The 275,674-nt window shown below is 41.4% G+C and overlaps 4 protein-coding genes and 2 long non-coding RNA genes across 15 annotated transcripts; 3 read left to right on the top strand and 3 right to left on the bottom strand.

Annotated features, from left to right (window-relative positions):
• Nucleotides 1–24,472: 24,472 nt before the first annotated feature.
• LOC130148861 (T-cell surface glycoprotein CD1b-3-like) lies at nt 24,473–32,683 on the bottom strand. Of its 3 annotated transcripts, XM_056337945.1 has the most exons (6): nt 32,531–32,683; nt 30,992–31,252; nt 30,151–30,429; nt 29,760–30,044; nt 29,536–29,632; nt 29,218–29,401 (listed from the first exon to the last, which is right to left on the bottom strand). In XM_056337945.1, the coding sequence occupies exons 1-6, from the start codon at nt 32,601–32,603 to the stop codon at nt 29,356–29,358; spliced, it is 1,041 nt and encodes a 346-aa protein (XP_056193920.1). In that variant the 5' UTR covers nt 32,604–32,683; the 3' UTR covers nt 29,218–29,355. The 3 variants fall into 3 exon arrangements, with proteins under 3 accessions (XP_056193921.1, XP_056193919.1, XP_056193920.1); XM_056337944.1 differs by lacking the exon at nt 29,536–29,632 and having other exon boundaries at nt 24,540–29,401; XM_056337946.1 differs by lacking the exons at nt 29,536–29,632; nt 29,760–30,044 and having other exon boundaries at nt 24,473–29,401.
• Nucleotides 32,684–35,884: 3,201 nt separating this feature from the next.
• On the bottom strand, nt 35,885–38,421 carry LOC130147671 (antigen-presenting glycoprotein CD1d-like). The gene is made up of 3 exons (XM_056335110.1): nt 38,034–38,421; nt 37,584–38,003; nt 35,885–37,477 (listed from the first exon to the last, which is right to left on the bottom strand). Exons 1-3 carry the CDS (start codon nt 38,404–38,406, stop codon nt 37,155–37,157), a joined length of 1,116 nt encoding a protein of 371 aa, XP_056191085.1. The 5' UTR covers nt 38,407–38,421; the 3' UTR covers nt 35,885–37,154.
• Nucleotides 38,422–50,259: 11,838 nt separating this feature from the next.
• PRKCD (protein kinase C delta) lies at nt 50,260–118,091 on the bottom strand. Of its 3 annotated transcripts, XM_056334348.1 has the most exons (19): nt 117,905–118,091; nt 86,694–86,774; nt 81,381–81,515; nt 77,398–77,597; nt 74,312–74,372; nt 65,271–65,427; nt 64,563–64,594; nt 63,795–63,880; nt 63,301–63,430; nt 62,594–62,694; nt 61,328–61,424; nt 59,720–59,853; nt 58,372–58,545; nt 57,713–57,804; nt 56,120–56,182; nt 53,459–53,597; nt 52,428–52,616; nt 52,019–52,147; nt 50,260–50,809 (listed from the first exon to the last, which is right to left on the bottom strand). In XM_056334348.1, exons 3-19 carry the CDS (start codon nt 81,493–81,495, stop codon nt 50,651–50,653), a joined length of 2,058 nt encoding a protein of 685 aa, XP_056190323.1. In that variant the 5' UTR covers nt 81,496–81,515; nt 86,694–86,774; nt 117,905–118,091; the 3' UTR covers nt 50,260–50,650. The 3 variants fall into 3 exon arrangements, with proteins under 3 accessions (XP_056190323.1, XP_056190322.1, XP_056190324.1); XM_056334347.1 differs by lacking the exon at nt 86,694–86,774; XM_056334349.1 differs by lacking the exon at nt 86,694–86,774 and having other exon boundaries at nt 59,720–59,850.
• On the top strand, nt 117,894–184,318 carry LOC130147356 (uncharacterized). 5 transcript variants are annotated; one of them, XR_008821213.1, is made up of 6 exons: nt 120,639–120,837; nt 121,765–121,845; nt 176,319–176,481; nt 179,562–179,637; nt 180,001–181,045; nt 182,526–184,318. It is a non-coding gene; the product is annotated as an uncharacterized LOC130147356 (long non-coding RNA). The 5 variants fall into 5 exon arrangements; XR_008821209.1 differs by lacking the exon at nt 180,001–181,045; XR_008821210.1 differs by having other exon boundaries at nt 180,001–184,318.
• LOC130147358 (uncharacterized) lies at nt 149,240–156,774 on the top strand. Its single transcript, XR_008821214.1, has 3 exons — nt 149,240–150,295; nt 154,433–154,524; nt 156,090–156,774. It is a non-coding gene; the product is annotated as an uncharacterized LOC130147358 (long non-coding RNA).
• Nucleotides 184,319–184,349: 31 nt separating the features above from the next.
• Nucleotides 184,350–207,141, top strand: RFT1 (RFT1 homolog). 2 transcript variants are annotated; one of them, XM_056334350.1, is made up of 13 exons: nt 184,350–184,473; nt 184,598–184,683; nt 185,282–185,398; nt 187,263–187,452; nt 188,040–188,141; nt 189,509–189,643; nt 190,563–190,641; nt 190,888–190,938; nt 192,279–192,409; nt 193,614–193,758; nt 195,514–195,619; nt 196,483–196,732; nt 197,613–207,141. In XM_056334350.1, exons 1-13 carry the CDS (start codon nt 184,411–184,413, stop codon nt 197,775–197,777), a joined length of 1,620 nt encoding a protein of 539 aa, XP_056190325.1. In that variant the 5' UTR covers nt 184,350–184,410; the 3' UTR covers nt 197,778–207,141. The 2 variants fall into 2 exon arrangements, with proteins under 2 accessions (XP_056190325.1, XP_056190326.1); XM_056334351.1 differs by lacking the exons at nt 184,350–184,473; nt 184,598–184,683 and adding an exon at nt 186,462–186,642 and having other exon boundaries at nt 185,280–185,398.
• Nucleotides 207,142–275,674: the final 68,533 nt, after the last annotated feature.

Here is a 275,674-nt window from a genome sequence, read left to right as displayed (position 1 = left end):
GCCGGGAGCGGCCGGGTGTAGCACGGCGGTGCCGTGCTGAGGCCATCCGGCGGCGGCCGCGCGTGGGCTGGGAAGGTGCCCTTTTTACCGGGCCATGTGTCACAGGCCGCGCCGGCATGGGAGGAACAGGCGGCTGGGGCGAGGCGAGGCGTGCTGCCGCCGGGGCCTCAGCTCTCCCCGCGCCGTCCGCCGGCCGGGGGCGAACCCTGTGCCCCCCATGCGGCCACCCACGGGGCAGGACCCGTGCCCCACCGGCCCGGGCACGGTGCAGCCACCCTGGGACAGGACTCTGCACCCCCCCGCATCGCCCCGCAGGGTGCAGCCACCCACGGGACAGGACGCCCGCCGGACTGCCCGGCAGGAGAAGGGAGACGTCGTGGCGAGTTCCGCTGTCAGAAATGGCTGTAGGCACGACTTGGGCTATCACAGCCGCACAAAGGATTTGCCAGTCTGGCAGGAACACGTGCTGGGCTGTAGCAACAGGTTATGCCATTGGGCAAGTACAGTGGCAAAGGCACAGCGACTGGGATACTCATTTCTCTACCATGGGTAGAATTAATTATAAAACAACAAAGGCCGAACAGGGCAGACGCCTCTCTTGTTGGAGCACTGCAATTCCTAAGCAGCGCTGTACAGGCGGCATGACCGTGCCCCTGTGTTACCCCCATCGGCAGTTACATCCATCGGCAGGAGGGCATGCCTGGCTCCCCAGCTGCTTCGCCCTCCTTCAGTGCTGCAAACGCAGCCCAGGGTTTCTTCCAGTGTCAGAAATAATTGGCAATAAACCGATAAGCAAATGCCAAACATAATAAAACAATTATGTGTGTTGGAGCGCTCCACGAGGTTTAGAACATAGAGCAACATCTTTGCTCACAGCTGCAGGGTTTTTTGAAGCTACTTTCAACTTCTGCCAGTGTTTCTCGAGTTGTCCTGGTGCATATAACCCGTCATCTCTTTCATAAATTGTATCATGTCTGAATACTGCCTCTTACTCATGAAACTGCCTTAGCCATTTTTTTTTTTTCAGGGTTCTGACACCGGAGCCACTCATGCCTGAGGTGCTGGGATGTATTTGTCCCACAAGCATCGATATGACACAGTCACCTGAATCTAAGAAGCAGCGAGTCAATGTCCTCAGCCGATGGTATTTATGTGAAATTCCTTTGGCTTTTTATTTTCAGAATTCCTCAGGAAAGTTTTTTTGTTGACAGCAAATAAATACCTGGTTGGCCTAAGCCAGAAAATACCCACACGGCCATTCCATAATCAGCATATCAGCACTGGTGCAGCATCAGGGTTTTATGTTCCTCTGAAGCCATGTCAGCTGCATGTGCTGAAGCTCATTTAAAATCTGCATCTGTCGTTTTTAGGTCCTACTCAGGGCTGCCTGTGATCTTAACATTGTTTTCAACTGGTGCAAAACACACCATTGTCCTCAGTAGATTTGGACCATGCAGCCTCAGGATTAAAACCTCCAAGCAACCTCATTTAGTGTGAAATACACTTCCCCTCTGTTACCTGCTAACATAGATAAGTGGTAGGCTGGCAGCAGCTAAGGACACAGAGGAGAGCATCTCTGCTTCATACTGGCCCAGCCATGGACTGGTGGAGCAGAGGAGAGCTGGCAGGCACAACTGCCGCATTGGCTTTCCCTTTTCATTTCCAACTTCTACCTGAAACCTGAGAGTTTAGCTGTTTTTTTTTCAGGAATGTGCTACACTGGCAAATTCTAGTATTACACCCCAAAGGGTTCATTAAAATTCAGGTAGTTACTTCATGATGAATTGTGCAGACACTGAGAGGTGCCGCTGACAGGTGTCCTCAGTGGAAGAAGGTACATCTGATGAAGAACAGAGTAAAGAGGTTGGCAGTGTCGCTGATAGTCACTTGAAGTCAGTAATATTTCCTCAGAGTTACTTTTAATCCCTCAGCTCAGGTGTCCCTGGGAGTTAATGTGCTGTAGCCAGTGCACTAGGAAGGCAGAAAAATAGATCATAAATGAGGGATGAATTAACCAAATCCTCTTCCAACTCAAACCGTACTACAGCTCTATGGTGGGAATCTTGCATCAGCTCAGAATACCTTGAAACCCAGCGGGGGGTGAGTTGATGCAGAAGTAGCGTGTCCCCCCCAGGCCTGCCAGGGGGGCTTCCCTGGACCTCACCCTCAGGCACGCTCTGCTGAGGTAGCAGAGCTGTCTCCTGCTCCTGGTCTCCTCAGGCTCTGGTGGCCTTCAAAACAGTGCCTCCCCAATGAATTTATTGAGAAAGTCCACATTAAAATGACAGTAGCTGCAGCCCACCATTTCCAGATGAAATGAATGTGAAAACAAAAATTCAGGGCTGTTTCCATAAAGCTGAATTCTCACGTAGCGGTGTCTTTACTCTTGCACTGGATTTACACTGCTGCACCGCCACGACCATCTCTGTGTGACCTGGAACATTTTTAGGGCATTTAAACATCCTGATTCTTTTTAAAACCCAAGTGAGGAAAATAAAGGCATTGTCTCTCAGATTCTCCCCCACACTATGTTTTTAAGTATTAGTATTTCTTCTCAAATCTGTTGCCTTTTGCCTTTTTTTTTCTTTTGTCTCCCCCTGTTAGGTACTATTGCTAAAGCCATCCATTTACAACTGATTCATCAAGAAGGTATTTTTAATACTAAATACTGGCATGTTTTCTTTCACCTCACACTTTCTGAGCCTTCATTGTGCTCAGGTTTTTCTCTGCAGCTCCGGACTTGAACAAATTAGCTACTCTTTGGTGCTCCTCCCTTTCCAAAGCTGAAATCTGCATGTAAAGACTTGCTCTGAGGACATGGAGCTTCAGTCCACATTCTGAATATTGCTGGGCTTACAAGTAAATTGTGAGACCTGACCAGTTTGGGAGATTAACAGAGATGAGCTGATCAACTTGGCATAGTGCAAGTGACTTCATCGGGTAATTATTTGTTTTCTAGGTCATTCTTAAAATGAAGATGTGTTGCTAGGTTTCACACTTTGTTGTTTGGAAAAACTGCTCAAGATGCAAAGGCAAATACCCAGCAGCCCTTATAACTATCGCAATAGCTATTTCAAAAGCATTTCTGCACAGTTCCAGAAAACTGGCATGGCTTGTCAAAGCTAAGGTTCCCGTCATCATTCAAGGTAATGATGCAGCATAATAAAAGCTTGTAGTGAGTGAGGAGTGCAACCTGGCCCATGCCCATCGCCTCCTCCTGAGCACAACCAGAGGCCACTGCCCACTTCGGGCACTGCTCACTGTCCCCAAACACCAGCAGTGCAAAGGCTTATCTGTTACCCCACTGATTTGAGGTGTCACAGCCAAGTGCGTTTATAGTGCTATATACTTTTCACAATAGATGGAGAAGACATCTTGGTCTCTTTTTTCCTGCTGAGACGTTAAAGCTAACTGGTGAGCACAGGGTGGTAGGACTACACGGGAGCCATCTTGAATACTAAATAGAGTTGGATAGTGTTTCTGCTTGTGGGAGTTAACCCGCAGACAAATTTTCCCCAGTGCAAAAATCACAGCAAAGGCAAAGCTCTCCAGCGCTAGTTTTTTTCTAACCTGAGTCCAGACCCCAAAGTACATAGGCACTCTATCCAATGCTGCAAAATGTTCAGGTATCTGAAGGCATAGTCCGATTCCAACAAGCTGATTTTTTCTGAAAATCCCAGCTGAATGAGTGTGGAAAGCCAACCTAACCTGTGCCTAAAATTCAATGACTACAGACATAAGAATCCTTAGAAATGGCTTTCTTTTTATATCTTATTTAGATTAGTTCAAGTGTACAAAAATAAGCTGGTACAGCACACCATTGTTTCATTCTCTTTTTATCCACTGCATTTGTGTACAGCTCAGCTATAGCAAACATCAGAACAACAAAAAAAAAAATCTTTAAACTGGCCCTGAAACAGCCATAAGAAACCCTAGCGAGCAGTCCCCAAATCTTTCTTCGTTTTCTAATTAAGAAAAAAGAAAAATTACTTCAGAGGCAAGAACACTTTGGGACTGGCTAGATGTTTGAGTAAGTTACGGTAATGACTGTTCTTAAACAAAACATGGTTCCAAAAAAGAACCTGAAAGGCTCGAGTGGCTTGAAAATACTTATTTTCAAGAGTTTGGCGAGTTCCTGGCAGAAAGCTGTTGGAGGTAACATCTGCATGCAAGAAAGAAATGAGCAGAGGAATTAAGAGATGTCTGTCACAAAACCAAATTCCTAAGATGACTAAGCATCAGGAGAAAGAGGTGACAACTTTAGACATTTGATGGAATGCCTGGGCTGGATTTGGGAGAGCATACAACAACCACAAGGATTGCTCCTTGACCCAAGTGGTTGGTTACCCAGGCTGATAAACACTTGGCCCACTGCCAGGAGCTGCAAAGGAGGAGTGGTTGGAGGGTCGAAGTAATAGCATGTGTGGCACATCATCTGCCAGGCATACCTGGGAGCAGATGCTCAGGATATTTCCTTACTGTGCCAGGAGGGAGCAACTCAGAGAGGAAGGGAGGATTTTTTGCCCCCCTCAAACATCTTCTTTTTCCCCCTCCCCCCTGCACTGCAAGCACAGCACCTCCCTAAGAGCCATCTACAGCTTCTCTAGACCGTGCTGTGCCCTCTCGCTTTTCAACATTTTTCTTCCTTGGTCTCATTCACCGGAGGAAGCTGCTCCTGTGCGGCTGCAGAAAGGGCCAGGTCATCCCAAGTGGCTGACCTCTTCCCAACTGAACTGCAGTGAAGGACCATGTTTATGCTTCATGCTGCTGAAAATGTTCCCTTTTAAATCATCTGATTTTAAATCTGATTGACAAGCAGTACATGAGCTACCATTACTCACTCTCTTTTGATGAGGTAAGCACACCCTCATTTGGATTTAAACCAAGTCTGTTTCATTTTAAGTAAATCATTTAGGCACATGTTCAAATTGGAAAAAAACCCAAGAGCCTGCACAGCAGGGTGTACCAGTAGAACCAAGCAGATCCTTGCAATGCCATTTCTCTCTCTGTCCGTACGCTGCCTCCCTCCCCCCACCTTCTTCACTTTCCTGCTATAACTCAAAGGGTCCCAGATGCCAAAGATCACCTGCAGGGCAGTAATATAGTTATGCAGACACACAGAAATGCGGCGTATACTTTAGCTGGGACTGATTTTGCTTTTCTCTGTACAAGTAAGAAATATGTCTACATACTTCCACCAGTCTGAGAAAAGAAGTTTGTGTATTTTCCCTCTTATAAGCTCTGAAGTGAGACACAGACAGCCACAGCCTGCTTTTGGCTGCACTGTTACGTGCAGCAGGAATTTCACGGAAGTCATTGAGTTACTCCAAATTCACGTGACATGGGTGAAATCAGTGGGTCAGAGTTTTGGCCCCAGAGAGGATGCTCTTCTGACACCAATGGGACACAGCAGCTTCGGTGTCTCTCTGCAATACCCTGCAACGTGCCAGCATCCCAGGATGCTGCTGGCACCTCCTCTTCCATCATTTTTGCTGAAGAGCTAATCTGGGAGAAACGGTGAGGCAGCATGTCTGCATTCAGATGATTTCCTCACTGCTAGAACACCTTCCTGGCAATGCCAGTTTCCCTAACAGGAAGCAAGCCTCTGGGAAGTACGTCAGATTTTCTTTCACTTCAAGGCAAGGCTCATGTAAAAGTCACTTTCAAAAGTTTCTCTCTACTTCCAAGGAAGCACACTTCTGTGGCACCTCACATCTGAGCCAGAATTTGATCTATTTTGAGTGACTTAATGTCACTTGATAGATGATGCACAAGTTTAAAATAGAGCATTTTCCCCACATCTGAGAAGCCAAACTGTAAATTACACCTCTTGCTGATGCGATCACATGCCCATTGTGCTGCTAAGTAGCTCAACAAGGTGGGAAATGGCTGTTAGTCCTTCTCCACTCATTTTGCCCTGTTCTAAACATAGTATTCCTCAGTGCCAATTTTCTAGATTAGATTAAGGAAAAACTTAAAAAAAACCCAACCCAACCCAAAATCTAACTGTAGCATTATTGTCATTAATTTAAAAGCTAATCAACTAAATAATTCACAGTAGCTCTGAGCTCGTTGTTATTTTCCTCTGTTACATAAATCTAAGAGCCCCCAGTGGCAAAAGCATCAGATTTAAATAAAGGAAAGGCGGCTGGTGAAGCTGTGTAAACTGGTGGCAAAGCAAAATGACAACATTTGGAAGAGGTGGAAGCGCACAGAGAGGTCACAGCATGCAGGGACAGAGCTGCCAGCCAGCTCACTGACGGTGGTATTGTAAACGGTGTGATCCAGAACCCAGCTGAATTAGTCTGTGCTATGAGCTCTGAACTAATGAGTTATGGAACAGTAAGATACTGGGGTTTGGAGAATGTTATTTCAATTTATGTCGTTTGGGAATTGACAGATTACACTGTCATCTGCTATAATTCCTGTATTAATTACTAATATCTTGAATTCCCATTAAATTTGTATTATTCCTAATTAAAACGTTTTATGAAAGTAAAACGTAGTATGGTGGTCAATGTCAGCAGCTGGTAACTGAGACAGGGCTCTGCTTTAGCACTTGGAAATGTTACTGTGTGGATTTCAGATTGTAAGAGCACGTTCCTATTTTATACATCTGGTTAGAAATAAATAGACTTATACCTTAGTCTTTGTCCTTTGATGCCTGTCCCTCTGCTCTAGCCTTCAAATAACGCTGCCTTTCCAGAACTGATTAAAAACACCTGCTATAAAAAAAACCCAACGCAACAACCGAAACCCAAAGAAGACAACTCTAGGCAACTAAAAGAACTTAAGTTGTTTCAAAAGGGATAACTCTAATTTGTTGATATGGGCAGCATTTTCCTTGGATGTTATAAAATCCACAATTAAAATATAATAAAATGCCTCACCGCTCAGTTCAGAGCCCCCATGGGAGGGTTCAGGAAAACAAGGAAAGAGAGTGCCAAGTTAATTGCACCTTGTTGAATGTAACCATTTCAACAAATAGACCTTAATGGGGTACTTTCTGTAGCTACTGCAGTTTTATATGTCAATTATTTTCCAAAGTGCCTTTTGTGTATCTGCAAAGCAGACGCAGGAGTGTATTCATGCCGGGTGTACACTCACGAGCTGCGTAGCAGGCATCTATTCATACTAGTTATAGACAAATATAACTGTATTGTCTGCACTGGAGATACTACTGGTGCACAGCAAGTCCAATCTCTGGACTTGTTATTAATTTAAAAGAGACCTACTTAAAAAGCAAGAATGAGCCTACATTTACACTGATAAAAAAACAGAGATGCAGTACTTCAGAAGCACATGCTTTGCTGCTATAAACATAATTAATCCCATAGAAAGATAAAAGCAGACATGCCACAGCTTTCCCTAAGCAATGTCTGTGGGACTAGATGCCTCCATCCATAGTGTCAGCCCGCCAGACTGGCCGCTAGGACCGTGCAAAGGAAGAGGTGCACTTTCTTCTTAGAACATGCCCCATTTCTTTTGGTAGATAACTAGGGCTCCCCATATGAAGGGGGGGGGGGGCATCAAGAACACTTAAAAAACAAAAGGCATTGGCAAAAATACAAACAAAAACAGAATTAGGGTTTTGCTTTTTTTTTCTGTCAGGAAAGACTACAAGCTGGCCAAAGCATAAGCTACATTTTTCATCACCATATCTGGAAAAAAACTTGTAGATGGAAGGGAAGAGCTGGAAGCCAGAGATAGCCTGATGTGAAACCACATCCAAGGAACTGCAGCCCTCTATCGTCCTGTCATGAAGAAATTCACACTACTGTACAGGTAACATCATTCAACATGTAGCACAAATAAAAGAAATGTTAATGGTCCTGTTCTTGACTGGAATACCTACAATTCCTATAGGCCGTAATGAATGCAAATTATATGGCAATTATAGCCCATCGTTACGATGAGAAGGTCCAGTGACAAAGTGCTACCATAAATGAAAACCCATATCACGTATGATGCCAAGAACATCACCAGCATTCTCCATTTCCATCTAAGCATACCTTCCAGGCAGATATCCCATATATATCCCAGATCTGTTTTTAAAAAGATGCTCCACTTATCTGTCACTTCACTGAAACCAGCTCTATTTTTTACATCATTTTGACTATTAGTTTTTAAGAGTACAGCATTTATCAGTGTTTCACCCATATGTTTTGCTCTTGCAACCTCTGTTTCTTTCCCGTCTTCCCAAGCTCTTCTTGCTTCCCAGCTTCCCATGCTCAGCTCAGCACAAGGGACCAGGTTTTAGTCATCTGGAAAGCGTCTCTTTGTCCCGGAGATGTATGCTCCCAGGCACACTGCAGTGCCACTCACAACATTTCTAAATCAGTCATCAGCCTCATCTTTACCTGTTAGCGCTGAATATTGAACTTTTACTGCTGTAGGCCTTTTGCAGAGGGGCAATGTCACATTGCTTCCTGAAGACACTCTTATGGAGAGAAGAGAAAACCAAATGTTTTACTTGGCCAGCTGATTATGTACTGCTATGTAACATCTTTAAAATGATAGTTTATTCTAAGTATAGAATCATATAATCGTTTAGGTTGGAAAAGACCCTTAAGATCATCAAGTCCAACGGTAAATCTAACACTGCCAAGTCCACCACTAAACCACGTGCCCAAGTGCCACGTCTACACATCTTTTAAATATCTCCAGGGATGGTGACTCAACCATCTGACATCAACTTCCCTGGGCAGCTTGTTCTAGTGTTTGACAGTATAATTCAGTACAAAGAAATAAACATTAAGGAAAATTAAATTAAACTAACTGGAATCATCAAGCTGGGCTTTGAACATGTGTTTATGAATAAGATGTCAGAAATTAGGACCAAAGAAAGCAGAGTTTTGACCAGAAGTATCTGTCTCAAACTGCAACACTGATTAGGCAAACCACAGGCCAATTTCTGCAAAGAGTTCTGTATTTGAATGACTTCAAAGATCTTATTGACATGAATAAAATTTCTTACCTAAGTGTCTGCAAGATCATGCAGGAGCCAGCATGGCTGGAGAAGTGTTTTATTTTGCCTCTTAACTATTGCTAGTCCAGTAACAAAGGGGATACCGTCTCCTAGTTTGACATAACCAGATAACAAACACATTAATTTGACATTTGTCATGGCATTTAACGTTAACACCTGTCTCACGGAAGCTTATATTCATTCCTGGGAATGGCTCTGGATTGTGGGTGCTTTGTGTTTTGAATTTCCACTCCGGCTCTGGATGTTTAGTAGTGCTGAAGCCAGTGGGAGCTGCAGGTATACAGTACATCCAATGAATGTAGGGACACACACCCATAAGCCAGGTATGAAGAATATGCTCTGAAATGGCTTTTTGGCAGGTCGTTGCAATGCACTCAAATAGGAGGAGGTCCAAGAAAATCATGATTTCCTATTCTATGCTCTAGAATATTCTTCTCAGCAATAGATGTATTAAAAAAACAATTGTGTGAGTTATTTCGGAGACAGGACTAGATTTCAATTTCATGGAACCCTTCAAATAATATACCCCATATCCTCTCTAGTAGTTGGATGACTATATGCTTTCTGGAGAAGGAAAAGTACCTTCTTTCCCTTCTCTACAGCTCAACACATTTCCCAAGCAAAGATTTTTTTTACCCACCGTGGTTTTGGTCTGGTGTAAAGAGTCAAGCAGTAGTAACTCAAGGTGGTGCTCACCAACAACTCACCCACTCAGGCATCGCAGCCCAGTTATCTGAGGGGAAAGTTGGCCAAAGCCAAGACCTTGCTGTTATCTGTACGGGGTGACCCAGCCACCTCTGGAGCCTGTACAGTTAGAGAGAAAGATCTCAAAAGTAGAGGGGGAAATCAGACCTCGGTGCAGTACCTTTGAAAATCTCTCCCCAAAGGCGTAACTCTAAAAGCCGTTAATGGGGTAAAGAACTTTCACTATTTGAAGTATCTTTATTGCATCACTTTCCCTTGAGAAAAATAGCACCCAGCTGTGAAATGGAAGACAGTTAATGGACTGCAGCAGCAGGAGCAGAAATCAAATATATTTTCTTCTGTAAGTACAAAAGGAAGCAGAAAAGGGCCAGCACAGGCACTACCCATGGAGGCTAACTGCTGCTCCAGTTCCTCAGACAACACATCAGTTTTACAGCTTCTCATGGAGCTTGGCCTGTGACCCATGCAGGTGCTGTCCCCTTGGAGAAGGATTATTCCTCCCTGAATAACGTTGCCTGAAAGACTCACACCAAATGGCTGTGCACAAAGATACCTGAACAGGCTGGAGGGGACTTACTGGTACAGGGATAGAGGACCGATGGACAGAGTCTCTGGGGCGCAGGCTGCCCCTCCAGCCTCCCCCGTGGTCACAGACCTGTGCCCAGCCCTGGGTCACTGAAGGGCAGGTTGGAAGGATGCACCTGGGGGACACAGTGCAACATCCCACTGGACTATCAGGTTTCCCAGAGCTTGGCTCAGCTACTCCCGGACTCTCTGGGTAACATCTCCCACTTTGCTACTTCCCCAGCCAGTTCAGGCAGAATTGCTAGTGTGCAATGGCCTCTCCACCCACTGCCCGCCTGTGATAACGTCTCTGTTAAAGGCACCCTCGGGCAGCACATTTCTTCTACTTGCACCACGTTGAAACCTGCTGCCCCACCGCCCCAAACCAGCCCCTAAGATAAGGAAACCTGTACAACAGCTGAGCTCTGGCCATTAGCAAAGAGGCACACCAGGCTGGAGGACCACAACTGACCTTGCTTCAACAGCTCTTGTCAGCCAACTCCACTGCCGGTTGATCTAACAGGAAAGAGAGCATTACCCTGAACCTGGCACATACAACTTTTATATCTTGTTCTCCACAGCTTCTTTCCAGCAGAATAAAGCCAGGATAACTGACTGAATTACTCAAGCGGCTGTGGCTGTTACCTTGATGCTGCAGTGCAAGCAAACAGAAAGGAAATACTCCAGTGGCAGTGTAGGAAGGAGAGAAGAGAATGAGTTTCCCACCCAAGTCTTGGAAGGTGAGGCAAAGCCAGGAGGATTCCTGCTTTTAGAAGATTCATACACATTTTTAACGAACTAGCATATACAGGAACTGTAATAGGTATCTTGAGATCTTCTGCTGACTTAGAAGATACTGACCAGAAGATTGCAATTTGCATGGAGGTGCTTGTATTTATTCCCTTTAGAAAAGAGCTGAGATTGAATCATCGGTATCTTCAGCCTGGGAACAAATGTCACTCTGAAGGAAATGATGGATGATGAGAAAGAAGGAGACAGACTGATGGAAAAAATATAAACCCCATGGCTTTTATATGCAAAATAGAAAAATGGGAATATAAGCTGTATTTATTACATGGTCCAAACACTTACCATGTGCCAAAATTCTCCACACAAATGAAATTAAGAGTCTTTTTTTACTGTTTCTGTAAACAAGCAAATACATTGTCAGCTCCAAGCTCCCTAGAGTATATGTGCTAGCTATAGACAGCTGTGTCTGCACATCACTGTTACAGATTTTTCTATGCCAGTGATTCAACTGAAACTTCCACATTATCCCAGATACTGGTAAAATACACTGGAAAAGGGATGGCTTTTCCCAGCTTTCCTACCTAGTTCTGCAGCAGAGTCTGGTTACAGAGTAATTTCCCGATGAGAACAACTGAGGTGAGAGTGAGAAGTAAGACAGTTAATTAGAAAACAGAATTTGTGACATACCCTTGGAGACATCTCAATGAGACTTCATACCGTGGCCTCCTCACTTCCCTACTTCAAGAGTTTGTACTCTACTAAACTATTTACAGTTTACGTAAACTAAGAACAAGTGGAACCAGACTGTTTTGAGACAGAGATGCTGAGGTTGCCCTGTCCTCCCTCTCCACATCATAGATGATGTTTCTGGTGACGCTTGATCCCATGCAGTTATCCTTGAGGAGCTGAATTTTTCTTCTATTCCCTTTTTTTCCTGCTGTTCCCTCGTGGCGCTTGCCTGTCCAGTACACCTTTAAAAGGCCCAACCCCACCTTTAAACTTGCATGTGACCATAAGTAGAGCTTTCATAGTTCAACTTCTGCCATAATTCTTTCTCCAGCGTGTTTACATTCCTCATATTCCCACTCCAAACGCCTCACGGCATGACCCCTGCTCTGTGACCATACCTAGGCTATAAAAACATCTCAGGGCACACTTCTTCCTTAGAGATTTTCTGTCTCCCTGCCACGGGATCAGCAGGAGTGGCTGGGCTTGCCTGCCCCAGCACGCTTTCCTGCAGAATCACCACAGCCACACAGCACCGTGAGATTTTGAATTATATCCTGAGCCCTTTGCTTGGGCAGCACAGGGGGAATTGCCGCTTTGTGCTACAAGCAGTCAAACCTTGTGGACTTGTGCGTGCGGACAAAGCTTCTGCGCTCCTGGGAGCTGGATTGTCTCTCTGTGTGACATGCAGCCATTTACCACTCCCCTCTCTGTCCCCTCTTTTCATTGTGCTGATGTTACAGGAGGAAAAAAAAAAAAAAGGGAAAAAGAGAGAGAAGACAACAGGTTTTGTGCAAATTGGGTGGCTCAAGAATTTGGGCAGTAATTAGGAAATCTGCAAAATGCAGCAGTTGGTGGTGGGAACTCACCTATTTCCCTTATAGGTTACCCATAACTGGGTGCCTTGCACATGCTCCAAACCCCCTTTTGCTGTTGTTAACATTCTTGTTGCCAGTAGCAGAGCTTCTCTGTTTCACTGTTACTCCAGCAAAACTCCACTCACCCACCACCTTGGATTTGTTATGCTATATATTGGGAGGTATGGAAGGGGCAAGGGCGGTTCCCGTCGCCCTGAGACCAGCCAGCCCCAGCTGCCGGGACAGGTCTCCCTTAAGCTACCAGGTAATCTAAAGTACTGGAAGGTGGGAAAGCAAACAGAGGACAACCCCTGGTCGCTGCACGCCAGGAGAGGGAAGCTGCAGCTGCCAAGGAAGACCTGTCATCACAGAGGGAATGCAGATGAAAAGACAGAGCTCAGCAGAGTGGAGAAGTGGGAGGACCTGACCAGTGAGCCACAGCTGCGTTGGAACAGAGATGCCTCCACACCTACTTTGTTGAAAGCCAGTAGGTCTTGCATCACTATAAATGGGTTTAATCATATATTCAATTGCCAAATGATTCCTCCAAATGTTTGGTTGTTAAAAAAAAACCAAAAAACAACTCCAAGGAAAAAAGGTTTGTGGGTGCAAGGTATTTCAGAGCAAAGTCACTGAAGTTAATCCTCACCACCTGTGATGAGGACAAGCCTTTTTTACCAGTATATTGTGAGCCTTCCAAGTGTTTTGCTGACATTTTTGACCTATTGCTTAATGCTCCTCTCTCAGGCAGTTGCATCTGTCCTGCCAGTAACTAAGGAAATAGCATCTGTAATAAGAAGGCTGCCTTACATCGATGATGGTGTCAATTGTGGCAGCTCACCACAAGGAGGGATTTTTTTAATTATTTTTTTTTTTAGAATAGGGACAGCATAAGATTAAAAAGGGATTTATCCAGGTTTTGGACAAAAATAAGCTTTATTTGAGACTGATTTTGTAAAGGCAAAAGTGTCAGGTAGTAGTTCTTCCCTCTCCTTATAGCATCATTGATTCAATACACATTCAGCTGGCTTCTTAAGAACATTATGAACTGTAATTTCTTCAGAGTAATGAGATTTAATCATCCCTTTCATAATTACACATACTCCCTTGCCTCAGGGCATTTCCAATTGAAGGTAAACATGATCAGACCTGAGACAAGAGTGCAGGAAAAGGAGGGTGTGGAGATTATTAACAAGGAGGCAAAAGTAAGAGCAAGTGCTCAAAGAGCCCAGCTTTTCTAGAAGGATTATCAAAAACAAAAAAATAATTTAAGTGTGGGAACACAGAACATGCCAGGAGAGTGCAGGGCAGTTATGACAGAAGGAGCAATTGTGCAGTTCCCACAGGTGGCTGTAATAATGAAGACAATTTTTATACACTAGTTGATCTTTTGAAAGACAAGAAAAAGAGGGCATGAATAAAGGAACAATGGGGGAGACGATGTCAGAAAGAGACAAAAGGGAAAAAAATGTCTCTTGGATTTCAAGTGATGACTGTAGCAGGAAAAGCTTGAAAAAATACCATCTTCTGTTTGGTTTTCACCAATGGTTGCCATTCCCTGCCGGCACCGGTCCCAGAGCACTACCTGAGTCTCTGGGTAGGTCCTAGTAACATAATAACTGGGACAAAGCGCCCTACGGTGCCAATCGTGGGGAAATGAGTGCCCTAAGTGCAGCGTGGGATCCCCCCCGCACTCTGCTCCAACTGGAGCCGATTGTGCTGGTGGCAGAGGACAGTGGACAGTAAGAGACTTCAAGATGCATTTCTGTGGCCTCTCAAGTCCCTGTGACACACGTGTCCTGCAAAGGGCCAGCCTGTCCATCCCCGCACAGGAGCTGGGTAACACTTCCATCTGGTGGGCAGCCTGGCAGACCGATGCTATTTTGTACCAAGGTCTGGGCCACAGGCTGCCTTTGACTTCTCACCATTTCGTGAGAAGTTCCTTAAAATGTTGGTATCCAATTCTTCTGTGTAAGTATGGTGGGGATCAGCTCATCTGGGAGAAAAGCTCTCAGGTTTCTACCTAGGTATCCAAATTCAAAAAGTTTTATTTGATAGCATCTATCATAATGGATGCGATTCCTTGGAACTCAGATACATCACCCAGGAATGCTAAAGTGGGGTTTAGGTAGGTCTCATTGGCTTGGATGGGTTTTAGATCTAAGCCAGATTGTTTCCTAATTCCAGTAATCTAATCCAAATTTCAGATGAAAGATGATCAGGGAAAATTCATGACCTACAAGCTACGTAAAAATGACCTTAAACTTTCTGTGCTATAGTATACTCAGTATACATAGCCTACATCAGAGAAAAAAGCCACTCTTTTTCAAAGTATTGAAACTCATCCTGGAGAAAAAAAGCAACTGTGTGATTGCTTTGGAAATACCCAAAGAGGGTTGTAGGAGAAGAGGTTTCTCCCATCTCTTCTACACAACAGCCACAATAAATCATGGAGGAACAGTCTGTCAACGTCAACACAATACAGATTGCAAGAATGAGTTGGACGCTCTTTCCCTGTTTGCCACAGCCGTGAGCATTAAAATTTAACTTGTTATTGCTGGGTACAGTATGTATGTCTCAAGTCCTCTTCTGCTTCAAGCCTCTATACCCAGATTGTCAAAAGAAATACCCCCCCCTCACCCACAAACCAAAAAGCAAATACCCAAGTCCCAGTGCAAGAACAAGATTAAATACCCAAATCCCAGTCCTTGAAGGGAGCTAATGTCTTCATCCACTGGTTTCCAAACAGCCTTTTAACAGAGTGAATCTGGCAGTTGACTTAAGGCGACCTCTATCATCTGCAAGGAAAATTCCCAAAGAGCTGTATCAGCTGATGAACTGGCACAAACGCTCGGGTTACCCTGGCTTGGGGGGAGGGAGAGGGTTAAGGGCAGGAAGGAAGAGAGATACATCTTCAGATTTCAGATTTACTCTGTTATTCAAATCCACCTTCTGTGTAGCCCTCAAAATTACAGTTGCCAGAGCTGCTACCCCTTTCATTTTGACCACTGCCATTTTAAATGCTGCTCTTTCCTTTCCAGACAACCCTTGCTCTTTCCAGCAGAATGTGAAAGGCAGAAAGTGCTACCACAAAGGAAAAGCAACTTCCAGGTGGCAAGCTGCCACCCCCAGTGAGGAGACCTTGGTCCCAGGCTTCCACAGCAAAGCTGCTGCTCTTCAATGCTCTGCCTGTATGGTGCCATCCCACGTGCCCCACGCAATGCTGCCGGAGGTCTGAGGGAGCAAACCTTTAAACTAGCAGGCACAGCCGACTTGCAAAAGCACAGATGCATAGGAACTGCAGTGCTAGTAGGGACAGCAGTGAGTGGGTAGCAAAGGTGAAACTGAAATAAGCTGTAAATGCAGAAACTTGCTTCTGAGCAAGCTGTATGGACCATGTTTATTGGTGAGCCCGCAGAAGGCAATGTAGTGCATGGGGCTGAGCAGTTCCAGCTGCCAGATTGCTACAAGCTAAAATAAACATACCAGTGTTTCAGACGGGTGGGCTGGTACCATCTAGGGATTAAACCAAAAAAAGGGCTAATCTTGAGGTAAATAGCAATGGCAAAGGATTAATAGGCACTGCATGGATTCCTGATCCTTCTTTCTCTGGTAAGTATCAAGATTGTCCTGAAAGTTGCTGTGTCCTTGAACACAGAGTTTTAGGAGCATCTTGTTCTACCCTCAACACAAGCCAAGAAAGCCCAAGAGGATCATGCTGGCTGGAATAACTTGCTGGGTGTTTTGAGCATGTTTACCCCCGTTTCTATGCTGGTGGGAGAAATAGGAATAGTGTGTATTTATCTTTAACAGAGAAACTCTCTCATCAAATTTTGAGTTGATTATTAAAATTTGAATGCTGTTTAGAAAAGCAAAAGTCTATAACAAGTCATTTTAAAGCATGATTAAAACAGTCTTTGCATCCCTTTCCAGCACTTCAGCTCCTGGACCGTGCTTCAGACAGCCCATGCAAGGAGTGTCAGCTCAGCAGCTCTCAGAGATTTCAAGAAGACCAGAAAGTAATGAAATAGAGAAGGCAAAAAAAAAATATATGTGATTTGGCCAGCATGGATAAGCTTCCAAAATTCAGGCCAGAATTAAGCACATTCAGCTCATTTGTAGGAGTCAAATGACACAAAGATAGCTCGCCTCCTTCTCTATGTACATTTGCTCCAGACAGTAAGTAGCTCAGAGAGATGCAATTTATGCATCTCTGTCATTAATTGTGGAGGCAAACAGCACTTCCCACTCTGATGAGCGACTGTGGTAAGCGTAGGAAGGAGGCTGATTACTTGTTTTTGCAGACCAGGAATAAGCCAGGCACTGCAGAAGAGATGTTGCAGAAATTGCCTAAGACAGAAAAGTTTAATGAAGGTCTGCAGAAGCTGGCACCAGGTGAAAAGCGTAAGACCTTGCTTGCAGAGGTGCATGGGGTGTCCCCCCCTATATGAGGAGCAATGGGAGGGTCACCTACATCCCACTACATGTTCTGAAAAGTCTGCTCAGAGATTGTTTGACCTGGGCACCCAAAATGAGGAAGGATTAAAATCTCCCTCTTTGCTTTAGCTCCTTCTCTCTAAAATGGGTGTCAAAAGACCCCTTCCTTCCACAGGGATGAAAATAAGCTGTTGAGAAACACCAGTGCATTTACTGTGTGCCTTAGCCCGAAGGATTTGGTAGTTGTCCACAGTCACAACGGATGCAGGAGGTATCACTCGAGTCACCCACTGCTCCTGCAGAGAAAAAAAATACTAACTGCTTAGCCAGGGTTGTTCATTGCTGCTCTGGTTGGTTCAGTGATAGCCGCCATTCTCACAAATCCTGTAAAGTCATATGATGCACAACAGCTGAAGGAAGTCCTGGGAAAATGTATATTACAAGAAAAGTTACAATCTGGAATGCATACACAGTCCTGGGATCAGCCAGTTATTAACAGCTAATGCATTTCCTGCAGCTGCACAACACGTCATCTGACATATCCATATTTCACAGGGATCTTTTTCCCTGGTAATTGCAGTGTCATTGAAAGGCTACAGTCTGCTCTGCCTCTTGGAAAGCATATACATTGATTGAGAAGTATCAGGGTCTTCTATACATTTCAGGGGGAACAGGAAACCTGTAGCTATTGCATGGGGTGTTGCCATTATGGGGTTAATTGGGCATTAACAACTGAGGCACAGCAGCATTTTCTGGGGATTAATGACCATCTGGGAGAAACTGATGGCCTAGAAAACCTATGTTTAGGACTTGTTCTTTCTCAAGGTCATTAATATGGCTGCAAGGTAGAGCTGGATCAGAGCCCAAATACCCCTTCAAAAGCCTCCTCTGACCCCCAAGGAGTCAGTGCTTGGCTCTGTGGCTTGTGGTTTGCAGCCATCTGCTGATAAACTGATACTGGTGAGAGTTCCAAAAGCATTCAGAAGCCATTGTTTGACTAAGGGGTAAAGGGTTCATGCATCAGGTACATTTTGATCTTTTCAATTTATTACATCCATCAGTTAATTTGTTTTACAATAAAGGTTTTTCCCTTGAGGTCATAAGCAGCTATGTTGCTGGTGTCAGTCCCCGAATGTGCCAGTACCATGGTGTCTCAGAGTTCTGTCTGCTGTACCTGCCAGCAAGAGATGCTTCACAAAAAAAGTGGAAGTTGCAGGATAAACCTTCTAATTTCATACCAAAGCAAGAAAATATTTCTGTTTGGGTAAGTTATGTTTTCAATATTTTTATACACATACATATATGCATACAGAAAGAAAGAGGAAGAGAGAAATGATGCAATGATGATGAGGTCCACAGATGTCTGATCATTCTGTACCTTGCAAAATGTTTAGATTACGTTATGTCTCTACAGCTTCCCAAGACAGGTGATGCAGCATGGCTCTGTTTTCAAATAGGCTTGACAGTTACAAACACCTTCTTGCTCCCTTTGAAACAAAACTCCACCACTTCCTTTCTGAAGTTACTTCTGTCATGCATGTATTTCTAAGCTTACCTATAAATCATTTTGCCTCTCCATCTCTGGAGGTCTTCTACACATTTGGCTGTAGGAAGCAAAGAGTTTCATGGGGGTATGGAAGCGAAGGCCCATGCCTTTTCCTATGGGCCTGTTGGCACAGAAACTCTCAACAGGCACATCAGTATTGTCCTCCTAACCTACACTAAGAACTATTCATCAGATGGAAGCACTCTGCCACCAAGTGCCCGGTTAACATAGCTCTGTCTCTCTTCCATTCTTATCTCAGCTTTACATCATTTTGTGTCACCATCCTCAGCTCTTGTCTGATCCATGTGAGAGGACCTCTGCTCAGCACACAGACACATGGTGCAAAGCTGCTGATGCTTTCCCTCTGGTCCTGAGTGCCTCTGCTACATTAGGCTGCCCCAAAAAAGTTCTGGAGGTGTTTATAGGGGCAGAGGAGTTCCCCTAGCTGCCCTCCCTGTCCTGCTGGAGATTAGGCCTCTTGTTCACCTTTCTGTAATAGTATTAGCTGAAATGAATACGCTCTAGCTTTTCAGCTGCCTCTGTTCATCGCCTGCTGCATTAACTGAGACAGTGAATTAGTTTATCCCAGCAGGACTCTCCAGAGATTACCTGAAATTGCTTTTTACTTGACTACTTTATGACTCTCAATTGCTTCCAGTCAGGCAATTTTCCAAGCTCTTTTTTTTTTTTAAATCAGAACACACTTTATTATTCCTTTGCCCTTTATCTCCTATTTTGTCATTCAGAATTTTATTTCTGAAGTGTTTCACCTTGTTCTCCTGACAGGCAGGGCTGCTGTTGGACACTGCCATCCATGCTGCATGGTGGAGTCCTAAACCAGTAAGAAGTCCTGAACTGGGGGTAAGAAACTTGACAGTTGCCAAGATGGTTATCAGCATTTAAACACTATTAATTCCCGTCTGCTAGTAGCCTGACAAAAACTGCACGTGTAGATTGAACAAATCCACTTCCCATACCAGTGAAGAAAGCACAGTTGAGCAAAGTGAATAATAAGGCTTCCCAAAATTTTAAACTTAGTTTTGTTCAAGTTATAAGCAGCTGGGTAGTATGACACATTTAGAGCCCATTTCTGCTTGATCAGAAGCAGCAGTTGTTTGGAAGATAATAATGGATCATATCAAAAGCAATCCCCCTAAACCAATTTTTTTCCCCAGAAGTGATCAGTTGGGTTTGAATAGCTCCAGACTTTAGAAAAGTGTGTATTTGTCCATTATTTGGCCTTAGCCTCTAGGTACAGGCAAGTCTGGCCTTAAGCCCAAATGATGCATTCAGCTAGCACCCTGCTCCATCATTATTCACTCTAGCTTCTCCCTTGCTCACCAGCATTCGCCCAGACATTGAAAAATTTTATGATTACTGAGCAAAAATACATGACTTCCAACATTTTAAACCTGAGACCTTTTAATATATTCCAGCTACTGACAATACTGTTGAACACAACTATCTTCTGCACAGTAACTCCCAGTGTGGGCAAGCTGTGCTTTGAGAGTGAGGACCAGCATCTTTTGCTGATAACAAGTTTTGTTATCAAATAATCTGAGTGTTTGCCATACACCCATAGGGCAATTTAAGTATTGTCTCCTGTAATGTATAGTGTATGTCCTAAGACCCTTATAGGCTTAACCAAAACCCTATGTGCTCATGCTCTGTTCCTCTGAAGATGAACAGAGATAGCATTGTTATTAATTACAAATCTGTTAAACCAAGTAAACCAGTATTTTCAGTGTTATATTAACTCTTTTCTTACATTTATTTTGATTGCTAAAAATCTTTAGAAGTAAAAACAGGAGGAGAAAGTGGAAACAGCAATGCAAATAACCAAAACATCTCCCCATCCCTCCACCCCAGGGAAGCATCCTGGCCCCCGTGAAACACACATCAAAAATTCTCATTTTTCAAGTGGATGCTTTTCCAGCCTTAGTCTTTATGGGCTGAATTGTAACTATTCAACTAAGCAGAGAATATTACAGCATGTTCTGACTATTTTTGAATGTCTGATACTAAATTTCATTGTCTCTTTTTAAAAAAAATATCAAGAAATAGATTTAAGAACATAAGCTAACATTTCTCAGATACTGGGAAAATAAAAATTTTATACCTTGTCTACTATGTCAAGGTCTTGGTCATCCCTGCCAGCCTACATGTTTTCCAGAGAGCCCTGTTTTCCTATAATGTCCTAAATTGCATTGATAATCTGTTTAGAGCAACCAAATTAATCTGTGACAAATGCAATTCCTCCAAGTGAAAAAAACAACTTAGTGTTCTGGAGCTTATTTATGTTATTTCTTTATACTGAGCACATTCAAATAATAGCAAAAGTCTTTGTGTTATCATAACATAAGTAAGAATAGTAAACAATCTCTCTTTTTCTACCCATTTAGTCCTCGCTATCCATTTGTGGTCAAAGCATCTACCTGTAGGCATAGCTGTCAAAACATACAGCAACTTGCCTTTGCTCACATGGATGGCTGGAGTAAAGGGGAGGAGGACTGGATTAATCCTAAACAGCACTAGTTACAGAGCAGATGTGCTGCTGTGCCAGGGCACAGGATGGAGCAGCTCAAGCCCCGATTTTAGCTTTGTGCTTGTTAGCTATTCTCAAGTTGGGCAGACATAACTAAGCAAGAATATTCAAGATGACAATTACACATGACCCATCATGATTAACTCGATGGCTTTTAACCATCGCTTGAATTAACATGATTAGCCACAAAAGCTTGAATAGAAGTAGTCTAAACCACTTCTTTAGGATATGCAAAGCTGATATTTAAGCCTTGCTGTTGCTTTGCAAGGTTATTTGCAAGTTTTATAGAGACTGTGACTCACAAAGGGCAACAGCACTTTATAATAAGCACGTGCCCTTTGACAAGCTTATTCTGTGGCTGTTGTGTTGTTCTAATTAGATTTTGTTGAGGTTAGTAGTCCAGGAACTGTGGTCAAAGGGAAGCATCAGTGATTTAACTACACAGTGCAGAAGATTCTCTTTGTAATCATCATGTGGCACGCACCTTTCTTTAGCTAGCTGGCCACCAGTTCTGTTCAAAGCCATGCATGCATAAACACGAGTAACAAAATAGTTACCCCTTTTACCAGTTGCAAAACTGCCTATCCATTAAATTTGCTGGGTTTATATTAAGGATTTGGTATTTTGAAAGAGAGCATCTTATCAAGGACAGGTAAGCAAGGAACTGAAACATCTAGCAGATATGCCTAGTTACATCTGCCTGACAAAGCCACAGTTCTGTCAAATTGACTAGTGCCTACTGAATAGCACACTATCGGTGGCCCTTCATTCAGTTTTCACGCAACACGTGTGTTACTGTTTCCCCTTGGGTATTTCAGGCCTCTCTCCTGAAGCATAAGGAGGTGACGAACAAGCCACTTCCCTGCTGCAGATCTCCGCTTCAGGATCTGTGCTGCGTTTGCTTGCATGTACACTTTTAGTGGCAGACGAGGGGAACTCCTGCATATGCCGATTTATGTTTCTGTCTTTGGTAAGACATTATTGCAGAGGAGATCGGAACCCAGCTCTAGCCCCATCAGTGTGTCGCTTATGCCCTCTTAAAGCTCATGTTTCTCTCAACTCAGTTGGAATTTGATCGTTTTGACCTTTCCCAACCCTAAAATGCAGCGCTCCACAAAAACCCTAGAAGTTACAGACACTGAGAAAAACAGAACAAGGGACAGATTATTTGGGCTCCTGTTTCAGTCACACTGATTTGCCTTATAGTAGTTGAAAAAATTGAAGTCTGTGTTGAAGCAAAAATAGCTTTTTATAGTTCCTATTATCATCCCATTTTTAATAAATGGTCTGAACAAGGATTCACAGCTACACCCAGTGCTTTGACGCAGCAGCAGCCTGCAGCTCTTTTCTCAGGTCTCCCCTAGCCCTGCTGGCATCAGTGCTTTGCCTGGGGGAAGGTTACAGCCTCACCCCAGGGCTGTGTGAAAAGACAGGCAGAAACACACAGAATCATACAATAATTTTGTTTGGAAGGGACCTTTAACGGTCATCTGGTCCAACTCTTCCTAGGAGCACACCACCATACCACCTCTCTGGGCAACCTGTTCCAACATTTCACCACCCTCAGCGTAAAAAGTTTTGTCCTTGTATCTAGTCTAAATCTACTGTCTTTTAGTTTAAAACCATCACCCCTTGTCCTATCACTACAGGCCCCACTAAAAAAAGTATCTCTCCCCATCTTTCTATAAGCCCCCTCTAAGTACTGAAAGGCCACAATAAGGTCTCCCTAGAGTCTGCTCTTCTCCAGGCTGAACAGCCCCAACCTTCTAAGCCTGTACTCATAGGAGAGTGTTCCATCCCTCTGATCATTTTTGTGGCCTTCTTTTGGACCTGCTTTAGCAGGTCCATGTCTTTCCTGTACTGGGGGCTCCAGAGCTGGATGCAGAACCGGTGGGGCTCACCAGAGCAGAGTAGAGGGAATCACCTCTCTTGACCTGCCAAGCACACTTCTTTTGATGCAGCCCAGGACACGGTTGGCTTTCTGGCCTGCGAGCGCACATTGCTGGTTCATGCCCAGCTGTTCATCCACCAGTACCCCCAAGCCCTTCCTGGCAGGGCGGCTCTCAGTGCCTTCCTCCCCCAGCCTGTATTGATACTGGGCATTGCCCTGACCCTGATGCAGAACCTTGCACTTGGCCTTCTCAAACCTCATGAGGTTCACATGGGCCGCTTCTCCAACTTGACCAGGTCCCCCTGGATAGCACTCAGTCCCTCAGGCACATCAGCTGCACCACTCAGTTTAATGTTGTCTGCAAACCTGCTGAGAGTGCACTCGATTCCACTATCTTAGGTTATTGATGAAGCTATTAAACAGTACTGCTCCCAAGAGGGGCCCCTGAGGGACACCACTTGTCACTGATCTCCATCCAAACAGAGCTGTTGACCACTACCTTCTGGATACAGCCATCTGACCAATTCCCCGTCTAACAGTCCACCCATCAGATCCATATCTGTCTAATGTAGAGAGAAGGATGTTGTGTCAAAGGCCTTACAGGAGGCCAGATATGTGACATCTGTAGCTCTTCCCTTGTCTACTGACGTAGTCACTCTGCTATAGAAGGCCACTACCTTGGTCATGCAAGACTTGCCCTTGGTGAAGCCATGCTGGCAGTCTTGAGTCGCCTCCCTGTCCCCCACATGCCTTAGAATAGCTTCTAGGAGCTTTCCAGGCACAGAAGAAAGGCTGAAAGATCAGTAGCTCCCAAGATCCTCCTACCTACACCTCTTAAAAATTTAGTGACCTCCACACCTAAAAAGGTGTGACAGATTGATTCATTACAACTGCAGCTGCAGAGACTCTGTATCTTAAGGACCTATTACTGATAGATGATAAGGAGCATAATAGGTTACAACATCTCTAAACAAGGACATGTAACACTGTAATACTTTCAAAATTACAAAGTTGAATGATATTAGAGCATCTTACCGAGTGATATGATCCATGTCGAACAACCAAGTTATACTGGTCCCATTGTGTCACAGCCCTCTCAAAACTAGCCGGCTGCAACAAGGCTTTTACCATCAGCTTACCAGATTAACTTCAGTAAGTAGTTGTCACACTTTGCTCCACCACAGCCATCAATTCCCCACAAGGTTTCAACAGTTTGTCTACTGTTTGTGCTGTTTCTTCATACTCTTCAGGCCAGCCCCTCCGTTTATTGCCTCTGTTGCATCCTCCTCCTTGTCTCCTACATCCAGGGCACACACACTCTCTCCTCCCTCTACTTTTTCCAGGTCTCTCTTCCTTGAGGGCTTTTCTTCTATCCCCCTTAGAGCTATTTAACTACTTAGCAGGAACCAGCCACAGCTGCACATTATCCATCCACATCAGCCAGCCCACCGCCCCTGAAGCCAGCCCACAGCTGTGTAATATCAATGTTAATTAACCCAGCTTCATTTCTCTGCAATTCCCCCCCTCCCTTTTTTTTTTTAACATTTCATACCTTATGTTTTTAACAATCATCACAACGTTTTCACAAATAAACTTTTCATACAGTTCGGACAACTTGTTCCTGAACTCTTTTTTTCTTCTTAACATTTCGTGCCTTATGTATTTAACAATCAGCACAACCTTTTCACAAATAAACTTCTCATACAGTCCAGACAATTTGTCCCTGAACTCATACACATATTTCTTCTTCACTTTTATCTTGGGCTTTTCAGCTTCTGTGGGCTGATCACCTTTCTTCTCATCTGCTTTCTTGACATCTGGGATTTTGTTTTCTTCAGAGGGAAGTTCTAATGAGCTTATAGTATGTCGTCCTTTCACCTCCTGGGTCACACCGGACAGTAACCTGAATGAGCTTTCAACAGCAGCAGATCTAGAATACAGCACTAATACATTATTCTGTGTCCTGAAGAACTTTTCAACATCCTTGTGGTCACCCATTTCTTCTACAAGTGGAGACACCTTCAACAAGCACATAAACACCGGCAAGAATACCACCAGGCCAAGGAGCAGCAGCAGCAATGGCAGGAGCCGCCCGCGGCACCGTGCTGCTTCCACGCCTTCCCCCAGCACAGCCATCACCGCTGTCTGGCCGGACCCGTCTCTGGACTCACCGCTGCTGCGGGCCGCTGCCATGTCTGGCCGTGTCCTCTGCCGCTATCGCCCGTTACCCTCAGTCTCTTAACTCCACGGCAGTCAGGCTTCCTTCTTGATCCCAACGGCTCACCTTTACCGGCGTCTGATCCAGATCCCCAGGCTCTTCCCGCCTATCTCAACGTGATCTGGATTGCAGGCTATCCCCGCCTGTCTCCTCTACGTTGGGCACCGCCGTCACTGTTCAAAACTTCAGATGTCCCCCGGCACAGCCGTCACCACTGTCATCGCTCACTACACTCAGTCTCATAATCTGATGGTCCCGAGGTCGATCCTCACGCGGGGCACCAATTGTCGCAGCGCTCTCAAAACCAGCCGGCTGCAACAAGGCTTTTACCATCCCATCCCAGGTTAACTTCAGTAAGTAGCTGTCACGCCTTGCCCCGGCACAGCCATCATCATTGTATAAGCTGGTAAAAGCAAATGCAGGAAGCATTTTTAAAAAGCCAAACCCCTGAATGTTACTTGGCAGCTGTCACGGACTAATCTCACCAGCGTGTTTTAATGGACACAACGACTGACAAACCACTGCGTGCAGTTGGATGGATCCCAGCACAAACACCCCCGATGTATAACCCCGTGCAAGAGGGGTCATAAGAACTGAGGAAGGATTCTCCCCAAAGCTGGTTTAATCTTGATGATTTGTATACGTGGTTGATAGTGGCACAGCATTGAGGGAAGGGGGGGGGAGAAAAAACAACAGATAACCAGGGCTCATGCTTGCTTTCCTCATAGAATTAGAAGGCTTGCTGTGATTTACCATGGTATTGGCAAATCCAAGCAACAGGACCCCTGAGCTGACGTGGTGGATGGTATACAAGAGCAGTGTCGCGAGGCAGAGGAGATACAGTCTGGCAACTCCTCTGCTCCTTTGTAATTTCTATTAACTGAAACAGCTCCCGTCAGCACGCCATTACCAATAGTGCCAAAATAGAAAAGTCTAGCTCTAATGGGACAAAACTTAGATACGTGGTCTGAGCACATGCACGGTGAAATAGACAACACTAGAAAGTATTTAGGGGCCATAATACTTTGTTGTTTTACTGTGCTGCACTAGGTACCACAAAGTTAAGAGGTGTCTGAGGTAAGCCTTGGCAAATCACAATTTGATTAATGTGTACAGAGAAAGGAAGAGCCCACCAAAGATATTGCTTGTGACAGTTTCTTATAAAAGGCTTATGTCTCTTGCAGAAGATTTCCTGAGAGAGGGAAAATTGCCTGCAGAAAGTAGAGCTTTATCAGATCTTTCTTTTCAGTACACCCATCTTACACAGGGCTTCCAATCAAGGCTTGATTAATGCAGCACATCCCACTTTCTACTTAAGGACACAAAAAGATAAGAGGCTTATTTTTATTTTTAGTCAATAACTCATTCTTACCTTGCATCTATTTAGAAATATAGAAAGAGAAACAAATTGCTCAGATGTCTTTTTGGAGTTTTCAAAACCAGAAATAAATTATATTGAACCATCATGCTGATTCACACTTGGTCTTACTTTTGTTCCCTTTTGATGGAATGGGTCTGATGAACTGCATTTCACATACCCTGAGAGCATCTATGCCTTTTTTCCATTTGATTTGATTTGTTTATCTGGAAATAAACACTTTAGTGCATTGTGTGTTTGCTAACTGGGGTTTGTGCTGCTTCTTCTCCGCCCTAGAACTTGGTGCGCTGGAGGGGAGGCTCCAACTCTACAACATCGCAGTAAATCCATGTTAGGGAACAAGAAGCCGAGAGCAAAAATGGACTCCTAAAATCCTCCCATGGAGAAAACAAAACAGCACACATTTTGCCACTTCAAGAACATCCCGCTCTTGGGTTAGATTAGCACTGCTAGCTCTGTTTTCACTGCACTATTCCTAAAATGCCTCCTGGCTCATTGCAGAATCATTGCAAACAGGGGAGCAAGGAGGGGCAGGGGCAAAAGCCCACAAAGTGTTGGTAATTGCAGATTCCTTGCTGAGGGGCACTGAGGCACCCTTTGGCTGTCTAGAAAGTTTTTGCAGAGAAATTTGCTGCCCACCAGCTCTCATTGGCAATGCCAAGCCTGGTGAACCCTACAGATTATCCTACTATTCCATGTAAGGTTTAATGACACTGCAACAAGGCAACTTAGAACCATCAAAAGAAACTTTATGTCCGTGTAGTGGTGCTCTCCCTCCCCCTGCTATCCCGACCTAACCATCAATGACTGTATTCAGCTCTAAGTGGAGTCAGGAGTTTGTCTTGAGCAGCACGTCTGTCTCACAAAACAGATAATAGATGCAGTGTAACAAGCAAACCAACTGAGTGATGCCCAGGGTGAAGTGGGAGTCTCGTAGCCTGGTGTTGCTTCAGCGGAGGCAGGAAGACTCCCGCACATCTGTGCCCCTAAATCTGTATCTGTACCGAATCCTCCCCACTCTGTGCTGAACAGCTGGGCCCAACTGATCTTCCTGAATGGACACCTTGTTAAGTGCCAATTGACACACAATAATTGACTTAGTTCCACCTCACCGCATGTGTAAAATCAGAGGAGGGACAGGTGGGGCTGGGGAAGGGGAGCAGGGAATGGGGCCAGCAGCAGGGCTGGGGATGTGCGAGGAGAGGGAGGGACATTGAAGGTGGGGGAAGGGGCCGGGGATGGGATAGGGACACAGTGGGAAGGGGGATGAAGAAGGGTGTGAGGGCACACACCTGGGTGGGCAGGTAAAGGAGAGCCCCTTGCCTGTGGGGTGACACAGGAGGACAGGAAGGTTGTGTCGCGGCACCATGGCTTGTGGCCTCAAGTGCTGGGAGAATTTGGGCAGGAGCAAGGCCATACCCTGGCTGCAGGTGGGGTTGCCCATGGTCACGATGGCACCTTGACACCTGGGGCAGTGCCACCCCTCTTTTCTACCCCTGATGCAGGGGGGAGTGCTGCCTGGCTGTGGGCTGCACCCGCTGTCCCTGATGGGAATATCCTTTGCTGTCACTTGTGCCCATTCCTGAAGGACTGCACTCCATGGGAAGGACCCACACTGGAGAAGTTAATGAAGGACTGTCTCCTATGAGTGGGCCCCCATGCCAGAGCAGGGTGAGGAGGAAGGAGTGACAGAGAAAATGTGTAATAAACTGATGGCAATCCCCATTCCGCATCCTACTGTGCTACTTGGGAGGAGAAGGTATAGAAGTCAAAATGAAGTTAAGCTTGGGAAGAAGGGAGGGGTGGGGGGAAGGTGTTTTTAATATTTGTTCTTATTTCTTATTATCCTATTCTGATTTTGATTGGCGATAGATGATTTCCCCAAGCTGGGTGACCTCCCTGTCCTTACCTCAACCCACGAGTCTTTTGTTGTCTTTTCTCCCTCTTGTCCATTTGAGGAGGGGGAGAGATGGAGTGGCTTGGTGGGCACTTGGTAGCTAGCCAAGGTCAACCCACCACACCACCCTTCTTGGGAGCATGTTTCTCAAAGACACAGTCCTCCCAGAACCTCAGTGTAGCTCTTTTATGGCTGCCAGATATATTGGGAGGGTGACTGTCCCCAACCCCTCCAGCTTTTGCAGGGTCAGGAGTCAGGAGTGGAGGAGATCCTGACCCAAAACAATCCCAAGAGTGAGGTCAGCACTGGAGCCAGAGTGACTTCACACCCACTTGAAACACCTCCCCATGTCAGGGGATCAGAGGTGTCACTTGGGTCCTTCCTTTCCCTTCTCTCCCCAGCAAAACAGCTCAGATCCCTCCATTTCTCCCTGGTTTGTGGCGTGCTCCATCCTTCATCCCACTCAGCAGCCCCATGCTGGTCTGTTCCAGGCTGTCACTGCCCTTCTGCCAGGGACAGACCCTGGCCACAGACATGCTGACACGTGGGAGAGGTTGGCGAAGGAATTGCTTCTCCTGACACACCAGGAGAGATTGGCCAGTGCCCAGGAAAAGGGATAGTCTTCTTGGACGCTATATGGGGTCTTTGCAGTGCATTGGGGTGTTTCCTGGGAGGACCTCGTGATGAGGAAGGAAGGTGAGAGCCACATGCAGCTGGGAAAGTTTGTAGCTATTTAATGTAGTGGTTTTCCAGAGTAAACCCTTGTTGGTGCTGATAGGTCCAGGATGGGACATGAGATGAGCAGGGAGACTTGGCAGCGATGGATCTTGTTGCTGTGTGGGCAGCCAGGCCTCAAATGATGGATTCCTGGGTCTCCCATGTGGCTTCGTTACCTTTCCTGTAACGGGGGGCTGCCATGAGCCACACTAGGGGCTGGGGAGTTCATCTTTGCAGAGCTGCTGCTGCTGCGACCCCTGGGCCTGACCCATCTGCCCATAAAGCTCAGAACTGTTGGTGGGAGGGAGACCTCACCTGCGCTTCCACCACCAAAACCCCACAGCAGAGGCTGTGGCCACAAGAACCAGCACTACGATGGCAATGCCAACAGTTGGAGCTGCGCTGTGATTTACTGGGACAGGGAGAGAACAGGGCAGCTCTGTGAGTGTGGCAGCACCAGGCAGGAGCTACCCCTTGCAGGGCCAGTGGCTGTTACCTGCACCCTGTGCCCTGTCCCTGTCCCCATGGGTGGCACCTACCCCATGGGATAAGGAGGCTGCGGCTGCCCAGGCTGCTGTGGCGCACACGGCAGGCATAGCTGTGCCCATCATGGGGGGTCACAGCCAGGATGCTGCGGAGCTGGTAGGTGAGGTCAGCGTTGGGCAGGATGGCGCTGGTGTTGAGTGCTGGGCCTGGTGGCACCTCCTGGCCATCCCGCAGCCAGGCCACACTGATGGGCCGTGGATAAAAGCCGGTGACGCGGCAAACCAGAAGGAGCTGGGCTGGGCTGGGTGTGCGGGCGAAGACCACGGCCACGGGTGGCACTGGTGGGTGAGAGTCAAACGATGGGGGGAGCCCCAGTGGGGCACCACTTGTCCCCAGTGTGCAGGGGGCTTTGGGGTGGCCATGCCAGGGTCAGGGTTGTCTCACCTTGTCTCTCCAGATCAGCTCTCCCATACCTGCACAAGCTGAGGATATGGCTCTGGCAGGAAATGGAGAGGATGTGCTCCAGGAGCCCTATGATGGCCTTGTTGGTGAGGGACTTGCTGACCAACTCTGCTAGCAGGGATGACTGCTGGGGCTTCCAGCGCTGCCTCTCCATCTCGAAAGTTATAAGGTCTCTCCCGCTCTCCCCGACATCCATGAAGCTCCAGCTTGTCCTATTGGGGTACAGCACACAGCCCCCACGGACCTGGACCACAAAAGGATCTGCCAAGAGCAGAGCCAGTGGAGAGGTCCCATGACTGTGTGGAACATGTGTGGCATGAGGTCGGGTGTGGCTGGAGACACATGCAGGCGTGCAATGGGCAGCAAGGTGCAGTGGGAAGCAGGACATGGGGCCATGCTTCAGGAAGCCCTGGGACACCCTGCAAGCCCTTAGTCCCCCTGAAAGGCTGGAGTGAATATGGGGCCAGTTAGCACAGGCTGGCTCAAACAGAATGTTGTCCCCCAAAATATTTGCCCCAGACTTTCTCTTTCCTTGATTTGTGCTATGTGGGTCCTGCAGTCCCAGTAAATGTAGTGGCAGGTCCCCGGTGTGCAGAGGGGGTCTCCTGTGGCAGATGTCAGGAGTCTTGAGGGGTGTTTTTAGTGTGTTACCCCCGCCCCCCTGCTCGCCGTGTGCCCTGGCAGCTGCAGCGTTTCCCAATACCCATTCAGGAGCTGTTGCACCCTCTGAGACCCCGCAAAGGCCACCCCAGTGGGGAGGAGGGCACAACCAGAATCCTGGGAAAAGGGCTGAAGCTCTGGCTGGGGTCATCCCTGTACTTACAGTCCAGTTGCGCCTGCTGGGCTGTTTCATGCACGAATCGGACCATACTGCGCAGAAAGAGTTTGGAGTGGGATTTGATCTTCCCTACATCACCTTCAGCTGCAGCCTGGCTGGCCCAGGGCCAGTAGAAATGGATGCTCCAGTTGGCAGGATCCAGTGTATAGATGGGCACGTCCCCCAGGAAGGCCACCCCGGACACCTCAGCAGAGCTGATGTTGGTGAAGGAGCTGGTCTGGAGCAGCTGGAAAACTTGTGTCTGCGCTGGGAAAGAGGATTGAGGTGGGAAAGGCTGCAGGAAAGATGATATGGGGGTGGGAGGGTACTGGAGGGGAAATGGGATTCAAATTACATATAAGGCAGTAATTTTTTACAGTGTGGGTGGTGAAACACTGGCACAGGTTGCCCAAAGATGTGGTAGATGCCCCATCCTTGGAAACATTCAAGGTCAGGTCGGATGGGGCTCTGAGCAACCTGATCTAGTTGAAGATGTCCCTGCCCATTGCGAGGGTGTTGGACTAGTTGACCTTTAAAGGTCCCTTCCAACTCAAACTGTTCTCTGATTCTGTGCCCTTCAGCCCGCTCAGGGTTGCTTTGCTGTTTGAATTTCCTCTCCCTCTGCTGCTCTTTTTCCTTCTCCATTTTACTTTCCAGATGTTTATCTCCCTTACAGTAGTTCAGGCACCTCATCCCCTCACTGCCTCCTTCCTGCCCAGCACCTGCTGTCTGGCCGTGCAGAGCAGCGGGGGGGGCACCTCAGTGCTCGTTTGGGGTGATGCTTCCCCCAGAAGAAGCACCCACGCCAGGACCTGAATCTGCTAGAGACCTGCACGTGGGCACAGAGGATGTGGAGGCTGGAGGAGGGGAAAGGGCATTTCATCCAGGTTTGAGGGCTCCTGGGCATCAGGAGCTCAAGGAGACTGGACCCAGCCAGAGGCAGCAGAGTAGCGCAGCCCAGAGATCAGTCCTGTGTTCCTATGTTATCTGCTTCTGCCCAACCCTGCCCCCCCTACTCCCCCCCCCCCGGAAATGTGAAGTCTTATGGGGTTGGGGTGAAATGTTCTGTGTGACGGCAGCACCCGAAACACACTCTCACAGGTGCAGCTCCTCAACGAACAAGGAGCTGCTGGAAGGGGCCTACAGTACCACGTGGGGCTCAGGCACCCCTGGCACCCATGGGCTCCCTGCAGCAGGAAGGAACCTTTGGGGGAACCCCAACACCCCGGGCCTGGCTGGGGTCCCCTGGCCTCACTTATGCTTGGGTACGCGAGCCCCTGTGCTGGAGCTGGTGGGGCATGAAGCCCCAAGCTGGAGGCAGGAACAGAGAGGGTGAGCAGGGCAGGACACCTTTGGGTGCTGTGTGGTGAGGGGTGACCCTTTGATGCTAGGGATCACACATCACCCGCCCCTCCTCCCCCCCCCCCCCCCCCCCCCCGCCCGGCTCCCAGCAGGTGACAGTGGCCTGGCTGTTTCTCCCCTGAGGAACCTGTGGGGTCCTCTAATGGGGGGGAGAGGCTGGGGTGCATCAGGGCTCCCACTTACCCTCTGGGTCTCCCTGCATCCCAGGGAGGAGGAGAGGGAGAAAGAGGAAGAGGAGGAGATGAGGGGGCTGCATGGTGCATGTGGCAAGGCTGAAGCAGAAGCAGCAGTGACTGTGGGGGAGGAGGAACCTCAAGCGTCCCACGCTTCAGCCCAGCCCAGCAGTCGTGACGGTGGCTCTCCACCAATGGGACTGGTGCAGATGTGTTGGGGAGGGACCCAGAGGTCCTGAGCTGGGGGCACGTGGGATGGAGGAAAGCTGAAATAAGGTCTTGAGCATGAAGTGCCATGACAGGCTAGGGCTGGAGAGAGCCTGGCCAGGAGGAGAGGCAGGTAAAGGGAGGCCCAGGAGATTAAACTAGGAGAAAATGGGTGCTCAAGGACCCGAGCTGGGTCTACCTGCTCCCTCTCCCCACTGATGGTACCTTGCCCCTATCCATTTTCTTATGGCATGCATCAGCTCTGATTGACGTGATGATGGCTTTTGAGTTTCAGCCCTGACTGGAGAAAGATGGCTGATGTCCTTACAGACCTTGCACAGGGAGAAAGGCTACTTTGGATCCTCCACAGCACCTCCAGCTCAGGTTCCTCCTGCACCACCTGCCTAACCCTGGGGACGGGGATTCCCAGAGAGGGGGTGATAAGCAGGTCCCATCGGGCCATGGCTGCAGGAACAGTGCTGGAGAGTTCCAGCTCACCCATAAATGCCCCCAGGAGAGGGCCTGGGGCTGGGCTGTAGCCTGGCACTTCCCTTTTCTTCCCACCATCTTTGATGGGGAACCATGTCCCCCTCCCCAAGTGCCCCCTGGGTGTGGGAACAGGAATGGTGAGGGCCACCCCCCTGCTCTGTCCCCATTGTCACCAGTGCCCGGTGCTGCTGGAGGGACCATGGGGTGACCAGAGCCAGCCTGACACCCACAATATCTCCTACCCACTGCTCGTGCCTGGCTGTCCCCTGGGGCCTCCCCTCACCCTGCAGTTTCTCTTCTCCTTTCCAGGGGATGTCCACGTTGGGGGTGAAGGCAGAACTGAAACAACAGCTGAGGGGAAGTTTGGGGGTGTGTGATCTGGTACCTTCCAAACACTGAACCCCTTCCCTTCCATGGAGCTGTCTCATGGAGAAGTAGGGATGCTGTGGTGTCCTGGCAGGCCCAGAAATAGCACCAACGGTCCCAGTTCCCTGGCAGCTCTACTCAGCATCACCCAGGGGATGCCCAGCCGTGCCGTTACAGTACCCACACTCTTGCCGGCAGGACCACCAACGCTGGGGTCAGAGGAGAGTGGCTGGTGGGATGGCAAAGTGCAGCCATGGGGTGGCCAGTGAGGGAAGGGGCAGGGGCGCTTTTGTCCACACAGTCCTAGGAGGTGACCATTTGTCCTCTTGGGCCCCTCTAAGGTGACCGTTGGCCACTTCTTGCTGAGCAGCTGGTAGGCCATTAGCAGGCCTTTGGCTTGTGCAGGTGCATGTGAGGTCACTGGTGGCTGAGTAGCTGTTGGGACTGGTGCAGGAACCTGGCTGTGTGGGTGTCATGATGTGTTAAGCCCTCTCTGAGTTTTCTCCAGATGTCTCCCACTCTTGCAGTGGACCAGAATTTCTGCTTTAGCTCTTCCTCATTGTCTTGGTTTCAGCTGGGATAGATTTAGTTTTCTTCTTAGAGCTAGTACAGTGTGGTGGTTTGGCTCTGATGTGAGAACAATGTTGATAGGACACTGATGTTTTTAGTTGTTGCTGGGTCATGTTTATACTAAGTCAAGGACTTTTTGGTTTCTTGGGCCCTGCTAGAGAGAAGGCTGGAGGGGCATGGGTAAACGGGGAGGGGACACAGCCAGGACAGCTGACCCAAACTAGCCAAAGGGATATGCCATACCATATGATGTCATGCTGAGTACATAAACTGGGGGAAGAAGAAAGAAGTGGGGGACATTCAGCATTACGACTTTTGCCTTCCCGAGTAACCGTTATGCATGATGGAGCCCTGCTTTCCTGGGGATGGCTGAGCAGCTGCCTGCCGATGGGAAGTAGTGAATGAATTCCTTGTTTTGCTTTGCTTGCATATGCAGCTTTTGCTTTACCTATTAAATTGTTCTTATCTCAATCCTCGAGTTTTACATTCCTTTCTAATTCTCCTCCCCATCCCTCTGGGTGAGGGGGAGTGAGCAAGTGGCTGCGTGGGGCTGGGTTGTCAGCCAGGGTTAAACCGCGACACTCAGCTCTATTAAATGTACTTGTCCTCATGTTTTTCTTGTTTTATTTTCATTTTCTTAGTTGCTGTAGAAGTCATAACGTCTTCCTCCTCGATATTGTTACTTCCTTTGGTCAGCAAGAGACCAAAGAGGTCTGGGGGCTGTTTGTCCATACAGACCATTGGTCTCTACAGTCCCCTCATGTGACTCTTGGTCCTCAGAGTCTGCCCCCAGGTCACCATTGGGCCCCACAGTTCCCTCAGGTGACATTGGTTCTTACAGTCCTCCCAGGTGACCACTGATTCTCACTGTCCACCCCCCAGGTGACTGTATGACTTTGCAGTTCTACTACATGTGATCATTGGTCCTCCCAGACCATGCAGGTAATACTGGTCCTTGCAGTCCCCCCTCAGGTGAGGGCTGTAACCCCCTTGAGCCCAGAGCTGCACCTGGGTGGGTTGGAGTGGTATGGGCAGGGCTGCAGTGCCTCTGGGTGCTGCGCTGGGTGTGTGGGCATCAGCACCCACTGGGCTGGGCTGAAATGTCTGAAAAGACCTCTTGAGATGTCTGTTTGTGTGTGTGTTATTGTAGGGTCTCAGGGGCTGTGAACACACACTTGCAGACACCTCCCTGGTACTGGGTGTTTGGGTGTGTGCAATTTTAGTGTCTCTTAGGAGGTCATGCACTTGATCACCTTTTCTTACCAAATTTGCCCACCAGTGGCATCTGTTCTCCAGATTTAGTGGATGAGCTTCATCCTGCCATATCCTGTGAATGCTGCAGGGTGTTTCACTCCGTTTGGGAGATGAATTGCCCCCTGTGCCCTGTTGGTGCTGAGTCTGTGGGCTCCCAGCCCTGCCCACAGCTGAGTTTCATCTGTCTGTCCTAGCTCAGCAAAGGGCTGGGAGAGACTCAGCATCACTCCTCCTGCAGCAAGATCCTTGAGCCCCACAGAGGTGGCTGGTGACTGGCTGTCAGGGAAGTTCAGTTCTGCCCACAGCGCTGTGGTTCACAGGGTTTGGCCAGGGGAGAGCAAACCCTGGTGGAGTTATAGTGGATGTGGCCACAGGCCAACTGGGTTTCCTTCTGACTCATCTGATAGTTGGCTCGCACATGGCTGATGAAACTTTGCCAGGAAGTTGTTCTGAGAAACCAAATCTTTTGAAGCCGTGCGTTCAAGTGTGGGGTTGGTTGGGAGCACAAACTAAATCCCTTCCTGTGCCTGTCTGAACTCCACTGTCTCCAAAGGGAGCTGGCTTTCTTCTCCTTAATCAGGAGGTTTGGGGCCACTTTGCCCCTTTGTGCACAGTTGCTTATTTCCACAAAATATGTAAGAACATGTTTGTACATATGCAAACTCACTTTTTTTTTTTTCTTGCTTTGGTGTTTCATGCAATTAGCACCAATAATTCAGTGGTGCTCCAGCTTCATTTGCAGCTGGTAAAAACCTCCCCAAGCCCATGCAAATCCCGAGAAAAGACGTGTACTTAGTGAAAACATGAACATTTTAATTTCATTTTATACACATCTTCAGCTCCCATAGATTACATCAGCGTTTCAGTGTTACTCAGCACTTCGTAAAAGGGTTTGTGGCCAGGTGCTGTTAGTCTGGGTGGAACAGTTCTATCTATGCACACGTTTCTGGAATATGGTTAATAAAGGCAGCTTTTAGGAAAAATTACTAGAAAGCGACAGTAGAAGGGCACAGCTTACCGCTTACTGATAAATGTGTTATTGTACCAGAACTGGAAGAAACTGCCACTGGACATTGGGGTGCCCTAAAGATCCTCAGCGGGTGCGTGAGGCAGTGCCAAGAGGTAAAAAGAGGTGATTGCGTGTAACGAGCGAGGAGGTCTCAGACTTGCATCCTTGTCTGCTTAGCAAATTGAAGTGGACCAGAAGCCCCCCCAGGTTTCCCTGCTGCATCTCCATGTTGAGTTGATCTCACTCTTGTCTTTGCCCAGAATTTTGTCAAAGCAGAAAAAGGCAGAGTTTTTGTCGCTGTGAAGGTGGTGGAAGGAACCGGGGACTGTTGGCTCCCTACCGAGCTAAGCTTCCTTGTTCAGGATGGAGTTCCTGGACTCTGATTCTGCCATCTGCCGGTGCTTTCTGAAACGAGATGGGGACGGCTCATGGGTATTCCATGGGAAAGACTGTAGGGATGCAGACAGCAGCCGGCAGGGCCGGCGGAGGAGCTTTGTTGCTAAAGTGCATCAATGCCCTGGGGCATTTCCTTCCCCCCTCTCCCAGTGTTGCTTTGGAGAAGAAGAGGTCTCACCTGCATCTCCTCACCCAAAGCACCGTGATGACAGCCACAGCCAGGGCTGCCAGCAACCCGGCTCCAAGCCCTGCAATCAGCACCACCTGTGAGTTACCTGAGAAACAAGAGCAGAGGCTGCCATGAGCTTTCCTGGCTTTGTTCCATCCTGTGAGGCAGAGTGGCTCAGGACCCCCATCCCTGTCCCCATGGGTGGCACCTACCCCATGGGATAAGGAGGCTGCGGCTGCCCAGGCTGCTGTGGCGCACACGGCAGGCATAGCTGTGCCCATCATGGGGGGTCACAGCCAGGATGCTGCGGAGCTGGTAGGTGAGGTCAGCGTTGGGCAGGATGGCGCTGGTGTTGAGTGCTGGGCCTGGTGGCACCTCCTGGCCATCCCGCAGCCAGGCCACACTGATGGGCCGTGGATAAAAGCCGGTGACGCGGCAAACCAGAAGGAGCTGGGCTGGGCTGGGTGTGCGGGCGAAGACCACGGCCACGGGTGGCACTGGTGGGTGAGAGTCAAACGATGGGGGGAGCCCCAGTGGGGCACCACTTGTCCCCAGTGTGCAGGGGGCTTTGGGGTGGCCATGCCAGGGTCAGGGTTGTCTCACCTTGTCTCTCCAGAGCTGCCTTCCCATACTGCACTAACATCTCCATGTCGTCGACACAAGTATCGTTGAAGAAGACTTCCAGCAGCTCACTGAAGGCGGTGTAGTTCTGGAGAATGGCCAGGACGTATCGTGACAGGTCAGTGTCTTGGGAGAGGACCCAGGTGCCATTGTCTGTGTTGAAGCTGAGGAAGTCCTGGCCGTTGTAACCCACATAGGTGAAGGCCTGGGAGGTCCTGTTTGGGTAGAGCTTGCAGCCCGCCATGCATTGGGCCACAAACGGGTCTGGAGGGGCAGAGGAGAGAAAGGTTGCATGAACTGAAAGGGCTAGAACTGCTGTCCTGTGGATGTGGTCAGCGTATCCTATGCAGCACCAGCACTCCTGGGTCCTTCCCCACTTCCCAGATGCTGCTGGGGGGGGGGGCGGGGGCACAGAGAAAGCCGGCTACTCACAGGGCACGTCCTTCTGCATAGCACCTTCATTGATCAGGTGGCTGAACCGCTGCAAATAGATCTTGATCATGTTCTGAATGGTGTCCCAGTCACTGCGGCGCAGGGCTGGGCGCACCCAGGGCTGGTAGAAGCGGATGGCCCAAGTGTGCTTATCCAGAGAACCAAGCTCGATGTCTTCCAGGAAGCCCAGCCCCTCTGTGTCCACAAAGGAGGTATTTTGGAAGGTGGAGGTCTGGAGCAGCCGGACAGTGAAAGTCCCTAAATAAGACAGGGGAGATGGGAGTGGGAGGAGAGGACTGGGGAAAACGGAGGGGCTGAGGGATGGGCCCTCAGGGCTGCAGTGACCTGTAAGCCCCCCATAAGCACCCTGCATCCTTAGAAGCTGCAGCTCCCACCCCCTGCACTCACCTGGGGTGGCTGCATCCCTGCCAGGGAGATGTGGAGCCAAGGGACAAGGAGGGGTGAGGAGTCAAGTGCCCAAGGTGAGTGGGTGGCAGGAAGCTCCTCAGCCACGGGGTCCCTTGGGGGCTTGGGAGCAGGTGTGGATGAGTCAGGGCTCCCACTTACCCTCCAGGTCTGCCCATGTCCCAGAGAGGAGAAGGAGGTATAGGAGAAGGAGGCCGTGGCGAAGGGGCTGCATGGTGCCAGCAGCAAAGTCCTGAGTGTGCAGTAGTGGGTGCAGGGGCAGGACGAAGGTGCTGTGGCAGACGTGGCTGCACACTTTTCAGGGTGGCTCTGGCTGGGCAGTTCTGCTCGTGCCCCTTGCAGCCAATGGGGCTGGCACTGAGGTTTTGGGCAGGGCCCTGAGGTTCCCACTCGGAGTGGGCTGCTCTGGAGCATCCTGAATATGGCTGTGAGTGCTGGGGGAATTTGGGTGTGAGTGAGGCCATCCCACTGGCGGCAGGAGGGGTCCCTCATGGCTGCAGCAGCACCTTGACGATCACGGCACTGCAGGTGACCCAACCCCTCTTTTCTATCCCCATTACAGGTGGAGGTGCCACCTGGCAGTGGGCTGCATCCACTGTCCCTGACAGGAATGTCCCTCACTGCCACTTTTGCCCAGCATGTCAGACACTGCGTAGCACAGACACCTCCATCTGCTCTGTGCTGCCTACTTAACTGGGTAGGTTTGCCCAACATGGCTGTCTTCCCTGCCTTCCTTGCAACAAGCCAAACCCTGTTACCACAGCCCAGCCTGGCCACATGCCTGAGTTCCCCATGCCACCAGGCTGTGCACTGGCCCCATGCTTCTCTATCACCTGGTCATCCCAGCCAGGCCATGCTGATGGGCCACAAGTAGTAGCCCGTGATGTGGCAAACCAACAGGAGCAGAGCTGGGCCAGGCATGCAGGTGAAGACCACGACAATGGACAGCTCTAGAGGCCAAGAGTGAGGAGAGCTGGTGATATCTGGCCCCTCAGGACTGATGTCCTGATCCTGGGGAAGGGGATTCCTAGGGAGGAGGTGATGAGCAGTTCCAGTGTGGCCCACAGCTGTGGGGTCAGGGATGGGTGCAGGCAGGGCTGGAGGAAGCAGCTCCTCCAGGAGCTCCTTTCAGGGTGCAGGAAGCGGGTGGTTTGGAGCAGCTGTAGTCTGATGGCCCCCACGGGGAGACATGGGCTGTGGGGCCTGGAAGGGATGGTTTCCCACAGACGTCATCAGACACTTGGAACTGTGGCATTTGGCCAGGCAGGATTCTCAAGCTGGAATAGGGATGAGACGATGGCCCCCACCCCAAGGCTCATTCCAGCAGGGTGTAGTGGATGAATAGCTTCTCTATTTCCATGGAACTCCATCCATACCATGTGTCCTGGGATCTGTTCCTCTGCTTCCCTGCACCCCACAGTGCTGGAGAGTTCCTCCCCCAGGAGAGGGCCTGGGGCTGGGCTGTAGCCTGGCACTTCCCTTTTCTTCCCACCATCTTTGATGGGGAACCATGTCCCCCTCCCCAAGTGCCCCCTGGGTGTGGGAACAGGAATGGTGAGGGCCACCCCCCTGCTCTGTCCCCATTGTCACCAGTGCCCGGTGCTGCTGGAGGGACCATGGGGTGACCAGAGCCAGCCTGACACCCACAATATCTCCTACCCACTGCTCGTGCCTGGCTGTCCCCTGGGGCCTCCCCTCACCCTGCAGTTTCTCTTCTCCTTTCCAGGGGATGTCCACGTTGGGGGTGAAGGCAGAACTGAAACAATAGCTGAGAGGAAATTTGAGCTGGGGTGCCCTGATAACCTCCAAACATAACCAGGTTGGCCATGTCCCCTCTGCAATGCGACAGGGTGCCATGTGAGCCCTCCAAGCATAACTGGAACCAAGTGTCCCCGCTCCATGTCTCCATATTGGCTGTCCTGATCTCTGGTGGGGACATGGGGAAGGCCCATATGGAGCTGCTATGGGCTGAGCTCCAATACCCCATGACACTGGGTTAAGTATGGGGAGACAAGGACACTGAACCCCTTCCCTTCCATGGAGCTGTCTCATGGAGAAGTAGGGATGCTGTGGTGTCCTGGCAGGCCCAGAAATAGCACCAACGGTCCCAGTTCCCTGGCAGCTCTACTCAGCATCACCCAGGGGATGCCCAGCCGTGCCGTTACAGTACCCACACTCTTGCCGGCAGGACCACCAACGCTGGGGTCAGAGGAGAGTGGCTGGTGGGATGGCAAAGTGCAGCCATGGGGTGGCCAGTGAGGGAAGGGGCAGGGGCACTTTTGTCCACACAGTCCTAGGAGGTGACCATTTGTCCTCTTGGGCCCCTCTAAGGTGACCGTTGGCCACTTCTTGCTGAGCAGCTGGTAGGCCATTAGCAGGCCTTTGGCTTGTGCAGGTGCATGTGAGGTCACTGGTGGCTGAGTAGCTGTTGGGACTGGTGCAGGAACCTGGCTGTGTGGGTACCTGTGGTGTCACTGGTACCTCTCCTCCCACTTTCCAGTCTTCTCTCCTCAGGTTACGGTTGTTTCCTTTGATGCAGCGGCATCAGCATGAGAGGTTGTGCTCAGAGCACAGTTGTTTCTTTTGGCCTCTCCTGATTCCTTAAACTTTTCTTCTGCTGATTCTTCCTTCTTGCTTGTTTTTTTTGCTTCAGGATGGGTCCCCTTACCATTCACAGCCCCTTTGGGGAAGTACCTTTTCTGGCATGGTCTTACAGGCCACAGTTCCTTTGGGGTGTACCTGCTGTTCCATGGAGTACCTCCTGCTGCTCTGACCTGGCTGTTGCTTATTCTGGGTGTTTACTTCCTATTCCTAAATATGTTGTCACAGAACTCCTACAACCTCCTCTTCTTCAATGGAGGTGAACTGACCGGAATCGGCCATCATCAGCACTGGGCCCTTAATGATCTCCTTCCTCAGAGGTCACCCTGGTAGCCCTCCCCCTACCCGCAAAGCCTTGCCAATTAACACCAAATAAAATTCCTTACAGCAGTACAGCTACAATGGCTTGAACTGGATGACTATTTGGCTGAAATTTTATTGGGGTTATTACATATTCACCATAGTAGGATAAAAGTTACATTTTTTGAGGAACTGCAGTGCATTTCTGCCTTTCTAATTTAGCTGAAAGATAGCTTGGTGATAACAGCTGTCACTAATAAACCTCATCCTAACCCCACCTCCTCTTGGGAATTGCTTTTAACTGAGACTCTTGGCCTTAGCTCCCATTTGTGCTACACAGGAGCTATGTCACAGCTCTGTCTGTGGCCAGGCTTATGCTTTTTAATTCCTGAAGCCGGTCCTGTTACATCAGCTTGACTGGATCAGAATTGTCACCTCAGATTGGCTGGGCTGTCGCTGTACTCCTGGCTGATGCTGATTAATCTCCAGTGCTGATTCTTACTCTGAATTTGCTGATTTGACTTCCTGGCTTGTTCTTGGTGATGTAGCAACATTCCTTCCTTGCCGTGATCCTCAGTTCCTCGCTCACCTCCCTTTGTTAAGCAGTCTGTCCTTGACACCATAACTGTCAATGTAATACCTGGGTTTACTCTAGGACTGCTTAAAGAGCTTTTGTACCTCAACAGTGATTTATTCATAGATCTTGGCCATTTGGTCGGTGCTGGAGCTACATCAGCTTAACAACAGATGGAAACCTGATTCTTTGTCCTCAGTGATGCTAAGCTATTTTGTCCTTTTTGTGAAATGAGACATTTCTCCCAGGGGTTTAAGTGATCCAAACTATAAACTGGTTTTATATCACGTTAAGTATGCTGTCCAACTAGTCAAATTGGCTTTAAATCACTGATAGGTTGAGAAGTCTTGCACTTTCAAAATTATTTTTCCCAAGAATGGGAGGAATCGTACCGAAGAGCTGCCTGCCTCTCTCCACTAAGCGTTGATGGAGCCTTCACAGATACAACTTGCTGTGTTTCTCTTATTAGCACATACAAAACTTTGAATGGGTTTGGTAGTACAGAACACTTAATTGCTTCCCTCATATTTCTTGGTTAAAGTTTGCTGAAGAAACACAGAAACTTAATTATTCTAAGTTGGATGTTTCACAGTTGATTAAGACACCTCAAGGGGGAAACTAGCATCAAAGAGCAGTATAGACTATTTGCCTCCTCTGTACTCATAGAATCATAGAATTGTTTAGTTTGGAAAAGACCTTTAAGATCATTGAGTCCAACCATTAACCCAGCACTGCCAAGTCCATCACTAAACCATGTCCCTAAGTGCTACATCTACATGTCCTTTAAATAACCCTTTCAGTGAAGATTTTTTTTTCCTAACATCCAATCTAAACCTCCCCCAGCACAACTTGAGGCCATTTCCTCTCATTCTATCACTTGAGACTTGGGACAAGACACCAACCCCCACCTAACTGCAACATCCTTTCAGGTAGTTGTAGAGAATGAGAAGGTCTCCCCCAACCTCCTTTTCTCCAGACTAAACACCCCCAGTTCCCTCAGGCACTCCTCACAGGACTTGTTCTTTAGACCCTTCACCAGCTTTTGTTGCCCGTCTCTGGACATGCTCCAGCACCTCTACTTCCCTCTTGTAGTGAAGCTCTCCAAACCAAACACAGTATTTGAGGTACAGCCTCACCAGTACTGAGTATAGGGGGGAAAATCACTTCCCTAGTCCTGCTAGCCACGTTATTTGTGACACAAGCCAGGATGCTGTTGGCCTTCTTGGCTGTCTGCACACACTGTTGGATCATATTCAGCCAACACTCCCAGGTCCTTTTCCACTGGGCAGCTTTTTAGCCACTCTGTAGAGGAATGGAGGCAGTAGGCTGATTAGCATTGATAACACGCAGCTGTGGCCTTGCTTCAAAGGCAGCGGGTTGATTGACATGGATGATGTGCAGCTGTAGCTCGTTCTGCAAAGTGGTTAAATAGCTCCGGGGGGGGGGTGGGAGGAGTCTGGAGAAGGATCAGTGTGGTCTGGCTTCTGGAGGATGGAGAAACAGCATGGATGGCAGAATCTGACTAATGATATAAGCCTTATTGCAGCTTGCTAGTTTGTCTGTGCTACAACAACTGGTGCTGGGTGTGAGGCAAACTGATTTGGACCCAGACAGCAATGCCGCTCTTCCCTGAGCCTGTAGTGCTGCGTGGGGTTGTTGTGATCCAAGTGCAGGACCTGGCACTTCTCCTTACTGAACTCCATACGGGTGGCCTTGGCTCATTGGTCCAGGCTGCCCAGACCCCTCTGCAGAGCCTTTCTACCCTCAAGCAGATCTACACTCCCCCCCAGCTTGCTGTCATCTACACAGTTACTGAGGGTGCACTTGATCCCCTCATCCATGTGACTGATAAAGATATTAAACAGGACTGTTGCTGATACTGAGCCCTGGGGAACGCCACGTGTGCCCAGCTGCCAACCAAATTTAATTCCATTCACCACCGCTCCCTGGGTCCAGCTATCCAGCCAGTTTTTAACCTAGTGAAGTTTATGTCCATCCATAAGCCATGATCAGCCAGTTTCTCTAGGGGAATGCTGTGGGAAATGGAGTCAAAGGCTTTACTAAAGTCCAGGTGAACAATATCCACAGCCTTTCCCTCATCCACTAGGCAGCTCGTTGTGTCATAGAAGGAGATCAGGTTAGTCAAGCAGGACCTGCTTGACTTATGTTTTGTTTCATTGACTTTATGTTTTGACTTATTGTAGAGGACTTCTAGAGGAATGAAGGCAGGTTAACTAACATTGATATTACACAGCTGTGGGCTGGCTTCAGGGGCGGTGGGCTGGCTGATGTGGATAATGTGCAGCTGTGGCTGGTTCCTGCTAAGCAGTTAAATAGCTCTAAGGGGGATGAAGAGGAGCATTAGAGGAAGAGGGACCTGGAAGAAGTAGAGGGAGGAGAGAGTGTGCCTTGGATATAGGAAGGATAAGGAGAGCCCCCAGGAGAAGCGGGGGGCCCAGATGAGGAGAGGCTGGTTGGGAGAGAGCTGGAGAAGGAAGAACTCAGATGCAGCAGAGACAAGAAGCAGGGTGGGCTGACCTGAAGAGAACTGAGAAACAGCACGGCAAGTAGATGAACTTTTGAAACCTTGTGGGGGATTGGTGGCTGTGCAGGGGCAAGGTGTGGGAGTTACTTATTGAAGTTAGCCTGGGATGGGGTGGTAAAAGCCTTGTTGCAGCCGGCTAGTTTTGAGAGTGCTGTGATAACTTATGACTTGTGTTTCATAAGCTCATGCTTACTGGGCCTGATCACCTGATTGCCCTGTACCTGCTGTGTGATGGTGCTCAGGATGATCTGCTCCATCACCTTCCCTGGCACCCAGGTCAGACAAACAAGCCTGTAGTTCCCCAGATCCTCCTTCCAGCCCTTCTTGTAGATGAGCATCACATTTGCTAACCTCCAATCAACCAGGACCTCCCTGGTTAGCCAGGACAGTTGATAAATATTTGATGAGTGCTTGAGCACTGGTTGCTGTAGAAATGGGAGCTTAGTGCAGAAGTCAGGGGCAAACAAATGCCAGTCACGAAGCCTTCAAAGTGAGAAAAGCAAGATGTATAATTAGCAGATTATTCAGATAATTAAAATCCCCCCAAAAGCTTCAGTGCTGAAGCATCCAGTTTAGACGTGCATGTCATCTGTTTTGTACCTCATTGATCTGGTTTTAGGCAAGGCAGAAGTGTAGAATGAAGGCAGGTGGAGTGACTGTCACCACTGTCGGGAGCTGCTGGGCTCTGTGCGTGCCCCAGGAGCAGCCAAAAGCCTTGGCCACAGATGGAACTGGGACTTGAGATTCAGGGTATGTACATACAGATACGCATTATCTATATGTACACACGCACATGCATGCAGTTTGCATCACGGGTGATGCATTGTGGAAGCTGCGCTGCTGCAGCAGCTGTGCTGGCATTGCATGTCGGCTGCGCCCTGCGGTAAAGATACAGGTAGAGATGCTGCTTTTGTTACGCTGTTTCCTCAGACAGCTCAACTCAGCTGGTAGAAGTGTATCTGTACCTCCTCTAGGGGTTCCCCTGGCAGAGCTAAGCTGGCTTTGAGATACAATTTGTATTTATCTATTTATTTAACATTCATGATGAACATAGCTGCTCCAGCAAAGCTTTACAGGGTAGCCTTGACCTTGATAACAATATGACCCCTGTACCGCTAACCTTTGCGCAGTGCCATATTTTAGGCAGGGCTCACCCCATTTTTAATGGAACGTATTCAATGTAATGTAGTATTGCAATCTGTCAGTCAATAAAAATGCTATTTTCTCCACAGGCTATACGGGTGCTCACCTGTTATGACAATATTGAAATGATGCCAGTTGCATTATGTTTGTAAACAGTGCCAGATTGGGACTGCATGCCCCTTTCTGTAGGATCATGTCTGTTGAGGGATGTGAGCATCATTCAATTAACCAGCTCCCTTTGTTTTCCCTAAATTTCTCCTTGGCATTTACTCCTGGGGAAGCAGATCCTGCAGGCAGCTTTATTTGTAGCTCAGGAAAAAGACACACTTTAATATGCTTATGGATTATTTATCATCAACTTGCCTGCCTCTAGAAGGAAGCTGCAGACGTTGTGATGGGTGGAGGATGACCGCCAGATTTGCTGCGGTTTCTGTAAGTGGCATTCTCCATCTCTGGACAGAGAGACACGGTGTAATTTCTTGTGGCTGTGCCATGCAGCGGAGCTCTGATCTCTCGCTCCTTACTCTCTCTGCAGATAACCGTTGCCTTTTAAAGGAGGTTTTGCATGATCACGTACTGGAGTTGCTGTACCGTGGTACTTAGCAATGGTTCAGATGAGACCCAGGTCCGCAGCCTCCCGCGCCTGGTTCTCTGGGGGTAAAAGCACTGCAGCATCAGGTCGGGGCTGTGTCTAGCAAAAAGCCCCCAAATAATTTAGTTGCAAATTATGTATACACATCCAGGGATGAGGATACTAATGAATTCACATTAATAGAGAGCTTTGACATTTAAACTGACCTCTGGTAACAGCTACCCCTTATTTATACTAATATGGTTTTGAATTGATTCCAGTGTATTATCACTAAAGGGACATCTTGTTAGATAAGAATATTAACCTGCTCCCTGGAGAACAGAGCTCAGCATTGTCGTCTTGTTTGTTAACCTAATTCACTTCTCACCGTGGACTTACACTGTCCCCATCTGCCTCGTGTTCCTTTTAAACAAAGCTCCAGATAAATGACTCCAGGTAGACGTAATTTTCCTCCGGCTTGTCGGTGCCGATGTCTCCTCGGTGCCCGTGGCGAGGAGGGCTTCCTCAGCCCCTGGCTGCCTCCTGGCTCTGCGGGAGCAGCGCTGGCTGTGGGGCCAGGGGAGCTGGCAGGGGCTGCGGGTGGTGGCACCACGATGGCTGGGGTGCAGCGGTGGGGCCATGCCGTCACCTCGCTGCTTGGAGGACTGCGGGGAGACTGATGGGGGGTGGGTGAGGGCCTGATGGCTGAGACCCTGCTAATCTGGCTAATCCCCCGCTGGGTGTGTGGCAATAGGAAATGACTTTTTCTCCGTAATCAGATGAATGAACACAAAATGTGACTGTTCCCTACTGGCTATGTTGTATTAAGTGCTGAAAAAACCCCGGCAATTAAATAACAGCTCCAGAAATCAATCTCAGTAGCTACTTACCGGGCTTCCCCGCCCGCCCCCCCCCCCCCCCCCCCCCCCCCCAGTATACAGTGAAGATATAGAAGCTTAAAACTGCAGTAAAATAAGTCAGAGGATGAATATTCTGCTTTCAGACATTGACTTCTATTATTTTTTTTTAGGAGAAGGAGGAAATTTCTGTATGTAATTTAGAGCATTGTGTATTATAAAGTGACAAGTAACTTTGGCAGTAGAAAAATAACTGGTGTGTGTTTAATTTGTTCTTTAATATTTCTGGCTAAGGAATGAATCTTCTCTTTGCACCATGAGGCTCAACTATAGGTTTTAACAAACATAATTTGGGATCAGTTCAGAAAAAGCAATGTCTGCTTGCAGTAAGGAACGATCTCCTAATCAAGAGACAGAGCCGTGGAGGAAATCCTGCTCTTTCCGAGCTAGCAGCTTTATGAAACTTGCCGTTCAAGATGCTTGATAGAATTGATAAGTCTATGGAATTAGCTAAAGAAGATTATGGATTTTGGGTTAGGATAGCTTCCAAGATTGGTCCAACCTGAACCTGCACCAGAACTGGGCACAGCCACTTTCTTCCCCAGAGTGGGCTGCATCGCCAGGCCTTTGTGTCTCTGTGCCCTGGTGCATCAGGTGGATCAGGCGTGGTGGGGAAATGGAAGCCAAGCTTTCTGCCACCCCTAGTGAAAGGTTACTGCCCACCCCCACCACTAAACATGTTGCCAGATGTAACTGGTGGTTGTCAATTCAGAGTTACTTTTACTTCCCACCCCCTCAAAAAAAAAAAAAGTAAACCTCCAGGCTTATCAGAAGAAAAGCAGAAAAATGTCAGTTTTACTGTGCTGAGAGTGATGGTGGAGAGATGCACTGCTCGGTCGATGTGTCCCACTACGGACAGCCAGGCTTATGGCTGCGTGCAGGCACTGGCCTCATCCGGGCAGGGATCAGTCAGGTTCAGCTGCTCCATGCGGACATAAACGCGAGTGCTCTCAACAGAGGCTTTGCGGAACGGTGGGACTTTATTAATTTAATCTGGTAATTGGTATTTTAAGATGTGGTCCACACTCTCAAAGCTCCGCTGCTCTTACACTGTCTTCCAAATGCTGCTGCTTTCTTGAAAAAACTGGAAATAAACAGCAAAATGCTGCCCTCTAGTACAAATCCGCACGTATAGGTTAGGTAGGGGACAGTACATTTGCAGGCGTACTTGTCGTTCTGAAGAATAAGGACACAATTAATTACTACTTTGTGGTTTAGAACTGTGTACTCACATTTTCATGTCTTGCTGATCACTGTGTACCCTCAGGTGGTAACCATTTGTATCTGCTGGGTGGAAGGAGGGGGGGTTTGTTTTCAGCTCTACTGTGTATTCGTGTTCGTGGGAGAGGTGATCTGTTTTAGAGCTTTTAGACTGCTTTCTGGACACGAGTCTGCCATGCTGCCATCTCCCAGTCGAACGAGGATGGCTCAGACTGCAATGCTTGAGCGAGCCTGTCTGCTCTCTGCCAGCGCCGTGGGAGTGCCACAGAGCTGTATGACCCACGGAGCTTTTGCTGCTGGTTGTTCTAATGAGGTAATATCCCTGGCAGGGCAGTTCCCCGTCCAGGTGGTGCAGTTAATGTAACGCCCATGGCCAAAGAGACCGGCGCTGCTGAGGAGGAGCGATCCCCTATCTCTGCTGGTGCCGAGCACAGCGGGGCTGTTGGGAGGTGTGCGTGTGGCAGCAGGAGATGCTCCAGGTAGGTCAGTCACATGCCAGCTGAAAGAGTGGCTGTGTGAAGCCTGAGGTCCCTCTTGAGCAGGTTTGGCACCTGTTACTCTGCAGCAAAACAGCCACGTGCAGTGAGCAAATGCTCCTGCAAGCAACAATTACTACTTTCTGTAATTATAACAGCTTCTTGCTGTCCAAATACCCAGTGCTGCTGGCAACCACGTTTATAACTTCTTCCATAGAACAGCATTTCTGCTTGGGTAGGAGCATCCCACGCTGGCCTTTGAGAGCAGTATAACCTCCTGGTGAGAAACGGCAAACCAGGAATGACTTGGCAGGGTACCTGAAGGGGAGAACAGCCACGTTTGCTGCTCTCCCTGGCAGCAGCTGGCAGGACACTGTCTGTTCCCCCTCTGATAGGGGCTTGTCTAAGAGTGTGTGGTGGTAACTAAGCAAACCCCGTCTGTGTTCTGACTATTCCAGCCTCAAGCTGCTGCGTGCTTAGATGGCATTACTTGAGCTATAAGGTACAATAATACAATAAGCTATAGCTGTTCTCTAGAAGAATTACAAAGGCAGCATTTTTTTTTTTTGTCTCTATGACATCTCACTGGGGGTAGGTGGCTGGTGTGTGACAGCTTTCTCCTGCTCTTTCAGCAGGATTAAGTCTGAAACTACCCAAAAGCTATAGGGGGCTGAGAGTTCTGTAGCCTTGTGTAACTGTTGGACAAACTGACACTCACCAGTACATTTTTTTTTTTGATTGCTCAGTGATTGAGGAAAAAAAAATACTTTGCAATAGTGTTACAAGATGCAGAAAGCTTTTGAAGAAGCAATTGCTATTATAGGAGCCTTGCAGTAATTACATTGGGTTTTCTTTCTCGTTAATGGTTAAAAATCAAAATTCAGAAGTATGTATTGCAACAAAGCAGGATCTAGTTTTGAGCCCTTTTTACAGCAAGTAGAAGCTGTCACAGGTGCTGCATTAAAAACAAATGAAACCAGAAGAAAGATTTTGTGTGGGGCAGCTAAGCATGCTTCCTCTGGGGTGGACCAGGCAAGTGGCACTAGTGCTCCCTGGGGTTGTTACCTGATGGTTTTCTCCTGGTAAGCTGCTGTGATCATGCTGCATATTTCTATTACCAACATCCCCAGGCAGTGTGCTGCGGCTGCTGCAGGTCAGTCAGCCTCTACCTTATGCTTATACTGCTTCAGGACGAAGGTGCAGCGTGACCAGTGAAGCCTGACTGCTGAGAAAGACGGGCTTGATAAAAGGAAAGCAGTAAGAACAGCACTGAGTGGTTCCCCACAACAGCTACTGTTACACTATGAATCTGCTTTTGCCTAACTCTTGATTTTGTTTAATCCTCCTAAAATATTTGTGTTATTTTTGTAAGTGATCAAGGCTTACAGGATTTTTTTTACTGTAGTGTTTAATTGTATGTTACCAGAAAAAAAAAAATCATAAAGCCATGAATGAAAGTTTAACGTAACTTTCTTTTAATTGAAGACAAATAAAAGAACCAAGGGCTCAAACACTGTTTTAAAAAGACATCATCTGTTCCCCAATGTCTTCTCTCAAGCAAAATATACAGCATATATATATATATAAACATAACTACAATTCAAGTACCAGACAGAATTTACATTTTCCCAAATAGAGAAAATAATGCACAGGATTCACACACCTTAAACCCAACCATGCAGAAAGGAACACTGCCAATCGGTCAGCAGTTGGACATAATTAATCACACTACAGTGTAGTATTCCGAAGTATCGACGTAGTTGCAATGCAGAACACATAGCACTTGTGAGTTTTCGGTTTATAACATTTAACCCTGCTTTGAAGTCCAACTCTGTTCAGAGGCTTATTTGTCTAAGATCTGTTCAAATTTAGGGTTAATAAAAGAAAATCCATCAAATGCAGACTGATCCATGGACTCAATCAGGTTTTTGTCACTGTAAGACAATTTTGGCTTCTCACTCAGGAATTCTCTGTCAAAGTTGTTGTAGTCGCTTGCTGACTTCTGTTAAACAGAGGGAAGATAGAGAAAAACTTTGTCATTTCTTCTAGAACAAATTGCTAGACACAAAAGCTGAGGAAGTTACTTCTTGAGCTCCCGCTGTCCCTCCCCCTTACAGAATGATATAGGGTTTGCCTATTTTAACACCACTCTAAGATGAGAACTGGAGAATTGCTTATTGTTAGTTGAAAACAAATAGCACCAGGTCAGGTTTCACAGAATTACCCAAAGACTGGCTACTGACAGAAGCAATGCAGCAGTTACATGTAAGCCCAACGTTTCTTGCTGTTAACCAAGGATTTCTAATTCCTGAAAGCATTTTCTGGTCTGTACTTGTTCAGAGAAGGAAGCGATGCTCTATTGCAGGTGCTTTGTGTCTGGATAAAATATTTGTGCGTGTTTCATAAAAATTCATGTTACTAAAGACCATATTTTACACTCTGAACCTCCAGAGGTTACTGTCTGTAGGATCATTGTGTTTCCGGAGTTCCCATTTCTATGGGAACATGAAGCCTTCTCTTCTTGAAAGGGACAGCTCTCCTCCATCAAGTACATAAGTACCTTCGTAAAGAGGCTGTGTTGCCTCCTGATCATTTTACTTGTACCAGTAACAGGGTGGAGGAAAACTGGTTTGGATTTTTAACCAGGTGAGACAAAGCAGCAGCAGCCCATGATGATACAGACCATGAGTAAACAGTCTGTTCTTCAGGTGTTTTTTTCAGGTAACATTAGGCATGAACATTATAAATAGTTGTAAGGTCAGTAGTGTAGAGAATGTATCTCTTTGCCTACTTGGAGACTCTTGGATGAGTTTGAAACCGCACAGATTTAATGCTTGTACAGAAAGCCTGCAGGCGTGGCATTACAGAAGAGGAAAAATGCAAGAAACTATCAACATTCGTAATGCTGAGGAGAATGAGTACCAGAACTGATTTTCCTGAAGATTGTATTAGTAAAGAAGCTCCTTGAGAGACTATAGGAACACAGTCTTAATAGGAAGACTTCAGGGCAGCTGGAGGAACACAGTGCCCCTTTTTATAACTGAACCATGAACCATCCAAGAACAATGGGGTTTGAGACATTTTATAAATGTGAAACATAACTGTGAGGAGAAAATTACAGTAGGGTAGTTTGAGCAAGTTGGAGAAATCGCCCCTTGCCCCTAGGCTGACATCTGCGATACTGCCTCAGAACAAGGAATAACCCACGTACCACTTTCGGCCTGAAAGGAGGGTCCACCTCCCTCTTCTCTAGCGCCGTCCAGTTGATGGTTTTGAAGAAAGGGTGGTCTCTGATATTCCCAGTGACCCCAAGTCGTCTTGTTGGATCCCTTTCAAATAGCTGCAAGAGAAGACACTGGTAAGGCCTTACACCTGCTCAGAAGGTAGGTGGCAGTGGAAGAATGAGGGGTGTACTGCTGAAAGTACAGCTACAACAAGTTCTTAGCAGTAACAACTTGAATAAAGTTGCTAACGGTAAACGGACCATTAGTAATTCATCTTATCTGGCTTTCCCTTTGGAAAAACAATTTTCTTGCTAAAAAACAGCTCCTTTTAAAAGCCCAGATTTCTCCCTTCCTGGACACACACAGTGCCATGACCCACTGGTTGATCAGTCCTACCTTTTCTAATACATCTTTTGATTCCTTGGTAATCCAGCGTGGGTAGTGAGGGGTGTCCACTCGGATTGACTCAAACAATTCATCTTCATCATCCCCATGGAAAGGGGATTGTCCAATAAGCATCTCGTACAGCAGGACCCCAAATGACCACCAGTCCACAGAGAACGTGTACCGCAAACCTTGCAGGATCTTGTTCCACAGAAGAAAGAAATACAAGTAATTAGGAAAAGGCAGCAATGTATACCAAAAAAACAGAGAAGGGATTTTAAGAGAGAAGAGAATCTTTAATAACTAGGGTATGGGGGGTGGTGGAAGGTGGGGGGATGTGGAAATCCAGTTATTTGAAAAGTTGTTGGCACCGATGCACATCTGTAGTGTTATCCTTGGCTGCTGTTTGTGGAAATGGGGACAGGTCTTCACTTTCACGCAGACATTTTCTCCATTAACTTTAAATAACCATATACTTGCAAAACATCTTTTCTAGTCACTTTACAAGATGCAGGGAGAAACGAGTAGCAATGAAAAGCAGAGAACTACCAAACAGACTTTGACATTGTTTATAGCTTTAGAAACTAACTACCTTAGCTGGACTGTTTTGCAAACCAGATTAAAAAACCCAACTATACAACACTGGGACTTTAACTTAGTGAGATTCTCCTTAGAAGCTGCTTTTGCTTGGAATTTTGGTGGTTTGCATGGGCACAAGTCTGTTCACCATCTGCACACAGATCTGTTTTGCAGGAGCCCCACGTGTCTGTGAGCTGTAAAGGCATAAGGGACAAATAGCTGTTCAAAACCTGAACGTTTTAACATTTGAAAAAAGAGGATTTTTTAAACTTGCAGTTATAGAATAGTTACAGATCTCAAGCACCTTCTACGGAGAACTCTGATTTAACGGATATTTTTTCTGTGCTACTTAAGACTTCTGAATTTCTGAGCTGTTAGTCTACTAAGGGTGATTAATCACAACAGCCGTTCCAACATCAGTGTATTCAATCCATCGCAGCGGTAGGTGGCAGTGGCATACTGACCTCGGGAGCGATGTAGTCTGGGGTCCCACAGAAAGTGCTTGCCTTGTTCTCACCGACAACGTTTTCTTTGCACATTCCAAAATCGGCTATTTTGATGTGGCCTTCTTTATCAAGCATCACATTGTCCAGTTTTAGGTCTCTGCAAAGTGTTTAAAAAACAAAAGTTATGTTTCGAGGACAAGTGAGTCATTTTCGCATTCACATGCATACTGACAAACACCTACCCTAATCATACAAAGAGGCTTTTCAAGAAAATAATTATCCATCAAAACGATATGTACAAAAGAGTACTTTTGTGCTTTGAAGGTGGTAGGGAGAAGGGAAAAATTCTCCGTTGTCAGAGTAAATGAGAGGCTGAGGTATATATATAGCGTGTGACCTTATAATCCTCAACATTTGCTTTCAGATCCAAAAGCACGCCCAGTGCTTCTGTTGCTTCTGGAAGGAGGTGTGAGCTAATGCCCCACCAGCTGACACAGCACTGGTGCACCAGCTCCGTAGCTCAAAGGAAGGATTGTTGGCTTCTTGGAGCCTTTGGCAGGAGCGTGAGTGTTTGAAGCCTGCCTGACTTCCACGCTACCTGTTCCTAGTTACAGCGCAAGGGGGTTCGTGTGCTGTGGCCACGGTCTGTGAGGTGTTCTGTTACATCTTTTTTTCAGAGCAACACTATTCAATTGAGTAGGAACTTTTTAACAGCAGTTTCCAAAAGCTACATTCCCTCCCTTTGACTGTTATGCAGTTTTTGTCCATCTGGCTGCAAAAGCACATACCAGGGAGGGCAGGCTGAAGAGAAACTAAAAAGCCCTTCTGCTTACCAATAACAACTTGAATAGAGCAGATAATTTTATGTGAGAACAGGGCAGTCTTCTCCTTGGTAACTTAAGTCCCCAGTATTGGCTTCTTACACTGCTCAAGGGTGAGCTGAAGCTCAAACCACGAGTCCCTGATCTAACGGAGCACACCCGGAGAGAGAAGGAAACTCGAGGGGGACACACACCTTATTGTGCTCCACAGCTGCCTGACAGGGGCTGTAGGCAGGTGGGGGTGGGTCTCTTCTCCCCAGTAACAAGCCACAGGACAAGAGGAAACAGCCTCAGGTTACGCCAGGTGAGGTTTAGATTGGATATTAGGAGAAAAATTTTCATGGAAAGGGTGGTCAAGCACTGGCACAGGCTGCCCAGGGAGGCGGTGGAGTCACCATCCCTGGAGGTGTTGAAAAAACCACGTAGACACAGTGCTTAGGGACACGGTTCAGTGGTGGGCTTGGCAGTGCTGGGGTTAACGGCTGGACTTGATCTCAAAGGTCCTTTCTAACCTAAATGATTCTGTAGTAAATCCTTCTGTGTTTGCACAGCAGGTGCTGTTCACCTGAGTAAACTGAGTATATTTGAGATGGGAAATACTCACGGTAATGGCGCACTGCACTTACCTAGCTACAACAAGTTCTAAAATCTGTTGTAGGGATATGCACTTACATACAATGCCTACCTAAAACTGCTCCAGGTGAGGTTCTGTGGGTATACTGGTAATTATCCTGTGTGAGATGGGGGGAAAAAAAATGTACCTTTGGTTTTGCTGGTGTCTTGTTGGAAAACGGTCACTGTTTCTCTGAAAGTATTGCATACTGTGAAATCTCCCTCCAGGAACATTTTAATTTAATGTAGGGAAACTTAACAGCAAGCCTAAAAATGTTCTAGAAACTCTGGGATGGAAGGATTTTGTGCTGATGGCAACATATCCTGAAGTTTGATCCTTTCCTGTACAAGAACTGGCAGGAGGCAGTGGGAATACGGTTGGGCTCACAGAGTACCTTCCTGGCGTATGGCTGTCTGCTCCGAGAGGCAGCCAGGCTTGTAGGAATCAGCTTTCTTCACCAAGGAGGATTCCTGTAACGTTCTTTCTCTTTACAGACACTATTTTACTCATCTTTTAACTTCAGAAAATTGCTTTAAAGGACAGATGCCCCAACCGGTGTTTCCTGTTTCTTTCTATAAAGGGAGATGGACAATACCAGATATTTTGGGGCACGTTTACCTAAGGCCTTGCGTGACTCGTGCTGAAGCGCACAGCCGTTACTCTTTGTACCTGTTTGTTACAGAGGTAAGAGCTACCTGAGCAAGTAGTTACACTAAATGGTGCTGTGAAGATGAGGGTGGGGTGAAAAGGCTGGAGAAAGGAAATTGAGAGTACTACTGCATTACAATAAACTCATCTCTTGCAGTGTGGGTATTTACAGCAAGAACCACTTGATCAGGATCTGGCCACTGATGTTTCAACCTGGTGAGGCAGAAGCATCAATGCTGTGGTTTCAGCAGAAGGCAAAAGCAGACAACTGTTACCTCAGTGGTTTTTACACGGCCAGTAGGAACAGAGAGCCTCAAGGACCCTCTCCCTTGCTTCCAAACTAAATAGACCCACAATCTGAAGGCAGTGTTTAAAAATAACTGAAACAAAACTGCTTTTGTGTAACATAAATAACTTTTCACCATTCTAGTTGCCAAGGAAAAGACACCGATATAGATGTCTCTCAGGCATGTTAATGCCCTTGGAATTACATCGCATCTCTGACAGCTTGCACTTGTTACATCAATCAGTAATTCAGAGATGCACAAAGGGCTGAGAGAACTCACAGGTCCCACACTGGAGCTAGCTGGTACTCACCTATAAATAATGCCTTTGCTGTGAAGAAACTGTAGACCACATAAAATTTCAGCTCCGTAAAACCTGAAAAGACCAAAACATTTTTTTAAGCTGTCTTGCTCAGTTAAAACATAGTCAATGCAGCTGGCCAAAAGAGCTGCTGTAAGCATCTCTTCATGGAGTGAGAAGTACTGTATGCTTCCTTAAATATATTGGTATTTATATAGCTGGATGCTGCGATCTACAAGTTGATCCCCTCACCAAGCATCTGTAGTATCTAATACCAAACAGCAGAGGGGACAGACAGCAACTTGCCTTAACGGCTTCATTCCACTTCCACGAGGAATGCTGTCTGTCCCTTTGTCTTTGCACATTTCTAGTGATATACACATGCTTTTTGCAAGGCAGCTATTGGGAGCTCGGTGCTCACAGGACTGCTTTAGGAGGGACTGGGCACACACCTTGCCTATCTCTCTCTGCATCTGCCCAGCTGCAGCAGACAGACTGCAAATTTAGCATCTCTTCAAGGGCATTCTCCTCAAAAAAGGGAGGTGATAATCCAGAGGATAGGAAGGAAAATGCTGTAAGAATGTTTCTCCCCACCTGTGAAATGTATTTTTAATTGAGCAAATACAAAACTATTTCCACTTCTGTATAGCAAAATGAATGTTGACCCAAAACTTCAGAAATAGGTACAGAGGCTGCCAGACGCACAGATTTTTGGTAGAATGCCGGTAAGCTGGAGGGGCTTTGTCCAGATTTTTGCTGGGGAGAGTGGGAAGGGAGCTTGCCCTCACCTAGGACCCTGGCTGCTACCTAGCCATTATTTATGCCAGACCCCTTGATCCAATCCCACCCAGTGCTCCCTAGTGCGCAGGAACAGCAGTAGTTTTCCAGCCTGGTTATACAATAGCACTGGTGCTTACAGGTAGGTCCGCTACCCTGCGCTGTTACTTTTAGGGTCTTGCATGCACCCATTCAATGACACAATTAAAACCCTTGTGCTTTTTGGTTAAAGAGGTAGAAACTGACCTAAACCTAAAAATACTACGATAGGTAAAGTAACAATAATACAGTATTTTTGCATCTTTTAAGTCTTCAGCTCCAGTGATCTTTAAGCTGTAGGTAACTGACACAATCGCACTTGCTAAACAAAGTGCTGACCCGCTTTATTAGTCTCTTGGGGAACGTACAGGTTATCCTTCCATACTATCATGTCAACTTAGCAATACTAGTAAATAATGTGTTGGGGTTTTTTTTCCCCCCCTCATGCTGTTTTCCAATTTTGCCACAAAAATACTGTCCCAAAGGGCACGGAAGATGTACTACTTGCTTTTCATTGCTGAATCATGTTGCAGTTTACTTGGCATCTCTAGGTACAAGCATCCCATAAAGTAAAGTAAAACACCACACTGCTATGTAAGTTAAGAAAACCTAACTCCACACATCATTAAGTGAGCTTCTTCATTGTATTCAACCAGTGCCTAGAAATACCTTCTCAATCATCAGCCACTGAAACTTGAGTGCGGGTAAGTGGTGCAGAACTAGAAGTAGTAAAACCACAAGAGACCGAAATAATTAATGGAGATAAGGAATGAAGGGTTGTGGACTTACGTTGCTCTGTAGAGATCAAAACGCCCCTTGTCTTGTATGTGGAACATCAGGTCTCCCCCATTCAGGAACTCCATAACAAAGAACAAATGATCCTGTTTGCAAGTAACCAGAGAATGGAAAAGTTACGGATGTTATTGCAGCCACGTATGAAGTAGCGACGTGCCTGCTGGGGACCGAGCAGCTATTTTGCTCTGCTCCTGAAGTATTTATCTATTTCATGCACCCCTAGGAGTGTATGAGGCTCCCACAGAGTCAAGTACCCTGGTCTTGTATTGTAAAGCTAAATAGCTGGTCTTGCACTCTATGGGTTTCTAGACTTTATAAAAATACATGTTTAAATAGACTTACTGACTTCTACCTGTGAGAGTCACCCTTTTTCCCCCTCACCGAGGGTAAAGCACAGATCAAGGATTTAAATTAAACTGCCCTTTATTCCAGATGGCATAGATGTTTTTCTGATCTTATTCTGTTCTCATCAACGTATGTGGGGGGTCACGCTCATATTTACTTTCCACAAGGCCTGTGAACTATTGCACAGAGCGCAAGAAAAGGAAATTTAATTCTTGCAGCACTATGTTACTTTCACTTGACTGCTGTTAACAACATCCATTAGAGGAGTAAATCTGTTGTGTTGATTACACCAATGGGCTTTTTCTTACCTTTGTCTGAAATGTGCAGTAAAGATGTGTGAGAAATGGATTTTCCCACGCAAGTGCGAGTACCCGCTTTTCCACCATGGTACATTCCACATCGTCATCAATTAGCACCACATCTTTTTTCAGAGCTTTGATAGCAAAGAATTCATTCTTCCCTTTCAGCTCAGCAAGCAGAACCTACAGAAAAACAGAAGATGAGATTACACCACACATAGGGAAGAGTGTTGCTGATGGCATCAGTAAAGGATAGCCAAAGGTGTTTATTGCAGGTGCAATGACAATTAGGAAAAACGTTTAAATGGGAAAGATAAGTGAGTTTTGGGAAGGTGAAGTTGTTAGGCACAGAGGTGAGGAGACAGGGCTCAAGGACCACAGAACACAGGCACAGTAGCTTCCAGGGCAGTTTTTCTGTCAATGTTTTGTGAGCATATAAACAGAAGGCACGTAAAGCCTGTTCCTTCACTAGAGCTGTAGTTTCACAGACAGTCGTGGACAGGCTCTGTGGAGGTCATGCTGCTCCCCCACGTCTCCCCCTGCCGCTGTGCTGGAGCACGGAGGTGCTCTCTACACAGAGCATGCAAGAAACCCCAACCCTTTGCACTGTGGTGCCTGAGGGGCCACTCCTCTGCCTCGACACTAAATCCTGAAAAGTTGTTCTGCATTATGAATCACTTGAGTTTAGATAAGATTCAGGCAATGAATTTCTAGTTTCTTTGACAAAGAAGGCTATATTTGATTCTGTTAAAAGATTATAGAATCATGGAATCATTTAGGTTGGAAAAGACCTTTAAGATCACAAGGGCAACCGTTCACCCAGCACTGCTGAGCCCACCACTGAACCATGTCCCTAAGCACCGCATCTATGCGTTTCTTCAATACCTCCAGGGATGGTGACTCCACCGCCTCCCTGGGCAGCCTGTGCCAGTGCTTGACCACCCTTTCCATGAAAATTTTTCTCCTAATATCCAATCTAAACCTCACCTGGCATAACCTGAGGCTGTTTCCTCTTGTCCTGTTGCTTGTTACTGGGGAGAAGAGACCCACCCCACCTGCCTACAGCCCCTGTCACCTGAGCCTCCTTTTCTCCAGGCTGAAAAACCCCAGTGGCCTCGGCTGCTCCTCAAAGGTTTGTGCATCAGACCCTTCACCAGCCCCGTTGCCCTTCTCTGGGCACGCTCCAGCACCTACATGTCCCTCTTGAAGTGAGTGGCCCGAAACTGAACACAGGATCGAGGTGCAGCAACCTCTACCCAAGCCACTGTAAGACCTTTACGGTTAATCGAAATAGCCCATCACATTGCAAAGATCAAGCAAGGCAGTCACCTTAAGGTCTATTAAGTTTGTTACATACCTTTCCAAAACTTCCTTTCCCTAGTACTTTATGGAAGACAAAGCTGTCTATGTTGAATTTCCTCCTGCTTGCAATTCGCGATGCTGTCTTGGCTGTGCTTCCCTCCCAGAGTTTATCGTACTCACTGTTATCTGCTAATCGAAACAGGGAGTTTAAAGTTCAATATACACAGAAATACTGCATGACTCAGATCCCCCGCTAAGAATTAAGTACTGACATGCTATTTCAATGCATCCGCTGCTGGAACACTGGTGAATCTAAACATAAGGGTCAACTCCTGTAGTTTATAATACAGTTTAAATTACTCAAGCATACTTGGTAGTGTTGGATTTGAATTGAATCTGATTTTTATAATGCCTAAGTATTGCTTAAACCCCGTATCAGAAACAATCAAAGGACCTTACTTTCCCCTATGACTAAGATATAGGGCATAATTTGGAGAGAAAGATACTTGACAAGGATTGCTTGTAAACAAATTATTTATCTTCCTTTAGCAGAAGAGGATAGTCCCTCAGCCTAAGCAGAGAGGCCATAATAAAAACATGATTTATGCCCAATGCTGCCTCAGCAGCGTGATCATACAGGTTAATCCCAATTATATCTAAAATTATTAACTGTACTTTTTTTTGACCTCCACTGCATAGATCTGCTGGGTCACTAACAAGACACTGATGATAATCATGAGATGATACCGTGCATGCCCCATAAGCTGCCCAGCATCTGTGATGACCCAGGGAGGAATCACAGCAGCTGCTCCCTGACTTAGTACTAACCCAAACCACCTCTGCAAGAGTAGTTTGATTTTTTCCCCCCCTCTGTCTAGCAAACTGGATCAAGTACGATAAATAATACAAAAATAATTTTCTTACTGGGCATTTGAACAGAATTAGTTCAACGTATGGATGAATATAGAAAATCCTGTACCACTCCAAACCCACCCATCATCTCTTACTGAGCCTGGTGATTTCCATCCGGTAAAAAGTTACTTGTACTGTTGCATTTATTTCTGCATAAATTATCACAGGTTAGCCGTTACAAAAATAAGGCTTATACGATGCCAGAATTCTTTAGCAATAGTAAAAAACAAATACAAAACCTTAGTCTGAACCTGTGGAGATAGGATTCCAGGCACTACTTAAACTATCTCAGCCATTTAATCTCAAGTAGTATTTTGGCTACTTACATCCTCAAACAGATAGCACTTGTCATTGGTTTCTAATGGTTTGTGAACAAATTGATGGAATTAACAACGCGCACGGCATTTCAGTTACAGGAGGGAGGGAAGCGTGTAGCGCACGTCTGGTTAGCGAGGCATGCCCCGGTCCCATTGTGGGGAACTGCACTGCGGTGAGCAAGGCAAGCATTTTGCAGAAAGGTGAGCAGGCTCATGGACTACAAACAACAGGTATTTGTAACGTAAGCATTTTGTGTGGCTGGGAGAAGGTAAAAAGAAATACATGCTTTTTTTTTTTTTTTTTTTTTTAAAACAGTGCTTATTACAAAAAAAAAATTGCCTAACACAAGGCAAGAATGAATAAATACTTCGATTGTTAGCTTGTGTAGTCCCATAGGTAGACGGCCAAATTAAAACACTGTAGTTTTTCTCACCTGTTGTGTCTCCTCCTGGAGCCCTAGGTTTCTTATCAAAATCTTGATAAATACCGACACTTTCTACAGATCCAGAATCAGACCTTCGTGTAGATTTCTGAGGAGGAGAGGAACAGCAGAAATTATATTTGCGTTATTACTTCAGAAATACTGGTAACAATAGCTGTTAAATGTAACATGATGACAGGACATACTTTTCTATTTGACTATTAACCCCTAGTACATATCTTTTCTCAAGAAGTCTGGTTCATAGACTATTTAGCCATATTCTTTACAGCTCCAGATCAGCCCATTGCTCTTCCTTCACTGCAAGAAAATAAGTCATTGAAATTCCTGAACCGTCTATGCTGTATTTGTTTGTTGCAAAATTATTAAAGGTATAATGGTTTGAATCCACAGCGGGAAGAACTTGAACTGTGGGAAATGTACCCTTGGACACGTGTTCATTTGAAAGAGGAGATAGAAATCACTGTCATGTTAGACATGCTGAAGTCACATCTGTGTGTGACATCCGCCTTGAGCACAAGGAAACAAATTATATGCATGGAAGACCCCTGAGATCAAATTTTAGTAATGAAAAGATCCAAGCTTTTCTGTGTTATAAGAGCTGGCGCAACAGCTCTCACTGTTTTCAAAGTAAATAGCCTGTGAAAGCTTAGGAACACCCAGCTCAGAGGAAGTACTGTTGGCTTTTGTGATACATTTTCCTATTTTATTTCAGAGCTTGTGTCTGAATCTTTATTTGCAAGTCAGAAGTCGACCACAACAGACAGCCAGGCTGCAGCAGGAGACGAACAATGTAAAACTATGGGGCCAGTGTCAATTCCAGGGGTGTTTTCTGTGTGTATATCCCAGATTAACAAAAATTGAGGATATCTGGTATATTGCTTATTTATTTAATTTTAGCATTCAAGTGGAATTCTAAAGTTGAAGCATGGAAAAACAGACTTCAGTGTTATGATACCACAGTTTAAACAAACAGAAAGGGAAAGAATAACCTTGGCACCACAGAACAAAGCTGGATTTCAGGAAACCACACACACCTTTTTTTTAAAAAAATCTCTGTTAGGTGGGATTTCCACCACACCCCTGCACTCCCTCATTTCAACTTTAGGCTACTGACTTGTTAGTCTCTTTATGGGTCACATTAAAAAGAGAAAACCTTTTCAAATTCAGTTTCCCATAAAAGTGATATGGAAAAGACGAAGTAGAAGCCCCAAAAGCCTGGAAACAACTAATTACCTGACAAACGGCAACAAAGCATACCTGGCTAACTTGATTTAAAGCTTCAGCTAGCAACTTCTGGTTTATTCCACATAAGTTTGCCACCTTCTTCTGGCATTTATGATGCACATTCATGCCACATTCTAAAAGAAACGTAAAGATGATTATACAACCATCAGGAAAATACTGTCCAACTTTAAGACAAAAAGGGCTGTTTCTCTGGGCAGCTCAGAAACCTTGTTAAAAGCCCAGACTGGACGTGGATCTGTCATTGTTAATAAAACTGCAATTTTAATCTTCAACTCAATGGAATCTACAAAAATTGTTCGAAAGGAAAAAACCTGAAAACGTTACTTTATTCTCAAAATCTGTTACAATAATCTTGTCTTTTTGTGGGATAATTAGAAAAGCAGTATTTAGAGTAAACACTTTAAATACACTTTAGGTGCTACCTTGACTCAGAATCACCAAATTTCAGCTATTCCCAAAGTAGTGATTCTGATTATACTCAGGATTACACCTCCGCAGCATGTTTTCTGACTCCATTAGAAGCTCATCACCTTGGCTGAGCTGTCACGCAAGCCAGGTGCTTATTTGACTCTCTCTAGGACAAAAGCTTTTTTCAACCACGCACGGATGAGATGAATCGCATTCTATATAGCACATCCAGAAATGCACAGTGTGTAGCAGGGGGTGGAACGCTGGAAAAGCACGGAGAGGTCCCAGCTGCCCTCCCTGCTCCTCCATACCTTCACATTTGAGTCCTTGTTTGACCAGCCCCCAGAGCAGGCTGCCGCAGTGGTCACAGAAGGTAGGGCTCATGTAGTTGTAAACTTTGAAGCGATGAGGCATGTCTATGTTGAAACGTTCCTTCTGAAACTGAGGACGGGGACAGGGGTTGAGGCACTCTACCCAAACCACAAGCAGCTTCTTACAGAAAACGGCTTAGGTGTTACAAAGCTACAACAATTTTATCTCGCACACCCCAGAATTAACATCCCTCATCCAGCAGGGAAGGAATCTGCCCATCAAAAATGACCCCCTTGCAGGGCTTTGAACTGCTACTCTTGCTTGAGAGTTTCATCCACCACAGGTTACATGCAGTCTTCAAGAGAAGACAGTACCTTGGGTTGCATAGCCAAGCACCTCCCAAACGGACTTGGCTATTTCTATACAAGGTTTTGTTAGTTCAGGAGTGTTTCATTATATAATTACACTCTAAAGATATCGTGCCAGCTCTTACCATTGTGTCTCTGCTGTTGGCTGCAGTACCAGTACACCTCCCAATGATTTTATCAATACATTTCTTATGAATAGCAGCATTGCATTCTTCAAGACAAGCACAAAAAAAAAAGAAAATATTTCTTCAGATAATAAATACACAGGATGAGGTGTTCATAGCATGAGGCTTTTCATAGCATAATGTGAAAGCCACGCTCGTTTCTATCATACTATATACACCAAAATGTTTCTTTTCTATCGAGATGATTATCTTTTTTAAGCTGATTGCCTCCATTTTCTTTTATCATAAACTCTTGTTTCTAAACTAAATCTGCCCCTATTAGGTAAGGCCACCAGCTTTTGATAACACAGGGACAATATTAAGCTTTTTAGTTTTACCCTTTGATATCTCCCCTACTGTTAGGAGTAATGCAGAGACCTGTGCTAAGTCAAAAGTGACTTTCAATTCAGCTGAAACCCCTCAATAGTTGTAATACATTTTAGAAAAGGTTTCACAAAAAAACTGCTGTCATAAATAAGTGCCAGTTTTCAACAGCGTTACACACTTAAGAGAATAGCAAAGTCTAGATCTTGATACTGAAAACTCAGCTAGGAATCATAATCAGATGGCCTTAGGTTATCATGCAAAACTGATGTTTGACATCTACTACTACCTGTGGTGATGGTGCACTGTGCCATGCATATTTACAGAAGATTTTTTCAACAGTAACTATTAGACCTACAGTTTCATGTGAAAAGTAGTACAAGAAAAAGGTAAGAATCAACTTACGTCTACATTTGTATCCCTGCTTGTTGAGTCCCCTGAAAAACAAATTATAAAGAAGGAGATTAAAAATGTATGTTTGCTGGAATAAAAGGTGTGCGTGGTTTTTTCATTTTTTATTTTTACAATGTAAACCAATCAATCCTTTGTCTATGGGAATATTTGTTCCAATTAATCAATTGGTCTAAATTCTGCTATTCAGAATCCTCTGTCTTAGGAAAGCAAGGTGTTTTGATAGAGCAGCATATTAGGAGGGAAACGCAGAAAAGACAACGTTTCAATCACATGGAAAATCCTCCTGATCCGACTTACTATGAAAATGGCCTTACCGTGAGAGGGATCCAGCTTCTTGCTCTCTATGGGTCTCTACTCTGCTGTCAGCTGCTTCACATCTCAAAGTTTGAGCATTATTTTCTCAGATCCACCCATCTCATTCTCTTGTGAAAAGAGCTGCTGTTGATTACGGGTCAGCTCTCACTTGATGCTAGTGAATTTTTGCCCATAATTTCAGGGGCAAAAATGTTCAAGTTCTATTTTTAACGTGAAAGAGACAACACAATTGAAATTATGTATTTACTAAGAGTATTGTCTTAGGTATTACTCTTAGTAAATACATAATTTCAATTTCCCAACACAGATGAATTTACAGGAAGCGAATTTTGCAATTATTTGGCTCCTGGCAGAACAAGGGGAAGCTTAAAGTTTCCTTCTTACCACACAAAGTCTTTGCAGACGGAGCAAAAGGTAGGTTGTCCAAAGAAGGTAGCAATAAACTCATGATTTTTGATGTAGTGGATTTTGGCTTGCTTGATAGCTCCTCTCCTGTTGATAGTTACTGTCCCCTCCTCTTCCCTCATTGACTGTTTGCAGTCTAGGGGGGAGACAAGATGACAAACTTTAATATTTGCTTCTCCAAAAAGTTCAGTTTGTTTTCCCGTTTCAGACTTGTCTTGCTCTTTATTTTACATTTGCACTCTGCAGACTTTCAGTCCAGCCAGGATGGAAGACAGGCACGCACTGCTCCGAAGGTGGTCCCTGTCCCGGTCTGCAAGCGCCACCCTCTCCTGCTCCTTCAGCAGAAGCCTTCAGCAAGTGAGCTGGGAGGCAGAAGCAGGAATGGAGTACAGTCTTGCTAAAGAAATGACAGCCACAGTTGTTTCTGGAAAAAATATAAGCTCCTCTACATCATGTGATTTATGTGCAAGAGAAATAAACATTTTTATCAGAAGCAGGAGGGTCTGCTTCAGCAGGAGCCTTTTCATGATGCTACCTCATGTGCCCTCCTGAACCAGGACTACAGCAGAGAGGCAGGTGAAGCGCTGCAGGGACCTCCTGAGTTACCACAGGACCACACCACTGTAAGATGTGTCTCTTCATGCCTCCAGGATCATTAAGCATAGAGGACAAATGAGATTTTCAACTTTTCCGTTAAGCTATCTCAAAATGTTGATGCTCTATCTCAAACATGTCTCAGTCTCATTCCTCTCCCCTCCTAGCCCCCACGTGGTTACAGTATATAGTACTGTATAATACTACAGCAATAGTAGTACATACTATAGTATACACTGAAGCATCTAATACTATGTTACATAGAAATTACATATAGCATTAGCCAAGAAATAACAAAAAAATTCTCAAGCTCTGAGTCCAGCTGGCTCAATACAGGTCCTTCATTAGAGGTTACAGTTATTTCCACTCATTTCCAAGGAAGCTTCAGAGTTTCTCTTACAAAAATTAGTATTTTGTGTCTCCATCTTTCAGCCACAACTCGAACTACATAGTCTTTTACATTTTGAAAATAATAGGAGTATGTAACAGAGGTAACTCCATGAAGGTATATCAAGAGAGACTGGGTAACTGGTAATTAAACCCAAGGAAACATTTCTTGTCAATAGAGAGGAGCTGCTGAGGGACAATCCCATCCAGCAGGAAAAGATAAAACATTTGAATCAGCAACAAGGAGCTGATCAACTGCTGAGTGTATCAGCTCTGGCCAGCAGCTTGTCAGTCCCTGTCTGGAATGATGACATGGAAGAAACACGGACATGGTTGAGAGGTTGAAAGTGCTGCGAAGTTTAAGGTAGCAGGAGATTGCTGTTTGCAGGGGGGAGTTTCCACAACAACGGAGTAAGGAAAAATGCAGAGGGGCACTTTTCCCACTGTCAGTCCAATCGGGTTTTAGTTGCTGTATTGCATTGCTGCCTTTTGTCAATGTCAGTGGGAGCTTTGCTTTTTATACTGATAGAAACAGATTTATTTCCTTTGCCAAGTCACACTAACCTCAATGCCTGAGCTTACTACAAAGCTACCCGGGAGCTCTGTTTTTCTTGTTGCTAGCTGCGCTTGGGTTTTGTCATTTTATTAGCTGGCTGCCGTCACTGCTATTCCAACAGACTGCTGAACCTGGAACACAATCTATCATTAGATACCATTTTGAGTACCCTGGACTGATTTATCAGTCACAGCCAACAGCAGCCAGACTGCAGCAGCATGTACTGTCTTTGAAAAGAAAGGACAACATTAGCTCAGATACTAAGGAAAGATTAAGCATATTAGTGAAAAGAAAGATCAAAAAAGGTCCCTGGGTTTTACCACTAGGTATTAATGCACTTTTCTGAGAAACTGGCCATCTGGTTCAGAGAAAAACCCATCCTGCCTCCCCCTGAAAAGAGCTTGCAACGTGCACTGTGACACCCTGGCACTACGTATGCCACTGAGTTACCTTTTCTCCTCCAGGAACAGGATTCATTTCTGCTGGCCAAACAAGCTACTGAGTTCACCCAACAAAAACTCCCATCAGCTGCTGCACCTCAGCCCCTCAGTCTGCAAATAGTACTATCTCTTTGTTCAATCCTGCTGAGCAAATACACAGACCTCACCCACTGGTCCTTAAATGCTTCAGGGAAACCGCACACTGAAATGTGCGTGCAAGGAAAACAAGGTTGTTGAGAGTCAGTAATACTTCATATTGTTTGCTGATGAAAAGGACGTGTTCATAAGGGTGATTTAATCAGTAACAACAACAAAGCAGAGAAGGCGTGTTGCTTTATAGCATGTATACTGAGGACATAACCTGTGATGGAGCAGATTAAGGGACGAAAGCCTACCCAAAGTCTGCAACACAAGCAAAGCGAGTGTTCGGTGAGGAACTAACAGGATTCACCAGGTGAACAAGACGTGGCTTCTCCTCATGCTGAAATACTTGTAGCAAGTTAGTGTCACTGATATTGTGCGCAAAAGCCTGACAAAACTTGATCAGGATATGGGAAACTGTGGGGTTTCCTCCCTGTCTGGAACACCGATATCAAAATAGATATATGTGAGACTGGCTTCTACTTTTTTGAGAGGATAGTTAATAAACTAATCAACCAGTTTGCACAAAGAAAAAGGGAAAACCCCACTCTCCTTAAACATACCTTAACTGTGAAGAATCCTTGAGCACAGCAAAACTTAAAAATCTGCCTGTGAGAACACAGTGTCTTCACAGCCAGCTGCCTTATTTAATACCTTTGCCAAAACCAACCAATACATCAAAGTTTAGCTAAAAATATTTTTGTATGCTTCAGAAGAAGCTGAGAGGTTTGGACAGCAGCTGTAAGTCAAGTGCACCTGAAGCAGAGATGGCTCTGAAACGATAGTATAGTTCCTTTCAATTTACTATGGGCATGTTTAACAAGTTCTCTTTAACGTGTAAATTACCTTTACATGTGTATTGCTCCAGAAAAGTTTTAAGAAGTTCAGCCAACCATGGACTCAACTGGGGAATAAAGGCTTTACTTCCAAGATGCAAAGAGAATTAACAGTTGTCCCAACAACTGTATGGATGCAGCATGGGGATGGGGCGGGAAGGAAGAAACACAAAGGGAAAGCCTTTGCTTCCCCTTCCGAGCAAGCCAGGTTTTCCACAGATGAAACGCTTGTTCTGGGCCAGCACACGATCAGGAAGAGTCATGTACAAAACAGCTGAATTAGCAACTAGAATCCAGGCAATCTCTGCAGCCCGGACCTGAAAGCAACCATTTTGGACCCAGCACACACCACTAAACATAATTTATTTCCTCTGTTGAGAACTGTGGTTAATATTTATCACTGACACTGTTCACGTATTTCAAGGTCCCAAAACCTGCAGCTGGCCTGACAAAAGCACCCAGAACTCCTCGGTGCCATATATTCATTAAGAAACCATTAAGCATGCCTGTGAATCGGCAGGGCAGTTCTCCAGAAGTGCTGTAAACACACCGCCGTAGACACTATTTAATTGCAGCACCAGGCCCTCAGAATATTTCACAGTCCTTATAGCCACTTAACATAACATGCAATCCATAGCCTGGAAAACATTTGCTAAAACAATATTGCTAGGACTGTGCTGAAGCGTAATAAACCCCAAGGTGAGATTCAAATTGTCTCAACTGAACCTCCAAAGTTCGAGGACAAAAGGAAACAGCCTTCAGAATAACCCCACTAGATTTTTTAAAAGGAAGAACAGAAAAATTATTTACCATCTTCAGAGTTCATTTTTCATTTTAACTTGCTCATTTCACAGTTCTGTTTGTGAACAGAGGAAAGATAACAGTACTACTGTCAGAAACTGAGAACCGGGACAGGCAAAGTATTTTCTGAGCTAACTGGCTGCTCAAGTTGAGATTTGCCTGAAACTTTATAATAAATTACAAAACCCACAAACACTTCTATTCAGTGTCTCCTTCTGCCATTCTACAGCCTTGCACTTGGCTTTGTTTGAAAGTTAAGCGCACCTTCACGTCAGGAAAAATATTAATCTCATTGAGCAATCATTAAAAAGGAAAGCTTATTTCTCACAAAGGACGCTTTCCTGGTATGAACTGTCTCAAGGGAAAATTGCTCTTTAACCTGGTCCTGGAGGGGATTGCTTACAGATCATCTGTCCAAAAAAACCCACAAAAACAAACAAAAAAATCCTCCAACCAAAACCCCACCAACAAACAATTTACAGAAATACAATTTTCCTGAAAATCTAGGTTTCTGTGTCATGAACTTGCCATGTTAAATAATTTTTGGTTTTGTGATCATCACGATGTTTCATCTACAGGCAGAGTACCAATATTGCTATGTACTTCTCACTCTTTTTCTTTAAACCATTTCCTCCGTTCTCAATAATTGCAGATTTTACACTGCTGGCGTTTAAGTAGCAATACCAATAATTTGCTGTTGTAGAAGCCAATACCACTTGCTCTCAAAGCTGGCACAGTCTAAAATTACCTGCCTTGGCCCCAAGCAGTTATCCTACAGGCTTTAGCACCAGCGATCAGAAACAGCGCTATAAACTTAGCGACATCTTTACAAAAAGGTCTGTACGCTACCTGCGATAGCGTACGCATTCCTACTGTATGAAAAACTAGAAGTACGTCACGCTCTGTTCTGCACAGAGACTGGGACACCCACGGGATACAGGCTCCTCGCCTGATCCTCTAAATGAATGAATGAATTAAGTTGTGCCTTGGCCACCGAGCCGGCATCTACTTCTGTTTTGACCGACACGTAGCAGAGCACTGAGGTGGACTGCTCTGCAGCTACTTTTTAGCACGACTCTACTGAACTAGTCTTTCAGAGGCATTAACGAAATCAATGGTCTTTTAGAAAAGTGCTAAAACAAAACACCAGTTTTAACAAGCCTTGCCTTTCAATCCAGGAGAGAAAAAACGCCTGTTCACACTGCAGTCTTTGTAGCACTTCCACCATCTGCAAAGCTGCTGTGCCAGCACAGGCTGTGCTCAGCCATACAGAGCGTCTTTTATATTAAATTTCAGTGTTCTGGTTAACGCTTCTGCGATACCTGGTATCTCATTTTGTTGTGGTAAAACAGAGAATAAACCAGAAAACAGAGTTTCTCTTTTTTAAATCACAAAGACAGTAAAACCAACCTTTAAGAATACAGCATCTAAGTCAAATTGCTCGTGAGCATATAAACTAAATCAAACTCTCTCTGTTCTACACAACACGTTAACTACCTTACCAACCAAATACACTGCCAACTTTGTGTTTATGAAATTAGAACATCTGCAAATCTTTGATTTGTTTTTAAGAAAATTAAGCTGGAAAATGTTTTTATTAAAGTCATGCAATCACACTTCTAGATGCAGATTAAAGCAGATGCTAGGTGTCACTGATTAACTATCTCATCTGCCAAATTTCTAGAAATGGTATTTTCTCAGTTAAATGATTAAATCACACCAACTTCTCCATTCATAATTAAAAGGCCCACTTTGGGCTTTTCAGCCCTCATCATTATCATTTACTAATAATGTGACAACCCTTCCGCAACACACCTCATCCATAGAAAAACTTTCTTCAAATCTTAATTTAGACCCATACACTATGCACACCGTGATAGCAAATCTGTTATTTACAGATTATTTTTCACAGATGCCTCAGAAAAAAATGTAAAGTCCCATGCTTCCCCAACACTAATCTCAACATGCACAGAGAAAAACATCCTCAAAATAGATGCAGCGCTCTGGTTAGCGTTCCTTTCCCAGAAGTCAGAGACTTGAGCTATCAGAAGTTTACGTGCAAATTACTCACCTCCTGATACGTCTAATAGCATTTTAAGGAAAGTGTTCACTAACCCTTTTGCCGGGAAGCTGAAGCCAGCAAAACAGCAATTCCAAATTCAAACCCAAGACACAAACGTACTTCCAAAAGCCTCCAAAGCTGCTAACCCTGCACAGGACACTCAGCAGTACAGCAAGCCACCCCTGTGATCATGGGTTTTCTTACTCGCTAAGGTCATTAAGGACATTTGAATAAACAATGATCAAGCAAAGCATTAAAGGTATTGCAACTCCCACCTATTAAAACTAAAGCTGCTTTACAGAATTATAACCTAGTTTCAATACTGCAATAAGAGAAGGAGGGGCAGAAAGAAAAGATTCTGAAATGAAAATGGAGGTCGATACCCTGTTCTCATGTTTCACACATCAGATAAAAAACTTTTAAATTTCCAGCACAAACTTATTTTCTAATCACAGGACAGAAGACAAAAAAGTTCTTTGACAGCTCTAAGTCAGGGCTCTGTGGTCCCTGTTTTACAGGGTCTAGAAATAAAAAGAAAAACCTCTAAGACTGGGAAGAATTTTCATATATAGCCCCAAATTAACTGCCCAGGCCCCAATAAAAAAAAAAAAAAACAACAAAAAAGGTCTCAGTGTAGCCTATCATGGAGCAAATTTTAATACCAGTTTATTCTGTGAAAATATTTCTCTAATAATAAACCAGATAATGGAGCAATAACACATTCACTTCTCCATACTGCTGCCTACCATTGAAGCAGAGCAGAGGAAAGCAGTTTCCTCTGAAGAGGGCAAAATGCTTGCTACTTGGAAGGAAGGTTTGAAAAACAACAGATTTAGTTTGCAAAACAGGCCAAAGAAAGAATTAGTCACCTCTGCAAAGTGCTTGGAGGTTTTCAAACAAAAGGTAGCACCTATAACTCAACGATACTAACAGTGTTAGCAATACCTTCAAATAAACTAGGGAATGACTGAAATACCAGTTTCAGAACAAGCCTTTTTTAGTATTTTAGAAACACAGCTACCATACAGCTCTGTATGGAAAGACGTGTCGGACAGAAAACAAAATGGCACGTGCATAGGAAGGAATGTGAACTGTCTCTGAGCTTTCAACTATTAATTAAGGGTTTTAGCAATGTGAAGAATGGAAGCTAATACAAGCATCCTTGTAACTCACTAACAAAATTCTCTGCTCTACGACTGCTAACTCCTAATTTAACTAAAGAAAACATTTACAGCAGTGCAATGACAAGCCAAAAATCCTGCCATGTTTGCCTATTTAGCAGTATAACAGATAGGGACGTGAGGGAGGCCTATAATTTTGAGGAGGGCATGACAGAATGTAGTGATGTTTGATGCGAATACTGCAAATATCAGATTGAATTACTTTCCTTTACAAAATGTAGATGTATAAATGTCTTGAAAGGGAGTTTCCACTGCCTCTGTGGTTCAGTTACCGGCGACTGTTTTTCTATACAGTAGAAGGTAAATAGGAATCTGTTGCAAAGAAGGTCTAACAAGTGCATTAACATGCCAATCTTAACTCACCAATTAAAGTATGATTGCAAGACTTAATGATCTGTTTGGTATTTAGGCTTCATTCACTACCATCTGCATTCCCTAATAAAGGCAATGAAAAGAATTTCAAGAACAATGTAGCTATCTTTCGATCAATAACTAGGTACAATTATTTCAGGACTTCCAACACACAAGTATATTATTCTTCTATTAACAGCTAATAGCAAATTATGGAAGTTTTCCACTTGCACCATCTCTACTGTTCCTCATGTCTGTGTGGAGAGGAGAAAATATGCTTCAGTCTCATCAAATAATAACAGGGAATATTGAAATTGGGTTTATACGGTTTTGGATGAGAAACTTCTACATTTCCTGGACAAATGGACTGATGTATGTCTCATTAAACAGGTAAGATTGTCACAGTACCACTGCCCCAGGAAACTGCCTTGCACAGGAAAACCACGACAAAGTCCAAGACAAAGGTTTTCTAATATAATGGCTCACAGCAGTCTGAATGCCAACCAGAGGATTACTGGTACATAAACAGTGAGCAGTTAATCTTTGGAGAAATGCTCTTACTTACACGCTCTTCAGAGTCACACAATCTTTTGAGATTTTGCTTTAAAAAGTTAACTTTTCTAAAGGAGACCAAAATAATAAGCATATAGGCTGGGTTTTTTTGCCATTGCAAAGATAAAATGTCAGCTCTGAAATGTCACCTACTGCCTATCACACCCTATCTTTAGTAGCTTTTCTAGTAACTGCTACACAGACTGCACATATGGTACAAAAATGTACGGTACCTTCACAATTAATTTATTCTATGAGAGCAGAACTATGTTCCCTCTATATACCTGTGGGGAAAAACATCCCAGCAATGCTTTAAAATTCACTGCTTATGCTTTCCACTTACTGTTTACAAACACACAGTATTAAACCATGTAAGACCACTAATACAGGCTAATACAGCAGACCAGTTCAATTCCCAAGAAATAATGGTTTTATGACTTCTAGTATGGTTTTATGACTTCTAGTACAGGAAAGTTTTAACCACTAGCTAAGCAAGTTGTGAGGTTTACATAATTTCTTTAGGAAAGGATTCCCCAGATACACAAATCCCAGCCAAAATATTTGTTTTTATTACTGTACTTAAAGCTTTCCCCCTCATAATTAATTATCTTCTCTTACCTCCTAGTTTCTTTTGCAGGTAGTGTATGTAGATTTCTGACATACAGGTTGTTCACTTTTTAAACTGATATGGCAGAACATTAACTATTCACTCATTGCTACTATCAGTTTCCATGATTAGTGAGTATGGCATCTGAATCCCAGGAAACTCAGACCCAGTTCTCCAATCCACAAGAAGTTTTCCACATAAGCTAGAAGAAGAGGTTTTACTTCTTTGCACCTAAAAAGGAACTCAGTATCTTTTCTATCACATCAAAACACGAGGACAGACACATCACAAACCCCAAAGTGGCTAAATGCAACAGCAATACAAGGCACAAAGGCATTTAGAAATAAGCAAATCCAGCCACAACTCCACATAACAAAAAGTACCTACAAAACAAGCTAATAAAATTAGAAAATTTCACTCAGTACACCAGGTGATTTTTTGTGAGCTATATCCTGTGTCCTACAAAAGTAATGTGAAAAGAAGTTTTATTTTCATATAACAGTTGGTATTACCTGTGTCTTCCAAAAAATACTGCACAGCCATCAGCACCTTCCCCTGAGGCTGCAGGTCAAGCTATGGAAAAAAAGATACAAACAGTGAAGTATGCATTTGACTGAAACTCTCAGGAATTTAAATAGCTCCTTCTAGGGAATCAAAGTATAACATTCAATAACTATTTGATTACAAACTGCTTCCATATCTCACTGCTGCAGCTGACTCAGGGGCTTTTTTTCTATTGTTTTTACTAATGTGCTGGCTGCATTGCTTTGATGCCTACCCAAAAGTTCAGTGCAGTCAAAGTTCGTACTGGTTTTGCATGTCCCTTTCCCATTTCTGCAAAGACGTTTGTTGGCTTCTGTTTTTACTATTAGTAAACTCAACTTGCACAGGAACCCAGTTTTAAAAGAAAACGTCTATACAATCCTTTATATGTTTATTGAGAGTACAAACCATACAGATATCAAATACTGTTGCCTGTAATCACAAAAACAGTAGTAATCATCAATGTTTATTTTCCTTTCCCCCTCAAACCATTACATATGGTTTCTGTGGCAAGTTCTACAGACCAGCAAAACCAAATGCCTTTTAAGCCAACAGCTGAGGTCAGTCCCTGTGCTCAGAAAGTAGTCGCTAATTCTTAAAATGCTGCCTTAATAAAAAGCAAGAAGCTATTAAGCATGAAGGAGTCTGATTCAGTCTTCACTTCAGCACGGAGCAAAGTATCCCTGGGTTAACAGTAAATACAACTTGGGAGAAAAAGAAACCCAAACCAATCACAATTACATTAGAACACCCGTGCACATATCCCCACAAATCCCATTATCCTACTGGGTTTATGACTAAGTTTTCATTTTTAAGGCAAGGTCTGACACTCAAAACATTTGTCCGACAATGCTTACAGAAGGCAAAGACCCCAGTTACAGCTACTACTGATGGGCTGTTTCCCCACACACAAAATTAACCTTATGGGCTATAGTAAGCAAACTAACGTCTCTTTGCCGGGCATGATGGTCTGGCTGTCCAAGTCATGACTGAGGTCATACAGAGGAAGTTTAACGCTGATGGATGTCTACGTGGTTCCTGTTCTACAGATAATAAGCAGAGGAATTCAGACCACTGAACTGGCTAAATTTGATCACTAAAACTAGAACTGATCAGTATTAGTTTTAAGTACTCTTCTGAACTATTGCTCTTGTCTCAGAATTCAAGTTAAGGTGTGGAATAAAAAGCGCATGACTTCAGAATGTAACAGGTGAATACCAACCACTGAGATCCTACTGACCTAACAAAATCTGTAAGCCTCTTCAATATCAAGCACCCCTTTAAGAAAGGTGTTTTCCGAGATCTGCTCGGTGAGATAGATTTGCACATACTCTGAGCAAAATCCTGCCATTTCCAGCAAAAAAATGGACTTAAGAGAGAATAGGAGGGTTTTTTTACAAAGTATTTCCATACTAAGCTAAGCAACAACTGGGCACCCCCTGCTATTCTCCTATTCATATCCAGCATTCAAGAAAAGCATTCATAGATCCCAAAGAGAGTTCATGTATGCATCCCCCACCAAGGAAGAACCACCATTGCCAGCCATGTGAGAAACAAGATGCTCATCAAACTGGACGTAACCAGGAACTCTGTTAGTACCTGCTCACCTTGCTTTAGCCCTCCCAGTGACAATGTTTTCTCCTGTAAGGTTCATGTTCTGGGCATGTTCAACAACACTCCAGTCCAGAAGGCTTTGAATATAAGACTATGTGTGAGATCTTAAGGAAATCTGCTCACATTTAGCAAATACTTCCTTAAGAAGCACTAACTATACTCCAAAAACAGTGATGGGCAGTTCCTGTATTAGCAAATACATGCCGTTTCTGGATAAGCCATCTGGAGTACAGCTTTACACACAACTGAATGATGGGCAAGATGATATTTATAGCACCTTTGCACCTAGCTAGACAGCTCTTACCCAAATTATAGGATATCCTGATATTTTTCCCTGAATCTTATTTCTGCATATGCAGAAACGTTGAGTATCAGGACACTAGAGTTGCTTCAGGATTTTATAGAGCTCTGAGACAATAATGCCTCATCACATTCTCACAACCCTTTTCGTTGGGCCAGGATCTCAGCAACTTCAGTTGGGTCTGAAAGTTGAAAGCTAGAGAATAGGATTTTGTAAAGATGACATCATTAAACCCTTAATTCATTAAAAGCTCTTCACAACACATCACTAAATGAATGAAACAGCATTTGGCATTTCAGATTGCTGGGCTCAGGGTTTTGATCCTCCCTGCTTCTGTACTTTCCCCTCTCTCTAGACGTACAAAATAAAAAATATTCTGTATTTTAAATTTTCTATTTATTTGAGGTTTATAGTGCTAATTGAAATTCATTGATACATGATTATTTAAAAGCTGTTGTGTGGGTTTATGTAGTTTGACAACTAATAATAACTATTGGCATTTAGACTAAACGTATATTTCTAAATTTAAAGCTACCTTAAGCCCTAACTTTACCTCCCCTGTTACATTTCTGAGATTGTCATTTGCTCCTGATTCACACTGAGTACGATTGTGAGTATCACTCTGCAAGATGCCATACACCTTGACTTTGTGTATGAACAATTGTTTGAGATCCAGAAGCAAGAAAAGATACCAGGATAACAAAAATGGGTATTAAAGGATCCCCATTATAGCAGAATAAGCCAACTAAAATTTATTGTAAAAATAAATAAAATAAAATTCCAAGTTTATATGCCTTAGAATAAGGTTCACCTTTCCTTTTCTCTGGATGAATTGCAATGATCAGATCCAGATTAAACATCTGCTATTTGCCATGACAACTGCTAAGCTTTATAAAATAGGCACTCAACGTGATATATGCCATTCTTTCAACACTAATGCATGGATTTTATTGTCCATTTCCTGAACTTTGATTGTACATTATCTGCTTTAAAAATCCTGCTAAAATAATTGTCTTACAAGTGCTGCCACACATGCTGAAGGGATCGAACACTCATAGTCTAAAAGGCACAAGGCACCCATTCAGCTTGAAAGAAACGTAACTAGGTCAGCAAGTTCAAGGACTTAACCTTCTTCCTTACCCAGAATTCTGCTTTGCCATTGCCTTTCTTGCACCGCTCTGCCAGGACGGACACACCTACAGTCACTTCAGATAATGGCTCTTCTGCTGCTTTCATGAGAACAATCTGAATCACCCGTCCTTCATAGATGTGGGCGTCAAAAGTTGATTTCCATTCTGGATACATGGTAGGTTTCTTCTGAACTAGAGTTTTTCCTCTCTCTGAAAGCCATAAAAACAGGACAGAAGCTGTAAAATCAAATAATGTAGATCTAGAATTTAAACTTAACAAAATGTAACAAAAGAGAGATTCCCTCTACTGAAACCAAAAGCAGACTTACTACTTCCTGCACTGTGGTCAGGACAAAGTTTAAATATTCAGTTCAAACATTCATGACTTGGAAGACAAAGCTCACCCTGACAAACAGGGTATGCAAAGGCAGTGAAAATGTTAAAATGCAGCCAAGAGAGACCTGGAGGAACAAATCCCACTCTGGAATTCAGAAGCTGGTTTAGTCAGTCACAATTTGACAGGGAATATATATATGCATGGCTCCTTCCTGGTGTAAATCTCCATGATGTGCTGTCTGATCAGAGTGAATACTACTACTATAAGATAAATTAAGGTAAGTCTTACACTGACCAATTTTAAATTGAAACCAGTAGCTGGGAGATTAAAGGCTCCACATTTCATTAATCTGCTTCCAAGTTATTCCAACATATCACTTCTATTCATAAGTCACTCTCCTTGGCATTGTACTCTGTCTCTGCCACGAGTGCTATTTTTGAAAAGATATTACAAGGCCTTATCTGTCCTCTCTAGCACATGCAGACCTTGTGTAGTTAAAGAATAAGGAAAAGGCTGACAGGACCTGAAAAACATTTTTTTTTTTTTGTAACGTTTACCCAGCCTCCCATAAAAGCATCTCTTCAGACTGCTTTCTTAGGAGTTTTACAGTACTTCACAATTCTTATTTGATGGTTTTTTTTCCTTCTTGCCAAGAAAGGTTGGGCCAGATGATCCTTAAGGTCCCTTGCAACCTGGTAGTCTATGATTCTAACACACAGCTTCAGTCTTCGTTGTTACCAGTTAAGCTAATTTCTTCCTGCCCTTACCTGAGGCACAGAAAACAGCCGGTGATTGCACCATCTATAACAAGCACTAGCGTATTTCCAGATCTGGGACTCTTAGTAGTCTCATCAACACATCCAGAATGATACTGCCTCCTAAGCAATCACATCCAGCTCTTCAGAGTGACTCTGGCACACCGTGCCTCCTCCCCATGTTTTCCTCTGCGATTTGCTGCTAAGCCAATTATTTCCTCTTTGTGCTCAGGCAGCTGAACATAATTTTCTATATTCTGCAAAATTTCTGCTATTTTTCAAGATCACGTGCTGCAAGAAAAGTGCTTTATAAGTGCCTCTCCAGCTCTGAATGATCCATTTTTCCCCTAAGTGTGTAATATGTTCTTATAATATCAAAGCAGTAGCAAAGCAGATTAAATATTTGGACCCTTCCCCAAGAAGCTGCAGTGTGGCCTGTCTCCAAAAATTAGCACTGGAATTGACATTCACTTCAACAAAGGAAGAAATAAATACTTAGTATTTAAAAATCTTCCTGGAAACTCAAGGCAAAGTTTACGTTCATTCATTAATAAGTAACTTGATGCACTCCACTGAGTTGTGCTGAGCTATCCAAACAGGAGTAGCAAGCAGTGTCCTTGCACTTCTTTATTAGGGAATGCCTGCCAGCAGCAGCATTACAAATCACAACTTTGACAAGCCAACCTAAGCCTGCTTGCCAAAAGGCATCCTGAAATGCTCAGAAACAGCCACCTGAGGACCTCCTCCATTTCAAAGCAAACATGCACATTCCTCCTCTACTCGATCAAAAGCTTTTATCTTGAATTTGGTAAATTCTGCAGACAGGGAAACACAAGTTCTTAGTGCAAACCTACTCCCAGAGCCCTGTACTTGATATACTTAACTATGAAAAAAATTGGAAATATCGTGGTGAAAATACATAGGGAAAGCTCAAAGGAAACAGAATTTAGAGATTATTAGGACAGGCAAAGGCGCAGGGGGATTAAAAGTAGGCTGTCTGCACAGCAAGGCTTTTACACTATCCTATTTTTTGGGTTGCTAAAGCCAGATCCTTTCATCAAAAAGACACGCTGCAGGAGGCATCCTTGGGACTATGAGAAATTGCCCCTATCTGCAGAACTTTTGACAATAATTTAGGGTTTGCAGAAACAGCAGCAGTTTATAGAAGAGTTGGTAATACCCTTTGTAGGATTCTTAGAGGGGGAGAGAACTATTTCAGTCTGTTTGCCTGACTCTCCCTATTCTGATGTCCCAATTAACATATTCTTTGATCAGTTACTATACACATTTTTAGCTCATGTAAAATATAAAGAAGTCTGGCAACAACTTCCAGCTTGCCATGCTGCTTTTGTAATTAAAACCACACTAATCAAGATTTGTCACGGATCACACTGCCTGCCTGCACATGAATACTCAAGAGTCAGCAAAGAACAGACTTTAGGCAGGAGCACTGTTCTTACCCCTCCTGGATTTGAGCCTCCTTTGTTTCTCCACTAACGCTACTGCCTTCAAAACATTTGATGTTTGCAGATTGGCTTAATGCCTTATCATTAAGCAAACGGCTCCCTGTACAATAAGCTTCTCCTTGATGATGTTTCAGCATGCAAATCTAACAAAAAGTTATTCCAGATCTTGTCAACCTGATAACAGAAGCATCAATTTGTTTTCCTGATTACCCCAATCCGTCACTGCTCCAAGGTTCACTGCACGCTCCTCCCCCATTTTTTAGTACTTCAAAAAGACACATGCAAACAAAGAGGAGAAATGTTGGTACAATGTACAATTCTAGTTTTCAAAAGCAGACAACTGAGGAAAAAAAAAAAAAGTGGATTTATTTAGACCACTTCCACCTCTCCACATTTTCTGGCAGTTGCAACACTCTCAACACCATTTCTTCAGAGGTTCTCCCAACAGACCAGGAAACTGCTTCTTTGGAGCTTAACCCATCTGCTTAATGACAACATTTTCTGGAAGGGGCACTGCAACCCGGTGTTTAAAGTCTAAATGCAGCTTTTAGTTCAGTGATAAGGGGAAAGCCCAATCATGTTGTGAGGAAGAAGAAAATTCACCCTTTCTTGCATTCTTCGATGTTTTGTGAAGTATTGAGCCATGATGCAGGATTAGAGGGCGGCAGTCTAACCCAGCACAGCAACTCCCTCTCATCCTGTTTGGCTGCAGTGGTGTATTCCAGCTCAATGTCACAAATTGTTATAAACCTTCGGGCCATTTTCTGTAAAGTAGTGGTCTTTGACGGCTGAGGGCCTGCTGAACAGGGAGGTGTTAACAAGACCTTGGGTGCAGTCATTCCAAGCAAATAATTCTGCCAAAACGCCTCAGTTACTACAACAACAACTACACTTCTTCTTATCACCTGTCCTCATAAAGTTCACTAATTACTCTGTGCTTGAGGATGGTTCCCTCAAACCTGCTGCGGTTCAGATTGCTCTCAGGGCACCCCGCTGCACCACCCTCTCCCCTGCAGAGCCTCTGCAAGCAGTTCTGTCGCTGGGACCAGAGAACAATGCTCTAACACCGACCTTTGTCATGCAGAATTCACAACTGGCCTTCACCCATGAAAAAGTGACATTTCAGCTGTTTCACCCTGTATTTCATGAATAGCTTTGTGATGGTGGTGAAGTGAGAAACCAGAAGCTTAGACTTCAACCTATCAAGTGCTGAGCGCTCTGGCCACAAGACAAGAAAGCGCTGATAAAGAAGTTGTGTTTTAAGGCGGGGGTAGAGACAGTCACCATTATTTCTCCTGTTCTAAAAGAAAAGCTCCCACTGAAGTGCTTGGCATGACAGGAGCAGCAGGACCCGCTACCATTTGCAGACTAAGGACTGCAGTACTTCTCAAAAGCTTACTTGTACTCAGAAAAGCATCACCATTCGTAACCTCACCTGTAGTCAACGCTTCCTTCATCTTGATAGCACAGAAAGGCTGCAGTTGTTCCCCGTGATTCTGCATAGGTCCCAGCTCAAACGAGTTGAAAGATATCCGTAAGAAGGGGGCCATTGCTCCCAATGATGCACGACCTAAGTGGAAAGAAGTAAATAAAAATCACACAATAAAAGACCTGGTCTGGGACTTGTAAGAAAGCGATACACATCTCAGCAGCCATCATAGCTGACAGAACCCAGGCTCTAAAGTTTGCAAGTCTTGAATGTGGCTTTGAGACCACAAGCCTGATGTAAAACTGGCACATATTGAAACAAAAAAGGTGACACGTACAATCAAAGACTGAATCTAAGACACCCTTTTAACCATATCCTCTTAAAAGTAAGTAGCAGTGATGCTTTTAACTTCCATCTTGCTCAATTTTGAAACACAGGGGCCCTATTCATTAACACAGAAGTATACAGGCATTCTTATCAAATAAGTAGTTCACAAACTAACAGAGAGATTTTTTTTTAAACAGTTTTTCCCCCTCACACCTTAAATGAAGGGTGCGTCGGGGAAAAAAAGGGAGGAAGAAAAGTGTTGTCTTTTCCACATGTTCCTTTCCCAGTATTTCTTGCAATGCAAGGAGGGAGAACTAGAAGCAAAATTCATCATTTTAAGTTCACAGTATTCTGTTGCTCTTTGGGTATACATTATTTTCCTCTTTAATTGCTTCTCAGCCTCAAAAAATCCCCAACAGAATTCTAGGTGTCTTAATAAGTAATCAAATGATAAAAGGAACGATTTTGGTTAGTTTTATTTTTAAATATTATCTGAGAAACTACTGAACCAACATACCATTTCTGGACACCGCAGCAAAACCCACTACTAGATGTACAGTAAGAGGAACCAACCCTCAAGCATGTTCAAGTAATTGCACTGCATATGAGCACTTGGATCAACATTAACAACCTGAGTAATTGGTCCACACACGAGTTTACACTTAGTTCCTCACTTAGATAAATGCACACTTAGAGAAATTTCTGAAACCTAGAGAATTCACTGGATAAGAGTGCATTTTATTTTTCATACTTAACATGGAAAACAATGTGTGTTCCAAATCCCACCACCAAACTGAAACAAGTATGATAACACATGCTACTCCAGCACTGCTTTCAGGTGGCAGTGTACTAATCCTAGAAGCATCGCAGAGCTCGTGGTTCAAACTGTGAGCCTCCACACCTGCACGTACCAGGCAAAGGGAAGAGGGAGAGGCAGAAAAAACTCCAGCGCTACTGTGTCACCTGGTCTAAACCATCGGGAATTGCAAGAATCCAACACAGCTGTAATTTCTAAGTCAGCAAAGTGATGTTTCACTGCAGTCTTCCCTCATTCTTAAGAGCTCCTGAACTTAGAGCAGATTTCTGTTTACAGTTCGCAGCACCTTCAGCAATGGAGCTAATCAGTCCCGTAGCTTTTATGTCAATATTGTTTTGCGATGCAAAAATTACTTATTCGAAGGGTAAGAGAAAACAAGGGAATGCTAGTGCAATCAGAGAATGAGGCATGCAGGGAAGGAGGGAGCAGGAGAAAAGAGTTAAAGTAACAGGAAGAGATGATGAAAAACAATAAAGAATTGAAACGGGGCTGAGATGGCATTTTGACTGTGGATTGTTAACCAGCTCAGTCAAGCAGCACTAGGAAGAACACTTCAAGCAAACCTGCATATGCTTGCATTTTTTTTAATGTAAAGACATCGACCTGAGAAGCAATTAACATTCCTGTTACACCTCTTAAGGCCCAGAGCAGCCATTTGGATAAAAGTCTGTGAAATCAGTCTTTGCAGCAAGACAGCATATGGCTCCTGACACCATTATTTGCACATCACGCAATCTCCCTGCGTGGAGACCTAGAAAAATTTTATGACTCTAACATTTATTGAGCTAGTTTTTATTAACTGACTGTTCCCCTACCTTCTTTTCTGTATGGTAAGACAAAGTCAGAAAGCAGGTTTAGGATTACTTGGCACCACTGCCTATCCCAGTGAAGAACTGAAAGCCACGACTATAATTCACATTCGCACAGATGGTCACCCAGGCTCACGATAAAGTAACAGCCCTCCCCCGTTAATCCACTGGGTATTGCAGCTTGGAGCACCGTATGATGAGGCTGGAAATTAGGATGACCTCCCAAAGACAGAAAAAGAGACAGCTTTTGTAAAAATTAACAAATACCATCAGATACCTCACTTTCACAAACGCAACGTAAATGCAACGTTCATCAAGAGTTTTAATAAGGAATGTATTTTAGCTGCCAAAGAGACCTTTTGCTCACTACATTCAGAACTACCGCCAAGTGACCAGCTACATGAATTGCCAACACCAGATCACATATCATCTGTACTCAATACGGATGTAAAAGAAAGCAGATTGCATCATCAGTCACCCCTGGGGAAACAGCTTTAAGACCCAATTAGGCCATAGGTGGAAACAAGCTGGGTCACTCAGCATGCAGCTCCCACTGGAAAGTTTATTTGACAGAATCACAGGACTGCAGGATGATTCTGGCTGGAAGGAACAGCCCCAGCTAGGAGTCACAATTTCCAGTAAGTCTGGGACTACACTAACAGAAAATTGGAAAGCACAAAGCTAAACTAACAATTGCACTGATTTCACTCACAGCATCTGACTCAAGCCAACCTTAGTCCTGAAACAGAACACAAGGCTTTGGCATTTACTACTTTAACTCCAAATTAACAGATGTAATAGACACAGGTACACTGCATATGCATTTTGAATAATTCCACAATCTTCCTCATTTCTGATGGCCAAATACATTTGAAGGCCCCGTTTTCAACTCTGCTTCTTAGTTTTAAATATGGTTATTTGTTTTAGTTTCATTGTACTTGGCTTCAGTGCAATCACAAACACTCACTCAGAAATGCTACACAGAAGCAATTAAACAGTTGGGAGAAAACACCATTATCCCAGAATTTCTGATGGTGTTCAAATATGCTTAGTCCAAGGTCACTGTGAAAACCAGAAGATATCTTTTTGCCTTTCCATTTAATAGCTTAAAAAAAGCCCACAACAAACTCAACAGCTTACCTTCACAGAACAAACCACCTGTTCTCGCCAAGTTTCTCTACCCTTATACATTATGTTTTTTTCACAGAAGTAGAGATTTTAAATGGCTTCATGCAAAATCTCACTATACATTGTAGACTATTCTGTCATGCAGGGAGGTTAATTGAGAAAGGAGGGTTTGGATTTGCTCCTCAGATACATTTTCCAGTCCTTGTCTATGCTATGAGGTACAGTGAGGTAGCTGACAAGAATCAGCTGTACTACTGTAAATAAAACCATACCCCACTAAAACTGGTTTTGGCAGGGAAACTTGATGAAAGTGATTAATTTAATTCAACAAAGTGCCTCAAAATCCCTGCTTAATACATCCATCCAAAATTTTGTCACATTTGAAAAGTAAAAACGCTGAAAGCAACACATATGTTTTACTTGTTGCATTTCAGACGAGTCCCTCTCTGGTGTCCACGACTATTTCAGCAGCGATGAAACGAGTGCCGACTCTAGTTTTAAAAGCAGTATCTGTCAAGAACTAAAACTGCTATAAAACACCAGCTAAGAATTGCAGGCGATTTTACAATCTACTCATACAATCTGTATTGCTGCTATGAAGTATTAAAGCCAAACTGCTTTCCCTAAAGGGTGTGATTTTATCCAAACCAAATGGTGGAAAAACTGAGAAACGAACTCCAAAAATCCTGCAAGTCTAAATTACAGGTTCAGCATTTCAAACAGTTTCAAAGTTATGTGTTATCTAAAAAAAAGCTAGGGGAAAAAATCTTCTAGTAACATTATTCTATACGAAGTACGTGGTGATAGCCACACTGATTCAGAGTTGACCATCAGATGCTGTCCAGCACAACATTTCTTTTGTCAAGGATCCCCGATCTGCCCTGTTGCAAGATAAAACCACGATCTATGCTACCTGAGATAGATTCTGCAAAATCCACAGTAATTTCCATGAAGCTTCAAAATTTAGAGTTTTTGACTATTTAATACGGAAAGAAAATAAACAGTGTTACTATCAACTATAATACACATGGAGCGAGAGGCAGGGGAAAATTGAAACATCTTCATTCACATCATCGTTGTCAACATCTGCTGGATGAACAAATATCAGATGTCACATGGACGTGTTTGAAATCTTCAAAATAAATTAGAATCTTAAACATTCCTAAGAGGACTTTATCAAGATTTGCTAGCACAAAATTCAACTAGATTAAAAATCTTCACACAGATACGAGGGACAAAGAGTAAATCCCGTCGTTTCTCTCCTTCCAACAGCGCACAGCAGCTGTCGGGGGCTCACGCTGCAACCAAGGTGTTCCTTGTCTGGGTTCCTTTGTAGCTGCAATTCTGCCTTGTTACAAACAGTGAGGGCAAGTCACCCTAACACCATCCAGAAACAAAGACACAGTTGTGACTTTTACACAAAGCGGGAAGTAACATCAAAGCAGTGGATCATCTGGAGGAAACACTGACGCTGGCCAACAACAGAGCTCTGAAGAGACTGAAAAACGAACGGGCCCAAACAGAGCACAGACTGTTCCATCGCTGATACAGGATGATATAGCCAAGAGAAATACAAACGAGAAAACTCCCCTGCTGATTTGAGCCTCTGATTTCCTTGTAGTAGCCTGTAAAACATTTTGCAAAGGGACATAAAGCTGCACACGCAGCTCACAGCTTTTCGGCGCTGTCTCACAGAAATGCCCTGGTTGGCATGCAGCGCCTGCTTTCTGCTTAGCTCCTTGCTGCAGCTGCTCCCAGGGCCACACAAATGCTTTGGGGAACACCAGCGCTGGTAGCCAGCACCACATGCAGCTGACCAATCGGTGTTCTTGCCTAAAAGATGCAGCCGTAAATTTTTTTCAAGATGCAAAAATATAGATGATTTCCAACTTGCAGGTATCTTTTTTGACACGAGGGTTTCCTGTCCTCCATTCTGGCAATGGACAAGGCATTCAAGAAAGACAGCAACAAACTATTGCCCAACTTATTGCCCCCAGAGCACTTTCACAGACATGAACAGGGACTTCCTTCCTCTTTGTATATGGCCTACAAAGGTGATTATGCTACTTTTGTGGCGGTAATACAAGAAATCCTGCAAGTAGAAATACTGGAAGTGTGATTAGCATCCTTCTGTGCACATTGTTCTAATCTAAACACAATCTAAATTGCTCATGTGCATGTTGTGTTTTTATTGTTCCCAAGTATGCTGCTTCATGCGTATGTTACAGAAAAACTCACACGAAGTGGACAGGTTGGCTATGGTTCTTGAAGAACTCCCTTTACAGGTATTCTTTCAGCTGATGATCAAAATAATCCCATCTGCAAGAAAGAAGAAACAATACCTATGCTGCAGGACATTTTACTGGACCGCAGTAATAATGATGCTAACTACTGTCTAACACTGCACACTGACAACTCTACAGAGAATTTTAGCAGGTTCTGTTGCAATCCCGTGCCTCTATTTGATGTTCTGTAGGAAGAAGTCAGTCTAAAAATGAAGTCAAGTTTAGAAGAGGCTTATGATAATTTTCTGTTATCAACCTTATCAAGAACATACACCACAGCATTTTTTATCAGCTGGACTGCCCTAGGCACTACTGGCTATTGCACTATGGCTACCCAGCTAAAGCCTGAAAAACGTACTTAAAACCAACAGCACATCGCTACACATCACGATGCTCAATGCTCACAGCTGCCAGAGATGGCAAGAAACGTTATCTGCAGGTGCTGCCTGGAAAGCTTAAAATCCACAGAGGGTTTGAAAGTGTTGTCAAAAAAAAAAAAAATTAAAAAAAAAAAAAAATGGGCTAGACTCATGCATTGCATGTAGGTCCCTGCAGGAAAAGGAGAATTCTCCAAAAGTACTGCTCCTGCATCAGCGTCACTCTCACTTTTATTTAGGTTTAGCCATTTGTCAATTTAGGTTTAGCCATTAATGTGCAACTATTTCCTATGAATAATTTAATTTAATCCAGTTATTAATTTGATTCATCTCTGTATAGAATCCAAGAATGGTAATAAGAAACATGAAGCTTCTCAGCAACATACGCTATTTTATGGAGAAGATTTCACAAACAAAGTAAAAATAAACCTTAATATTACAACTGCAGGACTATATGCTTATGAAAGAAAAATATATTCATTAGGTAATACTTAACAGAACAGTTATTTTCAGGAAGTCAAGCGTGAAAAGAGCATCTTTAAAACAGTCCAACAGCCCAATCACCTGCAACTTCTGCGGTAAATTTTCTAAACCAGTGTTATCTTCATAAATTGCTTTTAAATAATTACACAACAGGACTATGAAAAGTGAGAAAAGATGACAAGAAATTTAGCACCCCAATTCAACTTACTTGCTGTTAAAATTTATTGTCAAATGAAATTTTTTTCCAGTTCATGATTTCAAAATGACAATTCTATACATTAAATTCTAGTATAAATGATTGTGAGTTTAGGGGTTTACTTTGTCTTTTTTTAAATAGTACATGTAGAGTCGTTCACAGAGTCCTACAAACCTAACTTGGAAAAAGTGTAGTTACCATTTCCTTCTTTCCCTACCCAGTATTTTCTTTCAGATACTTCTGCTTTTGTTGGGTTAGGACAAGGCTAGAAACAGAAACAATGACATAATAAGATCTGTTGCTGTTTGTGTTGCAATAGTCTGGAGAAAATCCATCTAGATAAGCCATGTAGCAAGAGATGTTCCTTGGTTTCATCCCACTCGGCCAGAAACACAGATAATTCCGAGTTTCCATGCCTTTTTTGCATGCTCAGCAGTCTCAAAACTGCCTGAATTTATGGCTGCTGTATAAATTGTTGACATTTCCCCATCACTCTCAATCAAAATTACTGATGCTTTCCCTATCATTATGATGAGAAACTTTTCAAAATACAAGCATCAGAAACCTTTTCCTGAACAGGCCATCTCTTTCCATCTTGGCAGTGCAACCTCCCGAGAAGCTTGAGGGGAATGCAGATAGCAGGCAAGCCAGAACTCAGGCAGACCTGATTTTATGGGTTTTTCAGAAGACATGCAGCCCACTTTATTTGAGGATACGATAACATATGATTAGCTCAATAACAACAGTTGACTGTTCTTAAAGTTGTTTCAAGAGCATCGCGGAAGACAAATCTGGGTTTTACGCTAAAAGATCAGTAAGTTGAGGAAATTTTGGACTCTGAAATAGACAGGCTGTTACGCAGCATATGCTGCATGATAAAAAAAAATTACACTGAATGTCCTTTTTTTGGAAAGGGAAAAAGAACATTTGGAGCAACAAAGTTAGCTTCTTTGATATTCCACAGCTACTACTTGGGGAGGGAAGGGGGGAAGTACTGTCAGCTGCTTTTTCTTTAGAAGTGCATAAGAAATAGCCATTTAAATACTTTTTTTTTTTTTTTTTTAAGCTCTTGAGTTCTCCTTCCTCTTTGAATGCACAGGACTAAAGAGTATATAAAAGCACTGTAGGCACACTGTTTTTCACCATTACCAAAATCAAGTTTGAAACAAAAGCACAGATGAATCCTCTTCATTAATGTCAAACTCAAACATCAGACTTTAAAAACATACAAGAGAAGAAACACTGCCTGAAGCCCAGAGGCTTTGTTCATTATTTCTAATAGCATAAGCTGATATAATTTGCTAAGTAGCAACTGCAACAACATGGAAGGATTAATAAATAGGGCTGGCTAGCCAGATCCTTATGAAGCTCTAGGTGAGTAAACAATTCATTAAATATCAAATCACATTATGAAATGGAAGCATGTCCAAAATACTAGATAGGAGGCAAACCATGTTTTTACTCTACGCATGCATGCTTTAAGACTAATTAGGAAGCTTTTTTATTGTTGTTGTTGTTGTTGACATGGGGGAGTAAGTAGGGGTTCCTGCCCCCCCTCCGCAATTTAATAACAATCCCCTCTATGTGAGAGGAAAAAAAATATTAGGTGAAAGGGATGAAACTACACCTCTTCTTGCCTGGGGTAATACACCCTGGAGCCAAGCCATACACCAGTTCTGGCTCTGTGTCACTATACAGAGCACTGGATGCCTTCTGCACGTCTGAGCCCCCGACTAGCCCTCAGCTCCCACTTCCTCAACAACGTTCAAGGAATTTGCCAGTATTTAGTCAGCATGACTAAATTGCAAAACTGTACTTCAAGTTTATCATGTGAATACAAGTTCTCCAAAGGAAGCACAAGATTCTGCAAGAGAGTTCACAGACATTTTTGGAACAACCAGTACACTAGGAAAGCTGAGCTACTCACACAGCTTTCAGGATTACCAAACCAGAGAAAAACTGCCAAAGAAAATCCAGTATTTTGTACATTATCTGTTTAGGTATGACCATAATCAAGTGGGCAGGGATCCACATTCAGGCATACTCCATTAGCATCCTTTACCAAGGAGTTAGATACCAAGCAAGCCCACACTTCACCTCACTCCTGCTGGGCACTTTCCTCTGGGATTCTGTATAACATTTGAGATTTTCTTTCTGATATATGATCACACACACAAAGCTGCTTATTCTCTGTGCGATTATATGTTTCCTGGAAATTGAGATGTATTTCCCAAAGAGAACAGCACAAAATGCCAACAACATATTTTCCAACCAAACAGAAAACAACATAATACTTCAGCTAAACTTTTACAACACAATATATATCCTTTCTCCTCAAAAGACTGAGTTTTTGGTTTTGTTTTTACTTTCCACTGAAGAGGAAAAGTTCTTTCCCTCTAATGCTGTTAACAGCCAAATGCCATAAAGACAGTATGTTAATTACAGTTTAATAAAAAAAGGAAATTGGAAATTTGTCTTATTTCAAATGTACTGTGTTAACGTCTCTATATGAACAATGAAGAAGCAAAAAAGGAAATGGAGAAACTTGGCATTCAACAGAAATACAAAAAATGCCTCCTAAAACATTCCCCATTAGAGAATAATTTTACATTGCACTTTTGAACACATCAGCAGATTATGCAAGCTAAGTGCCTCTCAAAGAGCACAAGCCTCCAAGCCAGAAATTTATACTACTGCCAGCACTATGACTTAATCCTCCAAGTATCTGGAAAGCTAGAATATTCATTAGCTGAGAGAACTGTATCATCATTCATATATGCTGGAAATCTGCTGCTCAGATAACCTCCTCAGAGGAAACACAGTTCAGTTCATGGATGCATGATTTTGATCAAGGCTTTTAAAGTAAAAGGACACAAGAGTTGCAAATCAAAAGTTTTGCTCATTAACTGCGTATTGAGTTGTAGGAATAGATCCAGTCCTCCCTCCTGACTGCATCTGACGTTACTGGGGTTGTTCTGTGTGAGTTATTTGTGAAGCCATTTTTACCCTCCCTGAGGGCCACAAACATACTTAGTCACTTCAGTCAGACATTAGACAGCAAAATGGGCTGAATCTACCTTGCTGAGCATGATGCTCCCCCTCCTTGCTATTTCCTGGTACTCAAATGCTGCTCAGGATAGGCAGGAATCATCCTTTTATCCTGGTTTTGGTTTTTTGTTTGTTTGTTTTTTGTTTTTTTTTTTTTTTTAAATACCTAGAATGTGAAGGCCAAAAACCACAGAAGAAATACAAATAACCAATAAAAGTCAAATTAATCAAGATTTTTTCTGTGATTTAATAACTGAAACAGACATGGCTCATTAACAGCAACTTGAATTAAAGAATACAGGGATCTTAAGAGAGATTTGGGTTATTTAAAGGTAGCAAAAATTCTACAGTACGAGTTGTACTGTAAACGCAGCATGAGATGTACTATTTAATACGATTTTTAATTCCTTCCTTTTAAATCCTCCAGATAAGAAATTAACAGCAAACCTTGATTTTTTCACCTTGTCCTGAATTCTGTGATTTGAACATATAAACTCCACACGCTGTGATGACATGGCTGCCGTCTTTATCTAAACACTCAGATACGTGTCTGCTAATAGCCACTTAAAGTAATTTTCCCACTAAATTAATAAAACCGTACCATTTTAGTACATTTATTAGGGAAGAAAACCTTTAAGCATTGAGCTTTAGATGAGCCAGAATCTTGTTTGTAGACATAATCACAGCAGGACATGCTCAACTATTTTAGGTTTTGAGAGAGTAAGAAGTCCTGTGGACTGGGTGCTGTCAAGAACACCCTCTGGTCACCTTCCGAAATGCTCTTCCTACTACCTGAAAGGCTCAGGTTTCAGGAGGAGGAGTGCAGATCAAATTATTAGATGCGCATTGTCTGTCATGGCTTTTTCCAGCTTCCGCTTCGGTGGTCGTCCTACTAAAAACTGGAGAATCGTTTAAAAATGAGATGTTTGGTTTGCATATATACCCACTAACTTTGCTTAACAACACTGCAGGTCAGCATCTGTTCTGTTTCTTCACTGGGTCATTGCACTAATAAATAAAAGTGCAAGATAAAGAAGACTCAAAGTTTATCACTTATCTAAAAAAATACATTCAGGAAGAGAAAACGTATGCAACTGACTTGAAAGAGTACCTGTAGATTACCCCAAAAAGTAACTGCACACAAACTCTTTGATTACAGTGGTACCCTCATGTCCCAGCAGTTAGCCCACAGAAGCAATGGAGTATTCAGTGATTTTCCTACGGAGAAGCTCTCCTGGCTCATTACAGCCTGTTATTTCCTCCATCACTAAATGGGTAAATGGTTGGTAAATGGTCTTGGTTACTTCCCTGCACCTTCCAATTATTTCTGACTTTTTGCTGTACATTTCTTTGCCCATAAAAATGCTTCTTTACGATAATTTTTATAGCAATCTTTTGACAGAAAAAATCACAAACTTCTGTCACTGAATAGTACCTGCAGTATCATGTCATGGTTGGGAAGCATACCATTAGGACATGTTATTTCTGTTCTATCATTAAGTGGTGCTATATCATTAAGATGGTGTACGGCTGCTAACTGGCACAGAAAAACTCAAGAGAAAAACCAACCAGCTGTAAACCACACCACTCCTACGGCAACAGCATACACTGTGTGTACAATATTCTTCCCAATCTTCACAGCACAGTCGTACTTTTAAAAGGGACAGGCAGGTAACAGACTTAAGTACAGCAGCGAAGCACACGGGGACCAAAATGCTCCTAGTAGTTCCAAATGCAAACGTTCCCACTTGCAAGCAGAGAAGATCCCTTTCTTAACTCTCGGCATGGAAAGACTGCATGTCCCCAGGCAGCCGAGTGGGAAATTCTCTTTCCACATGGTGTAATTTGTTTGAGTAGATCTACCCTTAATGTTCTGCCCAGTGCTGCCTCCGAATCTTTCCTCTGTGTATTAGCTCCATCCACACTGCCTTGATTCTTTCCCTCCTTGAATGCCAAGTAGCTCTTTCATACTATTTACTATGCAGCTTGCTTAATCGCGGCGTACTTGATTACCCCAGCGTTTTGTGTATCTGAAATACCTTGCACTTCCACGCAGCAGTGGCCGTATCCTGCGTCTCACACAAACACAGCTCCAACAAGCGAGCAAGTGGGTGCTGGCAAGGAGCTCTCCTGTTAAGCCACATCCCTAGCACAAGTTTAGCCCAAAAGGTTTCTGCCTGACAGTTTACAGCGCTCCGCACTCCACAGGAGGTTGGCTTTTCCCCACAGGTCTGGATATTTGCTCCCACCACAGCACTTTAAGTGCAAAAATCCTCTTCTAATACTGCTTTTTCCACGTTACCAACTACTGCTGAACCCACAGACATGTTATATGACCAGGACTGAGAGGCTGAAGAATTGCTAAAAAACCTAAAAAGAGGTAAGCAGATGCCCGCAACCCACTTCTTATGAAAAGTTAGTCCACATCATGGATAATTTGAGAGTCCCCTGTACTGAGTAAACAAAAGTTAAATCAGCTTTGGCCCAATTCATTTTAACTCTGTGGGAAAGCTGCAGGCAGCTACATTTCCACCCTTTAACAGACAAACCCATTCTGCCTCCGTGGGACTATTAAAAAAAATAATATTTACTAATACACAGCTGTATCGAAAAATGTATTTGCTTGTATTGTGAAAAACCTTAATTAAAAAGCAGTTTTGCAAATACAGGTTTTATGCCTCTGTAATATATCTCCTTGTCCAAGATGCAGTTCTCCAATTAGAGCATTAGGGGTTTCTTAACTGTTCTAAAACTAATCCATCTCTAAAATATCTCTAAAAATCATGTCTAAAAATAAAGCTATGAAACCTATTTCTGACAGAAAATGTCAGAATTATAAAAACCATCACTTACAATTCATCTGAGGAAATGTGAAGGGAGAAAAGAACCTCACGTTATTCTCTTGCAGCTGTCAGTGCCCTCTGCTCACCTAAGATGTGTGCTGAGAAACAATGGTTATTGGTGAGATATGCAAATACATATCATGAATAAAGATCAGGTATCCCAAGGAAGAACAATTATTTTCATAATTATCTCCCCTCACTAGCATTTTGTTCCACTGAAGGTCCAAGGGTTTTTCAGCTTTAAAGATAAGAGAAAAATATTTGCAGAAAGCAATCATGATATTCAGCATATATTCATTGAATATATTAAAAATGTGATACAATCTTGACTAACAAACATATATAAATAAGTATAGCAGCTCCTTGGACAAAAGGCAAAGCTGACCTTCCGTATGAACTTGTGTGTAGGTGAAACTGAGGAAAATGTCTCCAATATTACTGATGAAACATGCAGTAATTGCTCAGTGGTTTTATAGAAATATTTCCCTTATTTTGTTAGAATTATGGATTATACTGGGTATTAAAAAAAATACACGTAGTAACAACTTACACATCTCAAACAAATGATACAGACTCTTTAAGCTGCTTTCACTTCCTCTTCCCAAGGAACAGTGGAAAAGGAAAATGGAGAATAAACACTGTGTTGCTGACTTCAGGCATTACCCGCAAAAACTACGCCTAAACTTCTAGAACGTCTGTATCTGCCTTACCATTCTTTACAGGTCAAAAGGGTACTTACAAAATAAAAAAACCCAAGTGCTTCTCAAGGAAGAAACAGGAAAAATTGGTTAATACTGATTCTTTCCTGCCACCACAAATCAACACATTTTTCTAGCAATAGCATTCATTTACAATGGCAGATAGACAGTGCAAGACACCCAACTAGCATAAGCAAATTAAGAGAACGTGAAATAGTTCCTTTAAAGAAAACGGTGCTAATTCTTATCAACCTGCATTAATGCATTGTATTAATCACACAGTAAACTGGATTTATATACTGACCTTTCTTAAAATGCTTAATGTTAACCAAAAGGCTCAGTGTAGTGTAGATAAACATTAGTAGACCTGTATAAATTGGCGTATTAGGAGTTAGATAAGTTTACATCCCTAGCTATTCCAGACTCTTAAAATTTCCCAAGGTTGTTACTTTGGAAAGAGTCAGATACAACAAGTAAAAAATACCCCAAGTATTTAGTACTGTTCTGGAGCAACGATGCATAGTGTCAGTACTGCCTAAGAAACAGATTCTTCATCCACCTTGAATCAAGTCTTTGAACAAGAAATGAAAGTAGAAACATTCTAAGCATTAACCTGTAATGTTGCAGAAAACAAACGCTGTTTAGGAGACCTGACCAGTGCTAGGGTAGAGTAGTTCCCACAGTCACTGCTTATAACTTCCAACTACAGGCTGAAATTTAGGACAAGCAAGTAAAATAAACTCTGCCTACAGAAGAGAACACACTCTTTGGTTTGTTTTTTTTTTCTGTTTTTGGGCTCTTGCATAATATTAAATAAACCTTCAGTAGCTATGCAATGGAAATATTTTATTTCTGCTCTCCCAGCAGAAAATTGTGAGATTCTCTAACCAATTTGCAGTAGCAAGTTTAAAAGATAAAGTTAAAATTCTTCCAGCATCACCTAGTGAAGTTACAACAGCTACACAAAGAAACAGTTATTCCAGACACTTACGCAGAGTCAGAGCTCAGTGGAACACAGTATTAACGTTTATGATCTTGGCATCAGAGTCAAAAGAACAAGGTTCAGACTTATAAACCATTTACTGCTATCCTCCACGCCTCCATTCCTGTTTACTATCACCATACACCTACCCAAAATGAAGCTGACCAAATGGATAGCAAAAGGCTTGTCTAGTAGCAGCAAGATAACATCATATCCAAGTCTTACCAGTCAGACTTTTACAATTTCCTTCAAAATCAATCAACAGGAATAGTCAATATTACACTTTAAGCAAGGTGTCAGGGTGGCCAGTTAGAGGTTCCCAACAGCAATCCTACTTGCTTTTTGAGGCAACGCATCACTGAACTTACACTCAGTAGTAACTCATCCTGTCTCCTACAGCAAGCGGAACCAATTCTTGCTGTAATCTTGGGAAGATGCATTACTCATGCAGGTTAATTCCACGATCCACAATCAGATGGGGGAAAAGCGTATTAGGAGTCCTCCTCGATATGAGTCATTTGTGCAGAAACTCCCAACTTCCTCACTTACTCATAAACCAAGGACCAAGAGTGCTGAGTAAGTATATAGCTCAGAATTGCAGGGACAGGTAATCTGCCATTACAAATACTTATTAAAAGTTCCAAAGTTCTCTTTCAAAGCACTTTTTTCAAATCTGAAACAAAAGAAGCAAACGATTTCCAAGGGGCATCTCAAGCAGCTTGTAGACTGTCTACTCAGCTTGGAAATAGTTATTTCTAAAATTATTAGCAAGAATAATATACATGGTTTGTTTTTTGTTTTTTTTTTTTTTTCAAAAAGCTGTTCCTCTCCAGGGCCTTGCAATAAGTTTGTTCCAAATGGCCTAAAACCAAAAAGTGATTTTATGATTACGGCACAAGTTAAAAAATCCTCCTTACCAAGCCAAGAGCTGTTCAAGCTATTTAGGGCTCGGTATGTTTCATACTGTAAGGATTATCTAAAACTTTATAGCAGCCAGCAATATATAGCACAAATTACTGTAAGATCATTTTTAATATGGTATCATACCAAATGCACATACTAGGTCCGCTTCAATTTCTTTCACAGATTTTAAATGCAATTACAAGCACTTTGTAATAATGCTGTTGGGAACTACTGTGGCTCCAAACGCTTCCTACAAAAGATCACGAACAATGTCCTGAAGGTCAGGAGCTGCACGAGGGCTCATGGGGTGCTGGATGTTGGAACAAACCAAAACGACAACCTGTTGAAGAACTGAAGGGCAGATGAATGTAACTACATGTTAGTTTTGCATGCAAAGACTGTAGGCCAAGCTTGATGAGATGTTAATAGCGCTTCAGTTGACAAGTTCTCCATTTATATCTTACACAGTGTTAAGTAAAACCTATTTATCCTACAAAACTGCCACCCCACAAAACCCCAAGCTTCCCCTCCCAGTACCTTCGCAATAAATAATACTAAGTAAAACCACCTAAATATAAGGAATGATAGTGTGGAAATACCCAGGGAAGTGGAAAAAGAGAACTTAAAATACAAATTTATTTTATTATATTTTCTTCCTGGTGTATTACCAGCATTAGGCAAAGTACATTTTAGTAGAGTTTCTTACGTTATCTGCTCAACTACCTGGCTAGAAGGTATCCGAAGATAGTCATAATTCAGAACAGACAAATGGCAAGACCAGGCTTAAAACATGCTCATTCTTTTATCCATTTCCTTACATACAAGAGAGGAATTCTTTTGATAGAAGTTTCACAACACCTCATCCAGATCCTTTACCTTGAGGGACAGTACAACTAAGGTTCTTTGCTTTCCATCCTGGTACAAATGCCTAGCTTGCCTTAGGTTCAGCAGGCATCTCTCAGTAGGAAACAAGAGCAGCATTCTTTCAGGTTTCAACATTCCTTGGACTTGTTACAAACAATGACTGAAACCTCATTTTCATGTCCAAACATAAACAAGAACAGGGAGAGATTAGATTACAGAGGAGCAATCAGTGACTTCTGCTACTACAGAGCAGAGGGTTAGTATACATAAAGTAGACAAGGTCCCAAGTGAAATTGTACTGCTTTCCTTTGAGTTTGACCTTGAATGCACCATGACCTTGAGAAATCCTTTAATATGTCTGTTTCTTAGTTTGCTCTAATAAAACAATATACATATATACACATATTTGTAGAGTGCTTTAATTATAAAGACTAGCAAAACTGTAATATTAAATTAAAACTGTAATATTAAAACCAGAATTTGTTAACACCAACTCTCAGCTCAGTTTGGAATGAGGAGATGAATTTATGGCTCATACTTAGAGATGAAAGCAAAATTACTGGGGTTGATTCAATCCCACAAATAACAGCTACATGGAAGAGCCCGTATTTTAAAAATCCAGCTTGTCAGTCACAGCCATGTCTGCAGAACATCACAAGTCATCTAACTGGTGAAGGAATCGCAGCTAGAGAGCAGTAGCCATGGGGTGTGTGTGTGGGGTGGGGGTCGTTGCAGCATTAACCAGCTGTCAAAATACAGTTCAGCTCTATGGGAACCCACCAAACATTCCCAGACATTCCGCCTGTAAGTTTACAAACATTCCATAAATTATGTTTAAGCATCTAACAGGAGAGAGATGCTCAGACACCACATTGAGGGCCAACAGTATATGCAACACAAAATATGACTTAAGATCACCTAACAGAGATAACCAGCTTCCCAAGAACTCTATTGTTTCTTCATTGCCATCTAGTAGGTGAAGTAAATGTTTTGGACCACATGTGTTCAGTGCGAAGTCAGTAACAGCCAACCCACAGAGCAAAGAGGGGAGATGTAGATGCACAACAAATGACACAAACACGTTCGGAAGCCAAAAGCATTGAGAGAGTTCAGAAAACTGCATGACAATGGTATCTAGCAAGGGACTGGGGGGAAGGCAACAGGTGGGATAGAAAGATGGAGAGGAACTTCAAAATTACTCCTTTTGCTGCTAGCTTTCACCTATGTATTAATCATCCAGGGGACAAACCTTGATGGCCTGGATTTCAGGATACAGACAGCACATGTAAGAGTTTTCCATCTCCAGCAAACTAGCAGATTGTAGATACGGAGTTCTGAATTATCAGAGATTTTGGTCTTGCTTATCTTTTTCAAGTAACAAGCCATCATTAAATATATTTAGAAGAATTACTTTCAGCACAGCTCAGTTAGCTCCTATCACTTCTGGAGTGGTTTAACCACTCCTTTTGGCACTGGACATAAATATTCCTGCTCAAGCAAGCTGTGGGAGTTCATGGGAACACACAGTTTATTAAAAAAACAGTAAAGAACAAGGAGCAACAACACCATGAGTGGACTAAAATGATACCGAAATTTTTTATCAGACAATTCCTAGTTTCAAAACCTAGGAATTAAGTAGTCTGGAACAAGAGCTCAGTTGTGCTACAACTTGGGAATCAAGCACTCCAAAATTGAAGGGAATAAATAGCTCATGTGTAAGTGTTTGGACCACAAGACATCACCAACTTCATTTTTCGAGCTCCCTTGAGGTTGCAGCATCCCTGTCAGGATGCATTCCAGGGACCATGACTAGCCGCTTCAGTTGAGCTCCTAAATAAGTACATGTCTTCTTAGGAGGAGGTATATGCCAAAAAACATGCCAAGAATGGATATGATGGGTACAACAGCTCTGACTAGAATCCCAGCTCCTCAGCAGGTTCAGCAAAACCAAACGGTAACCTGCAAGCTTGGAGACTGGAGTAACGGGCCATTCCTGCTGCACTGAGGGAGATGAAGGGAAGGATTGGTCCTGGGCTGCAAAGACAGGGAGAGCCCCCAAGAGTTGGGCTGTTATGACACCAGTACGACCTGCTGCGTACCAGCCAGGCTAACCTTACAGTGCTGACACATGCACAGTACGCCAAACCATGCCTGTATCAATACCCCCAGCAGTCTGCTGCTCCAGGCAGCTACTAACTTCACCAAGGACAATGTCTTGCAGCCTTCGAACCCTATGTAAATCCCAATCCCAGCAGCTGCAGAAACAGAGGAGGTGCTTTGGGTTTGTTTTCTTCCTCTTTGTTCAAAGGAATGAGCGGAGAAGTTTATCTTCAGGTTTCATCACTCATCTTCCTGGCTGCAAAAGGCTATTATTCATGGGACTTCGCCCTGTCCAGCCTCACTGTCTGAGCTCTTTCCCAAGCTCCAAAATCCAAGCTGTGGCTTCTAGAAGCATTTTTAAGTAGAAGAAAATAAACTAAGATTTAAAAAGATAAATTGAAATAATAATAATAAAAAAATCATCAAGCCAGCAGATCACTTCTGCTGCGGCCCGAAGATTTCTACAACAACTTAAAACTTCTGGAGCTTGAAGCTAATTTGAGTAACTTAGTTGACCCTGTCTTTCTGCTGAACATATTTTATATGCAACCCGTAGGACCAGATTTTTAGAAGAAAAGCTTAAATTCAAAGGTCCACCGCACACCCATGGAGGAGTGTGCCACTCGCTGAGGCAAGGTCAAGTTTAGATTTTTCAGAGCCCAGCATTTTCATGTCTCATAATGCTTTGCCAATGGGAACACATTTCTAGGGGGAAAAATGGTGACAATAAAACTCAGTAACATTGAGGGCTTTGTGACAGATGTCTGGAATATCATGAACAACACTATGGTCATTCTCAGTCTGTTGCTCGTGCAAGAATTCTGAATGGACAAGCGAACTTCAGCAGGAGGTCTTTCAGCTGATCTTTTTCTTCCACAAGTGCTCCACTTCAAGACCACTTAAAAAAAAGCTCCATTAGTCAAGGCCATTTTCCCCACTCTCCTCCTCCATCTTTTTCCCAACTCTCCTCCTCCATCTTTTTGTGAGGGCAGCTGGGGGCTTTCTTCCAGAAGTAACAAAAAAACTAAAAGCAGCAACCCAGATATTTACAGTATTTTTAAATCTTCCACCAGGTGCCCATCATTATTTGAGTTATGGAATTTCATTAGATGAATCACTGGCTCATTTCCAAACAATAGTTCCTCTTTTGCCAGGAAGCTGAAGGACGGTGCCTTTTGAGAAAACACTAAGCAACTTTTCAGAAAGCTGACCGACACTTGATTGTGTTTATTCCACAGGCATTATCTGAATATCACACAAATATTGCAGTGCGGCATCAAAAAGATAAAGATCTGGATACTTGTAGTTTAACCTCTATAAGCACATACTTCTTTCAGATTGCTCCTCTTCCTTTGCAAATACATTTCTGAACGATGACACAGTAAAAAGATATTATAATGCAGAAGTAGTCAATAGGTGGTTCCCATGTTCTGTGTACTTATGTATAGGATTACAAATTAAGTCATGACATCTGTTACCCAAATGATTCATTCAAAATGGCAGTAATAGCCTCTGACATGCATTACAGGCGCGACTGCTAGCAAACTCCATTGAGGTTGCTTAACATCTCTGATTAGTAGATGTGTTTTCAGTTACTTACAACTATGCCCAATTTTAATTACCACACCAAAGTTCCACTGACTTTGCAGGTTTTCTGCCTTGGAGGGACAAATGAGTTTTTAAGTTTCATCCAAAAAATTTCAGCTCTTCATTAGGACATGGCTAGAAATCACCTGGAATGTACTCTGGAGACATGGGTATAGTGAAAAACAAAATGTGAGACTAGCATCTTAAACAGATTAGAATCTTCTACTTTTCCTGTAACAATTTCTCTTCTTTAAAATTAGGATAATTCCATCTCTCAATGACACTGTGAGAATTACCTGGAAAAAAAATTGAGTTACTCTAATCACAAACACAATACAAAGGACAAGAAAATTACTGACACTATCTTCAGAGCACTTTAAGCAAACAAAGACAGAAAATTAAAAATAAGATGAAATTCCCACAGAATTAAAGGACAGTAACAACAAAAACCCCCACCTTCCTCCAGCCTTTACATATTTAAGGAAGCTACCACGTAACTATAGGCTGGCCCAGTTGTAGTTCACATATTAATCTTCATTTGGGCATTTTCCAACATTTCATAAACTCACTTATTTGGCAGGCAATGGGATACATGATATACACACCGTGTCTGGAACTAGCACAATTCTGGCTCAGTGGGTCCTTGCAGCATGTCATGAAATAAAAGGACCTGTTCTACCAAAGGACAGAAGGACATCATTTCTATCCCACTGTACTCCTTGTTCCCAGTGACCTTGTTAAGCCATTATCTTCCTTTCTAAGTGGAAATCTGGAAGTTTGCCACTTCAAATAGCTGCATAATAAATGAAATTGTCTGCCAAGAGTACTCACCTGTCATACCCATTTTCATACTTGGCAAGGATTTCATTCTATCTTCTAAAACGCTTGGATGTGGGCCACATTAACTACGCTTAGGCAAGACAGAAACAGTCACATCATCAGAAGAGTATCTGGAATTTTTCCTTGAAGACACAAAGTAGTAGATGAGTAATGTGCTAACCCAACAAGTCACCAGGTTTGTCTTTCTCAGGAAGCCCAGCACAACAATCTATGCTTCCTACCTGTTTCTAGTATGGCCTAACCACAAAAATTTAACTCTAATGAGTTAAACTCTAGTAACTCTATTTTACAGACTCACCGTTTACCTCTTTTTCTGATTTTTCTTCAGTAGTATCTGCCGAGACATACAAGTTTTCCTTTAGATAGCCTACGACTTTTAAGAACCAGGCTATGGCAAATCTAAGTCACAGTGACAGAATCCTTCAGGGGGTAGACGCAGCGCTTGCACCTGCCAGGACATCACAGCTGACAACCGAGCAAAACTCAGAACAATCCATCTAAATGAGCCTTGTAGCTTGAAAACTTTTCCTGCTTTTCCAGATACACTGGGCAAAGCCACAGGAGACAATCTTTCCACATTCTAAATTGAACAGCAATCAAACTGAACTGCATGATCCTCATTCTCTCAATCATTCACACTGAAGTCAAGAATAATTATTTGAAACAGTACATGTGGCTCTTGACAAAGAGGCACAAGCTTCTTGCAACTGCTGTAATTTTACTGCACCTAAATAAGCCGAACTCTGACAATAACAAGAATATGAACAACAGAAAACAAGTCAGAGGGCAGACAAAAGAGCAAGCTTTATGTTTCATACAAAGCAGCACCAGGAATCTATTCCTTGTTCACAAAGAGCCAGCTCAGAGGCTGAAAGCAAAATTATTAATGTTGTGCTTTCATAGAGAAGAGTCAGGATTTAGCAATAAATACAACCTTGCAAAATGAAGTAAAGCACGTGTTTGCTTGCACTAATCTAAGAGACCTTTTTCAATTTGAATCTATGAAAAGTTGTATTAGCCCCTGAGAATAATCCAGGACATTGAATGTTTCCACAGGCGATGGGGGGTGTGGGGTGTGTTTGTGGAAAGAAAAAAAAAAAACAACAAAAACCTCACCCCAAAAAAGTAGATCAAAGCATATAGTAAAGCCTCAGCTATCAAACTCTGGAGCCATAACAAAGGCTTTATAATCTCAAAAAGATTAAATGGTTGCCATTTTAAAGTGTTTGTGTGAGTGAGAGATAAATGAGAACATGGTAAAGGTCCAAAATATACCGGCTGAATAAAACCCAATCTGTTACATTTTCCAAGACAACACTCTGCTCTATGAACTGTATTGGAAAAACCATGGTGAGTCTAGCCAATTTTTCCCTGAACAGGAAAACCTCAGCCCTGTATCTCAATGACAAGAAGAGCCAAAGAGTATAACAAAGACCCTTTCAAACACGGGAAAATCTAAGAAGGACAAAACAGCTCTGTGAAAGAACCAACATTTCTATACCCTAAGACATTTCCAAAGGTGGGGTTTTATAGGAATACATGACTTTAGTTGTATACCCTTACACTTGACAGTAATGTCAGATCACGCCTTTTAAAGCATTTCACTAAATAAAACAAGCGTTAACTGTGACAGACTCAAAATAAAGAACTGTACACACTTGCAGAATCATTTGATCACAGTACAATTGCTCTGAATTTTACATTGAATATCCACAGGTCTGTTGACTTTACAAAGCAATTTTGAAAGGGGGGAAAACCTCCAGCTATACACAATTTCTGAATGTCAGCTCACTGTACTACCTCCTATATTGCAAGCTACTGAACAAACACCCATTGAGAAGGTTAATACAAAACTTCAGCAATTAAAAGAAAAATCTTTTAAGTTGCTTCTTGGAAGAGATTCGGGCAAGCAAACTAATTATTGTGACAGATCCTGGAAACATCTGATCGCAAACTGCAGAGGACCAGACAATAGCACAATTTGGTTCAGAAGAAGTGCGGGGGAAAAGCACACATTCCCACTCCCTCTGAATGACCGAGACTCCATTTTGGACAAAATACACTTTACCTCATTACATTTTTTCTCTGGATTTTTTACCATCCATTTCTAAATAAACCAGATACTTAAGTAGTACACATTTTCAGAGACTATCGGTTTGTTTTTTCTCCAAAACTGGGACACCTGTAAAACCAGTAGTTTTTCATATAACAAATTACGGGTACAGAAATATGACTTAATGACTGATCTCAGAAATCCATTAAATTGCTGTACAGTGCTTCCTGCTAGTATTACTATTGGAATTGATTATTTATTTTAATAATGGACTCTCTGTGGAAACATTGTTTCCCAGGAACACAAGCGAATTCCTATCAGTCCCTGGAAGGAATAAAGAGAATCAAAGTAACCCGGTAAAGTTTCTTAAAATCAATTTTTGACTGTTTCCTACTCATATATCCTGACATGACAGAAACCAAGTGTGAAGGAAGAGTGAGCTGGGCAACAGAAAAACAAAGCTTTTTTGAGTTTTGTCATTTAAAAGGTTTCACAGCAGACCTTTTTTTGCATAAAATGCCTTTGAAAGACAAAAGTTTTGAACTGCAGCTGGCTTCTCAGCAAAGCACAGAAATAAAAGGCACAGGACAAGAAAGCAGAGCACAGGAATACAAAGTAGAAAAGTGAAAGATCACTTTGAAACAATTCTGCAAAATATGCTCGATTAAGACTGATGTCACCAGAATATGCCATGTGAAAATGTGTTTTAAAATACAGAATTTAAAGTGTCAAATTAATTCCTCTCTTGCTTAAAGCAATATCAAAATTATGTTTTGCTATTTTCAGCCCTTAACAACAAAGGGTTTGGTTGGGGTTTTTTTCCAGAGTTTTGGCAGGGTGGGTGGGCATGACACACATCCCTTACCAGGGTCAATGGTACTGGTTAAAACAATTGTAGCAGAAGGAAAAAGTTGTTGCCTTCATTAACATTTAAATCAAATGGGCTGTTCGGCTAAAGTCAGGGAAATCCCATTCTTGAAACAAAGCCTGCAGCATGAAGTATCAATGTGAGAGTTTACTTATTTCTATGTCAGTGATGGTGCTACTATGCCACCTAAATTATAGCCATACGGAGATCTTCATAAGTACGTCTACAGCAACAGAAAAACTGTTTTAACTGCACTTAATCTTTTTTTACTCAAATATTGTTTGAAGTCTAGTGAGCCCAAGTAACTCAAGTCACCAATTCCTTCCTGATATGATGGGCTGTAGAGTATTCCGAGTATGTGTGGGCAAACCAAAGTCTAACAGCAACAGATAAACCTTGATTGTCTTTGCACCAGGAAAAGGCTCTAGGCACAGTGACGTACAGAGGTTTCTGGCTTTTGGTTGGGCTATGAAGTGAAACAGCATTTTGCTTTGCCTGCTGGGTGACTTCTAGCACTGTTAGCACTGGATGTAACTAACAGGATAAAGTTCATCTGCAATCCCTTCTCAGGCCCCCTGACTTCTCTCATAAGTGCAGCTGCAAGCCCCTTATGCTGCTTTAAGACGCTTTAAGTAACATGCCAGCCACATCACTGCTACCAGTTCAACCCTTTCTACTGACTTATAAAGAATGCAATGTTTTGATTTGCACAGTTGAAACACACAACCAAACGTCTTAAAAACAGTTTCAAAGTCAAAGCTTACATTATTTTTATTTTATTTTTTTTTTTTTAGTATTATGTATATAGCAACACATGAAAACTCAGAGCCTGGCCAGAGCATTAGTGTTGTGCTTCAAAAGGCCAAGCTTCAACACATAAATGATGCGGGAATCAGCTTAGAAATACATTTATCAAATGCATAGTCAGAGACAACCAGCCTCTGGATTCCATGATCCGCATTAAAGGAACAGAAGCAATCAGTCTACTCCCTCTTAATACATTGCTCGCTAGGAACATTTTTACTTACTTGCAGCTCTTATTATCGCTTAGCTGTAAGAACAAACATTTTCACCACAGGTTATTTATGAATGTCATATGCACCTGATGTCTTGTGGCACTATACATTTGCAAAGAAAAAAGCAATTGTACTGTTTGAGTTTGTGGGGAGATGCAACTAACGGACACATGGTGCAAAGGTTCTTTAGTCACCCCCCTCCACCTCCAGCTATCCAACTCAAGTTGAACAAAAATGACAAGTGTTAATTCTATACAGCATGGGAATATTGAGACAAGTTTACGAAAAATGCTGCAACAGCTGCAGTCACTGCATTGCACATACAGACATAGAGGCCGAGAGGACAGGCTTGTATCTCCCATTCTTTGATCTACAACTTGTGACTCCACCAAACACGCAACAAGGACTTCCCATACCTTCTGCCTTCCCTGCTACTGTGTTCCTTCTCCAACGGGAAAGGGTGTTGCTCACTGAGAACCAGAATATGCCTTTCTTACAGTTTATCAGATCAAGCTTTCAGAAGATCCAAAAAGAGAATTTCTGTTTAGCTGAGTGTGAAGATTTGCAAGCTCAGCCAACTATAATCTCAAATAAACACGAGGATGACAAAATGTTGCTATTCTGGTTTTCTGCAATTGCTTCCACAGAGAAGCAGCCAGTATCACAACATGGCTCCAAGTGACACCAAGCAAGAGTCTAACTGGAATCTGTGGAAAGATTAAATGAACCAAAAAGAAGTTTTCCAGCTTCTTTTCCAAGATGACAAAACCCTCTCTGTTACTCTGTTCATTTTCTCCCCATCTTATTAACACACCTGTGTGGGCACAAAAGACATGAATTCTTCATGCAGAACCTAACTTCAATGAACAGAAACCTCTCTAACTTTATAATACATCATAAAGTCCCAAAGAATGTAAAAGAAAACTTAGAAAGTCTCAAGACTATTTGCTTTTCCCTGAGATGTTGGCAGGAACGCTTACCTCATCTTTGTTCCAGCCTTGATGCAATATTGTACACTGTCAATTACATGGAAATTTCTCCAGTTTCCAACCGAGAAGGGTTCAGGCTGTGTACTGCTAGAAGTGGCTGCTGCTTTGCAGCACATGGCTGAGCTCAGCATGGTCAGATCCTACTGTCGGTCTCCTGGAGGAGAGCTATGGGATGTAAGCCCACCAGATGGCTCAGCGCTTGCCCCGCATGAGATGGGGCTGGCAGCAAGCCATGTAAGATGACAGCCCACAGTGGGGTCCCCCAACCACGCATCCACACATAGGCTATTGCAATAGGAAAAACAAGGAAAACACTGAAGAAAATGTGATCCAAACGACACAACACATTAGGAGCCAAGCAGAAGCAGAACAATTCTGCTATCCAGTACTGAAGCACTTTTGCTGTCATATCTCTCCAGAGTCCCACATCCAGCTCCAACCATTCCCCCCTCCGCTTCCCTCCATTGCTTCATGCGTTGAGCACAGATGGTCGATAGAGCTATGCTATGGTATTTACACACAGGCTTTAAAAGACTTACGAAGTATAGAAACTGACGTACTGCAAAGTGTATCTTTTTAGTAGCTTTGCAGATGTTCTAACAAATTCCTTTGGGAGATTTAATGGTTAAGCAATTCAGTAGGAGTATTAAGCGGACTTTGGAAAGTCAGACCCTGATCAGAAGATCATAAGTCTTCATTTACTTATTGCAGCTTCAACCCCTAGAATTTCAAATAAGAGCTAAAAGACCACAGGAATAACACCAAAAGCACAGAGACACAAACAAGCATGTTTTCAAGTTGCCTTTCACTCTCACTTACTAGGTAGGAGGGTGCTCGTAGTAACTAAAGTAAAACTAAATCCAGCAGAACAAGGATATACATTCTTCCATCTTGGTCTGCCTGGGACACCTTGCCTACAGCAAACGTTTTCAATTACATGAGTCTGGCATCCTTTTTTGTGCTTTTAAGATAAAACACTAGATATGGCTGTCTTTGCTTTGAAGTATTTGAATGCTCACACTACTGCCTTAGCACAGTGGTGGAGAAGCATTAAGTGTTCATCCTAGCTTGGAGAGCTGTTAATTCAAAACAGAGCTGTATGACTCTCCCGGTTTGTCTAAAGCAAACAAAGAAAACATCCCTCTGTTGAGAATCACTCAAAAATTTTTCTAGTACGAGGATCAGCTTACTCACTGGAAACCTGCATGAAGTATTAGCAAAAAAAAATCAGATTTCAGAGAGGGGGGCGGCGGGCAGGCCAGGCTGACATATGGACCAAAACCATAATACAAGTAGATAATTTTTTATCTAGACTAGAAATAACGCTGAAATCCCCCCAAAGCCCCCAATATAAGACTTGTTTGTCAATGGGATGAAGTCTTCATGAATTTAAAAAAACCTCAAGAATTCAAGCATACCATCATTATGCGTGTGTGTGTATAAAAATACTTTTAAATAATTTAGAGCCTTTTCCTCACCACCTATAGAAGTGTACAGCATTTTTCCAGCAAATGTCAACCCAGTAATTGACAGTTAATTTTTTTTTCCTACTGACTGACTTACATTACAGTCATCACATATGTTATTATAAAGTCTTGTAACAAAAAAAAAAAAAAAAAGAGAGAGAGAAGAAAAAAAAGAGTAATTTTCTGTTTGACTGCGTCCCTTTGACAAAACCGAATACATGCTATGTCATGGCTTTCAGCGTATTTTTAGCTTAAGAAAAGATTTCCATTTTAGGTCATTACAGCCAAAGAGTACTGCTGATCAGTAAAATCAGTTTTGTTATCAACCAGATAAAGCTCAGCTCCTTGCTGCTCTGGTAATTAATTTCTCATTTTATTTCATGTGGCCGGAAGGGGTAGAAAGCTTTCTTCCTGGGTATCTTTCCATTTAAGAGTCCTAAATCATTTCACAAGTTTCACCTATCAATCAAGTTGAAATTTGCTCTAACAGCAGCAGCAGAACTTGTATCCACACAAGTGGCAAATCAGTTTACAAGTGTTTCAAATGACTGTGTTTGCAGAAGCTTCTGTATTTAACTACTTCAGTGTGAGAACAGACTTAAAAGCGGAATGCTACAAATGCTTAGACAAGGCTTAGCTATGATAAGCTGACTCAATTTGGACAAAGCAAAACTGGTGAACTGCATTTATAATAACGTTACCCAATTTAACTAAATATATTTTGGGCTAGCTACATTAAATGCTCATATAAGACCTCATTTTCTTCAGGGAGAAGATGGTGATTGATTGGTGAGTTAGCTATAATCACACGTTATAGAAGATGAACTGCTAGCTCATCCGTATGAAAAGAAATATCATTAAAATAAAGAGTTCTCCAGCTTTTTATGCAGCATTAAATATTTACCCGCAGCAAAAAGCATTGGAAAGTGCTGGGAAAGCCCTATCACTGTTTTAACAGCCTGGAAAGACCACAAAAAAAGAGAAAAATTTAGTTCTTCTGAAAGTACATCAAATTATGCTCCATGATCCAAAAACAAGTCTCAACCTGACTTTATGTTTCAGCACTGATGTTCATACTTCTTACAAGTTTTAAAAATAGATTTAACCTAATCTCTAGTACATTTAGAAATGCAGTAATTTATACATTAAAAATGCCTTTATGTTCTCATAAATACATATTTCATTTATGTTTTACTTATATATTCACCAAATGCACTAATGTGCACTTCAGTTAAGCAGTACTTGGAATCTAGTATGCTATTTTAATATATGCTTGAAACTCAACTGTGAATAAGATATATGCTAACTCCGTACAAGAAATGTGAGAGTGCTTTTCAGTCAAAATTTGGCCCTTCAAGGAAACAGATATTAGGGTTAGAATATATATTAAATTTCTAAGACTTCTTGTCAAGATTTTCTTTTTAAAAGGAGGAAGAAATGCTACCTGTCGCATTCAAAATCAAAATAGAGATCTGAGAAGTTGAACACATTGCTGCAAGGAGTTAGCAGCTCCCTGCCTCAGAGTTTTGAAATTAGGCTCACACAATGCAAAGCTCTAACGACGGAAAGATTGGGCTCAGTTATTAACTAGTAAGAGAACAAGGAAACAAGCAACAGAACAACACACAAAAAGTAGGAGATTAAAACTTAAAGTGGATTTTGGTCACAACAGGTCCTTTGATTTGTCCTTTCCTCCAACTAGGAGATAAAATCTAAAAGACCTCAACATAAGAAGAGACAATAAAAGGCTGGCCTGTTTTGGCATCTCTTCCCATTCCTTAAATATATATCTATATAAACTTCCAAGAAAATACGCATTTCTCTTTGCTTCAACTGCCACCCACTGGAAAAGGAAAGCAACATTAATTCCAAATTGCAATACCCTAAATAGGTCAGAAAACCAATCTGACGGATACTAGTACGGACTGCAATAAAACTCTGGGATTGCCTTGAAAATCTTAGTGGCACTGCTAGAAATAGGCAAGCTTGCAAATTAAACTGAAACAGAAAAGAGAATACAGCAACAGTCCAGAGCTCTGCTTCTCTCCCTGCCCCAGCCTCCAGCCGGCAGGCATGTGGTTGTGTTGCAGAAGGTTTGGAGAGGAGCTGGAGCTCATGAGGACGAAGCGAGAGTAACGGGGCTGGCAGCACCCCTCTGACAAACGTGCTGCAACAAGGATGAGCAGCATCACGTAGCCTGGCAGTTCTCGTTGCTGCGCACTGCTCCTACTGCACTCCAGGTCTATCTCCATACACGGATTGCTGCTCTTTCTCCCACCTGCTCTTGGCCTTACAACAGTAATCCATCAGCTTCCTCGCCTAAATGGCAGCTTCAGCATTCCAGCTTTCGCTCATGGGCAATCCCCCATATTCCCTTCAACGGACACATGAAGTGTCTGTGGTGCAAGACGTTGGTGGTGCAGATCCACTAACTTATTAAGCAACAGAGCAATGTGGAAAGGCTCACTGAAAAAACAGTATAGGCTGCAACAGAGCATTATCATCCACTTCCGATGAAATTCGTTCTACCTTTAGATAAAATAAACATAGACTTTGCCCAAAAGTGCTTACCTAGGATAGCAATATGAGATATTTGCATTCAAAAGCATGCATGTCAGATGCAATGACAGCAGTAAAAACAGCATGTGGCACAAATGCATTGAAACTCACCCTTCACTGAAACCGACTGTCCCCCAGATATGCAATTCTGGTGAACCTGTGCTGAGGCTGCGATGGCTCAGCCAGGGAAGTCAGCAATCACAGCTGAGATCATTGGGCAAGCAAACCTGAATGATATGGACACACCCTGGCGCCCTGGAGAAAAAGTCCAACCTCTATTAAAATGAGACCAAATAAACGGGCAGACTTAAGATTCCAGAGATCTTTCCATATTTAAGATATTCTCAAGTGTATATGCAATAAAGCAAGTTTTGCCAACAGAATAGCTACTCTGCAATTATGGATGAGCTGAGAGCTATACATTGATTGCAGATTCCCTCACTGTAAGGCTCTAAGGAAACCAGAGGAAGGAAAAAAAGTCTAAGCACCTAATGCAAGCACTGTGGGGATTAACAGACAGACCTATAAATCCTTTGATCCAAATCACACGTTTCTTCAAAAGGGCCTGTAGAAAAAAAAAAAATATCTACCAGGAAAAAATACCTGGCAATGTCCCTTCATGAAATTTCTCTTTGGCTGTTGCAAAGGTGAGGAGTCCCATGGCGGAACAGCTTCACTAGACTTGCACAACAGGGGATGCTTCTTTCACTGGGCAGCCAAGGCCAAGATACCTGCCAAAATTGTAATATTGCTTCCAGTTGTATCTTCTGCAGTTCCCCAATGCCCTTTTTTCTAGGCAGGACACAAGTGCTGTCTACTGACCCCTGGTTTCACCTATCCTTCCCTAACCCCTGTGCTAGGTTTGAAGGAACTAGGTAACTGGGAATGCTGGAGTCTCCTTTTCAGCCGAGAGAATGGGAAATGACGTGTTCAAGTGCTGATGGCTCACTGCATTCAGATCAAAGCAGAAGTGGATGCATTTTAGCTCTTAACCTGAAAGAGTTTAGGTCTGTATTAAGAAGCTTTTGCCCCTGGGATGCTGCTTCTTAGATAAACTTGTCAAACAGAAATCCTAAGTGTCAGCTCCTGTCTGATATCGAGGAACACAAGTAAATGTAATGAGAGAGCTCACATCATTTCCTGACAGACAAATCTACTCAGGATATTTGGCAGTCAGCACCCTCAAGTCATCAGTAAGACTATTGGAGTTCAGTGAAGGCCACAGTCATCGGCCAACAGGCACACAAGGAAACAGCTAAACACTTGTTGAGCAATTCACAGCTCAGCATGAACACAGCATTAACGGACCAGCACACGGGATGTGAAGAAACGTAATCGTCATTGCTCAGCAAATGCAAGAACCAGACTATTAAAAAAAAACCCCAAAATGTAAAAAAAACCCCAGACCAGGTATCTATCAATACTGAAAGCATCTATAATCAAACCTACTCCTTCATGAGCAGAGACACACTAGTGTGACTAAGGGTTTCAGATCCAGGTTTTTTTTTTTTTATTTAATCTATATAAGGAACAGGGTTTGTTAGCAAAATGAAAGATCCTGGCAGCACCTACTTGATGCAAGACAGCCATCTGTGCCCTCTTTTGCAGGAATATACATTAAATACATTTTTTGAAATAAGAAAGAATAAATCTTACTTTCACAGGAGTTTTCCAGTAAAATACTCTGACACACGTAGTAAGTGAAGCATTTTCTTCAGTTCAACAAGTGCTAACAAAATCATTAAGGTACAAAATACTCATTTTGGTTACATAGTCCTGCCAGCAAAATTCAGTCACCCAGAGGCATTATGAAACATATAAAAATCTTGAGACAAAATGTACAGGGCAGTCAGTGTCATATCTTAAACACGACAGCCTTCCAAAGTTACTGCACTGTGTCTATTTATCTTAATTTTCCTTGAGAATACAAGTTCAGAGTATGTAATGGGCCCTACTTGCTACTGGCTGGACCGTATCTTCCTACCAATTTTTCACACAGAGGGCTTTTTGAAACAGAGGGACTGTTCCTTTTAAGAAAGAAACACAAGATTCCTCTTTTGTTCAAACAAGAATCGAAAACAGTCTCCTAGAAAACCATAGTTCAGTCATCAAACAATGTTAGCAATAGCTTAGCTACACTGCCTAGCTACTCACTGGGGAATTTCCCAAAAAAAGGCAGACTGCAGAAACCAAGCATAACCTTCAGTTTGGCTGCTAGACATTTTTGATCATCTTTTCAAGGATCTATCTACTAGTTCGAGCATCTAAATCTTAACAAAACCTGCCTATACATTAAAAAAATAAAAAAAGGTTTTACTATCAGAAAGACAAATCTGGTATCACAACCCAAAAATCCTTCTTCCCTTAAGCTGTTCCTCGTATTGATTACTGATACATTCAGTGCACTGAAGTAATTAGGTATCATTGGGATGATGGGGAAACAAACACTTAGATTTCATGAGTCCCTTAGGTAGAAAAAACATGGCAAAACTTAAACTGCACTTTCTCAAGAAACCAGAGAATACGATAAAGAATTAAATATTACAAACAAGAATTTTATTAGATCTTCAATAAGTAGGTGTTGATTGGGGGCAGAAGGGCAAGATTTGCAAACACTCAGAAAGTAACTTGGCACTTGGGTGCTAAAAAACCACGCCATTTTTGCTGTCATCTCATCATTACAAATTTGTCACACAACAATTAGGCTAAACCAACACAGTCTGGGCTTTCAGCTCCAAGTCACTAGCATGCACAACTTCATAGCTCAGGGGTGGAGAAAAAAGCTGAGGTGGAAGTTTAGATTTATTGCATATGTTTCAAGATATGCTATGTTTATAGCACGTAGCCAGGATTAAACCAAGTCTATAAATACTTACAATTCATTTATGAGACTGCAAAGGACTAAACATAATGCAAATCAAAGCCATTCATGCACAAACACGCATCCCGTTTTAGAGGTTTTCAGCCACCCAGGAGATGAGAGACAAGATACTAATTCAGACAACTCCTCTGAGCCCAGTGAGGTGGAATGGACTTCAGCCCACATGCACCTCTTCCGAAACGAGAAGCATCCTTACTGTTTGGGAAGAGCTTGCTTTAGCAGGGTCTCTTTACCACAGGCACATACAATGCCTAGTGCAACAATACCTTAACCTATTCATTAATCAGTCTCCTAGGAGCTATCCCAGCTCTACTCTCACTACCAATGGCTAAAAGTGAAACCGCTCGCTCGATTACATCTCAACCAAACAAGACCATAGTTGGCTCACACCTCTAAAGAAAAGCATTAGGAATAGCAGAATAGGAATATATGTTGCGTATCTGTTTTGTTCTCAAAAGTTGGTAGCACCTTGGAACTCAAAATCTGGTTCTGGGGCATACAGAGAGGTGCTGCTTTTTTTCTTCACCCCCCCCCCCCCCACCCCCCCCCCCCCTTTTTCTTTCTCTCTAGGTTTGATGGCTGGCTGATCAAATGGGAAGAGATGGCAAGCACACACCCTCTTCCCTTAGCAATCAGGCAAGCACCACAGAAGGCTTAAAAGCTTAACATGTAGTTTCATTAAGTTATCTGTAATGGTTACTCTCAGACTTTATGTATTGTGATTATTATCATATGAACACCAACTATGCTTAAATATACTTTTCCAGATAGAGCATTACACTCAGTGGCAAAGAAATTACCAGGAAACACATTTTCAGTAAGAGAATACTGTAAAAAGTATTCTGTGGTTTTATACACTTTCTTAGCTTAAGAAATATTTTTAAAGAATTGATTTTATGGCCTGCCTCTTTGATTTGCAGCTACTGATACACGTCTGTGCTGCAACACGTTCAACTTTTAGACAGAAACTGTCAAATCTATAACCAATCAGAAAAGACCAACCACTAATTTAATAGGTTCAAAACATAACTTACTTCATGGATGTCAGGGCACCCTTCTGTCACTGAAAGGTAGACATAATGTTCCACTTGCATACATTTTAAGGGGAAAAATACCCCACCCGCCAACAGAAAATAATATGAAGCTCACAGATAAACACATCAGATTTCTGTTCTCTGTATCAGCGTTACTTGTAATAACAGACTCTGGTCTAGATCAGACCAGAAATAAATCTTGCACCACTCTTGCCAAGTACAGATCTGCGAGCTCCCCAGTATTCCTGTGCCAGTTCTCTCATTTCTCTACCCTTCCTGGTGTCTCTGGTAACAGGAGCAGCACACTGGTGCAGCTTCCAGTCATAAAGGCAGTATGTATAATCTAGGTGGCCCTATAGAGCTAAAGGCAGTACACTATTTCCTACAGAGCAGATTCTTGCAAAATTAAATCTCACAAAAGCTAATGGGGTGGCTCTGGCTGACAGAGGTAATGCTCCTTAGGAAAGTGTAAAAACTCTTACAGGTAGAAAGAGTTTAAAATTTATGAATGAAAATGAAAGGCAAAAATTTTAAATGAGAACATAAGTCATTTCAGCATTATTTTACCAAGGACCATGCTATGGTCCCACCTCCTAAAGCAGTGCAGCTGCAGAGCAAGAGGTGATGAAGGGGCTCCTCTTTCTGAGAGCAGCAGCCAGAGCTGAGCTCCGGCTACGGACAGGCAAAGCATCCACAGGGCAGAGGATCTGTGCCTCTGCACAGAAGCACGATGACAGTGAAGTCCTTCAAATGGAAACAAGGGTGGATGGTTAATTTAAACTGTTAGGCTCTGAAGTACTCAATATGACATGAACTTTAATTCTAATGGCTGTGTCTTTTAGACAGCAAAATAGACTGAGAGGCCTGAAAGCTTCTATGCTTTTCCCAAGAAATCAGTTATTTTAATAACATGTGATCTTTCCAGGTTTTATTATTTCCTTGATCTATACAGCGCTAAATAGCCAAGTTCTCCTTGAGAGAATCTTCTAAAGATTTCTCTTTAACAAAAGTAGCTACAAGGTTTCCTAAGTTTTCTAGCTTAGAAATAGTTCCTAGCTTAAAATAATTCCTTTTTTACAGAGTATCTTTTCAACTATGCTGTGTGATCAAAAAGTCAAAATTATTATGCTATTTCACTGTTCCATTCAATCAAAAAATTATGATCCTACTGTATAATTATGCCTAATGAAAAGTTAGGTTATAATTCATGAAAATCAAAATGGAAAAAAGGTCTGAGAATGAGCTCTCGTCTGGTGAGAACAATACATCTTCCTGATCAATTATCTCACACACAGTCACTGAGCAGAATTACCTTATGACACATTCACTAACCACACACACACCATATCTGTGTTAACAGAATATAGTTTTCTATATGTTTGTATCAACCACTGAGTGGCAGCAATTCCTTCATATCTAAATCTGAATGACAAGATGTAGGATGAAAATTTCAAAGCACTGCTAACTCTTAATTCTTTTATGCTACCTCTAAATTCTTTTGTTTCACATTACATACAACCATACAAATAATAGCTAGTGAAATGCCTTGCTATGTGTTTCAACTGTTAAACTGTCAAAGTTTCAAAAGTTAGGTACTTCATTCTGATAATCATACTTCCTTAGAATTTTACTATGTTCAATTTTACACAAAGATAACTTTGAGTAAAACTATGAGGATCAAGGAAATTGAAAATGCCAGCATTTAATGATTTCTTATCTAAAGCACAGACCTTCATTTTATTACGAAACCCAACGTGGGGGTGAGAAACTTTAAAAATCATGAAAAATCCAAGTCCGTGTTTTGCAGCCTCATGTTTGCTTCTTTCACCAGTATTTGCAGGTTCCCATAGTAGTGTCACCATGGGGTGACTGAAATGTGTCAGTCCGAAGACAATTATCTAATTTTTTTTAATACATCCATTTTCAGGAACTACAATAAACAGGAAATGCTGCATGTACACTTTTTAAAAAAGATGTTTATGAATTATTGCTTAACCACTTAAGAGGCACTTCATAGTACCTTGTTCAGAAAGCTTTATCGGTTCTACTCGGTTGTAGCTTCCTATTTGATCGGTACAATGCCACCCCGCATTATTTGCTAGGCAGAACACTGAAGAGGTTATTTGCTGGCTTATTACATTGTTAATAGACTAATGACTGTACCAGGCCAAGGCCCAAATAAGATCTAAAAGAAACTAAACACAGAAGTTCATCCAGGATTTTGACACAGAGTATCTGCACAGATGTTAAGCTGTCATTCAGGCTTGAAACCTGTCTCTAAAATTAGGAAAAGATCCCGTGCAGGAACTGATTACCCCCACGGTCTTCCCTGCAGATTCAGCTCTGTTCTGGGAAGCATCCAGCTGCCAAGAGACGGGGCACGGGGCAGTACCATCCTTGCAAATAAATCTGCTGGGCCAGATACACACTCTGCCCTGTGCTACTTGAACAATCTAGAAGCGAAGCGGCACACCAGACAGAGCCCACGAGTAAGCAGATGTCAGACGTAACCACCGAACGCCGCCATTCAATCGTTTTAGTATCTCCTACGCTAACGCAAACAGCAAATCTAGCCATGAAAAGCCGAAAACTGCTTTTTAAGAGATGCACGCCTGGCATGTAACACAAAAGCAACAGGCATTCCTGCTCCTTCATTTCTCATTGTCTGTCGCCATTCGGCTGGAAACGCGGCCGTCTGAAAGGTCGCGTGTTTTATCTGCTTCGAGCTCACTGTGGTGCGGGAGGCAGAAACAAGAGTATCAACGCGGCTGGGTGGAGGGAGAAAAAAGAAATAAATAGTTGGCGTTATCAAACTTGGCGTTTCTACTACGGGGAAACTCGGTGTTTCTGTGCAGGACCACTCGGTCCCGTCACCTCCTCACCGGGGGCGCAGCCCTCGCCCCCATCCCGCTCGTCCCGCCGGAGCCGGACGGGCTGTCCCCGCGCGAGGGGCGAGGGGGCCGGCACCAGCCCCGGCACCGCCAAGCCCGCCGCCGGGCAGGGCTCGGCGGACAAAGCCGGCGGGCGGGCCGGCCCCGGGCTCCCACCGCAGCCCCCCGCCGCGGGGCGCGCAGCCCAACATGGAGGCGCGCCCGAGGAGGAAGCCCCGCAGCGGCCGGCGCCCCGCGGCCGGAGGCTGCCCCGCCGGGAGGCGCTGCCCGGCCCGCCCGCCCCTCACGCCCGCCCCGCCGGGACACACGCCGCAGCGGCGGGTTGAGCCCGGCGGCCGGGCCAGGCGCCCATCTCCCCGCCGGGAGCCCCACGGAAGCCGGAGGGAGCCCGAGCCCGTATCGCTTCCTCATTCACCCCGCGCCAGGCGGGGCAGGAACTGCCGAGCGGAGGGAGCCCCCGCGCCGGGGGCAGGTACCGGCACTCACCCGCTTCCAGGCGAGCCGTCGGGGGCCGCGGCCGCCGCTGAGTTTCGGGCGCTGTCCCGAGACCGAGCGAGAGCCGGAGGGGAGGGAGCGCGCCGGGGAGCGACTGACTGAGCGGTGAGTGAGCAGCGGGTGCCCCCCGCCGCCGCCACGGCCGGGCCCGGCGCTCCCCGCCCCGCGCTCCCCGCCCCGCGCTCCGCCCACGGGGCGCCACCGCGGGCCCCGCGCTCACCTGCTGCTGCCGCCGCGGCCGCCCCCGCGCCGCCGGCCCCGCCCCGGAGGTGTTGAGGGAGGCGGTGGCGGGCGCAGCCCTGTCCCTTCGCCGCGGCCCCGGCGCCTCCCGCCGCTTCGCTCCCTTGTTCGCGTCGAGAGGCGGCGGCGTGTGGGAGCGCCCGGGCCCTGCGGCAGCGCGGGGAGCCCCGGGCCAGCCGGTCGCCAGCGCAGCGTGCCTCGGCGGGTGGCGGCCGAAGGGCGCCTGGCGCGGCGCCGAGGTGGGGAGGCTGTGGCCGGAGCGGTGTTGGTGCTGCGGGCGCCGGGCCCCGTTTGAGGCGAGGAAATGATTTTTTTAATTCTTCCCCAGAATTGTGGGTTTTGGGGTTTTTTTGGTTTGCTGGTCACCAAGATGTGAAGAGCATCTGGGTATGAGGAGCTGGGCCGGTGAACGCTCAAGCCGGCCCAGGAGCAGCGCATCGGTTTCCTCAGGTGCTTGCTGCACTTTCAGGCATTTATTTAAAATATTTTTTCAGTAGCTTAAAAGTCACGGATGTCATTTTAGCAATGGGGCCAAAGCTGTGTAGCGTAGGCTGCTAGCTGGCAAGCACTGGTGTCACCTCAGTGCCTTTACTGCAGAGGTGGCTTCTGCTGATGTGGCCTTTGTGGGGCCTGTGGGTCGCGGCCAGGGCTCTCTCCCAGCCTGCTCTGCTCCGGCTAATGGGGCTTGTTTTTTCTTGAAGCCTTTGGAGCTACAATCGTCAGTGTTAAAATGAGATGTTTTGGGGATAGGTTGCAGCATGGCAATGCATGAAGTGTAAGAACCAGCAAAACCACTGCCATGGTCCTGTAGCAATCCAAAGCAGACCTTTGTCATCATTTTTTCGCTCATACAGGTCAGGTGTAATTACTGTCATGTTTTCATCTTCAGTGATCTCATTCTGCCTTAGCTGAAAACGGTGAAGAAACTCCCAGGGGCTTTTTGTGCCTCCGTGGGGCTGTGGTAACCGGGTGTTTCTCCAGGCAGGTGCCAGGCCCTGGCGTGCAGCTGAGGGTGTCAGAGCGTTGCTGGAGGCTGTGACCCAGCTGTTAGATGGCTGCAAAGTCATCTCTAAAAAGCCAGGTTCCACCTGTTGGAGTCTGGCTTCTTTCCAGAGCATTTTTACTTGATATTCATAAGGTAACATGGAAGTTCCTCGCTTGTTCTGTCTGACATCCAATCTGAAAGGTTGTAATGTGTATATAGATCAGCCTCGTCAATAGTTCAGTTATATACGGACAGTTCAATTTGAGCTTGCCATTACCTGAGAGCTCTAGTGGATATAACGATAATCATAGTTTGGGTGAAAGCAATGGAGCAGAGTTGTCTTGGGTAGTTTCCTTTTTACTTCTGCTGCAAATTATATAGCATTTTGTACAGATATAGGCTCTTATCACGTCTAAAGAAGTGTGGGCTTTTTTGATTGGAAAATAGAAATATTTTCATGCTTTGGAACAGAACGTAATCTGATTAACTGTAACGCTATAATAAATTGCATGAAGACCCTCATTTAATACTATGTAGATTGCCGTTATGCTGAAACCTGAGGAACTTTATATGCTTGAGCAATTAATGAATGTAGTGTTATAAAAGCAAAACTAAAACTAGTTTGAATAAGAGGCGGGGAAAAAGCAGAAGCTAACTGTGGCCAAGCAGTTTTCCTCATTTCAATACTTCCAGCGAAGTTTGTCAAAACAGAAAGTGCTTTAAAATGCACTTCATTTAATTTCATATTCTTTGGGTATTTAATGGAGTGTAAGTGGTCAGAGAGAGTCCATTTTGGTTTGTGATCTTACCATATAATGTTGCAGCAAGCCATTTGTTAACTACTGATGCGTTTCAATTATTTAGAACATCACTTTAGTCCAGATCTTTCTGAAACAAGTAGTCTTGTTTGGACTGTGAAATTTTTGCAAGGCCTAGTGAGATTTGTCTTTGTTCAGTCAGTTCAAGTTGAGTAAGGGTGGAGCAAAGATGTAAAAACTTGATCCACAGGACATAAATGAAGGATCTTCTCAACTAATACACAAATGTGGCTTTAGAAATCTGAGATGTTTCCTGGTACTGAGGCTTCCTTGCTGACTGATTGTTTTCTGTAATTCTGCTTTTAAAACTCGGCAGTGCAAAACGTGTGGTAATGCTCTTACACTTGGAGATTGTCTTTCATCAGAATAGATTCTAATGCAGCTCAGAAGGCTTAATTAACATATTTTACAGGCACTGGACTTGAGATGGGGATGAAAATTGGTTCTTACTGAACAGCCTTTAGCAGTGCTCTGTGTCAGCTTCTAGGTAAATGGTAAGGCATGCTGGATTTCATTGAGATGACAGGCTAACTATTGGAAAATAGAAGGCCGATCACAAAAAGTGGGATGTGAAGACGGATGGGGCATTGGGACGTGGGCGTTACTGTCAGTGATCCATTTTTCTGAAATGTGCCGTTAGAAAGAACACAGTCTTAAATTGGTTTAAAACAAAATATCTAAGTTTCATCTCGAGTAGCTGGATCAACAGCCCAATACCTCGCTAACCTATGGTAAAGCTTTGTTTTGGTGCAGGAAAAATTTGCAGGGGTAAGAGATGAACTACCAGGGCCTCCTGCAGCTGGATTTCATCTTGAAATTTCCCATCCAGAAAACCTGCTTTGCCTGGGGCTGCTTAATTCTCATCATATGACATGATTATGGTAAGGGGTGATGTGACTTTGAGCCCTTTCAAGTGCATAGATTAAGAAAAAAAAAAAAAAGTGGGAAGAAACTCTCTGCAGCAAATACAAGTGAAATATTTGTAGTGGAAGTTAAGAACTTGTTCCCTGAAGATTTCAGAGCTAGACTGGTACAGAATTTTCTAAATGTGTGTAATCACCTTTTGTGAGCTGAACCGCTGTATCTACAGTACCTGTTACCTCGAGCAAGCAAACCTGATTTTAATTCTGATGGCGGATACATGATTTATGCAAAGATGATTACTTATGCAGAAGTGTCATTTCAGAACAGAAAACAATCATGACTGTTATTGCCAAGTTCTTTTTCACGGCCCTGCTTTGTAACAGGACTTCATTGGTCTTTCTTTCCCAAGCCTAACCACCCAATGCCTGCTCTCGTTTCCTCTTTTCTGATAGTAGTGGGGGTGTGAAAAGGAGAGTCTGGTGGTGATGGGAGTTTCCACCCATTACCTTCTACATGGGTCTGTGGCCTACTGTGTAGATTCACTTTTTGAAGGGTTTTGAACATTATGTGTTGTCATTTATTCAGCTTTTGCTTAAGGTTGAGGTCAAAGTCTTGCGTTCTGTGTAATGCTTTTCCTCCAGCTTTTCATACTGTTCTCCTCAAAGGACATGAGCTCTTTATGGATTAGCAATGACACAGATGCTGAGTTTGGTCATATGAAAGTCTGGCTGCCATATACATTTGGACCGATGTCCAACTGAAAGAGAAATTAGCCTTACTTTACAGAAGTCTTGCAACATTAGAGATCCTTTCAATAATGATATGAATTAATTTCTACTGCTCATATTTGCAGTTTTTATGTTGACTAAGGAAGGGTTTCTTCTTTGTATTGACATGCCATTTATTGTGACTTGCAGCTGAGTTGGTCTTTCCTAATTTTTCAGAGTATGCTTCTGTGCATGTTGCACATGACAAGCTGCTGTGCCTGTGTAGAGCTGTAACTGGGTCAGGAAGACTGTCTGCAGGTGAGACGCTGGGGTTAGGCACTACATCTAGGAGGAGCTATCATTTCTTTATTTAAACTTATTGTGCTTCAGAACTTGCAGTTGCATAATGTTCTGTGCTTAAAGTTTAAATAAAATGATGGATTTATTTTGTTTTTCCTCAAGGATTTGATCAGATGTATAAGTTAGTCAACGCTTCTGTGGAAGATTCTGATGTTAGATGCAAGCATGCAAATTTCTACGTATTTGTACAGCAAATTATTGCAGAGTGGTTTTTGTTATCAGATGTGAGTGTTAAGAATTTGAGATTAAAAATGAGATACTCTTTATGTCCCAACCACTCTGCAGTTTTACTCATTTGAAGGAGCTTTTATATGATTCACTTATAAACCAGGCAAGAAAATAGCTTCCTGACAGTTTTGCTGAAATGCCTGCCTAGAGCATTGCCAGTTCTTGTGATGTTTGATGGTTTTAAAGCCCTACTGCCTTGAGAAAGTAATTACATTAAAATCTTGGGCAGTTATTCCTCTTTCTTAAATAAAATCTATTTTTGTATGTTTGTATAGCAGATTTGCAAATGTAATCTCAGAGTTCCTAAAAGATTGAAAAATCTGGGATACATATAAAAGGAACCAAAAAGTATCTCAAGGTCTTAAAATACCCCCCTGCTGCCTTTTGTTGAGGGTAGGAGACAGATTCTTGCATTTTGAACGTTTGAGACTGTAGTAGTAGATTTTGTTTCATTAATGCTTTTCGGAAGAATTTAAAGAAAGTATTTCATGGTGTTTACTGCACATACACCCTTACACTGGGTTTCAACATGCCAGCTGCCAGCGTTGATTTTGAGCAATGTAAGTGTTCTACTTCCCCTTATGATAGCTTTACTTTGGAAAGTTAATATGATGGTAGAACAAGGAAGTGTATGTATTGATGCAATTTTCCTGCTCAGCACAGTCCTACTAATAGTTGGTTTTGCATTCCTGGGAGTATTGAAGAAAACAGCGCTGTGAAAGAGCTTTAAAAACTCCTTTTTTTTTTTTTTTTTAAACAATTCCATTTGATTTTTGGTGTTCATGTAAGCTTTAGGAGATAAAGATTCTGTTTGTGCACAGAGCAGAGGCACCACAGAGGGAGACAATTCACAGTTCTGTGCACTGGCTTGGGCAAGGGGGAGTGATGGTTTAGGGTTTTTCCCGAAATTCCTTTTAATTTGCAGCTGAAGTTGTCTCATCAATCAATGAGAACAAGCTGGAGACCATCATGTCAATGAATTTAGGCCATTGCATGACTTCAGCTGTAGTACCTCATGCTTTTGTGGCTCACCTGAGTGAAGTCTCAGCAACTACCATGCAATCACCTGAGGCATACAGATCTGCTGAATATGGCTTTTGCTTTAAAGGTGATGTTTCAAGAGTGTCGGGTATCAAGAGCTGACATCCAGGACATTCTGTCAAATGTTAGTATCTGATGAAGTGGTAAGGTATCAAGAAAATGCACATGGGTTTTGTTTTGCTTTTGACCCTATGTTATTTATGAATATTTCTAGGGACTATAGTTTGTTGTGTTCCTTGTGAATCTTGGAGGGTTAGAATAGGAGGTGAAGGCCTGCTGGGCAGGCTGCTGGTCTGTCGCTCAGAGTGGCAGGGAGGTATGGCTGTTCCGGGAGAGCATGTGAGCGTGGCTGCTCTCTGCTGTCGGCTCCTGCTGTGCTTTACCCCCATCTCCCCTACAGCTGGCAGTGGGCAGGAGGGAGGGGAAGGACTGCTTGCTCTGTCCTCTCTCCTCTGTGAATGAGCAGGGTATGCAAGGCACAGTAGTAAGAGCTGTGGTATCTGGACCATCCTACCTCTGGGACAAAGGGCTAGTGTTATTTTTCAGACTATTGTCAGAAGTTATTAGCCAAAGGGTTTTTTTTTTCTTTTAATCAGTGTAAATGGTTATAAAAAAAATGCAAACTGCAGGGGCATTAGTGTGGGGGGATTTTTTTTTTGTCTGCTTAAAAAGCTTCAGCTATACTACCAAACTGTGCAAACAATAACACGGATCAGTTCCACGTTGTGACTGGAACAAGGCTTTGTTTGCAGAAAGAAAAATATGCCCTATTGTGACCTGGTGTGAGGATATGGGAGCAAATGAATCCTAATTTTATTTGTCAGTTGTGTAATTTTAAAGCATAGTTTGACCACTGCAAATGAACAGCTTACCTTTGACAGCTAGTCCTACTAACTAACTTCTAATTCTCAAGTATTAATTCTTTCCTACTTGGGCTATAGTCTTGGGTATTTATCCTTGTTAAAGTTATGATTAATAATGTTGGGTTTGCGTGTTCCAGGCTGTCCACCTTAATCAATCTACTTGCCTGTACTTGGGCATATTTTATTGAGAACATTATTGTGTTATGATAGTCATTTAGTATGATTTATTTTTATTGGTACAGCAAGTGCTCCTATCAAAAGCTGAGCATAGTATCGGTGAAACAAGCTAGTATGCAAAATAAATCCTAGTGAACCTTTAAAATGAAAGCAAACATCAATAATGAAACTACAGACTGTGTGTGTTTGCCCAGGAGGAGGGTGGAAGATTGAAGTCAGCAGCCCTAGGCATGTCACAGTTTTGTTGAACCACATAAGGAGAATTTGGTTTAGTTGATATCTGGCACAGATGTTGAGTCATGCAGCTTCAGACAGAGATGTCAACATGCTTCTCTTCCCCACATTGCATGGTGGGTAGAGGGAGGGTGTTTGGTGGAAATAGTAGCTCTGCATTGGGCTTGCCAATTAATGGGTGAACCAAACTCCTATTACTTGTGCTTGTTTACTGCTGTTGGTAGCAGGGTGAGGGGCAGGATTTGACGCAGCTGTTTAAAATCTGGTAAAATAATAAAGATACTGAGAATATGTACTCTAGTTTTCAGTAATGGGCTAAAAATTGTTTATTTCCCTGAGGACTTAACTGTGTAAAAGCAAACTGAGGCTGTTAGCAGCAGAATCGAAGAGGAAAAGCCCATCTACAGCAGAGGTACTTCGCAAATGTGTCAGAAGATAGGTTATATTGTTAGAGGACCAGAGCCAGTATTCCAGACATATTTCCTGAATAAATTCTACTGTGTCTGTGACCTATTTGTAAGTGGGGCATTGGTGTAACTCAGCGGTCTGTTAGGTCTCTTGTCAAAGAAAGTTAATTTGGGGGACATTAGAGTTCTTCTGTTGAAAAGAGGCTGTAAAGTTGCTGCTTTTTGATGCAAGTATGGTGTCTTGTGTCTGCTGAATACTAATGTATGGCCTGGCTGTTCTGCACTTTGAAAGTGTTTATGGGGTCACACCCATATTTCCAGTTGGTGTTGATCTGACCCTGGATGTGTTTGAAGGTAATGCCCCTTGGGAAACATTTTTAACTCTATGTGACTTAAATCAGTTGGTCTGTGATCCCTTTTATTTTTGTAAACTAATCATTTTAAGCATAATTAATTTTTTAAAGAGAAATATTAAGATGTACGTACTATTACATATAATTACATATTTTAAGATTTACATATTTTATGTTCTACAGTGTACCTGAATATGCATGATCAGTCATGCCTGGATCACCTATAATTCACCTGAATGTTTCAGATCTTTTAGTAGGCTTAGTGTCCTGGACAGCCACAGGACTGTGAGGTTCCCATTTTAGTTGACCTTCCGAGGAAAATCAGGTAAATGTGACATTTGGAAATACTTCCCTGAATTTGATCTACCCTCAAAACTGTTGCATTTGGTTTTCTACTGAGAAAAAAAAATAGTTGCAATGTAAGCAGAAATAAAAGGAAAATGCTTTTTTTGAATTGTCACAATTGAGTTGTTCTGGATAAAATCTATATTCTCTTTATGGGTTTTCATTTCTTCTATTATTTAGGAAGTAGGAAGGTAAATACGCACACAGGTATTATAACATCTTTTTCTGTAATGTGTTTTTATCTTGCAGGGTTTTTTATAATGAATTATAGGCCTTTTTTTTGTTTTTTAGAAAAGCAAGAGAGAAATACTAGTATTTCAGTAATTCTAAACCCATTCAAAAAGGTAAAAGTACTTCACCTGTTTGTGAGACTTAAAGTACACAAGTGTGTCGCTAAAAAGCGATTACTTTGTATAGAGGTATAATAGCGCTTCTAGACTACACTTCATTTATGCTTTAAGAAGTACGAAGTTGTTAATGTGGGTTTAGGCACCCTGAGGAATTATGATGATTAATAGCACTGACATTCTGTTGGATCTCTGGAAAAAAAAATTAAAATTCTTTGTGTTTGTTTTAGATAATTATGCTGTATACATATATGAGGTATTCTGTGGTTTTTTTTTTTTTTTTTTCATCTTAGGAATGGATAAGAATGACTGAATTTTTAGTGTTTAAGTAACTTCCATGTTGGAAAATGGGTTGTAGGGATATATTCAATTTCAGATTCCTTTTTTAAAATAGTTCTTTCCTAGGCTTCTTCAGAAAGCAGGGTTCTTCTAACAGCAATTCAGAGCACCTGACCCAAATTCCTGTTCTGAGTTACCCTATGGAGGACTGTTACTTTGCATTTAGAGGGAAAGTATGGTGCTTAAAGCAAATGGTCAGAATGCCTTCTTATATCTCCTCTGGAAAAAAAAAAATCTGTTTCTTTAGCTACAACATTGACTTGAATTGTTTGATAATCAATATGTATAAAACCAGTTTCATTCAATTTATTTGAGAATAGCCAGAAAGTCTGAGCAGAGCTATTTCTGTGTACATATGTACTTCACACACAAACTTATGAAGGTGAAGGTAGGTGATCCTTATCCTGTGGAGGTGCTGTTTGCTGTTGTGGGTATTTAAGCATCTTGAGTGTGACTTAACTGGTTGGGTGCTTTCATGAATTAAAAAAGAAACTGCTAAATATCTGCTTACTGTGTCTACATGGTTCTTAACACAGGGTGAACTGACTTAACCGCTTACTGCTGCTGAAATGGGGAGTCTTGTCATCCTCCATCTTCTTGTTCCTGTTTTCCTGCCTACTTGTTCTCACAAAGTACTTTGTGCCAGCTTTGATGCTTGCTGGAATATGTCATGCTTTGATTTAACTCATTAAAATGTCATCACACTGTTCCAGAAAGAAACCCAACATCAAAACCAAACAAACACGGTCAATTTTATGCCTCTTTATTGAATGATATAGGGTCAATGAAGGGTTTCTGTGCTTGAGAAAAATGTAGGACAAGTGGAGAACACAATAGGAGGAAGGCAGCAAAATTCTCCCTTTTGGACAGCTGGAGCTGTTACGATGATTGTGGCATATATGAAAGAGCCGAGAATACAATGTTTTCATTAAATTAGGTTTCAGTTACATGTGGAGTTCAAGTAGTTAAATTGCGTTTGGTCCATGTGTTTTTGGGCACGTGCAAACAAGCATGAATTATAAGTATGATGTATGTAAGTGTACACTGAAGTAGAAAAGTGCGTGTAGTCACATACACTGCAATGGCTTCTTTGAAGTTAAGAGCATTTGTGTGTCCCTAGGTGTGAGTCTTCAAGCTGATCAGAGAGCTGACTGCTGCATTTGACCGATCCAGCTGTAAACACCAAATAATCTATTTTCAGGATCCAGATTGCTTTTCTCATGAATTGAGTTCTGACTCCCGATATGTGGAGGTAGGAGGAAGAAAGGATTTTGAAGTGCTATTCCCATTCAGAAACATTTAAGTCTTGAGTTTAAAAATATTAATGCAGAAAATGGTCACAGCCATCTTATATCCCATATTGAAAAGATTTAATTCCTTGAATCCAGGAGAATGCTGTGGGAAATGGTGTCAAAGGCTTTACTGAAGTCTAGGTAGGCAACATCCACAGCCTTTCCCTCATACTCTAAGCAGATCATCTTGTCACAGAAGGAGATCAGGTTCATCAAGCAGGACCTGCCTTTCATAACCCCATGCTGGCTGGGCCTGATCCCCTGGTTGTACTGCAAGTGCTGTGTGATGGCACTCAGGATGATCTGAAATATAATAGCATAGCAGAAAGCTTTAATGGCATCCTAATCTGAACTCAAACCTATTTTATTTCCAGGTAGTAATCAAACAGAGACTCAAGCACTGAGGTCTGCTCCCAGGCAGAGCCACATGCTTTCAACTAGCTTCGCACGTAGGTTCAAATGTTCCAGCTTTGGTGTGTCTGTTCTTTACCTTGTTGTTTTATTCTCTGAGACTTTCCCTGCTGGTTTTGTCCTCTTGGAAATATTCTCAGTTGCTTATTCCTTATGTTGTTGTTGTTTGTATGCTTCTATATTCCATTGCCCTTTCTTCCTTGTCTTTTCCTTTTACTCTGTTCCTCTTTGCTCCTTCTTTTTCACAGGTATTTCTTAATATACAGTATACCTTTAGCTTTAGTCCAGTGTTTGGTGGACAAATAGTCATGAGACAGAAATCTGCAGATGGCTTAAAAAGATGTTCCTGTCAGAGTCAAAATATTTAACTCTTTAATTACTTCTAGACATAGTGCCTCTAGAGCTGATAAATATTGCCAGAATGGTGGTGTGGCAGTGGGCTGTGTGGCTTCTTTTTACAAAGCATTACTTTAACTTCAACCTGACAACTTTCAGGAGAAATGAAGTCTGCTGAGAACAGCTTTTATTGTTTTCATTGCTGTGTTAATCTGTAAGCCACATTTAGTAAAGATCTGTGCTTGTGCCAGAACAGGGAGGCTGTTTTGAACTAGTTGAAGGAATCCTTCCTGAGTGCTCTCTAGCCAGGTCTGGGTGAATTTATTGCAATAAATGCAAATTGTCACTTGGTTTTTTTGCCTCCATATCAAACGTGAAGATGAAATGTCAAGATGTTCAGAGAAGAAATTGTGTGCACTCTGGGGCACATTATTTGAAAGTAAATATATTGTTTATGCAAGTTGTTCTTCAAATGTTTTAATACTGTGATGCTTAAATCATAATATTTTTCAAGAGGTTATGATTTTAATTATCAATCCTTTATGTAGTCAGGGAAGGAATACAAATAATTAGTAACTTATAAAATATCCTAATAAAAAGAAGTGCATAAGTACAGTTATCACAAACTAAAAATGCAAAAATATAACTGATTCTTCTGAATTGAATTCCTTGTAGGTGCTTATCAAATTTTAGAAAATGTTCAGTTTGAGAGTTCAAATGCTTTAGTGAGAAATAAGTTAAATACTTGTAGTGAACTAATCTGTAGGCACAACAGGAACTTGATAGTGTAGTAGGTGGTAAGATTCATTTATGATAAGTTATAATGGAATTCCCCTGGAACTATGTATTCCACCTACTTGAGTGCACAGTATTTCAAAAGAGTAACAGTATGCAGCAAATGCCAAGACACAAAAAAGTTGGCAGGTTATTGTAAAACATGGGACTAAGTATATGACTAAGCCACTGTTTCTAACTATCTCTGTTGTTCTGGTGTACATTGTGGTCTATACATGTTGAATTTCTGTGGTTCACCTCTTGTGTAATAGCTGTTCATTTAAACATTTTTATTTGTCCAGAATATAGAGCCTGCATATATTTTAATTTCAAGTATGGGATCTGCACAAAACAGGAAGTGCTGCATCTCCTTCTTGAGATGAAGTCACATTTATTGTATGTGGTAATTGTGGTGATATGTTTGAATGTTATTTTCAAAATTACTTTTTTTCTCCCTATTTTAAAATTATAGGTAGGCAGTGATTCTGGAGCCATTCCAAAGGATTGGGATGTTGGAGGGGAAGGGAGTAATGGTTGGTTTGAGCCACTTGGAACAAATTTCTTGTCGGTACTGGAATTTTAATACAGTATTCAACATGCATACGGGGAATATTTGGTATGCTTTTTACCTATGCTTACCTGATGAAAACTACATAGTGAAAAGACACATAGAATGTGATTGCAGGTTTCTAAAGCAGTAGTGTGGTGGTTTTGAGGGCCTTCTCTCTTCAGGATATTACATCTAACTGAAATGGTTTTAGCTGATAGCAGTTTTCTGGTCAGTGTGACACAATTTGTTAATTTACTAAGTTGTTAGCAATGAACTTAGTATTTCAGCACATTTGTCAACAGAAATAAATTGTGCGCTCTGAAACTCGTATTTCTGAATTACATGCAAAGGATTTCTCTGTGGGGGTAGTAATGCATTATCTGCAATGACATAAGAAAGTGGCATAGAAGAAGTAGTCTTTGTTTTGCTGAGCAATAACAAAATTGAAAGGAAGAGTGATAAGAGTGTCTGCTAGGATGACCTATTCACTGCATTATATATGAAAAACCCAAATTGTTTACATTAGTGGATGAAGAGAGAACTTTTTCACAGCTTAAATTCTTTTGACAAATCTTCCCCCCCCCCCCCCCCCCCATATGCAAGATTTGCTTAAGGAATTCTAAGGGAGCTCATAAAACTGGCCCAGAAAGACATTTGTAGTAATATCAGAAACGGGAGGGGGAAATCTGATGCTGATCTCTTTTTCTTGAGAAGAGTGAACTACTGATAACTATGACAAGGTTGACTGGAATGTTGTCCCATTCGGGACAATCTGATTGATTGCTCTCTCATCTCTTAACTGTCTATGTAGATTGAGGGGCACTTCTTTGGGCATTTGGAATAATTATAATTTTAAATGAATCCCCTTTTTAATACTCGTAATATTCTGGTTTTGGCAAAATGCATCATGTACATTTTAGTTACAGCAATTGGAAAAACCTCAGTAAACAGTCCTGCTAGGCAGCGATTTGTTGCCAGGAAATGTACTCTTTTTTTTTTTTTTTTTTTATAGCTTCATTAAAAGAAAGTTACAAAAATACTTCATTAAAGATACTGCAGCAACATAAAAACATAAAAAACCCCTGCCAAAACCAAACAAAACCAAAAACCCCTAAAGAAACCCTTGGCTAAACACTTGACAGTGTGCGATTATAATTTCACATCTGGAACTGTGCCGTGATAGACAAAGAGTCATTCCAGATCATTTTGCTTTGCTTGTTTTGATGTGAGTACAAAGCTGTTCTGATCTTGGAAATACTACATGGGATACAAGTCTTGGCTCAAATTTCAGTAGCAGGTAGTACCTTTTTCTGAGAAGCTTGATAAATCAGTGAACTGAATTGTGGTGTACATGTTAATACAACTAATTAGACTTGTATTGACATCTTCAATATAGTGTTACTATCAAGGAAAACTAATGTAGACTGATATATCTACTTCGTAGAGAGGCTTCAAACTGTTATTTTTAGGAACTTACACCACAGTACAGAGGCATCCCCATCTTATTATAAAGATTTCTATTGAAAATCTGCCTTATTTCCAGATATATGTGTGTGTACACTAACGATGGTTATTACTTTCAGATGTGTGTGTATAAAATTGTACGTTTCCTCAGTTTTACTCTGCAAGCTGCTGAAAGTTTTGCTGTGATCCAGAGAGGCATGTAAGCTGTCTACCTGAGGTCGGAGTGCAGCTCTGAACTGAGCACCACATTGTTTTGCTTTACGATACTGATTAATGTGTGCAGGTGGTGTAGTAGGTAATTTTATTGTCACATGTCTGGCGTAAGCTGGTGGAAAGAAGCTTTAGTTTCACATGGAGTAGACTGAAAAGATTGGGCTCATCTTTAACTCTCCAGCTAAATATGTTGTTATTACAGATATGAGGAAGTGGTGCAGTTTGGTAAAGGTGGTAGGTGTTTTTATCTAAGCATATATTAATGTACTTGGATATATTGAGTGGGTGGGAGGGTTTATAGGGGTGATAGGAGAGTGTAACATAGGTGTGAGAATAATGGTGCGGTTGAACTGTTGAGAGGAATGGCTTGTACTGTTCTCTCTGGGGACTGGTTGTGGCTGGCTAATACACCCATATCGAGCCCCAAACCTCTATATAAAAGAATATTTTTAACAGAATATTTTTCTCTTGAGTCTGACCAATGGATGTAGATTTGTGTGTTTCTAACTGTTCTGACTTGAAGGGTTAGAAAATGTGAAGAAACTGACTTCGGTAGGATAATTAAGACTATTAACTAACTTGACCAAAGCGGCAGTTTAATTTATGTTCTCGTGCTAGTTTCTAATGTCTTCATATCATGCTTCTACCCTGTTTTGTAGAAATTTTTGGTATTTCGGAACATATTTAAGAGAAGAAGCATGCTTTTCTTTGAGGTTCTTATTCATGTTTTATTTAACACTGCAGATGATATGCTGGTTGCACCAATGTTGTGCCTGATTTAGGAGAAATCGTCTTCTGTGAGTCCAATAAGATGGAATGTGTTTTAGAGGATAAAGGTATCTGGAGACTAGGAGAGCTGTTATGTGATCTCTTGCTTTCTCTGTAAGATGAAAATAATACTAGTTAGCTATTGTTTTAAGTGCATTGCTGTCTCCAGAAGATTTCTTCTGGATATATTATCCTTACTGTTATATATTAATAGATTAAGTTCATCTGCAGGGCAAGTAAAATGAACTGCAAAGATAAAGAAACCACGCCTGGGTCTGCAATGGCTGAAATTGCTTAAGTTTTGAACTGCTGCTGTTCTGCAGTGCTCATCTATAGAGCTTGCAGAACATGCTATGTCTTGTTGCTGATAAACTTGCATTTCAGAATAGCTTGCTACATATAGAGGATTGTTGCATATATAGCATAAAATAATTTGATGTTTGCTGATTAAATTTTCATTAAAAGGGTTATATATATTGTAAGGATTATAATTTGTTTGTTTTTTTTTTTTTTTTTCCAGAAAACCTGTTAAGTGTTGTAGAGAGTGCAAAAATGGAGTGGATGCTCAGCTGTCTGCATTTTTGTGACTTTGTCCTCTGCTTATTACTAGTATACGATCTGGCACTTATAACCTTGGTAATTTCAAACTTTGTTCTGGACCATTTACTGTCCCAATACAAGTTCTGATGAAATTCAGCCACTCTTAAGTGAGGTCCTAAAGTAGCAGGGTTTCCAGGCTTTGAATCCAGGAGATAGAAGATAGAGAAGAGGGTCTGAAAAGCATGCCTCTAAGGAAGGGGGTCTTACTATTATGTCAATATCTAGGTCCCATTTTGGACAACACTGCAGATTAGCCAGGTGAAACACTTAAAGTATGTGATCCAGCTTAGTCTTCAGGGTCATTGTTCTTCATTGAGGAACAAAAATTTACTTCACTGAGGAAAACCATAATAAAGAGCAGTTAAAATGGAGATCAGTGGGCGGTATCAATGTCCAATTCTGCTGAAAACTTCATTTCAAAGTGTTGAAATCCAGTGTAACTTAGTAAGCTACAGTGTTTTGTTAGCTCAAGCATATGTGAAATACAGGTAAGGAACTTCAGATGCAAAATCATTCGTGTAAATAGTCCCCAGGGGATATGAAGGAATGCAGTCCTTGGTGAAGGCAAACAACATATTTAGACAAAAGGTCATGTGCTAATGACCTTTTCTTGTTGTTTATTTGCATTATAAGTGAAACATCTGAAATTAGATGCTCTGTAGAAAATTATCCAAGGCAGTGGTTCTCAGGCACGTATTAAAATACATTTTGTACCACAAGGAAGTTTGAAGTCAAAAGGAAATAAAGCATAGAGTTCACTTCCATAGCTGCTAAAGCTGCTTTTCTCTGTCAGGTAGAATCACTGTTCCTGGAAGTGTTTTAAAAACCTGTAGATGTGGCACTGAGGGACGTGGTTTAGTGGTGGACTTGGCAGCGCTGGCTTAACAGTTGGACTTGATGATCTTTAAGGTCTTTTCCAACCTAAATGATTCTGTGATTCATCACTTGGCATGTAACACTTTACAAATAATCAATTGCAAAATCAGAATTATTTCCATCATGAAGCAGAAGCTGCTTATCTTTGTTTCACAGAAGGACTTTGGCTTGCAATTCTGTTGTTTTCCCTGAAGGGAAAGCTGTCTTGTATAGTCGTTGCAAACGTAGCTGCAGGGCAGGGGAAAAAAATAATCAAATTTGTCTTTGACAGCAGAACAGTAACAGAAGGAACTGTATTCGTCCCACTTAAAGGATATTAAAATAATTAGTTGTCTTGAGATAAGTTGTCCTTGTGAGATGGATATCTTGATGAATCAAGAGGTTGAATCGCATTTAAATGTGAAAATTCTTTTGCATCCATATTATTGTGCTTCCTTTCATTGTCCTGTGTTCTTTCCAGGCATTCTTTGATTCTGTCTGTTACTGTATTTTTGGGTTTGGGTTTTTTTTTTTTTCTTAGTTGTTGAATAAGGTTTTGGAGAACGGGATGACATATTTTCCTTTACCGAGTCCACAATAATAGTTTAAACATTACTCTCTTCTTTCAGTAGTGCACAGAAGAGGTCAAGGGAGTTCACTGGCCCTTCTTGCAGCTAGGGCATGTTTTGCATGTCCTTGTGTTCCATGCCTTCTACTTGGGATCAGCTGCTGTGCTGTAAGACGCTTTCCTCAAGAGTTCAAATAAACCCCAAGCCTCATAAATAGGGAGCAAGGTGACTGTTTAACAAGAAATACTACTGTTTTCCTAATCCTATTATGTTCTTTGCAAAGTACATTTGATTTCCTAACCACTCATGTGGACCTCTTTATTTTCTGTTTGTGCTGTACTGTAAGCAGAAGAAATACATTTGAAAGAGTAAAGGAAAAATAAAATCAGAATGTTACATGGTGTTACGTTCAAACCTTGTGAGCCTTTACAGACATGTAGAAGAACATATTTTTATTATGTCATTCCCCCCTATGGTGTTTGCTTTCACAGTTGTTGCCAAATGACTGCCAAATTTCAGCTTGAAAAAGGCACAACATCACAGCTGATATTTTCACTGTTCAAGTTATTAGAAACTAAGACTAAAAAACCAAAAATATAAAAAATATGAAAAGTGTGGATTTCTTTATTTTTATAAACCTTTGGAATGTGTTTGGGTCGGCTTTATGCTTTTATTCTGCAGGTGTTGTAGCTAGAAGCTTATTTTCAATGACAACTGACATGCTTATGTGATCATTTAAACTTGACACCTAAGTTTTTGGGAGGAAAAAATCTTCCGTTTTTAATGTTGTTTACTGTAGTTGTGCCTGAAGGAGTCCTTTTCATGCAACCCTGTGTAAAAAAATTCATTATTTGAAAGGATGTGACAACTGTAAGGGGGGAGGAAAGAGTAGAATGTATGGCTGACTGACCAAGACAATGCATGGCATGGAGCGGACATGTTAATATTATAGCTTCTTCAATCTGAGGCGTAAATTTATTTAGTAGAGGCTAACATAAATAAAGAAGGATGGATATCCTTTGGTAAGGGAAAAGGTGAATGGCCATAACTGGTGAGGGGAGGCAAGTGAGGAGTAAAGTTTATATCAATATCTTGATAATGATGTAGGGAGAGATTTGGGATAAATCTGCAGTTTAGGACAGAGAAAATCTAGCTCAAGCTAGAGCAACCTGAGACTGTCTTTATGGCCCTTCTGTAAAAGATTTTGCTGGCTGGAGATTTGAAATATTTTCCTCCAGGCAAGGTATTAGTTTCAGGGGAAAAATTTATAAAACCCAGAATATCTTGCAGCAAAATCACAGACCTGGGTACTACTGATGCAGATTGTTAGGCCTTTTGCATGGAAAGGCTTTTAAAAGGAACTGGGCACTAACTTTTTTCTTTGCATTACTTGTGATCTATTTGCTTACTTTAGGCTCCTTAGTACTGAAAGTGCCAGCTCTAGGATTCTTCAAGAATAAATTGAATATGCATTATTGTTATTTCTCTATACTTGCATTTAAAGGACAAAGGTTTGGCTTAACAAAATCTTTCTTCTAGGTATTGCCTAGACGAAATTTGTTACACAAATATCTAGAGTCTTTAAAAATCTCATTTCTTCTCACTCATACACTTTTCAAAGAACACTAAAATATTCTTTTTGTAGTCCTTCACTTACTACAGAGTCTTCCAGAAATGTTTGATTAGGCCAGTAATTATTAAAAAACATTGTTTTCGTCCGGTTTCTATATCCTATTGAAGCAGAAGTCAGTAGGGAATTTGGTTGTTCTTTCTCTTGAGTGTTTAGGGTTGACAGGAATGCTTTATGAACTTAGATCAGATTAATAACTATTTCCTTTATCCTGTCTGTCCAAATTGTCATGAAAGCTTTATATTCTGTTCCTGTGCATGAATGCACTTTTTCAAAAGGGATAAATGGTTTTGATTCGGATTTCTTAATGAAACTAACTCAGTAACATTGAAAATTACTTTTAATTATTGCCATTAAAACCTAGTAGCAAATGTCATGACCAAGTGGAGGTTTCCTAATGTGTAGAACTAGAGCCCTGTACAGTGCTGTGGAATGGGTTACCAGAGACTAAACTGTAGATCTAAGGAGCTGAAGGTGACAGAGGAGTTTCCGTGCTGTTAGTGACAATTCCATCATTTGATTTCAATGATGCAGAGTAATTTCCTTTAAAAACCACTAAGCCTATAAAGAGGTCAGGTGCTGAGCTGAGTGGATGATCTGCTGAGATGAAAAGTGAAGAATATCCCTGAGTTTGGTAACTGTTTTATTTGTCTAACCTGTAGAGGATAATAAAGCAAAGACTGATATATTCAGCCATAATTATGGCAATTGGGATTAGAATCTTCTGATGCTTTCATAGTAAAGAATAGAATAAACTATAATGCAAGTTATATGGCCAAAATATTTCACAGCTAACTGTGCAGTGTTACTGTCCTGATTTTTCCTTTCTTGTGGTTTCGCCGTGGTGGATCATTCTGTCTCCAGCTTCAGTACTTGTGCAACTCTATTTTGTCTTCTAAATGGGCCATGTACTGTCCTCCACACTAGCAGTGGAACAGTCACCCACATCTTTGTCAGTGTGCATTGGACACCTTTTAAGGTGCAAATCAATATACTGTGAGCAGTTAAATTTATACTATTTGCGTTTAAGTTTTTCTTTATGAGGAAAGAAAGTTTTTCTTACTTTGAAAAAACTTGAGTGCTTTATTGTGAGCAAGCAAATAATGTGATAACATGCATACTGGGCAAACTGTCCTAGCCATATATGTTCATAAATGCATTGTTATATATCAACACAACAAGTATGAAAGTGTTTCTATCACTATATATATCAATAGCTGAGACTGGATTTGGAGGACATTGTAATTTACTGCTACTAATATCATACATAACTTTGAAGAATATTTAATTTTCTATCAGTGTTCCTTTAATCAGTTTCTGCAACAAAAACTGTTTTAAAGTGTCTGAAGTTATATGAAAGAGTAAATTCCCGATCAAAATACCTGTCATAGAGGGTTTTCTAACTTCCTTGTTTGTCTGACAGCAATTCAGTGTGGTTGATGATGCTGACTGAAGTGTGATTCCTGGGTTTCTTTCCTTTTTTTTTTTTTTTTTTTTTTCCTTCCCCCCCCCTCTCTTTTTTTGATGTTCCTGGTTTCATGTGGGTACTCCTATTGATGGACTGATTCTTCTGGTAAGGGATTTCCATACTGTGACTCAGGTGCAGTGCAAGCAATGTGACAATTACAGGAAAATACCTGTTAGGATCAGGTAAATTGGTATTTACATTGTTTATACCTTCAGCTGAGAAGCCTTGCAAGTCTTAAAGCCTCCTTTCACCTGAGATTAGTTGGAGCACATACTTAAATGAGCAGTGTTCAGAGATCCTAATCTGGGTTGAGGAACAAAATGTATAAGCTAATGCTCATACTGCGTGGGCAGTAGTTGTGGCTGCACCTGAAAGCAGTTTCATACCTGCAGCACTTCTCCTCCCACTGCCTGTTCAGCTGCTTTTTTTGTCTAGAATGGTCTGGCCATGGAGATTGAGGACATACATGTCCTTGGACTTGAAAACAGCTGCCCGGAGCCCCAACGTCTTTGTGATCCAAATTTCTTAGGTCTTTGTGAGACTTCTCCTTTATGCCCATGCTTCTGTTTCACCACACAATAAAATGTGTCGCTGCTGCTGCTTGATTCAGGCTGTTGTTGACCCCTCAAAGTGTGCTGCAGTGACTCTACTGGCCAGCAAAGTGGCACCAGTGCCATCATCCAGCTAGAAGAGGTTTTTCCCACGTCAGGTTAGAAGTCCTATGTAGTCATCAAGGAATTTCTGCCCAGCTCTGCTGTGTACCTTGCTTTCTGTTCAAATCTTGGTTTTCTTGAAGTTTTACATGAAATGAATTGCACTGCTTAAAACAATGTCAGGAAAACACTAGAGTAGAACCAGAGTCCTGGTCCTGTACTGCATGTTCTTGTCATTTGCATCAGCCTCGGTTTGTAAAACTGACTGCATGCTTGTGAATTGTCTGGGATTTGTTTTGGTGGAAGGCAGCATACTTTTTTGCTCCAGTTTTGTTGATTCCTGCAGTGTAGTTCACGGACAGTCTGAAGGTCTTTAAGTTAAAAGTAATAAAGGTAAGGTTGGTTTGTATTCAGATGCTTGGAAAAACCTTTCTATTACTTGCAGACCTCTTTAAGCAGTTAGTTTCCAGATTAATCTTGATGTAGGCCAAATGTTAACATGCACAACTGACAAATAAGTACCCAAGCAAGTCAGAGTATTTTTTGGCCTTACTTGATTTTAACTCATCAGCTATTTCTTTATTATTGATGAGCCAGGCACCGGAGGGAGTCCTTATTTCTGCACAAAACTAATTCCTTCTGTTTTCATTTGTTTTGTTCGCTTATTTTCACTTGTACCCCAAACAGAGACAAAGCTTCGTGCCTCTAGGTTACATCTTTCTGCTTTTCTTTCTGTTCTGAATCACTGTTGGAGAGAAGTTGTGGACTGTGTCCTGGCAGATTCTGGTGACTGTTGCCGTTCTGCTGCACAGGGAAGCCTGCATGACATTGCTGTCCTGGAGCTGTGTCAAACACACCATGGATACTTTGTAATTTGAATGCTAAAACTGAGATCTGCCCAAGTATTTCCTAGTAAGAGCCAAGAGGTAGAAATACAGAAAACAAACCCAAACCAGCCTTTCAAGCAGTGTCAAGAAGTTTTTGTAAAATTTGCCACAGGCAAAATCTGTCGTCTTCATTTTATAACATGTTTGGCTTTTCTGTGAAGTCAGATATTGGAGCTCTCTGCCTTTGATTTTTTTTTTTTTTTTTTTTTCTTGGAAACAGAGCGGGGGACTTTATATATGATGGCTTCAGAAGGTTAAGAAGCAAGCATTTCACTGTCCTGGATAAACCTGGCATTGAAAATATGTTTGTACAGCTGTCACCTTTGTCCCTTAAGCTATTCTCTTCTGTGGTCAGTGGGTGTTTCTCATGTGTCTGTTGGATGACAGCTCGGGAAGGGACACACCTTGTGGGAAAAGATTCTTTATGTCTGTGCCCTTTTGACACTGTTCTGAGAAGAGCAATGTCCAGAAAACCTTTCTGAGAGAGTTCTTTGCTGAATAAAAATTATTTTTTTATCAGACAGCATCTAAAATGCAAATGTGTAGATCAAAACTAAGTTACAGGAAGACATTTGGTTAAAACATGGAAGAATCGCTTTTTTAATAAAGTGCATTTAAGTTTGTGTATGCTGAAAAAGGTTTCAAAATTACATTTATATTGTCTAGACCTTTGTGTGCTGTTGCAAATTCAGTGCAACCACCTTCCAGCTAGATAGTTTATGAAAATAAATGCCTGAAAGTGGATTCTCAAGCCTTCCTTGTAAGTGATGTCAACTTCATCTGTCAGCACTAAAAATACAAATTGGCAGAGTTAAGCAGTTAGGCATTAAGGAGTAAAATCAGAACTAATCCCCAGAATGAAAGCGTTTTTGCCCATTTATATTCTTATTCTGTTTCTGTTTGAAGTGACTGGTCAGAAAATCTTAGTATGCTAATTATGTATCTTTCTAGTTTTCTGTGACCCTGTCCTACTTCCTTCTTGTACAACAGAAGTTAAACACAGACCTTTATATCTTGGGGATTTCTGCAAAGATACTCTTTACAGAAAGCAATGCCTAGGAAAATAATTGAAATGTTTTGGATCAATCTTTAGTGAAATTATCTACTTTTTCTTTCCCACTGTCCTGGTTTAAAACTGTTATACAGTACAGCTGTGTGGAAGTAGTGGTTTGGTAAATAGAGATGCTTAGAAATAGCTAATTTTTCTCTAATACTACTACTGCAAATTGCATGCTGCTTTTTTTAGTTCTACTTTCATATTTTGCTAGAGCATGACAAGCAAAAGAAAAATATGAGCATTCCAGAGAAATAGGTGTTGAGTCTGTTCTTTTTTTTTGTAGTTGTTGTAGTTTGACGTTTTTCTTGCTTCTCCTCATGCTGCTCTCAAATGCTTTTTATCCATTGGCACTTAAACAGAAGGAGAGGCAATCATAACAGGATGCAGAACACATTCTCAAGATTTTGGACAGTTGAAATTGCAGTTAATTGCAGCTAAGCAGTGGAACTTTTGATGCCTTCAGGAGTTCTGGGCATGGTGCATGAATTTATACAAAAGCTGAGATCTGTCTTTTCCAATAACGAATGTATATTATGCAGGGGATTAAATGGGATCATTCTCTTCATATGTGTTTTGTCTGTTCATTTGCAAATGCACCAGCTGTAATTTATTGGAAATCTCATCTTGGTGTACCCTTTCAAAGAACAGTGGAAAGCCCAGGTTAATGCAGTCTGTGCTGTCAACAGGCTGAGAAGTTCCATGAACTTTTATGAAGTTTTATGAAAAATCTTAAGAGCAGTGGTTGAGGGGTTTCACCAGGTGGGCTTTTTGGTTTGTGATGATTTGATTGTTTTGGTGGTTTGTTTTTTGTTTTGTTTTGTTTGGTTGGGGTTTTTTTCTAAGCCCTTTCATTCTGCTATAACCTGGCTTGGTAAATTATTCCATGTAAAACTCAGGATTCATTACCATTTGAAGTTAAATTTTGGAACACTTTACCAGGTGTGTAACCTGCTGTCATTAATTTGAAACGAGTCAAATTTCACTTTCTTTTTAGAGATAGCAATGACATTTTCTGCTGTTCTGGCTGCATGAGTATCTATACTTGGAATAAAGTGATACAAAGGGCTCAGATAACCTTGCAATGTCTTCTAAGAGTTTGTATTGTGTGACTTGCTGTGTGTTGGAGGTGCTAGGAAAGCAGGTTTGTTAACTGCTCTTGTCAACAAGAGTTGTTTAGAGTCAAGGGTTATACAGATTAATCATGTAATTATTAGCTATGCTCAAGGCAAGTAGTTAAGGACAACTCTGATACCACTGCGTAAATAACTAGAGGGAAACCTAGAGCTAATAAAATGTCTCTGCTGATGGTGAATAGTACTACATCACTGACCAAATCTGATCGAGGAATTCCTAACGGCTTTCTATTTTTAGCCCTTGAAAGAGGGGTGTGACCATAGACACACACTGATGACTAAACCTTTTGGAGTGCTTTGGGGGGCTATAAATACGAAGTGCACTATTTCGGTTGCAGTACCTGTGAAATGGATCTGAGAGAGAGTGAGAGAGAAGTTCTCTGCCAGTAAGACCAATATTCCTGTCTGACGCCTGTTTTGAGGTTGCCAACGTGTCGTGGTGCTGTGCTGCTGAACTGCATTTATGTGCAGTTCAATGCAGCAGATGCAACCAAGGCTCTTTTGATTTTTAAATAGTTACTTCTAAGGGAAATGTTAACCAGTGAGAGTTTCTAAAGAATTTTGGCACAAACAGGTGGCAGAGTGTTTCCAAACATTTCAAACAGACCAGACCTGCAATGAAGAACATTACTGTCCTTTACAGTATATATTGTGTATGGTCTTAAAATTAAATTTGCTTTTTACAAGCTTGTAGAGTGTAGGTCAGCACAGCAATCAAGTCTTTTCTTTTTTTTTTTTTTTTTTTTTTTGGTGTTGGAGTGTCACTAGAGATTTAAAAGTGTTAGGCAAGCATTATAGATCATAGTAAACCTAGTTAATGTGAAGTGCAGGGGTAGCACTCCATAATTATTGCAGGTATTTTTTCATTATCCTTTGATATTTTTTAAATTCAGTTGGGGTAGGTGGGGGTGGGGGGAGGGGAATAGAAGTAGACATGTCACTTCCTTGCTCTTATCCTGTAATGTTCTTCTACCACTCTCACCACCCCCTACTACCCTGCCTACAATTTAGCCTATATGTATTCATATTCTTAACCTTTTACTAGATTGACTGCTTCTGTGGGCAGAGTCAAGCAAAAGGCACAGTAAAGATAATTGACCTACAGAGCTGTTTTGTCTTACTGCTCTCTTTAATGAGGTACAATCTTGCTGTGGGGTGAATAATGCAAGGCTGTTCTGTGAGCACTGACAGGATAAACACGCTTAATGTTGCCAATAAGAACAAAGGAAAATGTTCTCTTTGTAGATGTTGAGCCTTGTTCTGATGCTCTCAGCTTTGTAAAGGATCTTCTGAAAGCTCCCAACACAGATCCAGGCGAGCAGCTTCTAAATTCAAGGCACGTGTAACCATCTGTGCTGCTTTGAACAGATTGTGTATACCTTTGACAGCTTCTGGATCCTGAAATAGCAAAAGAAACAGACAAAAGTTCAGATTTTTGACTTGGTCACTGTGCTGTGTTGGGTTCTTTTTGGCAGCATTGTACAGCAGGAGCTAAACCAACTGCAGGATGGGAGAATCTTTTGAAGTCTTTGAAGACAGAGGTTATGTCTCCATGTTCTGGAGATTAATATGAGGTTTTGACAGTCATCCTTAAAGGAATATGAACTATGGGACATTTGAGGAAAGAGCCAAGGGACTGGTGGGAACAGTTTTCTGGGCAAGTGCAGCTGCAAAAACATGAAGCTGATTCTCCCTAATGATTTGGAAGAAAATATTGGTGGTTTCCTTTTGCAGCAAATCTTGCGATGTGTAAATGGAAAAGAGAAAGACAAGGGAGCCTTTAACCTGCCCAGCAGTATTTCTGAAGGCAGTTTGTTAAAATGTGAGTCATATGATGTCAGCACGGATTTTTTTTTTCTTTGATTTTTTTCTCTTAATTTCTATTCTGACAGCTTAAATCTGGGTGGGAGAATTTCTCTCTCTGGCTCCCACCTTTTCTTGTTCTGCAGTAGCTGAAACAAAACACTTGAAACAATTTTCTTAATAGATGAAAGGAAGACTTCCCCTGTCATCTCTGCTGAAGGCCTGTACTTCAGGATTCCAATAAGAGTTATTTCTTTGCTATCATTAAGATTCATGATGCCCTCTTCTCTTTGTAGAGGTCCCTTTTGTGATAAAGGTATGATGCCCTAACAAAAAAATCAAGTCCCACAGCATTCTCCTGGAGGATCTGACTGCTCATGGCTTGCATGGGTATACTTACACTAGGTAAAAAGCTGGCTGGATGGCCAAGCCCAAAGAGTAGTAGTAAATGGAGGGACATCCCGCTGGCAGCTGGTCACAAGTGGCGTTCCCTGGGGCTCAGTATGGGGGCCAGCACTGCTTTGAATCTTTATCACCGTTCTGGATGAGGGGATCGAGTGCCACCCCTCTGTAAGTTTGCTGATGACACCAAGTTGGGGAAGGGGGGGAACGTGGATGTGCTGGAGGGCAGGAGGCTCTGCAGAGGGGTCTGGACAGGTTGGACCGATGGGCCAAGGTCAACTGTATGAGGTTCAGCAAGGCTGAGCGCTGGGTCCTGCACTGGGTGGGGGCACAACAACCCCCCACAGCGCTACAGGCTGGGGGCAGAGTGGCGGGGAAGCTGCCTGGTGGGAAAGGGTCTGGGGGCACTGGTTGATGGCTGGCTGAACACGAGCCGGCAGTGTGCCCAGCTGGCCAAGAAGGCCAACAGCGTCCTGGCTTGTAACCAAACCAGCATGGCCAGCAGGACAAGGGCAGCAATTGTCCCCCTGTCCTCGGCGCCAGCGAGGTTGCACCTCGAATCCTGTGTTCTGTTTAGGGCCTCTTGCTTCAAAGGGGACATAGAGGTGCTGGAGCATGTCCAGAGATGGGCAATGGGGCTGGGGAAGGGTCTGGAGCAAAAGTGTGATGGGGGACAGCTGAGGGCAGCGGAGGTGTTCAGCCTGGAGAAAAGGAGGCTCAGGGGGGACCTTATTGTGCTCTACAGCTGCCCGACAGGGGCTGTAGGCGGGGGTGGGTGGGTCTCTTCTCCCAGACAACAAGCAACAGGACAAGAGGAGACAGCTTCAAGTTACACCAGGGGAGATTTAGATAGGATATTAAGGAAAAATTTCTCTGTTGTAGGGTAGTCAAGCATTGGCACGGGCTGCCCGGGGAGGGGGTAGAGCCATCGTCCCTAGAGGCGTTTTTCACACACGTAGACATGGTGCTTAGGGACATGGTTTGGTGGTGGACTTGGCAGTGCTGGGTTAACAGTTGGCCTTGATGATCTAAAAGGACTTTTCCAACTAAATGGTTCTGTGATTCTCTAATGCTGCTGCTTTCAGTCTTGCCCTCTTTATATTTTTATAGCAAGATACAGTAACAGGTAGGTACATTAAAGAAGGAATGGAAATTAGCCCTTACCTGAAGGTGGTGGATGGGGAGGTTGGGACCAACCCCAAACTTTTAGAGGAATTAATGGCTTTACTCAAGTGCTGTAAGTTCTCCTTTTTGTCACTTTGGCCCTAAATCTTTCTGAGTAACAAAATGAAAGCAGTTTTTAGTTCTGCTCTACACAGAATCCATTCCTAGAGAAGGGAAGAAAATGAAAAACACAAGTGCATTTTAAAATTACAGTTCTCTGAGGTAAAGTGCCAGTGTCACTAACCACATTCAACAACATTATTAGCTGGAGCAACGGAGGTAAAAGCAACATAAAAGGGAAGCCTTTTGCCCCTCAGACCACACAATTATTGAAATGGTTAGTTTGAGGCATTTTAAAGCTAGGAATTAAGAAATTATTGGAATGTCAGTACCTTTCCATAATACCAAAGTCACAGGGGCTGGTTTGTGTGTGAGTAAGATGGAGCCTGTCATTTTCAGAGGTCTAGTCATAATGTGGAATGAGCTGGTGGATTTTATCCCATTCTCTGCTGATCATATTATCTTTCTCAAGAACAATCACGATCTAGCAAGTTTAGCGCTTTCTGATCAGGTGAGACTGTGGATTTGGGCAGCAGAGATCACAAAGTTTGTTATAAAATGAAGTACTTTGTGCTGTGCCTATACTCCTTAGTACCTTGAATGAGGCTTCCACCATTTAGTATTGCAAACCATGTGCAGCTAAGATCAGATCTTAGCTGGAAAGGGGATTTTTTTGCTGCCGGTTGGAAATAGACAGTAAAAAACCCTTTCTCTCTTGCATGATCTAGGACTTCATACCTCCAGAATCTATTCCAGTTCCTAGAGTCTTCTCTGAATTGAATTAATGAATTATCCTCCCTGTTGTCTCACCCTACAGCTCCTCCACTGCAACATCTAATGCCTGTCACTGAGGACAATAATATTAGCTAGTTTATGCCTTTGATGTAATAATGTCAACTTTTGCTAAGATGGCTAGACTTGTTATTTCGTGAGCTACTGACTTGGTTAGCAGACCTGCCCTAAGAGTTAGCTTTCCTCAGTTCAGCAGCTATTCTCATGTGTTGCAGGGAGTGTTGCTCTATACCAGACTGTTGAAACCACCACTAAAAAAATGTGTGTGAAGTATGTGTATGTGGAGGCCTTTTGATTAAAAAAAAGCTCAGATCCTTTCACTGATCCCGTTTACAGCACAGTACTATGAATAGTTGTTCTCATAAATGCCACAAATTCTGTCCATTGACACACTTGGGCACAACAGCTGACCCAGCTCTAGCTGCTTTAACTGACTTTGCTGCTAATGTGTCATGAAACTCTGTGAGGCCTTTACTGAAGGTTCATGGTATTGTTTCAGTTTTCATTTTTCTTGGAAGATTCTTATTGTATCTTTGTTCAGTCATTGGAAAACTATCTCCGGAGCTGCAGGAAAACACCTGGAAATCATGGTAATTGTCTCCATCACAACATCCTACTGTACTGGACTGCATTTGAAGAGTCCTTTCTGAATTTAGAATGCAGAGCTTTGAGCCCTACTGTTTGAAGAAGGATATGATGTCAGAATAATACATGTTAAAATATGTTAGAAGGAAAACGTGTGACACCTTAGATAAGGTATAAATTAAGAATTATCCCAATTATTGGAAATCTGACATTACAGAAAACAATACATATGAACATTTTTCATATTGAGGTAAGTGGGGCCAACGTATTGGCTAAAATGATACATTAGTGTACAAAGTGTGCTCACGGCAAACTGCAGTCTTTGAGTGTTTTTCTGTTGGTTTCCAAATTGTTGGGTCAATATTTAAGGGAATTAAGTCACCCAACAGAGTGAATGTTTGGAAGGACTCAACTGTTTGTAGTGAATACTATTTAATTTCTTGTATCATTCAATGCGTTGCAGCTGTATTACATTATCAGAGAGGGACAGCTCCAGTTGTGGATAGCAAGGTGGTTTATTATAACAGTATGAGAACAAATGGGCAGAGGTCGGATTAACCTTTGTTCTGAAGTGCCCTCTAAAAGGCCACCTTAGAAATGCTAACAAAGATGTAACTCCTCATTTTCTACAAACTAATCTTTCTAAGATACTTCTATAGGAAAGGAAGTTGTTCTGGGATTTCAGTTTAACTCAATTGTTGCATGCCACAATTTATTTTGCCATGGTGTTTTTCATACACATATATTTTCTACTTGCTGCACTTCCCTGCTAATTTATCTATGCTGGCCTGGCAGAGTGCAGATCCATAAAATATGAGTCATCTTAGCAGGAGAAATTGTAATTTGAGAATGTGGATTAAGCTGTACTTTTCCAAAGGTATGAATTAGGATTATGTGGCTAAAGCTGTTACTGTTGCAGTGTTGAGCCAGACACAGTGAGTGCAAAGCCTGGGCTACAGTTTCCACTTAATACTTCGGTTTTCTGTTGAGCCTGAATGATGAATACTCTTATCTCTACTATGATCCTATTGTTATCTCAGCATTTGTGTAGACAGTCTTCCTTGAGTAAAAGGTGGGGAGGTAGAATATAAAAAAGCCCTAGATGCATGAGCAAAATACCTTTTGTTTTCACAGTATGCAAAAGCCATGGCATTTCTTCTTTTCGGGTGAGTTTTCTATTTGAGGAGTGCTATGAAGAGGTTTAATGGCTTTCTGTTTGTTCTCTTTTGTACAGTCATATAGTCCTTCCTATCTTTTCCCTTGGCATTAGAGAACAGCTTCTTGCTGTTTGTGGAGGTGCTAATCGGTGGGTTACATTAGCACAATGTTTCTTAATATATAGCGAGAACATTTTGCGATGTGAATTCTATTTCACCATGCAGAGTACATCACAGAGTGTCTTTAAAATGCAATTAAGGACTGCAAAGCCTGATACATCAGCTGCCTGGGGAAGCAAAGTTTACTTTGTTAGGAAGCAAAGAAAGAACATTGTGAGTGGTGTGTTCAAAGTGAGGATTTTTAAAAAAAATTTTTAGAAGTAGAAGCAAGTAAACTTCAAGTACAGTTGAACACCTGCCTAGCAGAACTGTTCTTCACCATTTGGAATGTTATTAGCCACTGTTGGAGTATTGTCTTAGATCTCCAGCACTTCAGTAGTGTTTAGCATCTGATTTAGGCCGTAAACATATGCAAATTTATACTGGTACTTTACAAATTGTACTCTAACTTTGCAAAGGATCACTGTTCCCTGCTAGATTGACCAGAATTACCCATCCTTCATTTTGTGGTATCTTTACGTTTTCATTAGAATAAGCTTTAACACTCTCATCTGCTCTGTCTCTCTCTTCCTCCCTCCCTGCCCTGCCCTGCAAGAAATTGCTTGTGTATCCTTTATGGTACTAACACCCTCTTCCTTCTGCAAGAAATGGTTTGGTTTTTTGCTTTAACAGACTTTCTATACTTAATTATGATAATAAGAAATAATGTAGCAAACCCACTTGGCTTGTGACTGTGAGACTACCAGCTGTTTCCTGTGAAGGTTAGAGGAATGTAAAATCCATTTCTGTTTTCTCGAGTCTGCCCTGTGTTAATGCTGACAATTCTACTACAAGTACTTCATTTGTTTCTTAAAAAATAAAAATTGTCTTTGAGAGATGGTGATAACTGGCACAAAATTGATTCTTGGCAATACTTGAGGAGCGCTTCTTGCAAGGGTTGGATTAAATGCTTAGAGAAGAAAAAAGGTATTAATGCTAAACCTTTAATATACAAAAAAATCTAGATCTTTTAGATGAAACATTGTCTTGTAGCTCAGTAATCTTGATTAGAACATGATAGGAAGCAGATCTGAGATACTGAATTTATTAGAGACTAAATCAGCTTTGAACACTTCCGGTCACGCTATAGGTGTTTCTAAGAAGAGTGATAGTTGGGACAAAACTTGTAACTTAATTTTCTGAATGAAGTTTAATGATCTCTATACACACACAAAATTTATGAAACTTTTTTCCAGCCTTTTCACACAGTACTTGTTCCAGCAGACATTTTTTGGATGCCTTTCAACTTCCTTCATAAGTTACCTTTCTGCCTGATTTCCTCAGTTAAGGTAGCCATGTATTTTGTGAGCGGTACTGTGTTTTCCTTGTTAGAATCACACACCTAACCATGCTATTTTTATTTGTTTAGGGCAGTCACACAGTAGAGAAAGATGAATAATACTAAAAATGAAAGAATTCTGGGGAGACTTTAATGCAGTTAATTCAAAGCTAACTTACCTTTATCTGTCTTCTATATTTGATGGGTTGGTGTGGATCTTTTATGCAGTCTGAAATTTTAGCTGCCAACATCCTCAACTGATTTTACAAAGTTTGAAGAAAAATGATAGCAAAGAAAGAGGCAAATGAAAAGTTATAATCATGTATGAATAAAAGGATGTATTATTAGATGGTCATTAATTTGTTATTTGAAATGGGAATGTCCCTAGATAAATTTAAATTGCCCTTCATTACTTATTTCTATTGCTTCGTTACTGGTCTTATTTACCTCATTACTTTTTTCTGTTAACTTTAAAAAGCATCTTGAATTAGTTATGAAACCTGTTCTTTAAGAAAAGTTTTTGTATTTAGCTTTCAGCGTGCTCTATTTCTAGCAATTATGCTAATGGTTTTGCTGAATAAAATGTCTTGAATGTCTTAGAACTATACTTCTCTTGAAGGAGCTAAGCCTCTGTCGTGCTGAACAGTCCCAGGTACTATATTGCATAGCAGGACATGGACAAAGCCATATTTAAATGCAGAATAACTGCAGAGAAAACATGTCTTTACTGCAGAGGTGAGAGCACATGATTAATGAGCTGGAAGATTTGCCACAGCTGGGCTCTGCAGCAATGCTTCTCATACCCACTGTAGGTTAAAATTCTCATTTGCTCCACTTCACTGGCACACATGAAAACACCTAAGCCTGGTGCCATCACACCCCTCCTACTATACTAGGATTGTTTCTACCACAAATTACAGGGTCGTGACTGACCAAGAAGGGCAGGGCTTGGTCTCTTGTACCTTTTTATGGCATTGCAAATAGCTATGCAATCATCCTGGAGTAACAGTGCAAGAATACAAATTACAGACTAACCCAGTCTGCTGGTGTCTCAGTGCAACCGCTTGTTTATATCTGCTTCACTCTGCTAGTTGTTTCACAAAGGGCGTACGGACATAAAGGCAATGGCAAAGGGTCAAAGAGGTCTTGTGTAGGTGTAAGGTGCATTTAGTAGGTATTGTTGAAGTTACTAGTGAAATAAGCTACCTGGGAATTAACCATTGGTATTGCATCAGTGTACAGCAGTTCAAAAACAGTACAAAGCTCCTTCTCCAATTTGAACTGCAGATGAGTATGGGGAAGCAGACAGTAATTAATGGAAGTGAAATTTAGTCAGAAGAATCATCAGTTTCCAGGAAATGCCAGCAAAGCTGTGTCTCTGCTTTCTGATCTGGTGCAGATGCAAAAGCGTCGCTTATGTTCAGGTCTGTAAGTAGTTATTACAGAGGTGGGAAGGAAAGGATCAAAGATCCATGGGTGAAAGTTCATGTAAGTGTTGAGGCCTGCTTGATAAGGTTAAGAGGTTAAAAAAAAAATTCTGACTCACAAAATAGATACAGTACCAATCTTAAAAGCATCTGCTTTCTCAGATGGTATTAGTAGTCTTGGTCTTCTGATACTTGGTGTAAATAATGACTGTACATCTCTGTATAATCGTTAACTGCATACACTGTATAGGAAGATCACATTTCCACTCTCTTGCCCTAAGGTTAGTTGGAATGAGAACGTGCTGTTTTCTGCCCACCAAGGTAAAAACAAAAGGCCTGTTTTTTCTTCTAGCCCCTGGGAAAATCAGAAGCCTGTGCATAAAAGTCAGCTAGAATAACTAGCACTGGTTTGAAGCCCCTGAGAATGGTGGAAGACTCCAACTCAAAGATACTGTGTTGTGGCGCTGGTGGAGATGACAGTCGTTTTGAAGCCTGGAGCATCACAACCCAAACAATCACTCAAGAAGAAAAAGTGTTGGCTTGGAACAAACCAGAAGTATTGCAAATGACTGCTTTGAATCTCCTGGTAAGTTCCATCTTCTGTCATAAGACTGCAAGGTGTTACAATATGTGCTATTTATTTTTAGGTTTAATACAGCAGGAAGGTTTAAAGCATTAAAACTTTCTTACATGGATTTAAGTTCTGTGGAGAAAAAATTCTGTCCTCTAGTTTGTGACTAAAGCTTTGTTTTCAAGAACAGGCAGCAAATAGCCATATTTGGAGAGTGGGCATCGAGTGTGGGGTTACTTCTGGTTTCATTTAGCTATATGTTAGAGATGCACATGATCTTTTCAGTTGTGTATTCGGATCTTTCTGTACTATAATGGACTTGAACACACAGAACAGTGGCATTTTGCCCATTTCCCGTGTATACTGGTGCCCGGAAAGCACATCTTTTATTCTGTAAAGTATCAGTGTATGAAACATTACCCGAAACAATTTATAAAGGAATTGGCATTAACTGGATTTTGCAGTTACAAGCTACTAAATCGACCCAATATTTAAAATCTCTTAAGAATTGGAGAGGGAGGGAAAATGATTGACAGTTTAAACACAATAGAGAAAAATAAGACAGTTTCCTACTAGCATTTTGCAAAAATGTTTAAATCTTCCATCTGTCTGTCTTTTTCTCAAACATGTATGAATAGGTCTACTAACTTTTAAACTGTGCATGCAAAAATCATCTAGATCAGAAGCTTTCCTGAAGCTTATATTTTCTTTTGTCGATGTAGAGCTTCTGGCAGGAGATGTGACGGGTGTGTGTGCATGGAGAAAGTTGTTGGTGTTGCTTAGGACACTAATTCTGATGTGCTCTATGCTGTTCTTTCCTGCTTATGTATCAACTTTTTTAAAAAAACTTCATTTTAATTATCCTTGTTGTAAGGAGCCAGCTTTACTTTCCCAAACTTGTGAACGGATTGGCATTCTGCTTTGAGCCTGTAACTTGGTTACAGTCACACCTAATTCTGAGATTTTCTGCTGTGGTGCTTTGGGAGTGTTACAGTTTCTTGAATTTACACAAAGATATTAATTTCTAATTCTGATAACTCCAACAGTAAAGGTTTCATTTGTTTGGTTGGGGGGATAGGGAACAAAAATTCCCTTCAGAAATATAGCCAAGCTGAAAAAAGGTTGAAAGATGCAGTGATTTATAGCCTTACTAGAACAAAATTATGTGAGGCTACGTGGCCTTTAATATCAGGTATATTGCCTCAGCTGTGACATCATGTTTCAGATCTCCCAGTCCCTAATTTCTCTAAAATACACGGGTGTATTGTCAACAGTTCTTAGTCTATTCTGGTTACAATGGAACATTTTAGCAAGATTTCACCAATCGCTACCATGGGAAGTGGTCTATTTTAGCTCTTAGCCAAGTTATTTCTGAGAACAATCATACTTCTTTAAAACACAGGTTTTACATCTTGTTACTATTCTCAGATACCAGTTTTCATAGAAATCTTTGTGGAGCTATACAAATGCTAGTCAAACTCTAAGTAACTTCTCTATTTATTCAGAACTGAAGATTTGTAGCAAGACTATTTTTCTTTTTTTAGGAGCAAGTGTACATCTTTCCTTAAAATCAAGTTTTTGGCTGCTGTGTGAGAGTTGAGCTGGCCCAGACTGATCAGGGTGAGGTGTGGCCTCTGCACATGTCCTGTGTTTGATGTCTTCTGTCCAAGTTCTTTGCATGTTTACAGCTATTGCAGGATTTTAATACCTAGTTGTGTTTCTGTTGGCGGCATGTGCCTTCATAATAGCATGTGTCTGCATATGACTTTTCAGGACTGTAAGTGGTCCACTCTGACCTTAAGTGCATCACGTAGAGGTGAAAATCTGAGTGAAACAGCTGTCTCATGAAGTATCTGGTCCTCTTCTGATACAGTTATGATCTTGCCATCAGTTGTTTCACTATTTACTTCCGGTTTTGCCTATGTGAAGGAAGCTTTCTTGTGATATGCTGAGATTTTGCAAAGAAAAATGTAACAGCTAATTAAGAGGTTTATCTCAGAAATATTTCTAATTTCAATAATAAAAAAGCATGTTTGTGTAGAGCTTACTTATGTAAAAGTCTACTGTAAATAACTGTAAAGGAAGAAACACAATGACTTGTTGGTTTCATTACCTTTAATTTATCAGTGTATGTTAAATTGCTAATATATAACTGCTTCAGAGGCTTGAGTAATATTAGTGATATGCGATCAGGGAAGAATGCTGCCATCCTTATCAAGCAAGCATGTGAGCTTTTTGTGAGTGACTGTTATGCCAGAAGATACTGCTTTCCAACTGAAAGCTATGAATAACTGCAGTCATTAGTAGTGCTGAGGAACTTCTTGAAAAATTTTAAGTGTTTAAATCAAGACATCTTGAAGAGCTATTAATATGGACCATTATCTTCTCACTTCTTTTGTATTTTCTGATTAAATAATAGCGGGTGACAAAAGTCATTACCAGTAAAATGACGGCGTAGCTGCAGAGCAATGTTTGACAACTGCTGTTTCTTTCAACTGTTCAAGTTCTTGACTAGCTGTGTGAAGACTGGATTCTGCCAATACTGGGTTTCTACTGTTTATGTAGGAAATTTATTTTTTTGAGTCAAAATATCCATGAGATGTAGCTCTACAAAGAAGTGCACAAAAAACTGAGAAGATGAAGGAAACTGATAGTGTTCTTTTAGTTGAGGTCATTGATCTCTGCAGTTTCAGTTCTAGGGCAGCAAGGCAAAGGACCCACATATAAGAAGATGTCTGCATTCCAGAGACAGCTTCTGTACACTGTCAGGCTTGGGAAGTTTGGGTCCAAATGACTAAATAGGCTCAAGTAAGCAGTTAGATGAGGGATTGCACTCAGAACCCGGATAGTTACCAAATTAGCCCGGTTTCCTTTGGGAAAAAAAAAAAAAAAAGAGGAAGAAGAAAGATCTAGTATTACATTTTGTGACTGATGTCTGATGTTCTCAAGCCCCACAGATGGAATATGACTGTAAATGCAAATTCACAACCCAATCCCCAGAGAGAAACGGGAAAGCATTGTGGATCGTTTATACTGCATCCATCACTGATGCCATAGCTGTCACTTCCTATTTGTTTTATAAAGAGATCTGCTTAAGGGATAAAGCTGGAAAAGGAATTCAAGGCAATGATTAGCAGCAAACTTTACAAAAGGAGGTCTACTTGTCCCTCTCTCTGAGTCCTTACTTCAAAACCAACAAGCTTTGTGCTACTTCTAGGCTGCAAAATGTGATGTATCCTGTGCTGAGCTTACCGTGACACACAGGATGACTTTTTATTGTTATTCTCGTAACAGCCATGCTTTAAGAAACCTCAGAAAGAAATGTTTTCTTATCTATCGTAAAATCCAAACCTTTTTAATAGCTATCAAAACTCTTAATCCTTCCATGAAGCAGTCAGACAAGAACTGTGGTTTCCATTTAAGAAAAAAAAACAACAACGTAGTTTGCCCAAAAGTAATGGAGAGAAGCAGCAGATTCAGTAATAGAATACACCCGCCACCAAGAGTGCTTTCTTGCTAGGCCCTATAAACTTTGTTTTAAAACAAATGTTTCTGCATCTTTTTAAGTCAGTAAAATATAAAGCAGTACCAAATTTACTTGGCATACTTGTACTTTTTATGTAAGTCAGATTTTTTGCCTTTCTGACTTGAAGGCTATGGGATTGTTTCCAAACAGTCTGATGCTTTAAGGGTCAGGAGCCTTATAAAGAACAAACAAGAGACTAAATTTTGCTTTTGCTTACACTGGGTTCATGCCAGAATAACTTAACTGCTGTTACCGGAGTTACTTACCCTTGTGCAAATCTAGAGTAATAGAATAAATCTTATCTTGCTGCAAGGAGGACAAAAAGTAAGAAATGTATTTGTCAGGTGTTTTCTTTTGTTAAGCCAGGCAACAATGAAACTGCTCTTACCTGCTGGTTTTGCTCTATCTTTACCTGTAGTTGTCCTTCTGAATTTGTCTTGATGCTCCTTGGAATACCAAGACCTCAGAGTTTAAGGAAACACTCTAGAAAAGGGGTTTGGCATGGAGAAGAGTCTTCTACATTGTGGGGAAACATTCTTAATGAACAAAAGGGATAAATCCACTTAATCACGTAATCTTTGACAATCACTTGCCTCACGTTTGCTCAGGTCTGTTTTCTTTGACAGCATGATCCTGAACAGAGGAGGCTATTTCTCAGCAGGTGTATCTTCATTCTGGTGCTTCATCTAGGATTTTAAGCAGCAGATTGTCTCACGGTGTAAGTACTTGCAGCTTGTGACTGGTTCAGAGGCTAACATTCCCTATTTTATAACGACCCCTTGAAGCAGGGTCCCAGTTGACTGCCTGCTGTAGTTGCTATGCCACAATGCCTAAGTGTGGCTTCTGCTGTCACCCTGTTTCTATAGTAGAATCTGGGTGTGAACAAAATTAAATTGTAGAGTCACGAAGCAAATAAACTTCTTACTTAAGAAAGGTACTTTAATCATATGAATCCTTTCTTATCCTGCTGTTTCTAGACATTTTGAAGTGTCTTGCTAAGGAGATTAGAATCAGAATAATTAGATTGGCAGAGAGATCAAGTCCAGCCTCCCACTTGAAGCAGGACCAGCCTCAAGTATCTAGGATGTGGGGGAAAATCCATTGCTTTTTCCATTTCTGAGTAGTGGGGAGGAAAAGCATAGATAAACTTGTATGTTTTGTTAGAACAATGACATCCGCTTTTACCCTGTTTTCCCCATTGCATTTAAACTTGCTTTCAAACTCTTACTTTTCCTGACAAAGAACATCAAAGAAGATGTTTAATTACAACTGTCCCGATGGCTGTAACTTTTTTGTTTCAGCAGTAGTAGAAACTGTTAGTGAGAGGGGCTATTGGAAGACTTTTATGTTGTTTTCCCATGTTCTCAAAACCAGTGCCTTGAGAAAGCATCAGTTTTAATTATTATGTAAATAATAAAAGTACCCAAATGAAAGTTCAAATTTCATTATGTAAATAGCAGAAGTTGTAGAAAACTTCAGAAATTACACTGTGATGTCTTGTACACTTTAACAACACCCCTTGGCATTTTTCCAGTTCACAAGTGACAAATTCAGTCAACAAGGTTTAGAAAATACATACTACATATTTAACAGCCATAAGGAATCCAAGCTGACAACCTATAAATTTTCATAGGTTAATAGGTCTTAAAAACAATTTCAGTACAGTGGTTCTGGAATTAACTTTTAAATAATTGTACAACTGCCTCGGCAACTGGAAAATTTGACTGGTATGTTTAGGCTGACAGTGGAATATGTCTAAGAAGCAGAGCTACAGAAACAGAAATTTGTCATTTCAAAGTTTTAGTTGGATCATGGACAGATTTTAAAGTTCAGACCTGTTTAATGTGAGAGTTACCCTAGCACATAAACTGTCCGGCCCTCTCAAAGACCATCAGGAAGAAACAGCAAAACCAATATTTTTGCTGAAGGTGTTGTATGGTCTTGGAAGAGTCACTAAACCTCACATGATAGTTCTCTTCTGCAATAATGAACTTGTCTGCTACGACAGGCTGAGCTTCTTTATTAAAACTGGATGTAAGTATACATGCCAAGAGATCTTGCCATTTTGCAAAGACAGGTTGTAGCTTTGGCCATATTCAACCTGAAAAATAAAAGCTAGCTGTCATTAACCTTACTGGCCCTCCTCCCTAAAATGGTTTCTATCTAAAGCTGAAACACTCACATGAGTAGGCAGTGGTATCAAGACAGGGGCAAGGTTGTGGGTGTTGAAAACAGATGCAGCCTGCAAAAATACTTTAATAATATGTTTTTAATTCTGCTTAGGAGCTGGCTACATATTTGGACCTTATCTTGGGAGTGAAGAGGAGCCCCCAGGCTCTCACCCACACTTGTTTATCACACAACCCTTTGACGTTCTCCTCATAACAGGTGTGTGTGTGTAAGAATACTTTCTGAGGTGGAACTCTAAGCAACATCTCAAAACACTGGTGCAGGTGAGGGACCTGCTAAGCCTCAAAGAGTATTTTTTGCCAGATCTACAGTGTGGCTGTATCTGTGCAGATTATCAAACAGTAAAGAGGGAGAGCAAGGGAAGGCTTTTTCAGAGTCTTCAAGAACTTACTTAAACAGTAAATATAAGATTTTAATACATTTTTGTGGACACCGAAATAACTCCAGAAGAAGCTGAAGAGGAGAAGGCTGATGAGATTCTGAAGGGATTTCTCACTGCTCAGACATCAGGTCAAGCCTAGCAGCATCCCTGGGGCCAGGCAAGCAGAGATGTAGTTCTGTGTACAATTTCCTTACTTTCAAGGCTCATGATGGTTTAGAATATGTAAAAGGATTTTTTTAATACTATTGACACCACTAAGATTATGTAAACCTCGATAATTTTACTGAGAATAGATTCTAATCCAGAGTTCTTACCATCTTTTAGTTTCTGATATGCTAATTTAATGCACCGTTGGTTTTGATGGGTTGCCATCAAGTAAGGGACGCCAAAAAGACGTTTAAAAATACATAGTGCTCAGGCAAGCTGTTTATAGCACCTAAGAGATCTTCAATCCTGCCCTGAATTAGAAAGCATACATTTCATTTGTATCTAAAAATGGTCAAGTGTGTATCTCCTGTTCCTGGTTTTGTTGCTTGGTTGTTTTTTTTATTTAAAAATCTGAACAGAAAGAAAGGGTGGTTTTCTCCCAGGAGCTGTCTTGGAAAAATTAATAACAAATGTTTAGCTGGAAGCATAAGCTTTGTGGGTTAGGTTGAGTAACTCTAGAAAAGTGTGATGTAATCAGCTATGCTGAGCATTTAGATTTTCTCCATGTGGATCACATGCAGTCTTACACCTTTTAGTTCAGTGGCCTGTGTACAGACTGCCAATCAAGACTGAAAATATGGTACGTGTTTATTCCTATGCAGGAATAAAATTAAACTCACAGGCTTGATGGATCTATGTATGATACTAGGAAAATACTTTAATAGAGAGTGCCCCACAAATGGTACTGTGTACTGGTACCCTTATAAGTGTGTTGTTTTGCCTATGAAAATGTACTGTAAGTGAAACTATTACCTTTTGATTTCAACTGTTTGCTCTGTGAACGGGGCAATTTCAGTCTGCCATTCGAGAAATTTTAGAATAATGTAGCCTGCTGTATGCCTGGAGTTAATTCAGTGGATTGTGCTCTTTGATCATGAGGTAAGCTTTCAAGTGCCATATTGATTGTCCATGTTGGCAAGCCAAAGAAGCTTCCAGTGTTAGGTGCTTTTTATAATATGAGCACATCTACGTATGATTTACATTCTGTCACTAGGATAAAAGAAGTCACGCTCTTAACTGACTTAGAGCTATACAGCCTTTAAAAGTAGGCCAGTCCCCAGAGTTTTGAGATACCACAAAAAAGATGAAAAACTTTAGGAGCCTTGTTACAGTCTTTTAACAGCCAGCAGCAGAAGTGGGTGGGGTAGGATTGCAACTGGAAAACGTTGTCTTTGGGTTTTTTTCTTTCTTTTTTTTTTTTTTCCCACTGTGTAATTATTTATTAGAAAACCATTCATTCTCCTGAACTGCTGGGGTATAAACTCTTCCCACCTCAACTGGGTACAGCAGTCAATTCCCCCAGGTGTTTGCAGTGGCTGGAACTAGTGTGTCAGGGTATCAGCTGAAGGTAATAGAGGTTTTGGGTGATAAAGGAGCTTTGTGGATCACAATACTGGGTTGAAAGATTAAAGGTATTTAAAGTCTTCCAACCAGGATGCCTAAATCCATGAAAACTGTACACTGGAATGTTTTAAAGTGTTAATGAATTACAAGTAAGAAACCTCATTTTAAGTGCATGCTCACTCATGGATGCAGATACTGAAGCTAATGCTACAAAACCAGTGCTAATAAATGTGTGGTAAAACTATGAATGTCGCTCATATGCCATTTCTGATGGGGGGAGAGGTGGGAAAGGTAAAATTTCCTAACAGTGGTGTGAGTTTAAAAGTTGGGAAACTATGATCAAGTTAACAAAAATAAATAGCTGCTCTGGAGTTGAGCTGAGTTCTCAGAGCTGCGATCAGCCGTGTTCTGAGAGTTCAGACACTGGCAGTGAATCAAGTATTTCTTCTTTCTCCAGCACCAGTAGTCCTAACATGCCTCTTTGGGGAAGAAGTGTTTTTTCACTTTGAACATATGCCATTATCTTAAGCTAACTGAATGCTTTATGAACATTTCCAAAAAGGACACGTCTTATGTTGAAGAAGGCCAAGAATGCAACTTCATTTCCTCTTCCAAAGTTTAATCTAAAAAATGTATTTGCTTTTTTGTACAGATTTAATTTGGAGCACATATGTATGACATATGTGACATCATCAAATAGTTACCTGATGCTCGTCAAAACAGTGGGAACAAAACATTAACTTCAAGGTACGTATGGGTAACTGTGCTGAGTGTATGAGTTTGCATCCAGAGCTGGCAGTTCAATTTTGCAACAGTAATGTCCGTTAAGAGAAATGGCCACGGTAGTGGCTTTACAGTGGAGGCCTAGATTTTATGAATATTCATATCACCTTTGTGTATAGTGTATGATATAAGCATTTGAAGCATTAAAAGATAGTCACTCATGTGTATTTCAAACATTGTTATAAATTATCGTATCTTCCTGTGCCAGTGGGTAGGCATCAGTGTCATACATCACATTCCCAAGGAGCACAATGTGTTTCTCTGCAAACCATTGCTATTTTCTCTTCTGGCAAGTGGTAACCGCTGAGTTCTGGTGAAGTGATCTTTGTGCTATTGTGGGGATGCCATAAAAATGTCACTTACCAAAAAAACAATGACACCTTAAGTGGCTTGGCATTTGTATGCTACAAATTACATATGGTAAGTAGGTGGATTTGTGAGTTCAGCATTTAATGTAGAAAGTAATGTGTAAACAGTTAGTCGTCTGTGATTCTCTAGTTGGTGTGCTCCATAATGTTAGTGAAAGAAGAGACTTAGAATAGGACAGCTCTGCAAGTAAGATTTCTATTCCTGAGTACCATTTTTAGGTCATCTATTGATCTGTTTGTCGCAAAACAAAGTGCTCAACTGTGCACATCTTGTGAACTTTAAATAGCTTGGGACTGATTTTGCTTGAAAATAAGGAGTTACGTTATTGATTTCTATGGATTTAGCAGTGTAAACAAAATGGTTTCTGATCCTGTAATTTTTTACTTTGTTTTTTTCTTTAAGGTGGTTAAATGCAAATAACAAATTGCTTGCTAAGAGCAAAACCAGGTGGTTGTGAACCTGCTGCTCATTACATAAGTGCTCAGATTAGACCAAAGGCTCAGACAGCAAAGCTTTAGTAGATGCACTTGTTTAAAATTTTGTAACTGAGTTCTGATCTCATCATATCTCTGCTAACCCATTCAAAGCTTTAGGTGATAACACTCATTTCTGTTTGTGTACTTGGCTTTGCACAGCAACAGCTGTATGTCTGGTTTTGCTACTCTGTTTATAACCTCTGGCAAAGGGCTAATGTGAAGATCTTGGGACAGTTCTTCTTTCAGTCGCTTTTACAGTCCACCTAAAAAAGGTGACGTAGGAAAGAAACTTTCTGGACTGTTCCTGTCAAAGAGAATCTAGTGCCTTTTTAGCTTAATTTTCATAGCAAGGGACTCACGGCATCCAATACTTCTATAAAATTCACTGTATTTACTTGGTATCTTTAATTTCATTTAAAATTACGTGAAGAAAGTAAAAATGATCCTTTCCTTTTGCAATGCATCTTTTTAGGAGCAGACAAAAAACTTTTTTGGCAGTGTTACGAGTGCTTTATTTTTAATGTAATGATAAGTCAAAGTAAAGTTTAGAATTGCAGGCCTAGATATCTGAAATACAATCATCCATCAAAAGCCCTCAGTGGGACAATTACAGCCCCCACATCCTCCCACAGCAAGCCATGATTATAGGAGAAGAATTCTTGAGGGCTGCAGCTGAGATTAGACAATGTGGAGTACTCTTACTTCAGCCTTCACAAAATCACCTGGTACAAGTCTCACTAATGAGATAGGTGAGATTGACTGAACGTGTGTGTTCTACATTAGTACTGACTTCACATATTTTTGCAATTTATTTCAGCATCTGTCTTAATGATGTTTGTTTAAATTGGGTAGATCTAGTTCTTATGTGGTTTTCATGCTTTTTACAGAGCAAAACCAGCTTTAAATACTCCTGTATCAAATACAGTGCATGTCCAATACCTGCTCCTTACTGTCAGGTGCTGTCAGCATTGCTTTTCTACCTGACTCTTGTTTTTGTTCCATCCTTATGTTCTCCTTGCTTCTTGAAAGCTAAGACCCCTAGTGTCATCATTCCTTCCCAATGTTTTTAAGCAGTTTTTCCTTCCTACCTCTATTTCCACAACTCACTCTAGGATCTGATATCTGATCTTTCAGGCAATACACACCTTAGTGTGACTGACATGTATGTAAAGCAAGGGTAAATTAGGCCTAAGATGTTACTCTGGTTTAAACCAAGAGCATTGCGATTTGTTAATGCTCTGCACAGACTGCAGAGCCTTAAGGTGCCGGAAAAGATCCTCAGCAATAAATGATCAAGTCCAGAATCTTGCTGTGTTGTACCAGACCAGTCAAACTAGTGATGCTTCTGTGAGTTTCCTTTACAGGAAATGCTTCATGGGGAGCCTGAGCTCTGAATCAGATTTTTCTTTGTTGTTTTAGAAATTAATTGCAAAGGTGTGTATAAGAAGGTAGAAATTGCATGTTGGGGACAATAATATTACTAATAATGATAGAATCCTTCAGACACATGAATGAGAAGATGCAAGTATTTATTCCTTTGTGTCTTAAAGTGCATCAGGTCAAAATTTAAGCTATAGATGTATTGCATGGGAAACCATATGGCCACATCCATGCTTGGAAAGACATTTGACTGAGCTAAACTGATTTCTCAGCAAGCTAGTCCTTGCTGACTGCAGGATTTTGGGGATTATAACAGCAATGTAGACAAGGCTGTCATGTCCTTCAGCATTTTTAGCATGATGTAGGTATGAGCACAGGTGGGCAATTAAACACTTCATGCTTCATTTCCCACTGGGTGTCAGTTATCATTTCACTCCTGTGATCGGAAATAAGTATCAACAACAATGGAGTACCCTCCTCTGTGTTTCATAGTCAAAGGGAAGCATAGCAACATCTGAAAATGAGGCTTGTTTTCTTTGCATCAGGGGTGCTTTGACACCTTTTTCCTAGCCCAAAGGTAAAGTACATCTAATCCTTGCTTATTGTCAAGGATTTTTCCTCAGAGCTGCGCTCTCACATCTCTGGTGATGTGGATAATACTTTTGCTGCTGCTGCTGTTCTGGAGAAACTAAGGGATAAAGAACAACATGTTGTCCTCTTTTGGAAGTGGATGCCTGAATGAACAGAGAAGTCTCTTCAGAGAGTAGTGAAAGGCAGCAAATGGTGCTGAGTAATATTGCCTTTGTTCACAGAAAAAGTACAGTAAGAAAAAAAATGTAGAACTGTAAATGCATTCTAGTACAATATGGAACAATCCTGATTTAAAAAAGAAGCAACAGGAGCAACTCCAGAAAAGATCTGAGATTTTGGGTGATTCTGCAGATTATTTTTTTTAATTATTTTTTTAACAGATAGTATGGGTGCAGTTGTAGGGAGTTGGTTGTAATATAAAGTACTGCTTGTAGAGAATCATAGATCTTGTGTGTTCTGAGTCTAAGTTTTCATTTTTAAAGCACAATTATATGCAATGGCAGAGAGACTAATTTAACATGTACAGCACAGATAATTTCCATGCTGTGCTATAAAACAAAGGATAGTGAAATCCTGGTTTGCTGTGACATGGGTGCAGAGCCTCCAGACTGACAATTTAGGTGCAAGAAGCTGAGGGGTTTTTTTTGTTTAAATCATCAGCTCGTTTTCATAAAGGTAGCCTGACATGGTTCAGGAATGTAAGAGCAAAGATGTTCTCCCCTGAAAAACGCATTCTCCTAGCTTGGTGTTACCCAATATGACTTAGCTCTTGTCTGGCAAAGTTCGGTGAGTAGAAGAAGGGAATAGGTCTTATTCTGAGATTTTTGAAAGGAGCTGATTTTTGTATTAGCTTTAGAGTTTGTTTTTATTCCTGTCCCATAAAAGCTGCTTTTACATGGGAGCCTGAGGAGAGCTCGCTCCGGATGAAAGGAAGTGATGGAATGTATCTGAGAGAGCAGCCAATTTTGATGTCTTTTTCTTGCTGATGGTATGAGCAGTTAAATCTTTTAAAAAGGTGGTGCTGCTTTCTTCTTAGCCCTATCGGCTGTACAATGTGTCTCCGTCCTTTGTGAATGTATCATACTTAATCATCTGCCAGAATCTCTTTCATTAAATTCCTTTAAGAACAAATCACTCTTCTATGAAGTTTGGAGGATCATGTGCAGCTTGGGTTTCCCCTGGTACTTTCAGGTTGCTTTTGATCATCATCTTAGTATACTGGATTAGATTGCCTTTATGTGCTGCTTAGTGACACGAGGGCAGCCTCACATGGCTGTTGGAATATTCATGTTTCATTACATATAGAAACATTTATTGCTGTTGAATAACCGGAGGGACCCACGGTGGTGGTTTTCCCCTTAAAATAATCACTGGGCTCTACGTGCTCGAGGTACGTGGTCTTGTGTTTGGTTTAGTGATCTAAAATAGGAAACTTGGGGAGGAACATGTGCAAGTCAGTTTGTGAGGCATTAGCAAAATCCAGCTCATGCTGATGGGAATTATAAAACTGATAGTGTTGTGATTCCTAAGTATATTTCTGATGAATCTGGCATGCTATCTGTTCACATGAGTAATATTTCTTACCCATCAAAACCTGTTGGCCCATGCTGAGTTCTGGACTGACACAGCTGACCGGTTCTGGTGCCTGATCTTGGTGGCTGGCACTAAAAAGCTCCTCTCAGTGAAACACTGGAATTTGTAGTCTGAATGCCTTCACTGGTGGACAGGCTGTGGGAAAGGAACATGCAGTTGAATGTTAACTTGAAATCGTTACCCTTTAGAGTATCTCAGTCTGCCTCCAGAAGACAATGCCACATTGTAAATGAAGCATGTTAGTTGCCATTCAGACCTTGTAAGGTGTAAGCAGAATGAATATTTTCATCTTTGTGCCAGTTTAATTTGAAGCACTTTTTGAGTGAGGGCTGTGGGGGAAGAGTATGCACTTTGTGTGGAGTAAGGGTATAATTTGTTCAGTAATTTGATCATTTCATTAATCTAGGCATGTGCTTAGATGCACTTACCATTCCAGTATTCAGACGCAGAAACCTTACAGCAGCAGGGGAGGTATTAATATTGTTTAATATCTTTTCTTCCTTAAATTCATAGGCTTACACACTTTTCATAGTTGAACTTTTCTGTTTTACAGTTGTCCACCTTGACTTGTCTTGAATAAGAAAGCAATGTAGTTGCAAAGAGATGTTATTATCTATCTCTAAATGGACCAAAAAGCCAAATCATCCAGACAGCAGTTACTCTCCATGTTTGATAGCTAAGGAGCCCTTGGTGGCGTGAAGCGTTGTTTCTGGCATCTGAAGCTCAAAGAGCCTGAAGTGTTACTTCATAAAGGATTTTGACAAACTGTCTTGGGTAGGGAACCAACAGGGTACACCTGAATATCTGTGGTGTTACCTTTATTGGCTAGAGTTGCACAGGTGTTGCTCATGATTAAACAATTGAAGCTTCTTGAAGTTATTGGCAGGTACCCACACAGAAGGATCTGCACTGACTTAGGCTATCTACTGTTGCAGTCAATTGCTGTGTCTGCAGCGATCACCCTGCTTCCCAGCCAGCTGAGGCTGAGGAAAGCTACAGTGAATGAATAACCCCCTGCCTTGGCTCTTGGTTGTTACCATTTGCCATTTCATGTGAATGTACAATCTGTATTACTAGTACAATGACTTGACAAAGCCTTCCCTGCTTTGTACTGTAGGTGATCAACAAAATCAAGGGCACCATGCATCAGTTAGCAGGGAGCTCAATGAGAAGGGTGGGAAAAGCAACAAACAGCTCTTTTTTTTTTTTTTTTTTTTTTAACTTCCTTGCCCTTCTTTCTCATCTTTGTTTTAACTGTTTTTTTCTTGTTCTGTTTTCCAGGAATGTATTTTCTTTTGCACTTTGCAGATATAATTTCTTGGTAATAGTTTTTCCTGCTTTAACTCCATTCACAGTAATTTCAGCACAGTAAAACAACAGAATGTGTATTTTATTAAAACTTGAAACTTTGTTTACAGAGGTGATAATTTCTGGTAGTTAACACACAACATTGAGTGGGAGTTTGCCTCAGTACCATGGCCAATTATCACTTCTCTGATAAGCTTACTCTGTTTTGCTTCATATCTCCACCACCTGTGATTTCAAAGAATATTTCATGATATATATTGTCAGAACATTCTTCTGGGAGGAGAAAGAGCTAAACAGTTTCAACAGTGTTGGACAACAGGTTTGAATTTTTAAGTAGAAAACGTATTACATCTGCTTAGTTTGTTTCCTAGTTTTCTCAGCATCAAAAAGTGTTTATCACTTAGCTCTTTCAGGGAGCTCGTTACTATTTATTATTCACATTTGTAATTCTTCAGAGGTTGCAGACTTAAGGGACAAGATCATTCTTGCTTTTTTTTTTAATGGTCATTTGTTCCAATTTCATTCTCTTCTAGTCATCTCCCTCCCCGCCCCCAATAATTTCTGTTATGCAATCAAAACTCTATCTCATCCATGTGCTAACATTCAGACTGGCTGATCTGAGACAGTCTACTCGTTGTTTTTTATCAGCAGCTGCATTTGTAACATGATCCCAGTTGCCCTTTTAATAAGAAGATGTGAAAAGCTATTTACACCTAATCTACTTAGCTAATTTTCATACTTTTCACTTTGTATCAAGGGATATGACTTTGCTGTTGTAGTACTGTCTGCCTTTTAGCTATGTATCTAAATTCTTTCAGACTATGCTGTCACTTCACGTTTACAACCGTCATCTATTGCCTGCAAGCCTTAGTCTCTTTGCTTTCTTTCCTTTTCACATTTCAAGTATGTAATGATTTATTTTATTTTGCTTGATATTATTTGTGAGAAATAATCTCATATCTTGTGATATGAGATTATCTTGCAGGATCTCAGCTTGCTTTTCACACAAATGGATTTCAATAGTTCTTCCCGTTTCGTATTATCAACTGTAATTCTTAATATTTAAATGTCTCCTTCAAACCTAACACTCTACATAATTATACTTTATATCTCTCTTTACTTTTGCAAGGGATTGAGCAAGTGTATGAACACTTATTTAGGTTTTCATTACTTTGGTCTTATGGTAGTAACAAATTGTCTCTATCAGAAGTCATCATCGTGAAGAGGTTGCAAAGGTAAAACCAGAATGAATTTCTGTACATGTAATTACATGTTGAAGAGCATTCATGCACAATTTGAAGAGTGTATATACAGAAAAGTCTGTAATTGTTAGTGGGTTTTCAGCTTTATGGTGGATTTATTTTGGTGATTTCACTATCTCTGCCAAAGATAAAGTATACTTCATTTGTGTTGGAGAAAGGGTTTATTATCTTCAGTGCTGTAGCTGTGATCAATAGTGGTCATTTAAAATCTGTATGGCAAAGGAATCTTAATTAGGCCCCATGTAATAAGGTCAAGTTGACTGTCAGGGTGCTGTGTAACTGAAGAAATTATTCTCTCCGACGCTTCAATTTGTCATTCATTACAGCTATGTAATTCCAAGTTGCAAAGATGAGAAGTCATGCAGAAAATCTGTGACAGAATTTTTAGACTGCTTCTAAAGCCTTGCACACTGAAGATCTATAAATCTTACTAAATTAATGAGTAAAGGGAATTTCATGGAGTATTAATGATAACAAAATGACATTATCATTCTTTTATGTTTTTATGCAAGGCACTTACACAGAGTAAATGAGAATATGTAATAGGAAGATTTAATTGATTAAAACCTCTGTGCAGTAAGCTTCGGTTTGAGCTGCATGCCATTAAATACTGAACTCTTGATTGCTGTTCAACAAAATCAATACAGAAGTCTGTAGTGAATCTTGTGCCTGCAGCAGTAATACAGTTTGACAGTAAAAGTCAATGCCCAGTCCCAAAGCCTAGCATTTAATAGTATCCGTGGTTTATGTCTTCTTTTGATTCTTATAGTCCTTAAGGATATCTTAAGGTTAATTTTCTGCCTCTGTCTGGATCCAGGGAGGTCAGTGACTTAGAGAAACATGGTTTTTTTTCTGCTTGTTCTGTATTGTGTATGGGTCACTGCAACTAGAATTCATAACTGTTGCTTGTAAAAATGCTGCTTGAGGCATTAACCCAAACACATCTCAAGACAGAAGTACCATTACCCAGGTAATGAATGGGCAGAAGTGGTCCTTTCACAGAACCAAGCATGGTATTCCATGGTTTAATTTTTTAAAAATCAGTCTTCTGAGAGTAACAACCACAAGGTGTTTGTTGGGTTTTTTTAAAGTCTGTAATAACTTTATTGATTTTTTTAATATTATATTTTATTTATATTTGTATATAATATATTTTCATATAACTGACTTATTTTGGTCAGCTTTCATATATCTTGTAGAAATACCAGGACTGGAGGTTGGTTACAAGTATATCCTGTGTTGTCTTAAACTATTTAACACCAATGTACAAAGTATGTGAGAATTTCACTAATTCATAATTTAGTAAATGGGCATTTTATAATTTGCTTAAAATAAAATTGTATCTTATATTCATCAATCAGGGAAGTTATAAGAGCTATGTGCCCTTTCATTTCAGCAACTATTATTTCCTTTTGCAAAACAATCCCATGCATATTTATGAATGTTTTATAGGTTAGAAGCGTAACTCAGTTCTCAGTATTTCACAGCGAGTCTCCAAAGGTTTTGCTGTTAAATAGTTTATTTTTGCATATGTATACAGTACACTTTTCCATTTATAATGGAAAATACTTAAAATGCAGATGAGTGCTTGAATTCACAGGTCTTGAACTCCACTGGGAATCAAGCCTGGTGCCTTGACTCACAGCTATCTCTCTAACCAGTAAGTAGTATTTCCTCCTGAATGGTGAACTACTAAACCCAAAGTGAAATGACATTTACAAACCTAACAAACAGTCCATTTTCAAGTTGCAGCAGAAATCTTATACTCATTTGGTAAGTCGCAGAGCATGCTGAGAAAAAATAAGAGGAGGCGGGGGGAGAAATTTCGATGTCCATACACGGTAAAGAATTTCTGAGAATTGCTTTGGAATTACTGCTGAATCACTCTCAAAATGCTTGGGAGAGACCTCTGAAAAATGCACAGTGATGTGAAGCAAATTAGCTGCAAATATCTGTCCTGCCACCAAAAGGTATGTCTTTAAAAAAGACAATAATAAATGCATATAATTTTCTCACTCTAAATTTTACAGAGCAGTTGCAATTTTTATTGAGAGACAGAAGGGTAAGGTTAGAGAAGCAGTCTAGATGTTTACCTAGGGTTTATTTAATTGTAAAACCCGCAAATGCTATGTCTGGTAGTGTGCATGGGTAATACCATGCAAAATTACATCCTTGTGCTGCTTTTGTTTTGATGCACTCTTAAGCCATGACAGTATAGCTATGGCTGGTGAAAGTATACCCCACACATGCACAGCTTATTTTGTATATTTACAGTAGAAAAAGAAATATTTCTGATGGTGTGACTTACTTTGGTTGTTCCAGTGATGATAAAGTGGGACAAAATTTTGAAAGTGAGACTTGTGTTTTTATTAAGCCAGCTTGTTTCTCTTTGTTAATCCAAGAGAATATAATGCCTCTCCCATAAACTCCTGCTTTGCTTATTCACAGATTAACCTAAACAGCAAAGGAATGCTCTTGCCTGAATCATCAGTCTCTTCAGAATCTGTCTGCATCGTCTGTTACAGCAAACCCCATGACACAAACACAAGCCTACAATGATGTAACTGTGGCAAGTGGTACCTAATTCTGTGTTCATGTCTTAATCCAATCAACTGGTACACAGTAATTCCCAGACATAACTGGATTATCAACACAGTCAACCTTCTATCCAGTCACAGTTTAAAATTAATCACATTACAAGACCATAGTAAAGGCACTTAGATGTTGTAGTAGAGGCACTTAAAACACTCTTGGTTAAACAGTTTGATTAATTGGAACATCTTTGAAAAGACACTGATGGCTGTGGACTGAGATTCTGTTTAATTGTGTGCGAATATTACTGCTTCTTTCTGTGTCAAGGTAGGCCTGTTTGTTTCATGGAAGGAGTTTTTTGGGGTTTTTATCTCCATCAATAGAGTGCCAGTCATGCTGAAGGACTCGTATTGTTCCCACCCACCAGCTTCTGTTTAGAAAAGAACTATAAATTTTACAATTTTCAGCAGATCCATGGTAGTGGCATTATGATAAAAATGCAGTTTCTGAAGAAAAGAAATTTTCTGAACCTAGAGCTGCGTTTTCATCTGGGATTCTTCCGACTAGAAATGAGAGGTCATCCAAGAGGAAAGTGAGTTTAACTGGTACCTACTTAAATTTTCAGGCTGCTGGCTTGGCTACCATCTAATATGTCAAGTTCAGACAAGAGTTACTTCATCTTTAAGAATTGCCCCAGAACAGTACCTTTATATATACTACCATACAGTGTTGAACGTCAGCAGAGGTCAATACAGTCTCCAGATTGGCTTTGCAGCAATATTGCAAATACTGAGAACACAATGCATGTGTTCCCGTACAAGCAAAATATAATCTAGTAACCTTACAATAGTCAGAATTGATAGTTCAGGTTTACCGAATTTTCCATGTATTTGAAGTCTCTGCAGGTACTGAAAAAACAGCTCAATAACTGTGTAACTGAAAAGTTATGATACCTACTGATTTAACACTGTTAATGAAAGGGCTTCCTGAAGCTTTTCCAGGAATTGCGTCCCAGTAATGAATGCCTTCAGCTCTTAAGACCTGCTGTATCCACAACACTTAACTCTTACAGAGTAATGGGTATTTTTTGCTTCGTCAATGTGTCAATAGTGACATTAAAGCAAACTTAGAGGGTTTTTGGTGAAGACTTCAAATAGCAGGAGCCTAACTGTTCGCTCAACAAATTCAACATAGTATGTCACTTGAGTAGTATCAGTTTAATGTTTTTAAAGTTGAAGTTCACAGCTATTATCAGGGTGAACACGATTGCTTGGGTGGCTGGGCAAAGTTTGAGACAGTATATGGGGCTGCAGTTTTAACTTTTTAAAGAACTTTGTATTTTTGTTAATTGCATAAGTTACTAGAACGTGCTTCAGTCCATATATACTACAACTTCTGGGTACTTTAGCTTAAAAAAACCTACAGACATGCTAATTTTAAACTCCCATTTTAGAAGTGTAGATTTAATTGTGAATTGAATTCTTTACTAAGTAGTGAGCCTTTATTAACTTGGATTCACTAATTCTAGATCCTGGCCAAGCTGCAAGTGATGAGATGCAGATCCTTGCAAAGTGCCTGATGGCTGATAAAATATTTGTGGGAGGTTTGTTTTTCTAGACATGGGTAAGTTTGTGTCTGTACCAGCAACATTACCGGTATCGGTATCTGCTCAGAAGCCTGCCTGAAGTAATTTGCTCTTAGAAAGGCTAGAACAGCTTTTATTCCATTGTGAGCAGTTACAGCGGGCTTTTCTGCAGCTCTCAGGTCTGAGAACACCTCAGGGAAGGGGCCACTAGTTCTGATAACTAAGTGTAAAATTAAAACCTTGTGGATTCCACCTCTGAAATATGTGGTGGCTCATAAAAATACTCTGTGTACAAGGAATGGATCTGAGCATACTGATGACTGTCTCTTTGGTTTGCCTCACCAGATGTGGACATCTTCTGTGTGGAACAGCCAGCCTGTGTGGCTAGCTGTAGGAGTGAACAGCACTGAACAGCAGTGCACACCTGAATGTGACTCAGCTTGTGGCAGTAGCTACTGATGCCCCATCACTAATAAAAACATATCGCTATTAACAGAGATGTGATAGAAGTGCAGGAAGGAGTGCTAGAAAAGTACTGTCTGCATGCAAAAAAAGCTTTTTAATCTACTGTCATCACGCCTGAAGAATTTGATGAAAATAGAGGCAGAAAGCCAGCAAGATAAAAATCAGTACTTCCTGCGCATTGTTCGTTCTGTTACAGTCTTTTTTTACAGGTCTTTTACCACACATTATTATCAAATACTTAATAATAAGTGTTAAATTAATTTTGGGGTAACTTCTGAGAAATTATTTTACAGAATTAGCAGCTGGAAGAATGTGCTGCCTGTTAATTATTTACATTATCTATTCCAGAATAACAGCTGGCAAGCAACAGAGTCTAGAACAAAGTCCAGTACTCAGATAAATGCCATGGTTATATAGGTATAGAAGCATAGTATGTAATCTCTTAAAGCCAGTGCCTTCAGAAGTGATTAAATAATACATGATGTAGGGACTGATTTAGAGTACATCCTGTATTGCTATGTCTTAAGTAAATGGGAAGTACTTCTCTCCGTGCAGGTGTACACAAGATCTCTAATGCTTACAGTTTTGTAATGTGACAGAAAGGAGCTAAAGAGTCACTGCATGGGTAGTGAGTCAAAAAATCAGTCAGTCAAGACAGCTGTCATCCTGGAAATGTGACTGTCCTGGCTGATTTTGAGAAGAATAATATAAAAATACTAATTGTGAAATCTCCGTTGGTGTGCTGATATGTGCAGATTTGTCCCCCATTTCTTCAACAGTGTATGAACATGAATTGCTAAGTAACAGCATCCTCATTCCCGGTAGTGGGAGTATGACTTACTACCAGAACTGCTTTTAGTTCTGGACTTGTGATTGCTGTTTTGCCGAGAAGGCAAAACAGTAAACTAAAACTATATATTTTGTCCTTTCAGTGTCTAACCCTTTTCAGTCTGTTTCCCAGGGTGCCAGGTTTCAGTCTTCCCAATTTCCTCTTGATGCCTTCAGAACATGTGTTCCCATGGGAGTATTGTGAGAAGTTCTACATGTGCTCACCCTTTGCTTGGGGACGCAGCATTAGCAGGTCCTGTGAGGTCTTGATCCATAATGAGTCATTTGACCCCTCTCATATTTTGCCTAAGAGAATGGAAGCATCACGCAGACATCCTTTTAAGGAGCCAGCATGCTCCTTCAGTGACAACAAGAAAGACAGCTGACAAGCTGTGGCTCTTAAAACCTCTATGCCGTGTTTTTTTAAGAGGAAGCCATTCACTCTTAGGCTCTCTACACTATTTCCGTATCTAAATGCAACTTACAGTTTCACTTAGTTAAATATGCTTTATTTCCTCTTCTGCCCTGCCAAGATGTAGTGTTTGACCAGTGGAAATACTGTGTTTTCCCCAGGGGCAAATACATTTTTGTGAAGGACAAAGTATCTGGGAAACATTGGGATGAAAAGGAAGTTTAGGAATTTTTAATGGCGTAGTTTTCACAAAAAATCCCAAGATGTTTCTTAATCTTACAAAGAAATGGTCTGCTTCATTCCCCCCCACCCCACATGATTCATCATTTTGCAACTTGTACTTGGTTATGCAGAGATATACTGCATTATATGCTTACAGAGAAAAAGCAGCTTAAGTTACAGGCTGAAAATACTAGGGAAAAGCAATCATAAGATAACAGTAAGATGACCTGATTGAATACAGTGCCGTTTGTAGCATTTGACTGTCATGCTTCTATTTGCTTGTCTTCCTTGAGCATTCTGACATTTAATCAATATTGATGTGATGCCCTGAATGTGCAGAGGATTGGATAAAGTGCCAACATGACTATATGCCTTTTGGCAGAACTGAATGGGCTCAAAAAAGAACATTTGGCTTTCTTAAGGTGTACAGATTTTCACTAGGTATAATCTTTTCTCAAAAAGGGAGGAACTAATAATGAAGTAATATTTTGAGAGCTATGAGCAAGATTTTGCTATTTTTGGTACACACGCAGAAGAAAGTGATAACAGTGCACATTAATGCTATTCATTGTTATCTATGTTGACAATATAGTCACAAATTTTCTACTGTTTGCAGTAAAATTCTGGCTAACATGCACTGCTTAATGACTGTAAAAATCCTCTCCTGCACTACCAAGGGAAGATTGGGAAGTCTTGCTGTTTCATCTATTGTCTATTCATCTCACAAAGTGCACTGGAGTAATTAGACTGAAATTTCCTATTTACTCACAAACCAGCAGAGATTGGGCAGTAACACTGGGAACTGTCCCAAAATTGCCCAACTAGTTCTGGTGCTGTCAGCGTAATTCAGTCTCTGTAGCAGTCCAGTGCTGCCAGTTTTTGCATATTGCTAGGCAAATTTACTGCAGCAATAGTTGTAGAGGAGAGTTGTGTGAAACTTCCCTGGCCCCCACCAGTGTTACTGGTGGGTTTAAAAAAATAGCAGTTCTTGGCCCCATACTGCCTTGGCAATCCCATCTAGTTTTCCCTTTAATGTTTTCCACATATGGTTGTGAAATCCAGTGTCTGACTTCTTTTCTAAATATAGAATCGTCATTCTTTAAAAAATGATTGATGCAATAAGTCTCACTTGCTTTCAAAATCTTCCTCCTTTTGCAATATAATGAAGTATTAAACATTCTTCTGTTGTCCATTTCCACAGTCACTTTTGAAGTAACTTTATTCTTTTTTTTGTTTTTGTTTTACTGTATATTGAGAAGTATCTCCTTTACAGTTTTGAAACAAAAAGTGTAAGAGTAACGAGCACTTCCCTTTACCAGTGGAAGAGTAGCCATGCATGAGTAGCCTGTGCCCCACTATTAGGATAGGGCTTGTTTTTTCCACAGCTGTGCTTGTTACTTTGTTTGCATTTGAACAAAAGCAGTGATGATGGTATTAGCAAAGAGCAAGCTTACTGTTTTCTTAGCTACATTTTGAGCCTTTCTGTCTTCTACTGCACTACCCAGCTGTAACCCTCTTTACATGTTTCTACATTACTAAGGTGATCAAATTTGATTTACCTTTAAATGAATGATTTAGCGTTCTCTCTCTTCAATGATGCAAGGATTTTGTCTCAAAGGTGAAAAGTGGCTGAACCTAAGTCTGGATTGTGAAAAAGCAAGTAAAATGAATGAGTTTGACACCCCCCACCCCCCCCACCCCCCCACCCCCCCCAAATCTTCATGTGTGTGTCGGCTACAAAAAAAAAAGGAAACAGCCTGTGATTTTAGAAATATACTTAGAACAAAATTTTGGGTTTTTAACAGCTTCTGCCACTTTGGCAGTGTTCTCCGTTGTCAAATTTACAATTCTTATTACATAACTATTCAGAAACAATTCCACCGGTGTAGATTTCAGTTTTCACAGCCTGTAACTTCTGCAAACTGCTTCACTTCTTTTGGTACAGGAAAGACTATGTAATGTCCACTAGGGAAGCAAACCAGTAAATGGCACTTCAAAGCAAACAGGTTCATTCATAAAGAGAAGGAATTTTACAAGTCTGGAACTAGCAGTCACAACTGATGATGGTCTTTAAGAAGCAGACCGTTCTTCTTGAGCGGTCCAGGGGAGGTAGAAAAATATAAAAATATTTTTAAATTGCCCATTTATTTAAATCATACTCAACAGATTTCATCTTGCTAATGTAAATGTTCTTTTGAATAAATAAAAGCAAGTTTGAAAAAACAATATGCAAGGACAAAAGCAATTTTGAATAGACTGGTGAAAAATCAAGATTTAAGTAACAAAAAGGATTGTTTACTTTCTGTCATGATGGATTACCAAGGCACCTCAGATTTTGGGCCTATATTGTTGCAAATTTTGTATTCTGTATCTGTATAACAGAATTAGTTATACTGTTTAGTATCATGGTTAAAAGAGCTCACTTTGACGATAATCACATGCAATTAGTGATATAACTGTGTGGAAAACTGCCAGAATGGCAGTAACAAAATAAGGCTAATTTCTTACATAATTTCCTGACTAGCACTTTCCCAGGCTGCAGTAAACCTGTGTATAGCATTTGAAAACATTAGCAACAACATTACAGAACAAAGCCTAGTAGGATTTGGTATCTGAGAGGGGATGAAGTGATTAAAGTCAAAGTCTGAGGATACAGTGTCAGTGGAACAGTCAGAAGGGACATCTATTCCTAAATGTTTCCATAGGAATGTGGCAAGGTTCTCTGTGTGTCTGTGAGGGAAAGGATTTCAAGAGTCAGTTTGCCACGAACAATTTCCTGCTTTTCTTATCGAACTCTTAGCAAGACTGATAACATAATAGTAATTTTGCATGCAGATGGAAAGGATCTTGTTTCATAACAGACATTAAATGTTAGGAGTATGGTGTGGGTAGGTGATGATATGCATTGCTGGTTTAGTCTCAGACATGTGGTCAGCTCCTTTTGTTTGAACCTCTCCACATTCTTCAGGATGTGAGTGGGAGTATCCTACCATAAATGAAAACCTTGGACGACTCTTGTGACATCTCTTACAATAAGCCTCTGATATTATTGGTTTCTAAGAAAGGAATTTTAAATTTATGTTTAGGTAGGGTGGACATGGGGATCTAAAAATGCATGGTGAAGTACACAGTGCTTTTTTGACATCTCGTTATGAAAAACTGTGGTACCATGACCTGCAAGCTGCAGAGTACTGAGTAAAGGTAATAGTAACAGATTATGGTTCCAGATCTCTAGTGTGTTCTATGCTGTGCCTTTAGCTTTCTAACATAATGTTTATAAAGTCAGGAAGATGAAATTTCTTGCATTTCGTGGTATTTATCTGATGCAAGTAACAGTAAAAGATGCAGTGGCAGACTGTGAGAGCCAGGGTATGGCTTTCCTTACCAGGCATGTATGTTGCTGTGTGTGAAGCCCAGTGTTTGAGAGAGGGATATCCAGCACCTTGGATCACCACGGTATAGCAGTTCTGTCCGCTGCTCATCCAGAGTTTCTCCCTTTTAGCAAGGACAATAAATTTACTCAAGGATTTTGAGCTTAGCTAAACCTGAGGAGGCCTGTTTTTGTTTTGATTGGGTTACTTTTGCTTTCTTATGGGTTTTTATATTCTTATGGCTTATAGAATTGACTGTGTTCAGTTTCAACTTCTCTTCCACTGGGTAACAAGTCAAACTAGGACTCTTGGTAGGGATGCAGACTTTCTGGTAAAATGGAATATCTGATAGGATACATAGGTCTTTTCATAGCATAAATTCTTAGGAATGTAAGAAGTATAGAGAATATAAAGATACCAGCATCAAGATGCCCATGCGGTTCTCATATGATTATCAGGGGAAATAAACACAGCCCATTAAATATGTCTGGAGTGCCTTCCTCATCATGTTGAAGATATACCTCCCATATGAGTAAACTGCCTAATAATTTGTCTGAGTGTCTTGGTACTTTTCACCAGGATGTAGGCATGTTCTGGACTGCATTAATAGACAGCAGCATCTTCTGTTCTAACAGGCAAATTTTTATTCTCTGCAACAAACCATGAACCTGCAAAGAGAGAGAGGAAGCAAAAATGCATAGCCCAGCTGAGGCAACAGTTGATTGCTGCTGTTATCTTTAGAGGTTTATTCCAATCGTGAATTTAGCCCAATATACTTGTTGCTTAAAAAAAACCCCAAACAATCAGCCCTTTCCAACTAAATCTTAGTAGTGAGAGTAGATGTGTTAATCTCTCTCTTTTTTTTCCCTCCAAACTAAGACAAAGTGTTGACACATTGTGGTTCAATTGTAATACGGTTACAACTTGGCTGAACAGAGGGAAGTATTTCTTTCTATTTGACTGCTTAGCACACAAACTTAGAATGATTGGCAAGGCTGAGAGGATTATGTCTTTAAGAGAAAATATAACACAACAGCTTATTTAGTAGAGAGGCAAGAGGGAAGTTCTACTTTACAATCTTCTTAAGGGACAAGGTTGGGGAAATCCCCTAACATTGTTAGCACGACGCAGGATCTTGTGTCTGAAGACTTGCAGAAAGGTGTCTCGTGTGACGACTAATTTCACTTGTCTTTTCTATTTGTCCTCCACCAGAACAGTGATGTTTGGGGACAGCTGGTGTCCTTAGACCTAAGCCATCCTGTGTGTGTTTGATCCATGCAAGTCTGCAGACTGAGCCAGCTAGGATGGCAGTGAAGCTGAATTTGGGGAGCAGAGTCTTATTCCTAATGAACTGAGGACAGCAGGACTTGTCAAGGTGAGATCTCTTATGCCCTTGGGCCTCCTTGAGCTAGGAGGGAGTAATTGTACTTTTGTTTGAAAAGCAAAACGTGCACTGAAGTCATGTATTCAATTCAAATGAAGGCAGTGAAGTTCAGTAACTTGACTATATGGACATCTGGATTAGAGGCAGAGATTATTTTGACTTTCAGTATTGTTCCCATATATTGAAAAGTTGGTTTTAGGTGACCTCCCACTAAAAGGCAAATAGGCCTTTTTGGGAGCTCTCCTTTTCCCTTATTGGTAGTTGAGAGGTGTCTGTGGGGCACAGTGTTAAGTTGTGCTTCTTGTATTGCTAGTGAGGTTTTTTTTTTCTAATTGGATTTCAGTTTTTTGTATTGAAAGTGAAGTTTAACTGTTGCAGGATAATGTGGGAATTTCTGAAACTGGATACATAAACATATGCTGGGATTCTTTTATTTAAAAGATTCCTTGCTTACCACTAAAGAATAAGAGGAGTCAAAAAAACGTACTTCATTTAGCTGTAACTGTCACGAATGCCAGAGGAGGTCCCATAAAGGGGGATGGAGATATTTTTATTCTGTCAATTTGTCAGACTGATTGCTGCCTTGCTCAGAGGGGTTATTTCTGTGAAGAATGGAAGTCAGCTCTCAAGAGAGATGGAAATGAATGACATGAAGAGATATCTGACTCATTCTGTTCTACAGGTGATCACGCCCAATATTACATAATATCGTACAGACGTAATTTTGAAGTGTATAGTGACTCACAGATTCTTCATTCTCAGTCTTTATGAGGCATTCCATTAAGTTACTCTTCTCCTATTAGATGCTGAATTACTGAAAGGAGGAAAAATACTCCATTTTGTCAGGAGTAAGTATAACTCCTGCATATCTCCATTGACTTGAAAAGTAAGCCTCCAGGTGGCTCAAAGAAGAAAATGGAAAGAGAAACTGGAATATTTTACAGGAATATCTTGTATTCGGTTCACTTTCAGAAACTGAACTCCTCTAATGTGTGTTTCAGAAGCACTTGCCAGTTGAGTCCTTCCATTCTGTGTATTTTACAGCATTCATTGAGTTATTGTCACTGTTGATTTTAAAAGGCTTAAGGCCATTCAGTGTGCAAACAAGTCATGCTGAGGTCAAAGCAAGTTTAGTAACACTTCTTAATTCTAAAAGATAGGAGGATCATTCTTTAGAGTACTCATCAGCTGTGAACTGTTCTAATGAACAGAGCCTTATTACTATATGACTATTAAAGCAAATACTGTTTGTGAACATATGTGTTTCTATAGCAAGTAGAAGTCTCTTTTGCAGGCTTTCAGCACCTCTGTGTCTTTCAAATACATTTTTTCACCAAGGGAAGTAGCTTGGAGCTTGTAGAGTGATTCTTTAGTGCGAAGATACCAAGTACTAGCTAGTTGAGATTTTTCAAGTGCAACTGCTCACAGCTGCAAAATATATTTCTTTAACTATGGCTCTTATGCTCTAAAAAACACTTCTGTATGTTCACTAGTAATGTGTTAGTCAACATCAAACCTGCAGCAGCAAGTATAACTGTAGGGTTAATCTTACAGAATGCATAGGAAGGAGGAAAAAACGTGTGTGTTGCTTCAGCACCTACTCATCGCCACCTTTATAATTCAGTTTTGTAGGTTAGGATTTGAGATGTACTACCATCCAGAAACAGTACTCATCGTAGTGATAGTTGAAATTGCATGTATCTGACATGAACAATAAATTAAGGCAGTTAATATTTTACAAGGTAAACAATCCGCAAGAGAACTTCTTATTTGTGATTATTGCTGACACCATAAACTTTCCACAGAGACAGAGAGATCTTCTATTATAGTTTCCTCGTTTTATATATTGATAGGCTTCCAAAGCACACAGTGATTAGATAAATTGTTTATTCAGTTCTCAAAGTGAGGGGCTGATACAAAGTTTCCTGAGCAGTTGAGAGAGGTAGGGCAGGGACTGTTAAGCAATTCATAGTGAAAAGGGTGGGAATTTCTAACCTTGAGGAAGGCATGGCAGACACCATCTTCAGTTGAACATATATAAATACATGCAAAGGAAATACTTTAGTATTTAGAATACACAGGACAGTAAAGGTTATGCAGAATCGATTCTGTACATGTTTAAGGAATGTGCAAATTTCGCAAGAACTGCAAGCAAGGAGCTTGCCAGTTCCAGTGGGAAACCTACTGTAATTTATTAATTCTCCCAGATTAAATAACTTGGGGGCTTTAGCTCACAGATTTAAAAATTGCAAAGCAAACAAGGGAAGTGTAAAGCTTACTGGAAGCAGACAGCATTGTGCAGGACACTAGTTTTTGCTCTTCTAATCAATATACGCTGTTTCTTAATATACTGCAAATTATGCAGTGTAATAATTTGACACTTTTTTGAAAACTTAGCACTACTCCATCCTTAATACTTTACTATTTGACTTGTATATTTGCTGCATTTTTTTTGCTTTTCCTTTGAGTTGAATGCTTATTTACATTACATTTTACATTTAAGGAAGTTTCAGTCTTCCATATACTTAATACATAAGATCTTTCAATAAATAAAAGTTTAATTTGAAAGGCAGCAAATTGATAAGGCAGCAAAACCAGCTGATCGAACTACATATAAACAGTGCATTAAAGGCCAGTGCACTGTGAAGATGTGTGAGGCAAAATTATTGCTAACACTACAAAGTCAAAGGCTACTCTGGAAAGGCAAGAGATTGTATTTTTCAAATATTGCGTATCACAGAAAAAAACACTCCTCTGCATTCTTCAGAAAGCCTCTTTTTTCCTCCATCCCAAAGAAATGATGTAAATTAAATCCTTACTGGACTAATAATGCAGCCAGAAAAAAAAATGCAAATTTTTGCTTAACCATTTAACATGCCCAGAGAGATTAACTCAGCCCACAAGGCCTGAGGAAACTAATCTAAAAAGCCCTCTGGGGTCACTTTGGTTGGAAGGAAGAGAAACTGGCACAGCAGTAAAATCCTTGTGTGTCCTTTGGTGGTAAATGGCCTGTTAATCCCTCCTTTTGCTTCCTGCAGTTCTGTACTGAATTGGAATTTTTACATCCTCAGGCCCAGATACGTCAGTGATCTGAGAGGGGTGCTCAGACGAGGGAAGAAAGCGTAACGAGATACAGTGCGCAGTCTGGTAAGTCTCCATGTGACTCTTTGCTTTGACCCCAACCTAGTTATTTCTGTAAAGGAACAAGCTTTATATGATCAGGACCAGAGAGACAGATCTCTTCTATGCATAATTTTTGAAAAAGAAACAAAAAAAATTAAAACCAGACAACATAATTTGCCTTGTGCTGGCACAATTCTTCTAAGCAGTATAAAGAAAACAATCTTTTGTGACCCCAGGAATAGTTTGTCCTCGTTAATGAAATGGCAGAGTGTGGACTGTAGCAGAGGCTGAGCAGTTCTGTTAAGCATCATGCTCCCTAGAAAGCATGATATTGTGACAAGTGAGCTCTGCAAAACCCATACTGTACCCACTCATCTCCTTTACTAGAAACCACATGTCCAGCCGTGGGACAGCATCATGCTGCAGGCCAGAGGGATGGGAAGAGGAATGCGTATCCATCTTTTAATGCAGTCCATGCTGTTGGGCGGGCCTGCTGCCCTCAGAGCCTCTCCATCCAGCTGCAGAGGCACCGAGCAGAGCTTGAGCGCATGAGCAGCAGCATTTGGCTGCTCCCTATGGGTGTCAGGAATCCTGCCTGGTCTCTGTGGACTGAATCAACTGGACAGGGTGCCATCGAGGGGAAAGGTTGCTCAGCCAGCACCAGAGTTTTTGAGTATTTGTTTTCTTTGTTTCTTAAATCAGTCCTGACTGCAAAGCGAAAAGCTTTTTCAGCAGCTGCAGAAATCTACAGTCTTTAGCGCACAGCCTAGTCCGTCATTTTGTGTTACATCATGCACTATTCTAGGAGGTATCAGGCAGCGGCAGAGAACTTTGCATATGATTTCATAGCACAGTTGGTTTTCAAACCCAGTTCCTCAAGGGACCTTTAAGGAAAAGGAAACCCACAAAAATAAAATGAAGATATTAAGATATATTAAAAACTTTCAAGTGCAGTATTTATTTGGAGTAATAACATGCAAATTTGCTACTGATCCTTTATATGGATTGAGTTTGGTTCTGCAATGAGATCTTTGTTTTAGAACATCTGAGAAGTCACAACTGATCAGGCTTGTTGCAAGGTCTCGCGGCTGATTTAATAGATTCCTGCTTCCCAATCTCACTTTGTCATTAATTTGGGAATTTTTGTCTTGAAGGAAAGTAGCTGTAATGTTTTACCTGAAGCAGATTTCCCCTCTGAGTGAGGTGATACTATGGAAGGTCTTTAATTGCCCTTAACAGGTTTTAAATTTTCTGACTATCAATTTATGCAAAGGTTGTGATTTGAAGTAAATGTCCACCTTTCATCTTGAAGTACTTTGTTAATGGGGTAATGAAATACAGTTAACTCAAGTGGAACACAACTACTGAGATATTGAAACATGAAGATTTTTTGTTTCGAAAGCCTGAAGGAACAGTCCCAACTCACTCAAAGGTCTGTATATACGGCTGTCTGGCCTTTTCGGACTAGTTCAGCTTTGGAGTAGGTTGAAGAGGTTCTCTCTGCCACAGAAGTTTGTCCTGGTTTCAGCTGGGACAGCGTTTTTTATTCTTCTCAGTAGCTGGTACAATGCCTTGTTTAGGAGAAATATGTTGATAGGACACTGATGTTTTTAGTTGTTGCTGGGTCATGTTTATACTAAGTCAAGGACTTTTTGGTTTCTTGGGCCCTGCTAGAGAGAAGGCTGGAGGGGCACAAGAAACTAGGAGGGGACACAGCCAGGACAGCTGACCCAAACTAGCCGAAGGGACATGCCATACTATAGGATATCATGCTCAGTATATAAACTGGGGGAGGGTGGGGGTGGTTGGTTGGCGGTTGGCCAGGGCCTGTTGATCAGTACTTGGGGACCAGTTAGGCATCATTCAGCAGGTGGTGATCAACTGTGTTGTGCATCACTTGGGGTATTTTTGTTGGTTTTTTTTTTTCTCTTTTCCCTTTGGATTTTATTGCTCTCCCCTTCTGTCTCCTTTTCATTATTATTACTACTATTGTTATATGTTTAAATCTTATTTCAATTGTCAGATTGTTCTTATCTCAACCTTCGAGTTCTACAGTTTTTCCCAATTCTCTTCCCCATTCCATGGGGAGTGAGCAAGTGGCTATGTGGTACTTAGTTGCCAGCTGGTGTTAAACCACAACAAGGTTCCGCATACCTCTAATAATAACAAGGATTTATCCCATTGTCCCAAGCCAAGGAGTGTGTCTTTTGTGCTGGAGGAACATCCAGCCCCTGGAAGACCTTTGTAGTAGTTAATCTTGCCTCCTTTGCTGTTAAGGAAAGTGAACTATTTTAGGGTATGGTGCCACAAGCAGGTGCCTCAGGACAACCAAAAGGGGTATATGTTGCAGTGGGAGGATGCAGGAATGCTCTAAGTGGGCATCACCTGCTGTGGGAATTGGAGAGCAATTGTTTTGACTGCACGTTCTCATGAAGCTTTCTTGACACTGTATGCCAGGCATTCAGTAACTTGGTCCTCCTTGGAGTTATACCTATTCTCAAAATACATTACTAAAAAATAAGCATTTTCTCTAACTCAGTTGTTAAGCCTGCTCACGCACAGTTGCGAATAAAATCATGTTAGCTGATAGGTCAATTTATAAGTTTGAAATACTGCTCTTACTCTGATTTTTGACTTGTCTTGGCCATGTTACTGTAATGAGTTGGCCTATTCTAACTATTGTTCTGACATAACCTGCCATAGAATGTGAAAGATGCTCCTGGAGTGAAAATACTCACTTCCAGTCTAACCTCAGGCATGTGCCGAGGGGACTAGCCGGGGTGTCTGGCTGCCCCAAAGGCCGTTTGCCATCTAGTGGCTTAGAAGTATTAATGCCAAAAGTGTGTAAGTGCCAAAGATGGTTCTTATTAAAAATCATTGAAGTTACAGTTGTTTCTCTTCTTTTTCCACAGCCCTGTGCCTTGCAGCTGTTTCTGTTTCAGCTTTATGAGGTGACAAGCCAAACTGTCCAACAAAACATCACTAGTTGTCGCTCAGCGATGCCCATGGCAGATGCCTGAAAAGGTTGGACTATTGCCTCCAGTTAGCACACTGATTTGTCCTGCGTTATTCCTTGAAGTTCCCTACATTTTATCATGAAAATGTTTGTGTATATAGGGAGAGAATAACATGAATCCTTGCTGGAGTGTTGGTAGATGCTGCATGCTACAAGCTCAGCTGCATTTTTGTTCCTCTGTGCAGCATATCTGGTAATTTGTCGTGGTTTTTAATCCCCACGCTTCCACTACCCCTACTGACATCAGCACAAGCTGTAACATACTACACATCCTTCGATTTCCGCTGTCACCATTACTGCCACTAAGAAAAGCTCCTCAGAGCCCGAGTTAGGACATTTTAAATTGCCTTTTCCATTTGAGAACTGAAAAACGGCCTAAAGGAGAGAGGAGGTGGTGATGTTGCTCTAGCTAGAATACACTTCTATAACCCAAAATCTCTGAGATCTCTTCTTGTCTCCACAATTAACAAAGACAGATTAGTTTCTTTTCTCTGTCCCCATCTCCCTGTCTTTACAGTGGGGTAATTATCTCTTTCAGTTAGGTTTTTACAGGTTGGGTGTTCCCACTTAAACATCCCACTTAGCATCACACTTAAAAGGATTCATAGGATATACTCCGCTGCCACATACATCCACATCTATACATCATTTCCAGATTACTTAAATAATGTTAACAGGAAAAATGACCAAAGGAAAAAAAAAATAATCTGAGAACTTTACTGTGAAGATGGAAAGAATAAAGCGGTGGGTTGTAATGCCTCAGGGGAGGGGTGTGTGTGTCACGCAGAAGACAGCATTGGTGGAGAGAAGGCTTCCTTGCATGAGCTTGAAGAATTTTTTGCTTACCTAGCTTCTCTTAAGGTTTAAGCTGTTGCTGTTCAGGATGCTGTATAACGAAGCTGAAATCAGGAGGGGCTCGGGTACCTCCTCCCCTGCCCCCCGCTGCTCCGAACAGCTGCTGTTAGACAGAAGTTGTAGTTTCATCATAGCATTACTAAGAAAAATGTGACTTCTGAGCTGGAAGTGCTGTGCTTTTGGAGGGAATGTTCTGTTAACACACCAAGGTACAATTTTTTTAATGTATTGCTGCTTAAATAATCATCTGAAATAGTCTGGAACTACAGTGCTGATTTATACGGAGTTTAAAGGCTTAACTGTTTGGAAGCCTTCAAGTCAGTTTAGTATTAAATTCAAGTCTGTTACAATTAAATTGTGGCTTTTTTATTTGAAGGGTTCTTTTGTTTGATTGTTTGGGTTTTCTTTTTTAACACAGAATGAAGTAAGGTGTGTTCTTCTGGCAGTGAGGGTGTTTTACCTTAGCTGTGGGTGTCTTTCTCCGAGTGTCAGGGGACTGGTGGGTTTGCCCTCAGTTTAGAAAGGAATTGGTGAAACTTGCATGGGCATTTTTCAGAAATCTCTGGAAAATAGCGCTTGTCAGAAACTGCTGTTTAACATGGTATCTTGTTGTAACCCAGTGTGCAGTGTTGGGGGTTGTTTTAGTGGGATACCTGCTTGCGAAGCAAAAAGCTGACGCTGAACGGTAGTTTGAGCCGGCTGGCGCGCCCAGTTATTTTGAAAGTGAACAACTACAGTCGCTAGCACGGCACAGCGGACAGGTCTACCCCGTTGCCCGGGGCGCGGCCGGACGGGCAGAGCGGCAGCTCCCGCTCCCCGCGGGCTGCCAGCTCCGCGTCCCGCTCCGCGCCCGTGTCCCGCCCCGCGCTGACGAGATCGCGGCGCGACGGCGCCATTTCCTGCCGGCGGGGCAGGGCGGGCAGGCGATGGCTTCGCAGGACGTGCTCAGCCAGACCGCCCGGCTGGCCTCCTCCAGCGCCGTGCTGCAGGTGCGGGGCCGCCCCGGGCCGCCTCCCCTCTCCTCCTCCTCCTCCTCCTCCTCCGCGGTGCCTGGCGGGAGCCGCCGCAGCCCCGCTGGGCCCGCAGGTGTTTCCCGTGCGGCTTCCTTCGCAGGTGCTGTTCCGGGGGGTCACCTTCGGGCTGAACGCCTTCACTCTGCGCTACCTCTCCAGGGAGCTCATCGGAGTGGTCAACGTGAGGTGAGGAGGCGGCTGGAGAGCAGCCGGGCCTGGGAGCCCCCGTCCCGCATCCCCATCCCGAGCGCGGCTCGCCTGAGCCCGCCGCCCGCGGGGCTGCCCCGGGAGCGGGGCTGCGGCGTGAGGCGGCTTCTGGGAGAGCGTGTGTGGTGCGGAATGCCGGGGCTGGGGGCTGTGTCGGTAATAATGCTTTTATAGCGCTGGTTCATTTACTGTTGCGTACAGCGTGCGGTCGCTGAATGTCTCCCGAGTTGTTCTTTGGCCTGAAACAGAGGGACTGCTGGCCTGGCCTACCTGTCGGCCTGCAGTGGAAAAGCTAGACACAACTGCTTATTATACGCTGTTGCTATGTGATAAATTTTGCAACTGCGTTTTTTGTTTATAGCATGCATGAAGTATTTTTGCCATTTGAATAATCACTTTCTCCTCCTTTTATGGTGATAGTTTACCTCACATCACCGTGTTTTCTTTGTGTATCCATTAGGTTTTTCTGTCAGGTAGTCCTGTGTAAAAACTGTGAGCAATGCTTCTGTGCAAAAGTTTCCAGAAGGAGTATGTAAAGAAACTGTTTTCTGTTCTTTTTTTCCTCCCCCCGTTTTAGGCTAACTCTGCTGTATTCAACAGTTGTCTTCCTTGCCAGGGAGGCATTTCGCAGAGCTTGCTTGAGTGGAAGTACAAAGCGAAACTGGACCAAAACAATTAATCTATTGTGGCTGACGTAAGATAACTTCAAAAATTTACTTCTGTGGAACTTATTTCTAATTCTTATCTGAAAGCTCACAAAATGAGAGCATGTATTTATTTACTGAGGTTATTATTTCAGCACTGAGCATTTAGTAGCCGCATTCATGTTTCGGCACTGATGCAGGAAGCTGGTCAAGTCTGTTGCTTTAGCATTTATGGACTTGATCTCTTTTCGGAGCACGTGGGAAAGTGCGTGGCCGAAGGCGTTAACAGGAGCCGTTTGCTCTGTCTGTTACCCTGGAGTTTTATTTATGTTGTAGCTGTTAAAGGAAAATCCTGTTGCACAAATACTTAGACTTTTCTTTTTTCTTCCTGTGCCTGCTCAGTCTTGCTCTTTTATTACTTGATGTGCATTTATGACGCTGCTTTAGATATTTTTTTCCCCTTCAAACTAATTTTTTTCAAAGTCCTGAGCCCTTACATGGTTTAATGGCATGGCAACATAAATGTTTGTGTTGGGTAGGAGAAATGTGAAAAGGTTGGAATGAAGCAACAGGGAGTAAGTGCAACTACTTGTTTCAACTGCAGTGCTGTTTCTAGCAAAAAGTGGATAGCTTTCCAGAGTGTAATCGCACATTGCATGTTAGTGGGTTTTATGATGTGTTTTTCCCTTCTGGTTCCTGGATACATCTTTCTGCTACTTCCCTTCTGTCAGATCTAGCAGCTGTGCAGCTGGAATTAGGTGGGCTGGGAGGTAAGTTTACCTGCGTGGTATGGTGGAAAACTACCCCTGCATGACAAAATAGCAGTCTTCCATTGGACCACCCTACTGATGTTACCTCAGACTGCACAGCGTTAAGTAGATCTGGCCCGGGAATTGCAGGGTTATGCATGGTTGTCTGCATCCAGGTATAAAGAAGAGGGACTGTCATTTTCAGGGATAGGTTTAACAGTAATATTGTAAATACATTAGATAGATCTGTTCTCTTAGCCGTATTATAGTCAGTTTTCTGCTATTTGATAGCCATTAATAGGCATTAAATGGTAGAGTTAACAATGATGGTGTGCACCTTTTCTTTTTAAATTTTTCCTTGTAGAGAAGCATAATTTAAAATGAAGATTAACTTTCTTGAAGGATCTGAAACACATCTTAGGAGCTTGGTGTCAAATACCCTAGGGATCTGATAATGGGAGGGTCAAATAGATCCTGCTGCAATGACGTAAAACTTTCTGCACTCTGCTAGAAGTTTCGTGTTCCTGAAGCAGTGTCAACAGAAGGTAATACACGTCTGCACTCCTGTGCCTAGTTTGACTTCTTAGCTAGTCACTGATCGAAGTGGCTCTGAGCTACAGTAGAGCATTGTCAACTGGCATACCTGAGGTGCAGGCATGCGTTTTCTTCTGCTCGCTCTGCTGTCGCTCTCTGGAGAACCAGTGATTTCTGGAAGGGTGAGATCAGCAGTTGAGTGGTGGTATCTTTATCTGTTAGAGCAAGATCCACCAAAGCTTGCTTGCCTAATCCCTGGTAACCACAGACAATAAAAATAGTGGCCATGAGGGGTTTGCAGTATGACAGGGACCAGAATTGTTCAGTCTTAGGGAACAAGAAATGCAGATAGTTGACCTAACTTGATAACAAATACGTTATGTGCTTGAGTAGAAAACAGACAAGTTGGGGAAATGTTTTCTGTGTCTTGTAGAGAGTGCCTTAAAGATGTTCATTACAAAATAAAAAGAAATGTATTCTTGGTATAGTAAAAGTAGAAATTAAAGAAATTTATTCCTTGAGGCCTTTTTTTTTTTGAAAGTTATGGCTATGTGTGACATCTGAATCTACATTTCTTTTTTTATGCTAAAGTAACATTTCTGTTGATTTGTTTTTTACGTTAACTTTTCAGAGTCCCATTTGGTATGTTTTGGTCTATTTTCTTGGGCTTAGTCTGGCTACACTTTCTTGAAGTACCTGATCCTTCTGTGGTTCCTCATTATCAGGCTGGTGTGGTGGCATTTGGTCTTTCTGCAATTATTGAACTTCTGGGAGAACCATTCTGGGTTTTAGCACAAGCTCATTTGTTTGTGAGACTTAAGGTTAGTAAAGTACACGGGGTGTATATGTGTGTGGAGAATTATCTTTATGGAGAAGAAATTACTGAACTAGATCTTTGTGTATTCAAGCATATTAAAAAAATGTGTGTATTGTTTAGTACTGTATGACATAGTTGTAACATAGATATAAATTTGTACCTATTAAAGCTAGGAAGTTGGTTTATTTAGAAGTTATCACCTTACTGATCTTTAAGTACTTTATCGTGAGTTTTAATCCAAGGGAGAGAGACAGCTTCCACAGTTTTGCATTTTGGTTGATTGTTAGTGTGAAACTGTGAAATGCAACAATTGAAAACCTGATTGTGTGAAACAAAACTTCCCCTTTTGTCCTGTACAAAAGGACTGGCAAAGTGCAGTGGAGGGATTGTGAAATGCAAGAATGGAAAATTTACAGAGAAATCACAATCTGAGATGGCCATCTCAGCAAAGAGACTCTGATAAAGTGTCAGTGACTTCAAAAGTCTTGTATTTCTGCATAAATTCTGTGTGTGAAACTAATGTATTTTGAAGTTGGGTGTGTGGTTAAATTTGCATTAAAATAAACATCCATGATTTTCTCTTTCTTAAAGGTAATTGCTGAAAGCCTTTCAGTAGTGTCAAAATGCATTTTGACAGTTATTTTAGTAGTCCTTTATCCTCAGTGGGGCCTCTACATTTTTTCCTTGGCTCAGGTAAGTTTCCTGCATTCTCTTTTTCTATGAATTTGTGATCCGTGTGAACTTTTATTTGCTTTTGGTATTTAGCCTGAGAAATAACTTGGGGGAAGTGAAAGAAAATGCCCCTGGGAGGTTTGACCTCGAGCAATTTGGTGGAGGTACAAGAAAGCACGTTCTGTTTGTGAAGGCACATTTTGCAGTTCAGGTTATGTTATTCTGTATATGCTTTATGTTGACTCTTAAGGTGAGTTACACATTGTAATGCTTGAAGACTGTTCACCACCTGGCTTCAGAATTCATGTTAGACTTTGGATTTTGCTGTGTAGAGAATATAGTCACATGTAACTTTATCAGCCTGTACCACCAACCTCGATCACCTTATCAGAAGGTGCTAATCATGTTTAATGTATTCAGGTTAAAGCTTTTTCTTTAGTACAATAAAGAAGGGATATATTGGTGTCTGAGAAATAGGGTTGTGGCCTGTGCACTGTCAGTTCACCTAGAAATAAACACGTGACCCATTTCAAATGTGCACATAAAGTTATTTTTTTTCCCCAGTTTTTGCAGCAGCTGTATATAGGTAACTTTTATGTATATACGCACCCCTATATATATATACACACCTTATATATATATATATATATACACATACACACACATCTATATATAGGTAGCTTATAACAGCTCAAAGTTGGAGGAAAGGCAGATCAGGGGACACCTTATTGCTGTCTATAACTACTTGAAAGGAGGTTGTAGCGAGGTGGGTGTTGGTCTCTTCTCCCATATAACAAGCAATAGGACAAGAGGAAACTGCCTCAAGTTGCGCCAGGGGAGGTTTAGATTGGGTATTAAGAAAAAGTTCTTTACTGAAAGGGTGGTCGAGCATTGGAATGGGCTGCCCAGGGGAGTGGTGGAGTTGTCATCTCTGGAGATATTTAAAAGACCTGTAGATTTGTGGTGCTGAAGGACATGGTTTAGTGGTGGACTTGGCAGTGCTGGGTTAGTGGTTGAACTTGCTGATCTTAAAAGGTCTTTTCTAACATAAACAATTCCATGATTCTATGAATTAAGATATATAGACAGTGTTGACTGGGTGAATAATTGCTTTACAATTGGACTTCAAATAATCATTTTAGAAGTGCTGGGTAGAACATAAAAGTTAGCAAAGGGTTGTGATAAGCTACAGATTAAAAAAAAAAGAAATAGATTAATAGCATTCTTGAGAGGTGTTGAAGTCTTTAATATTTGACAGGAGTAAGGACTACTTACTAAATTTTCCCTAAATTTGGAACTCTAGTGTATAATTCTAGCAGTAATTCTACATTTGTGAGTTAATTTTATATCACTGTTAGCTTTTCTTCTTTCTTTCCCTATCTTTCCAGCTTTTGTATGCCAGTGTTCTGGTAATGTGCTATGTTATTTATTTTGGGATGTTTCTGGGATCTCCTGAAGCCACAAAGAAGTCATTTCCTGTTGCTAGATTGAAAGCTCTATTACCTAACTTGGTGGAAGATGAGGTAGGTTTTTCTTGATATTATTTCTTGATTATTTTTTTTTTAAGTCTTTCTTGAGAGAGATTTGAAAATTAATTTGAGATAGTGGAGTTACTTGAGTGATTTTGGGGATATCTGCACTGTAGAAGATATGTGCAAATAAGGGGGAAATGACACACAAATTCTGTTTGTAGCTTACGTTAGTAAAGTCTTTGTCAGAAAAATGTTATGAAACTTGACCTCTTTGTGGTGATGGACTTGCTGATGACCTACCTTTTAGTATCGTTGCACAAACCATTAACTGGAGATAGAACATCTGCAGTGTGCAGTTGAATGACCAAGTATCACTGGATCCAAGGCAGGAAAGGAGCTAGAACCATTTTCCCTTGGATTTTGGTACTTGACTTTTCCACAAAATAAACCTGGTGGTGGTACACGGCATGCTACAGATACTCAAATATTTCTCAAAAGAAAATGAGGCAAATGAGGAAGACGACATTTTGGAAAAAGATGTACAGATTGAAATAAGGGCAGTTCTTGGTTGCAAGACTCCTAAGGACAGTTTGAAGAGCATTAGACGGTTGACACCCACAGTGTAGGTGGAAGTTACATTGGTGTGCTAAACAGGTAAAACAGGTAAAGAGGTTGGGGTTTTTTTCGGTCTCTAACTTTGATTAGTATTTTCTGTAGAAAGCTTTTTTGGGTACTTTATCTGCAACTACAGTAATTTTCAGCAAGGGAAGAAAGAAGTCTTTGCAGATTAGAGTGATATTGGTGCTTGAATTTAGCAATATTTTAGATTAGTTATTAGTAACTATGACATCGTGGGTTTTCTCATCAGTACAGTGAGAGCTAGTCTAGAGAATTGTACTGGTTTTGTATTTTTGGTATCTACTCTGTAGTTTCAATCATGTTTCTTACATTGCAGCACTTTTTTTTGCAGACCTTTGTTAACTGGAAGGAAGCACGGTTGACTTGGAGTTTCTTCAAACAATCCTTCTTGAAACAGATTTTGACAGAGGGTGAGGGCTAGTGAATACTATTTCCAAAATTGACTTAAAGCTTGAGCAATCACATGTCTGTGTCTGTGTGTGACTTTCAGAGATTGTTGCCAGTAGACGTTACTAACCTGAATGAAGTTTTTGAGGGTATTCTGGACTAGGTGCGGTCCTGTTTGCCCCTCTGAGTATTTAAAATTGGAACTGTCTGAACAAGAACAAATTCCTCAATCTTTCCCAATACTTAAGTTCTTTATTTTGAACTTACAGGTGAACGATACGTGATGACTTTTTTGAACGTATTAAATTTTGGAGATCAGGGTAAGTGTGATGGTATTGCGGAATGGTGACATAGTTTTCTTAGTCACTGCTCTTCAGGTAGTTCTGGAAATTACAGAGTATTTGATGATAACTTGAAAATCTGAGAAGATTTCAAAGCCTTTCTGACTTCGAGATACATTTCGGGGAATGATTGATGTAGATATAGAAAATAATGTAAGGTCCTGGATTTTTATTTCAGTTTTTCTTTGGATCAAAACTTACTAATCGGACATGTGATACCATGTATGTGTTTTCATTTTTAAAAAAAACACTTCAGTAATATCTGATGTATTATAGTTGTCTGTATTCAGTTTTTGTAATTCTGTTTTCTGTCTTTCCTTTTGAATCTGTGTTAGAGGTTATGGCAAGAACATAATTTTTGAGATGCAATGCTATAAACACTGAATTGTTCTGTAAAAGAATTCAGTATGGTTAATGCATGGCAGTAGCCATTCAGATGCCTGAGCTGGCAGCACTTTATATGACTTGGTCTTTTATAGCTTGGGGAGCGAAAATAGGCTGTAATTACTGACACACTGATAGAAGTTTCTTGGCTGGTTTGAATTACTTTTAATTGCTGGCAGTAGTATGTTCCCCCATAAATACTGACTATATGCCCTTGCCACCTGTAACTGCAGTCACTTCTGATTCTCCTCCCTTGCAGAACAATTGAGCTGCCTCTTACTTGAAGGCTTTTTAAAAGAGCAATGAGTACAAAAATGCCTGTATTCTCAAAATGTTAAGAAATACTGGTTCCAAGTCCTAGGAAATGAGCCAGTACCTTGTTCTGTTACTTCCCTGTGACTGTGTAATGTGCTTATCCATATGCTTGACTTTGTGTACTCTCAGTGACTGTACACACACACACACACGCAGGTTTGGAGCAGTATCTTGCCAAGGATGGAAGTGCCGGTAAAATTTCATGTAGGATTGCTCTTCCACTGCAGTGAAAGTGAAAAGAATGAAGAACATCTCACTAATATCTTCCGCTGTATCATTAAATCCTTACATTCCTGTTCTCATTCTGTGAAATTAATCAGGATCGTTTAACGTCCTCTGCAGTAAGAATTTTTAAATGTGGCTTGGTGCTGTTACGAGATTCACATCTCCGTAGTTGATGCTTTTGTCGTAGCTTTGCCATCTATGAGCGAGCTCTTTGCTGTGATTGTCAGAATTTTTAAGGAACGCTGGTTTAATGTTCCACTAAATTCCACTTGCTTTCCCTTTGTTTGGTGGAAATGTTAAATTAGAATTTATGTAATTGTTAAAGACTTGGAACTAAAACTAATCTAAAAAATTTACAGGTTGCTGCTATGGTTTTTTTTCTTTTCTTTTTAAAGGTGTATATGATATTGTGAGTAATCTTGGTTCACTGGTGGCCAGGTTTATCTTCCTGCCTATTGAGGAGAGTTTTTATGTCTTTTTCGCTAAAGTGTTGGAAAGAGGGAAGACTGTAAAGGATCAGAAGCAGGTATGTTTATTTTGGATTAATTACATGTTAAATGCTTGATTTTTGTTACAGAAGTTGTGTTACAGAAGTGTGTGTTTAAATTTGAGTATAAAGGCTGTTAAAATTGAAAAGTTGCAGTGGCGAACAAAAATGTCAAGTGACACTGGGCTAAAAGTAAAAGAAAATAGGTAAAATGCAAATGAAATAGAAATTAAGACGTGCAGTGGCATAGTACGGTCTTGTATATAAGTGAAGTTAACATAATCTGCTGCAAACAGTGTGATGTAAACCCTACTGTACCATGTATTTCCAGATATACTTAGGAAATTATTTAAATCATGGAAGCTTGCCGTTTCTGTTTAATAAGTATTGTCTAAAAATATTTGATTTACTTGAAAATATAAGTAGTTGTTAAGTATTAAACAACAATGTTTCCAAAGAGTGGAGTTTTGGCGAAGAAAAGAATTGTATTTTTCTGGAGCTTTTGAATTGTGTGTGGAGTATTAATGGTTAAATGAACAAGAGCTTTGTTCCACACGAAGAGTATTCATGCGTGCTCTAGGCAAGAAATTAATGATCATGACAACTTTTTTCAGTAATCCTCCTACTTTGCACATCAGCACGCAGTTAAACAAATGCCATGTGTCAGGCCATTGGTGGGCTAAGGAAGTTGTAGGTCTATGTATGTTTTACATATAGTGTACCTGATACCTATAACTGGCAAAATAATTACAAGTTTTCACTCTACGTAGTGAGGTTACATTTTGTCACAAGAATTACAAGAATGCTTCTTGTAATGAGGTGGTAGAACTGACAAGTTACTTGTTCTGGTGTGGCAAATCTTGTGGTCCCATGCAGCAATAAAAATCTAACCCGCCTGTTGAGTCAAAGCTGTGGCCTTGGGCTGGTGCCGTGCTCTTCTTTGCCATTTACAAACCATTAAAACGGGTGCAAATGATGTTTGCGCATTTCCTTGAACAGACATGTTCATAGCTAATATTTGTGTAGAATTTGTAGTATGTACAATGTAGAACAGATTAATAAATACATGAAAATTTTTTGAAGTTAAGACGACATGTATGGATAATTAAATAGCAAAGGCTAAGTTTCACACCCTTTTACAGTGTACAAACTGGTGGGTTTTTTTCCTGCGGAGTAGCTTTTGAGTGTGAAAATAACCGTAGTATTGACTCAGATTCACATAACTGACTACATTTTTTTTCAGGATGATATTGCTATGGCTGCAAATGTATTAGAATTGCTGTTGAAACTTGTGCTTCTGATTGGCCTTACCATCACGGTGTTTGGCTATGCCTATTCTCAGCTGGCTCTGGATATTTATGGAGGCTCAATGCTGAGTTCTGGAACAGGTAAAGATTTATAGAGCTGGCAAAAAAGCCATTCTTTAAAAAGAGAAACTGCAGCTGTTATGAATTACTGGATAAATCAGCAGATATTTTTTTTCCTTTGAAACTCCTATTGAAATCAGTGACTTCTGAAATATTCCTTCTGTAGCTGGACCCAGTGTAAATCTCAGTTCCTAGCTGATCTGTCTTGGGTTAAGATTTAGCAGCTTCTCAGAGGAGGTTTTTTTGTTGCGTTTCTGCTTGGAGATCTTGCCTGTGTGCCATTGTGGGAGAGTTCTAGCTTCATTTTCCGTTTCACATCTATTACAATGAAGAGAAAGTTACAGGGAAGATAAAAGCATGGGACAGTGTATTGTGTTCAGGACAGTTGCACCTGTTAAGAGGTCTGTACCTTCAAGCCACAACCTTGGAATATTGCTTATTGGATATTAAAATTAATTGCAATTACCTTGTTCAGTGTTAAGATCATTTGATACATTCTAACTCCCAAGGACACACTTTTATTTTTAAGTATCAAGCATTTATATATTTTTGCTTTAGACCCTTATCTGTTATTTGGAAGCTGGCGCTTCATTTGTATAGTGATTTTTAGGAAAACCCTGTGTCTGCATAACCAGGAAAAGATGTTAATAACTTCCGCATGTTGTTTTGATTTGTCTTGTTGCTGGTTCTATCAGATATATTTTAATTTTGAAAGCAAATGTGGAAGTTAGTCATTCTGGACTCTGGCAGCCAACTCTTTTTTATGAAGATGATGTATTCTGTCCCTCTTTCTCTTCAAGAATGAATGTCTGAGCCTGATCTTTTAGACATGTTTACTTGACTGGAAAGGACTGTGCTTAGGAATATGGATGCAAGTCAAGAGACTCATGAGTAATTTTTTTTTTTTTTAACCTAATGGTAATGTGTGAAAATGAAATGTTGGAGCATGTGTACTGACTGACTTGACCGGGTATTAATGGTTATATTCATTTGGATATTTTTGTTCTTTGAGTGCTCTTTGGTCTAATGTTTTTATGCAAACTTGAAAAGAAGGTCTTCAGCTATGCCCCATGTCTGCAGTGTATTTACTGCTCACTGGGCAGTTGTTCTTTAGAACTGAAACAGAAGGAGACTGGGTAATGTGAACTACATTGCAGCCATCAAAAAGGAGTATTTGTGGATGCACACTAACTTGTAAAAAAAGCATGGGGTTTTTTCCTAGTGTTGTAATTAATAGAGGACAAGAAAAAGATTAAGGTCTGAATGGAGAATCTTGAAGTAACATATAGATTATCTCTGACCCATAAAAATCTGAGTATCATTTTTCATGTAGCAGTGTTGAATGTATTGTACAGCCTTTCCCTTTTTCTTGCTGTTGTGTTCAAAATATAAATTTTATTGCTTTTATTACCTCATAATGACTATTGGATTAATTTTCACAAATTTTGATACAATAGATGATTTGGGTTATGGTAAATACTAATTTTGAATTAGGAAATCGCTTAAAATACTTTTTTTGATGGGTATCTTTTCTGTTACTATAACAACTGCTACTCTTGGATATTTTCATGATTTTTTTTTTTTCTTACAAACTTTTCTTTTGCCTTATTTGTGTTCTTGTCAAGGTATCTAGACAGGAAAGGTGTTAAGTGAACTTAAGATTCTGTTATTAGTGATAACATTGCAACTTTTAACTCTTGGTATCAGTGAGTATAAAACCAATGTGGTTTTATGTAAGAAATAATTATCTACTTACCATTCTAATGTGTTTCTTAGGTCCAGATCTCCTCCGATGTTACTCATTATATGTCCTATTTCTTGCTATCAATGGAGTAACAGAGTGTTTTACTTTTGCTTCGATGTGCAAAGAAGAGGTGGACAGGTAGGAAATAGTGTCCCCAGAATATTCCTGTAATTAATTTGCATGTGGTTTGCTTGGAGTTCAGTATGAGAACAGAACAGTTGTTCTGTGTGGATATTTGCTTGGAAATCTTGCAACTGTTAAATTTTTTCATGTGCTGTTACTGTACATCAGGTACGCTTCTGAGTGTTCCAAGTTGTGCGTCTGAATTCTGTGGTTTATGTACTTCAAGTAGGAGGATGGGCTAGATGACCTGAGGTCCCTTCCAGCCTGTTTTATTTCTTGATTCTGTGTTCATCCTGGGTTATTGACTTTGAAGCCTGGTTGCCTTCCCAGTGCTACCATCAAGCTTTTCTCGTTTACGTAGCGGCTGTCGCTAACAAGGCCTTTCCAAATTAATTTTGATGAGGTCTACTTTTTATAGTCGAAGTAGTATCGTCTTAAACTTAGCAAGGGCTGCTTTCATGACACCTTTAAAATGTACGGTTGTTTTCAAAGTTGCTGTTTAAAGCAGAAACTAAATAAAGCATCATCTTTTGCTGAGCATTATTTTTCTTTAATATATTCCTAAAATAGCAAAAAATCCACGTTTTTACATTACTGATCATTGTTACTAAATTTGACTTTCTGAAAAGAGTATACAGCTGATTAGTAAAACAGAATTTCCTTCACATAATGTAGTTCTTGATTTTTTTTGATGTATTTTCCATTCTTGCAATGATTTTTTTGTTACCATCTTGCTTCTCAAATTTGTTGTCTCCCATTAGAAAATGGTAAAAGAATTTCTGTTGCTTGTTTTAGAAAATAAATTGTGGTATTTCTTCAAAGTTAGTAAATAAACACTGTAACTGTGTGCATTTTGAAATTGTTTCTTTTTTTCCTAGGTACAATTTTGTTATGCTGGCCTTGTCTTTCACATTTCTGTGCATCTCTTATTTCTTGACCCGCTGGCATGGCAGTGTAGGCTTTATCCTTGCCAACTGCTTTAACATGGGTATTCGAATAGCTCACAGCATCCACTATATCTATGATTACTTCAAAGAAAGCACTTACAGACCTTTGACAGGCTTGCTTCCATCACCGTTTTTGGTACTCGTTTATATCATAAGTGGAGTAATCACCGGTTTCTCAGAGGTAAGCATCTTTCTCAGATTTTGCTTTCACCGTGAAGGGTAGTGTCAAATGATTTTTGTGTCCTCAAGCAGAGAAATACTGTTAGCAAAAAAGGCTTACGAGGACAGGCTGGAAGACTTCCATTACAGGCAAGGCAACATATAATATTAAGAGATTTTATCTTTGATACAGTTTCTGTAGGTGGCAGAGAACTTTGTATCTAATAAGTAAAACAAAATTTAACACATTCCTGCTGTCTGTAGATAAATCCATGTCCTTAGTTGTTAATAATAATTGAAATTTTGCAGTAGCACAAAGAAATTGTTACTAAAAATTCTGTAATAAAAAAGTGATAGAGGAAAAAGAACCAAAACAAGAACAGAAACAAAAATTGCTAAGAGCACGTTTATCACGCTTATTCAGACTACAAGATCATAATTGCACAGACTAATTATTACTTATACAGTAGCATTTAAATATACAAAAAATTTATAGATTGAAAATCCATTATGCCTTGGAAAGGAGAGCTTTATGTTTTGGAGTGGGAGATACCCAGTTTCATTAGAAAATAGCTTAATGCATTGCTGCAAAGTAGCAGGCTTGCATGGTGGCATCAGCAGAGTTTTCGTAATATCTCAACATATTTCTGCATGCCAGATAACAGTAATTTCCACATTTACCAGCTACTACTCGATGCTCATTTTTTGTTGACAGAATTTTCTTAAGAAAGCAAGTGGTGTGACTACTAGAGATGATTTATTGTAGGATCCGTGCATGTGGCAAAACCATGCTCAGCTTGATGGTGGTGTTAGCATGATCAGGAGAGGTGTTAGACCTTATTGAGACAGGAAATATACTTTGTGCTGACTATTTTTCCTTTAATTGCTTATTTCCTTTGTAGGTATTCTTCTGCTGCAGCAAGGGTTGGATGGCAAGGCTGATTCACGTTGGCATGGGCGCCCTGTGCTTTGCAGCAACCATCATTACTATGTTCTGCACAGAGACCAAGCTGATCCACTTTGCCAGAAGCCAGTTCCTCTATCGGTATATGAAGAAAGGAACATGAAATAGTCATGTGCAGAACAGTTCTTGTACATGCTTGCAGTAAAGGATGCAAGATCTGTGTAGAAGAAGGTTTGCACATGTGTTGATTGGAAGCATTGATAGTGAAGTGGCAATGTAAAAGGTTGCCAACTGAATATTACTTTGTCTTCTAAACTGGTCAGTACGGTGAAAGAGAGCTGAGTAATTTTCTCCTTATTCAGCACTCTTTTCTAAAGTTTTCTTCAAACAGCCTCTTTGGTAAGAGATGTAAGATACACGCTTCTGACATAACCGAGTTGACAGACGTCATGGAGAGAGCTCCTGTTCTTACCATTGGGAGAGCACATGTATGAAGGCATCATACGGTTTACATCTTAAGTTGTAATTAAGAATGTCCTTATTTGGCATGGTTGGCTGCTTAACTGGTTAGAAAATAAATAGTCTGACAAAAAAAAAAAAAAACCAAACCACAACAAAACCCATAAAACAAAAGCTGAAGAAAATGGTAGCGCAAGGACCAATAGCAATGTGATGTTACTGAAGCAGAACATAATGTGGTGCAGAGAGATTGAGTTGTCAGTGTTTTGAATTGTAAAATGGAGATGTTTACATGCAGATTAATGGAATATGTAGCACGTGTCTGTGCTAGGTATGTAAGATTATTTCATTCAGTATATCATTCGTTTATGAGGGTATTAATTTGTCAAAAATACTCTGAAGCCTTAGCTAAATGAAAAAAGAGGTTTTGAGCAGCATTTTATAGAAGGTGTTAAGTACAATCACGCTGATGCTGAAGTTCCGGAAGGTTAATCATAAAGCTTCTTACTTTTGCTCCATTGTTCTTTGGTTTTCTCTGAGATTTTTATATGCCAGGATGAACAGATTTGTCTCAATAAAAATTATTTTGTCTTGTCGGTGAAATCAAATGTAAAAAGTTTAATAAGATTTCTTTCAAGGATTTATGCATATTGAAACTTTCATTATTGGATAGAAAAATGCTACTTTCTGTTGCAATCAGTTTTTCTCATGTCTTGTTTTTTTACTTGTTCAGTCTTAACCTTTGTATTGATCAGGTTTTTTTGAATTGTTGAAAACTTGGATGTTCAGAAGTTGTGAGATTAGATGTTAGGTTTACGATTGGTGTATTTTATTGCTGTTCTAAGATCTGAATTTGGCGGTTCCAGAATGTACAAGTAGCAGGTTTGTAGTGATCAGTATTCGTTTTGCAGTGTTTGGGTGGACCAAAAAACATCAAGCAATGAAAAATATGTGCTCAGACATGTACAGTTGAAAGCTTTTAGTTTAATTATGTAACAACTCTGCAGATCCTTAGACTGCTTAAAAAAATACTTCACTGTAATGGCATTGTGGAGTTCATCCTGGTAACCATAGCTCGGTGGGAAATGCTTTCCAGTGTCTGTTTTTGGTTTGGTACTGTTGGAAACATTTTCTAAACTCTGGTAACTTCCACTTGGAGAATATTGCCAGAGATACTGTATATGAGAATTTGGTGACTGAAAAATTAGCACAGAGAAGCCAAAATGTGATAGTGGAAGGAGAAAGATGCACTTCCTCAGCTCGTGGTGGTGTCTCTATCGCCTGGCTGGAACGTAGTCGATAGAGACTTGCTGGATCTTAAGTTATGAAATCTATCAAAATACAACAAACTACATTGTTCTGTCCTGTTAAGTGAATTGGGTAGTTCTTTGCCTTTAACATTTTTCTGTTCTGAGTTGTCTTGCAGCTTTTTTTCTCATTTCTATCAGTTATGGAGTTCGTTTTGAAGTACAGCACCGTATATTACAGGGGGTTGAAACTTCTTTATTGTAAATTGTCAATGCATACAGTTTCTTTTCCTTTATTTACTTGTTCATCATTTTTAAAAAAAGCAAGATGGTTGAACTTCCGGACTCTTTTTAGGGTCTGACTTTTTCTTCCTGACTTTGGGACCTTACTGTGGAAATACCTCTATCTGTACAGTGCCTTTTAGTAACTACTTGGAAGGAGAAATTTTGTATAGCCCTGAACTTAAAGTGCTTAGGAGAACGAAGAATTTTCCGTACCAATGAGCTTGTGTCATGCTGTCTTGTCTAGTCTTTTGGTCTGGGCTGTACAGTAATACTACTACTGCTGCTAGTATTGTCATAAATAGGGTGATGTGAGATCTCACTGTTCAGCTAGTGAGCTGTGTTGTCTCTCAGATCCTTTTTCACATGAATGCTGTGTATGCATTTAAAGAATTTTCGGTTTTGAACTGATTGGATTTCATATTGGAATGGCTTATAAATATATCTTGCATCTCAACAAGTGAATACGATTTCATATGAATCAGGAAGACATTTAAGATGGCTTAATCATTGCTCATTTGCAAATTAAGGATACATCGCTCTTAAAGTTGATCTGTAAGCAGTTCGGTGCTGGTTGGTAGGGTTTTGTGGTTTTTAAAAAAATGTGGTTTATGTGGCAGGAAACTGCAAGGAGGGACAGGAAGTATAGGCCTATCAAGCTGGCTCCTGGTTTCTTATTTATCTGTGTGATCCTTCATGTAAAAGCTGTTAATTGCTTTCCTTCTAAAGAAGCAAACTGTCAAACTGGGAGACAAAATTGAGATTAAACTTGACCAAAGTTCCCTTTCGTTTACTGCTCTGCCAGTCTGTCAAAGGCACAGTGGGGTGCTTATCTATGAATTTCATGAAGCTGTTTTGCACTGTTTTGAAATCCTTTAGTTCAAGCCTAAGGAGAATTAAAGTGTTTTCTTAAAGAAAAACTATTATTTCATACATAGCGCTGTGGGTTTTTTAACAGTTGGATGAATGACGTTCAGATGACTGTAAGATATGATTATATAATAGGATAATGATGAATAAAATTTATTTCCCTTAAATTTTGTTTTTGTCTTCTAGTTGGGGCTTATTTGGAGTGTTATTTGTATCTTTGGTACATATGATCCTTAAATTTGGTTAGATTTTCTAGGATCTTTTATATTTAAATTCATGTATTAGCCTAGAAACTTATATACCATTTCCTAACACACACATTGATAAAATTTACTGTAGTATTTTTGTAAGAAGTGGCATCATTGTAGTCACTTTTTTCCCCTCTTTGTTTTTGTTGAAATGTATGTTTGTATGGATTGGAACGACCAAGTTTCTTTGTGTGCTTTTAAACAATGCATTGCTGTGATAAAAGCTATTTAAATGGCCGGAATGAACCTGATAGTTAATGAATTTTGTTAGTTGGATTATGCTGCAAGTGCCAATACAGGTGTTCGCTACTATCCAAGTAAGCAAAGTTCAACGGCTTGTTCTTTTCTAGTATTATAAATATTTTATTTGTAGGGAAGTAGGGAGGGGGGAGCATATGTGCAGCTTTTTTTAATTTTTATTAGGGTTTTTTTTTGTTCGAGGGGTTTTTTTAGGAAAAAAAAATAGGAGTTAAAGCTTTACCTTAATGGTTAATCTGCTTTAGTAGGCACAAAAGGCAATAGATGTAAGCTTGAATGCTTACCAGAGTTTACCAACCCTAAGAGGTGTTGACTTATTAGTTCATATGAAGGGTTGCCTGAGTAAGTACTTTGAGGTCAGCAAGGCCTAATTTGATGGCTTCTGGGTAAACTTTTAAATTATATTTGTGGATTTTGTATTTCTTGCTGTTTGAACATCATAGTTTTTTGTGGCTTAATTACCCGTATTTTAAAGATAATACTGAAGAGAGAGGATCTGAGGCTTTTTGAACTGTATCAACGCTTCAATACATCTGCTGAGATGTAATGATTTTGTTTGGCACAAAATACATAACTCATTTGCATTCTGATAGTGCTATGTAAATGTAGTTCATTTTCATTATAAGCTTAAAATGAAGTTTGAAGCTCTCCACATCTGATGTACAGCTGGGCCATGGAAACGAAGTGCAAGGCATGCTCCAAAAGCGTTAGCAGCTGGGGGATCTGAACAAAACAGTGATAGGAAGTGCCTGTCTCTTGCATTTTGGATTTCTTCCACAAAAAGATGTTTTGTTCTCTTGAGTTCGTGGACCAGAACTGTGGTTCATGCACTACCTTGTGATTTAGAAGGAGGAATGAACCCTTTTCAGTTGGGATGTCTTTAACTGCACACTGTGCGGTGAGCTTCATTGATGGGATTTGATGAGTGAACACTTGCATGTTTGGCCAAGGTAGGGTAGTTGCTTTTCTTTAATTGTGAGGAAAGGTAAAACAACTCTGTTTTGTGTCTTGTCAGGCTTACTCATTAGTTCTGGTAGGCGAGCATCTAACAGAGCTCTGCGTGTTGATTTGCTAGCTAGGTTTTGTGATTCACGGATCCGTCTGTGTTCTGCGTGACTTATTTCCAAAGTTTTATGCCATCTCACTGAATTGAGAAAGCGGAAAGGACTGTAACACAGCTGTCCTCTTGGTTATATCTGTAACCCTTTAAGAAGACTGAAATAATTAAAGCTGTGTTGGGAAGAAAAAAAAGATTGAGTGTGATAGCAGTCCTTAACACAGATATATGAGTAGTTCTAATCCAATAGAATAATATTTTGTTCTTTGGAGAGACAGCTTCAAAAAGGGTAGAAGATAACATAGCTTGGGAGAAGACTGCAGTTTTGCCCATAACTTTCTTGAATGCAGGAATATTTCAGATACTTGCTCCCTCACAACTCCTCCATGAGAGGGAGGAGTGTGAGACAAGGCACTGAGGTGTTCCAGAGAGACTTGTGTCTCAGAGCAACTGAGCCATAGTTGTGCACTACCTGTGAGAGAGAGCATTGTGATCACTTGTGGATATCTTCAATTCCTTCCTTTTTTTGTTTGGCTTTTTTTTTTTCCCCTGACACTTTAGTTCATATATTGGTAAACCATTCATAACCAACTCCAGTGTGTAGATACTGCCTTTATTGCTGGAAAGGTCAACCTAGTCAGTCTCAATGTAAAAATGTGGTAGGTCTGGTACAAGAGTCCTGTGCTGGGGTGGAATGAGGAACGTGTTGGTTGGCTAGCTGAAGGTTACGTTACCGCCTGCTTGCAAGCCCTGAGAGCAAGGAGTGAGCGAATTTAGGTTGCACAGAAAAATTTGTTCGTGGCTTCTTTTCGGTTTTGGATGCTTGACATGACAGTACTAATGTTTTCCTAATGGAAGGTGGTTTGGGGGGAATAATTTGACAAAACAAGTATCATACAGTGCACTCATGGTTTCTTTTATTTATGTAATGATTTTTAGCCATCTCTTGGCAGGGGTTGGGAGACGTTATGGTATGAGGAAAGGAAGAAGGGAAATGTGGCAGAGTACGGTACACGTGCAAGGAACATAGTGTCCCTCTGAGGAAAGAAAGGTCTGTAGTCTGGGTTCCTCCCATCTGAATGCATTTCTGTCACTGCACATGAGGCTCTTGAGTGTGTATCTGCACAAGTGCTTCTCTAGGCAAGTAGGGCACGCTCGGAAGAAGCAGTGCGTGCTCATGAAGTACGGTATACTTTGCTACAGACTGCTTGTCATTCTGCTTTGCTGGTCAAATAGGCTTTTTATTATTCATTGAAAATTCAGGCAGTAGTGTGTGATAACACTCTTTAGCTCTCTAACAGTACTCCCCTTTGAGGCTGACTGGACTGTATATTAGCCTATGGAAACTGTGGGGTTTCCTGTGGTTCCTTCAGAACTGTGCTGACGGTTGTTGTGTTTTGGTTTCTGTTATCCCCCTCCCATGTCTGTCCCCCGTCCCCCCCATTCCCTTCCCTCAGATGCCTTTATTAGACTGTAGCTTTACACAAGTTTATCCTGGAGCTCTGCTAAAGCACGGGGCTAGGGTCAGGGAAGTGCTAGGGCTTTACTCAAGTCTTGCTCAGTGCAGAAAGGTTGGGTGAAGGCTGGATGGAACCTCCTCTGCCCAACAGGGGGTAGATGTCATCACCCATGGCCTGAATCTCACACTGCACAGCTGTGAGCACTTTGGCTCAGATTTCTAAGGAAAAGTTGAGAGCTGTGGAAGAAGTCCATAGTAAAGCCATGCAGGATAAGAAAGCTAGGATTGCTTTCTTGGAACAGTAGCTTAAAGATTCAGGAGTAAAACCACCTACAGGTACACATCTCTGAATGTAAATGGCAGCTCAGGAGCCCTGAAGGTCCTTTTTAGGGAGCTGCAGAGATTCTCTGCTGAACCATCTGCTAGTAGAGATGCTCGGAGTTTCACTTAGCGTCGTGGATATACTGTGCTTGCTAGCTTAAGCTCCACTGGTTTTGTGCATTTAAAACAATATATGATTTATCCTTTTAAAGCTGAATACATCTTGCTTGTGGAATCTGTTTGCAATTGACAAAAGTTGCCTGAGTGAAATGGCTCGGAGGGAGGATTGCAAGTTTGTGGAGAGCGCAGGTGAACGAGGTCTTTTGGAGTGAAAGGCAGAGACTGAGAGCAGAAAAGCAGAATAACAGAAACTGAAAACAAATGCACAGTATGCAGGTATGGTAGCTGGGCGTTCAAGGCACTTAGTGTTCCACTGTGGCTGACTGCTCACCAGGTGGGGAGGAGAGGGAAGGACTTTCTCCCCATCCAGAGGAGAATTTAGGGACTTAGATCATCTGAAAGATATTCTGGTGTGGGAACAGGAAGCTTTCATGGCTGAAGATCCATTGAGGAAGGCTGGAAAAGCATTTGCAATGTGTCAAGAGCCTTACATCTAAGGCAACGTTAAGGTTGTTGCAGTATGGGCCTTGCGGAGAGCTGCAACCAATTTGACTAGTTGTTACAGTTTGGAAAAGGAAAATTAGTCTCCATAGGGTGAGAAAAGGTGGATTTGAATTCAGAGGTTGAATTATTGAACGAACAGGAATAGAATCAGAGTGGAAGAACAGAAGAAAGGTAGTGCAGAGTAGTGTGCTTGTGCTGCAAAAAGCCTGTCTTCAGCATTGGGTGATGAAGTGAGCCCAGATGGCACGTAATGAAGAACACACGAAAGGTTAGACAATAAAATCTCAAGCTGGGGAGTTAAATGGGCAGTTGAAAAAAGCTTAAGTGGCTTCAGGGTGGTAGTTGGAAGCAGTGTTGTGGATAGGATCATTCAGCTTGCTAGAGGAGTCCATTGATCTTTGAAAAGTGCATTGCAGGAAGAGCACGGTGTGGTTGGATTTGTCAGTGCAGAATTTAGCCCAGAAGACCTCAACCAGTGAGACTGAAGTGGAGATGGTACAATCTAGACAACTTTGGTGCAGGTATACCAAGTTACCTGGAAAACATTCCTTTCTTCTCCCTATACTTTGCATCAAGATTTAGACCGGTCCTCTTCTACTAACCAGGCTCTGCTGCTACTGTGGTTCTAGCCCATATGGGCAGCCTTGATGCAAGAGAATGAGAGAAACTCTGGGTGGTGGCAGATAAATCAAAAACGCTGACACTCCCAGGAGAAGCTGTCACACCATGTGGATGAAAACATTCATCTCTACTAAGGATCACAGGACACGGGGAGTACGTGGCAATGAAGGGTCAAGTTGTGGTGCAGACCGTGCTTTCCTCAACAAGATACACATTTCCTGAAGGAACTCGGAGTAGACATAGAGCAAGCAGTCAGCACAGCGTATCCTAGGATTAATGAATTGGGGAACAGAAGCGGAAACATCAAAGTTTTTTGCACCAATAATACACGGATTGCAAATAGTAGTGTATTAGTATGAATGCTCACTATTACAATAGTAGAAAATTTGATATATTAAGTATGGACTCGAATGAGCAAAGAAAGGCAATTGGCAAATACTGCTTACTTGCAAATCCACTTTAAACAAGGGGGTGTTTATATGATTTACTGCAATTTTGGGAAATGAAGAAATAGAAATGAAAAAAAGGGAGTATCTCTTCTGCTTGAGGAAGTGAAACTGCAGCCATTGAAAGAGTAATAGAAGACTGGGAAAAATAATTGTTTTCAGATTTGGAATTGGCTTGACAAGCTGTTGCGAAGTGGGGACCAATATGGGGAAAGGCAGGCATGTGCTGTGGGAATGACAAAACACGAACAACCTTTGGTGACATGTGGCTCAGCCCCCAAGGATTATACAGGACTAAATGCGTGTGAAAAGGCACAGTCCGGCTGTAATTGTAGAAAAAGCTGGTTGCGCAGTGTATCAGGAAGATATAATAGAATGAAGAATAGACCAAAATGCAAAGACAGACCGATCTGGGAAGAAGTGATTTAAATTTCAGTTAAAGCTTTGAAAGACTGAATCAGAAGCACAGTAACTTAATATCCATTGTAAGTTCTCATGGTTTATTTTACAGGATGATGGTGCCAGCATTATCGGCTTGAAGAGGAGTAGGTCAGCACAGTGATGATGATGCTGACTTATTAATGTCCCTTAAAGCAAATGCAAGTGTAACTATAGAGGGACTCCAGGAGGGGTGAATAAAACAGAAGGGAAGAGGTAATGAAACTAGGGTAGAGGTAATGTTGAAGGAAGACAGTGGCTAAGTATTAGAGGAGGCTTGTATGTGTCTGGTAACCAAAGCTTGCTCCCTCCCTCCACTTTGTGTGTGTCTAATATTTTCAATTTTAACTACGATTTGAGTCGATCAGCATGTTACTATTGGTAAAACTGACTGTGAAATTAATACCTCTCCTTAGAATAAAGGAAAGAATGGTAGAGATACCTGTAGTCTAGTAACATATCAGACTTGTTAACTACAAATATTTTTCTGTGCAAAAGAAGAGTAAGAGTACACACTTACTTTGTGTAAGAGTTCAGAGCAAAGACTTCTGCATTGAGACTGTGCCAAGAAAACACAATGATTCCTGGTAGTTGTTGTTCTTTGCCTGCTGTGTTAGAACTGCCTTAACAATTATTTGTACTAAATACAAAACCGATTTGCTTGTTGGAAAGGGAAGCAGTGGGTATCAAGCAAATGGAGAACAGACATGAGCAGGTCACAGTATAATTTGAGATTACTGGCTAGAATATTGGCAAAAAAGGTTAAGAGTAACAAGTTTGCTGTCTGGATGCATCAATGCCTTACAAAGGTGGGAAGCTTGCTTGATGGATAGCTTCACCAAATTAAAAAATAATAGTGATAGTAATACTCTAATTTTTCTTCAATGATAACATAGTATTTCTCTGTCATTAGAAATTTCAAGCAACAGTGATGAACTGATAGTTAAAGAATGTCACTGCCATGAAATATTAGCTGAAGACATCCCTTAGCTACAAGCCAGATTTATGAAGGGAAAAAAAAAAGTGAAATGACCTTTACAGTCCTAAGAAAACAAGCTGAAATGGAAGTTATAGCTGCTCATGCAGAACTTGAACAAGTATTACATGCAATTACACTTGATCTTTAGCACTGTAATTAATAAATGTTTTGATGCCATAACTGTTACCAATAAATCACCTGGCCACTAACAAGAATAATTGTTTCCAAATGTCAAAATCTGTCGCTTTCTGTGCCTTTTGTTGCCATCACAAACTACTGATGTGTTGTAGGTTATGACAACATGCAGTGACTGCCAAATAAGTTTCACCCAGATGAATGTAAATGTGTATGTCGAACAAGTAAAATATGTGTAGAACATCATAGACCAAAGGAAATGTTTCTGTTACTACACAGGAAACATTAAACATCAGTGGAATCAAGTTTGCACTGTTGTATTTATAAATATTTATTAAAGTAGCAGGTTAAGTACCTTCTGGAGACTATTTCTTATAGAAGGCCAAGAGTGTCTGGCAAATTCACCTCTGAAATAATTTGTAAAACTGTGTGGTTTATTTTGTTTCCTGTTGTTTGTTCTCTGCGGCAAGGTGCGCAGGATCTATGTGACTGTGACAACTTTTACAAAGTTGGGACAGATGAAGGAATAGTGTTCTGCTGCTCCTGATGGGCCATGGCATGCTGGTTATAGGTAAAAATGTGCTGTTCTTTTGATACATGCCTGGACTAACTCAACTTTTTTCATACTTCTTTTTTAGAAGGGCACTCGAGAAAGGCTCTATATAGGGTGCCTTTGCTGAACAGTATTGGTTTTGGCAAATTGAGACTGATTTTTAAAATATGCTTCAGGTTTCTTAATTTCTGTATGAGTAAAATAATTTGTTGCATGTCCCTCCCTGCTGCTCCGACTGACTCCAGAGTAGTACCTACTAGTTCTTTGATACACTGGCTGCCAACCATTGCCAACAGCATCACCTTGGCAACAAAAAGAAATTAGCCCCCCTGTATATTATGTCTCTTTGTTCCTACACTTTGCTCTCTTCTGATGCCATCCGTGTGTTCCTTCAAGTCCTTTTGCTGTATGGGCCATGGGACCCCAAGGAGATCTTTTTTGTGCTCTGAACCATGAAATGTTTACGTGCATGTTCCAGTTTATCATTCAGCTGAGCAGTGGTGTTTGAGCAAAGTCCATGTATAGCAACTCAGAACAGGATTTAGATACCATCAGTTGTACTTTGCTGCCTAAGTCTGGACTGACATGTTTGTGTTCAAGGTAGGAAGGTGTTCAGCCTGCTCACAGCAAAGAAAAAGAAAAGACTAATTATTTTAAAAATACCTCCCTTTTTTGGGTATGAATTTTAAGTTCATAAGTTTTACAAATGATCTGGTGCTGAAGTAAAGTCTGGAAAAGAAAGGATCAAAGCCAGGTTGTGTTAAGCAAATATACTTTTCCAATAACAAATAGATTCTGTCACCTGAGTTGAAATACACCACCTAAAACTAGTTCCCTGGTAAGTCTGAACAATTTATGAAGGGTTCTGACTGGTTGTTTGGATATGTTTTGTTTTTTTTTTCCCCCCCCCCCCTGCAGCTGTGAATTAGGTGGAAAAATACTGCAGCTGAACATAACATTGTTTTTTCCCTAGAAAATTCACTGCTGGCATTGCATTCAGCCTGGAAGAGTGAAGAGGTCATGACACAACATCTGTTTTGTGGAGAGCATAGTTATTACCACCAGTAACACTGCAAACACTGGAGTGGAAAAAATAACTCCAGAGCAGAGTTGCTGTAATAATGTCTTTTTGACCGTTCTGTGGATTGCGTTGGCTGGATTTCCCCTAGATGTATGTTTGGAAGGTAAGTTTGAACAAAATACTCGTGCTGCTCAAACATAAGGTGGAGCTGTTTCTTTGTGATAAAATTTCCACTTCATGATCTCCACAACTCTTTTCTTTTTTTCCTTACCACGTTTTCAGTGTTGCCAGTGATTTTACAGGCAGTATTCTGGAGGCGTGTGACTAAGGGTTCTTAAACTCCTGTAATGATTTACATTTGCCCTTAGATTTCATTTTTAGTTAATACGATCCATATGAGACATTAAGGGATTTCATCCTGTACTTAGCTTTGGTTAATCCCCCTCACCCTATTCCTAATCTGAACTGAGTTTGATTCCTGTACCGTGCTTCCTTGGGCTCGTTGTAACTGATAGCTTCTTGCCTTCTCCTTGGGAGTCTGGGTTTTTCAGTTTTTTAACTGTACCACAATATAAACTTGTTTCTGCACTGATGCGTCGTACAGGCAAATCATAGGAAAAGCTTGTATGTAACTGTATGTTTAAAACATTGACACCATTGGACACCTGCTTTACCTGTTTGGATCCTGACCAACTTTTCGTATCTTTTTCTAAAGCCAAAGATAATTCCAGCCTCAAATAAAACTGTGATCTTGCAAAACAAGAAGTGCTGGTGACTACTTGGAGCTGCCAGGGGTTTTCTTGTTTCTCTCAGTCTCAATATCCCGGTCAGAGTTCAAGGAGTGTCTGGATGACGTTTAGTCATACGTTTTAGTTTTAGGTAGCCCCGCGAGGAGCAGGGGGTCGAACTCGCTGACCGTTATGGGTTCTCTCCAGCCTGAGATACTCTGTGGTTCTGTGAACTATGCGGCAATGACAGCATGGGGAATTCTGTACTGATGCTTGAGAGGGGGGCGGCCCATTTTACGTGGGAATACACTTGGCCAGAAAAATCACGATTTGTCCTGGCCTACTTGGTAGATCAGATCACTGATGGGCCAGTATGGGTATCCAGACAGGAAAAAATCCAGAATTGTTTTTTCTTTCTTCCTGATCACACTACTTTTTGTAGCTGTGCCAGCTATTCAAAACACCACCACTTGCTAGGTTTTTCTAACAAAAATGTTAGTGCCCCAGTAACAATGAAACAATTTAACAAATATTTTTCCTAGAGGGACAATTATTCTCTGCCCATCCTGGTCTTCAGTGTCATTTCCAGGTAGACCAGACTCCTTGAAGAAGCCTGCCATGTACAATCTCATCTTTACTCTGGCTTCTTTGGAGTATAGTTCTGTAAGTAAACAGGGCAAAAGTTGTTTTGCCACTGGAATTTGGAGACTATCATGCCTTCTGCAAAGTCAGAGTTAAATTCACTTCTTATATGACTAGTAACTTACGCACATTTAGGAAAAAAGATCTTTATCTGTAGCCCTGGTACATTGGAAGACTTGTGAAAAGATACTAAGGGTGTTTTCCTGTGGATAGTTTGCTATTTGTTTCATTTAAAAATATTAGAAATACTAATAAATCACACCTGGAGTGTAACGAGTTTGTTAATCAGCTCCAAGCACTACCAATTTCACACAAGCCACAGCTTCTGGCAGTCTGCAGGAAGGGTGGTTCCCTGTACATTACATTGTCAGGATTATTATTAGAATTTTGAGACTGGCTACTCAAAATTAATCCACATTGAGCATGTTTTGAGAAGAAACATAAAAAATACCCTCCCTTCAAAAATCTGTACATGATAAAGCAAATAGGTAAGTTCTAGTCCTGCAAACACAGAGGAGAGTTAACGGGGGAACAGACTATTTGTTTGTTTATGCCTGGTAGTGTCTCCTGAGATTCACAGTGATGCTGTTGTGTTTGATGTTAACAGAGATGATCTGTGTATCCCTCCCTAGAGAAAAAATCCAAACGATGCTCTGCATTTCCCTGTTTATTGCTAAAATAATATCAGAAGTGAGACTTGCTTTCCTTTTGTTGCTCTCCCTCATTTGTCCCTTTCCCCTCCATAGCATGCTGCTTCTCTTATTCCTTCTTTTCTTCCTGCTTTTTTTAAATAAAGTCTAGTTATGCTTGCCAAAGTACACCTACTGTTGTATAGCTTAGAGCTTGTGACTAAGAGAGTAGCTGAAATAAGGAATTCCCCAAGCCATCTAACAGAGGGGCAAGCTGTCAGGACTTGGAGCAGTTGCTGAGTCTCTCTGGTAGGGACAGGAGTAGAGATCAGCATTTTGTATGTTCTGGTTTTTCTGTTGTTCTTTATGAGTTAGCATGTGTGAGTTTCAGTCACGTAGGACTTGAGCAGATCCAATCCCTCCAAACACTGAAGAAGAGCTTGCTATTAAATAAGATCATTATCACAGAGCATCATCTATAAACAGAAATTCTTGAAATGTAAGAAATGTAAGTGTTAAGTATTTCTTTTCCATTTCATGATGTCTTTTTCTGTATTTTTAATAACAGTTTTAAATTGTAGTTTCCAGTGAGCGTTTGTTGAGGGCAGGAAGTGTGCTGACATCCTTGGAGGAGAGGTTCAGAGCGAAGAGAAATGTTTTACGATGACTGTATTGACACCTGTGGCTCTCTGGGCTACTGACCCTATTGCAAGTATCGCAGTGACACGTTTCTATACTTTGGAGTAATGGTTTGAAATACGGATGCATTGCTCCCAGGGGAGAGCTGGAGACTATAGTTGCAGTCAGCCTCCAGAAATTAGGACCTTTCTCTTGTGCTAGTAAAAACCCCTCTTGTGCCTGGTTTGCTTTAACTTTGCAGTTCCTCTCCCCAGGTCCTGACTTGCAGAGCTTCAAACTCTTACCCTTCTTGCTAAAAGCAGACTCGTCTATCTTTGCATTAGCTGGCTCACTTGAAAGTCTCAATTGTTAATGTCAAAGCTGTCCTGTAAATTGAATGTGTTGTGTGATTTAACTGGGCCATAGCCAGCAGCTCAAAATGTAAAACTCACTTTCTGTGTGTAGCAGATAGTGCTAAATGATACTTAGTCCTGAGAAAAACTCATCACACACACACAAACCAAACCAAACTCTGGCAACCCGCTGTTATAATGAAGATTTCTTTATCTTCAGGTTTTGCAAACGCTTAAGGTATTGATTAGTCATCTACTATCAGTTCTTTTCAAAGTCACCCCCCTCTTAAGGTTGCCTGCAGCCAGTGAAACATAATCCTTTTTATGAAGTCATTCTTCTCATGTTCAATTCCAAAATGGTAAAATTAACTCACCAACCCCAACACTGCAAAGGCAGATAGGAAGTCTACAGTGTGATTTTACTTTTTCAGCCCTGTTATGCTGCATATTAGTCAGAGTTCATTTATTTCATTAGTTTACTTTGTAAAGCAATTACATAACTGTTACCACAATAGGACTGGAATGGTGTGTTACATTGACTAAAATAACTTGGCAATTAATTTCAAATGATCTCTGTGCAGTAATCTCCTACATATAATAGAATTATTCAAATGTCTATGAACGTTTTACATGCAGTACTGGAGTGAGTTAGATCAATCAAAAATTAATTGCATCCAAGGCATCAGTATAGCCTTCTGGGATCAGCTGAATACCAGTATGTCACAATAAAGTCATAATAATTGATGTAGCATTGAATCGTGCCTTTGCTTCTCACTTATAATGGCAATTTTATTAGCTGAGCAGGCTAGGTGGAAAAATAGAAAGAAAAGAGAAATGAAAGTAAGTTAAATATCAGCTAGTGGCCATTAACTTTGATTTAATTCTGTGCTTATGTGGTTTATCATCCTGACACTTTCTGCACGCTTAGAATAGCTTGTCCTTGTTTTGCACAATTGCACTTTCACTGTACTTTGTATTTATACGTATAGAGAGGAAAGGACTATATGGCTCAGTATTCAAGTTGTCATCCCAAAATATCTCTTCTGAACTTTGGTTTGATGGCTTTGGTGTTCAACATGAAAAGTATCTCTCCGGTAAGTATTTGGTTTCTCTTAGGCTTTTTTTTCTTTCTGAAGGTGTGACTCTTGGGTGACTTACGTCATAGACGTAGGATGCAGACACCAAAATACTTAATAATTTCTCTTCCCAGGCAGCTTTCTTTTAACATTTAATTTTTTTTAAAGTCATAATGCAGGGACTATTGCTGCATCACAACCATAGAAAAGCAGTTGAACTGACTTAATAATTTACTTTTTTGTACATACATGCTAGGGAACAAAGAGGAATTACTTAGCTTCAAATTCAGCTGCAAACTTTGTTTTATTTTCATAGAATCTATGAACTAGACAAGAGTCTGTTTTCCTTAGGATATTTGTTATTTGAAGAGTCAAGCTGACAGCCACCAGCCATAAAAGGATAGTTATAAAAGGAGGATTTTGAACTTAGGTGAAAAACATTTTTTTTTTCTTTTTATGTGTTTGATACCCTTTTGTAATATACAACTGCTTCTGTCTTGGGGAAATTTGCTTTGTTTCCTGGTCTTGTTTCTTCTAAAAGTCAGTGTTCTTTACCACCTTTTTGGTTTTTTACCACTGTTTGGCCACGTGTCCACCCCTTCATGGTGCCTCCCCAAGTGCAGGTCTGGCTTCTCAAAGGTATGGGTTTGGGCCTCGCATGCCATGCGTCCTGGCTTCCCTAAAGGTGAGCTTCACCTTCACCCTCCTGCCCATTAGGTAGCTAATACCTTTTTGACTGACATAAAACGGTTTGGTCCTTGGATGAAGAGATGTGTTTCTGCCATCCTAGACCAAGTCCAGGATCCCCCATGACAATCCCTGCTTTCCCCAAATGAAAGACAGAGGAGAGGTGCTGAAGTTCATGCCAGGAGGCTGTCATGATGCTGTTCTGTATTAATAGTGTCAGAAAAGCAAGTTGTCTTTCCCCAAAATGGACGAGAAGGGAGTAAGACTGGAAGAGAGCAGGTAGGAAGCCATCAAAGAAGAGTTTTATCAGCCAGCAGTTCTCAGGGTTTGTTTCCCTTTGCTCCTCCCAAGGTTCTGTGCTCTTACTCGTCCCTTTTTGTACTCATGCTTATGTTTGAAACCTCGCAGCCTGATTGTGCTGCAGTTTGGACAGTTGTGTATGCTTGTCTGAGCAAGCGGACCTGCACTGTATAGAGAGTTTCCTCTTCGGAAATACAGAGATGCAGTCCTTCTGCAGCCACCTTCTAAAGGGGGATGAGAAGGCATGCAGGCACGGTAAGCTGCAAGAACGGGCAAGAAAGCCACAGTGTTGCATTGGATGAGAGGGGAGGTGGGTAGTAGCAGGTGTTTGTCTTGTTTCATGGCAGAGGGGTCTGAAAACATGTTGAACGTGAACACAATTAAACACACTCAGCTTGTAGAGCTGTAGCTAGATATTGAGGCGGGAAATGCAGTGTGGTTCAAATGCAAGATGGAAATCCAGATCTAGAAAAAAAATTCGGAATTGTCAGTGTTTATGAGAAATGGAAGAAAGTGATATAAGAGGTTAGAAGACATGTTGGTGCCTGAGAGTTAGCAAATGGAGTACTGGAGATTAATGTGCAGGACGTCTCTTTAAGCCTGCGTAATAGGGCTTTTTCCCTCCTGGGTTTGCCGGTGTTGCAAATGCTGTTTTATCTCACTCCCTTTTGTGTTTCATCTATCCGGTCTTTCATTGTTTCATCTTACCACTAAATTCTTAAAAGCAGGAGCAGACTCAAATCTGCAAAGCTGTTGTGCTTATGGATAGTCATGAAACCAGAGTGTTCACTCTGAGTGAGCCTCAAATGAGTTGATTGAACTTCTTAATGGTAGAAGATTTAAGACAAATGTAAAAGTCTTTGGAGAGTGCTTGAATTTTAGCGCTGATGCTTACTAACTCCTAAAGATACCAGCATTCCTGGAAGGCAAAAAGAAGGCGGTAAGTGAACAGGAGATTTAACTGTAAGAACTGTCTCCTGTTGGAGCATATGGGTGAATTTGCAACTAGAGCAATAGAACTTGACCTCTGATCAAGGCGTTTCATCACTTCAGAGTGGACAAAATTACACTTATCAGAAAAGTGGGTAAAGCATGGAAAGAGGCTGGGGAGGCAAAAAAAAAAAGGCTTTGAAAGTTTCAACTGTAGGGAAAAACAGGGCTGGAATTTTTCAGGCTGTATCTAAACAGCAAGACCTGAGTTTGATTTGTCAAAATAGGACCAAGCTAAATCGAGTGGCTAGCCCAGTACTGATAACAGCTCAGCTGTCAGCAGGGGGGTTCGTTCACGTTTGCAAGTACCTGACCTGCTTGGGCTGGCCTGGGACCTGTGCGGCTGCAGCTAACCTGCTGCTCGGCTTATTTTTCATACTGGCTCTGGAATCTCTCTCTTATGTATGTGCTTAGATTGCACTGTGCTTAGATTTGCCCTACAGCTGGTGACACAGCGACAGATGATTGTATAGACGGAGCTTTGCTAAACATGTGCAAGAATGGGAAGGGAATGTGACAGTTTACAAGAATCTGAAAGGCATGAAAAAGGAGGGAGAGGTGAGATAGGTTAGCAGCCTACAGTTGGCATATGGTAAAAATGCAACAGTTGGCAAGAATTTTTCCTAAATTAAACTCTGTAATTTGTTCCTCATTTAAATTTATCTGGAATATATATCTCTGTGGAAGTGACAGCAAAGCCTTCATGTTTGAGAGGTAGTAAAATTAGCCTACATAAAGATGCAGAACATAACGTAGATTATATAGCTGGAACTCTATGATGGGAAAATCTGCTCCCCTTTCTATTTACCGATTAAGATTTTAACGTGCTATAGCTATTATCCAATATTTTTCTGATGCTTAAACCCAATTTAAAAGGGACTGGGACAGTTCATTGGCTCCATAAGGATGTATTGTCTTGGTAGATGCTGCCAGTCAGGCTTTCTGATTAAACTTGCCCTTTGGAGCTCCTAATTTGAAATGAAATGCAAAGTTGAGGCATGACAGAAACATTTCTCACAGTGAACAGATGAACTGTCTGATTATAAACATAGTGGAATGGGGGAGCTTTCACTGATTTTCCTTTTAACCTAAGTAACTTGCAAAAAGGCTTTGTGAAGTACATGGCATCAACAAGTGGTACCAGATACTGAAGAGCTAGCTCAGCCTTTTTAATAAAGATCAATGATTCTTAATAATAAAAACTAAACAGTTTGGGGGGTTGTGTGTGTGTGTGTGGCTTCCCCTTAGACATCTGCGTGTTTTGAAATTGAAGGCGTTTCACTTCCTGAATTGTGAATTTGAGAATATCTCCTTGTTTGTTTGTAATCATGTAATATCTCTGTGCCATTTATCACGACTGCTGTATTTCAGCACAATTGTGGGGTTTTTTTATGGCTTAAAACAAATACACTTTTGCTCCTCTCAGCACAGTGTATTGTTTTCTGTTCTCCCCCCCCCCCCTTACCTTTCTCCCTCTCTCTTCCGCCCCTCTCCCCTCCTCTGCCTGTATATGCTGCCTTTTCAGTAGCTGGATTTGCTTAGCACTGGACTTTTTTGCCAGCTGTTAGATTCCTTTGTTCTCTGGATGTTTCTCCTGGGTTCTGGGTTCTCTTTTACTCCCATTGTACAAGATTTTATTGGCTGTATCCTCCAGCATAAAAAAAATGTGGAATTCATGAAGTTAATTCATGTTTGATTTCTTACAGTAATGAAGAATTTATTAACTTGCTTGTAGTTGTCGTTTACTTCTCAGCATGAAGAAACAATTTTTTTATTTGACTTAAATCATTCAACTATGATCAAAATTTAAAATTTAACTATGCTATTATTTGTGACCTCCATTTGTAGAAGTGTGCTTTGCTACTTACTGGCAATACCTGTGAGGCTGTGCCTATTTTTTTCCATTTACGTGATCTGATCTATAGCTGCAAAGTACAAAGTGTTTCTTCTCCCCCAAGCCGGTTTTGTGTAAACAGTTTTTAGTCAATTAAGAATTTCTGTATGGACTTTCTGTTTCTAAAATTACACGTAAACCCTAGACAAATTTTGGGCTCCCCGAATTCTTCCTTCCTGCCCAGCGTGTGAGGTGCAGTCAGGGATCAAGCTGCATTGGAATTCAGTCGAGTGGTGTGGCTTCTGCTCTGGTCTTGGGTATTTCTGTCCCAGGTTTCTGTGTTGCAGAATTAGGGCTACTGTAATGGGGAGAATCCAGGAGAATCAATACATTTTGACAAAAATGTAGCTTCTTCCTGGAGCATTCAATTTTTATATTTCCATAAATGGATTTGTGAATAAGATTTTCCTAATGTTTCTGTCTTACAGTAACTGAAAAAAAAAGGGTGGTATTCAAATGAAGAATACCAGGAAACAGCTCCATGTAAGACCATTTATCTGCTTTCTGTAATCATGGCTCATATTACTGCACCTAATGCTAATATGGCCTGAAGCAATACAGTAATAGCAATGCCCTGTTAACAGTTGTATGAGAATTTCCCATAACAAAGAGAAGTGATACTCTAGATCATTTTATTTTCTTCTGTGGTGGTCCATGGCATAGCTTTTTGGATGTTTATGGAGCTGAGTATTGTCTTTGTTACTTAAAGTTGTCCATAAGCATGTGTTCAAAATGGTGTGTTAACTGTTTACTTGTTCCGTCAGCCTTCTGGTTATTTTTCTACAGCTTAAAAAGAAAAAGCACCATTACATGTTTCATTTCAATAATTCTGCTTTGTTCATTGTTTTGGTTTTGTGTGGCTGCTACTGAAGGGCTTGGTAGCAAAAGAGATGTTTTCCCCCTCCTCCAGAAAATCTTATTAGTGAATAATGAATGAGGCTTCTCCCTTCATCTGTAATAATATTTTAATGTTTGTCATAGTATTACTTCATTTACTTTTCTTTTCAAGGCGCCTTTAAAGGTGCTCTGACTTTTTTATTTTTGGTATGGATCTTGTTATTCAAATGAATTAAGTCCACAGTAACTTTTGGCAACTTCAGTGAGACCTCTGCAGTCCTATTGGGCTGGAGCCTGGAAACTTGCAGCCTCTTCCACTTCGCTGTTGCATGAAGTTCTTAGTTGAGGCGTGATGGTCTTGAGCAGCATCATTTTATGCAAGGCATCGCTATCGGACATCTAATTTTATTTTCTACCCGTGAGATTTTTCAATGGTAACCTTTCAGCTTGTGGGATAAGCAATGCCATAAGGACTTCTGTATCTGGCAGGCTGGGTTTCCAGCGGTTGGTGGAGGGGGGGAGGACGAGGCAGCCCAGCAGCGTTGCAGTCCTTTCCTCTGCCGAAAGATGGAGGAAATGATCTACAGAACAGCCCGTGCTGCTAATGGATTTTCTGGGCAACTAGGAACTTTTCCGAAAGGAAGGTTTTCTGTTGCCTTACAGTATTAAAGCTTCATACTTATCATAATTGTGCTAAATGTAATGAGGCAATTCGTTTTAATGAATTGACCAAATTGGCTGGTAACAGATGGGCTGGTGACAAATGGGTTAATTAGCAGTCTTATATAATCAGATTTTATTTCGATTATTTTGTCTACTTATGTGTGAAAGGGTTATTTTAAAAGTCCTTTCGCCTCTTGCAGAAAAAAGAAATATCTGCATTATCGGTGAAAGCATTCCCTTCTACAAATACAGAGATCCTCCACAAATCAATCTAAAAATAGTATTGGCTGCCATAATTACAAATGAAAAAGCTAACATTTTCAGTAATGCAAGGAAACTATTTTAGACAGTTGCCATGAAACACTAAATTTCTTTGGCAAATAAAACTGCATGCTGTAAGGGTAACTGGGTATAGATTGTTGTCTACTGCAGTTTTTCATTTCCATTGTCCATGCTCTAGAATGACCTGTTAGATTCTGGTGAGTGAGCTTCTCCCATCAATTACGCTAGCTTGAAAGCAGTAGACTATTTTTTTTTTTTCCCCCCATTTCTTTGTCACTGTGTTTGCTTCACTTTGTGTCTGCCTTTGTACCAAGGGACTCCGTCTAATTATTTCTCTCAGGTATGCACTAGGTGACTTGACACTATTACTAACCCCTTGAATTAGGTGCTGCCAATCTGAACCATTAAATAAGAAGTGCTGGGAAAACTAATCAGGATTAGTTGGAGGAGACCGAGATCACCAGGGAGAGGCTGTGTAATTGAGATTCATCAGGTAAATGAACTACAGACATGTAGTATGGGTAAAACTGGTCCCAGAGTGGCCTTTTTTTCTTGGTGACACTATGGTGACTTTCCAAAGGTACGGCATGGTGAGCTGCTATTTTTACAGCAGTCTTTAGGATAGGTATTGTATCTAATGTCTGGTGTCTTCCATTGCCTAGATTTTCCCCCCCCAGCATTCCCATTTATTTGTAGAAATCTCGCCTGTAGAGGCAGTCTCGTTTGGCTGCTTCCAGAATATCCCTTTTGCAGTCCAGACTTTGTAGCTCTTCAGAGAGTTGAAAGATAGAGGAGTACTTTGAACATTTCCAGTAATGCAGATTTTTCCCTTTAAATGTCAGTGACTTGCAGCATTAGAACAGAAGTGAAATGACTGGTAGGTGGCATAAATGGGGCAGAGAGGTTAAATGACTTCCCCAGATGCGTTTAGGAAGCCTGTGTCAGATTGCAGTCCAGAGCTGAGTAGCGTTTGGATTTCCGTACCTTTTTCAGGCTACAGATGACTCTCGTATCAACCTCCCTGCATTAAATTGTAAACATAGCCCCTTGATTCCCTCCTGTCATACAAAAAACCCTCAAACCAGTGTAAGCACTTGAAAGATGATAGTGTGAAATGCAGTGTGGAAAGGTGAAGGAGTAGCAATAGCAAATGGGAAGGTTGTCTTGATGGTTCAATAAGTTTTGTATGTTTTGGGCACTCTGAACGCTGGCAGCTCTAATTGTGTTACAAGACTTGATTCAGCTTTCAGGTGCATTTATATAACTTTTTTTACCCATTAACTGTAAAAAATGCAAGATAATCTACCTAGATCACAAGTTCACATGAAGAATGCTCATACTGAGAGGATGAGGAGGAAAAAAGCTTTAGTTTGACACAGGGTGATGAGTTTTTACTTAAATGGAGTCCTTTGCAGTGTCATATTTGCATATTACTTGCACTGTTCTCAAAATAAAAAAAAAAGACTCTCAGGCTTGCGGCAATTCATATTTGAAATACTCTCACTTCATTGTTTATTCTATATAAGGCAAAACTATCTGGAAGAACGAACTTAAATGTTAATGAATTCAACTGTTTTATCCATTCTATGTGTATTCATTTGAGGAGAATTGGGAGGGGTGAGGTGAAGGAAAACGGGTGAAAGGGAGTTCAAGGAGGAAAAGGGATGCTTTGTGTAAAACTGAGTTGCTTCTAGATCTTTATCTTCAGGTCGAAGTACTATTTCAGAGGCAGTGCATATGTACAATTCACAGGTTTGCTCACTTCTTCATTGCTTAAAAAGATGGCAGATGTTTTGAAAATAAAATCTGATACTGTTGAGGTGGGGAAGGCGAGGTATGTTTAAATTTATAGGAAAAAAAGACCAAATTCATGAACTGGAGCACATTGTAGGGAGTGGTTGCAAACCTTGTGATGCTGTGAAGTTGCCTAGTGTTAGCTCAAACTGCCATTTGTTTACATTCTTTGGATGTTGTGCTGCATGGGAAAGGTGTTTCCAGTATGGAGATGACTAATGTCGTACTTGCAGCTTAAAGGTCTCAATTACTGTAAATGCTGAAAATGTGCCTTTTCCCTGACGTACCGAATGACCTTTGGTTCCTGTGGGCCACAGAGAACGGTGTGTTACTGTCCATTTGAACAGTAAGAAGCAGATTTTAATATATTGAGATAGACCAGAGTATGAGAAATGCTCCGTTAAAATCCCAGTGTTTTACTTCTGCTCTCTGCTTGTTTCAGCTGTGCCAGGAGCTCTGTACAAGCTCTACATGTAATTTTACCCGTGGTGGGATGCGGGCATGCTAGTAGCTTGTGGTGGCTACTTGTGTGGACATGAAGACTTACTTTAAAAGTCAGCTGTGGCTGTCTTGCTGGTATAGACCAAATAGGAGTGGTCTCCCTTCACTAGTTGTTTACAGTATGCCCGTATAGCGTACTTTTCTGCGCACATGCTGACACAAGGCACTGTGCAAGGCTGTGACTGTGGGAACTCTGTGTGTGTGTGTTGGTGTAAGTACCTCTTTCAAAGCATTTAATGCCCTTAAGTAAATTGACTTGAGACACTGGATTAGTCCGCAGTCAGAGGGCTCAAAAGTTAGGTGGATGCTCAAATGAAAGGCATTGTCTGATCTCTTTACAGAGGAAAGTGCAAACTGAAAATTTAGGCTCTTGGTTTGAGTTAAACTTCCTTACATCCTTTTCTTAGAGCTGCTGAGAACAGGCAGGGTCACGCTGTAGCTTTGGTTCTAGAGCACGTTAATGGGGATTGTTTCATCTGTCACTGTAACATAAAGCTACAGCTGTGAAGCAGCACTTAACGGTGTTATCACACGCAGCTTGATTATGTGCTAGTTTTATCATCTGATCGTGCTTCTACTGAAGTAACGAAACTGTCCGAATTAAAGTGGATTTGAATTTTGAAAAAAGTTATCTCGTAAATGTTCTGTGTATATATAAATATATTTTAGAGATCAAAAAATTATCCTGTTGGTGTTTTGTTTTATAAAAGGGATGTTGCAGTGTTCACAGTGCGGTTCAAATTGTGGTATTAATTTGTAGTAAGGTTGAGTGAGCTCCCACGTCTGTCTCTTAAACCTAAAATATTGACAGTAATGTAATCAAAGTCCTTACTTTTTATAGGAAGTTTCCTGAGGTTTTCTGTCAGAAACCTATAAAATCTGAAAAATGAATGAAAATGTAGCCACGTAGGGCTGACCTAAAGGACGCAGGAAAATCTAGTTCTCCACTGAATCTCTCTCCTTCTTGAAATGAAACTAGCGTGGGCTTTGTGAGCATTTCCTTGCTTCTTTCCATGTGCTTATTGCCCAGCATTTATGCGGGGCAATGTACTGGGAGACGCCAGAGCTGTTAGTGGCCTTATCTCTTTTCTGCCTTGGTGTTAGTGTTTAAAACCATCCACAGAACTCTTCCAGCCGAGGCCTCTTGTATTTAAAACTTCAGCATTCCTCATGTAAAGACCCACTTCCTCTAATGAACTGACTTGTCAAAAACACAGATACACATTTGAAAAAAAAAAAAAAAAATTCAAAAGGAGCAATTAGAAGTTTTTTAAAAAGAATTATCATATTTCATAGCTACGTGTACTTATTGGTGGGACTAATGCTGTAAGGCCTTTGATGTCCAGTTAGCGGACTCCATGACCCTTCATGTGCTATTTTTATTCTAGCCTGGAATACATTCTAACCTCCAAAGTGCCAGATCCGTTCCTCACAGAAAACTGTCCTATTGGTTTGGATTTCTGTCAAAATTTTTAGGGAGAACACTCCATTTGCATGACTGTCTGTAAATAAATCATAAATGCTTGTAAATGTTACAACTGAGCCAACAGAAGACTATCTGCTTTGAAAGATCTTTCTAGTTGGAAGACATTTTAGAGTTTGTTGAAGTTAATTGTAGAAGAGTACTTTTTAAAATAAAAGATTAAAAATGCACCCAGTGGCATGGTTCCTACTTCATACCGTTTACTTTCTACTCATGACCTCTTCAAACACAGTAAAAGGAATGTCCCTTATTCCATGGTCACAAGCAATAGTTCTTAAAGGTGTCTTGTGTTAATTTCTCAGGTTTGTGAAGATAGGTCTGGATTCTGACCTTTCCTAAATACTTCAAACTTTCCACTGTATTATTTTTATTAAAGTAAAAAAGTTAGGTGACCCATGAATATGACAGCTCTGCTCCCCCTTCTTCCTACCTGTCCTGCAAATGCCCCGAGTCTGGGGAACAGGTGTGCTCGCTAGTCTTGTTTTATTCTATACTCTGATCTGCCTTGAGAGCATCACATGTTCCACCACAGAAGAGGGAAGCTGACTGGCTAGTGAATTACTGGTTTTCTTTCAGAAGCAGAGCTGTTTAGCCCAGGTGTTACAGGAGAAGGGAGAGAATTGAAGGAGTGTTCAGTGACCTTCACACTCACCCTACCTACCACGTGGTTTAACGCTGGCAGAACAGTCTGTGCTTCCAGTGGGATCCGCGGGGTAACACTACCGTGCTTACACAACCATCCAGGTTTCCTTTATGAGGTATTTTTTTGGACACTCACTTTCTTGCAGGTGGAATACTTTTTCTGTGTCAGGGATATTCCACATGTGTAACTAAAGAGGATTTTTTTTTGTTTAACTTTAATCTCTGGCCCATTACCTTATTTTCCTCCCTCTGCACGCATTAAGGGATCCTCGTCATGTCCTATTTGTGCTGGATGTAGGCCAAAAAGCTTTCACCATTACTGAGACCCAGCTGTGCTAAGCGCAGTGGTGCTGCAGAGTGTAAAACCACAATCCTTGACCCAGAAGAGCTTACAGCCGACTTAGGGCACTGTTTAGAGGCAGAGGACGGGACATGGAGCCGTGCTCAGCTAGGTGAGGTGGAGCTGAGTGCTCAGTGCAATGCAGCAGGGCAGTGGTGGAACCAGAAATAAATCACGAGTTGTCTGGATGGCAGGTTATATTGCTCTGTGCCCTTGTCTTCTGCATAGGTAACCACAACTTGACCAACTTAAAGGCTCAAGTCCAGAAGAAAGAAGCCTGTGATGCATATTGCTGTAGGGTACGGTCATGGAGTTTTCCCTTGGTTGGGGAGTTATGTGTCTGCTGTGCAGAGAGTAAGGTTTGCTATTAAATACAGGAATGTATTTATTTATATTATATTATTTGTTATATTATATATATATTATATGTTATATTACTCATTCTGCCACTCCTGTTTTGAGTCAGTAAACAAATATTTGTCCTGTTGCCTTAGTTTCCCTTGCTACCCACTAGTCGCACTAGAACTGCCTGGCTCTGGAGACTTTTGTTTTGCGGGCACATTGTTACCTTGAATTAATTTGATTTCATTGAAATATAAGTAACATGAACAAGCTGTTATGAGTTTATAACAATATCTCCTATACATAGCTGTGCTGTCAAAGCAGATGGTACTATCTCTGGCTCCAGAATTAAAGTAAGGCTGAGAACATGTTTGTTGCTTCAGTGTTAATCCTGGAAACAAAGTAGTAATCTAAGAATTCAACAGCAGCATTTTCCTATGCATTTTTTAAAAAAAAGCAATAAATAGCAATAAACCAAGGAATGTTCTCAGTACTCGGTAAGAGGAAAAATCTGGTATGGAAAATCACAAAACCTGGAGTTGGTATTATGATATCTCCTGTTTTAGGTCTCTAATGTTTCCAAACTGGGACAAAGTTGTTTGATCTTACTTCTATTGTTCTCTTTTCATCATAGTTAATTTCTTAATCTACTTTCCTAAAACTGTGGAGAAATCCCTTACAGCCCCTACTTATGCAGTGGCTTTTCTGGCGGTTTGTGGCTGTGTAACTTATAGTTGGGCAGGGTTTCTTGAGTAATTTTCTTCTTACTGTTCTTCTGGTGCAAAGGATCAAAACAACATGCTGTTATGAAGAATGAAAATGTTTCCAACATAGTCTTGAAATCTGTGCCATCTAGGCTTACTTATTGATTGTTTGTAAACTGCTCAGAATATACCGTAATGCTTCATCTAAGTTAAATCCCTTACAGAATGCAATTCCCGTATGTTGCGTAGTGGGTTGTAGTATACTTTTTTGGCCCAGTATAGCCTAATTCACACTGTTTTCCAAACCTAGATCCTGCTTGTAGCAATGCACAAGCAGATTCCTAGGAAAATACTTAAGAGCAGCATGAGCACGTAACAACATTTCCTTCACTATTCCAGTCATCCAATTCATTTCTGAACCTTTGCAAACTTTTATATCCTAAAGCCATGAGTTGTACAGTGTAATTACATGTTACAATTTCATTTGACATCCTGTAGCTCTCGTATTATGAGAGCTATTCAACACTTGTTTCCTATCTAACTTTTCCATGACTTAGAGTACCTTAAAGATCTTCATGCTATTAATTGTCTCTTTCTCCAGACATGGTACTGGTGCATTTAGTTGTTCATCTGAATGGAAGCAGTTTCATTTCTTTGATTGTCTTTGCCGTCTACTATATTTTTTCTGGTATATGACAGCTTTGTTGTGATGGAGAGAAAAGGGAGCATACTTATTCCTTTGTTAATAATTTCTAGCATTTGATTTGGTTTCGTTTTCATCTGCTAATGAAGATCAAGTTGATGTGTTTACAGAACTGCCAATTGTAACTTCAAAATCTCATTCCTGAGTGGTAATAGCAGTTTCAAAGTCATTCACTGTGTGTAAAAAGGATCATCTTTCTATCAGACTCAGCACTGTAAGAACCCTCTGCAATTCTCTGCAGTGAAGTTATATTTTTTTTTTATTATAGATGCTGTATTAACATAAGCAGACTTTGTGATTTTGGTATTCACCCCTTTTGCAGATGATTTATGAATACGTTGAACAGTTTAGCCTCTAGCAGAAATTTGTGCTATCTATGATCTCTAAGTGATTGCTGCTTGAGCAGCGGGACCACACTGGAGGCTTCCTGGATTAGGTGATGGGTTTATTTTTGTATCATTCGTTTCTGAACATTTAACCAATTCAACTTGTATATTTCTGTTCCCTGGCAGATTACTTTTATAAGAAATTTAACTGATGTATGTGATCAGAAGCCTTATGGAAATCCAACAAAACTATATCAGGCATATATTTCTTGTCCATATGCTCTGTGACTCTTTCCAAGAACTGTAGTAGCTCATGAGTCGTGATTTTCTTCTGGAAACATGGTGTTAACTCTTCCTCCATATGTTCTGTTTATACATGTGTCCTTAAATTTTCCTTATCACTTCTGGCAGTTCTCCTGCAGCAGAAGCCTGAGGTTCTGGTCTGTATTTCTTGAAGTTATCCCCCAAGTGCTTTTAAAAATTGATGCTTCAGTTTGCTACCTGCAGCTTCTCTGGCATCAAGAGGAAGTTACATCCAAGCTATTTCATTTATTTCCTGTAGCACTCCGATGTTTAATTTCTGACACTACACTTCTTTATGCCTGCTTCTACAAGTACAAAAAGAAAATCTAACTCCTCGGGGTTTATATTTTTTTATTGTGAATTGGATCAAGACCACAAGCCCAGGGGTCCTGGTTTCTGGTGGGAGCACTGGGATAGTTTTCTAACCAGTAAAGCTCCACAAGACATAACTAATGGGTGCTGGTGGTTGGGAGGAAAAGGGAGAAGCCCCTTGCTGTTACTGGCAAACTACCCTTCCCGGCAGAGGTTGTCTTAAAATTGAAACTTTTATATTGTTTCTGTAATTCAACAAGGGTTTTAATGGGCTAAGTGAATTCAGTGTCTTGCCACAGGCAGTGGACCTTCTGCCTGGATTATTTGGTTGGCATGAGCTCTGTTCTGTGACAATACTTAATGTCATTAAAAGGAAGAAACAATGCAATATTTTAAATGGCTTGCTGTATAGGATCGAGGCGGGGGGGGGGGGGGGGGGGGGGGCGCGGGGTGCAGAGAGAGGCTACCTTCTCAGCTGTTTCTAGGACATTGATAGATTATGTTGAGTCACAGAGAACTTAATCCAGTTGGTTAATACATGACTTGACACTTCTGTGCAAGTGTGTTGGCAAGGTGCTTAGCAGCACATATTAGCTGTGTAGAATGGCTGGGGACCGTGCTGACTTCTTCAGTGTAGTGTTTATGTTTGCAGTGGGTTATTCCTGATGAAATTTCTTAGCTGTCTGTGTCAATACTACTATAACAGAGCAAAGTTTTTCTCAACCAGCAGTTTGGCAGAGGAGAGTTAATTGTTTGCTATCTTTGCAGCTACCTGTGCCAGTAGAGAATTGGATTTGATGGAAGATAAATGAATGCTTCTTCAAAAGCCACTTCATAATGATTTTGACCTCGTTTTCCTTTGCACTGGTAACTTCTGAATGGGAGACAGCAGTGGCAATGAGCAAAACTGAGGCCTTCCTGTATATCTGTTCTCATAAAACAATTGCATCCATTATTGTTACTATTTATTCTGTTTGTGCTGCAGTTAAACTTGTAGTAGGTTATCAGAGGTCTACATTAAAGTCACAAAGATGTAAAGAGAGTGTTATGTGTGACATGAGATACAGGCAATTGCTTCGTATCATTTAGTATATGACTGGCTATTTTAGAGGCAGATTATGTATGTTTCTACTTGAGCTCTCTGTCTTTCAAAATACATATAGTATATATGCACTTTATAGAGAAAAACTCTTCTGGTATTGTTTTGTCTATAGTATACCCTAGGGAGTCACCCCCCGCCACCCCCCCGCCCCAGTATTCATTCTAAAAGGAGTTGGATATTTCTGAACACAGTTGAATTGCATTTTTTTATTCCTAAGCTTGGTAAATTTCTGAATTCTTTTAAAGCCTGTTTCCTTTTTGCTCTGTTCACCCTTACCTGGATTTTCTTCATCCAGCTGCTGAAATACAGTGTTAACATCTTTATAGGCTATTGATCCCATTTAAAAAACTCCTATTCAGTTACAGAAAAGGCCAGAATTATCACAGAAATAATTGCCTGTATTTAAAAAACACACTACAGGAAAAAACCCACACCTGTGCCACTAACTAATTCTTTGTCTCGGCCTTCACTTTTTAGAATATGTTAGTCTGATTACGTATTGACAGAGTGATTTAGGGTCTGCTTGCCCTATCTGTATGCAATCGTTTATATTTCCTTTCATGTATCTTAAAGTATTTCTATTTTATGCAGTTAGTGTGACAATTTACAGTTTGCTCACAGCAAAATTCTGCAATCAAGTTTTGAATATATTCAAGGATGGAGACTTCACAGGAGGTATGTGTATGTCTGTACACATGTGTATAGGCTTCACAATATATACTTTTATAGCACCATCCCTCAGTTGCAGTAGAAATGTGCACCAGTGTGATTATAATATGAGTGAATTAGCATGATGTCATAGAATCACAGAATGGTTTGGGTTGGAAGGGACCGTCAAGATCATCTAGCCCCAGCCCCCCTGCCACGGGCAGGGACACCCCCCCCAGCCCAGGCTGCTCCCAGCCCCGTCCAGCCTGGCCTTGGGCACTGCCAGGGATGGGGCACCCACAGCTGCCCTGGGCACCCTGGGCCAGCGCCTCGCCGCCCTCACAGTAAGGAATTTCTCCCTCATGTCTAATCCAAGCCTACCCTCTTCCAGCTGAAAGCCATTCCCCCGTGTCCTACCACTACGTGCCCTTGTAACACGTCCCTCCCCACTTTCCCGTAGGCTCCCTTAGGGACTGGCAGCTGCTGTGAGGTCTCCCCGGAGCTTCTCGTCTCCAGGCTGAGCAGCCCCAGCTCTCCCAGCCTGTCCTCACAGGAGAGCCGCTCCAGCCCTCGGAGCATCTTTGTGACATTGTACCTCTTCAGGTTTGAAGTTGTGGTTTCAAATGTTACCAGATCTCTCTTCTAGTTTGAGTGCATCTGCTTCTAATGGAATAAGCTTTAGTATGTCAGTATCACCACTACCTACAATTCCTTTTGTTTCTAGAAAATGGGATCATGTTGGTGCATGTAACTTACTATATGATGTTGTTATTGCAGCCCCCTGCAATAAGTGTTTCATTTGCCTAATACTATAGCTGACTTTTCTCATCAATTCACTGTAACATTTTGGCTATCCAATAACAGAGGGATGATTATGCTGCAGTCTAAGTAAATTTCATGATACACATTTAGTGTGTAAAAAGCTTAAATTTCTGTGATCATCCTAGCAGGAAAAAACAATCTAAATATACACACTTGACACTTTCCTTTGAGCGCAGGCTTCTTCACACATCACACATGCTTAAGCTTGATATTAATTGAGAGTGTATGCAATGAGACATTCATGTTTATTAGGGATTGCATACTTCGTAGAAGAATATTCATAGTCAATGTACAAGATTCAGTCTTAGCTAATTGCATTGTCAAATGTGCTTTTAATGTTACATTGATTTCAGAAAAGCTGGTGGTTATATTTTCTGTTACGTAACCTCTTTTCTCTAGTTTCTGTGTCTAATGAATTTGAGATATACACATGTTCAGAAGCGTTATATTTAGTTGGCAATTGGTTGCCTGACAACACAGCATCAATCTCGTCCTTCTACACTGGAGATATGGTAATGTTCTTGCCAGTCCTAAGCATACTTACACACTTGGACTGAGAAAAATGATCTGTCAGCAGCATAATACAGGTTTCCATCTGCGTTATTTTTAGGGACCTTGATAAGGTGTACCAAATACATTACTGATAAAAATGAGGGTTTCAAAAGGGAGCATTCGGGTGTTGGGCAACGGCATGTTTACAGTTGTATTGTGCTTGTCATGTACAATGTAAGGAGGGAGCCCAGTAGAAAATAAGTATGTGGTTGTGCAAGTGAAGGCTGTAAAGCTTGGGAGCATACGAAGGGGCACAACTGAGCCTATTCACGTGGGTTCTGGCCTGGTGTTCTTGGAAAGCTTGGTTTAGCTTGATTTTGGTATTCAGTTTTTCAGCAACCTACTGCTCTCCACTCTCACCAAAAAAAAGAGATGAAGTGAAAAATGTTCTGTAAAGTATTGGTAAACCACTGCCCCATCATGCATATTTAGCTCTTGAGCTTTTAATATGCAGTGGAGGTATTTGCCAAACTAATTTAATTGGTGGCAATAGAAGACTTCCCCTGGAGGGGAATGGCCTTAGTGTCATGTGCTGAGAACTTAGGGCAGATGTGAGGAGTCTTACTCAGGACCCACGTTCACCTTTCCCTGCAGCTGGTGGTGCTTTGGCAGAGTGACAGGCCCAGCGCTGTATCGTATACAGTATTATAAACTGTAGCGTTTATAGTAGTGGTTGTTACTTCAGCATGCTCACCAAATTTACGGGACAAACAAACGCCAGTTCCCCTGCTTGAGGCTCTTGTCTCTTTTGCCTTGAAAGGCTTCCTGTAAATAACAGCTTTCCATTTAGCAAGTCTTGATTGTTCAGTAAGTGGCAGTAATGTTCAGTTTTATTTCTTAGGGGGGAAAAAAAAAAAAAAAGCTTTTGTTAAGCTTGGGCTACCCACAGCTTTTGGTGGATGGGTGGAGCAGTGAAAAAGATGGTTTTCTGCATTTGACGTATGAAAGAAGTAAAAATAATTAATGAAAATGGAACTTCTTTTTAAAAACACTTCTCCAGCTGAAGTTCCGTTTTCCTTCATTTAAAATTTCTTTGCCTTTCCTCACCCTTTTAGAGTGCACAAGGGAAGGAAAGGTTTTAATACCATTCTGGAGAAAACAGAACTAGAACTGAACTTTCAATTACCTTCATTTAATGTTTTTCTGCCATGGAAAAACATGACAAACATTTTTCCTGGAAAAATAAAAGGGTTTTTTGATTAAATCCCGTTCCTCAGTGGGAACATCTGTGTAGAAAAATTTACCAGCTTTATTAATAACACTGATTATACTGGGTTCTTAACTTACCCTCATATTACATATATTAGAGTGTAATCTTCCCTTGCAGGGCACACATTTCTGCTGCTTATTCATTTCCAGAGGCCCTGCTGGCTCTGACAATTTCAGGACACGCATCACTAGGGATGTCCTGTTTCTCAGTAATTGAAGGTCTGAAAATTGAGAATGACATACTGGTTTATTTCAGCACATCTAGAACTTCAGAACAACCATTCCTGAAATATGTCTCATTTCAATAATTGCTTTTTTTTTGTCATATCACTGACAGTGCTGTAAATATCTCTAGGTTTTGGTAAAGATTCTTTGGCATGTGACTCAGATTTATTAGAGCAGTTGAAGGGTAAGTATGTTAGGAGAGTCTTCGATGAGTAGCTCTTTCTGGAAATTGATACTTTCTTTGGGATTTGAACTCTGTCAGTAAAGTTTGGACCAAGACCTTTACAATGTTTCCCAAAGTTATTACCATTTGAATGTGCTGTGAAATCACTTTATAGTCACAAATCTGGAGCAGCATCAACTGTCTCTCTCCAGAACTTCAGCACAGATTAGAGGTTACGTTGTGACTCGGGAGGATTTCCTCAAAACACAAAGATCATCTGGCCTTTGTGTGGTTGGCAGGGACGTTAGTAAAATTGGCCTGTTGTGTACATACAGGATTTTTTCTTCTTAGCAGATAAATGCTTTTTGCCAGTACTAAATGTGATTGAAACTAATGAAAGGATGTATAGTTATGAGTAGTAGCAATAGAAGTAAGTTGAGGATCTGATTTTAATAGACATTCTTTTGTAAGTTTACCAGAGGTATACCAGAGGATACTGTTCTGTGTGAGGATTTCTCAGGTGATTATTTTTACAGAAATGTAAGATAAGTCTTTGTGTAATGGAAAGAATGTTTGTTTTGAAAGTATTATTGTTCACAAGTTGCTTGAAAACAGTTTGCAGTAGATTTAGATGGCAGTGGGTTCTGTATTGTTAAAGAGTAGTCTGCTCTCTGCAATTTCAGGGTTTAGTTTCATGATGTGTGATGTTAAATATTGGATCAATTTTATTAAATGTAAGTCAAGCTCATCTTATTTAGCTAGTGATTGTATGGTAAGTGGATAAGAAGATACCTGACTGAATCTCAGTAAATGCAGAAATGAACTGTAGATAAACATCTAACCTAGATTTAGATTGGATAGTAGGAAGAAATTCTTTACTATGAGGGTAAGGAGAGAGTGGAACAGGTTGCTCAGAGCAGCTGTGGGTGCCCCATCCCTGGCGGTGTCCAAGGCCAGGCTGGATGGGGCTGGGAGCAGCCTGGGCTGGTGGAAGGTGTCCCTGTCCATGGCAGAGGGGCTGGGGCTAGATGGTCTTGAAAGGTCCCTTCCAACCCAAACCATTCTATGGTTCTTCCAGGTGGCACTTTGGATCTGTAAGACTGACTAGAAACAGACAAAATTATTGTTTTATAGGAGACTTGATTCTTCTTTTTCTGGAGCATATTGAATATGCTGGAGAAATGTTCTCTGATGTGGAAGTGGTAGACGCTGAAAGGGGAAGATGGCCAGTCTAATTGCATTTTTCATCCTGATTGAAGCTGGGTGAATGGCAGAAAACAGAACTTGGCCTAAGTTTGTGTGTGTAGGGGACGTTTTTTTTATAAGATTTTGTATTTTTATGTATGTGCATATGCTATGTATATGCCACTGACATATATTTGTATCTATGGAAAACATATGTAAGTTACTATATAGGTGTGAATTGTGGATTTTTTGGGGGAGGGGTGGATTTGGTTAAGAGTCTGAATATACTGTCAGGACCTGAGGCTCTAGGCATGAACAATAGCATGTATGCCTTCATGCTAACCTAGTCTGAACTAAATTATTCTTTCCAAGGGAAACTTGTTTAGCTTGTCTAGTAAAAATTGGATGGACTTTTCTTCTCTGCTGTACAAAGGTCCTCTGGAAAAGATTGAGTTTGAAATCTAAAAAGTAAGTCATCTTTCAGTAATAAAGGACAGAGTCTGTAAAATGTATTCATTTATTGCTGGCTATAGTACTAAAACCTATTATTACACATTGGACTACTTTTAGAAAAAAAAACAAGGACAGATTGATAATAAAATCCTGGTGTCAGTAGTTTTTATGAAACCCAAGAGAAGATAGTGTTTATTCTGTCACTTTCACTAGCAATTCCTGTAGAGATTGAAGCTAAGTGTCTTGTACTGTAAAGTGCTTTGAGCTTGTGGGTATTTTTTCCCTTATCTCCCCTTATGAGAGATGTCCTGTAGGATTTAATGGAGAGGAAACACTAATTTCAAAAGAACATGGAACGTTTAGATGTTCTACATCCTCTTTTGGACCTTCGATGATCTAACAGATCTTAGGGAATAATTTGATCCCAGTGTAGAATTATAGAATGATTAAAAAGCATGGTAGGAAGAAAATTATTCTCCACACAATATTGAGCGTTTGCAAATCAGATGCATGTTTGAGTGAAAGAAACAGATGTATGTAGGGGCACGTGTAAGGTTTTTCCTTGCTGCCCTGCCTTAACCTGAAAATAGGGAGCATCAAGAGGGAGTTGGCGTCTGTGCTGGATGACTCTACTCATCCTGTCTTAATTGTTAAGTTGGGGTGAGCTTGGTATTTTGGTCAATGCCGCTGAGAACACCTTCATGCCCATAGATTTCTGTGAAAGATGTAAGGAAAATAATAAAATCTTGGGTATACGGAAAGAATAGATTGATAGGCTTTGCTTTACTAACTTCAGCTTTCAGCAGACAGTATTGCTCTTTATCCAAGGCCAGACTGAGTCTAAACCTAGAAACAGCGCACACGCAGAAGGTCAAAATGAAGACAAAAGAATGACTAGAAGGGGCAAAGCCTAGAGATGGGAAGAGTAGTAGTATAGTGGCATTTCTAAAAAGGATTTTAATTTACTTGTACAATTTGAGAGACTCGGTCACTAAATGTTTCTTTTGTGTAGCGTATCTCACTAGCTAATTGAAGATAAGTGGCCTTAGAAGAGACAGCTTTTAGCGGCCTATTGAAAGTCAGCAGTACTGAAGAACTTTTTCAGATAAGGGAGGCAATTAATTTGATATCTCTACTTGTGACCTTATTTTCTTCTTTAGCATGCAGTGTTCAAAGAAAAAGAAAGGTTTGCTGGAGTTGCTTGAGGAGGGCTGTATGTAGGCTTCCCAAGTTTGCAGCCAAACCTCACTTTTTAAATCCATCAGTGAGATGACCAATTCTGTATAGTGCAGCTGCCTTTAAACAGTAACTTTTGAAAATGTATTTTTCTAAAAAACCCAGTAACTAGCCAAGCAGGTCTCTCTCATAGCTAATAAAACATTTGCTTCAGAAATCTGGTGAGCAAAGGGTGGAAGAAATACTCAGTGGATGGATACTGTTCTGTGCAGGTTTCTGAACTCTTCAGACAAAAGTTTTTCTCCGCAACAAAAAATATTAGCAGGAATTCTGCAAAATTCCCAGTATGAAGGTCTTCAAAAGTTTACAGTTGTTATCCAGTACATTTTTTAGGCAAGAGAATACCTCACTCCCCAAGCTCTCAAATAATATCCTTCACAGAAGGTGATAGATATAATAACAAAAGCACTTTGTGACACAAGGAGTTAACTGATTTCGTGATGTTCAGAAATAAACCAGATCAGAAGTATCATTGAAAAACATAAGCTTCAAAATTTGATCTGTAAGAGAAAATCTGGTTTGAAACAATTGAGCTAGCTTTATACTCTTGGAGTATAGGAATGGACATGATTTTAGGGCAGAGTTTAAAATACATGGATATCTACTTTTTTTTACGACAGCTTTGCATGGCACAATGAGACAGTGCCTGGTTATAATGCATTCAGTGAAAATATTTTTTTCTTAATTAAAAAAGCCACATGCTTTGCAGTTCTTTTTGTTTTGTTTTTGTTTTTTCTTCCCCTCTCCATAACACAGAACTTAGAAAGAAAAAGAAAAACCCTACCTCTTCTTGTTAGCTGTTCTTTGGGTTTTTTTTCCTTTCTTGTGGATGGACAGATGGGCTTCAGCTGAAACCGAAAGGGTGAATTTCCCTGCTACCAATCTGGGTCAGGTCTGAAGTTGCAAGCCTCATGCTGCAATCCTGCCTAACTGTCAAGCAAGCTGGGCAGCCCCTGGGGTGCTATTTAGAAGTGCTGATGTTCTCTGATTTACTGCCATTTGCTATTTTGCTGTATAATCGTTTATATATATTTTTTTTTCATATTGAATTAACACTTTAAGATAAATAGTAAGCCTGGAGGTAGTATGTCATTGGGATTTGTTCAATGATTTATGATGATTGTGGGTTTATTCTTACATAGTTGGTTATATCAAGGTAGTATAGAGGCATTTTGAGAATGCTATGCTTTAAAATTAGTAAATTAAAAACAGAAGATTTTTTTATTAGCATTAGAAATGTTAAATATGATATGTCAATATTGGTTACTATTAAAAGGATTGTCTGCATGTATTAAGGGAAGCAGAGGGCTTCCTTGTGGCAAAGGTAATGAAGAAAGCTGACAGCTGAAGACAGACAAACTGCACAGGTGATTTTTACCTTGCTAAATAGTTGTCCATGACCTGCATAAGTCATCCTGCTACTGGACATATTCTACTGATGTGCACGGTGGAGAGCAAGTTGTAAAAAACCAACCAAACAAAAAAACCCCAAACGCAAAAAGTCTTGGCAGCTCCTGTGCTCTCTCTCCCCGTCTCCTAATTCTCCAGACACTATGGCACTTAACTTGTGGGATTTTTCCTTTGTAATATTAAAATGAAGTGAAACTGGTGAACAAGTTCACTGCAACATATGCTTCCGAAGGTGAGATGGTTCTGTAACAGCTGTGGTGACCAATCTTGTCATGAGCCTTAAACTCAAACTATAGGGTGCAAGTCACTGTGGTATATGACAGTGGTGTTTCTCTGTGGGAGGTGACGGGCCTGAAGCGAACCTCCCTCTGAAAGCCCCAGGCTTGGGGACAGTTGTCTTTGGCACCTGAAATCAGATCAGCCTTGCAGCCTGCAGAAAGCTTTCAGTGTCCTTAGCCCTGGAGCAGCATACTTGCTCACAGGCAGTGGGACAGTTTGCACAGTTATTCTGCGCCATCTGAACTTCCAGTCCTTATCAGAATATCTGCTTAGAACAACTTAACTTACAGCTATCACTGCAGCAGCTGAATGTTTGCCAGTCTCCTTGGCTATTCCTCCTGGCTCCCTTGCCTTCACACCGTTCTTGTGGATCACTGCTCTGATGAAAGCTGCTTTGAACATTGCCAGAAACAGGTCAGCTGATGGAGTCTTGAGGTCACAGGTGGCTCTGAAAGGCCTTCTGTGAAAGGAACGGAGAGGAGACACGAAATGTCCTGTGTGACAAGTGTCACTGCTGCCAGAGAAAGGAACTCCATCAGCAAACATGTGGGTTTGGTAGAATGAGATTTGATGTAGTTTGTGTCAGGTGTGCTGACCTACTGGGAGGAGGAAAAACCTTGCAGTATGAATTCATTAAGAGTGCATCTAAGATTTTGTGTATGATTGTGGTACTCAGCTGGCTGGCTTTTGACATAGATTAGTTTTCTAGAAACACGAGGCCACCAAATACAAAACTCTGTCTTGTCAACAGTTATTTCTGTTTGGTAAAATGAGTAGCTACAACATCAGTTGCTCTGCCTAGTCCGAATAACTAGCTCCCCCATCATTATAAGAAAACTTGGTTCTGACTTTTACTTAAACAAATTTGTGCAAATTAATTTTGAATCGATACGAGTCCTCATATACTCAACGCTGGCCTGTTGCCTGAAGGAAGCAAGCCAGGTTGGTCTCCCCTGACCCCACGGGATCCAGTGACAAATGACATTGAACATCATTTTCTATTTTGCTTGGGCAAAATCATCCTTATAAAAGCACCCTCTAAAGTTCTTTAAACTTTAAATGAACTCATTGGTGCTAGGGGTGGAAATAGACTTGAGCTGATAGTTGTGGTAAATGTTATTGCTTGTAGAAAAAGTTATCTGTCGCCTCAGATGCCGTTGTTTAGTTGTAACTCATTTGATGTCTCAGCCCTTGTCTTCATAATTTGTGCCTGTTCACCAGCATTTCAATCACTTGTTCTTTATAGACAGTTTCAATTGGCAGTTTATATGCCGGTATAATTTAAAAACTCAATAAAAATGCTTTTTACACAAATAATATTCTATAAAACAGTCCCATTTCCTCAGAGTAATTCCTCAGATTCTTAATGAGCCACACAGCTCCTGTATTAGATCATGGCTTCTTGTAAAGATTTTATAACTACACTCGGATGCTTTGTTTGGTGTGTAATCAGCTTTAATAATGGGTATGTAACCATTTACGGATGAGAAGAAATCCTATGGAAGAAACTAGAAGGGACTATAGAAACTTAATTGGGATATATAAACATTTTTCTAAATACCTATAAACACGTAAAAATCTCGATTGCTTTATAGCTTTTCTCAGTCATAGCTGAGGAAGTAGAAGATTCATTATTTAACCTGAAGGCTTTGCCCCTAAGAGGCTCCGCAGCGCTTGCTGCCACTGAGCCACTGAAGCATGCACAGCTGGGGATCTGTGCCTCTGTGGCCCACACTCTGTATCCCTGGGCGCGTGGGATGCCAGGGATGGTGTAACCACGTGGACATCCCTGTGGCAGCCCTGCTGGCCATGTGCTCTGCATGGGACACGGGTGTGCGTAAAGGTGATTCGAATAGAAGTCTGTCTGGGATCACTCACAGGAAATGTACTTTTCTGTATAAAATATATAGACTTATTTTAAAGTTCGGTTTTTTTGAAAATACCGTTTTTTCTGTTTTCACTCTTCAGTGATTTTGTATTTCAGTATCTTAAAGTTCTGTATGGTATTTTATGAATTCCTTACGGTTATGTCTAGAACGTATGGTATAAGCAGCAGTATGTCCAGTTAAAGTTTTCTGAAATTTTCCATTAAAAAAAATATATCTTCAAATGCTTATAGTTTTGTCAAATTTAAACAACTCAGGCTTAAGGTATATGCTAGTATTTTGTGTGTGCTTAGTGTGATTGTTCTTTTTTTTAAGATAGATTTGGAGATTACGAAGAAAGGAAGTATTTCATCTAAAGTAATTGGAATGTCTGGAAATGAAAAAAGAAAAGAATGTTGTTTCCTCCCTCCTTTCAAACTTCTTTATGAGATTTTATTTTGAGGTCTGAAGTATGTTTATAACCTGAAGTGGGGATATGAAATCTGTAAAAGAGGAACTTACGCTAACTGCGGAGTTGTGTTTTTTGTATAACTGTGAAAATCCAGCCAAACTGGGACCAAAATGTAAGCCTCTGGAAAACCCAGGTTCGCAAACCGTTGCGAGGATGTGATGATAAGTGCTACGGAAGTGATCCCTTCTGCTTGCAGTTCCTGTCTCTAAGCAGACTGTGCAAGTGTTGGATACGGTCCGTATTGATGGATTTTTCTCCCACCTAGTGCTGCGTTTGGTGCACGGGACAGCATGTGGTGACTTAAAAGAGGCCCTTGCAAACTAATCGGATAATAGCGGCAATTAAAGGCTGCTCCAGTGAGCTGGATTTTATCCTTACTGAGGTCAATGAAAATCCACATCACAAAGTACAATACCAAGTCCACTGACAGAATCACACTCCTAGCTATGACACTAGGTCTGCTAAAACAGCTGTCAGTTATGTCTGGTTTTGTTCTCGTCTGCGTGAAACAGCATCGCTCTCGTTCTTACTCGTTTTAAAGTGAAAGTCTAAAGCGATGGAAGTCTGTAGGGAGACCAAGACTTCTCTATCCATTCTGAGGTGGAAAGTACAGGACAATGAGAAAGTCCTAATGTTGTCTGTGCAGTGCGTTGAGGTACTTGCTTGTTTAAACGTCTAATCCCATGTTTCATTTTCTGATGTCTGATTGGTTGTTTTTTTTATTGCTTTGAGGTAGCCTGTGACTACACGGCAGGGACAAGCTGTGCTGGCCTGGGGAGCAGGGAATGAGTTGACATCAGGGGCTGAGGGAGCTGTGCTTGCTCAGTGAAGAGAAGCTCAGATTAGATTGCTTCTTGGCAGAGGGGAGGTTAAAGTGTGACCTAGTGGCAGCTTTGTAACTGCTCTCAAGTAATAGTTGGAGATGACATGTTCTTCTCAGGAGTGATATAGGGGGTAGCAACCACAAATCAAGGCTGGGGAGGTTCAGACTGTGCATTAGGGAAAAAAATTTCGCTAGGACAGTGCCACACTGAGCAGGTCACCCAGAAAAAAAATCTTCAAAGTCATATATCTTCTGTGGGGCCTAATCTTCCCTGCCCGGTGATGGGAACTGGGGGAACCGAGAAATAATCTCTTTCAGTAGCAGCTCTTTAGTTGGCCTGTTCTCAGGGCTGCCTCTACTTCCCAGTCAAGGGCTAGGAAGGAAAATGAGACAAGAGTTTACAGAAATGGATTTGTTAATTGCGGGAGGAGGGGAGTGCTAGAGTTTATTGCAATTTATTAATGCAGTAGGCTTGATTTCTGTTCACATTAGGGTTTAATAATGGCCCAGTAGCGTGCTCTTGCATTCCTTCTGTTTTCCAGGAATGGGAAAATGATGTGTCTTCTCTGTGGCTGTTTCTTCAATAAAGGGCATTCCTGTTTCCAAGGGAGAAATGTCACAAAGAGGTAGGTACAAGTGAAGAGATTATTCCTCACCATTTCATTTACTGACAAATGTAGAACAGGACACAGTTCTGTTCACAGCTACCAAGGACAGGAAGCTGAATTGCCTGTAGGCATTCACTTCATTGTGAATTTATGGTGTGACTATAATATTTGCATTAATCCTATCAGGACAAAGCATACATAAATGCATTCAGAATTATTTTGTCTTGCTCATACAATTTACATTATGATCCATATGCAGAATTGTATTTTCACAGCAGGTTTTACACATAATATTAAATTTTTTTCTCCCTCTCTCCCATCAATAAGTTGCATATTTTTAAGCCTAGCTGGGCTTAGTGCCAGCAAGGAACTACAAGGATCTATGGCAACTGCCACATTTGCACTTTTCATTTACAAATCGGTAACTAAATTCTCATTAAATATTCTTAGCCAGCCTGTTCAACATATGTTTGCTTGGGTATTAGTACTTACAAGTTGAAACAAATTAGATCAGTAGCTAAGTTTGCTTCCTAATAGCCAAAGATATTTGAGAAAGAATAGATTTTGGAATGTAGAAGAGGCAGCGCCACCTTTCTCCTTTACTCTTTGAAAAATGGGATATTCAGCTTTGCTCAGGCAAATTAAAAAGGTGGGAATTTGAACTCCCTCCCCATATTTCACTTCTGTGGGGAGACGAGTATAAGGAGATCTTTGAAATGAAGCCAGTAAACATTCACTAACTAGTGTGGCTTACAAATTAGGATTTGTTTTGAGACACATTTTCTTCTATTTCATTCTCCATGTCTTTCCCTTTCAAACAAAAAAGTATTCAATGGATTTATACTAAGACTCTTGCTTGCGGAGAAGCATTTTCATCTTCTAGCAGCACTGACACTAATTGCAGAAAGAACCACTTAACAAAAGAAAGTGCAAAATCGTGGATGTTAGGTTGTGTAGACCTTTAAAAAGGTTATTGTCTTCTGCTTAAATAGTTGTTTCATGCACTTGCAAAGGTGGTTAATGATCAGCTTTTAATTAGTCTCACTGCATTATCAAAACCATAGTGCAAATCATATCATTATGTTTTCTGGTTTGCGCTACTTCATATGAAAGTATGAAGCTACTTCATATGAAAGTCAATAGCGGCTCATCCATAATGTATCAGTGATCCCTCTGTATCAGCGTGAGTCTGCTGGTTTTCCGCAGGCTGTTAAGGTGGCTGCGCTGCATGCAGTGGTGCTCCCACTGCACCGAGTGCCCAGGTTCCTCAGTTCTGCTTGTGGCCTCTCTTCGGCTGCAGTGCCTGCCTCACATCATCTTTATCTTTGTTTCCATATCTCTAAAATGGGTTTAATGTTTGTATGTTTTAAGTGTCCTGCACAGATTTAATTTCTGCTCGTAAAAGCCTTTGATATGTATTTCCGAAAGCGGAGATTATTATCAAGTAACTGCTTGGGCTGTTGGAGCAGTTTATAGTTTTCAGTTATATCTTTGTCCAACTAAGGAGGGTTAAACTGTGACATAGTATCTTTGTGTTTCTGGAGCAAAATTCCTCAGGGAAAAAACCTCAGTTTTTGCCACATAACCCAGGACTCTGACAATTCTTTCATTTTTTTCAGTCATTTTGCCCAGTCCCTGATCTTGCTTTTGATTTTCTGAGATAAGACACCCTTTTTCCCTGGAGAGACCTGGACACACAACTTCCTCCATTCAAAGCCAGAAGAATCAGTTGGGAAGCATATATTGGTAACAGATCCGACTGCAGCAAAATAGCTCTTTGTGTTAACCATATGACAGTGTCAGTTGGGAAGCGTAACTGAAATATAACATACAGCATCCTCTGATACCTAAAATGAATGCAACTGCTAAGGTTCCTTTTAAGACAAAAAAAACACCCAAGCATGCTTTGTTAACTGTGGACCCTTAAGACACTGATCCACGAGTGTGTGTGGACCAGTGGGGGGCATTTGGCCCCTAGTAAGAGACTTCTCAAAGCCCCTGGAATTTAGAAAATCATTTTGATGCATTTTTTTTCAGTGCATAAACTGAACTACAGGGGAGAGAAAGCGCTTTCTTTTCAGCTTATCTTTGGAAGCAGATTTTTCTGTCTGCTGCTCTGACCCAGGCTTGCCTGGCATGTTCAGTGTGTGACCTGCATACTGGGTGTGTATAAAACTGTATCAGCAGCTGAGCAGGTGGTGAAGAACAAAGCACTACAAAGGAAAAGGTTGAAAGCATGTTTGAAGACACTGTAACTGCAGGAGTGGTTTGTTTGTTTTATAAACCTATTGGTGTTGAGAAGAAAAGAGCAAGGAGAAAACAAAGATCCAGAGCAGCATTGCAGGCATTAACCGCCCTTCTCTATGCTGAAATAGATTACTTGCAGTTTCTTCAGGTGAAAAGTTGATCTCGAGAGTTACTTCCCTTCTGTAGGAACAGGGTTTATAACCAGTTGCCTATTGCTAAGTAGACTGAAATAGATGAAGAGTTAAGACTTCTTTATAAAATGGAGAAGTTTGGTTGTTTAATGATTTCATTTTTCACAAATAAGTGTCCTTTACAATTCTGTGGGACCAAAGGAAATTTGGTGAAGTACCACTTGATTGTTTTAAGAATGCATTGAAAACCTGGGAAAGCATTTCTTCAAACAGTCTGTGGTACTCCAGTGACACGAAGCTATTTTTCATGCAAAGTCTAACAGAACAGAAGTGGCTTTTATTCCAATGACAGTTTGCATATTTAGTTTGTGGCATTTTTCAATACTGGTTAAAGACTGGAAGTAAATCTGTGATGCAGTGCAGAAAAAGTTCAAGGCCAACATGTTTTGCAAGAAACAACAGGGTTTTTTTATTTTTTTTAGAGATCTATAGAATTTCTTTTATAAATGTGTTGAAGTGTCAGCTTCGGTGAAGTGACTAGCTCCGGTACACGCTGGATGATGTTTGTCTGAAAACCAGAATAACAAAATACAGCAGTTGGCCTAAACCATTTCCATTATTGTCAGTTAGCACAAATATTCTGTGATCTTCATCTAAACTTCTTGCTTTGTTTATTTTATGAGTATTTATTACACAGCTGCAGACAGCTCACAAAATTGGCAATACTGTTTTAGCTAGTGGTTCAGGATTATCAGACTTTTTGTTTGAGATAAATTGTCCAGCACTGTGTTGTATATCTAAACTGCTTTTGTATACTAAGTTCATATATGAAACTGAAAATCTTGAGAAGTGGACCTGTATGAATCTTCAGACTTTCCCCATCTCTGGCCAGGTCAAAAATATTTCAAAAAACATTGTGTTTTGCGATTAATGAAGATATAGGCCAATGATTTTTGCACACAGTTGTGTACCTTACTGTTCTCCCAGCCATTACTTTATTTTCATTGCAAGTAGACTCACTTTTCTGAGTCCTTACGACTAGTTTTATCATAGTGAAATGTACGCCATTGTGACGCGAGGGAGGAGCAGCAAAACCAAACCATTTATTAGGTCTTCAAAAGAAGTCAAAATACAGATTTCCAATCATCTCCCATCACTGTGTGTAGTTAGAGGAGAGGAATTACTAGTCCAGGCACAGGATGAGAGCCATGGCCACCTCCTGTATTAGTGCAACGTCCTTTTGCTAGTTAATTACAAAATAAAGCATTATAAGGGGATTGCATTATTTCTACTCAGTTGAATTGCTGTATAAAAAGCTTACATGGTTTAAGAAAAAAAAAAAAAAAAGGGAAGCAATCAGTGGTTAATCTGAACCTTCCTTGTTGCAGTAGATTTGATAAACATCTGTAGACTATTACTGCCATTCTAATTGAGCTGCATGCAGAGAGCTCCGTGGAAGTACCAGCTGCAAGTGCCTCTGAAGTGACACTTCAGAAAAGCAGGCGGTTTATGTGTTGCGCTAGCAAGTATGTATGTGCTAATGTTGCAGTATGGCTATGCAAGTATCCCAAATGGAAAATACTCAAGATTTCTTATGATAAAATAATTTTTGGTTTGGTTTCTGTTCCTGTGGACTGGCACAGTTGCTGGAAGGAGGAATAGGGGAGCACAACTTCTATTTATTTAAATATTTAAACTTTGGCAATGTCCTGACTGCCATCAAGGAATACAGTTTCATCTGTAGTCTATCTCTCAGTATCTCAATGACACTGCACTGTTCATTCGCAATACCAAATTGTGAAGGAAAGCTTTCAGGAAAAAAATCACACACAAATTACATTTATCCATATGTATATAAATAGACCAGTAAATAATAGGGAGCTACTGCAGCAACTCTTGTATATGCAGCCCCACTATAAATACTAGTTATTGTTCAAACAAGCAATTAGGCACTTTTCCTTGTTTGTTTTTTAGAATAAGCCATTCAAATTCATATGGTTACATCTTACAGATCCTTATTCAGTGGTGAAAGGTGGTTAAGTAGCTGAAGAAATCAAGCGGTCCGTGTAGCTATGTGTACTGGTCTGAAGTTCATGTGTATATACAATTCCTGCCACACTCTGTATTCTTATAGTCAAAGACCTCAGTCTCCAGCTATATTTGGCAAGTGCTTTTGTAATCTAGATTTATTAATTTATCACCTAGGCCTACACAATTTGACTGAGGGCTCTGACGTGTTTGGAGTGTGATGATTTAACTTTGTTTCTTAAGTCATCCTTCTCCCTTCATGTGAACGTACTGCAAAATAACTAGGCATGTTGGTGGCTGACTCTAAGTTCAGTTAAACCTTTCATCTTGGAAGCTATCTAACCTGCCTGCCTGCACAAAGTGTGACTTGAGTCTTTTGTTTTATTCTCTGTATGGTCTTGAACGTGGCCCTACTCCCAGAAAGGAATAGTGTACAAAAATTCCCTGGGGTGTATGCTATAAACAATTCCACTCCACAGCAAACCACGCACTCCTGGACACTACTTCTCTTCTGTCATGGGACAGAGGAGCAACTTGCATCAAATACTTACCAAACCCAAGGAAAACATACTCAAAATAACCATAAGAGATGCTTACTATTACATTTAAAATTGCCCATTTTCAGTAAGGTAGAAATGCTCAAAGCAGGGTTCAGCTAGGAAAAAAATGACACAAGTTCTTTTTATATGTCTGTGTATATATCTAAAATTATATCTCTAAACCCCAAACAAATTATTTTATATATACAAGGGAAAAAAAAAAAAGGCTAAAATTGTACCTGCATAAAACATTAGCTGTTGGATCACAGCTTTACTAGACAAAGGAGCTGCTAGAAATTCTGGCAAGTATCAGAAATAATAGAAGGCCGATAAAGCTGAAAGGTCGAAGATTTACTAGAACATCTAGGAAACAAATCCTTCTTGCCTGGTTTGCAACTTGAGTAATACTGACAGTATCTTGATCAGTGTTACGCTGTTTAGGGAAAGGAATGACAGTGGACTGGGCTATATTGTTCCTCCTTTAAATAGGCACAAAAGGAAAGTTTCATCCATTCTTTCAGTTTGCAATCCCAAATTTAGTAAAACTTGGGAAAGTGGGAGAATGTAATTTTAAAAAATTTAGCTTCTGATGGGACTAATGAATTCATTCAGTAGGACTAATTCTGTTTGGCGTGGTAGCTCAGAGCACAGTAAAGAATTAAGGAATAAGTAAACTGCATGTTTGTCCTTGGATCAAAATACGGATAAGATGCTCTTTTTTACTAACCTAGGCTGTATCTTGACATCTAGTAAATAGTGTATAGGACCCCAAAACTTCCAGAGGGAATGACAGGATAATTTCTGGTCACAAGGACAATTTCTGACTATCACTGTGTGCGAAGGGGGACATAATGGAAGAGCAGGAAACCTGTGAGCTGATCTTACACTGAAAGCAAGTCTCTTGTGTTTCTGAAGTTAGTTTGGGCAGCCCTTCTGCTGCTCTGATTTCTGGACAAAATGGCACCTGAGAAACAGAGCGCCACGTGGAGGTTTTGCTATTCTCTTCTGTACATCCTGATGTAATTTAGTTGTGTGAAAAGCTTGAATTTGTGGAGTAAAATCTATCCTGGTGGTAGGTAGGTACTAGACCACCACCTCTACTCCAATTCTGCAATTTTTTTTTTAAATTATGGAAAATGGCTAATGAGCAAACATAAATCCTGTGTCTGATTATATGAGGCAGATGTCACAAAGCTGAGATGTTCTGGGCCTGATAGCTGGTTAAAGAGTTGAGGAAATATTTTGTATCCAGTGGACTCATTGACTAAGGAGCAGCTGCTGGTATCCATGTGGTTCAGTGATGCCGGGAGTTGTTTCTATTGGAGAAAATATAGTTAGCAGTTGAACTGGGTTTGCATGGCAAGGTTTTGGTGGTGGGGGCGTGGGGTGGGCAGGGTATGGGAGTGACTTCTATGAGAAGCTGCTAGAAGCTTCCGCTGTGTCTGGTAGAGCCAATGCCAGCCAGCTCCAAGGTGGACCTGCTGCTGGCCAAGGCTGAGCTCATCAGCAATGGTGGTAGCACCTCTGGGATAACATATGTAAGAAGCGGTGGAAAAGTTACTGCTCAGCAGCAATTGCAGCAACTCTGCAGATACCCAAGTCAGTGCCTAAGGAGGAGCAGGAGGGGCTCCAGGTGCCGGAGCAGTGATTCCCTGGCAGCCCATGGTGAAGTCCACGGTGAGGGAGGCTGTGCCCCTCAGCCTGCGGACGTTTACAGTGGAGCAGATCCCCACCTGCAGCCCAGGGAGGACCCCACACCAGAGCAGGCAGACAGCCGAAGGAGGCTGTGACCCTGTGGGAAGCCCATGCTGGAGCTGGCTCCTGGCAGGACCTGTGGTCCCATGGAGAGTGGAGCCCAGGCTGGGGCAGGGTTGCTGGCAGGACTTGGGACACCACAGGGAACCCACGCTGGAGCCGGCTGTTCCTGAAGGTCTACAGCCCGTGGGAGGGACTCACACTGGAGCAGTTAGTGAAGAACTGCACCTCGTGGGAAGGACTCACATGGGAGAAGTTAATGGAAAACTGCCTCCCGTGGGAGGGACCCCACGCTGGAGCAGGGGCAGAGTGTGAGGAACCTTCTCCTGAGGTGGAAGGAGTGGCAGAGACAGCTGACCGCAGCCCCCGTTCCCTGTCCCCCTGTGCTGCTGGGGTGAGGAGACAGAGAAAATCAGGAGTAAAGTTAAGCCTGGGACGAAGGGAAGGGGGGTGGAGGGGAAGGTGTGTTTAAGATTTGGTTTTATTTCTCATTATCCTACTCAGTTTAATTTATTACCATTCAAATCAGATTTTCCTCAAATCAATTGTTTTGCCCTTGAAGGTAATAGGTGAATGATCTCTCCCTGCGCTTGTCTCGACCCACAAGCCTTATATTAAATTTTCTCTCCCCTGTCCCATTGAGGAGGGGAGTCATACAGCAGCTTTGGTGGGCACTGGTATCTGGCCAGGGTCAACACACCACAGCAGTCAACCAGAAAAAGGGAAGAAAATAAACATGCTTAATAGGACTCCTCTGAGGTGCTTTCTGCTGTTAATTCCTCCCCTTCCAGGCTTATACAACAGCTACTCTTTAAGAAAAACCCAGCGGGAACAGTTCTGAGAGGTCTTTAGCTCTAGGCAATGTTACAAAACATGAATAGTTTGTAAACTGTAAGCATAAACCATTATTTTCCAAGCAGCTCTACTGAAGGATCATTTGTGTTGCAGTAATCTTGTTGGCTGTGATAGCTGTAGCAGTCATCTGTTGTGTTCCGTGGTGACAGCTAGGGAGCTGGATGTGATGGGTTTATGGTTGGTTCCCCCCCCCCCCCCTTATGGCAATGAAAAATGTAATAGTTAAATTATAACATTTTATATTGACGCTATCTCCAACCTTCTGCTTTTATTTACTTTGTGAAAACTACTAAGTGGCAAGAAATACGTTTTTAATTCAATCTGTTTTTACACTGTTCTTGATCATTTGAAAGTCCAACTGACTGTGAACCAACCCCAGATACAAAAAAAGTTGCAGAGGAGGCTACTGATAGCTGGTGTTTGGAATTCTCCTTTAGGAAGTTGTCTTATGGGTGCTGTATGGGGGTGCTGGAGCCATTGGGGGTTTATTATTTCATTTAATACTACATGTAAGTGGGATTTCAGACAGTTGTAGCAGTACTGAGTGTGCCTACTTGCTGTCCTTGGATTAATGGGTGGGTTTTATCCTTTTCGTTGGATGTTCTTGTTGTAACAAAATCTTACATGTAGATGTAAGATATTTTGGTGTAGCTGCTCTGTTGGTTTGGACAATTAAAAGCTTTCTGACAAAGCCCAAGAGAATGTAGCACAGTGCACAGTCTTTTTGGCAGCCTGCAGTGCTGGCAACACAGAAAGACAAATAGAGGTTTTCATATTTTATCTTAGTAATTACATGCTTCAGAGGCCACAGGACCATATTTAATGGCTTTAAGTACACTGTGGAAATAAAGAAGAGGAACGTGCTATTGGAAGAATTCCTAAATTGAAAAAGCTTTAGACCACCTTTTAGCCTATATATCTTTTATCTTACATTACCACGGGCTACAAGAAGAAACAGCTTGTCCAAACCAATGTTCTTCAGCTTCTCACAAGATTGTTCCTGCAGTTGTGTGATAGCCCTTCCGTTTACATACCAGAATTGAGTTTGTCTATTGTGGCAATAGTAATAAAACATGAAGCTAACCTAATAATTTGTATAATGGTAACCCACACATGTTCAGCTGCCACTGTGAATGAATGTTTCCTGCTTCTCCAGTCCATCAAATATTTGAGGCAACAGATGTTTTCTGTTCTTGATGATTTGTTAAAAGTAAGGGAATTGGCCATTTTATTTAAAGAAGATGCAAGATGATGTGTGCAGTCTTATACACATGAGAGAATTGTGTTAAGTAGGTAGCTAAAGTGATTTCAAAAGTGTTTTAGTTAAATTAACGCAACAACATCTTACTGTAGACAAAGATGCTTCATTTTACAAGATCTTCTGAAATTTTGCTTAGCTGATTTCAGGTGTTGTTTAAAGAGCAGTCACGCAGAAGGGATTTTAACTACGCAGGTTTCTAAACAGACCGGATTCAATAGTTTCCATGCACATAGCAGATTGGACACTTTTTGTTACTAGAGCATTTATTGCCTTATGAAAGAAGCAGTTAACCCATTTTAGCTGTAAATGGAGGTAAGTAGCTGGCAATTTATATATTAAAAACTGCATACCTGAGAATAATACCTGAGAAAAATGCAGAAGAATATGAGAGTGTATCTTGTGTTGGTTTTAATGTCTTTTTAAGTTGGTCTCCCACAATCAAAACCTAGAAGGTGTAAGATACAGTTAGAAGAGATGTGACTATAAACTCTTGATTTTGAGCTGAGCAATTTAGTAACAGCTTGAGGTACTCTTTTTGCCTTAAAACCTGTATGAGAGCTTTATTTTGTTAGGAAGCGCTGTGACCAGGGTGAGCCCACGGGGCTGGTGGGTCAGCAAGGGTGTAGCACAGCAGTTTGTGTGGCACTTTGAAGGAAGGGGGCTGAAGCCCTGCCAGCTGAACCAGGTGGCAATGGTGTCCCCCCGGCAGAAAACCACAGGCTCTCTAAGCTATGCGCCCACCACAGCAGACACAGCTGCCCAGATGGAGCTCCAGTGGAACACGCAGCCGCCCTGGCACTGGGCTGTAGGCTGTGCCCTGCTCTTGCACCGGTACAGGACTCCTGCGGGAGTGCCCAGGGAGAGGAACCCCTCCAGTTAGTGATGGAGCTCTGGGAGGAGGTGATGACTTGAGCATTGGGGAGTGCGAGAGGAAGACTTCTGGAGTCAGGCCCGAAAGGCAGACAGGACGCACAATACGGAGGATTCCTTGTCCTTTCTCCACCTGGCTGAACATGACTGAAGGGACAGGGGGCAATGGTGACAAGTCCTGCTGGGTGCAGCGGGCACACCTCTGTGCTGCCTCACTTGCCCAAGTGCTCGTGCGTAACAGGTATGAGGCTCTGCAAGTGGAACCCAACGTTAATGAGGACAACGGTTCACTTAACGTGGAGGTGTCGCTGAGGTTGAGTCTGCCTACGCTCTGCAGCAAAATTGCTTCCATAAAGAAAAAATCACCCGTCGTTGTCACAGGACACCCCCTTCTGAAGGGAACAAGAGCTCCATGTGCAGACCAGACCCACTTCTTAGGGCAGTCGGCTGCCTCCCAGGGGCCTGGGTTAAAGATGTGAAGAGAAAGCTTCCTACCCTGCTACAGCCTGCAGATCATCATCTGTTATTGATTTTTCAGGTAGGCAGTGATGAAGTTGCAATAAGAAGTTTGAGGGCGATCAAGAGAGACTTCAGGGCCTTGGGACAACTGGTTAAGGGATCAGGAGCACAAGTCATGTTCTCCTCCATCCTTTCAGTTGCAGGCAATGATGAGGGAGGAAACAGGATGAGCCAGCAGATAAGTGCCTGGCTTTGAGCCTAGGGTTACTGGCAGAATTATGGTGTTTCTGATCATGGGTCGGTTTACATGACAGCAGGCCTGCTGGCAACAGATGGGGTACACCTGTCTCAAAGGGGGAAACAGGATCTTTGCACAGAAGTTACGAGGCTCATTGAAAGACGTTTAAACTAGATTTGAAGAGGTAGAGGGATAAAACCAGGCTTGATAGAGATAAACCTGCAGGTAGCACACCAATGGTTGAGGGATGGTGTGCTAGAAAGGTTCTTCCATCTGCCATATCAGTGGAGGTAGGGGATGGAGATCCATGAGGCAGCAAAGGCACAAGGGTTATTGATGTGTTAGAAACCACGGAAGCATCTCAGAATGGTCATGTAGAAATTAGGGCTTCTCCCTCTCAAAAGGTGGTGGCATCTACAGCCCAGCTGAGGTGCACCTACACCAGTGCATGCTGCACGCCCAAAAAACAGGAGGAGCTGGAAGCCATTGCGCAGCAGGAAAACGATGACATAGTTGCCGTCACGGAGACTTGGGATAGCTCACATAACAGGAGTGTTGCAACGGATAGCTATAAACTCTTCAGAAGAGACAGGCAAAGCAGGAGAGGCGGTGCGGTAGCCCTGAGTGTTAGGGAGTGTTTTGGTTGTCTAGAGCTTAATGATGGTTAATAGGGTTGGGTGCTTATGGGTAAGAATCAGGAGGAAGACCACCAAGGCAGGTATCATGGTGGGAGTCTGTTACAGACCACCCAGCCAGGATGAAGAGGTAGGCAAAATATTCTATAAGCAGCTGGGAGAAGTCTCACAGTTGGTAGCCCTTGTTCTGGTGGGGGACTTCAGGTTGCCAAATGTCCGCTGGAAATACACTACAGCAGAGAGGAGATGGTCCAGGAGATTCCTGGAGTGTGTGGAAGATAACTTCCTGACACAGCTGGCGAGGGAGCCAGCTAGGGAAGGCACCCGCTGGACCTGTTGTTTGTTGAACAGAGGACTGGTGGGTGATGTTATGGTTGGCGGTCAACTTGGGCACAGCGATTGCACAGTGATGGAGTTGTGTGTTCTCAGAGAAGTAGGGAGGGCGGTGAGCAGAACTGCCACCTTGGACTTCTGGTGGGCCAGCTTTGGCCTTTCAGGAGCCTGATTGGCAGAGTTCCTTGGGAGGCAGTCCTGAAGGGCCAAGGGGTCCAGGAAGGCTGGACACTCTTCAAGAAGGAAATCTTAAAGCTGCAGGATCAGGCTGTCCCTATGTGCCGAAAGACAAGCTGGCGGGAAAGAAGACTGGCCTGGCTGAACTGAGTTCCCTGGGTGGAACTCAGGGAAAAAGAGAATTTATGACATTTGGAAGAAGGGGCAGGCAACTCAGGAGGGTTACAAGGATGTCGTGAGGTTATGCAGGGAGAAAATTAGAAGGGCCAAATCCCAAGCAGAACTTAATCTGGCTACTGCCGTAAAAGACAAGAAAAATTGTTTCTATGAATACATTAACAACAGAAGGAGGGCTAAGGAGAATCTCCATCCTTTTTTGGATGCAGAGGGAAACAGTGACAAGGCTGAGGAAAAGGCTGAGGTACTTGATACCTTCTTTGCCTCAGTCTTTAATAATAAGACCAATTCTCTGGGTACCCAGCCCCCTGAGCTGGAAGACAGGGATGGAGGAGCAGACTGAAGCCCCCATAATCTAAGGGGAAATGGTCAGCGACCTGCTGCACCACTTAGACACACGAACCTATGGGGTTGGATGGGATCCGCCTAAGGATGCTGAGGGAGCTGGCAGAAGTGCTCACCGAGCCACTTCCAGTCATGTGTCAGCAGTCATGGCTAACCAGGGAGGTCCCAGGTGGCTGCAAGTCAACAAATGTGACGCCCACCTACAGGAAGGGCCAGGAGGAGGATCCAGGGAACTACAGGCCTGGCAGCCCGACCTTGGTGACAGGAAAGGTGATGGAGCAGATCACTCCAAGTGCCATCACAGGGCGTGCGCAGGGCAGCCAGGGGATCAGGCCCAGCCAGCGTGGGGTTACAAAAGGCAGGTCCTGCTTGACAAACCTGATCTCCTACAGCACGTTGATCTGTTTAGGGGATGAGGGAAAGGCTGTGGATGTTGCCTACCTAGACTTTAGTAAAGCCTTTGACACAGTTTCCCACAGCATTCTCCTGGAAAAACTGGCTGCTCGAGGCATGGATGGGTACGCTGCTCACCGGGTAAGAAGCTGGCTGGCTGGCCCAGCCTGAAGAGGCGTGGGGAATGGAGTGACATCCCACTGGTGGCTGGGCACAAGCAGCATTCCCCAGGGCTCCATGTGGGGCCAGCTCTGCCTCGTACCTTCATCAACAATCTGAATGAGAGGATCAAGCATGCCCCTGGTACATAGGGTACTGGTGCAGGTTGTGGGGGAGTGTGGGTGTGCTTGAGGGCAGGAAGGCTTGACAGAGGGGTCTGGACAGGCTGGACCGATGGGCCAAGGTCAACTGTATGAGGTTCAGCAAGGCTGAGCGCTGGGTCCTGCAGTTGGGTCACAATAGCCCCCCGCAGCACTACAGGCTGAGGGCAGAGTGGCGGGGAAGCTGCCTGGTGGGAAAGGGTCTGAGGGTGCTGGTTGATGGCTGGCTGAACACGCCCAGGTGGCCAAGGTGGCCAACAGCATCCTGGCTTGTATCCAAAACAGCATGGCCAGCAGGACAAGGGCAGTGACTGTCCCCCTGTGCTCAGCACTGGTGAGGCTGCACCTCAAATCCTGTGTTCGGTTTTGGGCCCCTCTCTGCAAGAGGGACATAGAGGTGCTGGAGCATGTCCAGAGACAGGCAATGGAGCTGGGGAAGGGTCTGGAGCACAAGCCTGATGAGGAGCAGCTGAGGGAACTGGGGGTGTTCAGCCTAGGGAGGAGGTGGCTCATGAGGCGGATCTTGTTGCTCTCTACAGCTGCCTGAAAGGGGGGTGCAGGCAGGTGGGGGTGGGTCTCTTCTCCCAGACAATAAATAACAGGACAAGAGGAAACAGCCTCAAGTTATGCCAGGGGAGGTTTAGATTGGATACTAGGAAAAATTTCTTCATGGCAGTGGTGGTCAAACATTGGAACAGGCTGCCCAGGGAGGGAATGGAGCCATCATCCCTGGGGGTATTTAAAAGACCTGTAGATGTGGCGCTGAGGGACAAGGTTTAGTGGTGGACTTGGCAGTGCTGGGTTAACAGTTGGCCTTGATGATCTCAAAGGACTTTTCCAACGTAGATGGTTCTGTGATTCTATGATATATAGTTTTCACTAAAGATCAGCACCAGGGTTGCATAGATTTACACCCTGGGATTTTGTCTTGAGCTGCTAATCATAAGTCATTTACATAGTAAAGACGTTCACAATTTTATTCTGCTGTCAGTCATGTACAGAAAGCGGTAAAGATTTAGTGTGGGCCTTGTTACCTTCTTGACAGCTGTAATATCCTTTAAGGAAGGTCTGAAACCTTTTAAATCCATGAAAGTGAATTTGCTTGGGAAGCAAGGGTCATGTTGCTTTGCTGTTCTGTAGAAGATAAAACAGCACAAGACACTTATGTAGGTAAGGACTCTATTTGGACAGACCTAACGTGGTGATGAATTAGCATGTCCCTCCAAATTTGTTTGTATTTACTGGGATGTTGGAAGTGACCACCGAACGTTAGTAACGCTAAAAAGACAAGATTTGGCAAATTACAGTCTAACCAGAGTTCATTACTTCCCAGCACTTCTCTGTTCTCCCTCACAACTGTAATTACAACTCCCCACTCTTTTGTTGGCATTCTCCTAGCTCCTGTTCACCCCCTCTCACTCCATTAATAGGCCGCTGTATTTTTTTGTTACTGAGCTACCAGCCTATGACTACATTCCTCCTTTAGTCTACTCCTAACCATTGCCATGGATACAAGCTTAGTTGAATTAAATACTGACAACATGTTCACAAAGAATAATGACCCAGTGATGTACAAGACAAAGCATATTAGAAGTCAAAGTGATTGTACTAATAGTTTTTATTGAATACTAAGCAGGGTATTGGAGGGTTCTTGGAGGGATGCCTTTGCTAGTACATCAGTGTAGTTACATTGCCATGTCCAAGTTTCTCTTGCAAACTACTGTACTCAGCATTCTCTTTTGACCTTGTCAAGCCATGTTTTGTTCTCGGTTTAGTGTCAAATACAAACCTAAATTACACATATGCAGACTGCTACTTAGCATTTTCAAAAAACCTTCTGTTTGTCTAACTTTCTTAGAGATGTTAATTAATATATCTGATGGGAGAGTATTTGTGGGGTGGACAAAGATATTGAGCATACAAGTGCCATAATTAAATATTATTTTCTTGGAAAGTAACGTTCTGTCCAGTTCAGGTTAGAAACAGGGGTTTGGTTTTTCTCTCTGGTAAATTTAATCTAGTGTTTTGGTTTGGCTACCTCAGGGTGGTATGGGTTCAGTAGCTCTGGTGACCAGCAATGCTTTTGTGGTGCTGCCATTTCTAGAAGGGTGCACTGGGTTTGGCTGCTGTAGTGCAAGACACTGGCCATGTGTGTCCTGTCCATCCCACCAAGAGCTGAGGAAGCTAAGAGGACACCTCACGAGCAGGTGGAGGGAATACATGCTGCTTGTCACCTTGCGAGTTCTCAGAACCCTCAAATTAATGGTGAGAAGATGGAACTATGGGTGGTTTATTGCAAATCAGTGTGGGTCACAGCGTATACTACAACTGTGCAACCTGCTGCCTCAGCCAAACCTACGTGTCTCGGTCCTTCATTTCATGAACTTTGTAGTTGGACGAAACGTGGAACAGTCCTTTCCATCCCCAGAAAATTTCTTTTATCACCCATGGAACTTGGCTGAGTTGCCAGTATTTCCTACCAAAGCATGCAGGTGAGAAGCACATCTCTCTTGGTATGCCCAGGGTCTCCCCAGCAGGATCATGCTCCTGGGAGGTGGCACATCCCCTGTCTTCCCAGGCCTTTGTGAGATTCAATCGGTCTTAGAGGAACATAACATACGGTTAAATGACAAATACCTGAGATGCTGCCTGCCATACTCAAACCATAAGTCAAATGAAGGTCTTTGTCATGTTGTGATGAAACTAGTTGTGGCTTTTAAGTGCCCATGACTGTCAGTACAGCCTTGTTCATCTTTGACAATGTAGTCTGTAATTACGTGAAAGAGTCAGCATTCAGGAGTGACCATGGCAAGATTAGAAAAAGCTGGTTACGCCGATATTCAGAATTACACCCGTCTCTGTTTCTAGCTGCTGCAATTGATCTAAGTGCTGTGTCCTGGTATGTCACCCTGGTTGAACTACATGATTATGGGTTTGGAACCTGATACAGCTCACTGATGTGGTATTTGCTCCTTTAAGCCTCTCTAGCATCAAACCCTTGAGGAATTTGAATAAGATACAAAACCAGAATGCAGAGATCACTTAAGGAGAAGAATATTAGCTGTTCAATATCAGCTTTAGCTATTTATAAAAAATGCTGTTTCAAGACTAATGTATCTGTTTCCATCTTTAGGTGTGGTAAGTCAGGTTGCAACATCTAATTTCAATTGACTTTTCCTTTTCTCCTCTCTCCCTCCATTAAATAGTATTTCCTACCTGTAAACACAGAATCCCACGGTACAGGAGAATGAGGGACTTTTAGTGGGGACCTGTTAGGCAGCCTGTCTGCTATAAGATGTCATCAAATGTCAACCCAATTTAGGAATTCTTTTGTAACACGTTGGGAAGTACCTGAATTATAGTTACCAGTTCTTTTGAGAATGAATCCAAGATTCACTCTTTTCCAAGATGAATCTCTAAGACATGCTATGTTGTTTCACATCCAGAAATTTTCTTACTTACTAATAAAGGTAATCATCTGGAAATGAAGTAGGAAAGGTGAACAGCAAAGAAAAAATATGTACTCAGGGAGCGGGATGTATCACAAGCTGCCAGCACTCTATAATTAGTTATCCAGAACCACTCTTTAAGCACTGCATTACTGTGCTAGTTTGGATTGTGAACGTAGAGCCCTGCAGCACTGCTGACACTTAAACTAAGGACTAGTTTAAGGAAATTCAGCTCGTAAATTCTTTATGAGCATGATTTATTCACATGCAAATATTTGCTCAATGTTATATAGTGATTTGGACTATTGCGATAATCTCCTTAAGAGAAAATACAACTTTCATTTTGAGGCTTAAAAAAAAAAAAAAGGCATCTGGCCTGCTTATTTTGAGTGATGCTTGAGAGCTGGGTATTGCAATGAGTCTTTATTTCCCTTGAGGCATTCGGAAGCCTGGTTAAGAATATGCAGCCATTAATCTTTCAGTCTGTATGGGACTGATCAGTTGATTGTCTGGCTATGTAAACATTTGCATTTTGAGAATATTGAGTGCTCTTTATCAGTAACAAATCACATATCATCATCAACTAGAGATGTGTCAGTGTTGTCATCCAAGCAGACCACCCACTGCTTTGGCTTTTATAATTTCTTTGTCAGATATTTGCATAGTAGAAAACATTATAATGAGAATCTACTTTGAAGGGAAGGAATTTCCCTATTTGTGCAGATCTCTGGAGCCTTAGTATACTCTTTATTAGATGTGGAGTTTAAAACATCTGTGTTTAAACTGATCAACTGATATTACTCCTGGGGGAATAAAGCTATTTTCTTATTCCTGATTTTAACCTTTCATAAGCTAGCTGAACATACTGCTTGGTAATGGAACATGTGTGGCTTTCTCAACCCTTCTGTTCCAGATAACCCAATTAAAGTGAAATGTGAGGGGCGATTGCTCCAGATGATATGCTGATCCAAAATTAAACAGCTAAAAATATTGAATAGCTTCATTATAGCACGGTCCCATATGCTTTTTGCAGCTAATAAGGGATGGTTTAAATAACAAAATTCAAGAAATAATGAACTTGGTAAACATCTTAAGGCACGCAGTGTGAAACTTCTCGTGCCTCAGTAAGACTGTTGTATGAGACATGCCATGGCAGTTCACAGATCACCGTGTAACGCCCAGCTAAAACAAATGGACTGACCTCCAAACCCGCAGTAACTGCCTTCCCCAAACAAGGGAATTATGTACAAATCCCTTGTTCTCTGACCACGGGAGGAGTTGCTTTATTCATAGCTTGAAGCTTTCATGTTTCCACAAGACTTTTGTGTCCCTAGGTTTACTTTCAGCTTGTGAGGTGGATGCTCGTTCAGGACACAGTGCTTCACTGTTTGTTCTTGCTGGTCTCTTTCTGCAGTATGCTCAGCTGCTGCAGCCGTTCTGCAATGGGAGCAGAGTGTATGGCAAGACTAAGAGTCTTGGATTAACTCTACAATAAGAAGCAAAATATCAATCAGTTTAAGTGACTTTTCTGGTGTCATTTATGTTGTAGAGACAAGACTTGATTACCTTGAAACAGTGAGGCAGCAAGAAAAGTTTTCCTGCAATGTGAAGGACTAATCAGTTAAATACAGTCTATGTGATGAGTCTGTCTTCTCTGAACACTCCAGAGTTACTTTTTCCATTGATAGTTTTCTCCTTTTAAAACTACAATTATTTGTTTGTAGTTTAGACTGCTTGAATTGCAAAGCGAATGGAGGCTTAGGTTATGGTATGTCTGGCATTTTCTGTCTGTGGTACTTCCCTTGGCTACTCATGTCATTATTCCACCCACATACAATTCACAGATACTTAGACTAATGAATAAATATAGGTCTTAAAAGGGAGCAGAAAATGCCGATTTTCTCTATTTTCCCCACAGTCCCCACTATTTAGCTTGTAGAATAATGTTAAAATCTTGGAGCTTTTATCCTGTTGGTACAGAATAAGAGGATTGGAACGGGGCATAAGGTAGCCATGAAAAGATGTGAGCGACCTTTATTTCAATTATTCCTGACTTTGGGCCAAAAATTTCAAGTGTTTACTGCAAATTTTGGATGTGGTCTTTAGTGCAATATACTGCTAACAATTTTCTTCCTTTTAAAACAAGGATCTTTTTACTGGCAGTCTAAAGTTCATGCTCAGAAATGCTGAGCTCACGTTGGTGGCAGCAGCTCGGCTCATTTGGACATGACCTACTTGAATTAATACTTGTAGTTAAGTACAAGCCTGCATTTAGTATCACAGTCCATCTCTCCAGATGTTTGCCAGAATAAATTTATGAGACTACAGCCTAGGGCAGGAGAGGCTGCAGCTGCACCTCGAGCTGGAGAGACTCCTGTGAGCAACACTTGCAAAAGTTTTCTGTATTAAAAAACACTCTCCTAGAATGTGCCTGAAGCAGGGCCTAACAGTAATTTCAGGTAATGTTTTTAAAGATGCTTAACTGTGAAACAGCTGTGGTTCCTAAGGTGTTTGCTGATTACTTATTGATGCTCAGTCTTAATTTCTATAAACAGCTCCGCTGTTCTTTGAAGCATGTGAAGTGAAAGAAATGCAAGGCTTTCCAATTCGGCTCCGCCAGGCAGCAGTTTTCAAGGATGGATAGACACCAAGAAGAGACATTTACAAGACTTACAGAGTGTTAAGTAGACTTACTGACTTTGTTAATTGTAAAGATGAAGGGGCATTTAAAAATTAGCCAACAGATTCAGTCAGTGGAGTTAGAGAGGCAGGTAATAGGCAGCGAGAAGGAAGACACCACTTTCTTGTAGATGCCTTTTAATAGCTCCTCAGAGATGTGGCAGCATCCTAAGCCTTGCTTCAGGCACAAGAACTATTTATACAAAGTTAAACTTTGCATAGTGTTTTCAGTTTTATGTGGTCTCTAGAAAAGCCAGAGATTATTGCTTCTATGTGTTCTTTAAGTGGGCATTCGGTGAAATTGTGTGCTGTGTCTCAAGATAGCCCACTGCGTTTTCTCTTTGCCCAGTATTTAAAAAGCTTTCTGTCCCATAAGAAGTGCAAGGCCCAAAGGTCAATGTCAATGAGGTATGAAGGGAAGATCTTAGGAATACTTTGTCCCTTGCCCAGGTTCGCTTCTAGGTGCTGTTCTGTCCCATTGATGAGTTACGTTTGCTTGTTCCAGGCACAAAACATCAGGATGTTTACATTATACTGTAGGGAATTGCAGAGGGACTCCATTAGGTGACAGGAAAAAGACTACAGAACAGAAAAGAGGATAGAAATTGCTGTGAAAATTATTTTTTTTTTTTTTTTTTTGGGGGGGGGGGGCAGGAGTCATAACGAATGTTTAAGAGCAGAGCCATCGATTTGCTCAGACAGATTTTCCATGGTGTTTCCTACTTCCTAGAACATTTCATTGGGTGTAACACCAAGTCTTTACAACTGTGTGGAGCAGTAACAAATAACCTTCCCAGCCCACTGTGCAGTTTACTTAACTGTCCTGCCTTTCCCGTATGAAGATACCTTTTGTCTTACAAGCTGATCATCTGCAATGCTAAAGCTTTACCATCGTGACTTTGCTTATGGTAATAGCTGTTTATTACAACTAATATAGAGAAGGAAATCAGAAAATGCTGTGACAAAATAAGCCAGCCAGCAGGTGATGAATTCATGCCTGCATTGTTCAGAGCACATTCAGGTTGAATTTTCTCTCTCGGGAAAATTTGAAAATGTCTTGTGCTTAAACACAAGACTCTTTATCATGAGTTTGCTATTTTTTTTTTTTGTTTGTTTCCCTGGCTACTGATTGAAATAGATGTTCTGAAAAGGTTTCCAGACAAAATATACTGTTCTGTTGTTTGTTCGTACAATGAATCATAATTTTAAATTTATGCATTAGCATAATTTCTCTACCTGAAAGGAGTCTGGCAAATGACAATTCATACACTTTGCTCATCAAAAAAAGCATAAACCATTGGATGGAAAAAAGTCCCTGTATTGGATCGTAAGTACCACCACTACTAACAAGCATAGAAGTTTACAAGATAAGTGAAAATTTTTTTGGTAAAACATTGCTGCTTTCTGCCTCCCAGCTATTATATACTGTGGGCTTCTTTTTGGTTATGGTACTCACTAATTCTGAATTTCTCTCACCTCCTTTGGCACTGTTTTCATGATAAGGCACTGTTTACCTGTTGTTAGCAATAGCTCTGTGGTATCAATTGCAAGCTGCTGCCTGGGGCAGAGCTGGCTGGAGAACTGAAACCACAGGTCTTCGAGGCTAGCTTGTTTCCTTGAGTGTTGTCAGTGGGAACTTGTGACTATGCAAACTGCTGCTCAGTAGGTCTAAGTGCATGCCTTTAACATTAAATCGGTCTTTTAAGGGATATTTTGCATTGGCTTTCTCCTTCATGGTTTTCTGCTTAGGCGCTCAGCATAGCGCATTAGCAAAATAGTGAGAACTGTGCTTGCTGATCCCATTATACTCTGACGCTGATTTGAAGTCTTTGGCAAAACAGTTAAACATAACATTGTCGCATTGTGCAGGTCACAAATACTGACAGGCTTTATTCAGGAGAGAAGCTGAGCTCACGTAATTTGCTCTGTCTGTATATGTACTTCCCACTGCTGATACAAAGCACTGTAATTAGGAAAAAGCTGAAAATCGGGTGCCAGATTTGTTTCTGCATATTGTGGTCAGAGAGTTACATCAGGGATCAATTTGGCTAAGGCTTTTGATTGTCGTAAGTAGCTGCTGAACATCAATTTGATCAGGAGTGTTGTCTTCTGTTTTCTGCAGAACGCTGCTGTTTTCAAAAGTGAATGCAAAGCTGGGGCTTGTCTTTTGACTGTATTACAGCTACGTTACTCTTGCCTGTGAAGGAAGGGCAGTTTCTTAACTTGCATCATTATACCTGTTCTCATGCACAGTTTTATTCTGTGATCCCTATCTACCCATTGTAAGAATGCAGTTAAATATGATATAAAAGAGAACATCTGATTTCCCTGTTCTAAAAATCCCTGCAAGTCTGGAAGACTCAGGATTTTGTAAAGACCTTTTTTTCACTCAGACTTCTCTATTATCTGAGTAATTTATGGGTGATGCAAACTTACTGCAAAACATGTCTGCTACCACAGTAACTGCACATCAGGAAATAAGAGGACCTCTTGGTTATTCAGTATACTCTTCTGTGTTCCTTATGATGAAGTCCGTTGAATGATTCTTGCAGCTCACATGTGAATATGAGGTTTGGCCTGCTGTGCAGTGAAAGTCAAAAGCTATAACCTTGACGTGGGAGAGCTATTACTCTGCATCTTGCACTCTGGCCTCTTATCCGTTGATTCAATCTGCAACCTGTTAGTTTTGATGGATGGAACTGTTGAGGGTGAAGGCTGACCTTGGAATAAGTGCACCATGACCAAAGACGCCGTGATGTAAGGTTTGTGCCTTAGCTACAGTTATCAGTCAGATTTGTGCAACTTCATACGGCTGCCTCTGTGATCTTCACTGCAGACCAACCTGCTTGTGCTAACACCACAGACAATCATGAAATTCTCTGGAAAACTGACACAAGAAATAACCTCTCTGGCCCAAAAGGCCCGAGGGTTTTTTGATCAGCTAAGGCTAGAGTGGAAGCAATTTTATACGAAGGTGATCATCTTCCTTCACTTTCCAAAGAAGGGGAAGAAAGAAGAGAAACATGAAGAACAGTTGAGAAACCAAAAGCGAAATACGAGTAGGTTATAATACAGCTTCTCAAGTGCACAATGATGAACACATAATGGAAAGGGCATGTTCCTTGCTGTGCAATTAATTATGTTACCTTCTTGACAGCAGTGAATTCCCTTGCCCACTGTGTCAAGAAATGCCCCATTCAAGAAAATAATTAAATAAGATCTCTTAACAGTGGAGATTTAGTGTCTGGATTGTATCTCATAATATTTTTGACAGTACTCAGCAATCAATTCAGCAAGCCCATGTCTCATGGGGCTATTCTTTTGTTAATAAACGTAGGTTGCATTCCAGCTGCTACAGAACTGAGGGATATTTTATACAGATAAGAAATGGCTTTTTCATTTTTAATGTGTATGACTTGTGTGTATCTTTGCTTCAAAATCAATTATATGTCACGTGGGAAGTATTTCACTACCAGCAGGGGCTGTGACTGGTTTGGCTTTGTATTCTGTGGTTGGCAGCTGTGTTACTGTCTGTCTGATAAGAATGGGGGGGGGGGTGGGGGGTGGAAATTACTTGAGTTTTCTCTTTAAGCATACTTTGCTATATTTCTTCATCTGAGAAACAGCAGAACTTTGGATGGATAACTGAGAAAATATTGCAGTGAAGGCCCTTTTATTGAGCTGCATGGGGTGATACAGTACTGCTGTTTCTTTAATTTTTAAAACATATGCAGCAGCTCTTACTTTGTTAGTTTAGAAAAGGTAAAAAGAAAGCACTTGGAGTTGCTTAGAAATTGTTACTGGTATTTTTTTCCCATTGCAACTGGTGAGACACTGTAATAGACAAAGAACTATTGCTTGCTCTTATGCATATTTTCATATAAGCCCTAATACAGAGGGGCAGGGGGAAAATATCTCCGAGTTAAGGGATCATAAATTCAGTTATGCTGGCTGGGTGGAAGTGGCTTTCTGTTTAAAAAAAAAGAAAAGATAGGGGTAACTTAATAGGAAAATAGAAAACTTTTAGTTAATGTTTGGTAAGTCTCCAAGAGGAAGTAATGGAGTAGTTTATTGTGTAAAATGTGGTTGAGAAAGTTTCCTGTCTAGTCCTTATTCAGTACCGAAGGGTAAAACTGTGTGTATTCCTTACAGTGGTGCTTGATATGTGACAGGTACATTGAAAACTAAGTGAAAGGCATGCTAAAATCTCCTGTTCTTCTCCCAAAAGGCAGGATGTGGAAGTCATTTGCTTTCCTGAAATATTCAGTTGATATTATTTCTGAACCTCTAGTCAATTAAATGTTTAAATTGCTGTATGTTCCTCATATTTTATGTTTCATAAAATCAATTTAATAGCTTACTGCTGATGTTCTTACCACATATGGCCATAGATCTTTTTTTAAAGCACAGAAGATTATGTAGAACGGGGAAGAACAAGTCGGTAGGTGACTGAGAAAGTTCTCTGGGACTGTCTTTCACTGCTCAAATTTGGGTTTTATTTTAAGCTCACGTGTTACAGCGTAAGTGAAACTGGTGAGGAACAAGTTCTTCCTTGCACCTCATTTTACTTTTTCTGCTCTAATATCGTGTTTTCCAGATTCTGCAACACTTTGCTGAACTCTTTAAGCATCAGAAATACTATGTGCCCCAATTATGCTGTAAGCAAGAATTAATTTCAAAATGGAAACCTGCTAATCGATCTGTAGACCAAAAGTTGTTCAGTCCCTTCTTATGACATGTTTACAGAAATTTGAAAAACTCTTGATGATTGATTTTAGATTTAGAGGAAATATCAATTAGATTAATTCTTAGTTTAATGAGTGCTAGTCGGGTTGAACTAAAGGAAATCTGTAATTTATTACTTGAATAGGGAGAAATTATATTAATCCGAAGTCAACACAATTTCAAGAGCTTTCTGAGAAAACTCTTGTAATTAAAAGTTACTGGCTTGCAAAGACCAAAACTTTGGCAGAAGCACATACTCTCCGTACAGCTAGGGTTTCTGGTGAAAACACCGCTTCATGTGATTTATGGCAGGATAAAACCTTATATGGATGCTACTTCTGGTGTAATAGGAACAGGGTGTTGGGTTTTTTTCCTGTGGTATACATCTTAACTAAAGGAGTCATGCTTGAGTAAGAAGGCAAACATGGGGAGTAATTTATGACAAAGCTTTGTTCCTTAACTGTACTACATCTGTTCGTAAAAGTCATCCATGTATTTAGGTCTGTAGTCATTAATGTTTCATATTTGTTATCTTTGCACCCCAAGATACCTTGCAAGAGCTAGTTGTTTTGCAATGGTTTTACATTTTTCAGTGTTTAACTGCTGATCTCTTTTGAGCAAATGATTTGTAAAATATGAAAAAGGTAATTTTTCTCTTTTGATCTTTCAGCTGCAAACTCAAAATCTCATTCCATGTTTTAATGCTTGTAAAGACCGAGTGGCAAAGCTATAGAGTCTCTAGATTTTTGAAAAATGTATGAAGTGACTATGGGAAGGATGCAATAAAGCCAGTGATAAACACCTAGGATTGTTCACGGATATGGGCGGAATTATAAAACAAGCTGGTTATGTTCCTACCTTTGTAATATCCTTCCAGAATTTTAAGAATATTCTGATGCATGTGAACACTACAAAATGCTTCTTTCAGTATCTTTAACTTCTTTTGTCAAGACGACAAAATGCTGCACAAACTCTGGGGCATGCCTTAGATCTTGAGTCAAGAGCCACTGAAAAGTAACTACTCCAGTAGTGAAATGCAGTCCGATGTGCAGACGAACGCAGAGGCGAAGCAGGCTGGTCAAAAAAAGAAGTGTCAGAATGAATCAAAACTACTAGGTGAAACGTAGGAAAGCCCAATACAAATACTTAAACTGGATTATAGCCAGGAAATGAACTGTCTTATTTAATGCTTTAGAAAAAAAAACGCTCTTAACCAGGAATGATCAGAAGATGGTTAATGTTGTGTTTTGTCTGAAAAACACCTTCTGCAGTGCAGTGACCAGCAAAGGCAAAATGAGACATCAGTTTTTGCACTGCCTCAGAGGACTGCTGGATCTGCTTTTCCTGGGCATTCCAGTAATGGAAGTTTCATGTCCAAATACAGTTAAAGGCTGATACATCTTAGTGGTAGACTTGGCAACTGTAGGTCACTTCTGTATTGACGGTCATGCAGATTACTGACTGCAGACTACTACTTACAATTAGCCCGTGATAAAATACAAAATGTTTTTGCAGCTTTGCGTAGTCCATCAAAATTTTTTCAAATGGTTTCCTTGCATAAAACTTCATAATTTGTATTTTTGATGTAAAAAGTGCCATCTCCTTATCTAGGCCCAGCCTGAGTCTGTCCTTTCTCCTTAGTATACCTCTGTTGGTTTGGTTTTTTTTTTTCTTGGAGTTGAAAGCATGTTCTTTTATAGGCAGTGCTGCCATTGAGTATTATTAGAACAGGAAAGAAGTTACAGGCAAGACCAGTGTGTCTCAGTTTCAACATTATTTCTGCTAAACAGGTACAATTTCCTGGATCCTTTTAACCTGGACTTTGTATTAAATTATCCATGGTTTTAAAGTGTGACTGGCTTTCAGAGCATGTCAGCTAAAGGATTTGAAGGTGTAAGGTGAGATCTATTTTATGCTTTAGTTTGTGTATCACTTTCCATAAATATTAAGATAGCATTCGGTACTTTGGCTACTTTCTATACTCTATTCATTCCACTGATACCACAGAACTTCAGCAACAAAGGAGAAATATGAAGGGTTACAGTTTTTTGCGTGATGGATTATACGGAAAGCTGTTTCATTTATTAAAAGACCACAGTTCAGGGATCTACATAAAGCTGTGATGCTTAAACTGAATCATTGTCCTTTTTTTAAATTTTTTTAAAAAAAAAGAATGTCAGAATTCTTTCTGGTAATTAAAACCATCTTCCCCAAAGACTCTGTTTTATGTGACTAAGCTCTGAAAAGGATCCCACCCAAACTTATAAACACCCCCAAACATGTAGACAGGAGAAGGACTCGAACCTGAGGGGCAGCTTTTGGGTTGGTGAGTCTGTCTTCTGACACTCAGTGGCTAAAGGGTAGAGCCTTAAAAGTGGTGATAAAATAAAGTACCGGGGAAGTATCTGGGGAGCCCTTACAAGCGCTGCTTTCCTTTCCTTCCCCTTGGTTCACTCTCTTAATGCCTGTTTACAGCTTGCTCGATGCACCTTGCATGGGTTACTTGTGCTAGCTTTTCTAACCTGACAAACCTGATAAAGGGTCGGTTACCTTCATTTCAGTGTGCATTTTACAGTCACGCTGATCCAAATTAACTCCTTTAAATTTCAGTGCATGCATACCCAACTGGAGTTGTAGCTTCAGTTCCATTGGAAACTGGGGATAAATCACAATTTAGTGATTGCCGTGCTACAATCCAGGAGTGATAGAGCAGGATGATACTACTTGGTTGTAGTAGCAATTTCCACCCTTGTCAGAAGGGCTGGGAGAAAGGAAATTGCTAGTATTTGGTGAAAAAGGGGAGGGTGGTGGTAGGAGAAACCCTTGGTGATTAAACTTATTTTTCTTTTCTTTTTTTTTTTTTTAGCTCAACATGCTGAAGTCTACACCAGTCCCTGTGATGCATATGAGGTATGTTTTGTTTAATAAAGATGTGTTGACTACATACACACATTGTTCCCAGTTTAATACACATCTTACCATTTAGTAAAATCTTTTCTGGGAAAGTGAGCACAGTAACAAATCACCGAATGTGAATGGAAGATTTCAGAATCAGGTTGATCTGTTAATGTTGTAGCTTGCTGCAAGTTTGAAGTAGTCTTCAAACAGATGTTTGAATCCCAAAGTTGAATCAGGATCCAGATCTGACTCTTTTACCTCTGCCTATTTTGCTGTTTGAAACGAATCGCTAACTGCAGTTTCCTTTTGAAGGAGAATGTGAAAGAAGGAAAGAAAAGTAGTCAACGAAATGAACTAGCAAAGGACTCAGGATCCACAGTTTTATTTTACAGCTTTGGCTCTTTGTGATGCTCTTTATATCTTCTCCTTAACGTGAGTTACACATGAAATGGTCTGATCTTTTGTACTTGGAAACAGAAACCTTGACTTGTCTTTTGTGTTGCCTGGGCTTTTTCCATAGATTTAATGAAAATCTTTCTAGAGAAAAATATAGGTCAAAATGACCAACAATTTTCATGTTGAAGGGCCTGACATGGAGCAATATTTTCCATCTCACTCATATCCCCTGCCTTATAATTTTGTCTTGCGCTGTTTGCAGTGTCAAATGTGGGGTTTTTCTATTGAAAACTGATGCCTGGAAACTTGGAGCCTAACATAATTTATTTTTTTCTTCCGACTTTAATTTAACAGTAAACTGGGGCTTGGAGCACTTTGTAATTTGGCTTCATTATAAAATCCTAAAAATGTGTTTTTTCATTTTCTGTCAGTGCTTTGCTGAAGAAACTTCTGGGCATTCTGTGGTACATAACACCATAAGCATGGAAGTAGAGTTTGCAATTCTGGATTTTGAGGAAGGTTTCTGTCAGTTCACAGACAATAAGAGTTCAAGTATCCCCCCAAAACCACCCCAAAACCAAAACCTCTTACATTCAGCTTTTTCTGTGTATATTTTTGTACAAGTAAAATTTTAACAGGTAGTAATTTAGTGGCTATTTTCTAACAGCCATTAACAGTTCTGGAAACTGGTGGAATTTCACTTCAACAAAACATAAAGCTCCTGAAAGCCCCACTTGAGGATTTCCATTAGATAACAATCTTCACTTCTTTTAGTATGTACTTGGTGTGGTTAATGACTAGTGTTTTAGAGCGTGAATGAATTTGACTGATCACTGCAAGAATAAGAAGCTTGCCTAAATTAATATGTTTCAATCAGCTTTTGCAGCAGATGTGTGCCACATCGCCCTTCATGCTTGCTTCTGTCTATTAATTGTTCTTACAATGCCTGGTAAGATGAGGCAGATTTTGTAAATAACATTTCAGGTTTAAATTGTTATATGCAGTTCAGTGTAGGTGGGAATGTTAAGTGCAAGGGTAAAACTGAGCAGAGTGAAGTGGTACATATAAATAGATAGATGGCATTAGCCAAATTTGTAACTAACCCTGTTTCTGTGGCAGAACGGAGTACCAGTATTTCTTACCTCTCTGAAGGGTTTGACTGTGATCCCACGTGCTGTACTATAAATGAGTAATAACATCTGAAGTCAGGCTGAATGCGGTGCGCAGCAAGTACAAGCCTAATAGCACCGTGGTCCTGCTTCCACAGGGGAACGGAGAAACTGTGGTCTGGAATAGCTCAAGTACAAGCAGACAGGTCAGACCCCTGTCCTCTGGTACCTGTGTCTGTCCTTGCCTCTTCAGCTGAGGGACAGGAGATGAACTCTCCCACTCTTGGGGTAAAGCATGCTTACCATCCAGTGCTTTAATCCACACCGTGATTACGGGCAAATGTTGGGCACCATCATCCCAAATCCCATTTCACAGGTGGTACGTGGAGATCCGGGGACAGCGAGCCTTCCAAGGTGTACCCAGACAGTGACCTTTAGACATTTTGTGAAGGGTTCTTCCCTGGCCCAGCTGCAGCCATTTAGATGAACTTTTGGAGGGTTGTCCTGAAATGCCTTTAAGGACTTGGGTGCCTGAAGCCTGCTGAAGTGGCACGGGAGGTGCATGTTGCCCGGACTGTAATTTAGAAATGCATAATCCTGAGATACAGATAGGTTACTGTCCCTTTGTTTTCAAGCACAAGTCCTCTGTTGAGTGCCAAAAGAAAACAGCTCTCTGTACTTTCCTGAACTGTTTCTTCAAGTCACAGGTCCTTTCCCAAAAGTATTTAAACCTAAATAATTTTTCTAAGAAACAGCAAGAAGTTGGAAGGATTATATCTGGATGAGGGTTACAACAGATACGGAACAAAGCACTGAGACTGGTTTGAGGTTTTTTGCTTCGTGCTTTTCGCCAGCTCCTGGACTTTTTGAGTATGTCTTTTTGTTTTCAATATAGATATGGAGGTTCTGTCCAGACTGAAACCTGTAAGGGTTGAAATCTTGAGAAATGATTCAGAGATGTTAATAAAATACTATAACATATGTATTTTTACTTTATAAATAAAGTAAAATATAAATATTTATGTAAGTATATATATTTATAAATATATATATAAATATATATATATAAGATATATAAAATCAATTGTCTTCTGAGACAACATTATCTCTTAATATAGCCAACCCTATCTTCCTCTGGTTTCTTCAGTGACGTTGTTATTTTTTGTTAGTTCTGGGCACCTAAGAATAGGAATCTGGGGTTTGGGTGGGTTTTTTCCCTCCTTCCACGCACCTTCCCACCTCCCCCCACCCTGCTCCGACCTATTTATACAGCATCAGTATTTTTGAACATTGTAAAGAAAACCTGCAAGGTTTTGTTGGAAAGGCATTGCTTATCCCCTGTGTGGGACTATGGGGAATAAGTTCTTAACTTTTCTCACTGATACCTGTGCAGCCCCTGAAAACAGTAAGCAGAATTCGGCTGCTTCCATATCAGCTAACTGAATTTGTTCGGTCAAATCAAGCACTTAGCTTTATTGAAGCCAAAGGTATTAGATGGGACACGTTCTGTTGAGTTTTACAAAATTTATTGAGCTTGGCAGTTTCTCATACAATAGCGAGCACTGAATTTGTTCACTACTCAGCTTCACATTGCTGGCTTTAATTAGCTTTTCAACCTGTTGTAATTTAAACTGTTAACTATACACAGTGCTGCAATTGCTGTTAAGATTTAAGCAGATCTCCTGATCTTGAGATCGTCTGTTTGTCACCCTTCAGATCTCTCATTTTTAGGAAGTCTGGTACAAGTTAAGTGCACTAATCTTTCTTGTTTTCTACTATAAATATCACTCATCTTTGAGGTTTTTCTTGCCAGCTAGGTTAAATGGCATTCCACTATGATTACTCACTCAGCATACGTTCCCAATTTGTATTCTTAATGTAGAAATGATTTATGAAGTCCTGAAATACTTTATCTTACATTATATTAATTGTAGCTTAGGTCTCTTTCAGAGGTGGTAATGTTCTTTGTATCTTCTGGCTCGGTTTTTAAAGATCTGAATTAATATATCATATAGTGATGAAAGGCAATAAAAATATAAGACAAAACTGTGCAATTGATAAAAGAAAGGCATTATTTACTAGAATGCAGTCTTTGAATCTTTCTTGTTATCTGCTTTTACCTATCTTAACTTTTTCATGCAGAAGTGAAGTACGCAGCATCAGTGCCTTACTCAGGTTATCATATTTACTCTAATTTGGTTGCACTCCAGTGTTTCTTTGTACAACTTTAAATCTTGCTGTCTCCCTAAAAATGCTGTTATTCACATGGGGTCATGGGCTTCAAGGTAAAACTACAGCAATTAACTTAATTGAGGTTGGTAGGGGGCTCGGCTAGTCTGTTTGATAATCCACACGATTTTCCAGGAATGAGTTCATGGGAAAAAGCAAGCAAACCGTGCAGCGGGCCGTATGCAGACTTGAAGGGTTGTTCCCTCCATGCCTAGAAGTTAAATCATTGCTATCTTACACTGATGACAGAAGGTTATAATTTTAATTAGTTTCTCACCTGTTTGAAGTAATTCAATATTCTTACAGTCTGTGTGGTGCTGACAAAGGGGATCCCGCTCTCCTGCTTTTGGCTGGGATGGAGTTAACTTTCTTCTTAGAGCTAGTACAGTGCTGGGTTTGGCACTGGTGTGAGACCAATGTTGATGGCACACTGATGTTTTTAGTTGTTGCTGGGTGATGTTTACGCTAAGACAAGGACTTTTTGGTTTCTTGGGCCCTGCCGGCCAGAGGGCTGGAGGTGTGCAAGAGACTGGGAGGGGGCACAGCCAGGACAGCCGCCCTGAACCAGCCGAAGAGGTGTTCCATACCAGGGGACATCATGCTTGGTATAGAAACCTGGGGGGTTAGCTGGGGCGGGGGGGATTGTTTCTGGGGGACTGGCTGGGCATTGCTCAGTGGGTGGTGAGCAGCTGTACTGAGCATCACTTCTTTCCCTTTCTCCCTTTGGGTTTTATCCTTTTCCCCACCTTTCCAATATAACTGTTGTTGTTATTGTTATTGTTGTTGTTCTTACCTTTTTATTCTGTTTAAATTATTAAGTTGCTCTTATCTCAGCCCTCAAGTTTTACATTCCTTTCTGATTCCCCTCCCCACCCCTCTGGGTGAGGGGGAGTGAGCGAGCGGCTGTGTGGGGCTTGGGTGCTGGCTGGGGTTAAACCATGACACCTGTGCATTTTCAGTTAAGTGTTTCTTAAAGAACTGAAAACTCCAAGCTCCTATAATATAGGACAAGGAATAAAATAAAAAAATATATCCTATAAATCTAGAATGATTTTCACGCTGGGTAATCCACTGTGTGAAACAAATCACCACTGAGTTTTAGTTTGCAACCTTAGAAAAGTATTTGACATTTACTCAGTTATAAGTCTGGGTATAAATAAAGTAAAAAAAATAAATATATAATATTCCCAGCAGCTTTAGAAAGAACAGCTTTTAGACATCTTTCACCCTTTTCTAAAAGTGAGTTTTCATATTATCTGATTTTTCTGCATTTTCTTCTTCTTAAGATGCTGATTTGGTGTAACCTTTAATTTGCATTTAATTCTTTGTTAATCCAGAAGTTAGATGCAATAAATAATATGGGTAGTATTCTGCCTTTGCTGACTTTCTCCAGTATTTCAGTGTGCATATGTGACACTGCAGGGAGGCTTTAAAGAGTTACGTTTGCAATAGCACTGGACATGAACTGCAAAATATGAGTCCCTGTTTAAAGTCTCTCTCCCCTGTCAGCTCCCAAGTTTAATAATGATGGAATTTGGGGAAGTAGTATGAGCTGCTATCTGGTATGTATGTGCAAGAGATAAAGTGCATATGCAATAATAAAACACTCTTCAAAATCTGATCTTTGGTCTGTTAACATGCTGAACATGCCTTTTTTTACAGCAGTGATTTATAGTCCAGCATAACCATGCAGAATCACTTCATTATATTTGAATAATGAAAAGAGTGCCATCAAAATGGCATGTCTCAAGGGAGCTTTCTGAGGCAATACTTTAAACAAATGACTTTTTAGATAAATTTATTATGAAGTGTGATGAAAGCCATTTTTCTTGGCAGTCACATCTTGCGAAATCAATGAGGTTTGTTGTGCTGTAGTGTTGGGGTGGGTTTTGTTGAATCTCTTACATAAGTAAAAGCCAAGTCCGTAGAAACGGTGGTTGATGATTTTGCTGGTGCCATAGAAAGGAGATGTAACGCTGTACTGGTCACCTCTAGTCCTGTCCTATCATGTCTGCTAAATACTTGGGGACCAACTTACAACCTGCTCCCACAGCTGGTGGGAAATTTATTAGTTGCTGAAAAACTATTTTTTACAGGTATCTATGAACACTCATTCAGATTTGTTACGCCATAATGTGGTTTTATGCAATTAAAAGAAATCAGTATTTGTCTAAGACCTGTTCTGTCAAAGGAGTACTCAGCTTTTGTACTGGCAGTTTGTTAAACTGTGTTATGAAAAGTTTACAAAACCACCCAGAAATCACCAATCTTAGTATTTGTATCACATTATAAACGTGTCTATTCCTCTGGCATATTTAGCATCCTTGAACCTCTTGTTCCAGTATCTAACATTTGATTAAGACATAAACATTTTTTTCCCAGATCTGTACATTTGTTGTGTAATCAAAGATGTTCTAAAGGAAATATTTTATCTTCAGGACAAGTATGTCTTGGATGAAAATAACTCAAGCTTTTTCTTGGAGATCTGCATTTGGGGCTGCACTTTCGATTTTCATTTTTATACAGTTATTTGAAAATGTTTTTGTGTCTTGAGGTGACTCCTCCTTGACCTTTTTTAGTGGAATACTAATGTGAGAGCAGCACATGATTTAAAAGAGTTTGATTTTTTTTAGGAGATGGAAATATGTCTATACAATTCATAGTTGTGTACTGCTGCATTTTAGACCAATAATAATGTATTGTTAATGAGCACATAGAAAATTTACCATTTTTTTAAAAACTGCAATATGTAGCTATGTGCCCATACGTTAAGGAAATTTTTGTACTCAAACCCAGATATAATTGGCTGAATGCTTTAATAAATTTTATGACACTAAAAGCATCTTGATTGCAACTCAGTACACCCGGATTTTTTTCCTGAAATAACCACTGGTTCTCCTTGAGTCACTTTCTTTCCATACCTTGGAAGTAGGTTAATGTATTTGCCGCTTCTTGCGAAGAGCATTGAGATGGGCAAATGAAAAGTGCTATGCAATCTTTATGTATTAATAATATGATGGATAATATTCTCCAGGGATATAAAAAGGGAGGTATAAAAGATGCTGGGAGAATGAACTTCTAGAGCTGTAACTGACCTCATCTTATCAGTGATAGTTTGCAGCTCAGAATTTGGGAGTTATTAGCCAGAGCGTGCAGCTGGGAGCAGGAGGGTGGCAGAGCCCTGGCTGGTGCTGCCCATCAGCTCCTGCCACTTTGGAGAGAGGAGGACACCCCTGGCTGCTCCGCTAAATCCTGCGTCATCCTCCTCATCCAGGCAGGTTTTGCCAAGTCCAATGCGTGAACTGAGCCTGTAAGCAAATACTGCATGATCAGAGAGAAAAAGTTAGTTGTCTTCTTTTCAGGCAAGATTCTTCGCCAATTTAGCAATTGTGGTTTAAAGACAATCAAACCTGATTTTACCCATTAAGAGCACTAAGAACTTCCTTCCTCTCCAAGGAATAAATCTTATCTAAAATTTAAAATCAGTAACAACTTCTATTGCAAAGTTCAGTAGCAAGATGCAGTGAGGTATAACTTAGTGAACCTGAAGTGGATATTCTGTTTGTCCCTGTGTTTGAGTGTTTTCTGTATTGTTGCATTAACTTAAAGGATATTCAGTCATGAGGAATGAGTAAATGTAGTGGGTTTTCTTTTTTTTCAAATTCCAGTTTTTCCTCTCCTATAGTAAATGCAAATCTGGCCACACTTAATTCCTCCTAATGGGCTAATTGATTCAGCAGTCACTGCGTATGTGACCTGACTTCTGGTTCACTGAATCACTAAACGCGGTATTGAGATGATGCTTTTATTTCTGTTTCATTTGGTAATGCATCTTGATCAGAGTTGTTGAAAGGCGTGAACTGGCGGCTTTTGTGAGGAAATGTGCCCTTCACCCCGGGCAGGTATAGCACCAAACATTGTGCAGGGGGGAAATACGCTGGGGCTGTGCAAACAGGTCGTGTCCTGGGTAAGCATGTGTGCTGTGTAAGATGAATCTGCCCTTCACTCCTCTGTGTTGGACTTTCTATTGAACTAATCCATCATTTGATTTTTGGCATCTCGGTAATTACTGCCGGCAAAAACTAGTCATTTTAATGGTTGCAATATACTGCAAGCACATTTAACTTTGATGGAAACTTTGAATGACTTTGCTTCAACTGCTTGCCTGTTCTTTGTGGGCATTTTTACAATCAACCACAGACTTGTACTGAAGACTTTGGTGACAGCTGTTAGCTGCCAGCAACTTGATTGCCTCTACCAGGCAAGGGTGTGATTTCCAGACTATTAATTCCTCTCGTAGCTGACCTTTATCAGGCCAAACACACACAAAGGGACGTGCACCGTCCTGATTTCTGTTGGTTCCAGTTTCCTCTGAATTCTGATGACTGTTCAAAAGCTGCTGTGATGAAATGGAAACATTTTCTCCCCAGCCAAACCTACATGTTCAGCAGCAACTTTTCTCCATCTCTAAACCCATTCTTGTTGCCGAAGTCTCTCTCCCTGTTGTGTTTGCTACCTAGAGAAGGCCACTGAGGGGGGGGTTAGACAGCATGGGTGGAAATACACAGCTCTGATGTACACTTCCATTGCCTGTCTGGAACATCTTTTGTCAGGAAAAGCAGCTGTCAGTGCTGATGTGTTCTTTGTAGGCACAAGGCAGAACCTGAGGGAACTGGCTTTCTCTGGTGCTGCTGGTAGCACTCACAGGCTTTTGTTTTGTGATTTTGGTGACAGTCTGGAGCTTTTCAGTGCTTTAATAGCCTATAATGAAAAATCTGTCCTCTGCTAGGACAGATTTTTTTTTTTTTTTTTTCTCTGGACTAGCAAAGTGTTTCTGGAGACCGGAGTTGCTGTCCATTCAGATAAAGCATTTGTACGGAAGACTGTTCAAAAAAAAAAAATAATTAAAAATCAGCTTCTGAGTTAATGCAAGTTTTTCCACAGGTTTGGAGGGAGAGGACAGAGTTTAAAAGGCTGGTTGTGCTGATGAGTGCCCCTAAAAATATCAACACACTTCATAGACAAAATATGTGGGTAACCAAAATTCTCCTTTCTTTGTTTCTTCCTGCTCACAGGTCTGTTTATAAATGTTTAGATTGAGAGTTAATACCACTAGCCAAATTCATTGAAATAAAATAATGGATTTCTTGAAATCACTGATGGACAGTTGTCAGTACTTGACATGAGCTATGTTCAGTTTAGACGGATGTTGACTGTGCCCTGTAGCTCCGGCTGGATAAGGAATTGGTAAACCTGCTGTTGTGGATACTCCTGTGTTTTTAGAGATGTCTGAGATTACCGTAACTGTTAAATTTCACCATTCCTATTAACAGCCCTCTAGCAAGATCACTGCTGAGCACAAGCAATTTAAAATCATTACATTTGTCTGAGCCAGCTTTCAGGGGTGTTTGTTAGGTACTTGCTCAGCTCTCTCCTCCCTGTTCCTAAGCACCTCTGCCACCACAGCCCTGTGTGTGACGGACCAAGGGACTAAATATATATGTGGAAACTCAGTTTAATGAGCGCTTTCAGTCTTCGCTCAGTTCAGGATCAGACATCGAGTGTTTCCATATGACCAGTAGTCACTAGTTCAGAGAACTTGATGCCTGTGAGAGTTAATTTTTAAGACAGCCAACAGCAATCAGCATCAAATCATTAATAATGTCTTTTGGAGTGTTTGAGGCCATGTAAATGCTACTGATTTTCTGGTTTTGTGGATAGCTGGAGTCACCATTTAATAATATCTGATATGAGGAGAATGCTGATTGCAGGTTGGATGGAAATGCAGAATAGGATTTGGAGAGAAGGATCTGGACCTTTTTATTTTATTTAAACATTAAAACAGTCTGTCCACACTTCTATGGTAAGCAGCATAAGTTAAAGGGAGAATTTTGTGTATTGTCTTTGATGTTAAGCATTCACTTTTAACACTTAAGAGGTTTTTTTTTCAATCTTTTTTGAACATTTTTTCCAAGTATTTATTAATTTATGAATTCAAAGGAGTTGAGGGTTTTGTCATACCCAAAACTATTTCCTCTACACATTTTAGACTGGTTGTAATTTATTTTTTTTGGTAGAGGTTTAACTTTGTTTTTGAAAAAATAAAAGCTAAATAGTTCATTAGAATGAGGCAGGTGGCTTGCTCTACGTTCCTCCGGTTGGTTAGTACTGCTTGTTACATTGCAGCATTGCTAAGTCAAGTCCTTTTTATAGTGTTTGTAATTTTGTAAAATTAATTTAAAGACATGACTGCAAAATCAGATCCAGCAGTGTATGCAGTTCAGCTTTCTGCAGGATGTTTCTTGTACATTCAGGATGTATTTCAGCTAGAATATCCATTTGGACATAAACGTGAGAGGCTGACAACAGATCAACCCTGGCAGCTTAGATCCAAGGGGTAAGGCGTGGATCACAGTTACATGGGTTTGCTGCCCAAGTAGCTGGTGCAGAGAGGTTGATGATTCGACTCCATATGATTATGTCTGGTTAATGTTTGATCCCGGAGTAAAAGGCCTATCCAGATTCCATTCTTTTTGGCTTAAAAATACCACTGTTGTTTTGCTGCTGGTACAGAACTTAAAGAAAAGGTAGTG

Source organism: Falco biarmicus, chromosome 4 (genome assembly GCF_023638135.1).
Source record: "Falco biarmicus isolate bFalBia1 chromosome 4, bFalBia1.pri, whole genome shotgun sequence".
Classification (NCBI taxonomy): Eukaryota; Metazoa; Chordata; class Aves; order Falconiformes; family Falconidae; genus Falco; species Falco biarmicus.
Note: the sequence above shows the minus strand (reverse complement) of the source record. Positions and strands in the feature narration are given on the sequence as shown.

Excerpts from the sequence above, each read along its gene's own strand:
- LOC130148861 (XM_056337944.1), bottom strand. The coding sequence starts at position 32,603 with ATGCAGCCCCCTCATCTCCTCCTCTTCCTCTTTCTCCCTCTCCTCCTC. Across the intron at positions 31,253-32,530 it reads GATGCAGGGAGACCCAGAGG|CGCAGACACAAGTTTTCCAG; the intron begins GTAAGTGGGAGC and ends CCTCTTTCCCAG. Across the intron at positions 29,402-29,759 it reads CAGCCTCCTTATCCCATGGG|GAAAGGTAACGAAGCCACAT; the intron begins GTAGGTGCCACC and ends CCCCCGTTACAG.
- LOC130147671 (XM_056335110.1), bottom strand. The coding sequence starts at position 38,406 with ATGCAGGGTGCTTATGGGGGGCTTACAGGTCACTGCAGCCCTGAGGGC. Across the intron at positions 38,004-38,033 it reads TATGCAGAAGGACGTGCCCT|CCCCCCCCCCAGCAGCATCT; the intron begins GTGAGTAGCCGG and ends CTGTGCCCCCGC. Across the intron at positions 37,478-37,583 it reads GGCAGCTCTGGAGAGACAAG|TGCCACCCGTGGCCGTGGTC; the intron begins GTGAGACAACCC and ends CTCACCCACCAG.
- PRKCD (XM_056334348.1), bottom strand. The coding sequence starts at position 81,495 with ATGGCCCCCTTCTTACGGATATCTTTCAACTCGTTTGAGCTGGGACCT. Across the intron at positions 64,595-65,270 it reads GTCTGCAAAGACTTTGTGTG|GGGACTCAACAAGCAGGGAT; the intron begins GTAAGAAGGAAA and ends TTTGTTTTTCAG. Across the intron at positions 62,695-63,300 it reads ACAAGGACTCAAATGTGAAG|AATGTGGCATGAATGTGCAT; the intron begins GTATGGAGGAGC and ends CGTTTCTTTTAG.
- RFT1 (XM_056334350.1), top strand. The coding sequence starts at position 184,411 with ATGGCTTCGCAGGACGTGCTCAGCCAGACCGCCCGGCTGGCCTCCTCC. Across the intron at positions 188,142-189,508 it reads ACATTTTTTCCTTGGCTCAG|CTTTTGTATGCCAGTGTTCT; the intron begins GTAAGTTTCCTG and ends CTATCTTTCCAG. Across the intron at positions 190,939-192,278 it reads ATTAAATTTTGGAGATCAGG|GTGTATATGATATTGTGAGT; the intron begins GTAAGTGTGATG and ends TTCTTTTTAAAG.